The sequence below is a fragment of the Gorilla gorilla genome, chromosome 5 (genome assembly GCF_029281585.2).
Source record: "Gorilla gorilla gorilla isolate KB3781 chromosome 5, NHGRI_mGorGor1-v2.1_pri, whole genome shotgun sequence".
Classification (NCBI taxonomy): domain Eukaryota; kingdom Metazoa; phylum Chordata; class Mammalia; order Primates; family Hominidae; genus Gorilla; species Gorilla gorilla.
Genome location: NC_073229.2, coordinates 196,155,391 through 196,443,748, shown reverse-complemented (window position 1 = coordinate 196,443,748; position 288,358 = coordinate 196,155,391).

Here is a 288,358-nt window from a genome sequence, read left to right as displayed (position 1 = left end):
TACACCGCTATCTGTATAAACATGGAAACATCTACACCGCCATCTGTATAAACATGGAAATACCTACACTGCCATCTCTATAAACATGGATATATCTACACTGCCATCTGTATGAACATGGAAATATCTACACTGCCATCACTAAAAACATGGAAATAACTACACCATCATCTGTATGAACATGGAAATATCTACACCGCCATCTGTATAAACATGGAAATATCTACACTGCCATCTGCATAAACATGCCACTATCTACACCGCCATCTGTATAAAGATTTAAATATCTACACAGCTATCTGTATAAACATGGAAATATCTATATCGCTATCTCTATAGACATGGAAATATCTACACCGCTATGCCTATTAACATGGAAATAACTACACCACTATCTCTATAAACATGGAAATATCTACACCGCCATCTGCATGAACATGGAAATATCTACACCGTCATCTCCATAAACATGTAAATATCTACACTGCCACCTGTATGAACATGGAAATATTTACACCGCCATCTGTATAAAGATGGAAATATCTACACCGCCATCTGTATAAACATGGAAATATCTACACCGCTATCTGTATCAGGATGGAAATATCTACACCACCATCTGTATTAACATGGAAATATCTACACCGCTATCTGTATAAACGTGGAAATGTCAACACTGCTTTCTCTATAAACATGGAAATATCTACACCGCTATCTGTATAAGCAAGGAAATATCTACACCTCTATCTCTATAAACATGGAAATATCTACACCGTTATGCGGATTAACATGGAAATAACTACACAGCTATCTCTATAAAGGTGGAAATATCTACACCGCCATCTGTATAAACATGGAAATATCTACACCGCCCTCTGTATAAACATGGAAACATTTACACCGCCGTCTGTATACAGATGGGAATATCTACACAACCATCTGTATAAACATGGAAATATCTACACCGCTATCTGTATAAACGTGGAAATGTCAACACTGCTTTATCTATAAACATGGAAATATCTACACCGCTATCTGTATAAGCAAGGAAATATCTACACCTCTATCTCTATAAACATGGAAATATCTACACCGTTATGCGGATTAACATGGAAATAACTACACAGCTATCTCTATAAAGGTGGAAATATCTACACCGCCATCTGTATAAACATGGAAATATCTACACCGCCCTCTGTATAAACATGGAAACATTTACACCGCCGTCTGTATACAGATGGGAATATCTACACAACCATCTGTATAAACATGGAAATATCTACACCGCCATCTGTATGAACATGGAAATATCTACACTGCCATCTGTATAAAAATGGAAACGTCTTCACTGCCGTCTGTATAAACATGGAAATATCTACACCGCTATCTGTATAAGGATGGAAATATCTACATCACCATCTGTATGAACCTTTAAATATCTACACCGCTATCGGTATAAATTTGGAAATATCTACACCGCTTTCTCTATAAACATGGAAATATCTGCACCGCTATCTGTATAAACAAGGAAACATCTACACCTCTGTCTCTATAAACATGGAAATATCTACACTGCTATGCCTATTAACATCGAAATAACTACACAGTTATCTCTATAAACATGGAAATATCTACACCACCGTCTGTATAAACATGGAAATATCTTCACCACTATCTGTATAAGGATGGAAATATCTACACCGCCATCTGTATGAACATGGATATATCTACACAGCTTACTGTATAAAGGTGGAAATGTCTACACCGCTGTCTCTATAAACGTGGAAATATCTACACCGCTATCTGTTTAAACTAGGAAATACCTACACCTCTATCTCTATAAACATGGAAATATCTACTCCGCTATACCTATTTACATGGAAATCACTACACCGCTATCTCTATAAACATGGAAATATCTACACCGCCATCTCTATAAACATGGAAATATCTACACCACTATGCCTATTAACATGGAAATAACTACACCGCTATCTCTATAAAGATGGAAATATCTACACCGCCATCTCTATAAACATGGAAATACCTACACCGCCATCAGTATAAACATGGAAATATCTACACAGCCATCTGTATAAACATGGAAATATCTACACCGCCATCTCTATAAACATGGATACATCTACACTGCCATCTTTATAAAGATGGACATATCTACTCAAATATCTGTATAAACATGAAAATATCTACACCTCCATCTCTATAAACATGGAAAGACCTACACTGCCATCTGTATAAAGATGGAAATATCTACACCGCCATCTGTATAAAGATGGAAATATCTACACCGCCATCTGTATAAAGATGGAAATATCTACACCGCCACCTGTATAAACATGGAAATATCTACACCGCCATCTCTATAAACATGGAAATATCTACACCGCAATCAGTATGAACATGGAAATATCTACATCACCATCTGTATAAAGATGGAAATAACTACACCGCCATTTGTATAAAGATGGAGGTATCTACACCGCTATCTGTATAAGGTTAGAAGTATCTACACCACCATCTGTATGAACCTTTAAATATCTACACCACTATCTTTATAAATGTGGAAATGTCTACACCGCTATCTCTATAAATATGGAAACATCTACACCGCTATCTGTATAAACATGGAAATATCTACAACGCTATCTGTGTAAACATGGAAATATCTACACCACTATCAGTGTAAACATGGAAATATCTACCCGCCATCTGTCTAAAGATGGAAATGTCTACACCGCTATCGGTATAAAGATGGAAATATCTACACAGCTATCTGTATAAACATGGAAATTTCTACACCACCATCTCTATAAACATGAAAATATCTACACCGCTATCTGTATAAACGTGGCAATGTCTACACCGCTATCTCTATAAGCAAGGAAATATCTACACCTCTATCTCTATAAACATGGAAATATCTACACCGCTATGCCTATTAACATGGAAATAACTACAACGCGATCTCCATAAACATGGAAATATTTACTCCGCCATCTCTATAAGCATGAAAATACCTACACTGCCATCTGTATAAACATGGAAATATCTACACCGTCATCTGTATAAACATGGATATAGCTACACCGCCATCTGTATAAAGATGGAAATATCTACACCTCCTTCTGTATAAACATGGAAATATCTACACCGCCATTTGTATAAAGATGATAATACCTACACCGCTATCTGTATAAACATGGAAATATCTACACCGCCATCTCTATAAACATGGAAATATCTACACCGCCATTTGTATAAACATGAAAATATATACACCGCCATCTCTATAAACATGGAAATATCTACACCGCCATCTTTATGAACATGGAAATATCTACACCGCCATCTGTAAAACGATGGAAATATCTACACAGCTAACTGTATAAACATGGAAATATCTACACCGCTATCCATATAAACATGGAAATATCTACACCGCCATCTGTAAGAACCTTTAAATATCTACACCGCTATCTGTATAAATGTGGAAATGTCTTTACCGCTATCTCTATAAACATGGAAATATCTACACCGCTCTCTCTATAAACATGGAAATATCTACACCGCTATCTGTGTAAACATGGAAATATCTATACCGCTATCTGTGTAAACTTGGAAATATCTACACCGCCATCTGTCTAAAGTTGGAAATGTCTACACCACCATCTGTATAAACATGGAAATATCTACACCGCTATCTGTATAAGGATGGAAATATCTACACCACCGTCTATATGAACCTTTAAATATCTACACCGCTATCTGTACAAATTTGGAAAAGTCTACACCGCTATCTCTATAAACATGGAAATATCTACACCGCTATCTGTATAAACAAGGAAACGTCTACACCTCTGTCTCTATAAACATGGAAATATCTACACCGCTATGCCAATTAAGATTGAAATAACTACCCCGTTATCTCTATAAACATGGAAATATCTACACCGCCATCTCCATATACATGGAAATATCTACACCGCCGTCTGTATAAACATGGAAATATCTACACCGCTATCTGTATAAGGATAGAAATATCTACACCGCCATCTGTATGAACATGGATATATCTACACCGCTTACTGTATAAACGTGGAAATGTCTACACCGCTATCTCTCTAAACATGGAAATATCTACACCGCTATCTGTTTAAACTTGGAAATATCTACACCTCTATCTCTATAAACATGGAAATATCTACACCGCAACCCTATTTACATGGAAATCACTACACCGCTGTCTCTATAAACATGGAAATATCTACACCGCCATCTCAATAAACTTGGAAATATCTACACTGCCATCTGTATAAACATGGAAATATCTACACCGCCATCTGTAAAAACATTGATATGTCTACACCGCCATCTGTATAAAGATGGAAATATCTACACCTACTTCTGTATAAACATGGAAATATCTACACCGCCATTTGTATAAAGATGGAAATATCTACACAGCTATCTGTATAAACATGGAAATATCTACACCGCTATCTGTATAAACATGGAAATATCTACACCGCCATCTCCATAAACATGGAAATATCTACACAGCCATCTGTATAAACATGGAAATATCCACACCGATATCTGTATAAGGATGGAAATATCTACACCACCATCTGTAAGAACATTGATATATCAACACCGCTTACTGTATAAACGTGGAAATGTCTACACCACTCTATCTACAAACATGGAAATATCTACACCGCTATCTGTTTCAACTAGGAAATATCTACAACTCTATCACTATAAATCTGGAAATATCTACACCGCTATGCCTATTTACATAGAAATAACTACACCGCTATCTCTATAAACATGGAAATATCTACACTGTCATCTCTTTAAACACGGAAATATCTACACGGCCATCTCTATAAACATGGAAATATCTACACCGCCATCTGTATAAACATGGAAATATCTACACCGCCATCTGTATAAAGATGGAAATATCTACACAGATATCTGTATAAACATGGAAATATCTACACCGCTACCTGTATAAGGATGGAAATATCTACACCAGCATCTGTATGAACCTTTCAATATCTACACCACTATCTGAATAAATGTGGAAATGTCTACACCGCTATCTCTATAAACATGTAAATATCTACAACGATATCTGTATAAACAAGGAAATATCTACACCTCTGTCTCTGTAAACATGGAAATATCTACACCGCTATGCCTATTAACATGGAAATAACTACACCGTTATTTCTATAAACATGGAAATATCTACACCGCCATCTCTATAAACACTGAAATATCTACACCGCCATCTGTATACACATGGAAATATCTACACCGCTGTCTGTATAAGGATGGAAATATCTACACCACCATCTGTATAAAGATGGAAATATCTACACAGCCATCTGTATAAACATGGAAATATCTACTCCGCCATCTCTATAAACATGGAAATAACTACACCGATATCTGTATAAACGAGGAAATGTCTACACGGCTATCTCTATAAACATGGAAATATCTGCACCGCTATCTGTATACACATGGAAATATCTACACCGCTATCTGTGTACACATGGAAATATCTACACCACCGTCTGTATAAAGATGGAAATATCTACACAGCCATCTGTATAAAGATGGAAATATCTACACCGCCATCTCTATAAAGATGGAAATATCTACACCGCTATCTGTAAAAACGTGGCAATGTCTACACCGCTATCTCTATAAACGTGGAAATATCTATGCCGCTATCTGTATAAACGTGGCAATGTCTACACCGCCATCTCTATAAACATGGAAATATCTACACCGCTATGCCTATTTACATGGAAATAACTACACCGCTATCTCTATAAACATGGAAATATCTACACTATCATCTATTTAAACATGGAAATATCTACACGGCCATGTCTATAAAGATGGAAATATCTACACCGCCATCTGTATAAACATGGAAATATCTACACCGCCATCTGTATAAAGATGGAAATATCTACACAGCTATCTGTATAAACATGCAAATATCTACACTGCTATCTGTATAAACATGGAAATATCTACACTGCCATCTCTATGAACATGGAAATATATACACCGCCATCTCTATAAAGATGGAAATATCCACACCGCCATCTGTACAAACATGGAAATATCTACAACGCTATCTGTAGAAGGATGGAAATATCTACACCAGCATCTGTATGAAGCTTTAAATATCTACCCCACTATCTGTATAAATTTCGAAATGTCTACACCGCTTTCTCTATAAACATGGAAATATCTACAACGCTATCTGTATAAACAAGGAAACATCTACACCTCTGTCTCTATAAACATGGAAATATCTACACCGCTATGCCTATTAACATGGAAATAACTACACCGTTATCTCTATAAACATGGGAATATCTACACCGTCATCTCCATAAACATGGACATATCTAAACCGCCATCTGTATAAACATGGAAATATCTACACCGCTATCTGTGTAAACATGGAAATATCTACACCACCATCTGTATAAAGATGGAAATATCTACACAGCCATCTGTATAAACATGGAAATATCTACATCGCCATCTCTATAAACATGGAAATATCTACACCGCTATCTGTATAAACGTGGCAATGTATACACCGCTATCTCTATAAACATGGAAATATCTACACCGCTATCTGTAAACACAAGGAAATATCTACACCTCTATCTCTATAAACATGGAAATACCTACACCGCCATCTCTATAAACATGGAAATATCTACACCGCTATGCCTATTAACATGGAAATAACTACACCGCTATCTCTATAAACATGGAAATATCTACATCGCCATCTCTATAAACATGGAAATACCTACACCGCCATCTGTATAAAGCTGGAAATATCTACACCGCCATCTATTTAAACATGGAAATATCTACACCGCCATTTGTATAAAGATGTAAATATCTACACAGCCATCTGTATAAACACGGAAATATCTACACCGCTATCTGTATAAACATGGAAATATCTATACCGCCATCTCTATAAACATGGAAATATCTACACCGCCTTCTGTATAAACATGGAAATATCTGCACCGTCATCTGTGTAAACATGGAAATATCTACACCGCCATCTGTATGAACATGGAAATATCTTCACCGCCATCTGTATAACAATGGAAATATCTACACCGCTAACTGTATAAACATGGAAATATCTACACCGCTATCTGTATAAACATGGAAATATCTACACCGCCATGTCTAAAAACATGGAAATATCTACACCGCCATCTGTATGAACTTGGAAATATGTACACCACCGTCTGTAGAGATATGGAAAAATCTACACCGCCATCTGTATAAACATGGAAATATCTACAACGGTATCTCTATAAACATGGAAATATCTACACCTCTATCTCTGTAAACATGGAAATATCTACACCACCATCTCTATGAACATGGAAATATCTACACCACCATCTGTATAAAGATGGAAATACCTACAACGCCGTCTGTATAAAGATGGAAATATCTACACCGCTATCTGTATAAGGATGGAAATATCTACACCACCATCTGTATAAACCTTTAAATATCTACACCGCTATCTGTATAAATTTGGAAATTGCTACACCGCTATCTCTATAAACATGGAAATATCTACACCGCTATCTGTATAAACAAGGAAAAATCTACACCGCCATCTCTATAAATATGGAAATATCTACACTGCCATCTCCATAATCATGGAAATATCTACACAGCCATTTGTATACACATGGAAATATCTACACCGCTATCTGTATAAGGATGGAAATATCTACACCACCATCTGTATGAACCTTTAAATATCTACACCGCCATCTGTATAAATTTGGAAATGTCTACACCGCTATCTCAATACACATGGAAATAACTACACCGCTATCTGTATAAACAAGGAAACATCCACACCTCTGTCTCTATAAACATGGAAATATCGACACTGCTATGCCTATTTACATGGAAATAACTACACCGCTATCTCTATAAATATGGAAATATCTACACCCCCATCTCTATAGACATGGAAATACCTACACTGCCATCTGTATAAACATGGAAATATCTACACCGTCATCTGTATAAACATGGAAATACCTGCACCGCCAACTGTATGAACCTGGAAATATCTACACCTCCATCTGAATATCGATGGAAATATCTACACAGCTAACTGTATAAACATGGAAATATCTACACCACTATCTGTATAAACATGGAAATATCTACACCGCCATGTCTAAAAACATGGAAATATCTACACCGCCATCTGTATGAACATGGAAATATGTACACCGCCATCTGTATAGAGAAGGAAATATCTACACCGCCATCTGTATAAACCTGTAAATATCTACACCGCCATCTCTATAAACATGGAAATATCTACACCGCTATCTATATAAACGTGGCAATGTCTACACCGCTATCTCTATAAACATGGAAATATCTACACCGCTATCTGTATAAACAAGGAAATATCTACAACGCTATCTCTATAAACTTGGAAATATCTACACTGCTATGCCTATTAACATGGAAATAACTACACCGCTATCTCTATAAACATGGAAATATCTACAACGCCATCTCTATAAACATGGAAATAACTACACCGCCATCTGTATAAAGATGGAAATATCTACACCGCCATCTATATAAACATGGAAATATCTACACCGCCATCTCCATAAACATGGAAATATCTACACCGCCATTTGTATAAAGATGGAAATATCTACACCGCCATCTGTATAAACATGGAAATATCTACACCGCTATGTGTATAAGGATGGAAATATCTACACCACTGTCTGTATAAACAAGGAAACATCTACACCTCTGTTTCTATAAACATGGAAATATCTACACCACCATCTCCATAAACTTGGAAATATCTACACAGCAATCTGTATAAACATTGAAATATCTACACCGCTATCTGTTTAACCTAGGAAATATCTAAACCTCTATCTCTATAAACTTGGAAATATCTACACTGCTATGCCTATTAACATGGAAATAACTACACCGCTATCTCTATAAACATGGAAATATCTACACCGCTATCTCTATAAACAAGGAAATATCTACAACGCTATCTCTATAAACTTGGAAATATCTACACTGCTATGCCTATTAACATGGAAATAACTACACCGCTATCTCTATAAACATGGAAATATCTACAACGCCATCTCTATAAACATGGAAATAACTACACCGCCATCTGTATAAAGATGGAAATATCTACACCGCCATCTATATAAACATGGAAATATCTACACCGCCATCTCCATAAACATGGAAATATCTACACCGCCATTTGTATAAAGATGGAAATATCTACACCGCCATCTGTATAAACATGGAAATATCTACACCGCTATGTGTATAAGGATGGAAATATCTACACCACTGTCTGTATAAACAAGGAAACATCTACACCTCTGTTTCTATAAACATGGAAATATCTACACCACCATCTCCATAAACTTGGAAATATCTACACAGCAATCTGTATAAACATTGAAATATCTACACCGCTATCTGTTTAACCTAGGAAATATCTAAACCTCTATCTCTATAAACTTGGAAATATCTACACTGCTATGCCTATTAACATGGAAATAACTACACCGCTATCTCTATAAACATGGAAATATCTACACCGCTATCTCTATAAACAAGGAAATATCTACACCTCTATCTCTGTAAACATGGAAATATCTACACCGCCATCTCTATGAACATGGAAATATCTACACCGCCATCTGTATAAAGATGGAATTATCTACACCGCCATCTGTATAAACATGGAAATATCTACACCGCTATCTGTATAAGGATGGAAATATCTACACCACCATCTGTATGAACCTTTAAATATCTACACGGCCATCTGTATAAATTTGGAAATGGCTACACCGCTATCTCTATAAACATTGAAATATCTACACCGCTGTCTGTATAAACAAGGAAACATCTACACCTCTGTTTCTATTAACATGGAAATATCTACACCACCATCTCCATAAACATGGAAATATCTACACAGCAATCTGTATAAACATTGAAATATCTACACCGCTATCTGTTTAACCTAGGAAATATCTTCACCTCTATCTCTATAAACATGGAAATATCTACACCTCTATGCCTATTTACATGGAAATAACTACACCGCTATCTCTATAAACATGGAAATATCTACACTATCATCTATCTAAACATGGAAATATCTACACGGCCATGTCTATAAAGATGGAAATATCTACACCGCCATCTATATAAACATGGAAATATCTACACCGCTATCTGTATAAACATGGAAATATCTACACTGCCATCTCTATAAACATGGAAATATCTACACCGCCTTCTGTATAAACATGGAAATGTCTACACCGTCATCTGCATAAACTTGGAAATATCTACACAGCCATATGTATGAACCTGGAAATATCTACACCGCCATCTGTATAATGATGGAAATATCTACACAGCTAACTGTATAAACATGGAAATATCTACACCGCCATCTGTATGAACATGGAAATATGTACACCGCCATCTGTATACAGATGGAAATATCTACACCGCCATCTGTATAAACATGTAAACATCTACACCGCTATCTCTATAAACAAGGAAATATCTACACCTCTATCTCTGTAAACATGGAAATATCTACACCGCCATCTCTATGAACATGGAAATATCTGCACCGCCATCTGTATAAAGATGGAAATACCAACACCGACATCTGTATAAAGAAGGAAATATCTACACAGCCATCTGAATAAACATGGAAATATCTACACCGCTATCTCTATAAACATGGAAATATCTACACCGCTATCTGTTTAAACTAGGAAATATCTACACCTCTATCTCTATAAACAAGGAAATATCTACACCACTATGCATATTTACATGGAAATAACTACACCACTATCTCTATAAATATGGAAATATCTACACTGTCATCTCTTTAAAAATGGAAATATCTACACGGCCATCTCTATAAACATGGAAATATCTACACTGCCATCTGTATAAACATGGAAATATCTACACCGCCATCTATATGAACTTGGAAATATCTTCACCGCCATCTGTATAACGATGGAAATATCTACACAGCTAACCGTATAAACATGGAAATATCTACACGGCTATCAGTATAAACATGAAAATAACTACACCTTCATGTCTAAAAACATGGAAATATCTACACCGCTATCTGTATGAACATGAAAATATGTACACCGCCATCTGTGTAGATATGGAAATATCTACACCGTCATCTGTCCATCTGTATAAACATGGAAATATCTACACATGTATCTCTATAAACAAGGAAATATCTACACCTCTATCTCGGTAAACATTGAAATATCTACACCGCCATCTCTATGAACATGGAAATAACTACACCGCCATCTGTGTAAAGATGGAGATATCTACACCGCCATCTGTATAAGCATGGAAATATCTACACCGCTATCTGTATAAGAATGGAAATATCCACACCACCATCTGTATGAACCTTTAAATATCTACACCGCTATCTGTATAAACTTTTAAATGGCTACACCGCTATTTCTATAAACATGGAAATATCTACACCGCTATCTGTATAAACAAGGAAACATCTACACCTCTGTCTCTATAAACATGGAAATATCTTCACCGCCATCTCCATAAACATGGAAATATCTACACAGCCGTCAGTAGAAACATGGAAATATCTACACCGCTATCTGTATAAGGATGGAAATATCTACACCGCCATCTGTATGAACATGGATATATCTACACCGCTTACTGTATAAACGTGGAAAAGTCTACACCGCGATCTCTATAAACATGAAAATATCTACACCGCTATCTGTTTAAACTAGGAAATATCTGCACCTCTATCTCTATAAAGAAGGAAATATCTACACGACTATGGCTATTTACATGGAAATAACTACACCGCTATCTCCATAAACATGGAAATATCTACACTGTCATCTCTTTAAACATGGAAATATCTACACCGCCAACTATATAAACATGGAAATATCTAAACCGCCATCTGTATGAACATGGAAATATCTTTACTGCCATCTGTATAACGATGGAAATGTCTACACAGCTAACTGTATAAGCATGGAAATACATACACCGCTATCTATATAAACATGGAAATATCTACACCGCCATGTCTAAAAACATGGAAATATCTACACCGCCATCTGTATGAACGTGGAAATATGTACACTGCCATCTGTATAGATATGGAAATATCTACAACGCCATCTGTATAAGCATGGAAGTATCTACACCGCTATCTCTATAAACAAGGAAATATCTACACCTCTATCTCTGTAAACATGGAAATATCTACACCGCCATCTCTTCGAACATGGAAATATCTACACCGCTATCAGTATAAACAAGGAAACATCTACACCTCTGTCTCTATAAACATGGAATTATCTACACCGCCATCTCCATAAACATGGAAATATCTATACAGCCATCTGTAGAGACATGGAAATATCTACACCGCTATCTGTATAAGGATGGAAATATCTACACTGCGATCTGTATGAACATGGATATATCTACACCGCTTACTGTATAAACGTGGAAATGTCTACACCGCGATCTCTATAAACATGGAAATATCAACACCGCTATCTGTTTAAACTAGGAAATATCTACACCTCTATCTCAATAAACAAGGAAATATCTACACCGCTATGCCTATTTACATGGAAATAACTACACCGCTATCTCTATAAACATGGAAATATCTACACTGTCATCTCTTTAAACAAGGAAATATCTACACGGCCATCTCTATAAACATGGAAATATCTACACCGCCATCTGTATAAACATGGAAATATCTGCACTGCCATCTGTATGAACATGGAAATATCTTCACCACCATCTGTATAACGATGGAAATGTCTACACAGCTAACTGTATAAACATGGAAATATCTACACCGCTATGTGTAAAAACATGGAAATATCTACACCGCCATGTCTAAAAACATGGAAATATCTACACCGCCATCTGTATGAACTTGGAAACATGTACACCGCCATCTGTGTAGATATGGAAATATCTACACCGCCATCTGTATGAACATGGAAATTTCTACACAGCTATCTGTATAAGGATGGAAATATCTGCACCGCCATCTATAAGAATATGGAAATATATACACCGCTATCTGTATAAACGTGGAAATGTCTACACCGCTATCTCTATAAACTTGGAAATATCTACACCGCTATCTGTATAAACTAGGAAATATCTACACCTCTATCTCTATAAACATGGAAATATCTACACCGCTATGCCTATTTACATGGAAATAACTACTCCGCTATCTCTATAAACATGGAAATATCTACACCGCCATCTCTATAAACATGGAAATATCTACACTGCCATCTGTGTAAACATGGAAATATCTACACCACCCACCGAAGGAAGATGGAAATATGTACAACGGTATCTCTATAAACACGGAAATACCAACACCGCCATCTGTATAAAGATGGAAATATCTACACTGACATCTATATAAACATGGAAAAATCTACACCGCCATTTGTATAAGGATGTAAATCTCTACACATCTATCTGTATAAACATGGAAATATCTACACCGCTATCTGCATAAACATGGAAATATCTACACTGCCATCTCTATAAACATGGAAATATCTACCCCGCCTTCTGTATAAACATGGAAATATCTACACCGTCATCTGTATAAACATGGAAATATCTACACCGCCATCTGTATGAACATGGAAATATCTACACCGCCATATGTATAACGATGGAAATATCTACACAGCTAACTGTATAAACATGGAAATATCTACACCGCTATCTGTATAAACATGGAAATAACTTCACCGCCATGTCTAAAAACATGGAAATATCTACACCGCCATCCGTATGAACATGGAAATATGTACACCGCCATCTGTATAGAGATGGAAATAACTACACCGCCATCTGTATAAACATGGAAATATCTACCCCGCTATCTCTACAAACAAGGAAATGTCTACACCTCTATCTCTGTAAACATGGAAATATCTACACCACCATCTCTATGAACATGGAAATATCTACACCGCAATCTGTATAAAGATGGAAATATCTACACCGCCATCTGTATAAACATGGAAATATCTTCATCGCTATCTGTATAAGGATCAAAATATCTACACCACCATCTGTATGAACCTTTAAATATCTACACGGCTATCTGTATAAATTTGGAAATGGCTACACCGCTATCTCTATAAACATGGAAATATCTACACCGCTATCTGTATAAACAAGGAAACATCTACACGTCTGTCTCTATAAACATGGAAATATCTACACCGCAATCTCTATAAACATAGAAATATCTACACCGCTAACTGCATAAACGTGGCAATGTCTACACCGATATCTCTATAAACATGGAAATATCTACACCGCTATCTGTATAAACATGGAAATATCTAATACGCTATCTGTGTAAACATGGAAATATCTACACCGCTATCTGTTTAAACATGGAAATATCTACACCGCTATCTGTATAAACATGGAAATATCTACACCGCTATCTCTATAAACATGGAAATATCTACACAGCCATCTATATATACGTGGAAATATCTACACTGCAATCTGTAGAAACCTGGAAATATCTACACCGATATCTCTATAACTGTGGAAATATCTACACCGCTATCTGTATAAAAATGTAAATATCTACAATGCTATCTGTGTAAACATTGAAATATCTACACCGCTATCTGTGTAAACACGGAAATACCTACACCGCTATCTCTATAAACATGGAAATATCTACAACGCCATCTGTATGAGTATGGAAATATGTACACCGTCACCAGTATAAACATGGAAATATCTACACCGTTATGTGTATGAAGATGGAAATATCTACACCGCCATCTGTACGAAGATGGAAATGTCTAAACCGCCAACTCTATAAACATGGAAATATCTACAGCGCCATTTGTAGGAACATGGAAATATCTACACCGCTTTCTGTATAAACATGGAAATATCGACACCGCTAACTCCATAAAAGTGGAAATATCTCCACTGCTATCTGCATAAACTTGGAAATATCTACACCACTATCTGTGTAAGCATGGAAACATCTACACCACCAGCTGTAGGAACATGGAAATATCTACGCTATCTGTGTAAACATGGAAATATCTACACCACTATCTGTATAAACTTGTAAATATCTACACAGCCATCTGCAGGAACATGGAAATATCTACACCGCTATCTTTATAAACATGGAAATATCTTCACCGCTATCTGCATAAAAGTGGAAATATCTACTCCTCTATCTGCATAAACTTGGAAATATCTACACCGCTATCTGTATAAGGACGGAAATATCCAAACCACCATCTGTATGAACCTTTAAATACCTACACCGCTATCTGTATAAATTTGGAAATGTCTACACCGCTATCTCTATAAACATGGAAATATCTACACCTATATCTGTATAAACAAGGAAACATCTACACCTCTGTCTCTATAAACATGGAAATATCTACACCGCTATCTGTGTTAACATGGAAATACCTACACCGCTATCTCTATAAACATGGAAATATCTCCAAGCCGTCTGTATGAGTATGGAAATATATACACCGTCACCTGTATAAACATGGAAATATCTACACCGTTATGTGTATGAAGATGGAAATATCTACACCGCCATCTGTATGAAGATGGAAATGTCTAAACCGCCAACTCTATAAACATGGAAATATCTACAGCGCCATTTGTAGGAACATGGAAATATCTACACCGCTTTGTGTATAAACATGGAAATATCTACACCGCTAACTCCATAAAAGTGGAAATATCTCCACCGCTATCTGCATAAACTTGGAAATATCTACACCACTATATGTGTAAGCATGGAAACATCTACACCACCAGCTGTAGGAACATGGAAATATCTACGCTATCTGTGTAAACATGCAAATATCTACACCACTATCTGTATAAACTTGTAAATATCTACACAGCCATCTGCAGGAACATGGAAATATCTACACCACTATCTGTATATACATGGAAATATCTTCACCGCTATCTGCATAAAAGTGGAAATATCTACTCCTCTATCTGCATAAACTTGGAAATACCTACACCGCTATCTGTATAAGGATGGAAATCTCCACACCACCATCTGTATGAACCTTTAAATACCTACACCGCTATCTGTATAAATTTGGAAATGTCTACACCGCTATCTCTATAAACATGGAAATATCTACACCAATATCTGTATAAACAAGGAAACATCTACACCTCTGTCTCTATAAAGATGGAAATATCTACACCGCTATGCCTATTAACTTTGAAATAACTACACCGTTACCTCTATAAACATGGAAATATCTACACCGCCATCTCAATAAACATGGAAATATCTACACCACCATCTGTATAAACATGGAAATTTCTACATGGCTATCTGTATAAGGATGGAAATATCTGCACCGCCATCTATAAGAATATGGAAATATCTACACCGCTATCTGTATAAACGTGGAAATGTCTACACCGCTATCTCTATAAACATGGAAATATCTACACCGCTATCTGTATAAACTAGGAAATATCTATACCTCTATCTCTATAAACAAGGAAATATCTACACCGCTATGCCTATTTACATGGAAATAACTACACCGCTATCTCTATAAACATGGAAATATCTACACCGCCACCTCTATAAACATGGAAATATCTACACTGCCATCTGTATAAACATGGAAATATCTACACCGCCATCTCTATAAACATGGAAAGGCCTACACTGCCATCTGTATAAACAAGGAAATATCTACACCACCATCTGTATATGGAAATATCTACACCGCCATCTGTATAAACATGGAAATATCGACACCGCCATCTGTATAAACATGGAAATATCTACACCACCATCTCTATAAGCATGGAAATGTCTACACCGCCATCTGTATGAATATGGAAAAATCTACTCCGCCATGTGTATAAAGATGGAAATACCTACACCGCCATCTGTATAAACATGGAAATATCTACACCACCATCTGTATACACATGGAAATATCTACACGGCTATCTGTATAAGGATGGAAATATCTAAACCGCTATCTGTATAAACATGGAATTATCTACACTGCCATATCTAAAAACATGGAAATATCTACACCTCTATCTATATAAACATGGAAATATCTACACCGCTATGCCTATTTACATGGAAATAACTACACGGCTATCTCTAAAAACACGGAAATATCTACACTGCTATCTGTATAAACATGGAAATATCTACACAGCCATCTGTAGGAACATGTAAATATCTTCACTGTTATATGTGTAAACATGGAAATATCTACACCGCCATCTCTATAAACATGGAAATATCCACACCGCTATGCCTATTAACATGGAAATAACTACACCACTATCTGTATAAACATGGAAATATCTACACCGCCACCTCTATAAACATGGAAATACCTACACCGCCATCTGTATAAAGATGCAAATATCTACACCGCCATCTCTATGAACATGGAAATATCTACACCGCCATCTGTATAAAGATGGAAATATCTTCACCGCCATCTGTATAAACATGGAAATATCTACACCGCCATCTATATAAACATGGAAATATCTACACCGCCATTTGTATAAGGATGTAAATATCTACACAGCTATCTGTATAAACATGGAAATATCTACACCGCTATCTGTGTAAACATGGAAATATCTACGCTGCCATCTCTATAAACATGGAAATATCTACACCGCCTTTTGTATAAACTTGGAAATATCTACACCGTCATCTGTATAAACATGGAAATATCTACACCTCCATCTGTATGAACACGGAAATATCTACACCGCCATCTGTATAACGATGGAAATATCTACACAGCTAACTGTATAAACATGGAAATATCTACACAGCTATCTGTATAAACCTGGAAATATCTACACCGCCATGTCTAAAAACATGGAAATATCTACACCGCCATCTGTATGAACATGGAAATATGTACACCGCCGTCTGTATAGAGATGGAAATATCTACACCGCCATCTGTATTAACATGGAAATATCTACACCGCTATCTGTATAAGGATGGAAATATCTACACCACCACCTGTATGAACCTTTAAGTATCTACACCGCTATCTGTATAAATTTGGAAATGGCTACACCACTATCTTTATAAACATGGAAATATCTACACCGCTATCTGTATAAACAAGGAAACATCTACACCTCTGTCTCTAAAAGCATGGAAATATCTACACCGCCATCTCCATAAACATGGAAATATCTACACAGCCATCTGTATAGACATGGAAATATCCACAACGCTATCTGTATAAGGATGGAAATATCTACACCACCATCTGTATGAACATGGATATATCTACACCGCTTACTGTATAAACGTGGAAATGTCTACACCGTTATCTCTATAAACATGGAAATATCTACACCGCCATCTCTATAAACATGGAAATATCTACACAGCCATCTGTATAAACATGGAAATATCTACACCGTTATCTGTGTAAACATGGAAATATCTACAACACCATCTGTATAAAGGTGGAAATATCTACAGAGCCATCTGTATAAACATGGAAATGTCTACACCGCTATCTCTATAAACATGGAAATATTTTCACCTCTATCTGTATACACAAGGAAATATCTACACCTCTATCTCTATAAACATGGAAATATCTACACCACCATCTCTATAAACATGGAAATATCTACAATGCTATGCCTATTAACATGGAAATAACTACACCGCTATCCCTATAAATATGGAAATATCCACACCGCCATCTCTATAAACATGGAAATAGCTACACCGCCATCTGTATAAAGATGGAAATATCTACACCGCCATCTATAAAAACATGGAAATATCTACACCGCCATTTGTATAAAGATGTAAATATCTACACAGCTATCTGTATTAACATGGAAATATCTACAACGCTATCTGTATAAACATGGAATTATCTACACTGCCATATCTAAAAACATGGAAATATCTACACCGCCATCTGTATGAACAAGGAAATATGTACACCGCCATCTGTATAGAGATGGAAATATCTACACCGCCATCTGTATAAACATGGAAATATCTACACCGCTCTCTCTATAAACAAGGAAATATCTACACCTCTATCTCTGTAAACATGGAAATATCTACACCGCCATCTCTATGAACATGGAAATAACTACACCGCTATCTGTATAAAGATGGAAATATCTACACCGCCATCTGTATAAACATGGAAATATCTACACCGCTATCTGTATAAGGATGGAAATATCTACACCACCATCTGTATGAAAATTTAAATATCTACACCGCTATCTGTATAAATTTGGAAATGGCTACACCGCTATCTCTATTAACATGGAAATATCTACACCGCTATCTGTATAAACAAGGAAACATCTACACCTCTGTCTCTATAAACATGGAAATATCTACACCGCCATCTCCATAAACATGGAAATATCTTCACAGCCGTCAGTATAAACAAGGAAATATCTACACCGCTATGCCTATTTACATGGAAATAAATACACCGTATCTCTATAAAAATGGAAATATCTACACTGTCATCTCTTTAAACATGGAAATATCTACACTACCATATCTATTAACATGGAAATATCTACACCGCCCTCTGTATAAACATGGAAATATCTACACCGCCATCTGTATAAAGATGGAAATATCTAAACAGCTCTCTGTATAAACATGGAAATATCTACACAGCTATCTGTATAAACATGGAAATATCTACACCTCTGTCTCAATAAACATGGAAATATCTACACCGCTATCTGTTTAAACTAGGAAATATCTACACCTCTATCTCTATAAAGAATGAAATATCTACACCGCTATGCCTATTTACATGGAAATAAATACACCGCTATCTCTATAAAAATGGAAATATCTACACTGTCATCTCTTTAAACATGGAAATATCTACACGGCCATATCTATTAACATGGAAATATCTAAACCGCCATCTGTATAAACATGGAAATATCTACACCACCCTCTGTATAAAGATGGAAATATCTACACAGCTATCTGTATAAACATGGAAATATCTACAACGCTCTCTGTATAAACATGGAAATATCTACAACTCTGTCTCAATAAACATGGAAATATCTACACCGCCATCTCCATAAACATGGATATTTCTACACCGCCATCTGTACAAACACGGAAATATCTACACCGCTATCTGTATAAGGATGGAAATATCTACACCAGCATCTGTATGAAGCTTTAAGTATCTACACCACTATCTGTATAAACGTGGAAATGTCTACACCGCTATCTCTATAAACATGGAAATATCTTCACCGCTGTCTGTTTAAACTAGGAAATATCTACACCTCTGTCTCCATAAACATGGAAAAATCTACGCTGCTATGCCTATTAACATGGAAATAATTACACCGTTATCTCTATAAACATGGAAATATCTACACCGCCATCTCTATAAACATGGATATATCTACACCGCCATATGCATAAACATGGTAGTATCTACAAAGCTATCTGTATAAGGACGGAAATAACTACATCACCAAATGTATAAAGATGGAAATATCTACACAGCCATATGTATAAACATTTAAATATCTACCCCTCCATCTCTATAAACATGTAAATATCTACACCGCTATCTGCATAAACGTGGCAATGTCTACACCGATATCTCTATAAACATGGAAATATCTACACCGCTATCTGTATAAACATGGAAATATCTAATACGCTATCTGTGTAAACATGGAAATATCTAATACGCTATCTGTGTAAACATGGAAATATCTACACCGCTATCTGTATAAACATGGAAATATCTACAGCGCTATCTCTATAAACATGGAAATATCTACACAGCCATCTATATAAACGTGGAAATATCTACACTGCAATCTGTAGAAACCTGGAAATATCTACACCGATATCTCTATAACCATGGAAATAACTACACCGCTATCTGTATAAAAATGTAAATATCTACAATGCTATCTGTGTAAACATTGAAATATCTACACCGCTATCTGTGTAAACATGGAAATACCTACACCGCTATCTCTGTAAACATGGAAATATCTACAACGCCATCTGTATGAGTATGGAAATATATACACCCTCACCTGTATAAACATGGAAATATCTACACCGTTATGTGTATGAAGATGGAAATATCTACACCGCCATCTGTACGAAGATGGAAATGTCTAAACCGCCAACTCTATAAACATGGAAATATCTACACCGCTAACTCCATAAAAGTGGAAATATCTCCACCGCGATCTGCATAAACTTGGAAATATCTACACCACTATCTGTGTAAGCATGTAAACATCTACACCACCAGCTGTAGGAACATGGAAATATCTACGCTATCTGTGTAAACATGGAAATATCTACACCACTATCTGTATAAACTTGTAAATATCTACACAGCCATCTGCAGGAACATGGAAATATCTACACTGCTATCTGTATAAACATGGAAATATCTTCACCGCTATCTGCAAAAAAGTGGAAATATCTACTCCTCTATCTGCATAAACTTGGAAATATCTACACCGCTATCTGTATAAGGATGGAAATATCTACACCACCATCTGTATGAACCTTTAAATACCTACACCGCTATCTGTATAAATTTGGAAATGTCTACACCGCTATCTCTATAAACATGGAAATATCTACACCTATATCTGTATAAACAAGGAAACATCTACACCTCTGTCTCTATAAACATGGAAATATCAACACCGCTATCTGTGTAAACATGGAAATACCTACACCGCTATCTCTATAAACATGGAAATATCTACAACGCCATCTGTATGAGTATGGAAATATATACACCGTCACCTGTATAAACATGGAAATATCTACACCGTTATGTGTAGGAAGATGGAAATATCTACACCGCCATCTGTACGATGATGGAAATGTCTAAACCGCCAACTCTATAAACATGGAAATATCTACAGCGCCATTTGTAGGAACATGGAAATATCTACACCGCTTTCTGTATAAACATGGAAATACCTACACCGCTAACTCCATAAAAGTGGAAATATCTCCACCGCTATCTGCATAAACTTGGAAATATCTGCACCACTTCCTGTGTAGGCATGGAATCATCTACACCACCAGCTGTAGGAACATGGATATATCTACGCTATCTGTGTAAACATGGAAATATCTACACCACTATCTGTATAAACCTGTAAATATCTACACAGCCATCTGCAGGAACATGGAAATATCTACACCGCTATCTGTATAAACATGGAAATATCTTCACCGCTATCTGCATAAAAGTGGAAATATCTACTCCTCTATCTGCACAAACTTGGAAATATCTACACCGCTATCTGTATAATCGTGGAAATGTCTACACCGCTATCTCTATAAACATGGAAATATCTACACCAATATCTGTATAAACAAGGAAACACCTACACCTCTGTCTGTATAAACATGGAAATATATACACCTCTATGCCTATTAACTTTGAAATAACTACACCGTTATCTCTATAAACATGGAAATATCTACACCGCCATCTCCATAAACATGGAAATATCTACACCGCCATCTGTATAAACATGGAAATTTCTACACGGCTATCTGTATAAGGATGGAAATATCTGCACCGCCATCTGTAAGGATATGGAAATATCTACACTGCTATCTGTATAAACGTGGAAATGTCTACACCGCTATCTCTATAAACATGGAAATATCTACACCGCTATCTGTATAAACTAGGAAATATCTACACCTCTATCTCTATAAACATGGAAATATTAAACCGCTATGCCTATTTACATGGAAATAACTACACCGCTATCTCTATAAACATGGAAACATCTACACCGCCATCTCTAAAAACATGGAAATATCTACACTGCCATCTGTATAAACATGGAAATATCTACACCGCCATATCAATAAACATGGAAATGACTACACTGTCATCTGTATAAACATGGAAATATCTACACAGCCATCTGTATAAAGATGGAAATATCTACACCGCCTTGTGTATGAACATGGAAATATCTACACCGCCATCTGTATGAACATGGAAATATCTACACCGCTATCTGAATAAGGATGGAAATATCTACACCGCCATCTGTATGAACATGGAAATATCTACACTGCCATCTCAATAAACATGGAAATATCTACACTGCCATCTGTATGAAGATGGAAATATCTCCACCGCCATGTGTAAGAACATGGAAATATCTACACCGCCGTCTGTATAAATATGGAAATATCTACACCGCCATCTGTATAAACATGGAAATATCGACACCGCCATCTGTATAAACATGGAAATATCGACACCGCCATCTGTATAAACATGGAAATATCTACACCACCATCTCTATAAACATGGAAATATCTACACTGCCATCTGTATGAACATGGAAAAATCTACTCCGCCATGTGTATAAAGATGGAAATATCTACACCGCCATCTGTAAGAACATGGAAATATCTACACCGCTATCTGTATAAAAGTGGAAATGTCTGCACCGCTATCTCTATAAACATGGAAATATCTACACCGCTGTCAGCATGAACTAGGAAATATCTACACCTCTATCTATATAAACATGGAAATATCTACACCGCTATGCCTATTTACATGGAAATAACTACACGGCTACCTCTAAAAACACGGAAATATCTACACTGCTATCTGTATAAAAATGGAAATGTCTACACAGCCATCTGTAGGAACATGTAAATATCTTCACTGTTATCTATGTAAACATGGAAATATCTACACCGCCATCTCTATAAACATGGAAATATCTACACCGCTATGCCTATTAGCATAGAAATAACTACACCACTATCTGTATAAACATGGAAATATCTACACCGCCATCTCTATAAACATGGAAATACCTACACCGCCATCTGTATAAAGATGGAAATATCTACACCGCCATCTATATAAACATTGAAATATCAACACCGCCATTTGTATAAAGATGTAAATACCTACACAGCTATCTGTATAAACATGGAAATACCTATACCGCTATCTGTGTAAACATGGAAATATCTACACTGCCATCTACATAAACATGGAAATATCTACACCGCTATCTGTATAAACATGGAAATATCTACACCGCCATGTCTAAAAACATGGAAATATCTACACCGCCATCTGTATGAACATGGAAATATGTACACCGCCATCTGTATAGAAATGGAAATATCTACACCGCCATCTGTATAAACATGGAAATCTCTACACCGCTATCTCTATAAACAAATTAATATCTACACCTCTATCTCTGTAAACATGGAAATATCTACACCGCCTTCTCTATGTACATGGAAATTACTACACCGCTATCTGTATAAAGGTGGAAATATCTACACCGCCATCTGTATAAACATGGAAATATCTACACCACTATCTGTATAAGGATGGAAATATCTACACCACCATCTGTATGAACCTAGAAATATCTACACCGCTATCTGTATAAATTTGGAAATGGCTACACCGCTATCTCTATAAACATGGAAATATCTACACCGCTATCTGTATAAACAAGGAAACATCTACACCTCTGTCTCAATAAACATGGAAATATCTACAACGCCATCTCCATAAACATGGAAACATCTACACAGCCATCTGTATAAACAAGGAAATACCTACACCGTTACGTGTATAAAGATGGAAATATCTACACTGCTATCTGTATAAACACATAAATATCTACACTGCCATCTGCATGAATATGGAAATGTCTAAACCGCCAACTCTATAAACATGGAAATATCTACAGCGCAATCTGTAGGAACAGGGAATTATCTACACCGATTTCTGTATAAACATGGAAATATCTACACTGCTATCTGCATAAAAGTGGAAATATCTCCACCGCTATCTGCATAAACTTGGAAATATCTACACCGCTATCTGTGTAAACATGGAAATATCTACACCACCCACCGAAGGAAGATGGAAATATGTACAACGGTATCTCTATAAACACGGAAATATCTACACCACTATCAGTATAAACTTGGAAATATCTACACAGCCATCTGTAGGAACATGTAACTATCTACACCGCTTTCTGTATCCACATGGAAATATCTACATCGCTATCTGTATAAACATGAAAATACTCCGCTATCTGTGTAAACATGGAAATATCTACACCGCTATCTGTGTATACATGGAAATATCTACTCCGCTATGTCTTAAAACTTGGAAATATCTACACCGTTATGTGTATAAACATGGAAATATCTTCACCGCCATCTGTAAGAACATGGAAATATCTTCACTGCCAAGTATATAAAGATGGAAATATCTATGCCATCTGTATGAACATGGAAATATCTACACCCCTATCTGTATAAACATGGAAATATCTGCACCGCGATCTGTGTAAACATAGAAATATCTACACCGCTATCTGTGTAAACATGGAAATATATACACCGTTATCTGTATAAACATGGAAATATCTTCACCGCCTTCTGTATGAACATGGAAATATCTACACCGCCATGTGTATTAGCATGGAAATATCTACACTGCTATCTGTATAAACATGGAAATATCTACACCGATATCTCTATAAACATGGAAATATCTACACCGCTTTCCGTATAAATATGGAAATATCTACACCGCTATCTGTGTAAACATGGAAATATCTACACCGCTATCTCTATAAACATGGAAATATCTACACCGCTATCTCTGTAAACATGGAAATATCTACAGAGTCATCTGTATAAACATGGAAATATCTACACCGCTATCTGTGTAAACATGGAAATAACTGCACCGCTATCTCTAAACACATGGAAAGATCTACACCATTATGTGTATAAAGATGGAAATATCCACACCGCTATCTGTATAAACATGGAAATATCTACACCGCCATCCCTATGAACATGGAAATATCTACACCTCCAACTCTATAAATATGGAAATATCTACACCGCTATCTGTATAAACATGGAAATATCTACACCGCTATCTGTATAAGGATGGAAATACCTACACCGCCATCTGTATGAACCTTTAAATATCTACACGGCTATCTGTATAAATTTGGAAATGGCTACACCGCTATCTCTATAAACATGGAAATATCTACACCGCTATCTGTATAAACAAGGAAACATCTACACCTCTGTCTCTATAAACATGGAAATATCTACACCGCTATCTCTATAAGGATGGAAATATCTACACCGCCATCTGTATGAACATGGATATATCTACACCGCTTACTGTATAAACGTGGAAATGTCTACACCGCTATCTCTATAAACATGGAAATATCTACACCGCTATCTGTTTAAACTAGGAAATATCTACAACTCTATGTCTATAAACAATTAAATATCTACACCGCTATGCCTATTTAAAGGGAAATAACTACACCGCTATCTCTTTAAAAATGGAAATATCTATACTGTCATCTCTTTAAACATGGAAATATCTACACGGCCATATCTATAAACATGGAAATATCTACACCGCCATCTGTATAAACATGGAAATATCTACACCGCCATCTGTATAAAGATGGAAATATCTACACAGCTATATGTATAAACATGGAAATATCTACACCGCTATCTGTATAAACATGGAAATATCTACACCGCCATCTCTATGAACATGGAAATATCTACACCGCCATCTGTATAAAGATGGAAATATCTACACCGCCATCTGTACAAACACGGAAATATCTACACCAACATCTGTATAAGGATGGAAATATCTTCACCAGCATCTGTATGAAGCTTTAAATATCTACACCACTATCTGTATAAATGTGGAAATGTCTACACCGCTATCTCTATAAACATGGAAATATCCACAACGCTATCTGTATAAACAAGGAAATATCTACACCTCTGTCTCTATAAACATGGAAATATCTACACCGCTATGCCTATTAACATGGAAATAACTAAACCGTTATCTATATGAACATGGAAATATCTACAACGCCATCTCTCTTAACATGGAAATATCTACACCGCCATCTGTATAAACATGGAAATATCTACACCGCTATCTGTGTAAACATGGAAATAACTGCACCGCTATCTCTAAAAACATGGAAAGATCTACACCATTATTTGTATAAAGATGGAAATATCCACACCGCTATCTGTATAAACATGGAAATATCTACACCACCATCTCTATGAACGTGGAAATGTCTAAACCGCCAACTCTACAAACATGTAAATATGTACACCACCCTCTGTAGGAACATGGAAATATCTACAACGCTATGTGTGTCAACATGGAAATATCTACACCAGTATCTGTATAAACTTGGAAATATCTACACAGCCATCTGCAGGAACATGGAAATATCTACACCACTTTCTGCATAAACATGGAAATATCTTCACCGCTATCGGCATAAAAGTGGAAATATCTACTCCGCTATCTGCTTAAACTTGGAAATATCTACACCGCTATCTGTGTAAACATGGAAATATCTACAACACCAACTGTAGAAACATGGAAATATCTACACCGCTATCTCTATAAACATGGAAATATCTACTCCGCAATCTGTATAAACATATAAATATCTACACAGCCATCTGTAGGAATATGTAAATATCCACACCGTTATCTGCATACACATGGAAATATCTACACCGCTATCTGTGTAAACATGGAAATATCTACACCGCTATCTGTGTAAACATGGAAATATCTACACCGCTATCTGTGTAAACACGAAAATATCTACACCGCTATCTCTTAAAACTTGGAAATATCTACACCATCATGTGTATAAACATAGAAATATCTTCACCGCCATCTGTATGAACATGGAAATATCTACACTGCCAACTATATAAACATGGAAATATCTACACCGCCATCTGTATGAACATGGAAATATCTACACCGCCAACTCTATAAATATGGAAATATCTTCACCGATATATGTAAAAACATGGAAATATCTACACCGCTTTCTGTGAAAACATGGAAATATCTAAACCGCTATCTCTATAAACTTGGAAATATCTTCACCGCTTTCTTTGTAAACATGGAAATGTCTACACCGCTATCAGGGTAAACATGGAAATATCTACAACACCAACTGTAGAAACATGGAAATATCTACACTGCTATCTCTATAAACATGGAAATACCTACTCCACAATCTGTATAAACATATAAATATCTACACAGCCATCTGTAGGAATATGTAAATATCTACACCGTTATCTGTATACACTTGGAAATATCTACACCGCTATCAGCATAAACATGGAAATATCTACACCGCTATATGTGTAAACATGGAAATATCTACACTGCTATCTGTGTAAAAACGGAAATATCTACACCGCTATCTCTTAAAACTGGGAAATATATACACCATCATGTGTATAAACATAGAAATATCTTCACCGCCATCTGTATGTACATGGAAATATCTACACTGCCAAGTATATAAACATGGAAATATCTACACCGCCATCCCTATGAACATGGAAATATCTACACCTCCAACTCTATAAATATGGAAATATCTACACCGCTATCTGTATAAACATGGAAATATCTACACCGCTATCTGTATAAGGATGGAAATACCTACACCGCCATCTGTATGAACCTTTAAATATCTACACGGCTATCTGTATAAATTTGGAAATGGCTACACCGCTATCTCTATAAACATGGAAATATCTACACTGCTATCTTTATAAACAAGGAAACATCTACACCTCTGTCTCTATAAACATGGAAATATCTACACCGCCATCTCCATAAACATGGAAATAGCTACACAGCCATCTGTATAAACATGGAAATATCTACACCGCTATCTCTATAAGGATGGAAATATCTACACCGCCATCTGTATGAACATGGATATATCTACACCGCTTACTGTATAAACGTGGAAATGTCTACACCGCTATCTCTATAAACATGGAAATATCTACACCGCTATCTGTTTAAACTAGGAAATATCTACAACTCTATGTCTATAAACAATTAAATATCTACACTGCTATGCCTATTTAAAGGGAAATAACTACAGCGCTGTCTCTATAAAAATGGAAATATCTACACTGTCATCTCTTTAAACATGGAAATATCTACACGGCCATATCTATAAACATGGAAATATCTACACCGCCATCTGTATAAACATGGAAATATCTACACCGCCATCTGTATAAAGATGGAAATATCTACACAGCTATCTGTATAAACATGGAAATATCTACACTGCTATCTGTATAAACATGGAAATATCTACACCGCCATCTCTATGAACATGGAAATATCTACACCGCCATCTGTATAAAGATGGAAATATCTACACCGCCATCTGTACAAACACGGAAATATCTACACCCCCATCTGTATAAGGATGGAAATATCTTCACCAGCATCTGTTTGAAGGTTTAAATATCTACACCACTATCTGTATAAATGTGGAAATATCTACACCGCTATCTCTATAAACATGGAAATATCCACAACGTTATCTGTATAAACAAGGAAATAACTACACCTCTGTCTCTATAAACATGGAAATATCTACACCGCTATGCCAATTAAGAATGAAATAACTACACCGTTATCTCTATAAACATGGAAATATCTACACTGCCATCTCCATATACATGGAAATATCTACACCGCCCTCTGTATAAACATGGAAATATCTACACCGCCATCTGTAAAACGATGGAAATATCAACACAGCTAACTGTATAAACATGGAAATATCTACACCACTATCTGTATAAACATGGAAATATCTACACCGCCATGTCTATAAACATTGAAATATCTACACTGCCATCTGTATGAACATGGAAATATCTACACAGCCATCTGTATAAACATGGATACATCTACACTGCCATCTGTATAAAGATGGAAATATCTACACTGCTATCTGTATGAACATGGAAATATCTACACCACCATCTGTATGAACGTGGAAATGTCTAAACCGCCAACTCTACAAACATGTAAATATGTACACCGTCCTCTGTAGGAACATGGAAATATCTACAACGCTATGTGTGTAAACATGGAAATATCTACACCACTATCTGTGTAAACATGGAAATATCTACACAGCCATCTGCAGGAACATGGAAATATCTACACCGCTTTCTGTATAAACATGGAAATATCTTCACCGCTATCTGCATAAAAGTGGAAATATCTACTCCGCTATCTGCATAAACTTGGAAATATCTACACCGCTATCTGTGTAAACATGGAAATATCTACAACACCAACTGTAGAAACATGGGAATATCTACACAGCTATCTCTATAAACATGGAAATATCTACTCCGCAATCTGTATAAACATATAAACATATACACAACCATCCGTATGAATATGTAAATATCTACACCGTTATCTGTATAAACATGGAAATATCTACACCGCTATCAGTATAAACATGGAAATATCTACACCGCTATCTGTCTAAACATGGAAATATCTTCACCGCCATCTGTGTAAACACGGAAATATCTACACCGCTACCTCTTAAAACTTGGAAATATCTACACCGTCATGTGTATAAACATGGAAATAACTTCACCGCCATCTGTATGAACATGGAAATATCTACACTGCCAACTATATAAACATGGAAATATCTACACCGCCATCTGTATGAACATGGAAATATCTACACCGCCAACTACATAAATATGGAAATATCTACACCGCTATCTGTATAAACATGGAAATATCTACACCGCTATCTGTGTAAACATGGAAATATCTACACCGCTATCTCTCTAAACATGGAAATATCTTCAACGCCATCTGTATGAACATGGAGATATCTACACCTCCAACTCTATAAATATGGAAATATCTAAACCGCTCTCTGTATAAACATGGAAATAACTACACCGCTATCTGTATCAACATGGAAATATCTACACCGCTATCTGTGTATACATGGAAATATCTACTCCGCTATGTCTTAAAACTTGGAAATATCTACACCGTTATGTGTATAAACATGCAAATATCTTCACCGCCATCTGTATGAACATGGAAATATCTACACTGCCAAGTATATAAAGATGGAAATATCTACGCCATCTGTATGAACATGGAAATATCTACACCCCTATCTGTATAAACATGGAAATATCTGCACCGCGATCTGTGTAAACATAGAAATATCTACAGCGCTATCTGTGTAAACATGGAAATATATACACCGTTATATGTATAAACATGGAAATACCTTCACCACCATCTGTATGAACATGGAAATATCTACACCGCCATGTGTATTAGCATGGAAATATCTACACTGCTATCTGTATAAACATGGAAATATCTACACCGATATCTCTATAAGCATGGAAATATCTACACCGCTTTCCGTATAATTATGGAAATATCTACACCGCTATCTGTGTAAACATGGAAATATCTACACCGCTATCTCTATAAACATGGAAATATCTACACCGCTATCTCTGTAAACATGGAAATAACTGCACCGTTATCTCTAAAAACATGGAAAGATCTACACCATTCTGTGTATAAAGATGGAAATATCCACACCGCTATCTGTATAAACATGGAAATATCTACACCACCATCTGTATGAACGTGGAAATGTCTAAACCGCCAACCCTACAAACATGTAAATATGTACACCGCCCTCTGTAGGAACATGGGAATATCTACAACGCTATGTGTGTCAACATGGAAATATCTACACCAGTATCTGTATAAACTTGGAAATATCTACAAAGCCATCTGCAGGAACATGGAAATATCTACACCGCTTTCTGCATAAACATGGAAATATCTTCACCGCTATCTGCATAAAAGTAGAAATATCTACTCCGCTATCTGCTTAAACTTGGAAATATCTACACCGCTATCTGTGTAAACATGGAAATATCTACAACACCAACTGGAGAAACATGGAAATATCTACACCGCTATCTCTATAAACATGGAAATATCTACTCCGCAATCTTTATAAACATATAAATATCTACACAGCCATCTGTAGAAACATGGAAATATCTACACCGCCATCTCTATAAACATGGAAATATCTACACCGCTATCTGTATAAACGTGGCAATGTCTACACCGCTATCTTTATAAACATGGAAATATTTTCACCTCTATCTGTATACACAAGGAAATATCTACACCTCTATCTCTATAAACATGGAAATATCTACACCGCCATCGCTATAAACATGGAAATATCTACACCACCACCTCTATAAACATGGAAATACCTACACCGCCATCTGTATAAAGATGGAAATATGTACACCGCCATCTATATAAACATGGAAATATCTACACCGCCATTTGTATAAAGATGTAAATATCTACACAGCTATCTGTATAAACATGGAAATATCTATACTGCTATCTGTATAAACATGGAAATATCTACACTGCCATCTTTATAAACATGGAAATATCTACACCGCCTTCCCTATAAACATGGAAGTATCTACACTGCTATCTGTATAAACATGGAAATATCTACAACGCCATGTGTATGAACATGGAAATATCTACACCGCCATCTGTATAACGATGGAAATATCTACACAGCTAACTGTATAAACATGGAAATATCTACACCGCTATCTGTATAAACATGGAAATATCTACACCGCCATGTCTAAAAACATGGAAATATCTACACCGCCATCTGTATGAACATGGAAATATGTACACCGCCATCTGTATAGAGATGGAAATATGTACACCGCCATCTGTATAAACATGGAAATATCTACACCGCTATCTCTATAAACAAGGAAATATTTACACCTCTATCTCTGTAAACATGGAAATACCTACACCGCCATCTCTATGAACATGGAAATAACTACACCGCTATCTGTATAAAAGTGGAAATATCTACACCGCCATCTGTATAAACATGGAAATATCTACACCGCTATCTGTATAAGGATGGAAATATCTACACCACCATCTGTATGAACCTTTAAATATCTACACCGCTATCTGTATAAATTTGGAAATGGCTACACCGCTATCTCTATAAACATGGAAATATCTACTCCGCAATCTGTATAAACATATAAATATCTACACAGCCATCTGTAGAAATATGTAAATATCTACACCGTTATCTGCATATACATGGAAATATCTACACCGCTATCAGTATAAACATGGAAATATCTACACCGCCATCTGTATGAACATGGAAAAATCTACTCCGCCATGTGTATAAAGATGGAAATATCTTCACCGCCATCTGTATAAAGATGGAAATATCTACACCGCCATCTGTACAAACACGGAAATATCTACACCCCCATCTGTATAAGGATGGAAATATCTTCACCAGCATCTGTTTGAAGGTTTAAATATCTACACCACTATCTGTATAAATGTGGAAATGTCTACACCGCTATCTCTATAAACATGGAAATATCCACAACGTTATCTGTATAAACAAGGAAATAACTACACCTCTGTCTCTATAAACATGGAAATATCTACACCGCTATGCCAATTAAGAATGAAATAACTACACCGTTATCTCTATAAACATGGAAATATCTACACTGCCATCTCCATATACATGGAAATATCTACACCGCCCTCTGTATAAACATGGAAATATCTACACCGCCATCTGTAAAACGATGGAAATATCAACACAGCTAACTGTATAAACATGGAAATATCTACACCACTATCTGTATAAACATGGAAATATCTACACCGCCATGTCTATAAACATTGAAATATCTACACTGCCATCTGTATGAACATGGAAATATCTACACAGCCATCTGTATAAACATGGATACATCTACACTGCCATCTGTATAAAGATGGAAATATCTACACTGCTATCTGTATGAACATGGAAATATCTACACCACCATCTGTATGAACGTGGAAATGTCTAAACCGCCAACTCTACAAACATGTAAATATGTACACCGTCCTCTGTAGGAACATGGAAATATCTACAACGCTATGTGTGTAAACATGGAAATATCTACACCACTATCTGTGTAAACATGGAAATATCTACACAGCCATCTGCAGGAACATGGAAATATCTACACCGCTTTCTGTATAAACATGGAAATATCTTCACCGCTATCTGCATAAAAGTGGAAATATCTACTCCGCTATCTGCATAAACTTGGAAATATCTACACCGCTATCTGTGTAAACATGGAAATATCTACAACACCAACTGTAGAAACATGGGAATATCTACACAGCTATCTCTATAAACATGGAAATATCTACTCCGCAATCTGTATAAACATATAAACATATACACAACCATCCGTATGAATATGTAAATATCTACACCGTTATCTGTATAAACATGGAAATATCTACACCGCTATCAGTATAAACATGGAAATATCTACACCGCTATCTGTCTAAACATGGAAATATCTTCACCGCCATCTGTGTAAACACGGAAATATCTACACCGCTACCTCTTAAAACTTGGAAATATCTACACCGTCATGTGTATAAACATGGAAATAACTTCACCGCCATCTGTATGAACATGGAAATATCTACACTGCCAACTATATAAACATGGAAATATCTACACCGCCATCTGTATGAACATGGAAATATCTACACCGCCAACTACATAAATATGGAAATATCTACACCGCTATCTGTATAAACATGGAAATATCTACACCGCTATCTGTGTAAACATGGAAATATCTACACCGCTATCTCTCTAAACATGGAAATATCTTCAACGCCATCTGTATGAACATGGAGATATCTACACCTCCAACTCTATAAATATGGAAATATCTAAACCGCTCTCTGTATAAACATGGAAATAACTACACCGCTATCTGTATCAACATGGAAATATCTACACCGCTATCTGTGTATACATGGAAATATCTACTCCGCTATGTCTTAAAACTTGGAAATATCTACACCGTTATGTGTATAAACATGCAAATATCTTCACCGCCATCTGTATGAACATGGAAATATCTACACTGCCAAGTATATAAAGATGGAAATATCTACGCCATCTGTATGAACATGGAAATATCTACACCCCTATCTGTATAAACATGGAAATATCTGCACCGCGATCTGTGTAAACATAGAAATATCTACAGCGCTATCTGTGTAAACATGGAAATATATACACCGTTATATGTATAAACATGGAAATACCTTCACCACCATCTGTATGAACATGGAAATATCTACACCGCCATGTGTATTAGCATGGAAATATCTACACTGCTATCTGTATAAACATGGAAATATCTACACCGATATCTCTATAAGCATGGAAATATCTACACCGCTTTCCGTATAATTATGGAAATATCTACACCGCTATCTGTGTAAACATGGAAATATCTACACCGCTATCTCTATAAACATGGAAATATCTACACCGCTATCTCTGTAAACATGGAAATAACTGCACCGTTATCTCTAAAAACATGGAAAGATCTACACCATTCTGTGTATAAAGATGGAAATATCCACACCGCTATCTGTATAAACATGGAAATATCTACACCACCATCTGTATGAACGTGGAAATGTCTAAACCGCCAACCCTACAAACATGTAAATATGTACACCGCCCTCTGTAGGAACATGGGAATATCTACAACGCTATGTGTGTCAACATGGAAATATCTACACCAGTATCTGTATAAACTTGGAAATATCTACAAAGCCATCTGCAGGAACATGGAAATATCTACACCGCTTTCTGCATAAACATGGAAATATCTTCACCGCTATCTGCATAAAAGTAGAAATATCTACTCCGCTATCTGCTTAAACTTGGAAATATCTACACCGCTATCTGTGTAAACATGGAAATATCTACAACACCAACTGGAGAAACATGGAAATATCTACACCGCTATCTCTATAAACATGGAAATATCTACTCCGCAATCTTTATAAACATATAAATATCTACACAGCCATCTGTAGAAACATGGAAATATCTACACCGCCATCTCTATAAACATGGAAATATCTACACCGCTATCTGTATAAACGTGGCAATGTCTACACCGCTATCTTTATAAACATGGAAATATTTTCACCTCTATCTGTATACACAAGGAAATATCTACACCTCTATCTCTATAAACATGGAAATATCTACACCGCCATCGCTATAAACATGGAAATATCTACACCACCACCTCTATAAACATGGAAATACCTACACCGCCATCTGTATAAAGATGGAAATATGTACACCGCCATCTATATAAACATGGAAATATCTACACCGCCATTTGTATAAAGATGTAAATATCTACACAGCTATCTGTATAAACATGGAAATATCTATACTGCTATCTGTATAAACATGGAAATATCTACACTGCCATCTTTATAAACATGGAAATATCTACACCGCCTTCCCTATAAACATGGAAGTATCTACACTGCTATCTGTATAAACATGGAAATATCTACAACGCCATGTGTATGAACATGGAAATATCTACACCGCCATCTGTATAACGATGGAAATATCTACACAGCTAACTGTATAAACATGGAAATATCTACACCGCTATCTGTATAAACATGGAAATATCTACACCGCCATGTCTAAAAACATGGAAATATCTACACCGCCATCTGTATGAACATGGAAATATGTACACCGCCATCTGTATAGAGATGGAAATATGTACACCGCCATCTGTATAAACATGGAAATATCTACACCGCTATCTCTATAAACAAGGAAATATTTACACCTCTATCTCTGTAAACATGGAAATACCTACACCGCCATCTCTATGAACATGGAAATAACTACACCGCTATCTGTATAAAAGTGGAAATATCTACACCGCCATCTGTATAAACATGGAAATATCTACACCGCTATCTGTATAAGGATGGAAATATCTACACCACCATCTGTATGAACCTTTAAATATCTACACCGCTATCTGTATAAATTTGGAAATGGCTACACCGCTATCTCTATAAACATGGAAATATCTACTCCGCAATCTGTATAAACATATAAATATCTACACAGCCATCTGTAGAAATATGTAAATATCTACACCGTTATCTGCATATACATGGAAATATCTACACCGCTATCAGTATAAACATGGAAATATCTACACCGCCATCTGTATGAACATGGAAAAATCTACTCCGCCATGTGTATAAAGATGGAAATATCTTCACCGCCATCTGTATAAAGATGGAAATATCTACACCGCCATCTGTACAAACACGGAAATATCTACACCCCCATCTGTATAAGGATGGAAATATCTTCACCAGCATCTGTTTGAAGGTTTAAATATCTACACCACTATCTGTATAAATGTGGAAATGTCTACACCGCTATCTCTATAAACATGGAAATATCCACAACGTTATCTGTATAAACAAGGAAATAACTACACCTCTGTCTCTATAAACATGGAAATATCTACACCGCTATGCCAATTAAGAATGAAATAACTACACCGTTATCTCTATAAACATGGAAATATCTACACTGCCATCTCCATATACATGGAAATATCTACACCGCCCTCTGTATAAACATGGAAATATCTACACCGCCATCTGTAAAACGATGGAAATATCAACACAGCTAACTGTATAAACATGGAAATATCTACACCACTATCTGTATAAACATGGAAATATCTACACCGCCATGTCTATAAACATTGAAATATCTACACTGCCATCTGTATGAACATGGAAATATCTACACAGCCATCTGTATAAACATGGATACATCTACACTGCCATCTGTATAAAGATGGAAATATCTACACTGCTATCTGTATGAACATGGAAATATCTACACCACCATCTGTATGAACGTGGAAATGTCTAAACCGCCAACTCTACAAACATGTAAATATGTACACCGTCCTCTGTAGGAACATGGAAATATCTACAACGCTATGTGTGTAAACATGGAAATATCTACACCACTATCTGTGTAAACATGGAAATATCTACACAGCCATCTGCAGGAACATGGAAATATCTACACCGCTTTCTGTATAAACATGGAAATATCTTCACCGCTATCTGCATAAAAGTGGAAATATCTACTCCGCTATCTGCATAAACTTGGAAATATCTACACCGCTATCTGTGTAAACATGGAAATATCTACAACACCAACTGTAGAAACATGGGAATATCTACACAGCTATCTCTATAAACATGGAAATATCTACTCCGCAATCTGTATAAACATATAGACATATACACAACCATCCGTATGAATATGTAAATATCTACACCGTTATCTGTATAAACATGGAAATATCTACACCGCTATCAGTATAAACATGGAAATATCTACACCGCTATCTGTCTAAACATGGAAATATCTTCACCGCCATCTGTGTAAACACGGAAATATCTACACCGCTACCTCTTAAAACTTGGAAATATCTACACCGTCATGTGTATAAACATGGAAATAACTTCACCGCCATCTGTATGAACATGGAAATATCTACACTGCCAACTATATAAACATGGAAATATCTACACCGCCATCTGTATGAACATGGAAATATCTACACCGCCAACTACATAAATATGGAAATATCTACACCGCTATCTGTATAAACATGGAAATATCTACACCGCTATCTGTGTAAACATGGAAATATCTACACCGCTATCTCTCTAAACATGGAAATATCTTCAACGCCATCTGTATGAACATGGAGATATCTACACCTCCAACTCTATAAATATGGAAATATCTAAACCGCTCTCTGTATAAACATGCAAATAACTACACCGCTATCTGTATCAACATGGAAATATCTACACCGCTATCTGTGTATACATGGAAATATCTACTCCGCTATGTCTTAAAACTTGGAAATATCTACACCGTTATGTGTATAAACATGCAAATATCTTCACCGCCATCTGTATGAACATGGAAATATCTACACTGCCAAGTATATAAAGATGGAAATATCTACGCCATCTGTATGAACATGGAAATATCTACACCCCTATCTGTATAAACATGGAAATATCTGCACCGCGATCTGTGTAAACATAGAAATATCTACAGCGCTATCTGTGTAAACATGGAAATATATACACCGTTATATGTATAAACATGGAAATACCTTCACCACCATCTGTATGAACATGGAAATATCTACACCGCCATGTGTATTAGCATGGAAATATCTACACTGCTATCTGTATAAACATGGAAATATCTACACCGATATCTCTATAAGCATGGAAATATCTACACCGCTTTCCATATAAATATGGAAATATCTACACCGCTATCTGTGTAAACATGGAAATATCTACACCGCTATCTCTATAAACATGGAAATATCTACACCGCTATCTCTGTAAACATGGAAATAACTGCACCGTTATCTCTAAAAACATGGAAAGATCTACACCATTCTGTGTATAAAGATGGAAATATCCACACCGCTATCTGTATAAACATGGAAATATCTACACCACCATCTGTATGAACGTGGAAATGTCTAAACCGCCAACTCTACAAACATGTAAATATGTACACCGCCCTCTGTAGGAACATGGGAATATCTACAACGCTATGTGTGTCAACATGGAAATATCTACACCAGTATCTGTATAAACTTGGAAATATCTACAAAGCCATCTGCAGGAACATGGAAATATCTACACCGCTTTCTGCATAAACATGGAAATATCTTCACCGCTATCTGCATAAAAGTAGAAATATCTACTCCGCTATCTGCTTAAACTTGGAAATATCTACACCGCTATCTGTGTAAACATGGAAATATCTACAACACCAACTGGAGAAACATGGAAATATCTACACCGCTATCTCTATAAACATGGAAATATCTACTCCGCAATCTTTATAAACATATAAATATCTACACAGCCATCTGTAGAAACATGGAAATATCTACACCGCCATCTCTATAAACATGGAAATATCTACACCGCTATCTGTATAAACGTGGCAATGTCTACACCGCTATCTTTATAAACATGGAAATATTTTCACCTCTATCTGTATACACAAGGAAATATCTACACCTCTATCTCTATAAACATGGAAATATCTACACCGCCATCGCTATAAACATGGAAATATCTACACCACCACCTCTATAAACATGGAAATACCTACACCGCCATCTGTATAAAGATGGAAATATGTACACCGCCATCTATATAAACATGGAAATATCTACACCGCCATTTGTATAAAGATGTAAATATCTACACAGCTATCTGTATAAACATGGAAATATCTATACTGCTATCTGTATAAACATGGAAATATCTACACTGCCATCTTTATAAACATGGAAATATCTACACCGCCTTCCCTATAAACATGGAAGTATCTACACTGCTATCTGTATAAACATGGAAATATCTACAACGCCATGTGTATGAACATGGAAATATCTACACCGCCATCTGTATAACGATGGAAATATCTACACAGCTAACTGTATAAACATGGAAATATCTACACCGCTATCTGTATAAACATGGAAATATCTACACCGCCATGTCTAAAAACATGGAAATATCTACACCGCCATCTGTATGAACATGGAAATATGTACACCGCCATCTGTATAGAGATGGAAATATGTACACCGCCATCTGTATAAACATGGAAATATCTACACCGCTATCTCTATAAACAAGGAAATATTTACACCTCTATCTCTGTAAACATGGAAATACCTACACCGCCATCTCTATGAACATGGAAATAACTACACCGCTATCTGTATAAAAGTGGAAATATCTACACCGCCATCTGTATAAACATGGAAATATCTACACCGCTATCTGTATAAGGATGGAAATATCTACACCACCATCTGTATGAACCTTTAAATATCTACACCTCTATCTGTATAAATTTGGAAATGGCTACACCGCTATCTCTATAAACATGGAAATATCTACTCCGCAATCTGTATAAACATATAAATATCTACACAGCCATCTGTAGAAATATGTAAATATCTACACCGTTATCTGCATATACATGGAAATATCTACACCGCTATCAGTATAAACATGGAAATATCTACACCTCTGTCTGTGTAAACATGGAAATATCTACACCGCTATCTGTGTAAACACGAAAATATCTACACCGCTATCTCTTAAAACTTGGAAATATCTACACCATCCTGTGTATAAACATAGAAATATCTTCACCGCCATCTGTATGAACATGGAAATATCTACACTGCCAACTATATAAACATGGAAATATCTACACCGCCATCTGTATGAACATGGAAATATCTACACCGCCAACTCTATAAATATGGAAATATCTACACCGCTATCGGTAAAAACATGGAAAAATTTACACCGCTATCTGTGTAAACATGGAAATATCTACACCGCTATCTGTATAAACATGGAAATATCTACTCCGCCATCTGTATGAACATGAAAATGCCTTAACCGCCAACTCTATAAACATGGAAATATCTACAGCGCCATCTGTAGGAACATGGAAATATCTACACCGCTCTCTGTATAAACATCCAAATATCTATACCTCTATCTGCATAAAAGTGGAAATATCTACAACGCTATTTGCATAAACTTGGAAATATCTACACCGCTATATGTGTAAACATGGAAATATCTACACCGCTATCTGTGTGAACATGGAAATATCTACTCCGATATCTCTATAAACATGGAAATATCTACACCGCTTTCTGAATAAACTTGGAAATATCTACACCGCTATCTGTGTAAACATGGAAATATCTACACCGCTATCTATGTAAACACGGAAATATCTACGCCGCTATCTCTATAAACATGGAAATAGCTACACAGCCATCTTTATAAACATGGAAATATCTACACCGCTATCTGTATAAACATGGAAATATCTACACCGATTTCTTTGTAAACATGGAAATGTCTACACCACTATCAGGGTAAACATGGAAATATCTACAACACCAACTGTAGAAACATGGAAATATCTACACCGCTATCTCTATGAACATGGAAATATCTACCCCACAATCTGTATAAACATATAAATATCTACACAGCCATCTGTAGGAATATGTAAATATCTACACCGCTATCTGTATACACATGGAAATATCTACACAGCTATCAGTATAAACATGGAAATATCTACACCGCTATCTGTGTAAACATGGAAATATCTACACTGCTATCTGTGTAAACACGGAAATATCTACACCGCTATCTCTTAAAACTGGGAAATATGTACACCATCATGTGTATAAACATAGAAATATCTTCACCGCCATCTGTATGAACATGGAAATATCTACACTGCCAAGTATATAAACTTGGAAATATCTACAACGCCATCTCTATGAACATGGAAATATCTACACCTCCAACTCTATAAATATGGAAATATCTACAACGCTATCGGTATAAACATGGAAATATCTACACCGCTATCTGTATAAACATGGAATTATCTACACCGCTACCTGTATCAACATGGAAATATCAGCACCGCTATCTGTATGAACATGGAAATATCTACACCGTTATCTGTATGAACATGGAAATATCTACACCGCTATCTGTATGAACATGGAAATATGTTCTCCGCCATCTGTAAGAACATAGATATATCTACACCACTATCTGTATGAACATGGAAATATCTACACCGCTGTCTGTATGAACATGGAAATATCAACAACCGCTATCTGTATGAACAAGGATATATCTACACCGCTATCTGTATGAACATGGATATAACTACACAGCCATCAGGATGAACATGGAAATATCTACACCGCCATCTCTATAAACATGGAAATATCTACACCGCTATCTGTATAAACGTGGCAATGTCTACACCGCTATCTCTATAAACATGGAAATATTTTCACCGCTATCTGTATACACAAGGAAATATCTACACCTCTATCTCTATAAACATGGAAATATCTACACCGCCATCTGTATGAACATGGAAAAATCTACTCCGCCATGTGTATAAAGATGGAAATATCTACACCGCCATCTGTATAAACATGGAAATATCTACACCGCTATGCCTATTTACATCTAAATAACTACACGGCTATCTCTAAAAACACGGAAATATCTACACTGCTATCTGTATAAACATGGAAATATCTACAAAGCCATCTGTAGGAACATGTAAATATCTTCACCGTTATCTGTGTAAACATGGAAATATCTACACCGCTATCTGTATAAACATGGAAATATATACTCCGCTATTTAGGTAAACGTGGAAATATCTACACCGCTATCTGTGTAAACATGGAAATATCTAAACCGCTATCTGTATAAACATGGAAATATCTACACCGCTATCTCTATAAACATGGAATTATCTACACAGCCATCTATATAAACGTGGAAATATCTACACTGCAATCTGTAGAAACCTGGAGATATCTACACCGATATCTCTATAAACATGGAAATATCTACACCGCTATCTGTATAAAAATGGAAATATCTACAATGCTATCTGTGTAAACATGGAAATATCTACACCACTATCTGTATAAACTTGGAAATATCTACACAGCCATCTGCAGGAACATGGAAATATCTACACCGCTTTCTGAATAAACATGGAAATATCTTCACCGTTATCTGCATAAAAGTGGAAATATCTTCTCCGCTATCTGCATAAACTTGGAAATATCTACACTGCTCTCTGTGTAAACATGGAAATATCTACAACACCATGTGTAGGAACATGGAAATATCTACACAGCTATCTCTATAAACATGGAAATATCTACTCCGCAATCTGTATAAACATATAAATATATACACAACCATCTGTATGAATATGTAAATATCTACAAAGTTTTCTGTATAAACATGGAAATATCTACACCGCTATGAGTATAAACATGGAAATATCTACACCGCTATCTCTCTAAACATGGAAATATCTTCACCGCCATCTGTGTAAACACGGAAATATCTACACCACTACCTCTTAAAACTTGGAAATATCTACAACGTCACGTGTATAAACATGGAAATATCTTCACCGCCATCTGTATGAACATGGAAATATCTACACTACCAACTATATAAACATGGAAATATCTACACCGCCATCAGTGTGAACATGGAAATGTCTACACCGCCAACTCTATAAATATGGAAATATCTACACCGCTATCTGTATAAACATGGAAATATCTACACCGCTATCTGTGTAAACATGGAAATATCTACACCGCTATCTCTCTAAACATGGAAATATCTTCAACGCCATCTGTATGAACATGGAGATATCTACACCGCCAACTCTATAAATATGGAAATATCTACACCGCTCTCTGTATAAACATGGAAATAACTACACCGCTATCTGTATAAACATGGAAATATCTACACCGCTATCTGTGTAAACATAAAAATATCTACACCGCTATCTGTGTAAACACGGAAATAACTACACCGCTATCTCTATACACATGGAAATATCTACACCGCCATCTGTATGAGTATGGAAATATCTACAACGCCATCTGTATAAACATGGAAATATCTACACCGTTACGTGTATAAAGATGGAAATATCTACACTGCTATCTGTATAAACTCGGAAATATCTACACTGCCATCTGCATGAATATGGAAATGTCTAAACCGCCAACTCTATAAACATGGAAATATCTACAGCGCAATCTGTAGGAACATGGAATTATCTACACCGCTTTCTGTATAAACATGGAAATATCTACACTGCTATCTGCATAAAAGTGGAAATATCTCCACCTCTATCAGCATAAACTTGGAAATATCTAGACCGCTATCTGCGTAAACATGGAAATATCTACACCGCTATCTCTATAAACATGGAAATATCTACACCGCTATCTCTGTAAACATGGAAATATCTACAGAGTCATCTGTATAAACATGGAAATATCTACACCGCTATCTGTGTAAACATAGAAATAACTACACCGCTATCTGTGTAAACACGAAAATATCTACACCGCTATCTCTTAAAACTTGGAAATGTCTACACCATCATGTGTATAAACATGGAAATATCTTCACCGCCATCTGTATGAACATGGAAATATCTACACTGCCAACTATATAAACATGGAAATATCTACACCACCATCTGTATGAACATGGAAATATCTACACCACCAACTCTATAAATATGGAAATATCTACACCGCTATCTGTAAAAACATGGAAATATCTACACCGCTATCTGTGTAAACATGGAAATATCTACACCGCTATCTCTATAAATATGGAAATATCTACACCGCCATCTGTATAAAGATGGAACTATCTACACCGCCATCTGTATGAACGTGGAAATATCTACACCGCAATCAGTATAACGATGGAAATATCTACACAGCTAACTGTATAAACATGGAAATATCTACACCGGTATGCCTATTTACATTGAAATAACTACACCGCTATCTCTTTAAACATGGAAATATCTACACCCCCATCTCTATAAACATGGAAATATCTACACCGCTATGCCTATTAACACGGAAATAACTACAGCGCTATCTCCATAAACATGGAAATATCTACACCACCGCCATCTCTATAAACATGGAAATATCTAAACCGCTATCTGTATAAGGATAGAAATATCTACACCACCATCTGTATGAACCTTTAAATAACTACAACGCTATCTGTATGAATTTGGAAATGGCTACACTGCTATCTCTATAAACATGGAAATATCTACACCACTATCTGTATAAACAAGGAAACATCTACACGTCTGTCTCTATCAACATGGAAATATCTGCACCGCCATCTCTATAAACATGGAAATACCTACACCGCCATCTGTATAAAGATGGAAATACCTTCACCGCCATCTGTATAAAGATGGAAATATCTACACAGCCATCTATATAGACATGGAAATATCTACACCGCCATCTGTATAAACGTGGAAATATCTACACCGCTATCTGTATAAGGATGGAAATATCTACACCACCACCTGTATGAACCTTTAAATATCTACACCGCTATCTGTATAAATTTGGAAATGTCTACACCGCTATCTCTATACACATGGAAATATCTACACCGCAATCTGTATAAACAAGGAAATATCTACACCTCTGTCTCTATAAACATGGAAATATCTACACCGGTATGCCTATTTACATTGAAATAACTACACCGCTATCTCTATAAACATGGAAATATCTACACAGCCATCTCTATAAACATGGAAATATCTACACCGCTATGCCTATTAACACGGAAATAACTTCAGCGCTATCTCCATATACATGGAAATATCTACACCGCCATCTTTATAAACATGGAAATACCTACACCGCCCTCTGTATAAAGATGGAAATATCTACACCGCCATCTGTATAAACATCGAAATATCTACAGCACCATTTCTATAAAGATGTAAATATCTACACAGCTATCTGTATAAACATGGAAATATCTACACTGCTATCTGTATAAACATGGAAATATCTACACCGCAATCTCTATAAACATGGAAATATCTACACCGCCTTCTGTATAAACAAGGAAATATCTACACCGTCATCTGTATAAAGATGGAAATATCTACACCGCCATCTGTATGAACGTGGAAATATCTACACCGCAATTAGTATAACGATCGAAATATCTACACAGCTAACTGTATAAACATGGAAATATCTACACCGCTATCTGTATAAACATGGAAATATCTACACCGCCACGTCTAAAAACATGGAAATAACTACACCGCCATCTGTATGAACATGGATATATGTACACCGCCATCTGTATAGAGATGGAAATATCTACACCGCCATCCCTATAAACATGGAAATATCTACTCCGCCATCTGTACAAACATAGAAATATCTACACCGCTATCTGTATAAGGATGGAAATATCTACACCACCATCTGTATGAAGCTTTAAATATCTACACCACTATCTGTATAAATGTGGAAATATCTACACCACTATCTCTATAAACAAGGAAATATCTACACCTCTGTCTCCATAAACATGGAAATATCTACACTGCTATCTGTATAAACTTGGCAATGTCTACACCACTATCTCTATAAACATGGAAATATCTACACCGCTATCTATATAAACAAGGAAATATCTACAACTCTATCTCTACAAGCATGGAAATATTTACACCGCTATGACTATTAACATGTAAATAACTACACTGCTATCTCTATAAACATAGAAATATCCACACCGCCATCTCTATAAACATGGAAATACCAACACCGCCATCTGTATAAAGATGGAAATATCTACACTGCCATCTATATAAACATGGAAAAGTCTACACCGCCATTTGTATAGGGATGTAAATGTCTACACAGCTATCTGTGTAAAGATGGAAATATGAACACTGCTATCTGTATAAACTAGGAAATATCTACACCTCTGTCTCTATAAACATGGAAATATCTACACCGGTATGCCTATTTACATTGCAATAACTGCACCGCTATCTCCATAAACGTGGAAATATCTACACCGCCATCTCTATAAACATGGAAATATCTACACCGCCTTCTCTATAAACATGGAAATACCTACACCGCTATCTGTATAAATATGGAAATATCTACACCGCCATGTCTAAAAACATGGAAATACCTACAACGCCATCTGTATGAACATGGATATATGTTCACGGCCATCTGTATAGAGATGGAAATATCTACACCGCCGTCTGTATAAACATGGAAATATCTACACCGTTATCTCTATAAACAAGGAAATATCTACACCTCTATCTCTGTAAACATGGAAATATGTACACCGCCTTCTCTATGAACATGGAAATATCTGCACCGCCATCTGTACAAAGAAGGAAATATCTACTTCGCCATCTGTACAAACATGGAAATATCTACACCGCTATCTGTATAAGGATGGAAATATCTACACCACCATCTGTATGAATCTTTAAATATCTACACCACTATCTTTATAAATGTGGAAATGTCTACACCGCTTTCCCTATAAACATGGAAATATCTACACCGCTATCTCTATAAAAAAGGAAATATCTACACCTCTGTCTCTATAAACATGGAAATATCTACACCGCTATGCCTATTAATATGGAAATAACTAAACCGTTATCTCTATAAACGTGGAAATATCTACACCGCCATCTCTATAAACATGGAAATATCTACACCGTCATCTGTATAAACTTGGAAATATCTACACCGCTATCTGTATAAGGATGGAAATATCTACACCACCATCTGTATAAAAATGGAAATATATACAGAGCTATCTGTATAAACATAGAAATATCTACACCTCCATCTCTATAAACATGGAAATATCTGCAGCGCTATCTGTATAAACGTGGCAATGTCTACACCGCTATCTCTATAAACATGGAAATATCTACACCGCTATCTGTATAAACAAGGAAATATCTACACCTCTATCTCTATAAACATGGAAATATCTACACCGCTATGCCTATTAACATGTAAACAACTACACTGCTATCTCTATAAACATCGAAATATCTACACCGCCATCTCTATAAACCTGGAAATACCAACACCGCCATCTGTATAAAGATGGAAATATCTACACTGACATCTATATAAACATGGAAAAATCTACACCGCCATTTGTATAAGGATGTAAATCTCTACACAGCTATCTGTATAAAAATGGAAATATCTACACCGCTATCTGCATAAACATGGAAAATCTACACTGCCATCTCTATAAACATGGAAATATCTACCCCGCCTTCTGTATAAACATGGAAATATCTACACCGTCATCTGTATAAACATGGAAATATCTACACCGCGATCTGTATGAACATGGAAATATCTACACCGCCATCTGTATAACGATGGAAATATCTACACAGCTAACTGTATAAACATGGAAATATCTACACCGCTATCTGTATAAACATGGAAATAACTTCACCGCCATGTCTAAAAACATGGAAATATCTACACCGCCATCCGTATGAACATGGAAATATGTACACCGCCATCTGTATAGAGATGGAAATAACTACACCGCCATCTGTATAAACATGGAAATATCTACCCCGCTATCTCTACAAACAAGGAAATGTCTACACCTCTATCTCTGTAAACATGGAAATATCTACACCGCAATCTCTATGAACATGGAAATATCTACACCGCAATCTGTATAAAGATGGAAATATCTACACTGCCATCTGTATAAACATGGAAATATCTACATCGCTATCTGTATAAGGATGGAAATATCTACACCACCATCTGTATGAACCTTTAAATATCTACACGGCTATCTGTATAAATTTGGAAATGTCTACACCGCTATCTCTATAAACATGGAAATATCTACACCGCCATCCGTATGAACATGGAAATAGCTACACCGCCATCTGTATAAAGATGGAAATATATACACCACCAACTATAAAAACATGGAAATATCTACACCGCCATTTGTATAAAGATGTAAATATCTACACAGCTATCTGTATAAACATGGAAATATCTACACCGCTATATGTATAAACATGGAAATATCCGCACTGCCATCTATATAAACATGGAAATATATACACCGCCTTCTGTATAAACATGGAAATATCTACACCGTCATCTGTATAAACTTGGAAATATCTACACCGCCGTCTGTATGAACATGGAAATATCTACACCGCCTTCTGCATAACGATGGAATTATCTACACAGCTAACTGTATAAACATGGAAATATCTACAACGCTATCTGTATAAACATGGAATTATCTACACCGCCATATCTAAAAACATGGAAATATCTACACCGCCATCTGTATGAACAAGGAAATATGTACACCGCCATCTGTATAGAGATGGAAATATCTACACCGCCATCTGTATAAACATGGAAAAATCTACACCGCTATCTCTATAAACAAGGAAATATCTACACCTCTATCTCTGTAAACATGTAAATATCTACACCACCATCTCTATGAACATGGAAATAACTACACCGCTATCTGTATAAAGATGGAAATATCTACACCGCTATCTGTATAAGGATGGAAATATCTACACCAGCATCTGTATGAAGCTTTAAATACCTACACCACTATCTGTATAAACGTGGAAATGTCTACACCGCTATCTCTATAAACATGGAAATATCTACACCGCTGTCTGTTTAAACTAGGAAATATCTACACCTCTGTCTCCATAAACATGGAAATATCTACGCCGCTATGCCTATTAACATGGAAATAATTACACCGTTATCTCTATAAACATGGAAATATCTACACCGCCATCTCTATAAACATGGATATATCTACACCGCCATCTGTATAAACATGGTAATATCTACACCGCTATCTGTATAAGGACGGAAATAACTACATCACCAAATGTATAAAGATGGAAATATCTACACAGCCATATGTATAAACATTTAAATATCTACCCCGCCATCTCTATAAACATGGAAATATCTACACCGCTATCTGCATAAACGTGGCAATGTCTACACCGATATCTCTATAAACATGGAAATATCTACACCGCTATCTGTATAAACATGGAAATATCTAATACGCTATCTGTGTAAACATGGAAATATCTAATACGCTATCTGTGTAAACATGGAAATATCTACACCGCTATCTGTATAAACATGGAAATATCTACAGCGCTATCTCTATAAACATGGAAATATCTACACAGCCATCTATATAAACGTGGAAATATCTACACTGCAATCTGTAGAAACCTGGAAGTATCTACACCGATATCTCTATAACCATGGAAATAACTACACCGCTATCTGTATAAAAATGTAAATATCTACAATGCTATCTGTGTAAACATTGAAATATCTACACCGCTATCTGTGTACACATGGAAATACCTACACCGCTATCTCTGTAAACATGGAAATATCTACATCGCCATCTGTATGAGTATGGAAATATATACACCCTCACCTGTATAAACATGGAAATATCTACACCGTTATGTGTATGAAGATGGAAATATCTACACCGCCATCTGTACGAAGATGGAAATGTCTAAACCGCCAACTCTATAAACATGGAAATATCTACACCGCTAACTCCATAAAAGTGGAAATATCTCCACCGCGATCTGCATAAACTTGGAAATATCTACACCACTATCTGTGTAAGCATGTAAACATCTACACCACCAGCTGTAGGAACATGGAAATATCTACGCTATCTGTGTAAACATGGAAATATCTACACCACTATCTGTATAAACTTGTAAATATCTACACAGCCATCTGCAGGAACATGGAAATATCTACACTGCTATCTGTATAAACATGGAAATATCTTCACCGCTATCTGCAAAAAAGTGGAAATATCTACTCCTCTATCTGCATAAACTTGGAAATATCTACACCGCTATCTGTATAAGGATGGAAATATCCACACCACCTTCTGTATGAACCTTTAAATACCTACACCGCAATCTGTATAAATTTGGAAATGTCTACACCGCTATCTCTATAAACATGGAAATATCTACACCTATATCTGTATAAACAAGGAAACATCTACACCTCTGTCTCTATAAACATGGAAATATCAACACCGCTATCTGTGTAAACATGGAAATACCTACACCGCTATCTCTATAAACATGGAAATATCTACAACGCCATCTGTATGAGTATGGAAATATATACACTGTCACCTGTATAAACATGGAAATATCTACACCGTTATGTGTAGGAAGATGGAAATATCTACACCGCCATCTGTACGAAGATGGAAATGTCTAAACCGCCAACTCTATAAACATGGAAATATCTACAGCGCCATTTGTAGGAACATGGAAATATCTACACCGCTTTCTGTATAAACATGGAAATACCTACACCGCTAACTCCATAAAAGTGGAAATATCTCCACCGCTATCTGCATAAACTTGGAAATATCTGCACCACTACCTGTGTAGGCATGGAAACATCTACACCACCAGCTGTAGGAACATGGAAATATCTACGCTATCTGTGTAAACATGGAAATATCTACACCACTATCTGTATAAACCTGTAAATATCTACACAGCCATCTGCAGGAACATGGAAATATCTACACCGCTATCTGTATAAACATGGAAATATCTTCACCGCTATCTGCATAAAAGTGGAAATATCTACTCCTCTATCTGCATAAACTTGGAAATATCAACATCGCTATCTGTATAAATTTGGAAATGTCTACACCGCTATCTCTATAAACATGGAAATATCTACACCAATATCTGTATAAACAAGGAAACACCTACACCTCTGTCTCTATAAACATGGAAATATCTACACCTCTATGCCTATTAACTTTGAAATAACTACACCGTTATCTCTATAAACATGGAAATATCTACACCGCCATCCCCATAAACATGGAAATATCTACATAGACATCTGTATAAACATGGAAATTTCTACATGGCTATCTGTATAAGGATGGAAATATCTGCACCGCCATCTGTAAGAATATGGAAATATCTACACTGCTATCTGTATAAACGTGGAAATGTCTACACCGCTATCTCTATAAACATGGAAATATCTACACCGCTATCTGTATAAACTAGGAAATATCTACACCTCTATCTCTATAAACATGGAAATATCTACACCGCTATGCCTATTTACATGGAAATAACTACACCGCTATCTCTATAAACATGGAAACATCTACACCGCCATCTCTAAAAACATGGAAATATCTACACTGCCATCTATATAAACATGGAAATATCTACACAGCTATCTGTATAAACATGGAAATATCTACACCGCCATCTCTATAAACATGGAAATGCCTACACTGTCATCTGTATAAACATGGAAATATCTACACCGCCTTGTGTATGAACATGGAAATATCTACACCGCCATCTGTATGAACATGGAAATATCTACACCGCCATCTGTATAAAGATGGAAATATCTACACCGTCATCTGTATAAACATGGAAATATCTACACCGCTATCTGTATAAGGATGGAAATATCTACACCGCCATCTGTATGAACATGGAAATATCTACACTGCCATCTCAATAAACATGGAAATATCTACACTGCCATCTGTATAAAGATGGAAATATCTCCACCGCCATGTGTAAGAACATGGAAATATCTACACCGCCGTCTGTATAAATATGGAAATATCTACACCGCCATCTGTATAAACATGGAAATATCGACACCGCCATCTGTATAAACATGGAAATATCGACACCGCCATCTGTATAAACATGGAAATATCTACACCACCATCTCTATAAACATGGAAATATCTACACCGCCATCTGTATGAACATGGAAAAATGTACTCCGCCATGTGTATAAAGATGGAAATATCTACACCGCCATCTGTAAGAACATGGAAATATCTACACCGCTATCTGTATAAACGTGGAAATGTCTGCACCGCTATCTCTATAAACATGGAAATATCTACACCGCTGTCTGCATGAACTAGGAAATATCTACACCTCTATCTATATAAACATGGAAATATCTACACCGCTATGCCTATTTACATGGAAATAACTACACGGCTATCTCTAAAAACACGGAAATACCTACACTGCTATCTGTATAAAAATGGAAATATCTACACAGCCATCTGTAGGAACATGTAAATATCTTCACTGTTATCTATGTAAACATGGAAATATCTACACCGCCATCTCTATAAACATGGAAATATCTACACCGCTATGCCTATTAACATAGAAATAACTACACCACTATCTGTATGAACATGGAAATATCTACACCGCCATCTCTATAAACATGGAAATACCTACACCGCCATCTGTATAAAGATGGAAATATCTACACCACCATCTATATAAACATTGAAATATCAACACTGCTATTTGTATAAAGATGTAAATACCTACACAGCTATCTGTATAAACATGGAAATACCTATACCGCTATCTGTATAAACATGGAAATATCTACACAGCCATCTATATAAACGTGGAAATATCTACACTGCAATCTGTAGAAACCTGGAAATATCTACACCGATATCTCTATAACCATGGAAATAACTACACCGCTATCTGTATAAAAATGTAAATATCTACAATGCTATCTGTGTAAACATTGAAATATCTACACCGCTATCTGTGTACACATGGAAATACCTACACCGCTATCTCTGTAAACATGGAAATATCTACAACGCCATCTGTATGAGTATGGAAATATATACACCCTCACCTGTATAAACATGGAAATATCTACACCGTTATGTGTGTGAAGATGGAAATATCTACACCGCCATCTGTACGAAGATGGAAATGTCTAAACCGCCAACTCTATAAACATGGAAATATCTACACCGCTAACTCCATAAAAGTGGAAATATCTCCACCGCTATCTGCATAAACTTGGAAATATCTACACCACTATCTGTGTAAGCATGTAAACATCTACACCACCAGCTGTAGGAACATGGAAATATCTACGCTATCTGTGTAAACATGGAAATATCTACACCACTATCTGTATAAACTTGTAAATATCTACACAGCCATCTGCAGGAACATGGAAATATCTACACTGCTATCTGTATAAACATGGAAATATCTTCACCGCTATCTGCAAAAAAGTGGAAATATCTACTCCTCTATCTGCATAAACTTGGAAATATCTACACCGCTATCTGTATAAGGATGGAAATATCCACACCACCATCTGTATGAACCTTTAAATACCTACACCGCAATCTGTATAAATTTGGAAATGTCTACACCGCTATCTCTATAAACATGGAAATATCTACACCTATATCTGTATAAACAAGGAAACATCTACACCTCTGTCTCTATAAACATGGAAATATCAACACCGCTATCTGTGTAAACATGGAAATACCTACACCGCTATCTCTATAAACATGGAAATATCTACAACGCCATCTGTATGAGTATGGAAATATATACACCGTCACCTGTATAAACATGGAAATATCTACACCGTTATGTGTAGGAAGATGGAAATATCTACACCGCCATCTCTACGAAGATGGAAATGTCTAAACCGCCAACTCTATAAACATGGAAATATCTACAGCGCCATTTGTAGGAACATGGAAATATCTACACCGCTTTCTGTATAAACATGGAAATACCTACACCGCTAACTCCATAAAAGTGGAAATATCTCCACCGCTATCTGCATAAACTTGGAAATATCTGCACCACTACCTGTGTAGGCATGGAAACATCTACACCACCAGCTGTAGGAACATGGAAATATCTACGCTATCTGTGTAAACATGGAAATATCTACACCACTATCTGTATAAACCTGTAAATATCTACACAGCCATCTGCAGGAACATGGAAATATCTACACCGCTATCTGTATAAACATGAAAATATCTTCACCGCTATCTGCATAAAAGTGGAAATATCTACTCCTCTATCTGCATAAACTTGGAAATATCTACACCGCTATCTGTATAAATTTGGAAATGTCTACACCGCTATCTCTATAAACATGGAAATATCTACACCAATATCTGTATAAACAAGGAAACACCTACACCTCTGTCTCTATAAACATGGAAATATCTACACCTCTATGCCTATTAACTTTGAAATAACTACACCGTTATCTCTATAAACATGGAAATATCTACACCGCCATCCCCATAAACATGGAAATATCTACACCGCCATCTGCATAAACATGGAAATTTCTACACGGCTATCTGTATAAGGATGGAAATATCTGCACCGCCATCTGTAAGAATATGGAAATATCTACACTGCTATCTGTATAAACGTGGAAATGTCTACACCGCTATCTCTATAAACATGGAAATATCTACACCGCTATCTGTATAAACTAGGAAATATCTACACCTCTATCTCTATAAACATGGAAATATCTACACCGCTATGCCTATTTACATGGAAATAACTACACCGCTATCTCTATAAACATGGAAACATCTACACCGCCATCTCTAAAAACATGGAAATATCTACACTGCCATCTATATAAACATGGAAATATCTACACAGCTATCTGTATAAACATGGAAATATCTACACCGCCATCTCTATAAACATGGAAATGCCTACACTGTCATCTGTATAAACATGGAAATACCTACACAGCCATCTGTATAAAGATGGAAATATCTACACCGCCTTGTGTATGAACATGGAAATATCTACACCGCCATCTGTATGAACATGGAAATATCTACACCGCCATCTGTATAAAGATGGAAATATCTACACCGTCATCTGTATAAACATGGAAATATCTAAACCGCTATCTGTATAAGGATGGAAATATCTACACCGCCATCTGTATGAACATGGAAATATCTACACTGCCATCTCAATAAACATGGAAATATCTACACTGCCATCTGTATAAAGATGGAAATATCTCCACCGCCATGTGTAAGAACATGGAAATATCTACACCGCCGTCTGTATAAATATGGAAATATCTACACCGCCATCTGTATAAACATGGAAATATCGACACCACCATCTGTATAAACATGGAAATATCGACACCGCCATCTGTATAAACATGGAAATATCTACACCACCATCTCTATAAACATGGAAATATCTACACCGCCATCTGTATGAACATGGAAAAATGTACTCCGCCATGTGTATAAAGATGGAAATATCTACACCGCCATCTGTAAGAACATGGAAATATCTACACCGCTATCTGTATAAACGTGGAAATGTCTGCACCGCTATCTCCATAAACATGGAAATATCTACACCGCTGTCTGCATGAACTAGGAAATATCTACACCTCTATCTATATAAACATGGAAATATCTACACCGCTATGCCTATTTACATGGAAATAACTACACGGCTATCTCTAAAAACACGGAAATACCTACACTGCTATCTGTATAAAAATGGAAATATCTACACAGCCATCTGTAGGAACATGTAAATATCTTCACTGTTATCTATGTAAACATGGAAATATCTACACCGCCATCTCTATAAACATGGAAATATCTACACCGCTATGCATATTAACATAGAAATAACTACACCACTATCTGTATAAACATGGAAATATCTACACCGCCATCTCTATAAACATGGAAATACCTACACCGCCATCTGTATAAAGATGGAAATATCTACACCGCCATCTATATAAACATTGAAATAACAACACCACTATTTGTATAAAGATGTAAATACCTACACAGCTATCTGTATAAACATGGAAATACCTATACCGCTATCTGTATAAACATGGAAATATCTACACTGCCATCTACATAAACATGGAAATATCTACACCGCTATCTGTATAAACATGGAAATATCTACACCGCCATGTCTAAAAACATGGAAATATCTACACCGCCATCTGTATGAACATGGAAATATGTACACCGCCATCTGTATAGAAATGGAAATATCTACACCGCCATCTGTATAAACATGGAAATATCTACACCGCTATCTCTATAAACAAATAAATATATACACCTCTATCTCTGTAAACATGGAAAAATCTACACCGCCATCTCTATGAACATGGAAATTACTACACCGCTATCTGTATAAAGGTGGAAATATCTACACCGCCATCTGTATAAACATGGAAATATCTACACCACTATCTGTATAAGGATGGAAATATCTACACCACCATCTGTATGAACCTTTAAATATCTACACCGCTATCTGTATAAATTTGGAAATGGCTACACCGCTATCTCTATAAACATGGAAATAGCTACACCGCTATCTGTATAAACAAGGAAACATCTACACCTCTGTCTCAATAAACATGGAAATATCTACAACGCCATCTCCATAAACATGGAAACATCTACACAGCCATCTGTATAAACACGGAAATATCTACACTGCTATCTGTATAAACATGGAAATATCTACACAGCCATCTGTAGGAACATGTAAATATCTTCACTGTTATCTGTGCAAACATGGAAATATCTACACCGCTATCTCTATAAACATGGAAATATCTACACCGCTATGCCTATTAACATGGAAATAACTACACCACTATCTTTATAAACATGGAAATATCTACACCGCCACCTCTATAAACATGGAAATACCTACACCGCCATCTGTATAAAGATGGAAATATCTACACCGCCATCTATATAAACATTGAAATATCAACACCGCCATTTGTATAAAGATGTAAATACCTACACAGCTATCTGTATAAACATGGAAATATCTATTCCGCTATCTGTATAAACATGGAAATATCTACACTGCCATCTATATAAACATGGAAATATCTACACCGCTATCTGTATAAACATGGAAATGTCTACACCGCCATGACTAAAAACATGGAAATATCTACACCGCCATCTGTATGAACATGGAAATATGTACACCACCATCTGTATAGAAATGGAAATATCTACACCTCTATCTCTGTAAACATGGAAATATCTACACCGCTATCTCTATAAACAAATAAATATCTACACCTCTATCTCTGTAAACATGGAAATATCTACACCGCCATCTCCATGAACATGGAAATTACTACACCGCTATCTGTATAAAGGTGGAAATATCTACACCGCCATCTGTAAAAACATGGAAATATCTACACCACTATCTGTTTAAGGATGGAAATATCTACACCACCATCTGTATGAACCTTTAAATATCTACACCGCTATCTGTATAAATTTGGAAATGGTTACACCGCTATCTCTATAAACATGGAAATATCTACACCGCTATCTGTATAAACAAGGAAACATCTACACCTCTGTCTCAATAAACATGGAAATATCTACACCGCCATCTCCATAAACATGTAAACATCTACACAGCCATCTGTATAAACAAGGAAATATCTACACCGCTATCTGTATAAGGATGGAAATATCTACACCGTGATCTGTATGAACATGTATATATCTACACCGCTTACTGTATAAACGTGGAAATGTCTATACCGCTATCTCTATAAACATGGAAATATCTACACCGCTATCTGTTTAAACTAGGAAATATCTACACCTCTGTCTCTATAAACATGGAAATATCTACACCGCTATGCCTATTAACATGGAAATAACTATACCGTTATCTCTATAAACATGGAAATATCTACACTGCCATCTCTATAAACATGGATATATCTACACCGCCATCTGTATAAACATGGAAATATCTACACAGCTATCTGTATAAGGATGGAAATATCTACATCACCAAATGTATAAAGATGGAAATATATACACAGCCATCTGTATAAACATTTAAATATCTACACCGCCATCTCTATAAACATGGAAATATCTACACCGCTATCTGTATAAACGTGGCAATGTCTACACCGCTATCTCTATAAACATGGAAATATCTACACCGCTATCTGTATAAACATGGAAATATCTAATACGCTATCTGTGTAAACATGGAAATATCTACACGGCTATCTGTGTAAACATGGAAATATCTACACCGCCATCTGTATAAACATGGAAATATCTACACCACCATCTCTATAAACATGGAAATATCTACACGGCTATCTGTATAAGGATGGAAATATCTACACCGCCATCTGTAAGAACATGGAAATATCTACACCGCTATCTGTATAAACGTGGAAATGTCTACACCGCTATCTATATATACATGGAAATATCTACACCGCTATGCCTATTTACATGGAAATAACTACACGGCTATGTCTAAAAACACGGAAATATCTACACTGCTATCTGTATAAACATGGAAATATCTACACAGCCATCTGTAGGAACATGTAAATATCTTCACCGTTATCTGTGTAAACATGGAAATATCTACACCGCTATCTGTATAAACATGGAAATATCTACTCCGTTATCTGGGTAAACATGGAAATATCTACACCGCTATCTGTGTAAACATGGAAATATCTACACCGCTATCTGTATAAACATGGAAATATCTACACCGCTATCTCTATAAACATGGAAATATCTACACAGCCATCTATATAAACGTGGAAATATCTACACTGCAATCTATAGAAACCTGGAAATATCTTCACCGATATCTCTATAAGCATGGAAATATCTACACCGCTATCTGTTTAAAAATGGAAACATCTACAATGCTATCTGTGTAAACATGGAAATATCTACACCACTATCTGTATAAACTTGGAAATATCTACACAGCCATCTGCAGGAACATGGAAATATCTAAACCGGTTTCTGTATAAACATGGAAATATCTTCACCGCTATCTGCATAAAAGTGGAAATATCTACTCCGCTATCTGCATAAACTTGGAAATATCTACACCGCTATCTGTGTAAACATGGAAATATCTACAACACCAACTGTAGAAACATGGGAATATCTACACAGCTATCTCTATAAACATGGAAATATCTACTCCGCAATCTGTATAAACATATAAACGTATACACAACCATCTGTATGAATATGTAAATATCTACACCGTTATCTGTATAAACATGGAAATATCTACACCGCTATCAGTATAAACATGGAAATATCTACACCGCTATCTGTCTAAACATGGAAATATCTTCACCGCCATCTGTGTAAACATGGAAATATCTACACCGCTACCTCTTAAAACTTGGAAATATCTACACCATCATGTGTATAAACATGGAAATAACTTCACCGCCATCTGTATGAACATGGAAATATCTACACTGCCAACTATATAAACATGGAAATATCTACACCGCCATCTGTATGTACATGGAAATATCTACACCGCCAACTACATAAATATGGAAATATCTACACCGCTATCTGTATAAACATTGAAATATCTACACCGCTATCTGTGTAAACATGGAAATATCCACACCGCTATCTCTCTAAACATGGAAATATCTTCAACGCCATCTGTATGAACATGGAGATATCTACACCTCCAACTCTATAAATATGGAAATATCTACACCGATCTCTGTATAAACATGGAAATAACTACACCGCTATCTGTATAAACATGGAAATATCTACACCGCTATCTGTGTAAACATAAAAATATCTACACCGCTATCTGTGTAAACATGGAAATACCTACACCGCTATCTCTATACACATGGAAATTTCTACACCGCCATCTGTATGAGTATGGATATATCTACTCCGCCATCTGTATAAACAAGGAAATATCTACACCGTTACGTGTATAAAGATGGAAATAACTACACTGCTATCTGTATAAACACATAAATATCTACACTGCCATCTGCATGAATATGGAAATGTCTAAACCGCCAACTCTATAAACATGGAAATATCTACAGCGCAATCTGTAGGAACATGGAATTATCTACACCGCTTTCTGTATAAACATGGAAATATCTACACTGCTATCTGCATAAAAGTGGAAATATCTCCACCGCTATCTGCATAAACTTGGAAATATCTACACCGCTATCTGTGTAAACATGGAAATATCTACACCACCCACCGAAGGAAGATGGAAATATGTACAACGGTATCTCTATAAACACAGAAATATCTACACCACTATCAGTATAAACTTGGAAATATCTACACAGCTATCTGTAGGAACATGTAACTATCTACACCGCTTTCTGTATACACATGGAAATATCTACATCGCTATCTGTATAAACATGAAAATACTCCGCTATCTGTGTAAACATGGAAATATCTACACCGCTATCTGTGTATACATGGAAATATCTACTCTGCTATGTCTTAAAACTTGGAAATATCTACACCGTTATCTGTATAAACATGGAAATATCTTCACCGCCATCTGTATGAACATGGAAATATCTACACTGCCAACTATATAAAGATGGAAATATCTACGCCATCTGTATGAACATGGAAATATCTACACCCCTATCTGTATAAACATGGAAATATCTGCACCGCGATCTGTGTAAACATAGAAATATCTACACCGCTATCTGTGTAAACATGGAAATATATACACCGTTATCTGTATAAACATGGAAATATCTTCACCACCATGTGTATGAACATGGAAATATCTACACCGCCATGTGTATTAGCATGGAAATATCTACACTGCTATCTGTATAAACATGGAAATATCTACACCGATATCTCTATAAACATGGAAATATCTACACCGCTTTCCGTATAAATATGGAAATATCTACACCGCTATCTGTTTAAACATGGAAATATCTACACCGCTATCTCTATAAACATGGAAATATCTACACCGCTATCTCTGTAAACATGGAAATATCTACAGAGTCATCTGTATAAACATGGAAATATCTACACCGCTATCTGTGGAAACATGGAAATAACTGCACCGCTATCTCTAAAAACATGGAAAGATCTACACCATTATGTGTATAAAGATGGAAATATCCACACCGCTATCTGTATAAACATGGAAATATCTACACCACCATCTGTATGAACGTGGAAATGTCTAAACCGCCAACTCTACAAACATGTAAATATGTACACCACCCTCTGTAGGAACATGGAAATATCTACAACGCTATGTGTGTCAACATGGAAATATCTACACCAGTATCTGTATAAACTTGGAAATATCTACACAGCCATCTGCAGGAACATGGAAATATCTACACCACTTTCTGCATAAACATGGAAATATCTTCCCCGCTATCGGCATAAAAGTGGAAATATCTACTCCGCTATCTGTTTAAACTTGGAAATATCTACACCGCTATCTGTGTAAACATGGAAATATCTACAACACCAACTGTAGAAACATGGAAATATCTACACCGCTATCTCTATAAACATGGAAATATCTACTCCGCAATCTGTATAAACATATAAATATCTACACAGCCATCTGTAGGAATATCTAAATATCTACACCGTTATCTGCATACACATGGAAATATCTACACCGCTATCTGTGTAAACATGGAAATATCTACACCGCTATCTGTGTAAACATGGAAATATCTACACCGCTATCTGTGTAAACACGAAAATATCTACACCGCAATATCTTAAAACTTGGAAATATCTACACCATCATGTGTATAAACATAGAAATATCTTCACCGCCATCTGTATGAACATGGAAATATCTACACTGCCAACTATATAAACATGGAAATATCTACACCGCCATCTGTATGAACATGGAAATATCTACACTGCCAACTATATAAACATGGAAATATCTACACTGCCATCTGTATGTACATGGAAATATCTACACCGCCAACTCCATAAATATGGAAATATCTACACCGCTATCTGTATAAACATTGAAATATCTACACCGCTATCTGTGTAAACATGGAAATATCTACACCGCTATCTCTCTAAACATGGAAATATCTTCAACGCCATCTGTATGAACATGGAGATATCTACACCTCCAACTCTATAAATATGGAAATATCTACACCGCTCTCTGTATAAACTTGGAAATAACTACACCGCTATCTGTATAAACATGGAAATATCTACACCGCTATCTGTGTAAACATAAAAATATCTACACCGCTATCTGTGTAAACATGGAAATACCTACACCGCTATCTCTATACACATGGAAATATCTACACCGCCATCTGTATGAGTATGGAAATATCTACACCGCCATCTGTATAAACAAGGAAATATCTACACCGTTACGTGTATAAAGATGGAAATATTTACACTGCTCTCTGTATAAACACATAAATATCTACACTGCCATCTGCATGAATATGGAAATGTCTAAACCGCCAACTCTATAAACATGGAAATATCTACAGCGCAATCTGTAGGAACATGGAATTATCTACACCGCTTTCTGTATAAACATGGAAATATCTACACTGCTATCTGCATAAAAGTGGAAATATCTCCACCGCTATCTGCATAAACTTGGAAATATCTACACCGCTATCTGTGTAAACATGGAAATATCTACACCACCCACCGAAGGAAGATGGAAATATGTACAACGGTATCTCTATAAACACGGAAATATCTACACCACTATCAGTAGAAACTTGGAAATATCTACACAGCCATCTGTAGGAACATGTAACTATCTACACCGCTTTCTGTATACACATGGAAATATCTACATCGCTATCTGTATAAACATGAAAATACTCCGCTATCTGTGTAAACATGGAAATATCTACAACGCTATCTGTGTATACATGGAAATATCTACTCCGCTATGTCTTAAAACTTGGAAATATCTACACCGTTATGTGTATAAACATGGAAATATCTTCAACGCCATCTGTATGAACATGGAAATATCTGCACTGCCAACTATATAAAGATGGAAATATCTACGCCATCTGTATGAACATGGAAATATCTACACCCCTATCTGTATAAACATGGAAATATCTGCACCGTGATCTGTGTAAACATAGAAACATCTACACCGCTATCTGTGTAAACATGGAAATATATACACCGTTATCTGTATAAACATGGAAATATCTACACCGCTATCTCTGTAAACATGGAAATATCTATAGAGTCATCTGTATAAACACGGAAATATCTACACCGCTATCTGTGGAAACATGGAAATAACTGCACCGCTATCTCTAAAAACATGGAAAGATCTACACCATTATGTGTATAAAGATGGAAATATCCACACCGCTATCTGTATAAACATGGAAATATCTACACCACCATCTCTATGAACGTGGAAATGTCTAAACCGCCAACTCTACAAACATGTAAATATGTACACCACCCTCTGTAGGAACATGGAAATATCTACAACGCTATGTGTGTCAACATGGAAATATCTACACCAGTATCTGTATAAACTTGGAAATATCTACACAGCCATCTGCAGGAACATGGAAATATCTACAACACTTTCTGTATAAACATGGAAATATCTTCACCGCTATCGGCATAAAAGTGGAAATATCTACTCCGCTATCTGCTTAAACTTGGAAATATCTACACCGCTATCTGTGTAAACATGGAAATATCTACAACACCAACTGTAGAAACATGGAAATATCTACACCGCTATCTCTATAAACATGGAAATATCTACTCCGCAATCTGTATAAACATATAAATATCTACACAGCCATCTGTAGGAATATCTAAATATCTACACCATTATCTGCATACACATGGAAATATCTACACCGCTATCTGTGTAAACATGGAAATATCTACACCGCTATCTGTGTAAACATGGAAATATCTATACCGCTATCTCTATAAACTTCGAAATATCTTCACCGCTTTCTTTGTAAACATGGAAATGTCTACACCGCTATCAGGGTAAACATGGAAATATCTACAACACCAACGGTAGAAACATGGAAATATCTACACCGCTATCTCTATAAACATGGAAATATCTACTCCACAATCTGTATAAACATATAAATATCTACACAGCCATCTGTAGGAATATGTAAATATCTACACCGTTATCTGTATACACTTGGAAATATCTACACCGCTATCAGCATAAACATGGAAATATCTACACCGCTATCTGTGTAAACATGGAAACATCTACACTGCTATCTGTGTAAAAACGGAAATATCTACACCGCTATCTCTTAAAACTGGGAAATATGTACACCATCATGTGTATAAACATAGAAATATCTTCACCGCCGTCTGTATGTACATGGAAATATCTACACTGCCAAGTATATAAACATGGAAATATCTACACCGCCATCTCTATGAACATGGAAATATCAACACCTCCAACTCTATAAATATGAAAATATCTACACCGCTATCTGTATAAACATGGAAATATCTACACCGCTATCTGTATAAGGATGGAAATACCTACACCGCCATCTGTATGAACCTTTAAATATCTACACGGCTATCTGTATAAATTTGGAAATGGCTACACCGCTATCTCTATAAACATGGAAATATCTACACCGCTATCTGTATAAACAAGGAAACATCTACACCTCTGTCTCTATAAACATGGAAATATCTACACCGCCATCTCCATAAACATGGAAATAGCTACACAGCCATCTGTATAAACATGGAAATATCTACACCGCTATCTCTATAAGGATGGAAAAATCTACACCGCCATCTGTATGAACATGGATATATCTACACCGCTTACTGTATAAACGTGGAAATGTCTACACCGCTATCTCTATAAACATGGAAATATCTACACCGCTATCTGTTTAAACTAGGAAATATCTACAACTCTATGTCTATAAACAATTAAATATCTCCACCGCTATGCCTATTTAAAGGGAAATAACTACACTGCTATCTCTATAAAAATGGAAATATCTACACTGTCATCTCTTTAAACATGGAAATATCTACACGGCCATATCTATAAACATGGAAATATCTACACCGCCATCTGTATAAACATGGAAATATCTACACCGCCATCTGTATAAAGATGGAAATATCTACACAGCTCTCTGTATAAACATGGAAATATCTACACCGCTATCTGTATAAACATGGAAATATCTACACCGCCATCTCTATGAACATGGAAATATCTACACCGCCATCTGTATAAAGATGGAAATATCTACACCGCCATCTGTACGAACACGGAAATATCTACACCCCCATCTGTATAAGGATGGAAATATCTTCACCAGCATCTGTATGAAGCTTTAAATATCTACACCACTATCTGTATAAATGTGGAAATGTCTACACCTCTATCTCTATAAACATGGAAATATCCACAACGCTATCTGTATAAACAAGGAAATATCTACACCTCTGTCTCTATAAACATGGAAATATCTACACCGCTATGCCTATTAACAGGGAAATAACTACACCGTTATCTATATGAACATGGAAATATCTACACCGCCATCTCTATTAACATGGAAATATCTACACCGCCATCTGTGTAAACATGGAAATATCTACACCGCTATCTGTATAAACACGGAAATATCTACACCACCATCTGTATAAAGGTGGAAATATCTACACCGCCATCTGTAAGAACATGGAAATATCTACACCGCTATCTGTATAAACGTGGAAATGTCTACACCGCTATCTCAATAAACATGGAAATATCTACACCGCTGTCTGTATAAACTAGGAAATATCTACACCTCTATCTATATAAACATGGAAATATCTACACCGCTATGCCTATTTACATGGAAATAACTACACGGCTATCTCTAAAAACACGGAAATATCTACACTGCTATCTTTATAAACATGGAAATATCTACACAGCCATCTGTAGGAATATGTAAATATCTTCACCGTTATCTGTGTAAACATGGAAATATCTACACCGCCATCTCTATAAACATGGAAATATCTACACCGCTATGCCTATTAACATGGAAATAACTACACCACTATCTGTATAAACATGGAAATATCTACACCGCCACCTCTATAAACATGGAAATACCTACACCGCCATCTGTATAAAGATGGAAATATCTACACCGCCATCTATATAAACATTGAAATATCAACACCGCCATTTGTATAAAGATGTAAATACCTACACAGCTATCTGTATAAACATGGAAATATCTATACCGCTATCTGTATAAACATCGAAATATCTACACTGCCATCTATATAAACATGGAAATATCTACACCGCTATCTGTATAAACATGGAAATATCTACACCGCCATGTCTAAAAACATGGAAATATCTACACCGCCATCTGTATGAACATGGAAATATGTACACCGCCATTTGTATAGAAATGGAAATATCTACACCTCTATCTCTGTAAACATGGAAATATCTACACCGCTATCTCTATAAACAAATAAATATCTACACCTCTATCTCTGTAAACATGGAAATATCTACACCGCCATCTCTATGAACATGGAAATTACTACACCGCTATCTGTATAAAGGTGGAAATATCTACACCGCCATCTGTATAAACATGGAAATATCTACACCACTATCTGTTTAAGGATGGAAATATCTACACCACCATCTGTATGAACCTTTAAATATCTACACCGCTCTCTGTATAAATTTGGAAATGGCTACACCGCTATCTCTATAAACATGTAAATACCTACACCGCTATCTGTATAAACAAGGAAACATCTACACCTCTGTCTCAATAAACATGGAAATATCTACACCGCCATCACCATAAACATGGAAACATCTACACAGCCATCTGTATAAACATGGAAATATCTACACCGCTATCTCTATAAGGATGGAAATATCTACACCGTGATCTGTATGAACATGTATATATCTACACCGCTTACTGTATAAACGTGGAAATGTCTACACCGCTATCTCTATAAACATGGAAATATCTACACCGCTATCTGTATAAACAAGGAAATATCTACACCTCTATCTCTATAAACATGGAAATATCTACACCGCCATCTGTATAGAGATGGAAATATCTACACAGCTATCTGTATAAACATGGAAGTATCTACACCGCCATCTCTATAAACATGGAAATATCTACACTGCCATCTGTATAAACATGGAAATATCTACACCGCCATCTCTATAAACATGGAAATGCCAACACTACCATCTGTATAAACATGGAAATATCTACACAGCCATCTGTATAAAGATGGAAATATCTACACCATCATCTGTATAAACATGGAAATATCTACAACACCATGTGTAGGAACATGGAAATATCTACACAGCTATCTCTATAAACATGGAAATATCTACTCCGCAATCTGTATAAACATATAAATATATACACAACCATCTGTATGAATATGTAAATATCTACAAAGTTTTCTGTATAAACATGGAAATATCTACACCGCTATCAGTATAAACATGGAAATATCTACACCGCTATCTCTCTAAACATGGAAATATCTTCACCGCCATCTGTGTAAACACGGAAATATCTACAGCACTACCTCTTAAAACTTGGAAATATCTACAACGTCATGTGTATAAACATGGAAATAACTTCACCGCCATCTGTATGAACATGGAAATATCTACACTACCAACTATATAAACATGGAAATATCTACACCGCCATCAGTGTGAACATGGAAATATCTACACCGCCAACTCTATAAATATGGAAATATCTACACCGCTATCTGTATAAACATGGAAATATCTACACCGCTATCGGTGTAAACATGGAAATTTCTACACCGCTATCTCTCTAAACATGGAAATATCTTCAACGCCATCTGTATGAACATGGAGATATCTACACCTCCAACTCTATAAATATGGAAATATCTACACCGCTCTCTGTATAAACATGGAAATATGTACACCGCTATCTGTGTAAACATAAAAATATCTACACCGCTATCTGTGTAAACACGGAAATAACTACACCGCTATCTCTATACACATGGAAATATCTACACCGCCATCTGTATGAGTATGGAAATATCTACAACGCCATCTGTATAAACATGGAAATATCTACACCGTTACGTGTATAAAGATGGAAATATCTACACTGCTATCTGCATGAATATGGAAATGTCTAAACCGCCAACTCTATAAACATGGAAATATCTACAGCGCAATCTGTAGGAACATGGAATTATCTACACCGCTTTCTGTATAAACATGGAAATACCTACACTGCTATCTGCATAAAAGTGGAAATATCTCCACCGCTATCTGCATAAACTTGGAAATATCTACACCGCTATCTGCGTAAACATGGAAATATCTACACCGCTATCTCTATAAACATGGAAATATCTACACCGCTATCTCTGTAAACATGGAAATATCTACAGAGTCATCTGTATAAACATGGAAATATCTACACCGCTATCTGTGTAAACATAGAAATAACTACACCGCTATCTGTGTAAACACGAAAATATCTACACCGCTATCTCTTAAAACTTGGAAATATATACACCATCATGTGTATAAACATAGAAATATCTTCACCGCCATCTGTATGAACATGGAAATATCTACACTGCCAACTATATAAACATGGAAATATCTACACTGCCATCTGTATGAACATGGAAATATCTACACCACCAACTCTATAAATATGGAAATATCTACACTGCTATCAGTAAAAACATGGAAATATCTGCACCGCTATCTGTGTAAACATGGAAATATCTACACCGCTATCTCTATAAATATGGAAATATCTACTCCGCCATCTGTATAAAGATGGAACTATCTAAACCGCCATCTGTATGAACGTGGAAATATCTACACCGCAATCAGTATAACGATGGAAATATCTACACAGCTAACTGTATAAACATGGAAATATCTACACCGGTATGCCTATTTACATTGAAATAACTACACCGCTATCTCTTTAAACATGGAAATATCTACACCGCCATCTCTATAAACATGGAAATATCTACACCGCTATGCCTATTAACACGGAAATAACTACAGCGCTATCTCCATAAACATGGAAATATCTACACCGCCATCTCTATAAACATGGAAATATCTAAACCGCTATCTGTATAAGGATAGAAATATCTACACCACCATCTGTATGAACCTTTAAATAACTACAACGCTATCTGTATGAATTTGGAAATGGCTACACCGCTATCTCTATAAACATGGAAATATCTACACCTCTATCTGTATAAACAAGGAAACATCTACACGTCTGTCTCTATCAACATGGAAATATCTGCACCGCCATCTCTATAAACATGGAAATACCTACACCGCCATCTGTATAAAGATGGAAATATCTTCACCGCCATCTATATAAAGATGGAAATATCTACACCGCCATCTATATAGACATGGAAATATCTACACCGCCATCTGTAGAAACGTGGAAATATCTACACCGCTATCTGTATAAGGATGGAAATATCTACACCACCACCTGTATGAACCTTTAAATATCTACACCGCTATCTGTATAAATTTGGAAATGTCTACACCGCTATCTCTATACACATGGAAATATCTACAACGCAATCTGTATAAACTAGGAAATATCTACACCTCTGTCTCTATAAACATGGAAATATCTACACCGGTATGCCTATTTACATTGAAATAACTACACCGCTATCTCTATAAACATGGAAATATCTACACAGCCATCTTTATAAACATGGAAATACCTACACCACCATCTGTATAAAGATGGAAATATCTACACCGCCATCTGTATAAACATCGAAATATCTACAGCACCATTTCTATAAAGATGTAAATATCTACACAGCTATCTGTATAAACATGGAAATATCTACACTGCTATCTGTATAAACACGGAAATATCTACACCGCAATCTCTATAAACATGGAAATATCTACACCGCCTTCTGTATAAACAAGGAAATATCTACACCGTCATCTGTATAAAGATGGAAATATCTACACCGCCATCTGTATGAACGTGGAAATATCTACACCGCAATTAGTATAACGATCGAAATATCTACACAGCTAACTGTATAAACATGGAAATATCTACACCGCTATCTGTATAAACATGGAAATATCTACACCGCCATGTCTAAAAACATGGAAATACCTAAACCGCCATCTGTATGAACATGGATATATGTACACCGCCATCTGTATAGAGATGGAAATATCTACACCGCCATCCGTATAAACATGGAAATATCTACACCGCTATCTCTATATAGAAGGAAATATCTACACCTCTATCTCTGTAAACATGGAAATATCTACACCACCTTCTCTATAAACATGGAAATATCTGCACCGCCATCTGTACAAAGAAGGAAATATCTACTCCGCCATCTGTACAAACATGGAAATATCTACACCGCTATCTGTATAAGGATGGAAATATCTACACCACCATCTGTATGAAGCTTTAAATATCTACACCACTATCTGTATAAATGTGGAAATATCTACACCGCTATCTCTATAAACAAGGAAATATCTACACCTCTGTCTCCATAAACATGGAAATATCTACACCGCTATGCCTATTAATATGGAAATAACTACACCGTTATCTCTATAAACGTGGAAATATCTACACCACCATCTCTATAAACATGGAAATATCTACACCGCCATCTGTATAAACATGGAAATATCTACACCGCTCTCTGTATAAGGATGGAAGTATCTACACATCCATTTGTATAAAGATAGAAATATCTACAGAGCTATCTGTAAACATGGAAATATCTACACCACCTTCTCTATAAACATGGAAATACCTACACCGCTATCTGTATAAACTTGGCAATGTCTACACCACTATCTCTATAAACATGGAAATATCTACACCGCTATCTCTATAAACAAGGAAATGTCTACAACTCTATCTCTATAAACATGGAAATATTTACACCGCTATGACTATTAACATGTAAATAACTACACCGCTATCTCTATAAACATAGAAATATCTACACCGCCATCTCTATAAACATGGAAATACCAACACCGCAATCTGTATAAAGATGGAAATATCTACACTGCCATCTATATAAACATGGATAATCTACACCGCCATTTGTATAGGGATGTAAATATCTACACAGCTATCTGTGTAAACATGGAAATATGAACACTGCTATCTGTATAAACTAGGAAATATCTACACCTCTGTCTCTATAAACATGGAAATATCTACACCGGTATGCCTATTTACATTGAAATAACTGCACCGCTATCTCCATAAACGTGGAAATATCTACACCGCCATCTCTATAAACATGGAAATATCTACACCGCCTTCTCTATAAACATGGAAATACCTACACCGCTATCTGTATAAACATGGAAATATCTACACCGCCATGTCTAAAAACATGGAAATACCTACAACGCCATCTGTATGAACATGGATATATGTTCACGGCCATCTGTATAGAGATGGAAATATCTACACCGCCATCTGTATAAACATGGAAATATCTACACCGCTATATCTATAAACAAGGAAATATCTACACCTCTATCTCTGTAAACATGGAAATATGTACACCGCCTTCTCTATGAACATGGAAATATCTGCACCGCCATCTGTACAAAGAAGGAAATATCTACTTCGCCATCTGTACAAAAATGGAAATATCTACACCGCTATCTGTATAAGGATGGAAATATCTACACCACCATCTGTATAAATCTTTAAATATCTACACCACTATCTTTATAAATGTGGAAATGTCTACACCGCTTTCCCTATAAACATGGAAATATCTACACCGCTATCTCTATAAAAAAGGAAATATCTACACCTCTGTCTCTATAAACACGGAAATATCTACACCGCTATGCCTATTAATATGGAAATAACTACACCGTTATCTCTATAAACGTGGAAATATCTACACCGCCATCTCTATAAACATGGAAATATCTACACCGCCATCTGTATAAACATGGAAATATCTACACCGCTATCTGTATAAGGATGGAAATATCTACACCACCATCTGTATAAAGATGGAAATATATACAGAGCTATCTGTATGAACATAGAAATATCTACACCGCCATCTCTATAAACATGGAAATATCTACATCGCTATCTGTATAAACATGGCAATGTCTACACCGCTATCTCTATAAACATGGAAATATCTACACCGCTATCTGTATAAACAAGGAAATATCTACACCTCCATCTCTATAAACATGGAAATATCTACACCGCTATGCCTATTAACATGTAAACAACTACACTGCTATCTCTATAAACATCGAAATATCTACACCGCCATCTCTATAAACATGGAAATACCAACACCGCCATCTGTATAAAGATGGAAATATCTACACTGACATCTATATAAACATGGAAAAATCTACACCGCCATTTGTATAAGGATGTAAATCTCTACACATCTATCTGTATAAACATGGAAATATCTACACCGCTATCTGCATAAACATGGAAAATCTACACTGCCATCTCTATAAACATGGAAATATCTACCCCACCTTCTGTATAAACATGGAAATATCTACACCGTCATCTGTATAAACATGGAAATATCTACACCGCCATCTGTATGAACATGGAAATATCTACACCGCCATCTGTATAACGATGGAAATATCTACACAGCTAACTGTATAAACATGGAAATATCTACACCGCCATCTGTATAAACATGGAAATATCTACCCCGCTTTCTCTACAAACAAGGAAATGTCTACACCTCTATCTCTGCAAACATGGAAATATCTACACCGCCATCTCTATGAACATGGAAATATCTACACCGCAATCTGTATAAAGATGGAAATATCTACACTGCCATCTGTATAAACATGGAAATATCTACATCGCTATCTGTATAAGGATGGAAATATCTACACCACCATCTGTATGAACCTTTAAATATCTACACGGCTATCTCTATAAATTTGGAAATGGCTACACCGCTATCTCTATAAACATGGAAATATCTACACCGCTATCTGTATAAACAAGGAAACATCTACACGTCAGTCTCTATAAACATGGAAATATCTACACCGCCATCTCTATAAACATGGAAATATCTACACCGCTATCTGCATAAACGTGGCAATGTCTAAACCGCTATCTCTATAAACATGGAAATATCTACACCGCTATCTGTATAAACATGGAAATATCTAATACGCTATCTGTGTCAACCTGGAAATATCTACACCGCTATCTGTGTAAACATGGAAATATCTACACCGCTATCTGTATAAACATGGAAATATCTACACCGCTATCTCTATAAACATGGAAATATCTACACAGCCATCTATATAAACGTGGAAATATCTACACTGCAATCTGTAGAAACCTGGAAATATCTACACCGATATCTCTATAACTGTGGAAATATCTACACCGCTATCTGTATAAAAATGTAAATATCTACAATGCTATCTGTGTAAACATGGAAATATCTACACCACTATCTGTATAAACTTGTAAATATCTACACAGCCATCTGCAGGAACATGGAAATATCTACACCGCTATCTGTATAAACATGGAAATATCTTCACCGCTATCTGCATAAAAGTGGAAATATCTACTCCTCTATCTGCATAAACTTGGAAATATCTACACCGCTATCTGTATAAGGATGGAAATATCCACACCACCATCTGTATGAACCTTTAAATACCTACACCGCTATCTGTATAAATTTGGAAATGTCTACACCGCTATCTCTATAAACATGGAAATATCTACACCTATATCTGTATAAACAAGGAAACATCTACACCTCTGTCTCTATAAACATGGAAATATCTACACCGCTATCTGTGTTAACATGGAAATACCTACACCGCTATCTCTATAAACATGGAAATATCTCCAAGCCATCTGTATGAGTATGGAAATATGTACACCGTCACCTGTATAAACATGGAAATATCTACACCGTTATGTGTATGAAGATGGAAATATCTACACCGCCATCTGTACGAAGATGGAAATGTCTAAACCGCCAACTCTATAAACATGGAAATATCTACAGCGCCATTTGTAGGAACATGGAAATATCTACACCGCTTTGTGTATAAACATGGAAATATCTACACCGCTAACTCCATAAAAGTGGAAATATCTCCACCGCTATCTGCATAAACTTGGAAATATCTACACCACTATCTGTGTAAGCATGGAAACATCTACACCACCAGCTGTAGGAACATGGAAATATCTACGCTATCTGTGTAAACATGCAAATATCTACACCACTATCTGTATAAACTTGTAAATATCTACACAGCCATCTGCAGGAACATGGAAATATCTACACCACTATCTGTATATACATGGAAATATCTTCACCGCTATCTGCATAAAAGTGGAAATATCTACTCCTCTATCTGCATAAACTTGGAAATACCTACACCGCTATCTGTATAAGGATGGAAATATCCACACCACCATCTGTATGAACCTTTAAATACCTACACCGCTATCTGTATAAATTTGGAAATGTCTACACCGCTATCTCTATAAACATGGAAATATCTACACCTATATCTGTATAAACAAGGAAACATCTACACCTCTGTCTCTATAAAGATGGAAATATCTACACCGCTATGCCTATTAACTTTGAAATAACTACACCGTTATCTCTATAAACATGGAAATATCTACACCGCCATCGCAATAAACATGGAAATATCTACACCGCCATCTGTATAAACATGGAAATTTCTACACGGCTATCTGTATAAGGATGGAAATATCTGCACCGCCATCTATAAGAATATGGAAATATCTACACCGCTATCTGTATAAACGTGGAAATGTCTACACCGCTATCTCTATAAACATGGAAATATCTACACCGCTATCTGTATAAACTAGGAAATATCTATACCTCTATCTCTATAAACAAGGAAATATCTACACCGCTATGCCTATTTACATGGAAATAACTACACCGCTATCTCTATAAACATGGAAATATCTACACCGCCATCTCTATAAACATGGAAATATCTACACTGCCATCTGTATAAACATGGAAATATCTACACCGCCATTTGTATAAACATGGATATATCTGCACTGCCATCTGTATAAAGATGGAAATATCTACACAGCTATCTGTATAAACATGGAAATATCTACGCCGCCATCTCTATAAACATGGAAAGGCCTACACTGCCATCTGTATAAACAAGGAAATATCTACACCACCATCTGTATAAATATGGAAATATCTACACCGCCATCTGTATAAACATGGAAATATCGACACCGCCATCTGTATAAACATGGAAATATCTACACCACCATCTCTATAAACATGGAAATGTCTACACCGCCATCTGTATGAATATGGAAAAATCTACTCCGCCATGTGTATAAAGATGGAAATACCTACACCGCCATCTGTATAAACATGGAAATATCTACACCACCATCTGTATACACATGGAAATATCTACACCGTTATCTGTGTAAACATGGAAATATCTACACCGCTATCTGTGTAAACATGGAAATATCTACACCGCTATCTGTGTAAACACGAAAATATCTACACCGCTATATCTTAAAACTTGGAAATATCTACACCATCATGTGTATAAACATAGAAATATATCTTCACCGCCATCTGTATGAACATGGAAATATCTACACTGCCAACTATATAAACATGGAAATATCTACACCGCCATCTGTATGAACATGGAAATATCTACACCGCCAACTCTGTAAATATGGAAATATCTTCACCGCTATCTGTAAAAACATGAAAATATCTACACCGCTTTCTGTGTAAACATGGAAATATCTATACGGCTACCTCTATAAACTTCGAAATATCTTCACCGCTTTCTTTGTAAACATGGAAATGTCTACACCGCTATCAGGGTAAACATGGAAATATCTACAACACCAACTGTAGAAACATGGAAATATCTACACCGCTATCTCTATAAACACGGAAATATCTACTCCACAATCTGTATAAACATATAAATATCTACACAGCCATCTGTAGGAATATGTAAATATCTACACCGTTATCTGCATACACTTGGAAATATCTACACCGCTATCAGCATAAACATGGAAATATCTACACCGCTATCTGTGTAAACATGGAAATATCTACACTGCTATCTGTGTAAAAACGGAAATATCTACACCGCTATCTCTTAAAACTGGGAAATATGTACACCATCATGTGTATAAACATAGAAATATCTTCACCGCCGTCTGTATGTACATGGAAATATCTACACTGCCAAGTATATAAACATGGAAATATCTACACCGCCATCTCTATGAACATGGAAATATCTACACCTCCAACTCTATAAATATGAAAATATCTACACCGCTATCTGTATAAGGATGGAAATACCTACACCGCCATCTGTATGAACCTTTAAATATCTACACGGCTATCTGTATAAATTTGGAAATGGCTACACCGCAATCTCTATAAACATGGAAATATCTACACCGCTATCTGTATAAACAAGGAAACATCTACACCTCTGTCTCTATAAACATGGAAATATCTACACCGCCATCTCCATAAACATGGAAATAGCTACACAGCCATCTGTATAAACATGGAAATATCTACACCGCTATCTCTATAAGGATGGAAAAATCTACACCGCCATCTGTATGAACATGGATATATCTACACCACTTACTTTATAAACGTGGAAATGTCTACACCGCTATCTCTATAAACATGGAAACATCTACACCATTATCTGTTTAAACTAGGAAATATCTACAACTCTATGTCTATAAACAATTAAATATCTACACCGCTATGCCTATTTAAAGGGAAATAACTACACCGCTATCTCTATAAAAATGGAAATATCTACACTGTCATCTCTTTAAACATGGAAATATCTACACGGCCATATCTATAAACATGGAAATATCTACACCGCCATCTGTATAAACATGGAAATATCTACACCGCCATCTGTATAAAGATGGAAATATCTACACAGCTATCTGTATAAACATGGAAATATCTACACCGCTATCTGTATAAACATGGAAATATCTACACCGCCATCTCTATGAACATGGAAATATCTACACCGCCATCTGTATAAAGATGGAAATATCTACACCGCCATCTGTACAAACACGGAAATATCTACACCCCCATCTGTATAAGGATGGAAATATCTTCACCAGCATCTGTATGAAGCTTTAAATATCTACACCACTATCTGTATAAATGTGGAAATGTCTACACTGCTATCTCTATAAACATGGAAATATCCACAATGCTATCTGTATAAACAAGGAAATATCTACACCTCTGTCTCTATAAACATGGAAATATCTACACCGCTATGCCTATTAACATGGAAATAACTACACCGTTATCTATATGAACATGGAAATATCTACACCGCCATCTCTATTAACATGGAAATATCTACACCGCCATCTGTATAAACATGGAAATATCTACACCGCTATCTGTATAAACATGGAAATATCTACACCACCATCTGTATAAAGGTGGAAATATCTACACCGCCATCTGTAAGAACATGGAAATATCTACAACGCTATCTGTATAAACGTGGAAATGTCTACACCGCTATCTCAATAAACATGGAAATATCTGCACCACTGTCTGTATAAACTAGGAAATATCTACACCTCTATCTATATAAACATGGAAATATCTACACCGCTATGCCTATTTACATGGAAATAACTACACGGCTATCTCTAAAAACACGGAAATATCTACACTGCTATCTGTATAAACATGGAAATATCTACACAGCCATCTGTAGGAACATGTAAATATCTTCACTGTTATCTGTGTAAACATGGAAATATCTACACCGCCATCTCTATAAACATGGAAATATCTACACCGCTATGCCTATTAACATGGAAATAACTACACCACTATCTGTATAAACATGGAAACATCTACACCGCCACCTCTATAAACATGGAAATACCTACACCGCCATCTGTATAAAGATGGAAATATCTACACCGCCATCTATATAAACATTGAAATATCGACACCGCCATTTGTATAAAGATGTAAATACCTACACAGCTATCTGTATAAACATGGAAATATCTACACTGCCATCTATATAAACATGGAAATATCTACACCGCTATCTGTATAAACATGGAAATATCTACACCGCCATGTCTAAAAACATGGAAATATCTACACCGCCATCTGTATGAACATGGAAATATGTACACCGCCATCTGTATAGAAATGGAAATATCTACACCTCTATCTCTGTAAACATGGAAATATCTACACCGCTATCTCTATAAACAAATAAATATCTAGACCTCTATCTCTGTAAACATGGAAATATCTACACCGCCATCTCTATGAACATGGAAATTACTACACCGCTATCTGTATAAAGGTGGAAATATCTACACCGCCATGTGTATAAACATGGAAATATCTACACCACTATCTGTTTAAGGATGGAAATATCTACACCACCATCTGTATGAACCTTTAAATATCTACACCGCTATCTGTATAAATTTGGAAATGGCTTCACCGCTATCTCTATAAACATGTAAATATCTACACCGCTATCTGTATAAACAAGGAAACATCTACACCTCTGTCTCAATAAACATGGAAATATCTACACTGCCATCTCCATAAACATGGAAACATCTACACAGTCATCTGTATAAACATGGAAATATCTACACCGCTATCTGTATAAGGATGGAAATATCTACACCGTGATCTGTATGAACATGTATATATCTACACCGCTTACTGTATAAACGTGGAAATGTCTACACCGCTATCTCTATAAACATGGAAATATCTACACCGCTATCTGTTTAAACTAGGAATTATCTACACTTCAGTCTCTATAAACATGGAAATATCTACACCGATATGCCTATTAACATGGAAATAACTACACCGTTATCTCTATAAACATGGAAATCTCTACACTGCCATCTCTATAAACATGGATATATCTACACTGCCATCTGTATAAACATGGAAATATCTACACCGCTATCTGTATAAGGATGGAAATATCTACATAACCAAATGTATAAAGATGGAAATATATACACAGCCATCTGTATTAACATTTTAATATCTACACCGCCATCTCTATAAACATGGAAATATCTACACCTCTATCTGTATAAACGTGGCAATGTCTACACCGCTATCTCTATAAACATGGAAATATCTACACCGCTATCTGTATAAACATGGAAATATCTAATACGCTATCTGTGTAAACATGGAAATATCTACACGGCTATCTGTGTAAACATGGAAATATCTACACCGCCATCTGTATAAACATGGAAATATCTACACCACCATCTCTATAAACATGGAAATATCTACACGGCTATCTGTATAAGGATGGAAATATCTACACCGCCATCTGTAAGAACATGGAAATATCTACACCGCTGTCTGTATAAACGTGGAAATGTCTACACCGCTATCTCTATAAACATGGAAATATCTACACCGCTGTCTGTATATACTAGGAAATATCTACACCTCTACCTATATAAACATGGAAATATCTACACCGCTAGGCCTATTTACATGGAAATAACTACACGGCTATCTCTAAAAACACGGAAATATCTACACTGCTATCTGTATAAACATGGAAATATCTACACAGCCATCTGTAGGAACATGTAAATATCTTCACCGTTATCTGTATAAACATGGAAATATCTACACCGCTATCTGTATAAACATGGAAATATCTACTCCGCTATCTGGGTAAACATGGAAATATCTACACCGCTATCTGTGTAAACATGGAAATATCTACACCGCTATCTGTATAAACATGGAAATATCTACACCGCTATCTCTATAAACATGGAAATATCTACACAGCCATCTATATAAACGTGGAAATATCTACACTGCAATCTATAGAAACCTGGATATATCTACACCGATATCTCTATAAGCATGGAAATATCTACACCGCTATCTGTTTAAAAATGGAAACATCTACAATGATATCTGTGTAAACATGGAAATATCTACACCACTATCTGTATAAACTTGGAAATATCTACACAGCCATCTGCAGGAACATGGAAATATCTACACCGCTTTCTGTATAAGCATGGAAATATCTTCACCGCTATCTGCATAAAAGTGGAAATATCTACTCCGCTATCTGCATAAACTTGGAAATATCTACACCGCTATCTGTGTAAACATGGAAATATCTACAACACCAACTGTAGAAACATGGGAATATCTACACAGCTATCTCTATAAACATGGAAATATCTACTCCGCAATCTGTATAAACATATAAACATATACACAACCATCTGTATGAATATGTAAATATCTACACCGTTATCAGTATAAACATGGAAATATCTACACCGCTATCTGTCTAAACATGGAAATATCTTCACCGCCATTTGTGTAAAGATGGAAATATCTACACCGCTACCTCTTAAAACTTGGAAATATCTACACCGTCATGTGTATAAACATGGAAATAACTTCACCGCCATCTGTATGAACATGGAAATATCTACACTGCCAACTATATAAACATGGAAATATCTACACCGCCATCTGTATGAACATGGAAATATCTACACCGCCAACTCCATAAATATGGAAATATCTACACCGCTATCTGTATAAACATGGAAATATCTACACCGCTATCTGTGTAAACATGGAAATATCTACACCGCTATCTCTCTAAACATGGAAATATCTTCAACGCCATCTGTATGAACATGGAGATATCTACACCTCCAACTCTATAAATATGGAAATAACTACACCGCTCTCTGTATAAACTTGGAAATAACTACACCGCTATCTGTATAAACATGGAAATATCTACACCGCTATCTGTGTAAACATAAAAATATCTACACCGCTATCTGTGTAAACATGGATATACCTACACCGCTATCTCTATACACTTGGAAATATCTACACCGCCATCTGTATGAGTATGGAAATATCTACACCGCCATCTGTATAAACATGGAAATATCTACACCGTTACGTGTATAAAGATGGAAATATCTACACTGCTATCTGTATAAACACATAAATATCTACACTGCCATCTGCATGAATATGGAAATGTCTAAACCGCCAACTCTATAAACATGGAAATATCTACAGCGCAATCTGTAGGAACATGGAATTATCTACACCGCTTTCTGTATAAACATGGAAATATCTACACTGCTATCTGAATAAAAGTGGAAATATCTCCACCACTATCTGCATAAACTTGGAAATATCTACACCGCTATCTGTGTAAACATGGAAATATCTACACCACCCACCGAAGGAAGATGGAAATATGTACAACGGTATCTCTATAAACACGGAAATATCTACACCACTATCAGTATAAACTTGGAAATATCTACACAGCCATCTGTAGGAACATGTAACTATCTACACCGCTTTCTGTATCCACATGGAAATATCTACATCGCTATCTGTATAAACATGAAAATACTCCGCTATCTGTGTAAACATGGAAATATCTGTACCGCTCTCTGTGTATACATGGAAATATCTACTCCGCTATGTCTTAAAACTTGGAAATATCTACACCGTTATGTGTATAAACATGGAAATATCTTCACCGCCATCTGTATGAACATGGAAATATCTACACTGCCAACTATATAAAGATGGAAATATCTACACCATCTGTATGAACATGGAAATATCTACACCCCTATCTGTATAAACATGGAAATAGCTGCACCGCGATCTGTGTAAACATAGAAATATCTACACCGCTATCTGTGTAAACATGGAAATATATACACCGTTATCTGTATAAACATGGAAATAACTTCACCACCATCTGTATGAACATGGAAATATCTACACCGCCATGTGTATTAGCATGGAAATATCTACACTGCTATCTGTATAAACATGGAAATATCTACACCGATATCTCTATAAACATGGAAATATCTACACCGCTTTCCGTATAAATATGGAAATATCTACACCGCTATCTGTGTAAACATGGAAATATCTACACCGCTATCTCTATAAACATGGAAATATCTACACCGCTATCGCTGTAAACATGGAAATATCTACAGAGTCATCTGTATAAACATGGAAATATCTACACCGCTATCTGTGTAAACATGGAAATAACTGCACCGCTATCTCTAAAAACATGGAAAGATCTACACCATTATGTGTATAAAGATGGAAATATCCACACCGCTATCTGTATAAACATGGAAATATCTACACCATAATCTGTATGAACGTGGAAATGTCTAAACCGCCAACTCTACAAACATGTAAATATGTACACCGCCCTCTGTAGGAACATGGAAATATCTACAACGCTATGTGTGTCAACATGGAAATATCTACACCAGTATCTGTATAAACTTGGAAATATCTACACAGCCATCTGCAGGAACATGGAAATATCTACACTGCTTTCTGCATAAACATGGAAATATCTTCACCGCTATCTGCATAAAAGTAGAAATATCTACTCCGCTATCTGCTTAAATTTGGAAATATCTACACTGCTATCTGTGTAAACGTGGAAAAATCTACAACACCAACTGTAGAAACATGGAAATAACTACACCGCTATCTCTATAAACATGGAAATAACTACTCCGCAATCTGTATAAACATATAAATGTCTACACAGCCATCTGTAGAAACATGGAAATATCTACACCGCCATCTCTTTAAACATGGAAATATCTACAACGCTATCTGTATAAACGTGGCAATGTCTACACCGCTATCTTTATAAACATGGAAATATTTTCACCTCTATCTGTATACACAAGGAAATATCTACACCTCTATCTCTATAAACATGGAAATATCTACACCGCTATCGCTGTAAACATGGAAATATCTACAGAGTCATCTGTATAAACATGGAAATATCTACACCGCTATCTGTGTAAACATGGAAATAACTGCACCGCTATCTCTAAAAACATGGAAAGATCTACACCATTATGTGTATAAAGATGGAAATATCCACACCGCTATCTGTATAAACATGGAAATATCTACACCACCATCTGTATGAACGTGGAAATGTCTAAACCGCCAACTCTACAAACATGTAAATATGTACACCGCCCTCTGTAGGAACATGGAAATATCTACAACGCTATGTGTGTCAACATGGAAATATCTACACCAGTATCTGTATAAACTTGGAAATATCTACACAGCCATCTGCAGGAACATGGAAATATCTACACCGCTTTCTGCATAAACATGGAAATATCTTCACCGCTATCTGCATAAAAGTAGAAATATCTACTCCGCTATCTGCTTAAACTTGGAAATATCTACACCGCTATCTGTGTAAACATGGAAATATCTACAACACCAACTGTAGAAACATGGAAATATCTACACCGCTATCTCTATAAACATGGAAATATCTACTCCGCAATCTGTATAAACATATAAATATCTACACAGCCATCTGTAGAAACATGGAAATATCTACACCGCCATCTCTATAAACATGGAAATATCTACACCGCTATCTGTATAAACGTGGCAATGTCTACACCGCTATCTTTATAAACATGGAAATATTTTCAACTCTATCTGTATACACAAGGAAATATCTACACCTCTATCTCTATAAACATGGAAATATCTACACCGCCATCTCTATAAACATGGAAATATCTACACCGCTATGCCTATTAACATGGAAATAACTACACCGCTATCTCTATAAACATGGAAATATCTACACCGCCACCTCTATAAACATGGAAATACCTACACCGCCATCTGTATAAAGATGGAAATATGTACACCGCCATCTATATAAACATGGAAATATCTACACCGCCATTTGTATAAAGATGTAAATATCTACACAGCTATCTGTATAAACATGGAAATATCTATAACGCTATCTCTATAAACATGGAAATATCTACACTGCCATCTCTATAAACATGGAAATATCTACAACGCCTTCCCTATAAACATGGAAGTATCTACACTGCTATCTGTATAAACATGGAAATATCTACACCGCCATCTGTATGAACATGGAAATATCTACACCGCCATCTGTATAACGATGGAAATATCTACACAGCTAACTGTATAAACATGGAAATATCTACACCGCTATCTGTATAAACATGGAAATATCTACACCGCCATGTCTAAAAACATGGAAATATCTACACCGCCATCTGTATGAACATGGAAATATGTACACTGCCATCTGTATAGAGATGGAAATATGTACACCGCCATCTGTATAAACATGGAAATATCTACACCGCTATCTCTATAAACAAGGAAATATTTACACCTCTATCTCTGTAAACATGGAAATATCTACACCGCCATCTCTATGAACATGGAAATAACTACACCGCTATCTGTATAAAAGTGGAAATATCTACACCGCCATCTGTATAAACATGGAAATATCTACACCGCTATCTGTATAAGGATGGAAATATCTACACCACCATCTGTATGAACCTTTAAATATCTACACCGCTATCTGTATAAATTTGGAAATGGCTACACCGCTATCTCTATAAACATGGAAATATCTACTCCGCAATCTGTATAAACATATAAATATCTACACAGCCATCTGTAGGAATATGTAAATATCTACACCGTTATCTGCATATACATGGAAATATCTACACCGCTATCAGTATAAACATGGAAATATCTACACCGATATCTGTGTAAACATGGAAATATCTACACCGCTATCTGTGTAAACACGGAAATATCTACACCGCTATCTCTTAAAACTTGGAAATATCTACACCATCATGTGTATAAACATAGAAATATCTTCACCGCCATCTGTATGAACATGGAAATATCTACACTGCCAACTATATAAACATGGAAATATCTAAACCGCCATCTGTATGAACATGGAAATATCTAAACCGCCAACTCTATAAATATGGAAATATCTACACCGCTATCTGTAAAACCATGGAAATATCTACACCGCTAACTGTGTAAACATGGAAATATCTACACCGCTATCTGTATAAACATGGAAATATCTACTTCGCCATCTGTATGAACATGAAAATGCCTTAACCGCCAACTCTATAAAAATGGAAATATCTACAGCGCCATCTGTAGGAACATGGAAATATCTACACCGCTCTCTGTATAAACATCGAAATATCTCTACCTCAATCTGCAAAAAAGTGGAAATATCTACAACGCTATTTGCTTAAACTTGGAAATATCTACACCACTATATGTGTAAACATGGAAATATCTACACCGCTATCTGTGTGAACATGGAAATATCTACTCCGATATCTCTACAAACATGGAAATATCTACACCGCTTTCTGTATAAACTTGGAAATATCTACACCGCTATCTGTGTAAACATGGAAACATCTACACCGCTATCTTTGTAAACATGGAAATATCTACGCCGCTATCTCTATAAACATGGAAATAGCTACACAGCCATCTTTATAAACATGGAAATATCTACACCACTATCTGTATAAACATGGAAATATCTACACCGATTTCTTTGTAAACATGGAAATGTCTACACCACTATCAGGGTAAACATGGAAATATCTACAACACCAACTGTAGAAACATGGAAATATCTACACCGCTATCTGTATAAAGATGGAAATATCTACACCGCCATCTCTATGAACATCGAAATATCTACACCACCATCTGTATAAAGTTGGAAATATCTACACCGCCATCTGTACAAACACGGAAATATCTACACCGCTATCTGTATAAGGATGGAAATATCTACACCAGCATCTGTATGAAGCTTTAAATATCTACACCACTATCTGTATAAATGTGGAAATGTCTACACCGATATCTCTATAAACATGGAAATATCTACACCGCTATCTGTATAAACAAGGAAATATCTACACCTCTGTCTCTATAAACATGGAAATATCTACACCGCTATGCCTATTAACATGGAAATAACTACACCGTTATCTCTATAAACATGGAAATATCTACACCGCCATCTCTATAAACATGGAAATATCTACACCGCCATCTGTATAAACATGGAAATATCTACACCGCTATCTGTGTAAACGTGAATATCTACACCACCATCTGTATAAAGGTGGAAATATCTACACAGCCATCTGTAGAAACATGGAAATATCTACACCGCCATCTCTATAAACATGGAAATATGTACACCGCTATCTGTATAAATGTGGCAATGTCAACACCGCTATCTCTATAAACATGGAAATATTTTCACCGCTATCTGTATACACAAGGAAATATCTACACCTCTATCTCTATAAACATGGAAATATTTTCACCGCTATCTGTATACACAAGGAAATATGTACACCTCTATCTCTATAAACATGGAAATATCTACACCACCATCTCTATAAAGATGGAAATATCTACACCGCTATGCCTATTAACATGGAAATAACTACACCACTATCTCTATAAACATGGAAATATCTACACCGCCACCTCTATAAACATGGAAATACCTACACCGCCATCTGTATAAAGATGGAAATATCTACACCACCATCTATATATATGCAAATATCTACACCGCCATTTGTATAAAGATGTAAATATCTACACAGCTATCTGTATAAACATGGAAATATCTATACCGCTGTCTGTATAAACATGGAAATATCTACACTGCCATCTCTATAAACATGGAAATATCTACACCGCCTTCTCCATAAACATGGAAATATCTACACCGCTATCTGTATAAACATGGAAATATCTACACCGCCATCTGTATGAACATGGAAATATCTACACCGCCATCTGTATGAACATGGAAATATCTACACATCTAACTGTATAAACATGGAAATATCTACACCGCCATCTGTATAAACATGGAAATATCTACACTGCTATCTCTATAAACGAAATATCTACACCTCTATCTCTGTAAACATGGAAATACCTACACCGCCATCTCTATGAACATGGAAATAACTACACCGCCATCTGTATAAAGGTGTAAATATCTACACCGCCATCTGTATAAACATGGAAATATGTACACCGCTATCTGTATAAGGATGGAAATATCTACACCACCATCTGTATGAACCTTTAAATATCTACACCGCTATCTGTAGAAATTTGGAAATGGCTACACCGCTATCTCTATAAACATGGAAATATCTACACCGCTATCTGTATAAACGACGGAACATCTACACCTCTGTCTCAATAAACATGGTAATATCCACACCGCCATCTCCATAAACATGGAAACATCTACAAAGCCGTATGTATAAACATGGAAATATCTACACCGCTATCTGTATAAGGATGGAAATATCTACACCCCCATCTGTATGAACATGTATATATCTACACCGCTTACTGTATAAACGTGGAAATGTCTACACCGCTATCTCTATAAACATGGAAATATCTACACCGCTATCTGTTTAGGAAATATCTACACCTCTGTCTCTATAAACATGGAAATATCTACACCGCTGTGCCTATTAACATGGAAATAACTACACCGTTATCTCTATAAACATGGAAATATCTACTCTGCCATCTGTATAAACATGGATATATCTACACCGCCATCTGTATAAACATGGAAATATCTACACCGCTAAATGTATAACGATGGAAATATCTACATCACCAAATGTATAAAGATGGAAATATCTACAGAGCCATATGTATAAACATTTGAATATCTACACCGCCATCTCTATAAACATGGAAATATCTACACCGCTATCTGTATAAACGTGGCAATGTCTACACCGCTATCTCTATAAACATGGAAATATCTACACCGCTATCTGTATAAACATGGAAATATCTAATCCGCTATCTGTGTAAACATGGAAATATCTACAACGCTATCTGTGTAAACATGGAAATATCTACACCGCAATCTGTATAAACGTGGAAATATCTACACCGCTATCTCTATAAACATGGAAATATCTACACAGCCATCTATATAAACGTGGAAATATCTACACTGCAATCTGTAGAAACCTGGAAATATCTACACCGATATCTCTATAAGCATGGAAATATCTACACCGCTATCTGTATAAAAATGTAAATATCTACAATGCTATCTGTGTAAACATTGAAATATCTACACTGCTATCTGTGTAAACATGGAAATACCTACACCGCTATCTCTATAAACATGCAAATATCTACAATGCCAACTGTATGAGTATGGAAATATATTCACCGTCACCTGTATAAACATGGAAATATCTACACCGCCAACTCTATAAACGTGGAAATATCTACAACACCACCTGTAGGAACATGGAAATATCTACACCACTATCTCTATAAACATGGAAATATCTACGCCGCCATCTGTATAACCATAGAAATAAGTACACCGCTATCTGGATAAACATGGAAATATCTACACAGCTATATCTATAAACATGGAAAAATCCACACCGCCATCTGTATGAACATGGAAATATCTACACCGCCATCTGTAGGAACATGGAAATATCTACACCGGTATGTACACCACCTTCTGAATGAACATGGAAATACCTACACGGCCATCTGTAGAAACATGGAAATATCTACACCGTTATCTGTATAAACAAGGAAATATCTACACCGCTATCTGCATAAAAGTGGAAATATCTACACCGCTATCTGCAAAAACTTGGAAATATCTACACCGATATGTGTGTATACATGGAAATATCTACACCACCAACTGTAGGAACATGTAAATATCTACACCGCAATCACTGTAAACAAGGAAATATCTACACCGTTATCTGTATAAACATGGAAATATCTACACAGCCATCTGTAGGAACATGTAAATATCTACACCGTCAACTTTATAAACATAGAAATATCTACACAGCCAACTGTAGGAACATGGAAATACCTTCACCGCTATCTCTATTAACATGGAAATATCTACACCGCTATCTCTATTAATATGGAAATATCTCCACCGCCATCTGTATGAACATGGAAATATCTACACTGCCAACTGTAGGAATAGGGAAATATCTACAACGATATCTGTAAAAACATTCAAATCTCTACAACGCTATTTTTATAAACATGGAAATATCTACACCGCATTCTGTGTAATCATGGAAATATCTACACTGCTATCTGCGTAAACTTGGAAATATCAACACCGCTGTTTGTAGAAACACGGAAATATCTACACCGCTATCTGTAAAAACATGTGAATATCTACACCGCCATCTGTATGAACATGGAAATATCTGCACCGCCTACTCTATAAAAATGGAAATATCTACACCGCTATCTGTAAAAACATGGAAATATCTACACCGCTATCTGTGTAAACATGGAAATATCTACACCGCCATCTGTATAAAGATGGAAATATCCGCACCGCCATCTGTACAAACACGGAAATATCTACACCGCTATCTGTATAAACATGGAAATAACTACACCAGCATCTGTATGAAGCTTTAAATATCTACACCGCTATCTGTATAAATGTGGAAATGTCTACACCGCTATCTCTATAATCATGGAAATATCTACAACGCTATCTGTATAAACAAGGAAATATCCACACCGCAATCTCTATAAACATGGAAATATCTACACCGCCTTATGTATAAACATGGAAATATCTACACCGTCATCTGTATAAAGAGGGAAATATCTACACCACCATCTGTATGAACATGGAAATATCTACACCGCCATCTGTATAACGATGGAAATATCTACACAGCTAACTGTATAAACATGGAAATATCGACACCGCTATCTGTATAAACATGGAAATATCTTCACCGCCATGTCTAAAAACATGGAAATATCTACAACGCCATCCGTATGAACATGGAAATATGTACACCGCCATGTGTATAGAGATGGAAATAACTACACCGCCATCTGTATAAACATGGAAATATATAACCCGCTATCTCTACAAACAAGGAAATGTCTACACCTCTATCTCTGTAAACATGGAAATATCTACACCGCCATCTCTATGAACATGAAAATATCTCCACTGCCATCTGTATAAAGATGGAAATATCTACACCGCTTTCTGTATAAACATGGAAATATCTACACCGCTATCTCCATAAAAGTGGAAATATCTCCACCGCTATCTGCATAAACTTGGAAATATCTACACCACTATCTGTGTAAGCATGGAAACATCTACACCACAAGCTGTAGGAACATGGAAATATCTACGCTGTCTGTGTAAACATGGAAATATCTACACCGCTATCTGTATAAACATGGAAATATCTTCACCGCTATCTGCTTAAAAGTGGAAATATCTACTATATCTGCATAAACTTGGATATATCTACACCGCTATCTGTATAAGGATGGAAATATCCACACCACCATCTGTATGAACCTTTAAATACCTACACCGCTATCTGTATAAATTTGGAAATCTCTACACCGCTATCTCTATAAACTTGGAAATATCTACACCTTTATCTGTATAAACAAGGAAACATATACACCTCTGTCTCTATAAACATGGAAATATCTACACCGCTATACCTATTAACTTTGAAATAACTACACCGTTATCTCTATAAACAAGGAAATATCTACACCGCCATCTCCATAAACATGGAAATATCTACACCGCCATCTGTATAAACATGGAAATTTCTACACGGCTATCTGTATAAGGATGGAAATATCTGCACCGCCATCTGTAAGAATATGGAAATATCTACACCGGCATCTGTATAAACATGGAAATATCTACACCGCTATCTCTATAAACAAGTAAATATCTACACCTCTATCTCTGTAAACATGGAAATATCTACACCGCCATCTCTATGAACATGAAAATAACTACACCGCTATCTGTATAAAGGTGGAAATATCTACACCGCCATCTGTATAAACATGGAAATATCTACACCGCTATCTGTATAAGGATGGAAATATCTACACCACCATCTGTATGAACCTTTAAATATCTACACCGCTATCTGTATAAATTTGGAAATGTCTACACCGCTATCTCTATAAACATGGAAATATCTACACCTATATCTGTATAAACAAGTAAACATCGACACCTCTGTCTCTATAAACATGGAAATATCTACACCGCTATGCCTATTAACTTTGAAATAACTACACTGTTATCTCTACCAACATGGAAATATCTACACCGCCATCTCCATAAACATGGAAATATCTACACCGCCATATGAATAAACATGGAAATTTCTACACGGCTATCTGTATAAGGATGGAAATATCAGCACTGCCATCTGTAAGAATATGGAAATATCTACACCGCTATCTGTATAAACGTGGAAATGTCTACACCGCTATCTCTATTAACATGGAAATATCTACACCGCTATCTGTATAAACTAGGAAATATCTACACCTCTATCTCTATAAACATGGAAATATCTACACCGCTATGCCTATTTACATGGAAATAACTACACCGCTATCTCTATAAACATGGAAATATCTACACTGTCATCTCTTTAAACATGGAAATATCTACACTGCCATCTGTATAAACATGGAAATATCTACACCGCCATTTGTATAAACATGGATATATCTACACTGCCATCTGTATAAAGATGGAAATATCTACACAGCTATCTGTATAAACATGGAAATATCTACACCGCCATCTCTATAAACATGGAAATGCCTACACTGCCATCTGTATAAACATGGAAATACCTACACAGCCATCTGTATAAAGGTGGAAATATCTACACCGCCTTGTGTATGAACATGGAAATATCTACACCGCCATCTGTATAAAGATGGAAATATCTACACCGCCATCTGTATAAAGATGGAAATATCTACACCGCCACCTGTATAAACATGGAAATATCTATACCGCCATCTCTATAAACATGGAAATATCTACACCACCTTCTGTATGAACATGGAAATATCTACACCGCCATCTGTATAAAGATGGAAATATCTACACCGTCATCTGTATAAACATGGAAATATCTACACCGCTATCTGTATAAGGATGGAAATATCTACCCCACCATCTGTATGAACATGGAAATATCTACACTGCCATCTCTATAAACATGGAAATATCTACACTGCCATCTGTATAAAGATGGAAATATCTCCACCGCCATGTGTAAGAAAATGGAAATATCTACACCGCCATCTGTATAAATATGGAAATATCTACACCGCCATCTGTATAAACACGGAAATATCGACACCGCCATCTGTATAAAGATGGAAATATCTACACCACCATCTCTATGAACATGGAAATATCTACACTGCCATCTGTATGAACATGGAAAAATCTACTCCGCCATGTGTATAAAGATGGAAATATCTACATCGCCATCTGTATAAACATGGAAATATCTACACCACCATCTCTATAAACATGGAAATATCTACACGGCTATCTGTAAAAGGATGGAAATATCTACACCGCCATCTGTAAGAGCATGGAAATATCTACACCGCTATCTGTATAAACGTGGAAATGTCTACACCGCTATCTCTATAAACATGGAAATATCTACACCGCTGTCTGTATAAACTAGGAAATATCTACACCTCTATCTATATAAACATGGAAATATCTACACCGCTAAGCCTATATACATGGAAATAACTACACGTCTATCTCTAAAAACACGGAAATATCTACACTGCTATCTGTATAAACATGGAAATATCTACACAGCCATCTGTAGGAACATGTAAATATCTTCACCATTATCTGTGTAAACATGGAAATATCTACACCGCTATCTGTATAAACATGGAAATATCTAATACGCTATCTGGGTAAACATGCAAATATCTACACCGCTATCTGTGTAAACATGGAAATATCTACACCGCTATCTGTATAAACATGGAAATATCTACACCGCTATCTGTATATACATGGAAATATCTATACAGCCATCTATATAAACGTGAAAATATCTACACTGCAATCTGTAGAAACCTGGAAATATCTACACCGATATCTCTATAAGCATGGAAATATCTACACCGCTATCTGTATAAAAATGGAAATATCTACAATGCTATCTGTGTAAACATGGAAATATCTACACCACTATCTGTATAAACTTGGAAATATCTACACAGCCATCTGCAGGAACATGGAAATATCTACACCGCCTTCTGTATAAACATGGAAATATCTTCACCGCTATCTGCATAAAAGTGGAAATATCTACTCCGCTATCTGCATAAACTTGGAAATATCTACACCGATATCTGTGTAAACATGGAAATATCTACAACACCAACTGTAGAAACATGGAAATCTCTACACCGCTATATCTATAAACATGGAAATATCTACTCCGCAATCTGTATAAACATATAAATATATACACAACCATCTGTATGAATATGTAAGTATCTACACCGTTATCTGTATAAAGATGGAAATATCTACACCGCTATCAGTATAAACATGGAAATATCTACACCGCTATCTCTCTAAACATGGAAATATCTTCACCGCCATCTGTGTAAACACGGAAATATCTACACCACTACCTCTTAAAACTTGCAAATATCTACACCGTCATGTGTATAAACATGGAAATAACTTCACCGCCATCTGTATGAACTTGGAAATATCTACACTGCCAACTATATAAACATGGAAATATCTACACTGCCATCTGTATGAACATGGAAATATCTACACCACCATCTGTATGAACATGGAAATATCTACACCGCCAACTCTATAAATATGGAAATATCTACACAGCTATCTGTATAAACATGGAAATATCTACACTGCTATCTGTGTAAACATGGAAATATCTACACCGCTATCTCTCTAAACATGGAAATATCTTCAATGCCATCTGTATGAACATGGAGATATCTAAACCTCCAACTCTATAAATATGGAAATATCTACACCGCTCTATGTATAAACTTGGAAATAACTACATTGCTATCTGTATAAACATGGAAATATCTACACCGCTATCTGTGTAAACATAAAAATATCTACACCGCTATCTGTGTAAACATGGAAATACCTACACCGCTATCTCTATACACATGGAAATATCTACACCGCCATCTGTATGAGTATGGAAATATCTACACCGTCATCTGTATAAACATGGAAATATCTACACCGTTACGCGTATGAAGATGGAAATATCTACACTGCTATCTGTATAAACACGGAAATATCTACACTGCCATCTGCATGAATATGGAAATGTCTAAACCGCCAACTTTATAAACATGGAAATATCTACACCTCTATCTCTGTAAACATGGAAATATCTACACCACCATCTCTACGAACATGGAAATAACTACACCGCTATCTGTATAAAAGTGGAAATATCTACACCGCCATCTGTGTAAACATGGAAATATCTACACCGCTAATTGTATAAGGATGGAAATATCTACACCAACATCTGTATGAACCTTTAAATATCTACACCGCTATCTGTATAAATTTGGAAATGGCTACACCGCTATCTCTATAAACATGGAAATATCTACACCGCTATCTGTATAAATTTGGAAATGGCTACACCGCTATCTCTATAAACATGGAAATATCTACACCGCTATCTGTATAAACAAGGAAACATCTACACCTCTGTCTCTATAAACATGGAAATATCAACACCGCTATGCCTATTAACATGGAAATAACTACACCGTTATCTCTATAAACATGGAAATATCTACACTGCCATCTCTATAAACATGGATATATCTACACCGCCATCTGTATAAACATGGACATATCTACACCGCTATCTGTATAAGGATGGAAATATCTAAATCACAAAATGTATAAAGATGGAAATATCTACACAGCCATCTGTATAAACATTTAAATATCTACACCGCCATCTCTATAAACATGGAAATATCTACACCGCTATCTGTATAAATATGGCAATGTCTACACCGCTATCTCTATAAACATGGAAATATCTACACCGTTATCTGTATAAACATGGAAATATCTAATACGCTATCTGTGTAAACATGGAAATATCTACACCGCTATCTGTGTAAACATGGAAATATCTACACCGCTATCTGTATAAACATGGAAATATCTACAGCGCTATCTCTATAAACATGGAAATATCTACACAGCCATCTATATAAACGTGGAAATTTCTACACTGCAATCTGTAGAAACCTGGAAATATCTACACCGATATCTCTATAAGCATGGAAATATCTACACCGCTATCTGTATAAAAATGTAAATATCTACAATTCTATCTGTGTAAACATTGAAATATCTACACCGCTATCTGTGTAAACATGGAAATACCTACACCGCTATCTCTATAAACATGGGAATATCTGCAATGCCATCTGTATGAGTATGGAAATATATACACCGTCACCTGTATAAACATGGGAATATCTACACCGTTATGTGTATGAAGATGGAAATATCTACACCGCCATCTGTACGAAAATGGAAATGTCCAAACCGCCAACTCTATAAACATGGAAATATCTACAGCGCCATTTGTAGGAACATGGAAATATCTACACTGCTTTCTGTATAAACATGGAAATATCTACACCGCTATCTCCATAAAAGTGGAAATATCTCCACCGCTATCTGCATAAACTTGGAAATATCTACACCACTATCTGTGTAAACATGGAAACATCTACACCACCAGCTGTAGTAACAGGGAAATATCTACACCGCTATCTGTGTAAACATGGAAATATCTACACCACTATCTGTATAAACTTGGAAATATCTACACAACCATCTGCAGGAACATGGAAATATCTACACGGCTATCTGTATAAACATGGAAGTATCTTCACTGATATCTGCATAAAAGTGGTACTCCGCTATCTGCATAAACTTGGAAATATCTACAACGCTATCTGTATAAGGCGGGAAATATCCACACCACCATCTGTATGAACCTTTAAATACCTACACCGCTATCTGTATAAATTTGGAAATGTCTACACCGCTATCTCTATAAACATGGAAATATCTACACCTATATCTGTATGAACAAGGAAACATCTACACCTCTGTCTCTATAAACATGGAAATATCTACACCGCTATCTGTGTAAACATGGAAATACCTACACCGCTATCTCTATAAACATGGAAATATCTACAACGCCATCTGTATGAGTATGGAAATATATACACCGTCACCTGTATAAACATGGAAATATCTACACCGTTATGTGTATGAAGATGGAAATATCTACACCGCCATCTGTATGAAGATGGAAATGTCTAAACCGCCAACTCTATAAACATGGAAATAACCACAGCGCCATTTGTAGGAACATGGAAATATCTACACCGCTTTCAGTATAAACATGGAAATACCTACACCGCTATCTCCATAAAAGTGGAAATATCTCCACCGCTATCTGCATAAACTTGGAAATATCTACACCACTATCTGTGTAAGCATGGAAACATCTACACCACCAGCTGTAGGAATATGGAAATATCTACGCTATCTGTGTAAACATGGAATTATCTACACCACTATCTGTATAAACCTGTAAATATCTACGCAGCCATCTGCAGGAACATGGAAATATCTACACCGCTATCTGTATAAACATGGAAATATCTTCACCGCTATCTGCATAAAAGTGGAAATATCTACTCCTCTATCTGCATAAACTTGGAAATATCTACACCGCTATCTGTATAAGGATGGAAATATCCACACCACCATCTGTATGAACCTTTAAATACCTACACCGCTATCTGCATAAATTTGGAAATGTCTACACCGCTATCTCTATAAACATGGAAATATCTATACCTATATCTGTATAAACAAGGAAGCATCTACACCTCTGTCTCTATAAACATGGAAATATCTACACCGCTATGCCTATTAAGTTTGAAATAACTACACCGTTATCTCCATAAACATGGAAATATCTACACCGCCATCTCCATAAACATGGAAATATCTACACTGCCATCTGTATAAACATGGAAATATCTACACCGCTATGCCTATTTACATGGAAATAACTACACCGCTATCTCTATAAACATGGAAATATCTACACCGCCATCTCTATAAACATGGAAATATCTACACTGCCATCTGTATAAACATGGAAATATCTACACCGCCATTTGTCTAAACATGGATATATCTACACTGCCATCTGTATAAAGATGGAAATATCTACACAGCTATCTGTATAAACATGGAAATATCTTCACCGCCATCTCTATAAACATGGAAATGCCTACACTGCCATCTGTATAAACATGGAAATATCTACACAGCCATCTGTATTAAGATGGAAATATCTACACCGCCACATGTATAAACATGGAAATATCTATACCACCATCTCTATAAACATGGAAATATCTACACCGCCATGTGTATAAAGATGGAAATATCTACACCGTCATCTGTATAAACATGGAAATATCTACACCGCTATCTGTAAAAGGATGGAAATATCTACACCGCCATCTCTATAAACATGGAAATATCTACACCGCTATCTCACTAAACATAGAAATATCTTCAACGCCATCTGTATGAACATGGAGATATCTACACCTCCATCTCTATAAATATGGAAATATCTACACCGCTCTCTGTATAAACATGGAAATAACTACACCGCTACCTGTGTAAACATGGAAATAACTACACCGCTACCTGTATAAACATGGAAATATCTACACCGCTATCTGTGTAAACATAAAAATATCTACACCGCTATCTGTGTAAACATAAAAATATCTACACTGCTATCTCTATAAACATGGAAATATCTACACTGCTATCTGTATAAACATGGAAATATCCACACCGCTATCTGTATAGACATGGAAATATCTACTCCGCTAGCTGTATAAACATGAAAATATCTACACCCCTATCGGTATAAACATCCGTATTTGCTCTTAATTTGTACCCAAGGCTGGGATGTTTCATATGATAAAAAGACCAAATACAAAATTAGTCTATATTTGGTCTGGCAATTGATCTCTGCAATAATCAAACCTCAAAGGTAATCAAACCTGAAATCTAAGCTACATATTAAATAGCTTGATTTTTAGGTTGCACGTTGCTCTGTATGCTGGCTTCATAGAAAATGCAAGTAGCAATGGCCATTTTTTAATAGTCATTAGCCTTGAAGCTCTCCTAGTTTTGAATCACATAGAAATAGAAATCAAATCTCACTAGATTTTTTTTTTGAAACAGGGTCTGGCTTGGTTGCCCAGGCTGAAGAGCAGGGCATGATCTTGGCTCACACCTCTGCCTCTCGGACTCAAGCCATCCTCCCACCTCAGCCTTGGAGTAGCTGGGACCACAGGTATGTGCCACCATATCCAGCTAATATTTTTATTTTTGTACAAATGGGGTTTGTCATCTCTCCCAGGCAGGCCTCAAACTCCAAGACTCAGGCAATCCTCCTGCCTTGAATTCCCAAAGTACTGGGTTTACAGGTGACAGCCACTACGCCCAGCAACTAAACTTCTAAAAATCAATTTTACATAAAATTATCTAAGCGTGCAAGGAAAGATAAGAAGCCTAAGGAACCAGTGAGTTGAAGAATAAATACAGTTTAAATCATACATGTAAACAACATGATGTGATGTGGTAGGAATCATCTAACATGCTTTAAAGCATGAGTAAAAGGTCTTTACTTAGAAAACTGGATCTTAGTTTAGGATATCTTTAGATAAGAGTATGAAAAGTCATATCATATTGATAAGTAAAGTGCTTCCTTTGGCTAATTTTAAGGATAGGACATTTACTTTCATATAATTCATAGGAATCTTAGACTTAAAAATAAAATTTCCCTTCTCAAATCCTTACTTTCATATATTTTCTGCATTTCTTTCACTTTTGTGTTAATGGCCTATGTCTCAACATATTCTATTAAGCCTTCTGGAAACACATACTTTGTTTCCAGCCTCTTCAGAGAACCATCACTCCAATTCCTAGGCTTCTGAAGAAGCAGACCCAAGCTTATAGTTATTACATATTTCCAAATCTAGGTGACCAACAAAAATTGATACTTTTCCCATCATACCTTTAAGTTAATAATCAGGTGTATGCTGAGAGGTAAGGACCCAAGAGTGTTGGTTGTCTAATTCTGCAGCTGTATAAACAAATCTTAATGCTTGAAAATATTCAAAGGTTATTCTCACGTTGATTGTTGGTAACTATGTGTAACAACATGAAAAGAAAAAAAATCAAAGAATTACGTCTGAGGATAATACACAATCTCTAAGGGTAAGAAGAGCAACAAAAATTCTGCTTCAATTACCACTGAAATAATATATTTATCCTGTAAAATCTATGGTGGCTGGTTGTAAAAATTAGGCATTAGCAAACTGATAAAGACTTTTTAATGAAACCATTATGAAACATAGTTTTTAAAAAGTTAAATACACCCACACCAGTTTTTCACATTCTTTGGGCTGCTTTAATGCTGCCATTAAATAATTGATTTAGTTGTGACATAGATCCTATGTTCCATGGAGTCTACCATTCATAAAGATGCAATGTAAGGTAACAAAAATATAAATTGTGTGTGTGGGGGGGAGAAGTCAAGAGTATTTTTATGTGACAGAAGTTAAGTTGTTATCGGTGTAAAATAGTCTGTTACAAATACAGGACTCTGTATGTTAGTTTCACTAACCAGAAAGAAAGAAATTACAGCAGATACACACACACACACCAAAAAAGGGAAAAGAAACAAAGCTTAGCACCACAGAAAACCACCAAACTAGAGGGATAAACAATAAGAAAGGAAGAAGTGAACAAGTAATCTAGAAAACAACTAATGAAATGGTAGAAGGAAGTCCTAATTTATCAATAATAAACTTGAATAGAAGTGGATTAAACTCTACTTAAAAGATATAAAGTGGATGAATGGATTCAGATAGCAAAACCCACCTATATGCTGCCTACATGATACTTACCTCACTATTAAAGACAAATAGACTGAAAGTGAAGAGATGGAAAAATATATTTTATGCAAACAAATGAAAAGCATGCAGGAGTAGCCACAGTCATGTCGTGTTTTAAAAGGCTTTAAATAAAAAAACTATATAAAAAAAGAATGTCACTGTATAATGAAATGATAAAAGGCCCAATTCAATAAGAGGACATAACATATATATTACTTAGGTGTAACTATATATGTACCCAACACCAGAACAACCAGATATATAAAGCAAATATTAGATTTAAAGGTAGAGATAGACTGCAATACAATATTAGTAGGAAATTTCAACACTCCACTTTAAAAATGGACAGATTCTATGAAGAGAAAATCAACCAAAAAATGACAGACTCAAACTATCCCATAGACCAAATGGACCTAGCAGGTAAAGAAGATCTCACCTGATATGGTTTGGCTGTATATCCCCACCGAAATCTCATCTTGATTATAGCTCCCATAATTCATACATGTTGTGGGAGGGAACCAGTGGGAGATAATTGAATCATGGGGGCGGTTCCCCCATACTGTTCTTGTGGTAGTGAATACGTCTAACAAGATCTGATGGTTTTATAAGGGGGAACCCTTTCACTTGGTTCTCAATTCTATTTTGTTTGCTACCATGTAAGATGTGTCTTTCGCCTTCCATCATGATTGGGAGACCTCCCCAGCCACGTGGAACTATGAGTCCACTAAACCTCTTTTTCTCTGTAAATTACCCAGTCTCGGGTATGTCTTTATCAGCAGTATGAAAACAGACTAATACATCATCCAACAGCTGCAGAATACAAATTATTCTCAACTGTACACCAAACATTTTCTAGGACCAATCATACATTATGACACATAATAAGTCTTAACAAACTTAAGAAGACAGATATCATATGAAGTATCTTTTCTGATTACAGGGATATAAAGCCAGAAATCAACAACAGGAAAGCCCTTGGAAATTTTATAAAAACATGGAAATTAAATAGCATGCACCCAAGAAATCAATAGGTCTCATTAAGACATTAATAGGAAAATTTCAAAAGTCACTGAGACAAGTAAGAATGAAAATCCAACATACCCAAACCTATGGAACGTAGCAAAAGCAGTTCTAAGAGGGAAATTTATAGCAATAAAAGCCTACACCAAAAAAGAAGAAAGATTTTCAAATCACAAAGCAAAATTATACACTTCAAGTAACTAGAACATCAAAAACAAACTAAACCCAAAATTGGTAGAAGGAAGGAAATAATAAAGCTCACAGCAGATATAAAGGAAACAGACACTAAAAAAATTTCAAAAGATAAATAAGACAAAGTGTAAAGGTAAAACTGACAAACCTTTAGCTAAACTCAGACAAAAGGAGAGAAAATTCAAATAAATAAAAGATGAAAAAGGAGACATTACAACTGATACACCACAGAAATAGAAGGGATTGTAAGACATTACTCATAACTATATGCCAACAAATTTGATAATGTAGAATAAAATGAATAAATTTCTGCACACATACAACTACCCAGATTAAATTGTGAGGAAATATAACATCTGAACACAGCAATAATGAGTTTGGAAATTGAATCAATAATAAAACATCTTCCATCAAAACAACAACAACAACAACCAACACCCAGGACCTGATGTCTTCACTGCTGAATTCTACCAAACAGTTAAAGAATAACTACCAATTCTCCACAAACTTTTCCACAAAAGTAATGAGGAAGGAATACTTCCATACTCATCTTATGAGGCTCGCAATATCCTGATTCTAAAACCAGACAAAGACACGCACAAAATGAAAACAACAGGCCAATATTCCTGAAGAACATAGATACAAAAATTCTCAACAAGATACAAGTGAACTGACTTCGACAGCACACTAAAAAGAGTATTCACTATAATCAAGTGGGGTTCATCCCAGGGATGAAAGGATGGCTTAACATGCACAAATCAGTAAATATGATACACCACCACAATAGAAAGAAGAACAAAAACCATGTGATCATTTCAACAGATGCAAAAAGAACACTTGACAAAAGTCAACATTCCTTTATGATAAAAACTGTCAAGAAAGTAGGTATAGGAGTGTACCTCAATGCAGTAAAGGCCATATGTGACAAACCCACAGCTAACATCTTATTTATGGTGAATAGTTAAATGCTTTTCCTCTATGATATGGAGGAAGACAAGGATGTCAACTTCTACCACTTCTATTTAGCATAGTACTGGAGGTCAGAGCCAGAGCAATTAGACAAAAGAAATAAATAAGAGGGATCCAAACTGGAAAGAAGGAAGTCAGATTGTTTCTGTTTGTAGAAAATGTGATCTCACATACATATGTATACATCTGTATATATGATCATATAGATATATATGATCTCTCTCTCTTTAGGGTTCTTTCTATATATACTTATATAGAGTGAGAACCCTAAAGACTTGACCAAAAACTACTAGAAATAATAAATAAATTCAGTAAAGTTGTAGTATACAAAATCAACACAGAAAATTCAGTGGTGTTTCTATACACTAATAGTGAACTATCTGAAAAAGTCATCAAGAAAGGAATTCCATTTACAATAGCTACCAAGAAATCTGCAGATAAATTTAATCAAGGTCGTGAAAGATCTCTACAATGAAAACTATAACACATTGATGGGAAAATTTACGATCCACAAAAAATGGACACTATATACTCATGGAATGGAAGAATTGATACTATTGAAATGACCATACTAACAAAATGTCCTACAGATTCAATGCAATCCCTATCAAAATACCAATGAAATTCTTCACAGAAATAGAAAAAAGTACCCTAAAATTTGTATGAAACCAGAAAAGACCCCAAATAACCAAAGCAATCCTGTGCAAAAATAACAAAGCTGGAGGCACCACACTACCTGACTTCAAAATATACTACAAAGCCATAGTAAGCAAAACAGCATGGCACTGCCATAAAGCAAACACATAGACCAATGGAAGAGAATATACAGCTCAGAAATAAATTCTCATACCTAAAGTCAACTGATTTTCAAAAAAGGAGTCAAGAGCACACACAGGGGTAAAGACAGTCTCTTCATTAAATGGTACTGAGAAGATTGGATATCTACATGTGGGATAATGAAATTAGACCCCTATCTTTTACCTTATACAAAAATCAACTCAAATGCGATTAAAGACCTAAAGGTAAGATTGAAAACTATGAAAAACTACTAGAAGATAACATGTGGGAAATTCTCTATAACTTTGGGTTGTACAAGGATTTTTTAAATGAGACGTCAAAAGCACAGGCAACAAAAGCAAAAATAGATGAATGGGGTTTCATCAAACTAAAATGCTTTTGCACAGCAAAGGAAACTTAACAGAGTGAAAAAACAACTTACAGAATGGGATACAATATTTGCAAACTATACATCTGCTAAGGAGTTAATGCCCAGATTATATAACAAACTTAAACAACTCAACAGCAAAAACATAAATAACTTATTTAAAAATGGGCAAAACTGGGAGGCTGAGGCAGGCGGATTGCCTGAGGTCAGGAGTTTGAGACCAGCCTGACCAATATGGTGAAATCATTTCTCTACTAAAAATACAAAAATTTAGCCAAACATGATGGCGTGTGCCTGTAACCCCAGCTACTCAGCAGGCTGAGGCAGGGGAATTGCTTGAACCAGGGAGATGGAGGTTGCCGTGAGCCCCGATTGCACCACTGCACTCCAGCTTGGGCAACAGAGCAAGACTCCTTCGCAAAAAAAAAAAAAAAAAGGACAAAATAAACTAAAAGAAATGCCACAAGAGAAAATATAGAAATTGTCAAGACGAATATATAATAAAATCATGTTCAACATCACTAACCATCAGGGAAATGCAAATCAAAACCGCAATGAGATACCAGTTCACCCATTAGAATGGCTATTACCAAAAAGGTAAAAGATAACAAGAGTTGGCAAGGAAGTGGAGAAAAGGGAACACTTACACACTGTTGATGGGGTTGTAAACTAGTACAACCATTAAGCAAAACTTTATGGAAGTTCGCTAAAAAATAAAAAAAAAAAAAAAAAAAAACAATCATTCGATCACATAACCCAGCAATCCCACTACTGGGTATATATCCATAGGAAATGAAATCATTGTGTTTGATAAATATCTGCACTCTTATGTTTACTCTAGCACTATTTATAATAATCAGATATGGAATCAACCTATGTGTCTAAAAACAAACAAGTGAATTATATATATATAATATATATAATGTATATTATACATAATATATATTATGTATATTATATATAATATATATTATGTATATTATATATAATACATATAATGTATAATATATATAATATACGTTATATATATTATATATAATATACATAATGTATATTATGTATATTATATATATTACATATAATATATTATTATATATATAATTATATATAATTATAATTATATATAATTTTATGTGTAATTATACATAAAATTATTTATAATTACATATAATTTTATGTGTAATTATAATTATACATAAAATTATATATATATATATATATATATATATATATATGGACACACACACAATGAAATACTATTCAGCCATAAAAATGAATGAAATTCTGCCAGTTGCAACAACATGGATGACCCTGTAGGATACAATGTTAAGTGAAATAAGCCAGACACAGAAAGCAAATAACGCATGATCTCTCTCATAGGTGGAATCTTAAAAAAAAAAAAATATTAATAGAGAAGTAGAGTAGAATAGTGGTTACCAAACAGTGAGGAAGAAGTGGGGAGGGTAAAATGGAGGTAGATTGGTTAACAGTTATGAAATCACAATTATATAGGAAGAATAAGTTGTAGTGTTCTTTGCAAACCAGGGTGACTATAGTTAAAAGTAAAGTATTGTATATTACAAAGTATCTAGAAGAAAGGATTTTGAAATTTCTTATTAAAAAGAAATGATAAATGCATGAGGTAATTAATACACTAACTATCCTTATTGGATCATTAGACAACATACATATTCATTGAAACATCAAATTGTATCCTATAAATCTATATAATTACAATGTGAAAATTTTTTAAAAATAAATTAATGAATTAAATAACAATTTTAAAATGTTCTCAATCACCAGTGCAAAGTTTAGGAGCTTTGTTCTTGACTCAGCCTTAAGACTGAAAACTAATGTGTTAGAAATATTTGTAGATCCTCTCAATTTTGAAAGAATCCCAGCTAAACTACTGAAATATAAAATATATTTTATGTAATATGCTCTTCGGTATATTCTTAGGTGAACTCTGCTTTTAGATGAAGCTTATAAAAATGAAAAACGTATCTGAAATAAAATTTTAAAGTATTTGGAAAATTACAGCTTAATCTATTAAAGACAAATTTTCTATACAGTAACCTTTTTATGTGCTTTTGAAATGGGATATACAATTATTTTCCCTGATGTGAAACAAAATTTAGAAAGTTGGCATTTTATCTAAGAAGTTAACTTAGGAAGAAAGAGTGAGAGGCAGAGGAATGAGGGAAGAAAGGAAGGCTGATGATGGGATACCTTATCAAGTTGCCTAATGCTGTATTGGAACCTAATAGGCCTTCTAAGGAGTTTTATTACATAATGCAAGACTCCTCAATCTGGGAGGAGGAAAGGGCTTTATTTTTGAGTGGTCACAGGTTGCCCCATGGGCATAAACTCTACCAAGCTTCTAGGTTACACCTACATGAGCATCCCACCTGCTTAAGTGAGAGCAGCCACAAACTGTGGGCCATTCCAGGTAAGTGTCATATCACACCTGCACCAACTAGTCAAAGCCTGGGTCAAAGCCTGTGCAGAACTGATTGCTACAGCAGAGGCTAAAACAAGAAATGGGGCTAAGAGAGTGAAAAGCAGTGCCCATATGTATCCAAAAACAGGTTGAAGATATCTTTAGGAAGGAACAGATAATTTTTTTTATTCATACAATAACAGATGCATATGAACTCCTCGACTAGTCACCCATTCCTGTCAGCCCTTGGGCTTCATAACTAAATCATTCTTCCTTTGTAATCCAGTCCCACATTTTCAGCTATCTCTATATGTTTATTATCTTAAATATTTCTTTGCTCTATACTCTTCCCCTAGTCTTCAACCAATTTCTTTCTTTATTGTCCCAACCCACAGACTGTTATTTCCACTTCGATGTCCCATAGAAGCTTCAAGGGTTTGAAATACCTAAAAAACAACTCATCTTTCTCCCTAAAACTCCCTCTCCTTCTCCCACTTCAAAATTTCAACTAATGGCTCAACCTGTTATTCCCACCAGAATCCTGAATGATCCCTGTTTCTCCTCATTCACTCCATACATGTAAATCTCATTAACGTTACTTTCTAGATATTTCATGAATCCTTTCCATTCATTCTGTACTAGAAAGTGTTCCCAGTTTAGACCCTGGTGGTTGGTGGCCTCTTACCTAGGCGCTCTCTCTCTCTGTGGGTGTGGGTGTGGGTGTGGGTGTGTGTGTCCTGAGAATTTATTTACTTCTGGTTTTTGTTTGTTTTTTAGTATCCAGAATCTACAGGGAACTTAAATTAATTAGAAAAAAAATAACCCAATTAAAAAATGGGCAAAGGACATGAACAAACACTTCTCAAAAGAACACATACAAATGGCCAACAAATACACGAAAAAAAAAAATGCTTAGAATCACTAATCATCAGAAAAATGCAAATCAAAACACAATGAGATACCATTTCATACCGGTTGGAATGGCTATTATTAAAAAGTCAAAATACAACAGATGCCAGCAGGGCTGTAGACAAGAGGAAGTGTCTGTATATTTTTAGCTATAGCCCTACTTCAAACGTGTCCCCCTTACAGCCAAAAGAGCGGCCTATCTAAAGGACTGTTCTGATCAGCTCACTTACCTGACTGAAACCTTCAGTGACTCCCATGGCCTGCAGGTCAATGCACTAATTCATGACGATAACATCTGAGATATCCTTGATCTGGCTACTGGTCTAGCCCTCTCTGACTCACGCTTTATAAACCATGCATTCTGGAACTTTTTAGTTGTTTCCCACATCAGCATGCTACTTCCCATCCATGTAGATTTGCAGAGACCTCCTCATCTTTTTAATTCCCAGTTCCCACTCTCAACATGGGCCATCTCCTACCCACACTTCAAAACCTAAGCAAAACAACACCTTCCGTGACATCTCCATGCTGAGTCAGATGCCATCCCCTTTGTATTGTAGTTCTTTGCTTGTGTGCCTTTGTCTCACTTTGTTCTCTTTAAAATAAACTCCATGAGGACAATGATCACCTGCTATTTGTGTTAATATCTGCACCTAGTGGCATAGTGTCTGGAGTATAGTAGGATCTATTTTCAAGGAACAAAAGATGATATCTATACCAATAGACATGAATTAGCGCTTTTTTTTTAAAGATAAGCTCCCTTTGAACTAAGTCAATGTTTACAAGAAGAGTTATACTAAAAAGTTCACTTTTGCTGCTTACGTTTCATTTATTTCAGGCAATTAATTCATTGTTATTGGTAAATCGATACTTTTTATTGATACTGAAAAGAGAGAAATAAACTAATGACTATCTCTGTTAGAGTAGATTTGTTCATATCTATCAGTAAAATGTTAATTATCTGAAATTCAATAATAAAACATAAACTGTGATCTTAAATGTTTTTAGGGGCTCAAAAATAATTAGAATCCATGTCAGCATATAAAAAAAGATCAGAGTCTTTTTAAGATATGATAAAATTTTATTTTAGTTTCTTAATAGGGATTTTTGTGACCTTATAGAGTTCAACTAATTATAATTTTAAAAATAGGATTTATAGAGTTTTAGAATTAGAAACAATTTATAGATTATTTTATTTTTCTTTTGAGAAATCAGGTCATCAGAAGATCAAGGAACACCTATAATGTACCTAGATCCTAATTTAATTTAAATTTTAGAATCCAGGTATTGTAACCCCTGTCTTGATACTATTTCTACTTTATTATGTTGCTTCCCAGGGATTTAAAAAATAAAAGCTGGGAAATTACATTTGCTTTGCATATACAGCACCAATTATCAAATTCAGCATAAAAGCATAACATGTATACATCAAAAAGAAAACATAAAAACTTCAAATTAAAAGCATCTCAAAACAATTGAATATAATAGGGAAACCTTATACAAATGCAACACTCCCCCATTAATAAAAAGAAACCAATTGGAGAAAAAAGAAATTCAATATAAACATGTTGGAATATAACCTAATTCATTTTAATCCAATGCTTCAAATTGAAAAAAATTAGCACTAGTGTTATTTTCCTTTATCATTACAATCTTGCTTTTCATTACATTATGCTATGTTTTGTATTAAACATAAAATCAATTTTTCACCTTAACACATGTTAGAAATACAGAGTCACCATGTTGGAAATCAGTAGAAAGTGTCTTTGTTTCTACTTTTTTTTCTTTGAAAAAGCTTTGGGAAAAAAAATCATTTACAATGTTTAATTTTAATAACTTAAAGAATGTAATTGATTTTTGTTTGTTTTTGACATGGAGTTTCACTCTTGTCACTCAGGCTGGAGTACAATGGCATGATCTCGGCTCACTGTAACCTCCACCTCCCAGGTTCAAATGATTCTCCTGTCTCAGCCTCCCGAGTAGCTGGGATGACAGGCACTCGCCACCACACCCGGCTAATTTTTGTATTTTTAGTAGAGATGGGGTTTCATCATGTTGGCCAGGCTGGTCTCAAACTCCTGACCTCAGGCGATCCGCCAACCTCGGCCTCCCAAAGAGCTGGGACTACAGGCGTGAGCCACCGCGCCCAGCCAATTGAATAGTTTTTAACTCAGAGGATAAATGCTTGAGGGGATGGAAAGCCCATTCCTCATGACGTGATTATTTCACACTGCATGCCTGTATCAAAACATCTCATGTACCCCACAAATATATAAACCTCCTATGTACCCACAAAAATTTTATAAAATAATGAAAATATTTTAAAACTAAAAAAATTGTTTTTTAATTAAGCAACTTTATTTAAATAAAATCATTCTTCCTCATCCTCAGTCCTGGGATCTACCAGAAAGAATTAGCAACATCTTAAAGATGACAAAGTGTTAAAGATAAGCTGCTATTAAGTAAAAGTGTGAAGTGTGGAGGGGACAAGCTGGATGCCTGAACCATTTTGTTCTATCTTTAGGACAGTGAAAGAGCAAGAAGCAGGGTTGAGGTGGGGGACACATATTCTGTTGAGCATTGTCACCACTATATTCACTGAAATTCATCTGCATGCTTGTATGTATACTTTTGATTCGCCTGATACACTGAAAATTATATGAAATTGTTCTCTATTCTTTAGATAATTATAATCTAAGTGCTAATATCAAGCTTAGAATTTATATGAAATATTTATGCCCACAACAAGACATTTCAGCTATTTCCTAGATAATAATCTCACTTCACCCTGCACAAAACAGGCACATGATCATGTCACTCTAACCTGGTTTGAGTCCAAGGAGGCTTTTGTTTTTAAAATAATTTAGGTTAGTAGTTAAAATATAAACTTTGGGCCAGGAGTGGTGGCTCATGCCTATAATCCCAGCACTTCGGGAGGCTGAGGCGGGTGGATGACTTGAAGTCAGGAGTAGGAGACTGGCCTGGCCAACATGCTGAAACCCCATCTCTACTAAAAAAAAAAAAAAATAGAAAACTTAGCTGGGTGTGGTGGCGGGCACCTATAATCCCAGCTACTTGGGAGACTGAGGCAGGAGAATTGCTTGAGCCTGGGAAGTGGAGGTTGCAGTGAGCAGAGATCTTACCACTACACTCCAAAACAAACAACAAACAAAAAAATTCTAGCGTCACACTGAAAATCTTAACAACCTGCTTCTACTACCCATTTTTTTAATTTTTATTTTGACCTGATTTTAGATTGATAGCAAAATGCACAAATAACACAAAGTGCCCCCTATGTCCCTCACCCTACTTCCCCTAATGCTAACATTTTCAGAGCCATCCTTATTTTCTCTATAAAAGAGCAGAATTCTCCTTTTAGAGATTTGGAAAGATTATTAAAAGATAAGTTACAAAATACAGTACCTGACACGTACAAAATATTAAATAAATATTAGCCATGCTTAATTATTTTGTTTTAAGTCTATATGAGTCAAGTTTTAGAAGAAATATGGGCTAGGAAAAAAAAAACAGAAAGCGGGACTCTGTGATCCGACTTGGGCTTATAGAACAGACTGCACTAGTTTGTTCTCATGCTGCTAATAAAGTCATACCCAAGACCCGGTAATTTAGAAAGGAAAGAGGTTTAAGGAACTCACAATTCCACATGGCTGGGGAGGCCTCACAGTCACGGCAGAAGGCAAAAAAGAAGCAAAGGCACATCTTAAATGGTAGCAGAGAAGAAAGCTTGTGTAGGGAAGCTCCCATTTTAAAAGCATCAGATCTGGTGAGTCTTATTCGCTACCAGGAGAACAGTAGGGGGAACCCGCCCCTATGATTCAATTATCTCCACCTGACTCCGTCCTTGACATGCGGGGATAATTACAATCAAGGTGAGATTCGGATGGAGACACAGCCGAATCATATCAATGACTAATGAGAGTTATGTCCAGAACCTAATGAAAACCTGTCTGAGGCCACATTCCCTGTAAAGCAGATTTGAGATAGAGATTTGTGTAGAGAACATTTAACTGGGTAAAATCCTAGGAACCAACAACTGTGGCGAAAAAGCTGAATTGTATAAAGGGAGTTGAGATGTGAGGCAGTCACAACAAATACCTCAGCTAATCTCAAGGGGGAGATGAGAAGCTGGGGTGACCCTTCAGAGTTGCCCTAAATTGAGGCAGGAGTATGGAGTTTTAATACCTTTCACTGGCCATTCTTCAGATACGAGTTGTCCCCAAGGATGGACATCAGCTTGACAAGTTATTAATTAGATCTCCTGAGAATAAATTCTAGAGAGAATCAGCTGAGAGGAATGATTTGCCAACACTCCCAATAGCTGGGCAAACTTCAGTTTTGAGGGAGGGTTTGGGTCACACACAAAAGTCTCCACAACCAATTATTCATGGGAAATTCTATGTAGGCAGAGCTATTTCATGGCCAGTTAATCAAAACTACATAATCTATTTGGTTAAGCAAAAGAAATTAAAAAGATAAAATAAAATCTATATATTAACACTCAAAAGTTTTTAATGCATTTGCCTTGCATTTCGTATGTTTTGCCTTGCATTTTATATGTTTTGCCTTACATTTGTTTATTTGCTTTTAAGAACCTTTAGAGAACAATAATTACTAATATAATATGGAGTAGCACAGCATAGACGAGGGAAGCTAACTCTCTCCCTTTTCCCAGAACCTGGAACAGCTAAAGATCCTAAGCATTGTCAGCTTTGGTATCTGACATAGTTTGGATGTTTGTCCCCTTCAAATCTCACGTTAAAATGTGATCCCCAATGTTGGAGATAGATGCCTCCTGAATGGCTTGGTGCTGCCCTCTTGGTAATGAATGAGTTCTTACCCTGTGAGTTCATGCGATATCTGGTTGTTTAAAAGAGACTGACACCTCCTTCATGTCTCTCTTGCTTCCGCTCTCACCATGTGATATGCTGGTTTCCCTTCACCTTCCACCATGATTGGAAGGTTCCTGAGGCCCTCCCTGGAAGCAGGTGCCAGTACTATGCTTCATGTACAGCCTTCACAACAAGGAGCCAAATAAATCGCATTTCTTTATAAATTACCCAGCCTCAGGTATTTCTTTATAACAATGCAAATGGGCTAACAGAGTATCATTCATGGACAGTGAGTGTATTAGTCAATTTTCATGCTGCTGATAAAGACATACCCAAGACTGAGTAATTTATAAAGAAAAAGAGGTTTAATGAATTCACAGTTCCCCATGGCTGAGGAGGCCTCACAGTTATGGCAGAAGGCGAAAGGCGCGTCTTACATGGCAGCAGGCAAACAGCAAATGAGAACCAAGTGAAAGGCGAAAGGGGTTTCCCCTTATAAAACCATCAGATCTCACGAGACTTATTCACTACCACCAGAACAGTGTGGGGAAAACTGCCCCCATGATCCACTTACCTCTCACTGGGTCCCTCCCACAACATGTGAATTATGGGAGCTACAGTGCAAGATGAGATTTCAGTGGGGACACAGCCAAACCATATCAGACAGTAATAACTTTCAATTAAATATATCTAGACTTTCTGTCAGTGGGTCACAGCAGTCTAGAGAATACATTGAAAAACTCTGGGAACAGCAGATATAGAGGTCAGATCTAGAGATTTTGAACAAAGTTTAGTGCTACAATGCATTGGTGACCACAGACAAAAGGTGTCTGTTGTTGTTATAGTTTGTTTTCTATCTTGTTTTTCATCATGGGAGGACAAAAAGAAAAAATGGGGGCAATGGTGAAGGAGAAATGAAAAAGACCTGCTTTTCTATGGGTGGAAGCGACTAAACGAGAGAATAAATTTGGATCACACAACAAATGCAAATCAAGTTAGAAGCATGAAAGGCATGATTAAGGCCATGGTTCTAATAGAGATCAGCCAGTGGAACCAGGATCATGCCACACCGAGAGAGGCTGCAGAGCCATTGCCTTCTCTCCTGTCAAAGCTAAATTAGTGAAATGGAACTCACAGAAGCACTATGTAATCAAATATTGGTGGGACACAAGCAAATTCTGAAAAAGTTTCATTGGTCAGTGATAATATCTTTTGGTGTAAATATCTCCTCAAAACATTTCAGGAAAAAAAAATAAAGCTATAATTTTCCTTTAGAAATATTTAACTTTGTTATACTAGTTTACTTATTTTTTACCTAATACATTCTGATATATTGTTATGCAGGTTAAAGATGCTCGATTCATGCCACTGTGGAAACCACACATAATTTAGGCAATAATGCAAATTCTTTTCAAATTCTTTTATCAGTGTATTCACTTTATTTTTATTTCAAACACAATACAAAATTACAGGATGCTATCAAAGTGATGCTACAAAACCCCACTAAAATTTTTTCAATTCTTCAAATCACACACTTACACACACACACACACACACACACACACACACACACACACACCACATGCATTCCCCGTACAGACCTTTTTTGGGGGGGCCTGAGTAAATAATTGCATTTTATTTTCAATTTTTCATTTTGAAATAATTAAAGACTTACCAAAAATGTTGCAAAACTACGTGCCTTTTTGAAGTAAAGTCTTGAAAAAGTTGTTTGGTATATCCTTTATAGTAAAAAAAGAAAACACGTGTATATTCTGTTGATTAAAGGCATGCTGAGATCGTTAGACATGTGATTTCATCAGAGACTCCAATATAGAGCGCAGCTGTAACGACATCCTAAGAGTGTTCTAACTGAAATGTGTTGGAAGAAGGTTCTAATTGTTTTCAACCCTTCTCAAGTTGGCACTCAGCAGATTTCCACTCTATAAAAATAACTCCTGCTCTGCAACTAATGTTCACAGATAAGCTCCAAACATATTTACAGCTCCATTTAAGTATAATGTACACACAGTAAAATTCACCCTTTTCAATGTGCAATTTAATGGGTTATGGCAGATGAATATCATCATTTGACCACAATCATGATCAAGATACAGAAAATCTGCATCATCACAAAATGTTTTCTTTTGCTGTTTTGCATTTGATCTTTTCTCCATTCCTGAACACAGGCAACCACTAATCTGCTTCTGTTTCTACAGTTTGCATTTTCTAGAGTATCCTATTAGTGGAATGATACATTGGTGTCTTTCATGTCTAGCTTCTTTCACTGAGCATAATGCTTTTGATATTCATTTATATTGCTGTTGTATCAGTTTGCTCCTTTTTATTGTTGAGTGGTACTCCATCTACAACTGGTTTATCCATTTACAAGTTGATGGACACGTCTGCTATGAACTTCAAGGATGAGGCTTGGTACGGATATGTTTTTATTTATTTTGAGTCGCAGTGGAATTATTTGGCTATATGATCAGTACTAAGTTTAACATTAAAAGAAACTGCCAAACTGCTTTCCAAAATGTCTGTACCATTTTGAAGTCCCACTAGCCAGGTGTGAATAGCAATTCTTCACATCATGTGGTATGGTCAGTTCTGCTCGTGTCAGCCACTCCAGTGGGTGTACAGTGGTACCTCAATGTGGTTTTAACTTGCATTTCCCTGATGACGGGTAATGTTAAGTATCTTTTCCTTTGTGTATTGGACATCATCTCTTTTTAAATTAAAATATCTGTACAAATATTTGGCCCATTTAGGTCAAAATATTATGTTAAATGAGTTATTTGTGTTTTGTTATTTAGTTTTTTAGTTATGTGTACATTCTAGATGAAAGTTCTTTATCAGACATATTTAAAATTATTCTGTCCCAATCTGTGGTTTGCCTTTTCATTTTTTGATGCTATGTTTTAAATTGCAAAAGTCTTAATTTCATGAAGTCCAACTTACTATTTTTTTCCATTTTCATCCATCCTTTTCTTATCTAAAAAATTTTTAGCTATAGTAAGATTATTAACAATTTTTCCTATTCAGTAAGCTTTATACATTTTATATTTACATTATGTATAAAATACATGTTGAGTTAATTTGAGGATATGGTGTGAGGTAATTCTGAAGTTCATATTCTCCATTTAATATCCAATTTTAATAGTACCATCTTTATAAAGACATTGATTTCCTTATTGAATGATTTTGGCAACTTTGGCCATGTAAGGCAGGATATATTTCTAAATTATTTATTCTGTTTCACTGATATATATGTCTTCTTCATGCCAGTAAGTTTAATGTACTGGTTAGTATAGCTTTACAATATGTCTTGAAATTTGGAAAGTTTTCCAACTTTATTCTTCTTTCTAAAACATGCTCTGGCTATTCTAGGACTTCCGCATTTAAAAAAAAATTAGAATCAGCTTTGTAATTTCTCCAAAAAGGCCTATAGGTTTGATTGGGATTGTGCCAAATCTGGAGATCAGTTTCAGAAGAATTATCATCTAATAAGTATGACATGTATATTTACCAATGAACTTGATACATATTTCTACCTATTCAATCTCTCCTATTAGTGATTTAGAAATTTTGGATCAGCATACCTTTTATTAAATTTATTCTGAATTATTTTATTATTTTTGAGGCTATTATAAGTTAAATTGCTTACATAATTTTATTTTCTAATTGGTGTTGATTGTGTATAGAAACACAATTGATTTTATTTATTGATCTTTCATCCTACAACTTTGTTAAATTCACTTCATACCTCTAGCACACTTCTGCAGATGCCTAAGGATTTTCTATGTATATGTTTACATCACGTGAGAATAGTATTTTTCTTTCTTCCCAACTTGGGTGTCACTTATTTCTTATTTTCTTTTCTTTTCTCTTTATTTCTTTCTTCTTTCTGTCCATTCCTCCTTCCTTCCCTTCTTTCTTTCTCCCTGTTTTAGAATCAGTTTTGTACTTTATCCAAAAGGACCTATAAGGTTTCATGGGAATTCCACTGAATCTAGAGATCAATTCCAGGAGAATTATCATCTCATAATTATTAAATATTTATCAATGAACTTGGTATATATTTCCACTTATTTAATATTGAATGCAATACTTTAAAGAACTAGGGAGAGAGGACATCATTGCATTTTTCATAATCTTATGTAGAAAGTATTAAGGCTTTCACCATTTTAAGTAAGATGTTTGCTATAGATTTTTTGTAAACACATAATCAGTTTGAAAATGTACCTTTCTATCCTCAGTTTGCTGGGAGTTTTTAATTTAAAAAATGTGTTACATTTTGTAAATTCCTTTTTTGCATCTATTGAGAGTGTCATGTGATTTTTCTTTTTTCTGTCAGCATGGTAGATTTTCAGTTGTTGAAACCAACTTGAGATAAACCCCACTTGGTTAAAACACATTATCATTTTTAAATATTCCTAGACTCAATTTGCTAATATTGTATTAAGAATGTTGCATCTAAGTTCATAATGGTTATCAGTCTGTCATTTTTGAGTTGTGATATCTGTATTTGTTTCTGATATCGAGAGAATCCACGTAAAACATCTACTTCTGTCATCAGTAATAATCTGACCAGGGATAACACCAACAGTTAGAGAGGAACCTGTCATTACCTGTGGCAGCAGAGATATCAGAGATTCCAAAAAGAAAAGCAAGGTTAAAATTTCAAATATAATCACATGAAATATCAGAAAGCCAGGGGATAGAAATATAGGAGAGCAAAATCTTAGAGGTCAAAACAAGTAGTTAAGTACTGCACATGATAATAAAAAGTAAAATCTTTTCCTAAGGCAGAGCCTGGCTGCTGCCTAGCTTCTTTGACAATTCTTGGTAGGCTTTCATGGCTTTATAAGGGCTTATACTTTAGGTAAAGTTATAGTCAGGGAAACGGTGGGTGTAGGTTGGCTCTGTAGAAATGAAGCATTACAGGAGCACTGCAGTTAGAAAGAAACTGATACTGATGATACTTCGGTCACACTAATAATACATGCTAATGATAATCATAGCAATCATGGTAATGACAGACAATATATATATAATATTAGCATGCTTCTATTTGCACATATACATATGTGAATAGAAACATTGATTTAAAGACATGAAAGTATAGAAATAGCCTACACCTGATAAAGATATGCTCATACACAATAACAAACCTCAGCATAAACAGAGATTTTGATGTATCACAGAATTCTCCAATAGATCACAATTTTGACACTATGGGAAGTGTCATTTTCAGAACTTTTCTTTATCTCCATTATCTCTATTCTCTATTTCCAACATTCCTGGAGACTGAACTCAAGGATCAGTAAATATTCTCAACCTTAACCATAGCAGACTTCATTCATCCCATATATGCTCGTTATTTTTCCCCATTGACAGAAGGCATTGTACCATGAAATATACAACATATCTCTGACACACCTGACGAAAACAAACAATGGGGAAAGATTGACTATTTAATAAATGGTGATGGGAAAACTGGCTAGCCATATGAAGAAAGCTGAAAGTGGACCCCTTCCTTACACCTTATAAAATAATTAACTCAAGATGGATTAAAGACTTAAACATAAGATCTAAAACCATAAAAACTCTAGAAGACAACCTAGCCAATACCATTCAGAACATAGGCATAGGCAAAGACTTCACGACTAAAACACCAAAAGCAGTGGCAACAAAAGCCAAAATTGAGAAATGGGATCTAATTAAACTAAAGATAGCTTCTGCACAGCAAAAGACACTATCATCGGAGTGAACACACAACCTACAGAGTGGGAGAAAATTTTTGCAATCTATCCATCCAACAAAGGGCAAATATCCAGAATCTACAAGGAACTTAAACAAATTTAGAAGAAAAAAACAACCCCATCAAAAAGTGGGAAAAGGATATGAACAGACACTTCTCAAAAGAAGACATTTATGCGGCCAATAAACACATGAAAAAAAGCTCATCATAGGCTGGGCGTGGTGGCTCACGCCTGTAATCCCATCACTTTGGGAGGCCAAGGCGAGTGGATCACAAGGTCAGGAGTTTGAGACTTGCCTGGCCACTATGGTGAAACTCTGTGTCTACCAAAAACACACAAAAAAACTTTAGCCAGGCGTGGTGGTATATATCTGTAATCCCAGCTACTCAAGAGGCTAAGGCAGGAGAATTGCTTGAACCCATTAGGTGGAGGTTGCAGTGAGCCGAAATTGTGCCACTGCACTCCACCCTGGGTGACAGAGTGAGGCTGTCTCGAAGAAAAAAAAAAAAAAAGCTCATCACCCCTGGTCCAATGAGATACCATCTCGTGCCTGTTAGAATGGCAATCATTAAAAAGTCAGGAAACAACAGGTGCTAGAGAGGATGTGGAGAAATAGGAATGCTTTTACACTGTTGGTGGGAGTGTAAATTAGTTCAACCATTGTGGAAGACAGTGTAGCCATTCCTCAAGGATGCAGAACTAGAAATATCATTTGACCTAACAGTCTCATTACTAGGTACACATCCAAAGGATTGTAAATCATTCTACTATAAAGACACATTCACACATATGTTTATTGCAGCACTATTCACAAGAGCAAAGACTAGGAACCAACCCAAATGCCCATCAACGATAGACTGGATAAAGAATATGTGGCACATATACACCATGGAATACCATGCAGCTATAAAAAAGGATGGATTAATGTCTTTTGCAGAGACATGGATGAAGCTGGAAACCATCATTCTCAGCAAACTATCACAAGAACAGGAAACCAAACACCACATGTTCTCACTCATAAGTGGGAGTTGAACAATGAGAACACATAGACACAGGGAGGGGAACATCACACACTGGGGCCTGTCAGTGGGTAGGAAGGAAAGAGGAGGGATAGCATTAGGAGAAATACTTAATGTAGATGACGGGTTGATGGGTGCAGCAAACCACGACAGCACATGTATACCTGTTTCACAAAACTGCAAGTTCTGCATATGTATCCCAGAACTTAAAGTGTATGTATGTGTGTATATATATACACACAAATGTAAATGTAAATGTAAATAAATTGAAAATGGTAAAAATAGAAATATGTTTCTTACACAAATAGCGACATAATAAAGCAAGATAGAATGTATGTTTGAGTTAAAAAAATTGCTTAGAAGACAACTTGAATTCCATTCCAAGGAACTAGTTTTCAAAAGTTTACAACCAGATTTCAGTTTGGCAAAAGGCAACAATGCTGTTTTGAAAATAATTTCTGAAAAGAGCTTCCCCAGCAGTTCCAAATGGCAGTCCTGATACAAGGAATTAGGGGCAATTTTGTTACCACCAGGAACACTGAATTTATTTTCAGACCTTGAAATTCTGGGAGGCCCTCGAAGAATAATCAACTACAATATTTTACTTTACATAGAAATATTGTTTTAATGTTAATATAAAAGCTTGTATATGAACTAAAACTGTCAATCTTCCACTTTTAAGAAAGAAGAATCCATTATGCCCCTAATCTATAGTGAGTTGATATGTTCCATAAGCAGTTCTGGAAGGAGGCTACACTTAGAGCATAAATTGGTATAGATCGCTTTGCTCTCACAGATAGCGACACAATATTTTCTGCTGAATGGGAAAAAGTTTGAAGGCATAAATCAAGATAAAGCAATCATCTGACAAAGAATTACAAAGAGGCCCCATACCTTTTTCTTAGTGAACTCCATGTGACACATTGATTTTCCACTGAAGATAAAAGCCAAAATCATGTGTCATCAATAGAAAGCAAGCAAAACTATTTGGTTCAATATGTTATGGTACTTAACAAAAAAAAACTTGCAGAGAAAAGACAAATCTAAAATGTTGCACATGATTCAAACAAGTCTGGATCAGAAGAGACATTTCAGAGGTCACTGCTAGAGAGTCAAGGATACATTAGAGAGAAATAAACTCCTGCTTTTTTGTTTATCTCCTTACATACACAGATACTGTCCGATGAAGATGATTGATATCAGGTATGGTATTTGATGGTATAGTCATTTACAAAATAATTCATCCCTTATGATCTAATGCAATTTTCTTCATATTACACGTGTATATTTAAATACTTCCTTGTGAAGTGGAGGCTAGCCAGGCTGCTGTTAGCATATCCAGTACATTTCTGCAAATTCCAAAATGGCAAATCCCACAGTTGAAATTTCAACCTCTCTAGCGTCCCTCGGCTGGAGTGCATAATCACGGCAGAAGTCTGCAACATCAGAGGTGGCCGCCACAGACACAAAGTCTATGTTTCTCATTCCATTCTACCAAATCTATTCAGCAGTCTGGGTGAGGGGGCTTGGCAGTATCTATGAGCAGAAAGCATTCAAATGGCTGGTATATGTGCTTCCGGGGAAACTAAGGGAAAAAAAGAGAGAGGGAGGGAGGGAGGGAACAAGAAAGAAGAAGGAAACTCAAGGAGAGAGGAAGGGAAGGAGGCTGGCAAGAAGGGATGGAGGGAGCAAGGGAGGGAGGAATAAAGGAAGGAAGTTACACCAAGTTTCAAAACTGGCCACGGACTGAGAAGGATTAAGAGACAAACGGAATTGAAAGCATTTATGTTCATACTCGGTATTTTTCTTACCCATTCTTGCAAATTAGTAATTTAAAAATTTTCATTTCCACAAATCCACGTGTTTTCTTGTTCCTCTCTCTCCGCTCTTTTTCCTTCTTTCCTTCCTGCCTTTCTTCTTTCTTTTCAACATAGGTTATATAAATGTGTGAGAGCTATCACTAGTCTACATTAATCATCAGGATTTTCCTGTATATTTCCAATTAAGATGACCCATAATAATATTCTACTGTAATTTTGGAGGGTCCAAAATACTAGATGGCATTTAGTGTTTTGGAAATCATGACAAGTCTAACAGGACTTTAAAAAACCTATCAAGACATCTGATGTGTTTTCTTGCCCATACATTCTTTAGTGAGGTCTGCTTGACCCTTTCTTCTTCCCTTCTCTAGTCACGGGTTCTTCACACTGAAAACTAAGCTTTGCATCAGTGTTTGACGAACAGGTGACATAATAAACTGCAGTTACATTTTAAATTCAGCTCAAGATGGTAGATGAGAAATCCAAGATTGTGAAGTGAGATTTAGCATGCTGTTCAGTATGCAACAAATCTGAGTGTTGCTCACACAGGATTCATACCAACAGGCTCCTTCCAAAACCTTTCAATGCAAATTCTAGCAAATGCACACTTGGAAGAAAAATGTTCCATGAAGTTGTATATGTAAATTTATACTTTCAGCATTTATGTATATAATTTCAGGGGAAGTGGGATCAACTTAACATTATTAAACATAGTCCAATGATATTTACAACATAACTTCAGAAACATTTTATTACTAGAAGTATTTTAAAAAGGATGTACCATTTAGGATTTAAGACACACCCCACAAATGAAAAAACAAATGAGATTATAAACAACATTTTTTAAAAAAATTATGCCATCTCTTTCACTACAAAATCCTCCTGGGAGAAAAATATCTTTTCCTTCATTATTAAAGGATGTTATCAGAGCACAGTGGAATTCTTTCAGATTTAGTCAGAAGGTTCTCTGGAGTTGAGAGATCTATTGGAGAATATTTTCTTTGAAAGTCCATGTCCTTTCCCCAGGCCTACATCATATATAAATAAACATTTCAGAAAAGGGGCCATGTTAGGAAAAAGCGGGTTGAAGATTGTAAGACCTGGTTCCTGGGTGCCAAATAATTCACAAGTTGGAATAAGCTGGGTTTTTGTAACACTTCTCTATGACTGCCATTGATACTGAACTATGCCAAGGAACTAAGTCCTACCAAGGAAAAGCAGGAGGAAAACAGGTGTAAGAAAACATTTCTTGTCAGTGTGTCCGGAGATAGCATGAGTCAACAGCGGCTCCTCATGAAGCCATCGATTCGTAACACTGGAGTATCTAGAATGCATCTGGGTCGAATTATTAAAAAGAAAGTTCTTCTCAAGCTAGTTGTAATGGTAGCTACTTTAAAAAATTAATGTTCTGCGATTCTGATAAAAACCTATGTGGTGAACCAACAATAAAGGCGGCTGGAGATATTGGTATGAAACAGTTATTTTTCCTTATATACCTGGACGTTCATGTAAGAAATTATACTTTTGGAAGGTCTGTCATATTCTCAGTGTAGAAGAGTTGAATCATTTTTAGAAGTTATTGTCAGAATTTTGCTTTAATAGTGCAATAAAGTGTGCATTCTCTCTCTCTCATTTTCATTCAACAGCCTCTACAAATTGAGCCTGGCTCAAAGGTCTTTCCCTCTTGGAATATGACTCCTCCCCTGTCCCTCTACATAGGCTATTCTATAACAAATTATTTTGCTGTCTTGATTTTTCAGAGACCTCATGCTAGTAGTAGAGAGCCAGGAGAAAGTGAGATGTCCTATATAAAAGGCCTGCTAGAAAAAGAAATCAGCACTGAGTTCTAAGGATACTGAACAACTTTTTAAAAAACAAGCAAGCCATATTAAACACATTAGTTACAACCAAATTAGATAAAACCATGAAATGAAAATTAGACTTGAGAAATTAGACTTGAGAAATTAGACTTGAGAAACTAGACTTGAGAAATTAGACTTGAGAAATTAGACTTGAGAAACCTCAAGTCTATTCTTTTTTCTTAAATACCTGTAAGACTTTAAAGAAGACAGAGTTTCTGGACTCTAATTTCTCTATCTGTAGAATAAATGGGTTAGACCAAATAACTCCTTTCTGCTTATAAATTTTCTAATTATATGACTGAGCTTACACCTGGAAAACAGTCTATCTCCTGTATAAATTAATGATAGAAATGAAAACCACCACGTTTCATGAAATTAACCACATAAATATCAACATCAACTGCTCAGAAGGACTTAAGTGCAAGTATCACAGGAATTCTGAAGCACAGAGAACTAAATATAAGAAATGTAACACTCTTCGTATTTTCAAAGAAGATTTTAATAATATATGTAAACACAGTAGCCTGTTCATAAGAAAAAAGAAAAGGGACGTCTTAGCATATTCAGGGTTCAACCAAAACTACTACTGGAATGTAAATCAAAGTAATATTCACCTAACTGTCATAATTGGCATGAATAATTTTAAGTAAAACACTTTTATTTGATATTAAATGTGAACAATAAGCCAAAACAGAGAAAATTAATAAATTGATCATTTATTGAAACTGAAATAAAAATATATAATTATTGAAGCCTCTTATATACATAAACCAATCATTGCTTAAATGAGCTGACATACTAGCTCCATAGTTTTATGTCACTAAGGAACTCTTTTGAACACAATAAAGAAACCAGAATTGAGCACAAAGAATGATGAACTGGGAAGTTCATGGCTTTCTATCTGCTAATTAGGAGTACAATCATTCAGTCAAACAGCCACTCAACAAACATTTAGCATACAGCTTCTGGATACCAGGTACTGGTGTAGGTGCTAGAGCAACAAGGAAATAGTCCCTGCATTCAGTGAGCTCACAGGCAAGTAAACAAGTAAGTATAAAGACTGCATGACTGATTGGGAGCGGTGGTTCATGCCTGTAATCCCAGCACTTTGGGAGGCCAACGTGGGCAGATCACGAGGTCAAGAGATTGAGACCATCCTGGCCAACATAGTGAAACCCCGTCTCTGCTAAAAATACAAAAATTAGCTGGGCACGGTGGTGCACGCCTGTAGTTACTTGGGAGGCTGAGGCAAGAGAATCAGTTGAACCTGGAAGGTAAAGGTTGCAGTGAGCTGAGATCACACCACTGCACTCCAGCCTGGTGACAGAGTGAGACTCTGTCTCAAAAAAAAAAAAAAGACTCCATGATAAATGTGTATCTACAAAAGGCACAAAGGAATGAGTAGCTAATCCCCAAAGCCATATGGAGCAGTCAGTATAAGCTTCAGGAAAAGAAACTGAAGTAAAAAACTAACCTGAATCTGAAAAAAATGAGTAGGTATTTTCCAAGCACGTTTCAGGGGAAAAGTTGCAGGATGCAGAAGTCCTCCCAAGTACAAAAAGAGAATGAACTCTGGACAACTGGCAATTTATGGCACACAGGAATCAGTAAATGTAGGGATGAGAGGCACACAGAAACATGGGCAAAAACAGGAATTTTGACTTTATTCCATAAATCATGGAAAGCCACCAATGGGTTTTAAGTAATAAAATACTAAGACCAGGTTTGCATTTTAGAAAGATCAATTTGATTTCAGTGAGGAGGTCCAAAAATGAGAGCAGCAAGGCCAGATAGAAGGTCCTACTGCAACTAGCTATGGTTAGAGATGCAGACCAAAACTAAGGTGAAATCATTTAGAAGAAATAACGTGGATATAAGAGCCATTGGTTTGGCCTCTCCACATCATTTTTTTAATTTTATTTTCATTTATTTATTTATTTATTTATTTTTTTGAGACAGAGTCTCGCTCTGTCACCCAGGCTGGAGTGCAGTGGTGTGATCTTGGCTCACTGCAAGTTCTGCCTCCCGGGTTCACACTATTCTCCTGCCTCAGCCTCCCGAGTAGCTGGGACTACAGGCACGCGCCACCACGCCCAGCTAATTTTTTCTATTTTTTAGTAGAGATGGGGTTTCACCGTGTTAGCCAGGATGGTCTCGATCTCCTGACCTCGTGATCCACCCACCTCGGCCTCCCAATGTGCTGGGATTACAGGCTTGAGCCACCATGCCCAGTTGGCCTCTCCACATCTTTACTGTTATACTGATAACATGGGGATGAAAATAAATATTATTTGTATTTAAACTATTATTGTTATGTGAAAATTAAACAAATAACATACTATGATAACATCTGAGGTTCAAGAAATATTAAGTCTTGAAAACAGGAGAGATGAAAGGAAGGAAACAGGGAGTGGGGAGGAAAGTAGGAGAAAGGAGAGAATATAGGAATGAGAGAGGAGGAAAATAATAAGAAAGAAGTAGAACGCTAGGTACGGTGGCTCATGACTGTAATCCCAGTGCTTTGGGAGGCCGAGTCAGGCAGATCACAAGGTCAGGAGTTCAAGACCAGCCTGGCCAATATGGTGAAACCTTGTCTCCAGTAAAAATACAAAAATTAGCTGGGTGTGGTGGCAGGCACCTACAGTCCCAGCTACTCGGGAGGCTGAGGCAGGAGAATCACTTGACCCTGGGAGGCAGGGGTTGCAGTGAGCTGAGATCACACCACTGCACTCCAGCCTGGGTGACAGAGAAAGATGCTGTCTCAAAAAAAAAAAAAAAAAAAAAGAAAGAAAGAAGTAGAAAAAGATATAGTATTTCTTAATCAGCAGAAGCTACTCTTATTTTTCAATACTCTACCTTTCTAATGTATCACTGACAAGGAAAAGTCTTGAATAATTGAATGAAGTCAGAATAGGTAAGGCACTCTACCTGTGGATACATGAGAGGCCTTGAAAAGTTCATGGAAAATGCATATTATGAAAAAAACTATGCAAAGGTTTCAATTTTGGCAGCAAAATAAACTCATACTAATTTATTATAGCATGTTTGAACAGGATCTAGTTTGAGACAGTAAGAAGGAGTAGACATTAGTTTGAAAAGAGCCCCTAGCAGAGCAATGTAAATTCTGCTAAAATTGAAGCAAGAACAAACATTAGATTATGATGAAGCTTGAGTGAAAGAATGGTGAAATCACTGATGCTTTACAAGAAGCTTGAGGGGACAATGCACCAAAGAAATCAGTAGTTCACAAGCGGACAGCTTTTTTAAAGAAGAAACGAGATGATGTGGAAGATGAAGTCCACAGGGACAGATCATCCATATCAATTTGCAAGGAAAAAAATTAATCTTGTTTGTGCCCTAATTGAAGAGGACTGATAATCAACAGCACAAACAATAGCCAACATCGTAGACATCTTAATTGGTTCAGCTTACACAGTTCTGACTAAAAAATTAAAGTTGAACCAACTTTCCACTGCATGGGTGCCAAAAGTGTTGTGCTCAGATCAGCTGCAGACAAGAGGAGAGCTCTCAATGGAAATTTTAAAGAACTAGGGTCAAGATCCTGAAGGATTTCTTTGGAGAATTGTAACAGAAGATAAAACATGGCTTTCCCAGTATGATCCTGAGGGCAAAACACAATCAAAGCAATGGCTACCAAAGGTGGAAGTGGTCCAGTCAAAGCAAAAGGGGATCACTCAAGAGCAAAGGTCACGGCAACAGTTTTTTGGGGACATTCCAGGCATTTTGCTTGTTGACTTTGTGGAAGGTCAAAGAACAATAATATCTGCATATCATGAGAGTGTTTTGAATAAGTTAGCCAAAGTTTTAGGGCAAAATACCTGGGAAAGCTTTAGCAGACAGTCCTCTAACACCACAATGTTTCTGCTCATTCCTGTCATCGAGCAAAGGCAATTTTGTGAGAGTCTCAATGGGAAATTGTCAGGCATCCACCTTACAGCTCTGATTTGGCTCCTTCTGACTTCTTTTTGTTTCCCAATCTCAACAAATGTGGAAAGGGCACCCATTTTTCTTAAGTTAATAATGTATAAGAGACTGCATTGACATTGTTAAGTTCCCAGGACCATCAGTTCTTTAGGGATGAAAACCGAAGATCACATTTTCAATGTTTATCTTTTAACTTCATTTTTCCACAAACTTTTTGAAGTTTCTCCATACAAATGTCTCCATAGAAATGAGCACTTGCAAAATAAGCAGAGAGTCTCATTCAATGGACAGAAAGTTGTGTGCCATCTAAAAATTATCTTAAGCAAGTTCAATGTGTAGCAACAGACTGTATTGAGAAATATCAGTTAGGTTGACTTCTGCAATGACCATGATGGAGTAACAAGAACTAGACTTTCTCTCCCTCCTGAAACAACCAAAAAAATGGCCAAAATGTATGCCACAAAAGTTTGCAAGACCCTGTAAAGTCAGTCTCAAACAAGGTGAGCCTATCAACTGCCCTAATTTATGCCTGGAGAAAGTTTTCCAGCCCACTACTCCAGGAGAAAAGCCCAAGAGGAGCCCATTGTTCTCCCTGAGCTGAGGGGACAGAGCTGAGAGTCCACAGAAACCATGTTGACATGAGCTCTCAGGACAAGGTTTCCGAGAAGAAGGGGCTGCACAGAAAGAGAACTCCAGAGCTCTGCAAAGGGTCCCCCTAAAGTACACAGCTAAGTAATTGTTAGGACAGGCCTAGAGAAAAGTACCTACGGTTGGGGAAACAACACCCAGATAAGATGAAAAGTAACAGTACACATGCTCACCAAGGTCCAGTAATAGTGCTTATTTTATCAGCCAAACCAGAAACACCTCAAGATTCCCAGGGATACCCAGAAGGATCTTGCCTCACTAGCTGGGAGTGATTAGCTCTAAAATGAGAACTGGTCTGATCCCACATAATGAATTTTTAAAGCAAGACCAAAAAGAGTCAAACTCTTTCCAACTAAACTTAAATACATACCAATACAAAGATCAAGAATATTTATATATACTTCCAGCACTCAATAAGATAAAAGTCACCATATCTGACATCCAGACACAGTTTAGCAGAGACACAACAGTAACAACAAAACACAGAAGAACGTGGCTCATAATAAGGAGAAAAATCACTGAGTCAGAACTGATCCAGAGTAAATCAAGGTGCCAGAGTTATCAGTTAAGAACATTAAAATGCTTATTGAAACAGTATTCTATATGTTCTAAAATAGAGACATGCAAGATACACTAAAGGAGGCTGGGCGCAGTGGCTCACGCCTGTAATCTCAGCATTTTGTGAGGCCGAGGCAGGTGGATCACGAAGTCAGGAGTTCAGGACCAGCCTGACCAATATGGTGAAATCCCATCTCTACTAAAAATACAAAAATTAGCGGGGCATAGTAGCATGCGGCTGTAGTCCCAGCTACATGGTAGGCTGATAGCACATTAGTCATTACAGAAGAAAAGATAGACACCTCTCAAAATAAAATATAGAGAGAAAATAAATTTTTAAAAAACATGAACAGAGCAATAGTAGACAGTAAATTTCAAGTAACTGAATTTACGTGTAATCTCAGTTCCCAAAGGAGAGGAGAGGGAAGATGTGAAAACATTTGGGACTTTGAGTCAGGCAAAGCTTTCTTTGATATGACCCCACAGCATGATTTATATAATAATATACTGATAAGAAGAACTCATCCAATTTAAAAAAAAAGAATCTGCTCTTCAAAAGAATCTATTAAGAGACTGAAAAGACAAGCTGCAGGCTGGGAGAAAATATTTGCAATTCATATATCTGATGAAAGGCTTGCATCAAAAATATATTTTAAAAGCTCAAAATTTAATAATGAAAAACAAACAACCCCATTTAAAACTTGGGTGAAAGACTGGAACAGACATTTCAAAGTAGACATTTGTTTGGTAAATAAGCACATATGCTCAACATAATTAATGCTTAGGGCAATGCAAATTAAAACCAAAATGAGACGCCACTATCTATTTTTAAATAGCTAAGATTAGCATGACTGATAATAGCCAAGCACTGGCTTGGATGTGGAGAAGCTGAAACTCTCATACACTGCTGATGGGAATACAAAAAAGTGTAACCTTTGAAAAACAGTTTAAGAGTCCCTTAAAAAGTTAAACATACTTCTGCCGTAAGACTCAGCCATTGCACTCCTGGGTATTTACCCAAGAGAGATAAAAGTAGGTGTTCATATAATGATATCAACACAAATGTTCATAGCACATGTATTCATAATAGCCCAAACTAGAAACAGTCTAAATATCAATCAATACATTAATGAATTAACTTGCTTTATCCGAATTAATTATGGATACATACTATAACATGAATGAATCTCAAAATAACTATACTAAGTGAAACAAGGCAGACTCTAGAGGTAAAACATGCAGAGAAAAAAACATAAAATGTCAGACAAAAAAGTGCATAGTGTAAAATTTTATTTATATATATTTTTTGACTGTATAAATTACTGTCCAGTGACAGAAAGCAGTTTGGTGGTTTTTAAGGGCCAGGAATGAGGGGCCAGAGAAATGTATTATAAAGAGGCATCAGGAAACTGGAGGTGAAGTATATTTCCATCACCTCGATTGTGTGCTGATGGTTTCTAAACTTTCAATATTTTTAGTTTATTATATGTTATACAAAATAAAGCCTGTAATAAAAATCAAAAGATTGAGCCATCCTTATTTTCTCTATAAAAGAGCAGAATTCTCCTTTTAGAGATTTGGAAAGATTATTAAAAGATAAGTTACAAAATACAGTACCTGACACGTATAAAATATTAAATAAATACTAGCCATGCTTAACTATTTTGTTTTAAGTCTATATGAGTCAAGTTTTAGTAGAAATATGGGCTAGAAAAAAAAAACAGAAAGCGGGACTCTGTGATCCGACTTGGGCTTATAGAACAGACTGCACTAGTTTGTTCTCATGCTGCTAATAAAGTCATACCCAAGACCGGGTAATTTATAAAGGAAAGAGGTTTAATGAACTCACAATTCCACATGGCTGGGGAGGCCTCACAGTCACGGCAGAAGGCAAAAAAGAAGCAAAGGCACATCTTAAATGGTAGCAGAGAAGAAAGCTTGTGTAGGGAAACTCCCATTTTGAAAGCATCAGATCTCGTGAGACTTATTCGCTACCAGGAGAACAGTAGGGGGAACCCGCCCCTATGATTCAATTATCTCCACCTGACTCCATCCTTGACATGCGGGGATAATTACAATCAAGGTGAGATTCGGGTGGAGACACAGCTGAATCATATCAATGACTAATGAGAGTTATGTCCACAAACTAATGAAAACCTGTCTGAGGCCACATTCCCTGTAAAGCAGATTTGAGATAGAGATTTGTGTAGAGAACATTTAACTGGGTAAAATCCTAGGAGCCAACAACTGTGGCGAAAAAGCTGAATTGGACAAAGGGAGTTGAGATGTGAGGCAGTCACAACAAATACCTCAGCTAATCTCAAGGGGGAGCTGAGAAGCTGGGGTGACCCTTCAGAGTTGCCCTAAATTGAGGCAGGAGTATGGAGTTTTAATACCTTTCACTGGCCATTCTTCAGATACGAGTTGTCCCCAAGGATGGACATCAGCTTGACAAGTTATTAATTAGATCTCCTGAGAATAAATTCTAGAGAGAATCAGCTGAGAGGCATGATTTGCCAACACTCCCAGTAGCCGGGCAAACTTCAGTTCTGAGGGAGGATTTGGGTCACACACAAAAGTCTCCACAACCAATTGTTCACGGGAAATTCTATGTAGGCAGAGCTATTTCATGGCCAGTTAATCAAAACTACATAATCTATTTGGTTAAGCAAAAGAAATTAAAAAGATAAAATAAAACCTATATATTAACACTCAAAAGTTTTTAATGCATTTGCCTTGCATTTCGTATGTTTTGCCTTGCATTTCGTATGTTTTGCCTTGCATTTGTTTATTTGCTTTCAAGAACTTTTAGAGAACAGTAATTACTAATATAATATGGAGTAGCACAGCATAGACGAGGGAAGCTAACTCTCTCCCTTTTCCCAGAACCTGGAACAGCTAAAGATCCTAAGCATTGTCAGCTTTGGTACCTGACATAGTTTGGATGTTTGTCCCCTTCAAATCTCACGTTAAAATGTGATCCCCAATGTTGGAGATAGATGCCTCCTGAATGGCTTGGTGCTGTCCTCTTGGTAATGAATGAGTTCTTACCCTGTGAGTTCATGCGATATCTGGTTGTTTAAAAGAGACTGACACCTCCTCCCTGTCTCTCTTGCTTCCGCTCTCACCATGTGATATGCTGGTTTCCCTTCACCTTCCACCATGATTGGAAGGTTCCTGATGCCCTCCCTGGAAGCAGGTGCCAGGACTATGCTTCAGGTACAGCCTTCAGAACAAGGAGCCAAATAAACCTCATTTCTTTATAAATTACCCAACCTCAGGTATTTCTTTATAACAATGCAAATGGGCTAACAGAGTATCATTCTTGGACAGTGAGTGTATTAGTCAATTTTCATGCTACTGATAAAGACATACCCAAGACTGGGTAATTAGTAAAGAAAAAGAGGTTTAATGAATTCACATATCTGTACCGCTACCTGTATAAATATGGAAATATCTTCACCGCTACCTGTACAAACATGGAAATATCTACACCGCCATCTCTATAAACATGGAAATATCTACACCGCTATCTGTATGAACATGAAAATATCTACAGCGCCATCTGCATAAACATGGAAGTATCTAAACCGCCATCTCTATAAACATGAAAATATCCACACCGCCATCTCTATAAACATGGAAATATCTACACTGACATCTCTATAAACATGGAAGTATCTAAACCGCCATCTGTATGAACTTGGCAATATCTACACTGCTATCTCTATAAGGGTGGAAATATCTACACCGCCATCTGTATAAACATGGAAATATCTACAAAGCTACCTGTATTTAGATGGAAATATCTAAACCGCCATCTCTATAAACATGGAAATATCTACACCACCATTTGTATGAACATGGAAATATTTGCACTGCCATATGTATGAACATGGAAATATCTACACCGCCAGCTCTATGAACATGGAAATATCTACACCGCCATCTGCATGAACATGGAAATATCTACACCGCCATCTGTATGAACATGGAAATATCTTCACCGCCATCTGTATGAACATGGAAATATCTACACCGCCATCTGTATGAACATGGAAATATGTTCACCGCTATCTCTATAAACATGGAAATATCTACACCGCTATCTCCATAAACATGTAAGTGTATACAACGCTATCTGTGCAAACATGGAAATGTCTACACCGCTATCTGTGTAAACATGGAAATATCTGAACCGCTATCTGCATAAACTTGGAAATATCTACACCGCTATCTGTGTAAACATGGAAATATCTACACCACCAACTGTAGGAACATGGAAATATCTACAGCGCTATCTCTATAAACATGGAAATACCTACACCGCTATCTGGGTAAACATGGAAATATCTACACCGCTATCTGTGTAAACATGAAAATATCTACACTGCCATCTCTGTTAACATGGAAATATCTACACCGCTATCTCTGTTAACATGGAAATATCTACACAGTCATCTGTATAAACATGGAAATATCCACACTGCTATCACTATAAACATGGAAATATCTACACCGCTATCAGTGCAAACATGGAAATATCTACACCACTATCTCTAAAAAAATGGAAAGATCTACACCATTATGTGTATAAAGATGGAAATATCTAGACCGCTATCTGTATAAACATGGAAATATCTACACTGCCATCTGTATGAAAATGGAAATGTCTAAACCACGAACTCTATAAACATGTAAATATCTACACCGCCCTCTGTAGGAACATGGAAACATCTACACTGCTATCTGTTTAAACATGGAAATACCTACACCGCTATCTGCCTAAAAGTGGAAATATCTACACCGCTATCTGCATAAACTTGGAAATATCTACACAGCTATCTGTGTAAACATGGAAATATCTACACCACCAACTGTAGGAACATGGAAATATCTACACAGCTATCTGTGTAAACATGGAAATATCTACACCACCAACTGTAGGAACATGGAATTATCTACACCGCTATCTCTATAAACATGGAAATATCTACACCGCTATGTGTATAAACATGGAAATATCTACACAGCCATCTGTAAGAACATGTAAATATCTACACCACTATCTCTATAAACATGGAAATATCTACACCGCTATCTGAATAAACATGGAAATATCTACACCACTATCTATGTAAACATGGAAATATCTACACCGCTCTCTGTGTAAAGATGGAAATATCTACACCGCTATCTCTTAAAACTTGGAAATATCTACACCGTTATGTGTATAAACATGGAAATATCTTTACCGTCATCTGTATGAAGTTGGAAATATCTACACTGCCAACTATATAAACATGGAAATATCTACACCGCCAACTCTATAAACGTGGGAATATCTACACCGCTATCTGTATATACATGGAAATATCTGCACGGCTATCTGTGTAAACATGGAAATATCTGCAACGCGATCTGCGTAAACATGGAAATATCTACACCGCTATCTCTATAAACATGGAAATATCGACACCCCCATCTGTATGGACATGGAAATATCTACACCGCTATCTGTACGGACATGGAAATATCTATACCGCTATCTGTATGAACATGGAAATAGCTATACGGCTATCTGTATAAAAATGGAAATGTCTACATCAGTATCTCTATCAACATGGAAATATCTACACCGCTATCTGTATAAACATGGAAATATCTACACCGCTATCTGTGTAAACATGGAAATATCTACACCGCTATTTCTTAAGACATGGAAATATCTACACCGTTATGTGTATAACGTTGGAAATATCTACACTGCTATCTGTATATACCTGGAAATATCTACACCGCTGTGTGTATAAACATGCAAATATCTACACCGCTATCTCTATAAAGAAAGAAATATCTACACCGTTATGTGTATAAATATGGAAATATCTACACCGCTATCTGTATAAACATGGAAATATCTACACCGCTACCTGCATAAACATGGAAATATCTACACTTCTATCTGTCTAAACCTGGAAATATCTACGCCGCTATCTGTGTAAACATGGAAATATCTACACCACTATCTCTAAAAAGAAAGAAATATCTACACCGTTATGTGTATAAAGATGGAAATATCTACACCGCTATCTGTATAAGCATGGAAATATCTACACTGCTACCTGTATAAACTTGGAAATATGTACACCGCTATCTCTATAAACATGAAAATATCTACACAGCGATCTGTAAGAACATGTAAATATCTACACCGCTATCTCTTCAAACATGGAAATATCTACACCGCTATCTGTATAAACATGGAAATAACTACATCGCTATCTCTATAAACATGGAAATATCTACACCGCTGTCTGTATAAACATGGAAATATCTACACCGCTATCTGTGTCAACATGGAAATATCTACACTACTATTTCTTAAAACATGGCAATATCTGCACCGTCACGTGTATAAAGGTGGAAATATCTACACTGGAATCTGTATAAACATGTTAATATCTACACCACCATCGGTATGGATACGGAAACATCTACACCGGCAACTCTATAAACATGGAAATATCTACACCACCATCGGTATGGATATGGAAATATCTACACCGCGAATTCTATAAACATGGAAATATCTACACCGCCATCTGTATGAACATGGAAACATCTACACCGCCATCTCTAGGAACATGGAAATATCTACACCGGTATCTACACCACCTTCTGTATTAACATGGAAATATCTACGCCGCCATCTATAGGAACATGGAAATATCTACACCGCTATCTCTATAAACATGGAAATGTCTACACCGCTATCTGTATAAACATGCAAATATTTACACCGCTATCTGTATTAAGATGGAAATATCTACACAGCCATCTGAAGGATCATGTAAGTATCTACACCGCTATCTCTATAAACATGGAAATATCTACACCGCTATCTGTGTAAACATGGAAATATCTACACCGCCATCTGTGTAAACACGGAAATATCTACACCGCTATCTTTTAAAACTTGGAAATATTTACAAAGTTATGTGTATAAATATGGAAATATCTTCACTGGCGTCTGTATGAACATGGAAATATCTACACTGTCAACTATATAAACATGGAAATACCTACACCGCCATCTGTATAAACATGGAAATATCTACAACGCCACCTGTATGAACATGGAAATATCTACAAGGCCAACTCTATAAACATGGAAATATCTACACCGCTATCTGTGTAAACATCTAAATATCTACACCGCTATCTGGGTAAACATGGGAATATCTACACCGCCAAGTGTATGAACATAGAAATATCTACACCGCCATCTGTATGAACATCGAAATATCTACACCGCCATCTGTAGGAACATGGAAATATCTCCACCGCCATCTGTATGAACATGGAAATATCTGCACCGCCAACTCTATAAACATGGAAATATCTACACCACTATCTGTTTAAACATGTAAATAGCTAAACCACCATCTGTGTAAACATGGAAATATCTACACCGCTATCTGTGTAAACATGGAAATATCTACACTGCGAACTGTAGGAACATGGAAATATCTACACCGCTATCTGTATGAACATGGAAATATCCACACCGCTATCTGCATAAACGTGGAAATATCTACACCGCTAACTGCATAAACATGGAAATATGTACACCGCTATCTGCGTAAACATGGGAATATCTACACAGCCAAGTGTAGAAACATGGAAATATCTACACCGCTATCTGTAGAAACACGGAAATATCCACAACGCTATCTGTATAAATATGGAAATATCTACAAAGTCATCTGTATTAACATGTAAATATCTATACCGCATTCTCTATAAACGTGGAAATATCTACACCGCTCTCTGTATAAACATGGAAATATCTACATCGATATCTGTTTAAACATGGAAACATCTACTGCGCTATCTGTGTAAACATGGAAATATCTACATCGCTCTCTGTAAAAACGTGGAAATATCTACATCGTTATCTGTGTAAACATGGAAATATCTACACCGTTATGTGTATAAACATGGAAATATCCACACGGCTATCTGTATAAATATGGAAATATCTAAACCGCCATCTGTATGAACATGGAAATACCTACACCGCTATTTCTTAAAACATGGAAATATCTACATTGCTATATGTATAACTATGGAAATATCTACAGTGCTATTTGTATAAATATGGAAACATCTAAACCGACATGTGTATGAACATGGAAATATCTACACCGCCAACTCAATAAACATGGAAATATCTAGACAGCCATCTGTAGGAACATGGAAATATCTACCCCGCTATCTCTATAAACATGGAAATATCTAACCTGCCATCAGTATAAACAGGGAAATGTATACACAGCTATCTCTACAAACATGGAAATATCTACACCGCTATATCTATAAACATGGAAATATCTACACCGCCATCTGTATGAACATGGAAATACCTAACCCGCCATCTGTATGAACATGGAAATGCCTACACCGCCATCTGTATGAACATTGAAATATCTACACTGCCATCTGTAGGAACATGGAAATATCTACCCCTCTATCTACACCGCAATCTGTATGAACATGGAAAAATCTACACTGCCATCTGAAGGAACACGGAAATATCTACACCGCGATCTGTATAAACATGGAAATATCTACACCATGATCTGTAGAAACATGGAAATATCTACACCGCCATCTGTATCAGCATGGAAATATCTACACTGCTATCTGTATAAACTTGGCAATATCTATTCCGCTATCTCTATAAACATGGAAATATGTACACCGCTCTCTATAAATATGGAAATATCTACAACGCTATCTGTGTAATCATGGAAATATCTACACCGCTATCTCTTAAAACATGGAAATATCTACACCATTATGTGTATAAAGATGGAAATATCTACACTTCTATCTGTATAATCATGGAAATACCTACACCGCCATCTGTATAAACTTCGAAATATCTAAACCGCCAACTCCATAAACATGGAAATAACCACACCGACATCAGCAGGAACATGGAAATTACTACAATGCTATCTCTATAAACATGGAAATATCTACACCGCCATCTGTATAAACATGGAAATATCTACAACGCTCTCTCTATAAACATGGAAATATCTACACTGCTATCTGTATAAACATGGAAATATCTACACCTGTATCTGTGTAAACATGGAAATAACTACACCGCTATCTGTGTAAACATGGAAATATCTAGACCGCTATTTCTTAAAACATGTAAATATCCACACCGTTTTCTGTATAACATGGAAATGTCTACACCGCTATCTGTATAAACATGGAAATATCTACACGGCCATCTGTATAAACATGGAAATATCTACACGGCCATCTGTATGAATATGGAAATTTCTACACCGCTAACTCTATAAACATGGAAATATCTACACCGCCATAAGTAGGAACATGGAAATATCTACACCGCCATCTTTGTAAACACGGAAATATGTACACCGCTATCAGGATATACATGGAAATATCTACACCGCTATATCTATAAACATGGATATATATACACCGCCATCTGTAGGAACATGGAAATATCTACACCGCTATCTGTGTAAACATGGAAATATCTGCAACCCCATCTGTATGAACATGGAAATGTCTAAACCGCCAACTCTATAAACATGGAAATATCTACAGCAGCACGTGTATGAATATGGAAATATCTAGTCCGCTATCTCTGTAAACATGGAAATATCTACACCACTATCTGTGTGAACATGGAAATATCTACACCGCTATCTCTATAAACATGGAAATAACTTCACCACCATCTGTATGAACATGGAAATATCTACACCGCCATCTGTGTGAACATGGAAATATCTACACCTCTATCTGTATAAACATGGAAATATCTTCACCGCCATCTGTATGAACATGGAAGTATCTACACCGCCATCTGTATGAATGTGGAAATGTCTACACCGCTATCTGTAGAAACTTGGAAATATGTACTCCCATATCTCTATAAACATGAAAATATCTACACCGCTTTCTGTATAAACTTGGAAACATCTACACCGCTATATGTGTAAACATGGAAATATCTACACCGCTATCTGTGTAAACATGGAAATATCTACACAGTCATCTGTATAAACATGGAAATATCTAACCAGCTATCTGTATAAACATTAATATATCAACACCGATATCTCTATAAACATGGAAATATCTACACTGCTATCTGTATAAACATGGTAATATCTACCCCGCTATCTGTGTAAACATGGAAATATCTACACCGCTATCTCTATGAACATGGAAATGTCTACACCGCCATCTGTATGAGCATGGTAATATCTTCACCGCCATCTGTATAAACATGGAAATATCTACACCGTTATGTGTATAAAGATGGAAATATCAACACCGCTATCTGTATAAACATGTAAATAGCTACACCGCCCTCTGTAAGAACATGGAAATACCCACACCGCTTTTTTAATAAACGTGGAAATATCTAAACCGCTATCTGCATAAAAGTGGAAATATCAAAACTGCTCTCTGCATAAACTTGGAAACATCTACACCGCTATCTGTGTAAACATGGAAATATCTACACCGCCAACAGTAGGAACATGGAAATATCTACACCACCAACTGTAGGAACATGGAAATATCTACACCGCTATCTCTATAAACATGGAAATATATACACAGCTGTCTGTATAAACATGGAAATATCTTCACAGTCAACTGTATTAATATGTAAATATCTACACCGTTATCTGTATACACATGGAATTATCTACACCGCTATCTGTATCAACATGGAAATTTCTACACCGCTATCTGTGTAAACATGGAAATAACTATACCGCTATCTGTGTAAACATGGAAATAACTACACCGCTATCTGTTAAAACTTTTAAATATCTGCACCGTTATGTTTATAAACATGGAAATATCTTCACCGCTGTCTGTGTAAACATGGAAATATCTACACCGCTATTTGCATAAACATGGAAATATCTACACCGCTATCTGTGTAAACATGGAAATATCTACACCGCTATCTGTGTAAACATGGAAATATCTACACAGTCATCTGTATAAACATGGAAATATCTACACCGCTGTCTGTATAAACGTGGAAATATCTACACCGCTATCTGTGTAAACATGGGAATATCTACACCGCTATCTCTAAAAACATGGAAAGATCTACACCATTATGTGAATAAAGAGGGAAATATCTACACCGCTATCTGTATAAACATGGAAATAACTACTCCGCCATCTGTATGAACATGGAAATGTCTAAACCGCCAACTCTTTAAACATGTAAATATCTACACCGACCTCTGTAGGAACATGGAAATACCTACACCGCTATCTGTTTAAACGTGGAAATATCTACTCCACTATCTGCCTAAAAGTGGAAATATCTGCAACGCTATCTGCATAAACTTGGAAAAATCTACAAGGCTCTCTGTGCAAACATGGAAATATCTACACCACCAACTGTAGGATCATGAAAATATCTACACCGCTATCTCTATATACATGGAAATATCTACAACGCTATCTGTATAAACATCTAAATATCTTCACAGTCATCTGTATTAATATGTAAATATCTACAGCGTTATCTGTATACACATGGAATTATCTACACCGCTATCTGTATAAACATTTAAATATCTACACCGCTATCTGCATAAAGATGGAAATACATACACCGCTATCAATATAAACATGGAAATATCTACACAGCTACCTGTGTAAACGTGGGAATATCTACACCGCTATCTGTGTAAACATGGAAATATCTACATTGCTATCTCTTAAAACTTGGAAATAAGTACACCGTTATGTGTATAAACATGGAAATATCTTCACCGTCATCTGTATAAAGTTGGAAATATCTACACTGCCAACTGTATAAACATGGAAATATCTACACCGACATCTGTATGAACATGGAAATATCTACACCGCCAACTCTATAAACATGGGAATATCTACACCGCTATCGCAATAAACATGGAAATATCTACACCGTCATCTGTAGGAACATGGAAATATCTCCACCGCCATCTGTATGAACATGGAAATATCTACACCGCCAACTGTAGGAATATGGAAATATCTACACCGCTATCTGTAAAAACATTCAAATATCTACACCGCTATCTGTGTAAACATGGAAATATCAACACCGCTATCTCTATAAACATGGAAATATCTTCACCGCCCTCTGTATGAACATGGAAATATCTACGTTGCCATCTGTATAAACATGGAAATATCTACACCGCTATCTGTACAAACACGGAAATATCTACAGCGCTATCTCTATAAACATGGAAATATCTACACTGTTATGTGTATAAACATGGAAATATCTACACCGCCATCTGTATAAACACAGAAATATCAATACCGCCATCTCAATACACATGGAAATATCTGCACCGCTACCTCTATAAACATGGAAATATCTACACCGCTATCTGTATAAACATGGAAATATCTACACTGCTATCTGTATAAAGACAGAAATATCTACACCGCCATCTGTATAAACATGGAAATATCTACAACGCTATCTGTGTAAACATGGAAATATCTACGCCGCTATCTGTGTAAAGACGGAAATATCTACACTGCTATCTCTAAAAACATGGAAATATCTACACCTTCATGTGTATAAAGATGGAAATATCTACACCGCTATCTGTATAAACATGGAAATATCTACACCGCCATCTGTATGAACATGGAAATGTCTAAACCGCCAACTCTATAAACATAGAAATATCTACACCGCCATCCGTAGGAACATGGAAATATCTACACCGCTATCTGTATAAACATGGAAATATCTACACCGCTATCTGCATAAAAGTGGAAATATCTACACCGCTATCTGCAAAAACTTGGAAATATCTACCCCGCTATGTGTGTAAACTTGGAAATATCTACACCACCAACTGTAGGAACATGGAAATATCTACATCGCAATCTCTGTAAACATGGAAATATCTACACCGCTATCTGTATAAACATGGAAATATCTACACAGCCATCTGTAGGAACATGTAAATATCTACACCGTTATCTCTATAAACATGGAAATATCTACACCGCTATCTGTATAAACATGTAAATATCTACACCGCCATCTATATAAACATGGAAATATCTACACCGCCATTTGTATAAAGATGTAAATATCTACACAGCTATCTGTATAAACATGGAAATATCTACACCGCTATCTGTATAAACATGGAAATATCTACACTGCCATCTCAATAAACATGGAAATATCTACACTGCCAACTATATAAACATGGAAATATCTACACCACCATCTGTATGAACATGGAAATATCTACACCGACAACTCTATAAACATGGAAATAACTACACCACTATCTGCATAAACATGGAAATATCCACACCACTATCTGTGTAAACATGGAAATATCTACACCGCTATCTGTGTAAACATTGATATATCTACACCGCTATCTCCATAAACATGGAAATATCTTCACCGCTATCTTTACAAACATGGAAATGTCTACACCGCTATCTGTATAAACATGGAAATATCTACACCGTCATCTGTATGAACATGGAAATGTCTACACCGCTATCTGTATAAACATGGAAATATCTACACCGTCATGTGTATAAACATGGAAATATCTACAACGCTTTCTGTGTAATCATGGAAATATCTACACCGATATCTCTATAAACATGGAAATATCCACACCGCTATCTGTATAAACATGGAAATATCTATGCCGCTATCTGTGTAAACATGGAAATATCCACACCGCTATGTCTATAAACATGGAAATATCTACACAGCCATCTGTATAAACATGGATATAACTACTCCGCTATATGTATAAACTTGGAAATATCTACACTGATATCTCTATAAACATGGAAATATCCACACCGCTATCTGTATAAACATGGAAATATCTACAACGCTAGCTGTGTAAACATGGAAATATCTACACCGCTATCTCTATAAACATGGAAATATCTACATCACTATCTCTATAAACATGGAAATATCTACACACCTATCTGTATAAACATGGAAATATCTACACCTTTATGTGTATAAAGATGGAAATATCTACACCGCTATCTGTGTAAACATGGAAATATCTAAACCGCTATCTGTGTAAACAGGGAAATATCTACACCACTATCTCTATAAACATGGAAATATCTACACAGCCATTTATATAAACATGGAAATATCTACACTGCGATCTGTATAAACCTGGAAATGTCTACACCGATATCTCTATTACCATGGAAATATTTACACCGCTATCTGTATAAACATGGAAATATCTACACCGCTATCTCTGTAAACATGGAATTACCTACACCGCTATATCTATACACATGGAAATATCTACACCACCATCTGAATGAGTATGGAAATATCTACACCACTATCTGTGTATACATGTTAATATCTACACCGCTATCTGTGTAAATATGGAAATATCTACACTGCCAACTGTAGGAACATGGAAATATCTACACCGTAAACTCTATAAACATAGAAATATCCACACAGCCAACTGTAGGAACATGGAAATATCTACACCGCTATCTCTATTAACATGGAAATATCTACACGGCTATCTCTATAAACATGGAAATGTCTCCACCGCCATCTGTATGAACATGGAAATATCTGAACTGCCAACTGTAGGAATAGGGAAATATCTACAACGCTATCTGTAAAAACGTTCAAATATCTACACCGCTATTTGTATAAACAAGGAAATATCTACACCGCATTCTGTGTAATCATGGAAATATCTACACTGCTGTCTGCGTAAACATGGAAATATCAACACAGCTATTTGTATAAACACGGAAATATCTACACCGCTATATGTAAAAACATGTAAATATCTACACCGCCATCTGTATGAACATGGAAATATCTGCACCGCCAACTCTATAAACATGGAAATATCTACACCGCTATCTGTATAAACATGGAAATATCTACACCGCTATCTGTGTAAACATGGAAATATCTACACCGCTATCTGTGTAAACATGGAAATATCTACACCGCTATCTCTATAAACATGGAAATATCTACATCGCCATCTGTATGAACATGGAAATGTCTAAACCGCCAACTCTATAAACATGGAAATATCTACAGCGCCATCTGTAGGAACATAGAAATATCTAAACCGCTTTCAGTAAAAACATGGAAATGTCTACACCGCTATCTGCGTAAACGTGGAAATATCTTCACCGCTATCTGCGTAAACATGGAAATATCTACACCACCAACTGTAGAAACATGGAAATATCTACGTCGCTATCTCTATAAACATGGAAATATCTACACCGCTATTTGTATACACATGGAAATATCTACACAGCTATGTGTAGGAACATGTAAATATCCACACCGTTATCTGTATACACATGGAAATACCTACACGGCTATCTGTATAAACATGGAAATATCTACTCTGCTATCTGTGTAAACATGGAAATATCCACAACGCTATCTCTTAAAACTTGGAAATATCTACACCTTTATGTGTATAAACATGGAAATATCTTCACAGCCATCTGTATGAACATGGAAATATCTACACCGCTATCTGTATAAATATGGAAATATCTACACCGCCGTCTGTATGAACATGGAAATGTCTTAACCGCCATCTCTATAAACATGTAAATATCTACACCGATCTCTGTAGGAACACGGAAATATCTACACCGCTATCTGTTTAAACATGGAAATATCTGCACCGCTATCTACCTAAAAGTGGAAATATCTACACCGCTATCTGCATAAACTTGGAAATATCTACACCGCTATCTGTGTAAACATGGAAATATCTACACCACCAACTGTAGGAACATGGAAATATCTACAGCGCTATCTCTATAAACATGGAAATATCTACACCGCTATCTGTATAAACATGGAAATATCTATACCACTATCTGTGTAAACATGGAAATATCTACACCGCTATCTGTGTATACATGGAAATATCTACAATGCTATCTCTTAAAACATGGAATTATCTACACTGTTATGTGTTTAAACATGGAAATATCTTCACCGTCATCTGTATGAAGTTGGAAATATCTACACTGCCAACCATATAAACATGGAAATATCTACACCGCCAACTCTATAAACATGGGAATATCTACACCACTATCTGTATATACATTGAAATATCTACACCGCTATCTGTGTAAACATGGGAATATCTACACCGCTATGTCTATAAACATGGAAATATCGACACCACCATCTGTATGGACATGGAAATATCTACACCGCTATCAGTATGAATATGGAAATATCTATAGCGCTATCTGTATGAACATGGAAATTTCTATACCGCTATCTGTATAAAAATGGAAGTGTCTACATCAGTATCTCAATCAACATGGAAATTTCTACACCGCTATCTGTATAAACATGGAAAAATCTATACCGCTATCTGTGTAAACATGGAAATATCTACACCGCTATTTCTTAAAACATGGAAATATCTACACCGTTATGTGTATAAAGTTGGAAATATCTACACTGCTATCTGTATATACATGAAAAAATCTACACCGCCATCTGTATGAATATGGAAATATCTACACCGCCAACTCTATAAACATGGAAATATCCTCACCGCTATTTCTTAAAACATGGAAATATCTACACCGTTATGTATATAAAGTTGGAAATGTCTACACTGCTATCTGTATATACGTGAAAAAAACTACTCCGCCATCTGTATGAATATGGAAATATCTACACCGCCAACTCTATAAACGTGGAAATATCTACAACACCACCTGTAGGAACATGGAAATATCTACACCACTATCTCTATAAACATGGAAATATCTACGCCGCCATCTGTATAACCATAGAAATAAGTACACCGCTATCTGGATAAACATGGAAATATCTACACCGCTATATCTATAAACATGGAAAAATCCACACCGCCATCTGTATGAACATGGAAATATCTACACCGCCATCTGTAGGAACATGGAAATATATACACCGGTATCTACACCACCTTCTGAATGAACATGGAAATACCTACACGGCCATCTGTAGAAACATGGAAATGTCTACAACGCTATCTGTATAAACATTTAAATATCTACACCGCTATCTGCATAAAGATGGAAATACATACACAGCTATCAATATAAACATGGAAATATCTACACCGCTACCTGTGTAAACGTGGGAATATCTACACCACTATCTGTATAAACATGGAAATATGTACACTGCTATCTCTATAAACATGGAAACATCTACACCGCTATCTGAATAAGCATGGAAATATCTACACCGCTATCTGTGTAAACATGGAAATATCTACACCGCTATCTGTGTAAACATGGAAATATCTACACAGCTATCTCTTAAAACTTGGAAATAACTACACCGTTATGTGTATAAACATGGAAATATCTTCACCGTCATCTGAATAAAGTTGGAAATATCTACACTGCCAACTATATAAACATGGAAATATCTACACCGCCATCAGTATGAACATGGAAATATCTACACCGCCAACTCTATAAACATGGGAATACCTACACCGCTATCTGCATAAACATGGAAATATCTACACCGTCATCTGTAGGAACATGGAAATATCTCCACCGCCATCTGTATGAACATGGAAATATCTACACCGCCAACTGTAGGAATAAGGAAATATCTACACCGCTATCTGTAAAAACATTCAAATATCTACACCGCTATTTGTATAAACATGGAAATATCTACACCGCTTTCTGTGTTATCATGGAAATATCTACACTACTATCTGTGTAAACGTGGAAATATCAACACCGCTATCTCTATAAACATGGAAATATCTTCACCACCGTCTGTATGAACATGGAAATATCTATGTTGCCATCTGTATAAACATGGAAATATCTACACCGCTATCTGTACAAACACGGAAATATCTACACCGTTATGTGTACAGAGATGGAAATATCTACACAGGTAACGGCATAAACATGGAAATATCTACACCGCCATCTGTATGAACATGGGAATGTCTAAACCGCCAACTCTATAAACATGGAAATATCTGCAGCGCCATCTGTGGGAACATTTAATTATCTGCTACGGTTTCTGTATAAACACGGAAATATCTACACCGCTATCTGCATAAAAGTGGAAATAACTACACCGCTATGTGCATAAACATGGAAATATCTACACCTTCATCTGTAGGAATATGTAATTATCTACACTGTTATCTGTATACACATGGAAATATCTACACCGCTATCTGTATAAACATGGAAATATCTACACCGCTATCTGTGTAAACATGGAAATATCTACACCGCTATCTCTTAAATCTTGGGAATATATACACCGTTATGGGTATAAACATGGAAATATCTTCACCGCCATCTGTATCAACGAGGAAATATCTAAACTGCCAAATATACAAACATTGAAATATCTACACCGCCATCCGTAAGAACATGAAAATATCTACACCGCCAACTCTAAAAACATTGAAATATCTACACCGCTATCTGTGTAAACATGGAAATATCTACACCGCTATCTCTATAAACATGGAAATACCTTCAACGCCATCTGTATGAACATGGAAATATCTACACCGCCATCTGTATGAACATGGAAATATCTACACCACTATCTGTATAAACATGGAAATATCTACAACGATATCTCTATAAACATGGAAATATCTACACCGCTTTCTGTATAAACATGGAAATATCTACACCCCTATCTGTGCAAAAGTGGAAAAATCTACACCGCTATCTGATCAAACCTGGAAATATCTACACCGCTATCTCTATAAACATGGAAATATCTACACAGACATCTGTATAAACGTGGAAATATCTACACCGCTATCTGTATAAAGATGGAATTATCTACAACGATATCTCTATAAACATGGATATATCTACACTGCTATCTGTGTAAACATGGAAATATCTATACCTCTATCTGTGTAAACATGGAAATATCTACACCGCTATCTCTTAAAACTTGGAAATATCTACACCGTTATGTGTATAAACATGGAAATATCTTTGCTGCCATCTGTATGAACATGGAAATATCAACACTGCAAACTATATAAACATGGAAATATCTACACCGTCATCTGTTTGAAAATGGAAATACCTACACCGCCAACTGTATAAACATGGAAATATCTACACCACTATCTGTGTAAACATGGAAATATCTACACCGCTATCTGTGTGAGCATGGATATATCTACACCGCCATCTATATGAACATGGAAATATCTACACCGCTATCTGTATAAACATGGAAATATCTACAGCGATACCTCTATAAACATGGAAATATCTCCACCGCTTTCTGTATAAACATGGAAATATCTACTCCGCTATCTGTGTAAACATGGAAATATCTACACCGCTTTCTGTGTAAACATGGAAATATCTACACCGCTATCTGTGTAAACATGGAAATATCTACACCGCTATCTCTATAAACATGGAAATATCTACACGGCCATCTGTATGAGCATGGAAAGATCTTCACCGATATCTGTATAAACATGGAAATATCTACACCGTTATGTGTATAAAGATGGAAATATCTACACCGCTATCTGTATAAACATGAAACTATCTACATCGCCATCTGTATGAACATGGAAATGTCTAAACCGACAACTCTATAAACATGGAAATATCTACTGAGCCATCTGTAGGAACATGGATATATCTACACCGCTTTCTGTATAAACATGGAAATATCTTCACCGCTATCTGCATAAAAGTGGAAATATCTACACCGCTATCTGCATAAACTTGGAAATATCTACACTGCTGTCTGTGTAAATATGGAAATATCTGCACCACCAACTGTGTAAACATGGAAATATGTACACCGCTTTCTGTATAAACATGGAAATATCCACAACGCTATCTGTGTAAACATGGAAATACCTACAATGCTATCTGTGTAAACATGGAAATATTTACAACGCTATATCTATAAACATTTAAATATCTACACAGCCATCTGTATAAACATGGAAATATCTACAGCGCTATCTGTATAAACATGGAAATATCTACACCAATATCTCTACAAACATGGAAATATCTACTCCGCTATCTGTATAAACATGGAAATATCTACACAGCTTTCAGTGTAAACATGGAAATATCTACACCGCAATCTGTGTAAACATGGAAATATCTACACCGCTATCTCTATAAACATGGAAATATCTACACAGCCATCTGTATAAACATGGAAATATCTACACCGCTATCTCTATAAATATGGAAATATTTACACCGCCATCTGTACGAGCATGTAAATGTCTACACTGCCATCTGTATAAACATGGAAATATCTACTCCGTTATGTGTATAAAGATGGAAATATCTACACCGCTATCTGTTTCAACATGGAAATATCTACATCGCCATCTGTATGAACATGCAAATGTCTAAACCTCCAACTCTATAAACTTGGAAATATCTTCACCGCCATCTGTAAAAACATGGTAATATCTACACCGCCATCTGTATAAACATGGAAATATCTACATCGCCATCTGTATGAACATGGAAATGTCAAACCGCCAACTCTATAAACATGGAAATATCTGCACCGCTTTCTGTATAAACATGGAAATATCTACACCGCTATCTGCATAAAAGAGGAAAATATATAAACCGCTATCTGCATAAACTTGGAAATATCTACTCTGCTATCTGTGTAAACATGGAAATATCTACACCGCTATCTGTGTAAACATGGAAATATCTACACTGCTATCTGTATGAACATGGAAATATCTACACCGCCATCTGTATGAACTTGGAAATGTCTAAACTGCAAACTCTATAAACATGGAAATATCTACAGCGCCATCTGTAGGAACTTGGAAATATCTACATTGCTTTCTGTATAAACATGGAAATATCTACACCGCTATCTCCATAAAAGTGGAAATATCTACACCGCTATCTGCATAAACTTGGAAATATCTACACAGCTATCTGTGTAAACATGGAAATATCTACACCACCAACTGCAGAAACATGGAAATATCTACACCGCTGTCTCTATAAATACGGAAATATCTACACCGCTATCTGTATAAACATGGAAATATCTACACCGCAATCAGTGCAAACATGGAAATATCTACACTGCTATCTGTGTAAACATGGAAACACCTACACCGCTATCTGTGTAAACATGGAAATATCTACACCGCTATCTCTATAAACCTGGAAATATCTTCACAGCCATCTGTATAAACATGGAAATATCTACACCGGTATCTCTATAAAAATGGAAATATCTACACTGACATCCCATTAAACATGGAAATATCTACACCGCTACGTGTATAAAGATGGAAATACCTACACCGCTATCTGTATGAACATAGAAATATCTACACAGATATCTCTATAAACATGGAAATATCTTCACCGCCATCTGAATCAACATGGAAATATCTACACCGCCATCTGTATGAACATGGAAATATCTACACCGATATCTCTATAAACATGGAAATATCTACACCGCTATCTCTATAAACATGGAAATATCTACACAGCCATCTGTATAAACTTGGAAATATCTACACCGCTATCTGTATAAACATGGAAATATCTACACTGATATCTCTATAAACATGGAAATATTTACACGGTTTTCTATATAAACAGGGAAATATCTACACCGCTATCTGTGTAAACATGGAAATATCTTCACCGCTATCTGTATAAACATGGAAATATCTACACCTATATCTCTATAAACGTGGAAATATCTACACCGCTTTCTGTATAAACATGGAAATACCTACACTGCTATCTGTGTAAACATGGAAATATCTACACCGCTATCTGTGTAAACATGGAAATATCTACACCGCCATCTCTATAAACATGGAAGTATCTACACAGCCATCTGTATAAACATGGAAATATCTACACTGCGATCTGTATAAACATGGAAATATCTACATCGATATCGCTATAAACATGGAAATATCTACACCGCTTTCTGTATAAACATGGAAACATCTACACCGCTATGTGTGTAAAAATGGAAAAATCTACACCGCTATCTCTATAAACATGGAAATATCTTCACCACCATCTGTATGAACATGGAAATATCTACACCGCCATCTGTGTGAAGATGGAAATACCTACACCTCTATCTCTAAAAACATGGAAATATCTACTCTGATATCTCTATAAACATGGAAATATCTACACCGCTGTCTGTGTAAACATGGAAATATCTATACCGCTATCTCTGTAAACATGGAAATATCTTCCCCGCTATCTGTGTAAACATGGAAATATCTAAACCGCTATCTCTATAAACATGGAAATATCTACTTCGCTATCTCTATAAACATGGAAATATCTACACGGCTATCTGTATAAACATGGCAATATCTACACCTTTTTGTGTGTAAAGATGGAAATATCTACACCGCTATCTGTGTAAACATGGAAATATCTAAACCGCTATCTGTGTAAACACGGAAATATCTACACCACTATCTCTATAAACATGGAAATATCTACACAGCCGTTTATATAAACATGGAAATATCTACACTGCGATCTGTATAAACTTGGAAATGTCTACACCGATATCTCTATAACCATGGAAATATTTACACCGCTATCTGTATAAACATGGAAATATCTACACCGCTATCTGTGTAAACATGGAAATACCTACACCGCTATATCTACAAACATGGAAATATCTACACCACCTTCTGAATGAGTATGGAAATATCTACAACGCTATCTGTGTAAACATGGAAATATCTACACGGCTATCTGTGTAAACATGGAAATATAAACACCGCTATCTCTGTAAACATGAAAATATCTACACAGTCATCTGTATAAACATGGAAATATCTACACCGCCATCTCTGTAAACATGGAAATATCTACACTGCCATCTGTATATAGTTGGAAATATCTACCCCGCCATCAGTATAAACATGGAAATATCTACACTGCCATCTGTATAAAGATGGAAATATCTACACCGCCATCTCCATAAACATGGAAACATCTACACAGCCATCTGTATAAACATGGAAATATCTACACCGCTATCTCCATAAACACCGAAATATCTACACCGCTATATGTATAAACATGGAAATATCTACACCGCTATCTGTGTAAACATGGAAATATCTACACCGCTCTCTCTAAAAACATGGAAAGATCTACACCATTATGTGTATAAAGATGGAAATACCTACACCTGCTATCTGTATAAATATGGAAATATCTACACCGCCATCTGTATGAACATGGAAATGTCTTAACCGCCAACCCTATAAACATGTAAATATCTACACCGACCTCTGTAGGAACATGGAAATATCTACACCGCTATCTGTTTAAACATGGAAATATCTGCACCGCTATCTGCCTAAAAGTGGAAATATCTACACCGCTATCTGCATAAACTTGGAAATATCTACACCGCTATCTGTGTAAACATGGAAATATCTACACCACCAACTGTAGGAACATGGAAATATCTACAGCGCTATCTCCATAAACATGGAAATATCTACACCGCTATCTGTATAAACATGGAAATATCTACAAAGTCATCTGTAGGAACATGTAAATATCTACACCACTATCTCTATAAACATGGAAATATCTACACCGCTATCTGTATAAACATGGAAATATGTACACCACTATCTGTGTAAACATGGAAATATCTACACCGCTATCTGTGTATACATGGAAATATCTACAACGCTGTCTCTTAAAACATGGAATTATATACACCGTTATGTGTTTAAACATGGAAATATCTACACCGTCATCTGTATGAAGTTGGAAATATCTACACTGCCAACCATATAAACATGGAAATATCTACACCGCCAACTCTACAAACATGGGAATATCTACACCGCTATCTGTACATACATTTAAATATCTACACCGCTATCTGTGTAAACATGGAAATATGTACATCGCCATCTCTATAAACATGGAAATATCTACACCACCATCTGTATGAATATGGAAATATCTACACCGCCAACTCTATAAACGTGGAAATATCTACAACACCACCTGTAGGAACATGGAAATATCTACACCACTATCTCTATAAACATGGAAATGTCTACGCCGCCATCTGTATAACCATAGAAATAAGTACACCGCTATCTGGATAAACATGGAAATATCTACAAAGCTATATCTGTAAACATGGAAAAATCCACACCGCCATCTGTATGAACATGGAAATATCTACACCGCCATCTGTAGGAACATGGAAATATCTACACCGGTATCTACACCACCTTCTGAATGAACATGGAAATACCTACACGGCCATCTGTAGAAACATGGAAATATCTACACCGCTATCTGTATAAACATTTAAATATCTACACCGCTATCTGCATAAAGATGGAAATACATAAACCGCTATCAACATAAACATGGAAATATCTACACCGCTACCTGTGTAAACGTGGGAATATCTACACCGCTATCTGTGCCAACATGGAAATATCTACACTGCTATCTCTTAAAACTTGGAAATAACTACACCGTTATGTGTATAAACATGGAAATATCTTCACCGTCATCTGTATAAAGTTGGAAATATCTACACTGCCAACTATATAAACATGGAAATATCTACACCGCCATCTGTAAGAACATGGAAATATCTACACCGCCAACTCTATAAACATGGGAATATTTACACCGCTATCTGCATAAACATGGAAATATCTACACCGTCATCTGTAGGAACATGGAAATATCTCCACCGGCATCTGTATGAACATGGAAATATCTACACCGCCAACTGTAGGAATAAGGAAATATCTACACCGCTATCTTTAAAAACATTCAAATATCTACACCGCTATTTGTATAAACATGGAAATATCTACACCGCTTTCTGTGTTATCATGGAAATATCTACACTACTATCTGTGTAAACATGGAAATATCTTCACCGCCCTCTGTATGAACATGGAAATATCTATGTTGCCATCTTTATAAACATGGAAATACCTACACCGCTATCTGTACAAACATGGAAATATCTACACCGCTATCTCTATAAACATGGAAATATCTACACTGCTATGTGAATAAACATGGAAATATCTACACCGCCATCTGTATAAACACAGAAATATCTATACCGCCATCTCTATACACGTGGAAATACCTGCAACGCTACCTCTATAAACATGGAAATATCTACACCGCTATGTGTATAAATATGGAAATATCTACACTGCTATCTGTATAAAGATAGAAATACCTACACCGCCATCTGTATAAACATGGAAATATCTACACCGCTCTCTGAATAAACATGGAAATATCTACACCGCCATCTGTATAAACATGGAAATATCTACACCACTATCTGTATAAACATGGAAAAATACACACCGCTAGCTGTATAAACATGCAAATATCTGCACGGCTATCTCTATAAACATGGAAATATCTACAACGCTATCTGTGTAAACATGGAAATATCTACGCCGCTATCTGTGTAAAGACGGAAATATCTACACCGCTATCTCTAAAAACATGGAAATATCTACACCGTTATGTGTATAAAGATGGAAATATCTACACCGCTATCTGTATAAACATGGAAATATCTACACCGCCATCTGTATGAACATGGAAATGTCTAAACTGCCAACTCTATAAACATAGAAATATCTACACCACCATCCGTACGAACATGGAAATATCTACACCGCTATCTGTATAAACAAGGAAATATCTACACAGCTATCTGCATAAAAGTGGAAATATCTACACCGCTATCTGCAAAAACTTGGAAATATCTAAACTGCTATGTGTGTATACATGGAAATATCTACACCACCAACTGTAGGAACATGAAAATATCTACACCGCAATCTCTGTAAACATAGAAATATCTACACCGCTATCTGTATAAACATGGAAATATCTACACAGCCATCTGTAGGAACATGTAAATATCTACACCGTTATCTCTATAAACATGGAAATATCTACACCGCTATCTGTATAAACATGGAAATATCTACACTGCTATCTGTGTAAACATGGAAATATCTACACCGCCGTCTGTGCAAACATGGAAATATCTACACCGCTATCTGTGTAAACATGGAAATATGTACATCGCCATCTCTATAAACATGGAAATATCTACACCGTCATCTGTATGAAGTTGGAAATATCTACACTGCCAACCATATAAACATGGAAATATCTACACCGCCAACTCTACAAACATGGGAATATCTACACCGCTATCTGTACATACATTTAAATATCTACACCGCTATCTGTGTAAACATGGAAATATGTACATCGCCATCTCTATAAACATGGAAATATCTACACCACCATCTGTATGAATATGGAAATATCTACACCGCCAACTCTATAAACGTGGAAATATCTACAACACCACCTGTAGGAACATGGAAATATCTACACCACTATCTCTATAAACATGGAAATGTCAACGCCGCCATCTGTATAACCATAGAAATAAGTACACCGCTATCTGGATAAACATGGAAATATCTACACCGCTATATCTGTAAACATGGAAAAATCCACACCGCCATCTGTATGAACATGGAAATATCTACACCGCCATCTGTAGGAACATGGAAATATCTACACCGGTATCTACACCACCTTCTGAATGAACATGGAAATACCTACACGGCCATCTGTAGAAACATGGAAATATCTACACCGCTATCTGTATAAACATTTAAATATCTACACCGCTATCTGCATAAAGATGGAAATACATAAACCGCTATCAACATAAACATGGAAATATCTACACCGCTACCTGTGTAAACGTGGGAATATCTACACCGCTATCTGTCCCAACATGGAAATATCTACACTGCTATCTCTTAAAACTTGGAAATAACTACACCGTTATGTGTATAAACATGGAAATATCTTCACCGTCATCTGTATAAAGTTGGAAATATCTACACTGCCAACTATATAAACATGAAAATATCTACACCGCCATCTGTAAGAACATGGAAATATCTACACCGCCAACTCTATAAACATGGGAATATTTACACCGCTATCTGCATAAACATGGAAATATCTACACCGTCATCTGTAGGAACATGGAAATATCTCCACCGGCATCTGTATGAACATGGAAATATCTACACCGCCAACTGTAGGAATAAGGAAATATCTACACCGCTATCTTTAAAAACATTCAAATATCTACACCGCTGTTTGTATAAACATGGAAATATCTACACCGCTTTCTGTGTTATCATGGAAATATCTACACTACTATCTGTGTAAACATGGAAATATCTTCACCGCCCTCTGTATGAACATGGAAATATCTATGTTGCCATCTTTATAAACATGGAAATACCTACACCGCTATCTGTACAAACATGGAAATATCTACACCGCTATCTCTATAAACATGGAAATAACTACACTGCTATGTGAATAAACATGGAAATATCTACACCGCCATCTGTATAAACACAGAAATATCTATACCGCCATCTCTATACACGTGGAAATACCTGCAACGCTACCTCTATAAACATGGAAATATCTACACCGCTATGTGTATAAATATGGAAATATCTACACTGCTATCTGTATAAAGATAGAAATACCTACACCGCCATCTGTATAAACATGGAAATATCTACACCGCTCTCTGAATAAACATGGAAATATCTACACCACTATCTGTATAAACATGGAAAAATACACACCGCTAGCTGTATAAACATGCAAATATCTGCACGGCTATCTCTATAAACATGGAAATATCTACAACGCTATCTGTGTAAACATGGAAATATCTACGCCGCTATCTGTGTAAAGATGGAAATATCTACACCGCTATCTCTAAAACATGGAAATATCTACACCGTTATGTGTATAAAGATGGAAATATCTACACCGCTATCTGTATAAACATGGAAATATCTACACCGCCATCTGTATGAACATGGAAATGTCTAAACTGCCAACTCTATAAACATAGAAATATCTACACCACCATCCGTACGAACATGGAAATATCTACACCGCTATCTGTATAAACAAGGAAATATCTACACAGCTATCTGCATAAAAGTGGAAATATCTACACCGCTATCTGCAAAAACTTGGAAATATCTAAACTGCTATGTGTGTATACATGGAAATATCTACACCACCAACTGTAGGAACATGAAAATATCTACACCACAATCTCTGTGAACATGGAAATATCTACACCGCTATCTGTATAAACATGGAAATATCTACACAGCCATCTGTAGGAACATGTAAATATCTACACCGTTATCTCTATAAACATGGAAATATCTACACCGCTATCTGTATAAACATGGAAATATCTACACCGCTATCTGTGTAAACATGGAAATATCTACACCGCCGTCTGTGCAAACATGGAAATATCTACACCGCTATCTCTTAAAACTTGGAAATATTTACACCGTTATGTGTATAAACATGGAAATATGTTCACCGCCGTCTATATGAACATGAAAATATCTACACTGCCAACTATATAAACATGGAAATATTTTCTCCGCCATCTGTATGAATATGGAAATATCTACACCGACAACTCTATAAACATGGAAATAACTACACCACTATCTGTATAAACATGGAGATATCTACACCACTATCTGTGTAAACATGGAAATATCTACACCGCTATCTGTGTAAACATGGAAATAACTACACCGCGAACTGAAGGAACATGGAAATATCTACACCGCTATCTTTACAAACATGGAAATGTCTACACCGCTATCTGTATAAACATGGAAATTTGTACACCGTGATCTGTATGAACATGGAAATGTCTTCACCGCTATCTGTATAAACATGGAAATATCTACACCGTCATGTGTATAAACAAGGAAATATCTACACCGCTTTCTTGTGTAATCATGGAAATATCTACACCGCTATCTGAGTAAACATGGAAATATCAACACCGCTATCTGTATAAACATGGAAATATGTACACCGATATTTCTATAAACATGGAAATATCTACACCGCTATCTGTATAAACATGGAAATATCTACACCACGGTCTGTGTAAACATGGAAATATCTACACCGCTATCTCTTAAAACTTGGAAATATTTACACCGTTATATGTATAAACATGGAAATATCTTCACCGCCATCTGTATGTACATGGAAATATCTACACTGCCAACTATATAAACATGGAAATATCTACAACGCCATGTGTATGAACATGGAAATAACTACACCGTCATCTGTATGAACATGGAAATATCCACACCGCCAACTTTATAAACATGGAATTATCTACAACACTATCTGTATAAACATGGAAATATCTACACCACTATCTGTGTATACATGGGAATATTTACACCGCTATCTGTGTAAATGTGGAAATATCTACATTGCCAACTGTAGGAACATGGAAATATCTACACCGTCAACTCCATAAACATAGAAATATCTACACAGCCAACTGTAGGAACATGGAAATATCTACACCGCTATCTCTATTAACATGGAAATATCTACAACGCTATCTCTATAAACATGGAAATATTTCCACCGCCATCTGTATGAACATGGAAATATCTACACTGCCAACTGTAGGAATAGGGAAATATCTACAACGCTATCTGTAAAAACATTCAAATATCTACAACGCTATCTGTGTAAACATGGAAATATCAACACCGCTATGCGTATTAACATGAAAATAACTACACCGCTATCTCTATAAACAAGGAAATATGTACACCTCTATCTCTGTAAACATGGAAATATCTACACCGCCATCAGTATGAACATGGAAATATCTACACCGCCAACTCTATAAACATGGGAATACCTACACCGCTATCTGCATAAACATGGAAATATCTACACCGTCATCTGTAGGAACATGGAAATATCTCCACCGCCATCTGTATGAACATGGAAATATCTACACCGCCAACTGTAGGAATAAGGAAATATCTACACCGCTATCTGTAAAAACATTCAAATATCTACACCTCTATTTGCATAAACATGGAAATATCTACACCGCTTTCTGTGTTATCATGGAAATATCTACACTACTATCTGTGTAAACATGGAAATATCAACACCGCTATCTCTATAAACATGGAAATATCTTCACCACCGTCTGTATGAACATGGAAATATCTACGTTGCCATCTGTATAAACATGGAAATATCTACACCGCTATCTGTACAAACACGGAAATATCTACACCGTTATTTGTATAGAGATGGAAATATCTACACAGGTAACTGCATAAACTTGGAAATATCTACACCGCCATCAGTATGAACATGGAAATGTCTAAACCGCCAACTCTACAAACATGGAAATATCTGCAGCGCCATCTGTGGGAACATGGAATTATCTGCTATGATTTCTGTATAAACATGGAAATATCTACACCGCTATCTGCATAAAAGTGGAAATAACTACACCGCTATGTGCATAAACATGGAAATATCCACACATTCATCTGTAGGAATATGTAATTATCTACAATGTTATCTGTATACACATGGAAATATCTACACCGCTATCTGTATAAACATGGAAAAATCTACACCGCAATCTGTGTAAACATGGAAATATCTACACCGCTATCTCTTAAATCTTGGAAATATATACACCGTTATGGGTATAAACATGGAAATATCTTCACCGCCATCTGTATCAACGAGGAAATATCTACACTGCCAACTATATAAACATTGAAATGTCTACACCGCCATCCGTATGAACATGAAAATATCTACACCGCCAACTCTAAAAACATTGAAATATCTACACCGCTATCTGTGTAAACATGGAAATATCTACACCGCTATCTCTATAAACATGGAAATACCTTCAACGCCATCTGTATGAACATGGAAATATCTACACCGCCATCTGTATGAACATGGAAATATCTACACCGCTATCTGTATAAACATGGAAATATCTACACCGATATCTCTATAAACATGGAAATATCTACACCGCTTTCTGTATAAACATGGAAATATCTACACCGCTATCTGTGCAAAAGTGGAAAAAACTACACCGCTATCTGATCAAACCTGGAAATATCTACACCGCTATCTCTATAAACATGGAAATATCTACACAGCCATCTGTATAAACGGGGAAATATCTACACCGCTATCTGTATAAAGATGGAATTATCTACAACGATGTCTCTATAAACACGGATATATCTACACTGCTATCTGTGTAAACATGGAAATAACTACACTGCTATCTGTGTAAACATGGAAATATCTACACCGCTATGTCTTAAAACTTGGAAATATCTACACCGTTACGTGTATAAACATGGAAATATCTTCACCGCCATGTGTATGAACATGGAAATATCAACACTGCAAACTATATAAACATGGAAATATCTACACCGTCATCTGTTTGAAAATGGAAATACCTACACCGCCAACTGTATAAACATGGAAATATCTACACCACTATCTGTGTAAACATGGAAATATGTACACCGCTATCTGTGTGAGCATGGATATATCTACACCGCCATCTATATGAACATGGAAATACCTACACCGCTATCGGTATAAACATGGAAATATCTACAGCGATACCTCTATAAACATGGAAATATCTCCATCGATTTCTGTATAAACACGGAAATATCTACTCCGCTATCTGTGTAAACATGGAAATATCTACACCACTTTCTGTGTAAACATGGAAATATCTACACCGATATCTGTATGAACATGGAAATATCTACACCACCATCTGTATGAATATGGAAATATCTACACCGCTATATGAATAAACATGGAAATATCTACACCGCCATCCGTATAAACATGGAAATATGTACACTGCTATCTGGATAAACATGGAAATATCTACACCGCTATATCTATAAACATGGAAATATCTCCACTCTCATCTGTAGGTACATGGAAATATCTACACCGGTATCTACACCAACTTCTGTATGAACATGGAAATATCTACACCGCCATCTGTAGGAACATGGAAATATCTACACCGCCATCTGTCTGAACATGGAAAAATCTACATCAGCATCTGTATGAACATGGAAAAATCTACTCCGCTATCTGTATCAACATGGAAATATCTACACCAATATTTCTATAAACATGGAAATACCTACAGCGCTATCTGTATAAACATGGAAATATCTACACCGCTATCTGAATAAACATGGAAATATCTACACCGCCATCCGTATAAACATGGAAATACGTACACTGCTATCTGGATAAACATGGAAATTTCTACACCGCTATATCTATAAACATGGAAATATCTCCACTCCCATCTGTAGGTACATGGAAATATCTACACCGGTATCTACACCAACTTCTGTATGAACATGGAAATATCTACACCGCCATCTGTAGGAACATGGAAATATCTACACCGCCATCTGTCTGAACATGGAAAAATCTTCATCAGCATCTGTATGAACATGGAAAAATCTACACCGCTATCTGTATAAACATGGAAATATCTACACCACTATCTGTGTAAACATGGAAATATCTACACCGCTATCTGTGTAAACATGGAAATATCTACAACGCTATCTCTTAAAACTTGGAAATATCTACACCGTTATATGTATAAGCATGGAAGTATCATCAGCCTCATCTATATGAACGTGGAAATATCTACACTGTCAACCATATAAACTTGGAAATACCTACACCAATATCTGTGTAAACATGGAAATATCTACACCGCTATCTGTATAGACATGGAAATATCTACACAGCCATCTGTATAAACATGGAAATATCTACACTGCCATTTGCAAGGACATGGAAATATCTACACCGCCTTCTGTATGAACATGGAAATATCTTCACCACCATCTGTATGAACGTGGAAATATCTACACTGCCAACTCTATAAACATGGAAATATTTACACCGCTATCTGTATCAACATGGAAATATCTACATCGCCATCTGTATGAACATGGAAATATCTACACCGCCAACTCTATAAACATGGAAATATCTTCACCGCCATCTGTATAAACATGGAACTATCTACACCGCCATCTGTATAAACATGGAAATATCTACATCGCCATCTGTATGAACATGGAAATGTCTAAACCGCCAACTCTATAAACATGGAAATATCTACAGCGCCATCTGTAGGAACTTGGAAATATCTACACCGCTTTCTGTATAAACATGGAAATATCTACACCGCTATCTGCATAAAAGTGGAAATATCTACACCGCTATCTGCATAAACTTGGAAATATCTACACCGATATCTGTGTAAACATGGAAATATCTACACCACAAACTGTAGAAACATGGAAATATCTGCACCGCTGTCTCTATAAATACGGAAATATCTACACCGCTATCTGTATAAAAATGGAAATATCTACACCGCCATCTGTGTAAACATGGAAATATCTATACCACTATCAGTGCAAACATGGAAATATCTACACCGCTATCTGTGTAAACATGGAAACACCTACACCACGATCTGTGTAAACATGGAAATATCTACACTGCTATCTCTATAAACCTGGAAATATCTACACAGCCATCTGTATGAACACGGAAATATCTACACCGCCATCTGTATGAACATGGAAATAGCTAAACCGCCATCTGTATGAACATGGAAATATCTACACCGCCATCTGTATGAACATGCATATAGCTTCACCGCCATCTGTATGAACTTGGAAATATCTACAAAGCCATCTGTATGAACATGGAAATATCTACACCTCCATCTGGGTAAACATGGAAATATCTACACCGCTATCTCTATAAACATGGAAATATCTACACTGCTATCTGTGTAAACATGCAAATATCTACACCGCTATCTCTATAAACATGGAAATATCCACCCCACCATCTGTATGAGCATTGAAATATCTACACCGCCATCTGTGTAAACATGGAAATATCTACACCGTTATGTGTATAAAGATGGAAATATCTATACCGCTATCTTTATAAACATCTAAATATCTACATCCCCATCTGTGTGAACATGGAAATGTGTAAGACGCCAACTCTATAAACATGGAAATACATACAGCGCCATCTGTAGGAACAAGGAAATATCTACACCGCTTTCTGTATAAACTTGGAAATATCTACACCGCTATCTGTGCAAACATGGAAATATCTACACCGCTATCTCTTTAAACATGGAAATCTCTTCACCGACATCTGTATGAACATGGAAATATCTACACTGCCAACTATATAAACATGGAAATATCTACACCGCCATCTGTATGAAAATGGAAATATTTACACTGCCAACTCTATAAACATGGAAATATCTGCACCGCTATCTGTATGAACATGGAAATATCTACACCGCTATCTGTGTAAACATGGAAATACCTACACCACTATCTGTGTAAACATGGAAATATCTACACCGCCATATCTATAAACATGGAAACATCTTCACCGCCATCTGAATCAACATGGAAATATCTTCACTGCTGTCTGTATAAACATGGAAATATCTACACCGATATCTCTATAAACTTGGAAATATCTTCACGGTTTTCTGTAGAAACATGGAAATATCTACACTGCTATCTGTGTAAACATGGAAATACCTACAGAACTATCTGTGTAAACATGGAAATATCTACACCGCCATATCTATAAACATGGAAATATCTTCACCGACATCTGAATCAACATGGAAATATCTACACCGCCATCTGTATGAACATGGAAATATCTACACCGCTATCTGTATAAACATGGAAATATCTACACCGATATCTCTATAAACATGGAAATATCTACACGGTTTTCGGTATAAACATGGAAATATCTACACCGCTGTCTCTATAAATACGGAAATATCTACACCGCTATCTGTATAAACATGGAAATATCTATACTGATATCAGTGCAAACATGGAAATATCTACACCGCTATCTGTGTAAACATGGAAACACCTACACCGCTATCTGTGTAAACCTGGAAATTTCTACACTGCTATCTCTATAAACCTGGAAATATCTACACAGCCATCTGTATTAACATGGAAATATCTACACCGGTATCTCTATAAAAATGGAAATATCTACACTGATATCCCTATAAACATGGAAATATCTACACCGCTATGTGTATAAAGATGGAAATACCTACACCAATATCTGTGTAAACAAGGAAATGTCTACACCGCTATCTGTGTAAATATGGAAATTTCTGCACCGCTATCTCTATAAACATGGAAATATCTACACGGCCATCTGTATAAACATGGAAATATCTACACCGCTATCTGTATAAACATGGAAATATCTACAATGATATCTCTATAAACATGGAAATACCTACACAGATATCTGTATAAACATGGAAATATCTTCACCGCCATCTGTATGAACATGGAAATATCTACACCGCCATCTGTATGAACATGGATATATCTACACTGCTATCTGTATAAACATGGAAATATCTACACAGTTATCTCTATAAACATGGAAATATCTTCACCGCCATCTGAATCCTCATGGAAATATCTACACCGCCATCTGTATGAACATGCAAATATCTACACCGCTATCTGTATAAACATGGAAATATCTACACCGATATCCCTATAAACATGGAAATATCTACACTGTTATCTGTATAAACATGGAAATATCTACACCGCTAACTGTGTAAACATGGAAATATCTACATTGCTATCTGTGTAAACATGGAAATATCTACACCGCTATCTCTATAAACATGGAAATTTCTACACAGCCATCTGTATAAACATGGAAATATCTATACCGCTATCTCTATAAACATGGAAATATCTACACAGATATCTGTAGAAACATGGAAATATCTACACTGCTATCTGTATAAACGTGGAAATATCTACACCGCTATCGTGTAAACATGGAAATATCTATACCGCTATCTGCGTAAACATTGAAATATCTACACCGCTATCTCTATAAACATGGAAATATATACACCACCATCTGTATGAGTATGGAAATATCTTCACCAATATCTGTATAAACATGGAAATATCTACACCGTTATGTGTATAAAGATGGAAATATCTACACCGCTATCTGTATAAACATGAAAATATCTATATCGCCATCTGTATGAACATGGAAATGTCTAAAACGACAACTCTATAAACATGGAAATATCTACAGCGCCATCTGTAGGAACATGGATATATCTACACCACTTTTTCTATTAACATGGAAATTACTTCACCGATATCTGCATAAAAGTGGAAATATCTACACCGCTATCTGCATAAACTTGGAAATATCTACACTGCTATCTGTGTAAATATGGAAATATCTGCACCACCTACTGTGTAAACATGGAAATATGTACACCGCTTTCGGTATAAACATGGAAATATCCACAACGCTATCTGTGTAAACATGGAAATACCTACAACGCTATCTGTGTAAACATGGAAATATCTACACCGCTATCTCTATAAACATTTAAATATCTACACAGCCATCTGTACAAACATGGAAATATCTACAGCGCTATCTGTATAAACATGGAAATATCTACCCCAATATCTCAAGAAACATGGAAATATCTACTCCGCTATCTGTATAAACATGGAAAAATCTACACAGCTATCTGTGTAAACATGGAAATATCTACACCGCTATCTGTGTAAACATGGAAATATCTACAGCGCTATCTCTATAAACATGGAAATATCTACACTGCCATCTGTATAAACATGGAAATATCTACACCGCTATCTCTATAAACATGGAAATATTTACACCGCCATCTGTATGAGCATGTAAATATCTACACTGCCATCTGAATAAACATGGAAATATCTACACCGTTATGTGTATAAAGATGGAAACATCTACACCGCTATCTGTATCAACATGGAAATATCTATATCGCCATTTATATGAACATGCAAATGTCTAAACCTCCAACTCTATAAACATGGAAATATCTTCACCGCCATCTGTAAAAACATGGTAATATCTACACCGCCATCTGTATAAACATGGAAATATCTACATCGCCATCTGTATGAACATGGAAATGTCTAAACCGCCAACTCTATAAACATGGAAATATCTACACAGCCATCTGTAGGAACTGGGAAATATCTACACCGCTATCTCTATAAACATGGAAATATCTACACAGATATCTGAAGAAAGATGGAAATATCTACACCGCTATCTGTATAAACGTGGAAATATCTACACCGCTATCGTGTAAACATGGAAATATCTATACCGCTATCTGCGTAAACATTGAAATATCTACACCGCTATCTCTATAAACATGGAAATATCTACACCACCATCTGTATGAGTATGGAAATATCTTCACCAATATCTGTATAAACATGGAAATATCTACACCGTTATGTGTATAAAGATGGAAATATCTACACCGCTATCTGTATAAACATGAAAATATCTATATCGCCATCTGTATGAACATGGAAATGTCTAAAGCGACAACTCTATAAACATGGAAATATCTACAGCGCCATCTGTAGGAACATGGATATATCTACACCACTTTTTGTATTAACATGGAAATAACTTCACCGATATCTGCATAAAAGTGGAAATATCTACACCGCTATCTGCATAAACTTGGAAATATCTACACTGCTATCTGTGTAAATATGGAAATATCTGCACCACCTACTGTGTAAACATGGAAATATGTACACCGCTTTCGGTATAAACATGGAAATATCCACAACGCTACATGTGTAAACATGGAAATACCTACAACGCTATCTGTGTAAACATGGAAATATCTACACCGCTATCTCTATAAACATTTAAATATCTACACAGCCATCTGTATAAACATGGAAATATCTACAGCGCTATCTGTATAAACATGGAAATATCTACACCAATATCTGAAGAAACATGGAAATATCTACTCCGCTATCTGTATAAACATGGAAAAATCTACACAGCTATCTGTGTAAACATGGAAATATCTACACCGCTATCTGTGTAAACATGGAAATATCTACAGCGCTATCTCTATAAACATGGAAATATTTACACCGCCATCTGTATGAGCATGTAAATATCTACACTGCCATCTGAATAAACATGGAAATATCTACACCGTTATGTGTATAAAGATGGAAACATCTACACCGCTATCTGTATCAACATGGAAATATCTATACCGCCATTTATATGAACATGCAAATGTCTAAACCTCCAACTCTATAAACATGGAAATATCTTCACCGCCATCTGTAAAAACATGGTAATATCTACACCGCCATCTGTATAAACATGGAAATATCTATATCGCCATCTGTATGAACATGGAAATGTCTAAACCGCCAACTCTATAAACATGGAAATATCTACAGCGCCATCTGTAGGAACTTGGAAATATCTACACCGCTTTCTGTATAAACATGGAAATATCTACACCGCTATCTGCATAACAGTGGAAAAACCTACACCGCTATCTGCATAAACTTGGAAATATCTACACCGTTATCTGTGTAAACATGGAAATATCTACACCACCAACTATAGAAACATGGAAATATCTACACCGCTGTCTCTATAAATACGGAAATATCTACACCGCTATCTCTATAAACATGGAAATATCTACACTGATATCTCTATAAACATGGAAATATCCACAACGCTATCTGTGTAAACATGGAAATACCTACAACGCTATCTGTGTAAACATGGAAATATCTACACAGCTATCTCTATAAACATTTAAATATCTACACAGCCATCTGTATAAACATGGAAATATCTACAGCGCTATCTGTATAAACATGGAAATATCTACACCAATATCTCTACAAACATGGAAATATCTACTCCGCTATCTGTATAAACATGGAAATATCTACACAGCTATCTGTGTAAACATGGAAATATCTACACCGCTATCTGTGTAAACATGGAGATATCTACAGCGCTCTCTCTATAAACATGGAAATATCTACACAGCCATCTGTATAAACATGGAAATATCTACACCGCTATCTCTATAAACATGGAAATATTTACACCGCCATCTGTATGAGCATGTAAATATCTACACTGCCATCTGAATAAACATGGAAATATATACACCGGTATGTGTATGAAGATGGAAACATCTACACCGCTATCTGTATCAACATGGAAATATCTACATCGCCATTTGTAAGAACATGCAAATGTCTAAACCTCCAACTCTATAAACATGGAAATATCTACACCGCTATGTGTATAAAGATGGAAATACGTACACCACTATCTGTGTAAACATGGAAATATCTACACCGCTATCTGTGTAAATATGGAAATTTCTACACCTCTATTTCTATAAACATGGAAATATCTACAAAGCCATCTGTATAAACATGGAAATTTCTACACCGCTATCTGTATAAACATGGAAATATCTACACTGATATCTCTATAAACATGGAAATATCTACACCGCTATCTGTATAAACATGGAAATACCTTCACCGCCATGTGTATGAACATGGAAATATCTACACCGCCATCTGTATGAACATGGATATATCTACACTGCTATCTGTATAAACATGGAAATATCTACTCAGTTATCTCTATAAACATGGAAATATCTTCACCGCCATCTGAATCAACATGGAAATATCTACACCGCCATCTGTATGAACATGGAAATATCTACACCGCTATCTGCATAAACATGGAAATATCTACACCGATATCTCTATAAACATGGAAATATCTACACTGTTATCTGTATAAACATGGAAATATCTACACCGCTATCTGTGTAAACATGGAAATATCTACATTGGTATCTGTGTAAACATGGAAATATCTACACCGCTATCTCTATAAACATGGAAATATCTACACAGCCATCTGTATAAACATGGAAATATCTACACCGCTATCTCTATAAACATGGAAATATCTACACAGATATCTGTAGAAACATGGAAATATCTACACCGCTATCTGTATAAACATGGAAATATCTACACCGCTATCGTGTAAACATGGAAATATCTATACCGCTATCTGTGTAAACATTGAAATGTCTACAACGCTATCTCTATAAACATGGAAATATCTACACCGCCATCTGTATGAGTATGGAAATATCTTCACCGATATCTGTATAAACATGGAAACATCTACACTGTTATGTGTATAAAGATGGAAATATCTACACCGCTATCTGTATAAACATGAAAATATCTATATCGCCATCTGAATGAACATGGAAATGTCTAAAACGACAACACTATAAACATGGAAATATCTACAGCGCCATCTGTAGGTACATGGATATATCTACACCACTTTCTGTAAAAACATGGAAATATCTACACCGCTATCTGTGTAAACATGGAAATATCTACACCGCTATCTATCTAAACACGGAAATATCTACGCCGCTATCTGTATAAACATGGACATACCTACACAGCCATCTGAATAAACATGGAAATATCTACACTGCTATCTGTATAAAGATGGAAATATCCACACCGCTATCTCTTACAACTTGGAAATATATACACCATAACGTGTATAAACATGGAAATATCTACACTTCTATCTGTGTAAACATGGAAATATCTACACCGCTATCTGTGTAAAAATGGAAATAACTTCACTGCTATCTCTATAAACATGGAAATATCTACACAGCCATCTGTGTAAACATTTAAATATCTACACCGCTATCTGTGTAAACATGGAAATATCTACACTGCTATCTCTATAAACATGGAAATATCTTCACCGCCTTCTGTATGAACATGGAAATATCTACACCGCCATGTGTATGAACATGGAAATATCTACACCGCTATCTGTTTAAACATGGAAATATCTACCCCGATATCTCTATAAACATGGAAATATCTACACCGCTTTCTGTATAAACATGGAAATATCTACACCGGTTTCTGTGTAAACATGGAAATATCTACACCGCTATCTGTATAAACGTGGAAATATCTAAACCAATATCTCTATAAACATGGAAATATCTACACCGCCATCTGTATAAACATGGAAATATCTACCCCACTATCAGTGTAAACATGGAAATATCTACACCGCTATCTGTATAAGCATGGAAATATCCACACCGTTATGTGTATAAAGATGGAAATATCTAAACCGCTATCTGTATGAACATGGAAATATCTACACCGCCATCTGTAAGAACATGGAAATTTCTAAACTGCCAACTCTATAAACATGGAAGTATCTTCAGCGCCATCTGTAGGAACATAGAAATATCTACACCGCTTTCTGTATAAACATGGAAATATCTACACTGCTATCTGTGTAAACATGGAAATATCTACACCGCTATCTATGTAAACATGGAAATATCTACGCTGCTATCCCTATAAACATGGAAATAGCTACACAGCCATCTGAATATACATGGAAATATCTACACCGCTATCTCTTAAAACTTGGAAATATATACACCGTTATGTGTATAAACTTGGAAATATCTTCACCTCCATCTGTATGAACATAGAAATATCTAAACTGCCAGCTGTATAAACATGGAAATATCTACCCCGCCATCTGTATTAACATGGAAATATCTACACCGCCAACTCTATAAACATGTAAATATCCACACCGCTTTCTGTATACACATGGAAATATCTAAACCGCTATCTGTGTAAATATGGAAATATCTACACCGCTATCTGTGTAAAAATGGAAATAACTACACTGCTATCTCTATAAACATGGAAATATCTACACAGCCATCTGTGTAAACATTTAAATATCTACACCGCTATCTGTGTAAACATGGAAATATCTACACTGCTATCTCTATAAACATGGAAATATCTTCACCGCCTTCTGTATGAACATGGAAATATCTACACCGCCATGTGTATGAACATGGAAATATCTACTCCGCTATCTGTTTAAACATGGAAATATCTACCCCGATATCTCTATAAACATGGAAATATCTACACCGCTTTCTGTATAAACATGGAAATATCTACACCGGTTTCTGTGTAAACATGGAAATATCTACACCGCTATCTGTATAAATGTGGAAATATCTAAACCAATATCTCTATAAACATGGAAATATCTACACCGCCATCTGTATAAACATGGAAATATCTACCCCGCTATCAGTGTAAACATTGAAATATCTACACCGCTATCTGTATAAGCATGGAAATATCCACACCGTTATGTGTATAAAGATGGAAATATCTAAACCGCTATCTGTATGAACATGGAAATATCTACACCGCCATCTGTAAGAACATGGAAATGTCTAAACTGCCAACTCTACAAACATGGAAGTATCTTCAGCGCCATCTGTAGGAACATAGAAATATCTACACCGCTTTCTGTATAAACATGGAAATATCTACACTGCTATCTGTGTAAACATGGAAATATCTACACCGCTATCTATGTAAACATGGAAATATCTACGCTGCTATCCCTATAAACATGGAAATAGCTACACAGCCATCTGAATATACATGGAAATATCTACACCGCTATCTCTTAAAACTTGGAAATATATACACCGTTATGTGTATAAACTTGGAAATATCTTCACCTCCATCTGTATGAACATAGAAATATCTAAACTGCCAGCTGTATAAACATGGAAATATCTACCCCGCCATCTGTATTAACATGGAAATATCTACACCGCCAACTCTATAAACATGTAAATATCCACACCGCTTTCTGTATACACATGGAAATATCTAAACCGCTATCTGTGTAAATATGGAAATATCTACACCGCTATCTGTGTAAACATGGAAATATCTACACCGCTATCTCTTAAAACTTGGAAATATATACACCGTTATGTGTATAAACATGGAAATATCCTCACCGCCGTCTGTATGGACCTGGAAATATCTACACTGCCAACTATATAAACATGGAAATATCTACACCGCCATCTGCATGAACACGGAAATGTCTACACCGCCAACTCTATAAACATGGAAATATCTACACAGCTATCTGTATAAACGGAAATATCTACAACACTATCTGTGTAAACATGGAAATATCTACACCGCTATCTGTGTAAACATGGAAATATCTACAACGCTATCTCTATAAACATGGAAATAACTTCTCTGCCATCTGTATGAACATGGAAATACCTATACCTCCATGTGTATTAACATGGAAATATTTACACCGCTTTCTGCATAAACTTAGAAATGTCTACACCACTATCTTGTAAACATGGAAATATCTACACCGGCAACTCTATAAACATGGAAATATCTACACCGCTATCTGTATAAAGATGGAAATATCCACACCGCTATCTCTTAAAACTTGGAAATATATACACCATAATGTGTATAAACTTGGAAATATCTTCACCGCCATCTGTATGAACATGGAAATATCTACACTGCCAACTATATAAACATAGAAATATCTACGCCACCATCTGTAGGTACATGGAAACATCTACACCGCCAAGTCTATAAACATGGAAATATCTACACCGCTATCTGTATAAACATGGAAATATCTACACTGCTATGTGTGTAAACATGGAAATATCTACACCGCTATCTGTGTAAACATGGAAATATCTACACCGCTATCTCTTAAAACTTGGAAATATCTACACCAGTATGTGTATAACATGGAAATATCTTCACCACCATCTGTATGAATATTTAAATATCTACACTGCCAACTATACAAACATGGAAATATCTACCCTGTCATCTGTATGAGCATGGAAATATCTACACCACTATCTGTATAAACATGGAAATTCCTACAGTGCTGTTTGTGTAAACATGGAAATATCTACACCGCTATCTGTGTAAACATGGAAATATCCACACCGCTATCTTTTAAAACTTGGAAATATATACATCGTTATGGTTTAAACATGGAAATATCTTCACCGCCATCTGTATGAACATGGAAATATCTACACTGCCAACTATATAAACATGGAAATATCTATGCCGCCATCTGTGAACATGGAAATAACTACACCGCCAACTCTATAAACATGGAAATATCCACACCGCTATCTGTATATACATGGAAATATCTAAACCGATATCTGTGTAAATATGGAAATATCTACACCGCTATCTGTGTAAACATGGAAATATCTGCACCGCTATCTCTTAAAACATGGAAATATATACACCGTTATGTGTATAAACATGGAAATATCCTCACCGCCGTCTGTATGGACTTGGAAATATCTACACTGCCAACTATATAAACATGGAAATATCTACACCGCCATCTGCATGAACACGGAAATATCTACACCGCCAACTCTATAAACATGGAAATATCTACACAGCTATCTGTATAAACGGAAATATCTACAACGCTATCTGTGTAAACATGGAAATATCTACACCGCTATCTGTGTAAACATGAAAATACCTACAAAGCTATCTCTATAAACATGGAAATAACTTCTCTGCCATCTGTATGAACATGGAAATACCTATAGCTCCATGTGTATTAACATGGAAATATTTACACCGCTTTCTGCATAAACTTGGAAATATCTACACCACTATCTTGTAAACATGGAAATATCTACACCGGCAACTCTATAAACATGGAAACATCTACACCGATATCTGTATAAAGATGGAAATATCCACACCGCTATCTCTTAAAACTTGGAAATATATACACCATAATGTTCATAAACTTGGAAATATCTTCACCGCCATCTGTATGAACATGGAAATATCTACACTGCCAACTATATAAACATGGAAATATCTACGCCGCCATCTGTAGGTATATGGATATATCTACACCGCCAACTCTATAAACATGGTAATATCTACACCGCTATCTGTATAAACATGGAAATATCTACACTGCTATGTGTGTAAACATGGAAATATCTACAACGCTATCTGTGTAAACATGGAAATATCTACACCGCTATCTCTTAAAACTTGGAAATATCTACACCATTATGTGTATAACATGGAAATATCTTCACCACCATCTGTATGAATATTTAAATATCTACACAGCCAACAATACAAACATGGAAATATCTACACTGTCATCTGTATGAGCATGGAAATAGCTACACCGCTATCTCTATAAACATGGAAATTCCTACAGTGCTATATGTGTAAACATGGAAATATCTACACTGCTATCTGTGTAAACATGGAAATATCTACACCGCTATCTCCTAAAACTTGGAAACATATACACCGTTATGTGTATAAACATGGAAATATCTTCACGTCCATCTGTATGAATATGGAAACATCTACACCGCCATCTGTATTAACATGGAAATGTCTACACTGCTATCTCTATAAACATGGAAATATCTACTCCGATATCTCTATAAACATGGAAATATCTTCACCGCTTTCTGTATAAATATGGAAATATCTACACCGCTATCTGTGTAAACATGGAAATATCTTCACTGCTATCTGTGTAAACAGGGTAATGTCTACACCGCTACCTGAGTAAACATGGAAATAGCTACACCCCCAACAGTAGGAACATGGAAATATCTACACCGCTATCTGTGTAAACATGGAAATATGTACACCGCTATCTCTATAAACATGGAAATATCTACACCGCCATCTGTATGAGCATGGAAATACCTACACCGCCATCTGTATAAACATGGAAATATCTACACCGTCATGTGTAAAAGATGGAAATATCAACCCCGCTATCTCTATAAACATGGAAATATCTACACCGGCATCTGTACGAACATGGAAATGTCTAAACTGCCAAAACTATAAACATGGAAATATCTACACCGCTATCTCTATAAACATGGAAATATCTTCACCGCCGTCTGTATGAACATGGAAATATCTACACCGCCATGTGTATGAACATGGAAATATCTACTCCGCTCTCTTCATAAACTTGGTAATATCTGCACCACTATCTTGTAAACATGGAAATATCTACACCGCCAACTCTATAAACATGGAAATATCTACACCGCTATCTGTATAAACATGGAAATACCTACACTGCTACCTGTATGAACATGGAAATATCTACACCGCCATCTGCATGAACATGGAAATGTCTAAACTGCAAACTCTATAAACATGGAAATATCTACAGGGCCATCTGAAGGAACATGGAAATATCTACACCGCTTTCTGTATAAACTTGGAAATATCTACACCGCTATCTGTGTAAACGTGGAAATATCTACACTGCTATCTATGTAAACATGGAAATATCTACGCCGCTATCTCTATAAACATGGACATATCTACACAGCCATCTGAATAAACATGGAAATATCTACACCGCTATCTGTATAAACTTGGAAATATCTACACCGCTATCTGCATAAACATGCAAATATCTACACAGCCATCTGTAGGAACATGTAAATATCTACACCGTTGTCTGTATCCACAAGGAAATATCTACACCGCTATCTGTATAAACAAGGAAATATCTACAACTCTATGTCTATAAACATGGAAATATCTACACGGCCATCTCTATAAACATGGAAATATCTACACCGCCAACTCTATAAACATGGAAATATCTACAACGCTATCTGTATAAACGGACATATCTAAAATGCTATCTGTGTAAACATGGAAATACCTACACCGCTCTCCGTGTAAACATGGAAATATCTACAACGCTATCTCTATAAACGTGGAAATATCTTCACCGCCATCTGTATGAACATGGAAGTATCTACACCGCCAAGTGTATGAACATGGAAATATTTACACCGCTATCTGCATAAAATTGGAAATATCTACACCACTATCTTGTAAACACGGAAATATCTACACCGGCAACTCTATAATCATGGAAATATCTACACCGCTATGTGTGTGAACATGGAAATATCTACACCGCTATATCTATAAACATGGAAATATCTTCACCGCCATCTGTATGAACATGGAAATATTATCTCCACCGTTCTGTAAGAACATGGAAATGTCTACAGCTCTATCTATAAAAACATGGAAATATCTACTCCGATATCTCTATAAACATGGAAATATCTACACTGCTTTCTGTATGAACATGATAATATCTACAGCGATATCTCTATAAACATGGAAATATCTACACCGCTATCTGAATAAACACGGAAATATCTACACGGCTATCTGTGTAAACATGGAAATGTCTATACAGCTATCTGTGTAAACATGGAAATATCTACACAGCTATATCTATAAACATGGAAATATCGACACCGCTATCTGTATGAGCATGGAAATATCTACACCGCCATCTGTATAAACATGGAAATATCTACACCTTTATCTGTATAAAAATGGAAATACCTACACCGCTATCTGTATAAACATGGAAATATCTACACTCCCAACAGTAGGAACATGGAAATATCTACACCACTATCTGTGTAAACATGGAAATATGTACACCGCTATCTCTATAAACATGGAAATATCTACACCGCCATGTGTATGAGCATGGAAATATCTACACCGCCATGTGTATGAGCATGGAAATATCTACACCGCCATCTGTATAAACATGGAAATATCTACACCGTTATGTGTATGAAGATGGAAATATCTACACGGCTATCTGTATAAACATGGAAATATCTACATCGCCATCTGTAAGAACATGGAAAAGTCTAAACCGCCAACTCTATAAACATGGAAATACCTACAGCGCCATCTGTAGGAACATGGAAATATCTACACCGCTTTCTGTATAAACATAGAAATATCTACACCGCTACTGCATAAAAGTGGAAATAACTACACCGCTATCTGCATAAACCTGGAAATAACTAAACAGCTATCTGTGTAAACATATAAATATCTACACCACCAACTGTGGCTTCATTGAAATATCTACACCGCTATCTCTATAAACAGGGAAATATCCACACCACTATCTGTATAAACATGGAAATAACTACCCCGCAATCTGTGTAAACATGGAAATATCTACACCGCTGTCTCTATAAAGATGGAAATATCTACACCGCCATCTGTATAAACATGGAAATATCTACTGCGTTATGTGTATAAAGATGGAAATATCTACACAGATATCTGTATGAACATGGAAATATCTACACCGCCATCTGTATGAACATGGAAATGTCTAAACCGCCAACTCTATAAACATGGAAATACCTACAGCGCCATCTGTAGGAACATGGAAATATCTACACCGCTTTCTGTATGAACATGGAAATATCTACACCGCTATCTGCGTAAACTTGGAAATATCTACACCGCTATCTATGTAAACATGGAAATATCTACGCCGCTGTCTCTATAAACATGGAAATATCTACTCAGCCATCTGAATAAACATGGAAATATCTATACCGGTATCTGTATAAACATGGAAATATCTACACCGCTATCTCTATAAACATGGAAATATCTACTCCGCTATCTGTGTAAACATGGAAATATCTACACCGCTATCTCTTAAAACTTGGAAATATCTACACCGTTATGTGTATAAACATGGAAATATCTTCACCGCCATCTCTATGAACATGGAAATATCTACACTGCCAACTATATAAACATGAAAATATCTACACCGCCATCTGTATGAAGATGTAAATATCTACACTGCTATCTGTGTATACATGGAAATATCTACACCGTTGTCTTTGTAAACATGGAAATATCTACACTGCTATCTCTATAAACATGGAAATATCTTCACTGCCATCTGTATGAACATGAAAAGATCTACTCCGCCATGTGTATGAACATGGAAATATCTACACCACTATCTTCTTAAAAGTGGAAATAGCTACACCGCTGTCTGTTTAAACATGGAAATATCTACACGACCAACAGTAGGAACGTGAAAATACCTACACCGCTATCTGTGTAAGCATGGAAATATCTACACCGTTTTCTCTATAACCATGGAAATATCTTCACCTCCCTCTGTATGAACATGGAAATATCTACTCTGCCATGTGTATGAACATGGAAATATCTACACTGCTATCTACATAAACTGGGAAATATCTGCACCACTATCTTGTTATCATGGAAATATCTACATCGCCAACTCTATAAACATGGAAATATCTACACCGCTATCTGTATAAACATTTAAATATCTACACCGCTATCTGTGTAAACATGAAAATATCTACACCGCTATCTGTGTGAACACGGAAATATCTACATTCCTATCTGTGTAAACATGGAAATATCTACACCTCTATCTTCGTAAACATGGAAATATCTTCACCGCCATCTGTATGAACATGGAAATATCTACACCGTTATGTGTATAATATGGAAATATCTACACTGCTATCTGAATCAACATGGAAATATCTACACCGCCATCTGTATGAACATCGAAATGTCTAAACCGCCAACTCTATAAACATGGAAATATCTACAGCGCCATCTGTAGGAACATGGAAATATCTACACCAATTTCTGTATAGAGTTGAAATATCTCCACTGCTATATGCATAAACTTGGAAATATCTTCACCACTATCTGTGTAAACATGGAAATATCTACACCACCAAATGTAGGAACATGGAAATATCTACACCGCTATCTCTATAAACATGGAAATATCTAAACTGCTATCTGCATAAAAGTGGAAATATCTCCACCGCTATATGCATAAACTTGGAAATATCTACACCACTATCTGTGTAAACATGGAAATATCTACACGACCAACTGTAGGAACATGGAAATATCTACACCGCTATCTCTATAAGCATAGAAAAATCTACACCGCTATCTGTATACACTTGAAAATATCTACACAGCCCTCTGTAGGAACATGTAAATATCTACACCGTTATCTGTGTGCACATGGAAATATCTACACCGCTATCTGTATAAACATGGAAATATCTACATCGCCATCTGTATGAACATGGAAATGTCTAAACCGCCAACTCTATAAACATGGAAATATCTACAGCTACATCTGTAGGAACATGGAAATATCTACACCGCTATCTGGGTAAACATGGAAATATCTACACCACTATCTGTGTAAACATGGAAATATCTACACCGCTATCTGTGTAAACATGGAAATATCTACACCGCTATCTCTTAAAACCTGGAAATATCTACAACGTTATGTGTATAAACATGGAAATAACTTCACCGCCATCTCTATGAACATGGAAATATCTACACTGTCAACTATATAAATATGGAAATATCTACACCGCCATCTGTATGAACGTGGAAATATCTACACCGCCAACTCTATAAACATGGAAATATCTACAACGCTCTCTGTATAAACATGGAAATATCTACGCCGCTATCTGTGTAAACATGGAAATATCTACACCGCTACCTGTATAAGCATTTAAATATCTACACAGCCATCTGTTGGAATATGCAAATATCTACACCGTTATCTGTATACACATGGAATTATCTACACCGCTATCTGTATGAACATGGAAGTATCTACACCGCTATCTGTGTAAACATGGAAACATCTACGCCGCTATCTGTGTAAACATGGAAATATCTACACCGCTATCTGTATAAACATGGAAATATCTACATCGCCATCTGTATCAATATGGAAATATCTACACCGCTATCGGTATAGACATGGAAATATCTACACCGATATCTCTATAAATATGGAAATATCTACACAGTTATCTCTATAAACATGGAAATACCTACACGGCTATCCGTGTAAACATTGAAATATCTTCACCGATATCTGTGTAAACATGGTAGTATCTACACTGCTATCTCTATAAACATGGAAATATGTACACAGACATCTGTATAAACATGGAAATATCTACACAGGTATCTCTATAAACATGGAAATATCTACACCGATATCTCTATAAACATGGAAATATCTACAACACTATGTGTATTAAGTTGGAAATATTTACACCGCTATCTGTGTAAACATGGAACTATCTTCACCGCTATCTTTATAAACTTGGAAATATCTTCACCGCCATCTGTATGAACATGGAAATATCTACAACGCCATATGTATGAACATGGAAATATCTACACCGCTATCTGAATAAACATGGAAATATCTACACCGATATCTCTATAAACATGGAAATATCTACACCACTTTCTGTATAAACATAGAAATATCTACACCGCTATCTGTGTAAATATGGAAATATCTAAACAACTATCTGTGTAAACATGGAAATATCTACACCGCTATCTCTATAAACATGGAAATATCTACACAGCCATCTGTATAAACATGGAAATATCTACACCGATATCTGTATAAACATGGAAATATCTACACCGATATCTCTATAAACATGGAAATATCTACACCGCTTTCTGTATAAACATGGAAATAACTACAACGATATCTGTGTAAACATGGAAATATCTACACCGCTGAGTAAACATGGAAATATCTACACCACTATCTCTATAAACATGGAAATATCTACACAACCATCTGTATAAACATGGAAATATCTGCACCGCTATCTGTATAAACATGGAAGTATCTACACCGTTATGTGTATAAAGATGGAAATATCTACACCACTATCTGTATAAACATGGAAATATCTACATCGCCATCTGTATGAACATGGAAAAGTCTAAACCGCCAACTCTATAAACATGGAAATATCTACAGCGCCATCTGCGGGAACATGGATATATCTACACCGCTTTCTGTATAAACATGGAAATATCTTCTCCGCTATCTGCATAAAAGTGGAAATATCTACACCGCTATCTGCATAAACTTGGAAATACCTACACCGCAATCTGTGTAAACATGGAAATATCTACACCGCTATCTGTGTATACATGGAAATATCTACAACGCTATCTCTTAATACTTGGAAATATCTACAACGTTACGTGTATAAACATGGAAATAACTTCACCGCCATCTCTATGAACATGGAAATATCTACACTGTCAAGTATATAAACATGGAAATATCAACACCGCAATCTGTATGAACATGGAAATATCTACACCGCCAACTCTATAAACATTGAAATATCTACACCGCTATCTCTATAAACATGGAAATATCTACGCCACAATCTGTGTAAACATGGAAATATTTACACCGCTATCTGTGTAAACATGGAAATATCTACACCAAAATCTCTATAAACATGGAAATATCTACACCGCTTTCCGTATAAACATGGAAATAACTACACCGCTATCTGTGTAAACCTGGAAATATCTACACCGCTATCTCTATAAACATGGAAATATCTACACAGACATCTGCATAAACATGAAAATATCTACACCGCTATCTGTATAAACATGGAAATATCTAGACCGATATCTCTATAAACATGGAAATAATTACACCGCTGTCTGTATAAACATGGAAATAGCTACTCTGCTATCTGTGTAAACATGGAAATATGTACACCGCTATCTCTTAAAACTTGGAAATATCTACACCGTTATGTGTTTAAATATGGAAATATCTTCACCGACATCTGTATGAACTTGGAAATAGCTACACCGCCAACTCTTTAAACATGGAAATATCTACACCACTATCTGTGTAAACATGGAAATATCTACACCGCTATCTGTGTAAACATGGAAATATCTACACAGCCATCTGTAGGAATATGTAAATATCTACGCCATTATCTGTATACACATGGAAATATCTACACCGCTACCTGTGCAAACATGGAAATATCTACACCGCTACCTGCATAAAAGTGGAAATATCTCCAATGCTATATGCATAAACTTGGAAATATCTACACCGCTATCTGTGTAAACATGGAAATACCTACACCACTGTCTGTGTAAACATGGAAATATCTACACTGCTATCTGTGTAAACATGGAAATATCTACACCGCTATCTCTTAAAACCTGGAAATATCTACAACGTTATGTGTATAAACATGGAAATATCTTCACCGCCATCTCTATGAACATGGAAATATGTACACTGTCAACTATATAAACATGGAAATATCTACAAAGCCATCTGTATGAACGTGGAAATATCTACACCGCCAACTCTATAAACATGGAAATATCTACAACGCTAGCTGTATAAACATGGAAATATCTACACCGCTATCTGTGTAAACATGGAAATATCTACACCGCTATCTGTGTAAACATGGAAATATGTACACCGCTACCTGTATAAGCATGGAAATATCTACACAGCCATCTGTTGGAATATGTAAATATCTACACCGTTGTCTGTATACACATGGAATTATCTACACCGCTATCTGTATGAACATGGAAGTATCTACACCGCTATCTGTGTAAACATGGAAACATCTACACCGCTATCTTTGTAAACATGGAAATATCTACACCGCTATTTGTATAAACATGGAAATATCTACGCCACTATCTGTGTAAACATGGAAATATCTACACCGCTATATGTATAAACATGGAAATATCTACATCGCCATCTGTATGAACATGGAAATTTCTACACCGCTATCTCTATAAATATGGAAATATCTACACAGTTATCTCTATAAACAGGGAAATACCTGCACGGCTATCTGTGTAAACATCAAAGTATCTACAGCGATATCTGTGTAGACATGGTAATATCTACACCGCTATCTCTATAAACATGGAAATATCTACACAGACATCTGTATAAACATGGAAATATCTACACCGGTATCTCTATAAACATGGAAATATCTACACCGATATCTCTATAAACATGGAAATATCTACAAAGCTATGTGTATTTAGATGGAAATATCTACACCACTATCTGTGTAAACATGGAAATATCTACACCGCTATCTCTATAAACTTGGAAATATCTTCACCGCCATCTGTATGAACATGGAAATATCTACACCGCCATCTGTATGAACATGGAAATATCTACACCGCTATCTGTTTAAACATGGAAATATCCACACCGAAATCTCTATAAACATGGAAATATCTACACCGCTTTCCGTATAAACATGGAAATAACTACACCGCTGTCTGTGTAAACCTGGAAATATCTACACCGCTATCTCTATAAACATGGAAATAACTACACCGCGATCTCTTAAAACCTGGAAATATCTACAACGTTATGTGTATAAACATGCAAATAACTTCACCGCCATCTCTATGAACATGGAAATATCTACACTGTCAACTATATAAACATGGAAATATCTACACCGCCATCTGTATGAACGTGGAAATATCTACACCGCCAACTCTATAAACATGGAAATATCTACAACGCTAGCTGTATAAACATGGAAATATCTACGCCGCTATCTGTGTAAACATGGAAATATCTACACCGCTATCTGTGTAAACATGTAAATATCTACACCGCTACCTGTATAAGCATGGAAATATCTACACAGCCATCTGTTGGAATATGTAAATATCTACACTGTTATCTTTATACACATGGAATTATCTACACCGCTATCTGTATGAACATGGAAGTATCTACACCGCTATCTGTGTAAACATGGAAACATCTACACCGCTATCTTTGTAAACATGGAAATATCTACACCGCCATTTGTATAAACATGGAAATATCTATGCCGCTATCTGTGTAAACATGGAAATATCTACACCGCTATCTCTATAAACATGGAGATATCTATATCGCCATCTGTATGAACATGGAAATATCTACACCGCTATCTGTATAAACATGGAAATATCTACGCCGCAATCTGTGTAAACGTGGAAATATTTACACCGCTATCTGTGTAAACATGGAAATATCTACACCGAAATCTCTATAAACATGGAAATGTCTACACCGCTTTCCGTATAAACATGGAAATAACTACACCGCTATCTGTGTAAACCTGGAAATATCTACACCGCTATCTCTATAAACGTGGAAATATCTACACAGTCATCTGTATAAACATGGAAATATCTACACCGCTATCTGTATAAACATGGAAATATCTAGACCGATATCTCTATAAACATGGAAATAACTACACCGCTGTCTGTATAAACATGGAAATGGCTACTCTGCTATCTGTGTAAACATGGAAATATCTACACCGCTACCTCTTAAAACTTGGAAATATCTACACCGTTATGTGTTTAAATATGGAAATATCTTCACCGCAATCTGTATGAACATGGAAATATCTACACCGCCAACTCTATAAACATTGAAATATCTACACCGCTATCTGTATAAACATGGAAATATCTACGCCGCAATCTGTGTAAACATGGAAATATCTACACAGCCATCTGTAGGAACATGGAAATATCTACACCGCTATCTCTTTAAACATGGAAATATCTTCACCGCCATCTGTATGAACATGGAAATATATAAACCGCCATCTGTATGAACATGGAAATATCTACACCGCTATCTGTTTAAACATGGAAATATCTACACCGCTATTTGTATAAACATGGAAATAACTACACCGCTTTCCGTATAAACATGGAAATAACTACACCGCTATCTGTATAAACATGGAAATATCTACATCACCATCTGTATGAACATGGAAATATCTACACCGCTATCTGTATAAACATGGAAATATCTATGCCGCAATCTGTGTAAACATGGAAATATTTACACCGCTATCTGTGTAAGCATGGAAATATCTACACCGAAATCTATATAAACATGGAAATATCTACACCGCTTTCCGTATAAACATGGAAATAACTACACCGCTATCTGTGTAAATCTGGAAATATCTACACCGCTATCTCAATAAACATGGAAATATCTACACAGCCATCTGTATAAACATGGAAATATCTACACCGCTATCTGTATAAACATGGAAATATCTAGACCGATATCTCTATAAACATGGAAATAACTACACGGCTGTCTGTATAAACATGGAAATAGCTACTCTGCTATTGGTGTAAACATGGAAATATCTACACCGCTACCTCTTAAAACTTGGAAATATCTACACCGTTATGTGTTTAAATATGGAAATATCTTCACCGCAATCTGCATGAACATGGAAATATCTACACCGCCGACTGTATAAACATTGAAATATCTACACCGCTATCTGTATAAACATGGAAATATCTACGCCGCAATCTGTGTAAACATGGAAATATCTACACAGCCATCTGTAGGAACATGGAAATATCTACACCGCTATCTCTTTAAACACGGAAATATCTTCACCGCCATCAGTATGAACATGGAAATATCTACACTGCCATCTGTATGAACATGGAAATATCTACACCGCTCTCTGTTTAAACATGGAAATATCTACACCTAAATCTCTATAAACATGGAAATATCTACACCGCTTTCCGTATAAACATGGAAATAACAACATCGCTATCTGTGTAAACCTGGAAATATCTACACCACTATTTGTATAAACATGGAAATATCTACGCCGCTATCTGTGTAAACATGGAAATATCTACACCGCTATCTGTATAAACATGGAAATATCTACATCGCCATCTGTATGAACATGGAAATATCTACACCGCTATCTGTATAGACATGGAAATATCTACACCGATATCTCCATAAATATGGAAATATCTACACAGTTATCTCGATAAACATGGAAATACCTACACCGCTATCTGTGTAAACATCGAAATATCTACACCGATATCAGAGTAAACATGGTAGTATCTACACTGCTATCTCTATAAACATGGAAATATCTACAAAGACATGTGTATAAACATGGAAATATCTACACCGGTATATCTATAAACATGGAAATATCTACACCGATATCTCTATAAACATGGAAATATCTACAACGCTATGTGTATTAAGATGGAAATATTTACACCGCTATCTGTGTAAACATGGAACTATCTACAATGCTATCTCTATAAACTTGGAAATATCTTCACCGCCATCTGTATGAACATTGGAATATCTACAACGCCATCTATATGAACATGGAAATATCTACACCGCTATCTGAATAAACATGGAAATATCTACAGCGATATCTCTATAAACATGGAAATATCTAGACCACTTTCTGTATAAACATGGAAATATCTACACCGATATCTGTGTAAATATGGAAATATCTACACCGCTATCTGTGTAAACATTGAAATATCTACACCGCCATCTCTATAAACATGGAAATATCTACACAGCCATCTGTATAAACATCGAAATATCTACACCGCTATCTGTATAAACATGGAAATATCTACACCGATATCTCTATAAACATGGAAATATCTACACCGCTATCTGTATAAACATGGAAATATCTACTACGATATCTCTGTAAACATGGAAATATCTACACCGCTATCTGAGTAAACATGGAAATATCTACACCACCATCTCTATAAACATGGAAGTATCTACACCGCCATCTCTATAAACATGGAAATATCTACACCTCTATCTCTATAAACATGGAAATATCTACACCGCCATCTGTATAAACATGGAAATATCTACACCGCTATCTGTTTAAACATGGAAATATCTACACCGAAATCTCTCTAAACATGGAAATAACAACACCGTTTTCCATATAAACATGGAAATAACTACACCGCTATCTGTGTAAACCTGGAAATATCTACACTGCAATCTCTATAAACATGGAAATATCTACACAGCCATCTGTATAAACATGGAAATATCTACACCACAATCTGTTTATACATGGAAATATCTAGACCGATATCTCTATAAACATGGAAATAACTACACCGCTATCTGTATAAACATGGAAATAGCTACTCTGCTATGTGTGTGAACATGGAAATATCTACACCGCTATCTCTTAAAACGTGGAAATATCTACACCGTTATGTGTTTAAATATGTAAATATCTTCACCGACATCTGTATGAACTTGGAAATATCTACACCGCCAACTCTATAAACATGGAAATATCTACACTGCTATCTGTATAAACATGGAAATATCTAAACCGATATCTCCATAAACATGGAAATATCTGCACGGCTTTCAGTATAAACATTGAAATATCTACACTGCTATCTGTATAAACATGGAAATATCTGCACCGCTATCTGTATAAACATGGAAATATCTACATTGCTATCTGTAAAACAGGGAAATACCTACACAGCTATCTCTATAAACATCTAAATATCTACAGTGCTCTCTGTATAAACATGGAAATATCTACACTGCTATGTGCAAAAACATGGAAATATCTATGCCGCTATCTGTATAAACATGGAAATACGTACACCGCTGTATCTAGAAACATAGAATTATCTACACTGCCATCTGTATCAACATGGAAATATCTACACCGCTATCTCTATAAACATGGAAATATCTACACTGCTATCTGTATAAACATGGAAATACCCTAACCGCTATCTGTATAAACACGGAAATATGTTCACCGCCATCTCTTTAAACATGGAAATATCTGCACCGCCATCTGTATGAACACGGAAATATCTACACCACTATCTGTATAAACATGGATATGTCTACAACACTAACTCTATACACATGGAAATATCTGCACCGCCATCTGTATGACCATGGAAATACCTTCAACGCCATCTGTATGAACATGGAAATATCTACACTGCCATCTGTAAGAACATGGAAATATCTACACCGACATCAGTATGAACATGGAAATATCTACACCGCTATCTGTATGAACATGAAATATCTACACTGCTATCTTTATGAACATGGAAATATCTACACCACTCTCTGTATAAAGATGGAAATATCTACACTTGTCTGTGAAACAGGGAAATATCTACACCGCTACCTCAATAAATGTGGAAATATCTACACCACTATCTCTATAATCATGGAAATATCTACACCGCCACCTCTATAAAGATAGAAATACATACACCGCCATCTGTATGAACTTGGAAAGATCTACACCGCCATGTGTATAAATATGGAAATATCTACACAACCATCTGTATAAAGATGGAAATATCTACAAAGCTATCTGTATAAACATGGAAATATCTACACCGCCATCTGTATAAACATTGAAATAACTACACCGCCATCTGTATAAACATGGAAATATCTACACCGCCATCAGTAAGAACATGGAAATATCTACACCACCATCTGTATGAACATGGAAATATCTACACAGCCATCTGTAAGAACATGGAAATATCTACAGCGTCATCTGTATGAACATGGATATATCTACACAGCCACCTGTATGAACATTGAAATATCTTCACACCATCTGTATGAACACGGAAATATCAACACCACTCTCTGTATAAACATGGAAATATCTACACTTATCTGTGAAACAGGGAAATATCTACACCTCTATCTCTAAAAAGATGGAAATAACTACACCACTATCTCTATAATCATGTAAATATCTACACCGCCATCTCTATAAAGATTGAAATACATAGACTGCCATCTTACGAACTTGGAAATATCTAAACCGCCAAGTGTATAAAGATGGAAATATCTACACCGCTATTTGTATGAAGCTGGAAATATCTACACCGCCATCTGTATGAACACAGAAATATCTATACCGCCATCTCTATGCACATGGAAATATCAACACCGCTATCTGTATAAACATGGAAATATATACACCGCAATCTGTATAAACATGGAAATATATACACCGCTATCTGTTTAAAGATGGAAATATCTGCACCACTATCTGAATAAACATGGAAATATCTGCATCGCCATCTTAATAAACATGGAAATATCTACACCGCCATCTCTATAAAGATGGAAATATCTACACCGCCATCTGAAGGAACATGGAAATATCTACAAGGCCATCTCTATAAAGATGGAAATATCTACACCGCCGTCTGTATAAACATGGAAATATCTGCACTGCCATCTCTATAAAGATGGAAACATCTACACCGCCATCTGTATAAACATGGAAATATCTACCCCGCTATCTGTATAAACATGGAAATATCTACACCGCTATCTCTATAAACATGGAAATATCCACACCGCTATCTGTATAAAGGTGGAAATATCTAGGCCGCCATCTCTATAAACATGGAAATGTCTACAGCACCCTCTGTATAAGCATGGAAATATCTACACCGCCATCTGTATAAAGATGGAAATATCTACAGCGCTATCTGTATAAACATGGAAATATCTGCACCGCTATCTGTATAAACATGGAAATATCTACAGTGATATCTGTATAAACATGGAAATAGCTACACCGCTATCTGTATAAACATGGAAATATCTACACCGCTATCTCAATAAACATGGAAATATCTTCACCGCTATCTGTATAAACTTGGAAATATCTACACCGCTATCTGCATAAAGATGGAAATATCTACAGAGCTATCTGTATAAACATGGAAACATCTACACCGCAATCTGTATGAACATGGTAATATCTACATCGCTATCTGTAGAAACATGGAAATATCTACAACGCTACCTCTATGACTTGGAAATATCTACACTGCTTTCTGTATAAACAAGGAAATATCTACGTCGCCATCTCTATAGACATGGAAATATCTACACCGCCATCTGCATAAAGATGGAAATATCTACACCGCTATCAGTATGAACATGGTAATATATACATCGCTATCTGTATAAACATGGAAATATCTACATCGCTATCTCTATAACATGGAAATGTCTACACCGCTATCTGTATAAAGAAGGAAATATCTACACCGCCATCTGTATAAACATGGAAATATCTACACTGCTATGTGTATGAACATGAAAATATCTACAGTGCCATCAGTATAAAATTGAAAGTATCTAAACTGCTATCTCTATAAACATGGAAATATCTACACCGTCATCTCTATAAACATGGAAATACCTACAATGCCATCGGTATGAACACGAAAATATCTACACCGCCATTTCTATGAACATGAAAATATCTACACCGCCACCTCTACGAACACGGAAATATCTACAACGCCATCTCTATAAACATGGAAATATCTAAACCGCCATCTATATGAACATGGAAATATCTACACCGCTATCTCTATAAAGATGGAAATATCTACACCGCCATCTGTATAAACATGGAAATGTTTACACCGCCATCTGTATCAACTTGGAAATATCTACACCTCCAGCTGTCTGATGATGGAAATATCTACACCGCTATCTGTATAAACACAGAAATATCTACACTGCTATCTGTATAAACATGGAAACATCTACACCGTTATCTGTATAAACATGGAAATAACTACACTGCTATCTGTATAAACATGGAAATATCTGCACCTCTATCTGTATAAACATGGAAATATCTACATTGCTATCTGTAAAACAGGGAAATACCTACACAGCTATCTCTATAAACATCTAAATATCTACAGTGCTCTCTGTATAAACATGGAAATATCTACACTGCTATCTGCAAAAACATGGAAATATCTACGCCGTTATCTGTATAAACATGGAAATACGTACACCGCTATATCTAGAAACTTAGAATTATCTACACTGCCATCTGTATCAACATGGAAATATCTACACCGCTATCTCTATAAACATGGAAATATCTACACTGCTATCTGTATAAACATGGAAATACCCTCACCGCTATCTGTATAAACACGGAAATATGTTCACCGCCATCTCTTTAAACATGGAAATATCTGCACCGCCATCTGTATGAACACGGAAATATCTACACCACTATCTGTATAAACATGGAAATGTCTACAACACTAACTCTATACACATGGAAATATCTGCACCGCCATCTGTATGACCATGGAAATACCTTAAACGCCATCTGTATGAACATGGAAATATCTACACTGCCATCTGTAAGAACATGGAAATATCTACACCGACATCAGTATGAACATGGAAATATCTACACCGCTATCTGTATGAACATGAAATATCTACACTGCTATCTTTATGAACATGGAAATATCTACACCACTCTCTGTATAAAGATGGAAATATCTACACTTGTCTGTGAAACAGGGAAATATCTACACCGCTACCTCAATAAATGTGGAAATATCTACACCACTATCTCTATAATCATGGAAATATCTACACCGCCACCTCTATAAAGATACAAATACATACACCGCCATCTGTATGAACTTGGAAAGATCTACACCGCCATGTGTATAAATATGGAAATATCTACACAACCATCTGTATAAAGATGGAAATATCTACAAAGCTATCTGTATAAACATGGAAATATCTACACCGCCATGTCTAAAAACATGGAAATATCTACACCACCATCTGTATGAACTTGGATATATGTACACCACTATCTGTATAGATATGGAAATATCTACACCGCCATCTGTATAAGCATGGAAATATCTACACCGCTATCTCTATAAACAAGGAAACATCTACACCACCATCTGTATAAAGATGGAAATATCTACAAAGCTATCTGTATAAACATGGACATATCTACACCGCCATCTGTATAAACATGGAAATAACTACACCGCCATCTGTATAAACATGGAAATATCTACATCGCCATCAGTATGAACATGGAAATATCTACACCACCATCTGTATGAACATGGAAATATCTACACAGCCATCTGTAAGAACATGGAAATATCTACAGCGTCATCTGTATGAACATGGATATATCTACACAGCCACCTGTATGAACATTGAAATATCTTCACACCATCTGTATGAACACGGAAATACCTACACCACTGTCTGTATAAACATGGAAATATCTACACTTATCTGTGAAACAGGGAAATATCTACACCGCTATCTCTAAAAAGATGGAAATAACTACACCACTATCTCTATAATCATGTAAATATCTACACCGCCATCTCTATACAGATTGAAATACATAGACTGCCATCTTACGAACTTGGAAATATCTAAACCGCCAAGTGTATAAAGATGGAAATATCTACACCGCTATTTGTATGAAGCTGGAAATATCTACACCGCCATCTGTATAAACACAGAAATATCTATACCGCCATCTCTATGAACATGGAAATATCAACACCGCTATCTGTATAAACATGGAAATATCTACACAGCTATCTGTATAAGCATGGAAATATATACACCGCTATCTGTTTAAAGATGGAATTATCTGCACCAATATCTGAATAAACATGGAAATATCTGCACTGCCATCTTTATAAACATGGAAATATCTACACCGCCATCTCTATAAAGATGGAAATATCTACACCGCCATCTGAAGGAACATGGAAATATCTACAAGGCCATCTCTATAAAGATGGAAATATCTACACCGCCGTCTGTATAAACATGGAAATATCTACAACGCCATCTCTATAAAGATGGAAACATCTACACCGCCTTCTGTATAAACATGGAAATATCTACCCCGCTATCTGTATAAACATGGAAATATCTACACTGCTATCTGTATAAAGGTGGAAATATCTAGGCCGCCATCTCTATAAACATGGAAATGTCTACAGCACCCACTGTATAAGCATGGAAATATCTACACCGCCATCTGTATAAAGATGGAAATATCTACAGCGCTATCTGTATAAACATGGAAATATCTGCACCGCTATCTGTATATACATGCAAATACCTACAGTGATATCTGTATAAACATGGAAATAGCTACACCGCTATCTGTATAAACATGGAAATATCTACACCGCTATCTCAATAAACATGGAAATATCTTCACCGCTATATGTATAAACTTGGAAATATCTACACCGCTATCTGCATAAAGATGGAAATATCTACAGTGCTATCTGTATAAACATGGAAACATCTACACCGCTATCTGTATGAACATGGTAATATCTACATCGCTATCTGTAGAAACATGGAAATATCTACAACGCTACCTCTATGACTTGGAAATATCTACACTGCTTACTGTATAAACAAGGAAATATCTACGTCGCCATCTCTATAGACATGGAAATATCTACACTGCCATCTGCATAAAGATGGAAATATCTACACCGCTATCTGTATGAACATGGTAATATGTACATCGCTATCTGTATAAACATGGAAATATCTACATCGCTATCTCTATAACATGGAAATGTCTACACCGCTATCTGTATAAAGAAGGAAATATCTACACCGCCATCTGTATAAACATGGAAATATCTACACTGCTATGTGTATGAACATGAAAATATCTACAGCGCCATCAGTATAAAATTGAAAGTATCTAAACTGCTATCTCTATAAACATGGAAATATCTACACCGTCATCTCTATAAACATGGAAATACCTACAATGCCATCTGTATGAACACGAAAATATCTACCCCGCCATTTCTATGAACATGAAAATATCTACACCGCCACCTCTACGAACACGGAAATATCTACACCGCCATCTCTATAAACATGGAAATATCTAAACCGCCATCTGTATGAACATGGAAATATCTACACCGCTATCTCTACAAAGATGGAAATATCTACACCGCCATCTGTATGAACATGGAAATATGTACACCACTATCTCAATAAACATGGAAATATCTACACTGCTATCTGCATAAACAAGCAAATATCTACAACGCCATCTCTATAAACATGAAAATAACTACACCGACACCTCTATAAACATGGAAATATCTACACCGCCACCTCTATAAACAGGGAAATATCTAAACCATCATCTTTATGAGCATGGAAATATCTACACCGCTATCCATAAAACATGGAAATTACTTCATCGCTATCTCTATCAACATCGAAATATCTACACCGCTATCTCCATAAACATGGAAATATCTACACTGCTATCTGTTAAACAGGAAAATATCTACACCGCTATCTCTATAAACATGGAAATATCTACACCGCTATCAGAATAAACATGGAAATATCTACACCGCTATCTGTATAAACATGGAAATATCTACACCACTATCTGTATAAACATGGAAATATCTATAACGCTATCTCTATAAACATGGAAATATCTACACCGCTATATCTATAAACATGGAAATATCTACACCGCCATGTGTATGATCATGGAAATATCTACACCGCCATCTGCATAAGGATGGAAATATCTACACCGCGATCTGTATGAACATGGTAATATGTACATCGCTATCTGTATAAACATGGAAATATCTACATCGCTATCTCTATAACATGGAAATGTCTACACCGCTATCTGTATAAATAAGGAGATATCTACACCGCCATCTGTATAAGCATGGAAATATCTACACTGCTATGTGTATGAACATGGAAGTATCTACACCGCTATCCGTATAAACAGGGAAATATCTACACCTCTATCTCTGTAAACATGGAAATATGTACACCGCTTTGCCTATTAACATGGAAATAACTACAACGCTATCTCTACAAACATGGAAATATCTACACCGCCATCTCTATAAACATGGGAATATCTACACCGCCATCTGTATAAACATGGAAATATCTACACCGCCATCTGTATAAACATGGAAATATCTACACCATGTGTATAAAGATGAAAATATCTTCAACGCCATTTGTATAAAGATGGAAATATCTACACCGCCATCTGTATAAACATGGAAATATATAAACCGCCATCTCTATAAACATCGAGTTTTCTACACCACCATCTGTATGAACATGGAAATATCTACAGCGCCATCTGTACAAAGATGGAAATATCTACACCGGCATCTGTATAAACATGGAAATATCTACACCACCCTCTGTATGAACCTGGAAATACCTACACCGCAATCTGTATAAATGCGGAAATATCTACACCGCTATCTCTATAAACATGGAAATATCTACACCGCTATCTGAATAAACAAGGAAATATCTACACCTCTGTCTCTAAAGACATGGAAATATCTGCACCGCTATGCATATTAACATGGAAATAACTACACCACTATCTCTATAAACATGGAAATAGCTACACCGCCATCTGTATAAAGATGGAAATATCTACACGGCCTTCTGTATAAACATTTAAATACATACACCGCCATCTGCATAAATATGGAAATATCTACAACGCCATCTCTTTAAACATGGTAATATCTACACCGCCTTCTGTGTGAACATGTAAATATCAACACCGCCATCTGTATAAAGACGGAAATACCTACACCGTCATCTGTATAAACATGGAAATATCTACACCGCTGTCTCTATAAACAAGGAAATATCTACACTGCCATCTGTATAAAGTTGGAAACGTCTTCAACGCCGTCTGTGTAAACATGGAAATATCTACACTGCTATCTGTATAAGGATGGAAATATCTACACCACCATCTGTATGAACATGTAAATATCTTCACCGCTGTCTGTATAAACGTGGAAATGTCTACACCTTTATCTCTGTAAACATGGATATATCTACACCACTCTCTGTATAAACAAGGAAATATCTACACCTCTGTCTCTATAAACATGGCAATATCTACACCGCTATGCCTATTAACATGGAAATACCTACACCGGTATCTCTATAAACATGGAAATATCTACACCGCCATCTCTATAAACATGGAAATATCTACACCGCCATCTGTATAAACATGGAAATATCTACACCGCAATCTGTATAAGGATGGAAATATCTACCCCACCATCTGTATGAACATGGAAACGTCTACACCGCTATTTGTATAAACGTGGCAATGTCTACACCGCTATCTCTATAAACATGGAAATATCAACAACGCTTTCTGTATAAACTAGGAAATATCTACACCTCTATCTCTATAAACATGGAAATATCTACACCGCTATGCCTATTTACATGGAAATAACTACACCGTTACCTCTATAAACATGGAAATATCTACACCGCCATCTCTATAAACATTGAAATATCTACACTGCCATCTGTATAAACATGGAAATATCTACACCGCCATCTGTATAAACATGGATATATCTACACCGCCATCTGTATAAAGATGGAAATATCTACACAGCTAACTGTATAAACATGGAAATATCTACACCGCCATCTACATAAACATGGAAATACCTACAGTGCCATCTGTATAAACATGGAAATAGATACACCGCCATCTGTAAAAAGATGGAAATATCTACACCGCCATGTGTATGAACATGGAATTATCTACAACGCCATCTGTATAAAGATGGAAATATCTACCCCGCCACCTGTATAAACATGGAAATATCTACACCGGCATCTCTATTAACATGGAAATATCTACACCGCCATCTGTATCAACATGGAAATATCTACACCGCCATCTGTATAAAGACGGAAATATCTACACCGCCATCTGTATAAACATGGAAATATCTACACCGCTACCTGTGTAAGGATGGACACATCTACACCACCATCTTTATGAACCTTTAAATATCTACACCGCTATCTGTATAAATGTGGAAATGTCTATACCGCTATCTCTACAGACATGGAAATATCTACACCACTATCTCCATAAACAAGGAAATATCTACACTTCTGTCTCTATAAACATGGAAACATCTACACCGCTATGCCTATTAACATGGAAATAACTATACCGTTATCTCTATAAACATGGAAATATCTACACCGCCATCTCTATAAACATGGAAATATCTACACCGCCATCTCTATAAACATGGAAGTATCTACACCGCCATCTGTATCAACATGGAAATATCTACACCGCCATCTGTACAAACATGGAAATATCTACAATGCCATCTGTATAAAGATGGAAATATCTACACAGCTATCTGTATAAACATGGAAATATACACACCGGTATCTGTATAAACAAGTAAATATCTACACCGCCATCTGTATGAAGATGGAAATATCTACACAGCTATGTGTATAAACATGGATATATGTACACTGCCATCTGTACAAACAAGGAAATATCTACACGGCCATCTATATAAACATGGAAATATCTTCACCACCATAAGCATAAACATGGAAATATCTACACCGCCTTCTCTATAAACATGGAAATATCTACACCACCATCTGTATGAACATGGAAATATCTACACGGCTATCTGTATAATCGTGGAAATGTCTACACTGCTATCTCTATAAACATGGAAATATCTACACTGCTATCTGTATAAACAAGGAAATATCTACACCTCTAACTCTATAAACATGGAAATATCTACACCACTAACCCTATTAACATGGAAATAACTACACCACTACCTCTGTAAACATGGAAATATCTACACCGCCATTTGTATAAAGATGGAAATATCTACACTGCCATCTGTATAAACATGGAAATATCTACACCGCCATCTGTATAAACGTGGATATATCTACACCGCCATCTGTATAAAGATGGAAATATCTACACCGCCATCTGTATGAACATGGAAATATCTACACCGCCATCTGTATAAAGATGGAAATATCTACACCGCAATCTGTGTAAACATGGAAATATCTACACCGCTATCTGTATTAGGATGGAAATATCTACACCACAATCTGTATGAGCATGGAAATATCTTCACCGCTATCTGTATAAATGTGAAAATGTCTATCCCGCTATCTCTATAAATATGGAAATATCTACACCGCTATCTGTATAAGTATGGAAATATCTACTCCACCATCTGTATGAACACGTAAATATCTATACCGCCATCTGGATAAACATGGAAATATCACACCGCCATTTCTATAAACATGGAAATATCTACACCGCCATCTGTATGAACATGGAAATATCTACACTGCCACCTATATAAAGATGGAAACGTATTCACCACCGTCTGTATAAACATGGATATATCTACACTGACATCTCTATAAACATGGAAATATCTACACCGCCATCTGTATAAACATGGAAATATCTACACCGCCATCTGTATAAAGATGGAAATATCTACACTGCCATCTGTATAAAGATGGAAATATCTACAGAGCTATCTGTATAAACATGGATATATCTACACTGCCATCTGTATAAACAAGGAAATATCTACACCGCCATCTATATAAACATGGAAATATCTACACCACCATCTGCATAAACTTGGAAATATCTACACCGCCATCTTTATAAACGTGGAAATATCTACACCGCCATCTCTATAAAGATGGAAATAACTACAGAGCCATCTGGATAAACATGGAAATATCTACACCGCCATCTCTATAAACATGGAAATATATACACCGCTATCTGTATAAAGATGGAAATATCTACACCGTCATCTGTATAAACATGGGAATATCTAAACCGCCATCTCTATAAACATGGAAATATCTACACCGCTATCTGTATAAGGTTGGAAATACCTACACCGCCATCTATACGAACATGGAAGTATCTACACCTGTATCTGTAAAAACGTGGAAATGTCAACACCGCTATCTCTATAAACATGGAAATATCTACACCGCTATCTGTGTAAACAAGGAAATATCTTCACCTCTGTCTCTATAAACATGGAAATATCTACACCGCTATGCCTATTAATATGGAAATAACTACACCACTATTTCTATGAACATGGAAATATCTACACCACCATTTCTATAAACATGGAAATATCTACACCGCCATCTGTATAAACATGGAAATGTCTACACCACCATCTGTACAAACATGGAAATATCTACACCGCCATCTCTATGAACATGGAAATATCTACACTGCCTTCTGTATAAATATGGAAATATCGACACAGCTATCTGTATAAACATGGAAATATGTACACCGCTATCAGTATAAACATAGAAATATCTACACCGCCATCTCTATAAATATGGAAATATCTACACCGTCATCTGTATAAACATGGAAATACCTACACCACCATCTGTCTCAACATGGAAATATCTACACCGCTATCTATTTAAACGTGGAAATGTCTACACCGCTAACTCTATAAACATGGAAATATCTACACCGCTATCTGTGTAAACAAGGAAATATCAACACCTCTATCTCCATAAACATGGAAATATCTACACCGCTTTATGTATAAACATGGAAACATCTACACTGCCGTCTGTATAAAGATGGAAATATCTACACAACCATCTGTATAAACATGGAAATATCTACACCGCCATCTGTATGAACATGGAAATATCTACACTGCCATCTGTATAAAGATGGAAACGTCTTCACCGCCGTCTGTATAAACATTGAAATATCTACATCACTATCTGTATAAGGATGGAAATATCTACATCACCATGTGTATGAACATGTAAATATCTACACCGCTGTCTGTATAAACGTGGAAATGTCTACACCGCTATCTCTGTAAACATGGAAATATCTACACCACTATCTCTATAAACATGGAAATATCTACCATGCTATCTGTATAAACATGGAAATATCTACACCGCCGTCTCTAAAAACATGGAAATATCTACACCACCATCTGTATAAACATGGAAATATCTACACCGCCATCTCTATAAACATGGAAATATCTACACCGCCTTCTGTATGAACATGGAAATCTCTAAACCGCCATCTCTATAAACATGGAAATATCTACACAGCTATCCGTATAAACATGGAAATATCTACACCGCTATCTGTATTAACATCGAAATATCTACACCGCCATGTCTATGAACATGGAAATACCTACACAACCGTCTGTATGAACATGGAAATATCTAAACTGCAATCTGTATAAAGATAGAAATATCTACACCGCCATCTGTGTAAACATGGAAATATCTTCAACGGCATCTTTATAAACATGGAAATATCTCCACCGCCTTCTGTATAAGCATGGAAATATCTACACCGCCATGTGTATAAACATGGAAATATCTACACCGCTATCTGAATAAACATGGAAATATCTACTCCGCCATCTCTATAAACCTGGAATTATCTACACCGCCATGTATATGAACATGGAAATATTTACACCGACATTTGTATAAAGATAGAAATATCTACACCGCCATCTGTATAAACATGGAAATATCTTCACCGCTATCTGTATCAGGATGGAAATATCTACACCACCATCTGTTTTAAAATGGAAACATCTACACCACCATCTGTTTTAACATGGAAACATCTACACCACTATCTGTATAAACTTGGAAATGTCTACACCGCTATCTCTATAAACATGGAAATATCTACACCGATATCGGTATAAACAAGGAAATATCTACACCTCTATCTCTATAAACAAGGAAATATCTACAACGTTATGCATATTAACATTTAAAAACCTACACAACTATCTCAATAAAGGAGGAAATATCTCCACCGCCATCTCTATAAACATGGAAATATCTACACCGCCATCTGTATAAACTTGGAAATATCTACACCGCCATCTGTATAAAGATGGAAATATCTACACAGCTATCTGTATAAACATGGATATATCTACACTGCCATCTGTATAAACAAGGAAATATCTACACCGCCATCTATATAAACATGGAAATATCTACATCACCATCTGCATAAACATGGAAATATCTACACCACCATCTCTATAAACATGGAAATATCTACCCCGCCATCTGTATAAAAATGGAAAGATCTACACCGCCGTATCTACAAACATGTAAATATCTAAACCACCATCTGTATAAACATGGAAATACCTACACCGCCGTCTCTATAAACACGGAAATATCTACACCGCCATCTGTATGAACATGGAAATCACTACACCGCCATCTCTATAAACATGGAAATATCTACACAGCTATCTGTATAAACATGGAAATATCTACACCGGAATCTATATTAACATCAAAATATCTACACCGCCATGTCTATGAACATGGAAATGTCTGCACCGCCATCTGTATGAACATGGACATATCTACACTGCCATCTGTATAAAGATGGAAATACCTACAACGCCATCTGTGTAAACATGGAAATATCTACACCGCCATCTCTATAAACATGGAAATATCTACGCCGCCTTCTGTATAAGCATGGAAATATCTACACCGACATCTGTATAAACATGGAACTATCTACACCGCCATCTGTATAAAGTTGGAAATATCTACACAGCTATCTGTATAAACATGGAAATATCTACACCGCTATCTCTATAAACATGGAAATATCTGCACTGCCATCTGTATAAACATGGAAATACCTACACCACCATCTGTCTGAACATGGAAATATCTACACCGCTATCTATTTAAACGTGGAAATATTTACACCGCCATCTCTATAAACATGGAAATATCTACACCGCCATCTGTATAAACATGGAAATATCTACACTGCCGTCTGTATAAACATGGAAATATCTACACCGCCATCTCTATGAAGATGGAAATATCAACACAATCATCTGTATAAACATGGAAATACCTACACCGCCATCTGTATGAACATGGAAATATCTACACTGACATCTGTATGAACATGGAAATATGCACAACGCCATCTGTATAGACATGGAAATATCTACACCGCCATCTGTATAAACATGGAAATATCTACACCGCTATGTCCATAAACAAGGAAATATCTACAACTCTATCTCTGTAAACATAGAAATATCTACACCACCATCTCTATGAACATGGAAATATCTACACCGCCATCTGTATAAACATGGAAATATCTACTCCGCTATCTGTACAAACATGGAAATATATACACCGCTATCTGTATAAAGATGGAAATATCTACACAGCTATCTCTATAAACATGGAAATATCTACACCGCCATCTCTATAAACATGGAAATATCTACACCGCTATCTGTATAAACGTGGCAATGTCTACACCGCTATCTCTATAAACATGGAAATATCTACACCGATATCTGAATAAACAAGGAAATATCTACACCTCTGTCTCTACAAACTTGGAAATATCTACACCGCTATGTCTATTAATATGGAAATAACTACACCGTTATTTCTATAAACATGGAAATATCTACACCGCCATCTCTATAAACATGGAAATATCTACACCGCCATCTGTATAAAGTTGGAAATATCTACACAGCTATCTGTATAAAGATGGAAATATCTACACCGCCATCTCTATAAACGTGGAAATATCTACACCGCCATCTGTAGAAACATGGAAATATCTACAACGCTATCTGTATAAGGATGGAAATATCTACACCGCCATCTGTATAAAGATGGAAACATCTACACAGCTATCTGTACAAACATGGAAATATCTACACCGCCATCTCTATAAACATGGAAATAACTACACCGCTATCTGTGTTAATATCGAAATATCTACACCGCCATGTCTATGAACATGGAAATATCTACACCGCCATCTGTATGAACATGGAAATATCTACACTGCCATCTGTATAAAGATGGAAATATCTGCACCGCAATCTGTGCAAACATGGAAATATCTACACCGACATCTGTATAAAGATGGAAATATCTACACCGCCTTGTGTATGAACATGGAAATATCTACACCGCCATCTGTATAAAGATGGAAATATCTACACTGCCATCTGTATAAATATGGAAATATCTACACCGCCTTGTCTATGAACATGGAATTATCTACAACGCCATCTGTATAAAGATGGAAATATCTACACCGCCATCTGTATAAAGATGGAAATATCTACATCGCCACCTGTATAAACATGGAAGTATCTACACCGCCATCTCTATAAAGATGGAAATATCTACACCGCTATCTGTATAAACGTGGCAATGTCTACACCACTATCTCTATAAACATGGAAATATCTACACCACTATCTGTATAAACGAAGAAATATCTACACCTATATCTCTATAAACATGGAAATATCTACACCGCTATGCGTATTAACATGGAAATAACTACACCGGTATCTCAATAAACATGGAAATATCTACACCGCCGTCTGTATGAACATGGAAATATCTCCACCGCCATCTGTATAAACATGAAAATATATACACAGCCATCTGTATAAACGTGGAAGTATCTACACCACTATCTGTATAAACATGGAAATATCTACACCGCCATGTCTAAAAACATGGAAATATCTACACAGCTATCTGTATAAACTTGGAAATATCTACACCGCTATCTGTATTAATATCGAAATATCTACACCACCATGTCTATGAACATGGAAATATCTACACCGCCATCTGTATGAACATGGAAATATCTACACTGCCATCTGTACAAAGATGGAAATATCTGCACCGCAATCTGTGCAAACATGGAAATATCTACACCGCGATCTCTATAAACATGGAAATATCTACACCGCCTTCAGTTTAAGCATGGAAATATCTACACCGCCATGTGTATAAACATGGAAATATCTACACCGCTATCTGAATAAACATGGAAATATCTACACCGCCATCTCTATAAACATGGAATTATCTACACCGCCATCTGTATGAACATGGAAATATTTACACCGCCATCTGTATAAAGATGGAAATATCTACACCGTCATCTGTATAAACATGGTAATATCTACACCGCTATCTCTATCAGGAAGTAAATATCTACACCACCATCTGTATTAACATGGAAATCTCTACACCGCTATCTGTATAAACGTGGAAAAGTCTACACCGCTATCTCTATAAGCATGGAAATATCTACACCGACATCTGTATAAACAAGGAAATATCTACAACTCTAGCTCTATAAACATGGAAATATCTACACCGTTACGCGTATTAACATGGAAAAATCTACACAGCTATCTCTATAAAGGTGGAAATATCTACACCGCCATCTCTATAAACATGGAAATATCTATGCCACCATCTGCATAAACATGGAAATATCTACACCGCCATCTCTATAAACATGCAAATACCTATCTCGCTATCTGTATAAACATGGAAATATCTACACCGCCGTCTCTACAAACATGGAAATATCTACACCGCCATCTGTATAAACATGGAAATATCTACACCGCCATCTCTATAAACACGGAAATATCTGCACCACCATCTCTATAAACATGGAAATATCTACGCCGCCTTCTGTATAAGCATGGAAACATCTACACCGACATCTGTATAAACATGGAACTATCTAAACCGCCATCTGTATAAAGATGAAAATATCTTCACAGCTATCTGTATAAACATGGAAATATCTACACCGCTATCTTTATAAACATGGAAATATCTACACCGCTATCTCTATAAACATGGAAATATCTACACTGCCATCTGCATAAACATGGAAATATCTACACCACCATCTGTCTGAACATGGAAATATCTACACCGCTATCTATTTAAACGTGGAAATGTCTACCTCACTAACTCTATAAACATGGAAATATCTACACCGCTATCTGTATAAACAAGGACATATCTACACCTCTATCTCCATAAACATGGATATATCTACACCGCTATGCCTATTAACATGCAAATAACTACAGAGCTATCTCTATAAACATGGAAATATTTACACCGCCATCTCTATAAACATGGAAATATCTACACCGCCATCTGTATAAACATGGAAATATCTTCACCGCCCTCTGTATAAACATGGAAACATCTACACCGCCGTATATATAAAGATGGAAATATCTACAAAACCATCTGTATAAACATGGAAATATCTACACCGCCATCTGTATGAACATGGAAATATCTACACTGCAATCTCTATAAAGATGGAAACGTCTTCACCGCCGTCTGTATAAACATGGAAATATCTATACCGCTATCTGTATAAGGATGGAAATATCTACATCACCATGTGTATGAAGATGTAAAAATCTACACCGCTGTCTGTATAAACGTGGAAATGTCTACACCGCTATCTCTGTAAACATGGAAATATCTACACCACTATCTGTATAAACAAGGAAATATCTACACCTCTGTATCTATATACATGGAAATATCTACATCGCTATGCCTATTAACATGGAAATAACTACACCGGTATCTCCATAAACATGGAAATATCAACACCGCCATCTGTATGAACATGGAAATATCTACACCGCCATCTGTTTAAACATGGATATATCTACACAGCCATCTGTATAAGCATGGAAGTATCTACACTACTATCTGTATAAACATGGAAATATCTACACTGCCGTCTCTATAAACATGGAAATACCTACACCACCAGCTGTATAAACACGGAAATATCTACACTGCCATCTTTATAAAGATGGAAATAACTACACCGCCATCTGTATGAACATGGAAATATCTACACCGCCATCTGTATAAGGATGGAAATATCTTCACTGCCATCTGTATGAACATGGAAATACCAACACCGCCATCTGTATAAAGATGGAAATATCTACACAGCTATCTGTATGAACATGGAAATACCTACAGCGCTATCTGTATAAACATGGAAATATCTACACCGCCATCTGTATAAACATGGAAATAACTACACCGCCATCTCTTTAAACATGGAACTATCTACACCGCCATCTGTATGAACATGGAAATATCTACACTGCAATCTGTATAAAGATGGAAACGTCTTCACAGCCGTCTGTATGAACATGGAAATATCTACAACGCTATATGTATAAGCATGGAAATATCTACACCACCATCTGTATGAACATGTAAATATCTACACCGCTGTCTGTTTAAATGTGGAAATGTCTACACAGCTATCTCTGTGAACATGGAAATATCTACACCACTATCTATATAAACAAGGAAATATCTACAACTCTGTCTCTATAAACATGGAAATATCTACACGGCCATCTGTATAAAGATGGAAATCTCTACACAGCTGTCTGTATAAACATGGATATATCTACACTGCCATCTGTATAAACTAGGAAATATCTACACCGCCATCTATATAAACATGGAAATATTTACACTGCCATCTCTATAAAAATTGAAATATCTACACCACCATCTGTATTAACATGGAAATATCTACACCGCCCTCTGTAGAAACATGGAAACATCTACACCGCCGTCAGTATAAAGATGGAAATATCTACACAACCATCTGTGTAAACATGGAAATATCTACAATGTCATCTGTATAAAAATGGAAACGTCTTCACCGCCGTCTGTATAAACATGGAAATATCTTCACCGCTATCTGTATAAGGATGGAAGTATCTACATCACCATGTGTATGAACATGTAAATATCTACACCGCTGTCTGTATAAAAGTGGAAATGTGTACACCGCTATCTCCGTAAACATGGAAATGTCTACAACAATATCTGTATAAACAAGGAAATATCGACACCTCTGTCTCTATATACATGGAAATATCTACACCGCTATGCCTATTAACATGGAAATAACTACACCGGTATCTCCATAAACATGGAAATATCAACACCGCCATCTGTATGAACATGGAAATATCTACACCGCCATCTGTATAAACATGGAAATATCTACACAGCCATCTGTATAAACATGGAAGTATCTACAACACTATCTGTATAAACATGGAAATATCTACACCGCCATCTCTATAAACATGGAAATACCTACACCACCAGCTGTATAAACACGGAAATATCTACACCGCCATCAATATAAACATGGAAATAACTACACCGGCATCTGTATGAACATGGAAATATCTACACCGCCATCTGTATAAGGATGGAAATATCTACAACGCCATCTGTATGGACATGGAAATACCTACACCGCCATCTGTATAAAGATGGAAATATCTACACAGCTATCTGTATGAACATGGAAATACCTACACCGCTATCTGTATAAACATGGAAATATCTACACCGCCATCTGTATAAACATGGAAATAACTACACCGCCATCTCTATAAACATGGAAATATCTACACCGCCATCTGTATGAAGATGGAAATATCTACAATGCCATCTGTATAAAGATGGAAAAGTCTTCACAGCCTTCTGTATAAACATGGAAATATCTACACCGCTATCTGTATAAAGATGGAAATATCTACACTACAATCTATCTCTATAAACATGGAAATATCTACACAGCCATCTGTATAAACATGGAAATATCTACACCGCCCTCTGTATAAACATGGAAACATCTAAACCGCCGTCTGTATAAAGATGGAAATATCTACACAACCATCTGTATAAACATGGAAATATCTACACCGCCATCTGTATGAACATGGAAATATCTACACTGCCATCTGTATAAAATGGAAACGTCTTCACTGCCGTCTGTATAAACATGGAAATATCTACACCGCTATCTGTATAAGGATGGAAATATCTACATCACCATGTGTATGAACATGTAAATATCTACACCGCTGTCTGTTTAAATGTGGAAATGTCTACACCGCTATCTCTGTAAACATGGAAATATCTACACCACTATCTGTTTAAACAAGGAAATATCTACACGTCTGTCTCTATATACATGGAAATATCTACACCGCTATGCCTATTAACATGGAAATAACTACACCGGTATCTCCATAAACATGGAAATATCAACACCGCCATCTGTATAAACATGGAAATATCTACACCGCCATCTGTATAAACATGGAAATATCTACACAGCCATCTGTATAAACATGGAAGTATCTACACCTCTATCTGTATGAACCTGGAAATATCAACACCGCCATCTCTATAAACATGGAAATACCTACACCACCAGCTGTATAAACACGGAAATATCTACACCGCCATCTCTTTAAAGATGGAAATAACTACACCGCCATCTGTATGAACATGGAAATATCTACACCGCCATCTGTATAAGGATGGAAATATCTACACCACCATCTGTATGAACATGGAAATACATACACCGCCATCTGTATAAAGATGGAAATATCTACACAGCTATCTTTATGAACATGGAAATACCTACACCACTATCTGTATAAACATGGAAATATCTACACCGCCATCTGTATAAACATGGAAATACCTACACCGCCATCTCTATAAACATGGATATATCTACACTGCCATCTGTATGAACATGGAAATATCTACACCGACATCTGTATAAACATGGAAATATCTACACTGCCATCTGCATAAACATGCCTCTATCTACACCGCCATCTATATAAAGATTTAAATATCTACACAGCTATCTGTATAAACATGGAAATATCTACACCGCTATCTGTATAAACATGGAAATACCTATATTGCTATCTCTATAGAAATGGAAATATCTACACCGCTATGCCTATTAACATGGAAATAACTACACCGCTATCTCTATAAACATGGAAATATCTACACCGCCATCTGCATGATCATGGAAATATCTACACCGCCATCTCCATAAACATGTAAATATCTACACTGCCACCTGTATGAACATGGAAATATTTACACCGCCATCTGTATAAAGATGGAAATATCTACACCGCCAACTGTATAAACATGGAAATATCTACACCGCTATCTGTATCAGGATGGAAATATATACACTACCATCTGTATTAACATGGAAATATCTACACCGCTATCTGTATAAACGTGGAAATGTCAACACTGCTTTCTCTATAAACATGGAAATATCTACACCGATATATGTATAAGCAAGGAAATACCTACACCTCTATCTCTATAAACATGGAAATATCTACACCGTTATGCGTATTAACATGGAAATAACTACACAGCTATCTCTATAAAGGTGGAAATATCTACACCGCCATCTCTATAAGCATGGAAATATCTACACCGCCATCTGTATAAACATGGAAATATCTACACCACCATCTGTATAAACATGGAAGTACCTACACCGCCATCTGTATAAAGATGGAAATATCTACACAGCTATCTGTATGAACATGGAAATACCTACACCGCTATCTGTATAAACATGGAAATATCTACACCGCCATCTGTATAAACATGGAAATACCTACACCGCCATCTCTATAAACATGCATATATCTACACTGCCATCTGTATGAACTTTGAAATATCTACACTGCCATCTCTAAAAACATGGAAATAACTACACCACCATCTGTATGAACATGGAAATATCTACACCACCATCTGTATAAACATGGAAATATCTACACTGCCATCTGTATAAACATGCCACTATCTACACCGCCATCTGTATAAAGATTTAAATATCTACACAGCTATCTGTATAAACATGGAAATATCTACACCGCTATCTGTATAAACATGGAAATATCTATATCGTTATCTCTACAGAAATGGAAATATCTACACCGCTATGCCTATTAACATGGAAATAACTAGACCGCTATCTCTATAAACATGGAAATATCTACACCGCCATCTGTATGAACATGGAAATATCTACACCGCCATCTGTATAAACATGGAAATATCTACACCACCTTCTGTATTAACATGGAAATATCTACACCGCTATCTGTATAAACGTGGAAATGTCAACACTGCTTTCTCTATAACCATGGAAATATCTACACCGATATCTGTATAAGCAAGGAAATATCTACACCTCTATCTCTATAAACATGGATAAATCTACACCGTTATGCGTATTAACATGGAAATAACTACACAGCTATCTCTATAAAGGTGGAAATATCTACACCGCCATCTCTATAAACATGGAAATATCTACACCGCCATCTGTATAAACATGGAAATATCTACACCGCTATCTATATAAACATGGAAATACCTACACCGCCATCTGTATAAAGATGGAAATATCTACAAAGCTATCTGTATAAATATGGATATATCTACACTACAATCTGTATAAACAAGGAAATATCTACACCACCATCTACATAAACATGGAAATATCTACACCACCATCTGCATAAACATGGAAATACCTTCACCGCCATCTCTATAAACATGGAAATATCTACCCCGCTATCTGTATAAACATGGAAAAGTCTACACCGTCGTCTCTAAAAACATGGAAAATCTACACCACCATCTGTATAAACATGGAAATATCTACACCGCCATCTCTATAAACATGGAAATATCTACACCGCCATCTGTATGAACATGGAAATCTCTACACCGACACCAATGTAAACATGGAAATCTCTACACAGCTATCTGTATAAACATGGAAATATCTACACCGCTATCTGTATTAACATCGAAATATCTACACCGCCATGTCTATGAACATGGAAATATCTACACTGCCATCTGTAGAAAGATGGAAATATCTACACCGCCATCTGTATAATGATGGAAATATCTACACCGCCATCTGTGTAAACATGGAAATATCTACACCGCCATCTCTATAAACATTGAAATATCTACATTGCCTTCTGTATATGCACGGAAATAACTACACCGCCATGTGTATAAACATGGAAATATCTACACCGCTATCTGAATAAACATGGAAATACGTACACCGCCATCTCTATAAACATGGAATTATCTACACCGACATCTGTATGAACATGGAAATATCTACACCGCCATCTGTATAATGATGGAAATATCTACACCGCCATCTGTATAAACATGGAAATATCTACACCGCAGTCTCTAAAAACATGGAAATATCTACACCACCATCTGTATAAACATGGAAGTATCTCCACCGCCATCTCTATAAACATGGAAATATCTACAGCGCCATCTATAAGAACATGGAAATCTCTACACCGCCGTCTGTATAAATATGGAAATATCTACACAACCATCTGTATAAACATGGAAATACCTACACCGCCATCTGTTTGAACATGGAAATATCTACACTGCCATCTGTATAAAAATGGAAACGTCTTCACTGCCGTCTGTATAAACATGGAAATATCTACACCGCTATCTGTATAAGGATGGAAATATCTACATCACAATGTGTATGAACATGTAAATATCTACACCGCTGTCTGTATAAACGTGGAAATGTCTACACCGCTATCTCTGTAAACATGGAAATATCTACACCACTCTCTGTATAAACAAGGAAATATCTACACCTCTGTCTCTATATACATGAAAATATCTACACCGCTATGCCTATTAACATGGAAATAACTACAACGGTATCTCCATAAACATGGAAATATCAACACCGCCATCTGTATGAACATGGAAATATCTACACCGCCATCTGTATAAAGATGGAAATATCTACACAGCCATCTGTATAAACATGGAAGTATCTACACCACTATCTGTATAAACCTGGAAATATCTACACCGCCATCTCTATAAACATGGAAATACCTACACCACCAGCTGTATAAACACGGAAATATCTACACCGCCATCTCTATAAAGATGGAAATAACTACACCGCCATCTGTATGAACATGGAAATATCTACACCGCCATCTGTATAAGGATGGAAATATCTACACCGCCATCTGTATGAACATGGAAATACCTACACCGCCATCTGTATAAAGATGGAAATATCTACACAGCTATCTCTATAAACATGGAAATACCTACACCGCTATCTGTATAAACATGGAAATATCTACACCGCCATCTGTATAAACATGGAAATACCTACACCGCCATCTCTATAAACATGCATATATCTACACTGCCATCTGTATGAAATTGGAAATATCTACACTGCCATCTCTAAAAACATGGAAATAACTACACCACAATCTGTATGAAAATGGAAATATCTACACCGCCATCTGTATAAACATGGAAATATCTACACTGCCATCTGTATAAACATGCCACTATCTACACCGCCATCTGTATAAAGATTTAAATATCTACACAGCTATCTGTATAACATGGAAATATCTACACCGCTATCTGCATAAACATGGAAATATCTATATCGCTATCTCTACAGACATGGAAATATCTACACTGCTATGAATATTAACATGGAAATAACTAGACCGCTATCTCTATAAACATGGAAATATCTACACCGCTATCTGTATGAACATGGAAATATCTACAACGCCATCTGTATAAACATGGAAATATCTACACAGCCATGTGTATAAACATGGAAATATCTACACTGCTATCTGTATAAACATGGAAATATCTACACCTCCATCTCCATAAACATGGAAATATCTACACTGCCATCTGTATGAACATGGAAATATTTACACCGCCATCCGTATAAAGATGGAAATATCTACACCGCCATCTGTATAAACATGGAAATATCTACACCGCTATCTGTATCAGGATGGAAATATCTACACCACCATCTGTATTAACATGGAAATATCTACACCGCTATCTGTATAAACGTGGAAATGTCAACACTGCTTTCTCTATAACCATGGAAATATCTACACCGATATCTGTATAAGCAAGGAAATATCTACACCTCTATCTCTATAAACATGGAAATATCTACACCGTTATGCGTATTAACATGGAAATAACTAAACAGCTATCTCTATAAAGGTGGAAATATCTACACCGCCATCTCTATAAACATGGAAATATCTACACCGCCATCTGTATAAACATGGAAATATCTACACAGCTATCTATATAAACATGGAAATACCTACACCGCCATCTGTACAAAGATGGAAATATCTACAAAGCTATCTGTTTAAATATGGATATATCTACACCACCATCTGTATAAACAAGGAAATATCTACACCGCCATCTACATAAACATGGAAATATCTACACCACCATCTGCATAAACATGGACATACCTTCACTGCCATCTCTATAAACATGGATATATCTACCCCGCTATCTGTATAAACATGGAAAAGTCTACACCGCCGTCTCTAAAAACATGGAAATATCTACAACACCATCTGTATAAACATGGAAATATCTACACCGCCATCTCTATAAACATGGAAATATCTACACCGCCATCTGTATGAACATGGAAATCTCTACACCGACATCAATGTAAACATGGAAATATCTACACAGCTATCTGTATAAACATGGAAATACCTACACCGCTATCTGTATTAACATCAAAATATCTACACCGCCATGTCTATGAACATGGAAATATCTACACCGCCATCTGCATGAACATGGAAATATCTACACTGCCATTTGTAGAAAGATGGAAATATCTACACGGCCATCTGTGTAAACATGGAAATATCTACACCGCCATCTCTATAAACATGGAAATATCTACACCGCCTTCTGTATTAGCATGGAAATATCTACACCACCATGTGTATAAACATGGAAATATCTACACAGCTATGTGAATAAACATGGAAATATCTACACCGCCATCTCTATAAACATGGAATTATGTACACCGCCATCTGTATGAACATGGAAATACTTACACCGCCATCTGTATAATGATGGAAATATCTACACCGCCATCTGTGTAAACATGGAAATATCTACACCGCCATCTCTATAAACATGGAATTATGTACACCGCCATCTGTATAAACATGGAAATATCTACACCGCTATCTCTATAAACTAGGAAATATCTACACCTCTATCTCTGTAAACATGGAAATATCTACACCGCTATGCCTATTTACGTGGAAATAACTACTCCACTATCTCTATAAACATGGAAATATCTACACTGTCATCTCTTTAAACATGGAAATATCTACACGGCCATCTCTATAAACATGGAAATATCTACACCGCCATCTGTATAAACATGGAAATATCTACACCGCCATCTGTATAAAGATGGAAATATCTACACAGCTATCTGTATAAACATGGAAATATCTACACCGATATCTGTATAAACATGGAAATATCTACACCGCCATCTCGATGAACATGGAAATATCTACACCGCCATCTGTATAAAGATGGAAAAGTCTTCACAGCTGTCTGTATAAACATGGAAATATCTACACAGCCATCTGCATAAACATGGAAGTGTCTACAACACTATCTGTATAAACATGGAAATATCTACACCGCCATCTCTATAAACATGGAAATATCTACACCACCATCTGTATAAACAAGGAAATATCTACACCGCCATCTCTATAAACATGGAAATATCTACACCACCATCTGTATAAACACGGAAATATCTACACCGCCATCTCTATAAAGATGGAAATAACTACACCGGCATCTGTATGAACTTGGAAATATCTACACCGCCATCTGTATAAGGATGGAAATATCTACACCGCCATCTGTGTGCACATGGAAATAACTACACCGCCATCTGTTTAAAGATGGAAATATATACACAGATATCTGTATGAACATGGAAATACCTACACCGCTATCTGTATAAACATGGAAATATCTACACCGCCATCTGTATAAACATGGAAATAACTACACCGCCATCTCTATAAACATGGAAATATCTACACTGCCACTTTATGAACATGGAAATATCTACACTGCCATCTGTATAAAGATGGAAAAGACTTCACAGCCGTCTGTATAAACATGGAAATATCTACACCGCTATCTGTATAAACATGGAAATATCTACACCACAATCTCTATAAACATGGAAATATCTACACCGCCATCTGTATAAACATGGAAATATCTACAACGCACTCTGTATAAACATGGAAACATCTACACCGCCGTCTGTATAAATATGGAAATATCTACACAACCATCTGTATAAACATGGAAATACCTACACCGCCATCTGTTTGAACATGGAAATATCTACACTGCCATCTGTATAAAAATGGAAACGTCTTCACTGCCGTCTGTATAAACATGGAAATATCTACACCGCTATCTGTATAAGGATGGAAATATCTACATCACAATGTGTATGAACATGTAAATATCTACACCGCTGTCTGTATAAACGTGGAAATGTCTACACCGCTATCTCTGTAAACATGGAAATATCTACACCACTCTCTGTATAAACAAGGAAATATCTACACCTCTGTCTCTATATACATGAAAATATCTACACCGCTATGCCTATTAACATGGAAATAACTACAACGGTATCTCCATAAACATGGAAATATCAACACCGCCATCTGTATGAACATGGAAATATCTACACCGCCATCTGTATAAAGATGGAAATATCTACACAGCCATCTGTATAAACATGGAAGTATCTACACCACTATCTGTATAAACCTGGAAATATCTACACCGCCATCTCTATAAACATGGAAATACCTACACCACCAGCTGTATAAACACGGAAATATCTACACCGCCATCTCTATAAAGATGGAAATAACTACACCGCCATCTGTATGAACATGGAAATATCTACACCGCCATCTGTATAAGGATGGAAATATCTACACCGCCATCTGTATGAACATGGAAATACCTACACCGCCATCTGTATAAAGATGGAAATATCTACACAGCTATCTCTATAAACATGGAAATACCTACACCGCTATCTGTATAAACATGGAAATATCTACACCGCCATCTGTATAAACATGGAAATACCTACACCGCCATCTCTATAAACATGCATATATCTACACTGCCATCTGTATGAAATTGGAAATATCTACACTGCCATCTCTAAAAACATGGAAATAACTACACCACAATCTGTATGAAAATGGAAATATCTACACCGCCATCTGTATAAACATGGAAATATCTACACTGCCATCTGTATAAACATGCCACTATCTACACCGCCATCTGTATAAAGATTTAAATATCTACACAGCTATCTGTATAACATGGAAATATCTACACCGCTATCTGCATAAACATGGAAATATCTATATCGCTATCTCTACAGACATGGAAATATCTACACTGCTATGAATATTAACATGGAAATAACTAGACCGCTATCTCTATAAACATGGAAATATCTACACCGCTATCTGTATGAACATGGAAATATCTACAACGCCATCTGTATAAACATGGAAATATCTACACAGCCATGTGTATAAACATGGAAATATCTACACTGCTATCTGTATAAACATGGAAATATCTACACCTCCATCTCCAAAAACATGGAAATATCTACACTGCCATCTGTATGAACATGGAAATATTTACACCGCCATCCGTATAAAGATGGAAATATCTACACCGCCATCTGTATAAACATGGAAATATCTACACCGCTATCTGTATCAGGATGGAAATATCTACACCACCATCTGTATTAACATGGAAATATCTACACCGCTATCTGTATAAACGTGGAAATGTCAACACTGCTTTCTCTATAACCATGGAAATATCTACACCGATATCTGTATAAGCAAGGAAATATCTACACCTCTATCTCTATAAACATGGAAATATCTACACCGTTATGCGTATTAACATGGAAATAACTAAACAGCTATCTCTATAAAGGTGGAAATATCTACACCGCCATCTCTATAAACATGGAAATATCTACACCGCCATCTGTATAAACATGGAAATATCTACACAGCTATCTATATAAACATGGAAATACCTACACCGCCATCTGTACAAAGATGGAAATATCTACAAAGCTATCTGTTTAAATATGGATATATCTACACCACCATCTGTATAAACAAGGAAATATCTACACCGCCATCTACATAAACATGGAAATATCTACACCACCATCTGCATAAACATGGACATACCTTCACTGCCATCTCTATAAACATGGATATATCTACCCCGCTATCTGTATAAACATGGAAAAGTCTACACCGCCGTCTCTAAAAACATGGAAATATCTACAACACCATCTGTATAAACATGGAAATATCTACACCGCCATCTCTATAAACATGGAAATATCTACACCGCCATCTGTATGAACATGGAAATCTCTACACCGACATCAATGTAAACATGGAAATATCTACACAGCTATCTGTATAAACATGGAAATACCTACACCGCTATCTGTATTAACATCAAAATATCTACACCGCCATGTCTATGAACATGGAAATATCTACACCGCCATCTGCATGAACATGGAAATATCTACACTGCCATTTGTAGAAAGATGGAAATATCTACACGGCCATCTGTGTAAACATGGAAATATCTACACCGCCATCTCTATAAACATGGAAATATCTACACCGCCTTCTGTATTAGCATGGAAATATCTACACCACCATGTGTATAAACATGGAAATATCTACACAGCTATGTGAATAAACATGGAAATATCTACACCGCCATCTCTATAAACATGGAATTATGTACACCGCCATCTGTATGAACATGGAAATATTTACACCGCCATCTGTATAATGATGGAAATATCTACACCGCCATCTGTGTAAACATGGAAATATCTACACCGCCATCTCTGTAAACATTGAAATATCTACACTGCCTTCTGTATATGCACGGAAATAACTACACCGCCATGTGTATAAACATGGAAATATCTACACCGTTATCTGAATAAACATGGAAATATGTACACCGCCATCTCTATAAACATGGAATTATCTACACCGACATCTGTATGAACATGGAAATATCTCCACCGCCGTCTGTATAATGATGGAAATATCTACACCGCCATCTGAATAAACATGGAAATATCTGCACCGCTCTCTGTATCAGGATGGAAATAACTACACCACCTTCTGTATTAACATGGAAATATCTACACCGATATCTGTATAAACGTGGAAATGTCTACACCGCTATCTCTATTAACATGGAAATATCTACACCGACATCTGTATAAACAAGGAAATATCTACAACTCTATCTTTATAAACATGGAAATATCTACACTGTTACGCATATTAACATGGAAAAAACTACACAGATATCTCTATAAAAGTGGAAATATCTACACCGCCATCTCTATAAACATGGAAATATCTACACCACCATCTGTATAAACATGGAAATATCTACACCACCATCTGTATAAACATGGAAATATCTATACCGCCATCTGTATAAGGATGGAAATATCTACACAGCTATGTGTATAAACATGGATATATCTACACTGCCATCTGTGTAAACCAGGAAATATCTACACCACCATCTATATAAACATGGAAATAACTATGCCACCATCTGCATAAACATGGAAATATCTACACCGCCATCTCTATAAACATGGAAATATCAACCCCGCAATCTGTATAAACATGGAAATATCTACACCGCCATCTCTATGAACATGGAAATATCTACACCGCCATCTGTATAAAGATGGAAATATCTACACCGCCATCTGTACAAACATGGAAATACTACACCGCTATCTGTATAAGGATGGAAATATCTACACCAGCATCTGTATGAAGCTTTAAATATCTACACCACTATCTGTATAAATGTGGACATGTCTACACCGCTATCTCTATAAACATGGAAATATCTACAACGCTATCTGTATAAACAATGAAATATCTACAACTCTGTCTCTATAAACATGGAAATATCTACACCGCTATGCCTATTAACAAGGAAATAACTACACCGTTATCCCTATAAATATGGAAATATCTACACCGCCATCTCTATAAATATGGAAATATCTGCAACGCTATCTGTATAAACATGGAAATATCTACACCGCTATCTGTGTAAACATGGAAATATCTACACCACCATCTGTATAAAGATGGAAATATCTACACAGCCATCGGTATAAACATGGAAATATCTGCTCCACCATCTCTATAAACATGGAAATATCTACACCGCGATCTGTATAAACGTGGCATTGTCTACACCGCTATCTCTATAAAAATGGAAATATCTACACCGCTATCTGTATAAACGAGGAAATATCTACAACTCTATCTCTATAAACATGGAAATATCTACACCGCCATCTCTATAAACATGGAAATATCTACACCGCTATGCCTATTAACATGGAAATAACTACACCGCTATCTCTATAAACATGGAAATATCTACACCAACATCTCTATAAACATGGAAATATGTACACAGCCATCTGTATAGAGATGGAAATATCTACACCGCCCTCTGTATAAACATGGAAATATCTACACCGCTATCTCTATAAACAAGGAAATATCTACACCTCTATCTCTGTAAACATGGAAATATCTACAACGCCATCTCTATGAACATGGAAATATCTACACCGCCATCTGTATAAAGATGGAAATATCTACACCGCTATCAGTATAAACATGGAAATACCTACACTGCCATCTCTATAAACACCGAAATATCTAAAACGCCTTCTGTATAAACATGGAACTATCTACACCATCATCTGTATAAACATGGAAATATCTACACCGCCATCTGTATGAACATGGAAATATCTACACCGCCATCTGTATAACGATGGAAATATCTACACATCTTATTGTATAAACATGGAAATATCTACACCGCTATCTGTATAAACATGGAAATATCTACACCGCCATCTGTATGAACATGGAAATATCTACACCGCCATCTGAATAACGATGGAAATATCTACACATCTAACTGTATAAACATGCAAATATCTACACTGCTATCTGTATAAACTTGGAAATATCTACACCGCCATGTCTAAAAACATGGAAATATCTACACCGCCATCTGTATGAACATGGAAATATGTATACCGCCATGTGTATAGAGATGGAAGTATCTACACCACAATCTGCATAAACATGGAAATATCTACACCGCTATCTCTATAAACATGGAAATATCTACCCTGCTTTCTGTGTAAACATGGAAATATCTACACCGCAGTCTCTAAAAACATGGAAATATCTACACCACCATCTGTATAAACATGGAAATATCTACACCGCCATCTCTATAAACATGGAAATATCTACAGCGCCATCTATACGAACATGGAAATCTCTACACCGCTATCTCTATAAACATGGAAATATCTACACAGCTATCTGTATAAACATGGAAATATCTGCACCGCTATCTGTATTAACATCGAAATATCTACACCACCATGTCTATGAACATGGAAATATCTACACCGCCATCTGTATAAAAATGGAAATATCTACCCTGCTATCTGTATAAAGATGGAAATATCTACTCCGCCATCTGTGTAAACATGGAAATATCTACACCTCTATCTCTGTAAACATGGAAATATCTGCACCACCATCTGTATGAACATGGAAATATCTACACCACCATCTATATAAAGATGGAAATATCTACACGGCCATCTGTATAAACATGGAAATATCTACACCGCTATCTGTATAAGGATGGAAATATCTACACGCCATCTGTATGAACCTTTAAATATCTACACCGCCATCTGTATAAATTTGGAAATAGCTACACCGCTATCTCTATTAACGTGGAAATATCTACACCGCTATCTGTATAAACAAGGAAATATCTACACCTCTGTCCCTATAAACATGGAAATATCTACGCCGCTATGCCTATTAATATGGAAATAACTACACCGTTATCTCTATAAACGTGGAAATAGCTACACCGCCATCTCTATAAACATGGAAATATCTACACCGCCATCTGTATACACATGGAAATATCTACAGCGCTATCTGTATAAGGATGGAAATATCTACACCACCATCTGTATAAAGATGGAAATATCTACAGAGCTATCTGTATAAACATGGAAATATCTACACCGCCATCTCTACAAACATGGAAATATCTACAGCGCTATCTGTATAAACGTGGCAATGTCTACACCGCTATCTCCATAAACACGGAAATATCTACACCGCTATCTGTATAAACAAGGAAATATTTACTCCTCTATCTCTATAAACATGGAAATATCTAAACCGCTATGCCTATTAACATGTAAATAACTAAACCGCTATCTCTATAAACATGGAAATACCTACACCGCCATCTCTATCAACATGGAAATACCTACACCGCCATCTGTATAAAGATGGAAATATCTACACTGCCATCTATATAAACATGGAAAAACCTACACCGCCATTTAAATAAAGATGTAAATATCTACACAGATATCTGTATAAACATGGAAATATCTACACTGCTATCTGTATAAACATGTAAATATCTACACTGCAATCTCTATAAACATGGAAATAACAACACCGCCTTCTGTATAAACATGGAAATATCAACACCACCATCTTGATGAACTTTTAAATATCTACACCGCCATCTGTATAAATTTGGAAATGGCTACACCGCTATGTCTATAAACATGGAAATATCTACACCGCTATCTGTATAAACTAGGAAATATCTACACCGCCATCTCTATAAACATGGAAATATCTACACCGCCATCTGTATACACTTGGAAATATCTTCACCTCTGTCTCTATAAACATGGAAATATCTACACCGCCATCTCCATAAACATGGAAATATCTACACAGCCATCTGTATGAACTTGGAAATATCTACACCGCTATCTGTATAAGGATGGAAATATCTACACCGCCATCTGTATGAACATGGATATATCTACACCGCTTACTGTATAAACGTGGAAGTGTCTACACCGCTATCTCTATAAACATGGAAATATCTACACCGCTAACTGTTTAAACTAGGAAATATCTACACATCTATCTCTATAAACATGGAAATATCTACACCGCTATGCCTATTTATATGGAAATAACTACACCGCTATCTCTATAAACATGGAAATATCTACACTGTCATCTCTTTAAACATGGAAATATCTACACGGCCATATCTATAAACATGGAAATATCTACACCGCCATCTGTATAAACATGGAAATATCTACACCGCCATCTGTATAAAGATGGAAATATCTACACAGCTATCTGTATAAACATGGAAATATCTACACCGCTATCTGTATAAACATGGAAATATCTACACCGCCATCTCTATGAACATGGAATTATCTACACCGCCATCTGTATAAAGATGGAAATATCTATACCGCCATCGGAACAAACATGGAATTACCCACACTGCTCTCTGTATAAGGATGGAAATATCTACGCCAGCATCTGTATGAAGCTTTAAATATCTTCACCACTATCTGTATAAATGTGGAAATGTCTACACCGCTATCTCTATAAACATGGAAATATCTACAACGCTATCTGTATAAACAAGGAAATATCTACACCTCTGTCTCTATAAACATGGAAATATCTACACCGCTATGCCTATTAACATGGAAATAACTACACCTTTATCTCTATAAACATGGAAATATCTACACCGCCATCTGTATACACATGGAAATATCTACACCGCTATCTGTATAAGGATGGAAATATCTACACCACCATCTGTATAAAGATGGAAATATCTACACAGCCATCTGTATAAACATGGAAATATCTACACCGCCACCTCTATAAACATGGAAATGTCTTCACCGCTGTCTGTATTATCGTGGTAATGCCTACACCGCTATCTCTATAAACATGTAAATATCTACACCGTTATCTGTATAAACAAGGAAATATCTACACCTCTATCTCTATAAACATGGAAATATCTACACCGCCATCTCTATAAACATGGAAATATCTACACCGCTATGCCTATTAACACGGAAATATCTACAGCGCCATCTCTATAAACATGGAAATACCTACACCGACATCTGTATAAAGATGGAAATATCTACACCGCTATCAGTATAAACATGGAAATACCTACACTGCCATCTCTATAAACACCGAAATATCTAAAACGCCTTCTGTATAAACATGGAACTATCTACACCATCATCTGTATAAACATGGAAATATCTACACCGCCATCTGTATGAACATGGAAATATCTACACCGCCATCTGTATAACGATGGAAATATCTACACATCTTATTGTATAAACATGGAAATATCTACACCGCTATCTGTATAAACATGGAAATATCTACACCGCCATCTGTATGAACATGGAAATATCTACACCGCCATCTGAATAACGATGGAAATATCTACACATCTAACTGTATAAACATGCAAATATCTACACTGCTATCTGTATAAACTTGGAAATATCTACACCGCCATGTCTAAAAACATGGAAATATCTACACCGCCATCTGTATGACATGGAAATATGTATACCGCCATGTGTATAGAGATGGAAGTATCTACACCACAATCTGCATAAACATGGAAATATCTACACCGCTATCTCTATAAACATGGAAATATCTACCCTGCTATCTGTGTAAACATGGAAATATCTACACCGCAGTCTCTAAAAACATGGAAATATCTACACCACCATCTGTATAAACATGGAAATATCTACACCGCCATCTCTATAAACATGGAAATATCTACAGCGCCATCTATACGAACATGGAAATCTCTACACCGCTATCTCTATAAACATGGAAATATCTACACAGCTATCTGTATAAACATGGAAATATCTGCACCGCTATCTGTATTAACATCGAAATATCTACACCACCATGTCTATGAACATGGAAATATCTACACCGCCATCTGTATAAAAATGGAAATATCTACCCTGCTATCTGTATAAAGATGGAAATATCTACTCCGCCATCTGTGTAAACATGGAAATATCTACACCTCTATCTCTGTAAACATGGAAATATCTGCACCACCATCTGTATGAACATGGAAATATCTACACCACCATCTATATAAAGATGGAAATATCTACACGGCCATCTGTATAAACATGGAAATATCTACACCGCTATCTGTATAAGGATGGAAATATCTACACGCCATCTGTATGAACCTTTAAATATCTACACCGCCATCTGTATAAATTTGGAAATAGCTACACCGCTATCTCTATTAACGTGGAAATATCTACACCGCTATCTGTATAAACAAGGAAATATCTACACCTCTGTCCCTATAAACATGGAAATATCTACGCCGCTATGCCTATTAATATGGAAATAACTACACCGTTATCTCTATAAACGTGGAAATAGCTACACCGCCATCTCTATAAACATGGAAATATCTATACCGCCATCTGTATAAGGATGGAAATATCTACACAGCTATGTGTATAAACATGGATATATCTACACTGCCATCTGTGTAAACCAGGAAATATCTACACCACCATCTATATAAACATGGAAATAACTATGCCACCATCTGCATAAACATGGAAATATCTACACCGCCATCTCTATAAACATGGAAATATCAACCCCGCAATCTGTATAAACATGGAAATATCTACACCGCCATCTCTATGAACATGGAAATATCTACACCGCCATCTGTATAAAGATGGAAATATCTACACCGCCATCTGTACAAACATGGAAATACTACACCGCTATCTGTATAAGGATGGAAATATCTACACCAGCATCTGTATGAAGCTTTAAATATCTACACCACTATCTGTATAAATGTGGACATGTCTACACCGCTATCTCTATAAACATGGAAATATCTACAACGCTATCTGTATAAACAATGAAATATCTACAACTCTGTCTCTATAAACATGGAAATATCTACACCGCTATGCCTATTAACAAGGAAATAACTACACCGTTATCCCTATAAATATGGAAATATCTACACCGCCATCTCTATAAATATGGAAATATCTGCAACGCTATCTGTATAAACATGGAAATATCTACACCGCTATCTGTGTAAACATGGAAATATCTACACCACCATCTGTATAAAGATGGAAATATCTACACAGCCATCGGTATAAACATGGAAATATCTGCTCCACCATCTCTATAAACATGGAAATATCTACACCGCGATCTGTATAAACGTGGCATTGTCTACACCGCTATCTCTATAAAAATGGAAATATCTACACCGCTATCTGTATAAACGAGGAAATATCTACAACTCTATCTCTATAAACATGGAAATATCTACACCGCCATCTCTATAAACATGGAAATATCTACACCGCTATGCCTATTAACATGGAAATAACTACACCGCTATCTCTATAAACATGGAAATATCTACACCAACATCTCTATAAACATGGAAATATGTACACAGCCATCTGTATAGAGATGGAAATATCTACACCGCCCTCTGTATAAACATGGAAATATCTACACCGCTATCTCTATAAACAAGGAAATATCTACACCTCTATCTCTGTAAACATGGAAATATCTACAACGCCATCTCTATGAACATGGAAATATCTACACCGCCATCTGTATAAAGATGGAAATATCTACACCGCTATCAGTATAAACATGGAAATACCTACACTGCCATCTCTATAAACACCGAAATATCTAAAACGCCTTCTGTATAAACATGGAACTATCTACACCATCATCTGTATAAACATGGAAATATCTACACCGCCATCTGTATGAACATGGAAATATCTACACCGCCATCTGTATAACGATGGAAATATCTACACATCTTATTGTATAAACATGGAAATATCTACACCGCTATCTGTATAAACATGGAAATATCTACACCGCCATCTGTATGAACATGGAAATATCTACACCGCCATCTGAATAACGATGGAAATATCTACACATCTAACTGTATAAACATGCAAATATCTACACTGCTATCTGTATAAACTTGGAAATATCTACACCGCCATGTCTAAAAACATGGAAATATCTACACCGCCATCTGTATGAACATGGAAATATGTATACCGCCATGTGTATAGAGATGGAAGTATCTACACCACAATCTGCATAAACATGGAAATATCTACACCGCTATCTCTATAAACATGGAAATATCTACCCTGCTTTCTGTGTAAACATGGAAATATCTACACCGCAGTCTCTAAAAACATGGAAATATCTACACCACCATCTGTATAAACATGGAAATATCTACACCGCCATCTCTATAAACATGGAAATATCTACAGCGCCATCTATACGAACATGGAAATCTCTACACCGCTATCTCTATAAACATGGAAATATCTACACAGCTATCTGTATAAACATGGAAATATCTGCACCGCTATCTGTATTAACATCGAAATATCTACACCACCATGTCTATGAACATGGAAATATCTACACCGCCATCTGTATAAAAATGGAAATATCTACCCTGCTATCTGTATAAAGATGGAAATATCTACTCCGCCATCTGTGTAAACATGGAAATATCTACACCTCTATCTCTGTAAACATGGAAATATCTGCACCACCATCTGTATGAACATGGAAATATCTACACCACCATCTATATAAAGATGGAAATATCTACACGGCCATCTGTATAAACATGGAAATATCTACACCGCTATCTGTATAAGGATGGAAATATCTACACGCCATCTGTATGAACCTTTAAATATCTACACCGCCATCTGTATAAATTTGGAAATAGCTACACCGCTATCTCTATTAACGTGGAAATATCTACACCGCTATCTGTATAAACAAGGAAATATCTACACCTCTGTCCCTATAAACATGGAAATATCTACGCCGCTATGCCTATTAATATGGAAATAACTACACCGTTATCTCTATAAACGTGGAAATAGCTACACCGCCATCTCTATAAACATGGAAATATCTACACCGCCATCTGTATACACATGGAAATATCTACAGCGCTATCTGTATAAGGATGGAAATATCTACACCACCATCTGTATAAAGATGGAAATATCTACAGAGCTATCTGTATAAACATGGAAATATCTACACCGCCATCTCTACAAACATGGAAATATCTACAGCGCTATCTGTATAAACGTGGCAATGTCTACACCGCTATCTCCATAAACACGGAAATATCTACACCGCTATCTGTATAAACAAGGAAATATTTACTCCTCTATCTCTATAAACATGGAAATATCTAAACCGCTATGCCTATTAACATGTAAATAACTAAACCGCTATCTCTATAAACATGGAAATACCTACACCGCCATCTCTATCAACATGGAAATACCTACACCGCCATCTGTATAAAGATGGAAATATCTACACTGCCATCTATATAAACATGGAAAAACCTACACCGCCATTTAAATAAAGATGTAAATATCTACACAGATATCTGTATAAACATGGAAATATCTACACTGCTATCTGTATAAACATGTAAATATCTACACTGCAATCTCTATAAACATGGAAATAACAACACCGCCTTCTGTATAAACATGGAAATATCAACACCACCATCTTGATGAACTTTTAAATATCTACACCGCCATCTGTATAAATTTGGAAATGGCTACACCGCTATGTCTATAAACATGGAAATATCTACACCGCTATCTGTATAAACTAGGAAATATCTACACCGCCATCTCTATAAACATGGAAATATCTACACCGCCATCTGTATACACTTGGAAATATCTTCACCTCTGTCTCTATAAACATGGAAATATCTACACCGCCATCTCCATAAACATGGAAATATCTACACAGCCATCTGTATGAACTTGGAAATATCTACACCGCTATCTGTATAAGGATGGAAATATCTACACCGCCATCTGTATGAACATGGATATATCTACACCGCTTACTGTATAAACGTGGAAGTGTCTACACCGCTATCTCTATAAACATGGAAATATCTACACCGCTAACTGTTTAAACTAGGAAATATCTACACATCTATCTCTATAAACATGGAAATATCTACACCGCTATGCCTATTTATATGGAAATAACTACACCGCTATCTCTATAAACATGGAAATATCTACACTGTCATCTCTTTAAACATGGAAATATCTACACGGCCATATCTATAAACATGGAAATATCTACACCGCCATCTGTATAAACATGGAAATATCTACACCGCCATCTGTATAAAGATGGAAATATCTACACAGCTATCTGTATAAACATGGAAATATCTACACCGCTATCTGTATAAACATGGAAATATCTACACCGCCATCTCTATGAACATGGAATTATCTACACCGCCATCTGTATAAAGATGGAAATATCTATACCGCCATCGGAACAAACATGGAATTACCCACACTGCTCTCTGTATAAGGATGGAAATATCTACGCCAGCATCTGTATGAAGCTTTAAATATCTTCACCACTATCTGTATAAATGTGGAAATGTCTACACCGCTATCTCTATAAACATGGAAATATCTACAACGCTATCTGTATAAACAAGGAAATATCTACACCTCTGTCTCTATAAACATGGAAATATCTACACCGCTATGCCTATTAACATGGAAATAACTACACCTTTATCTCTATAAACATGGAAATATCTACACCGCCATCTGTATACACATGGAAATATCTACACCGCTATCTGTATAAGGATGGAAATATCTACACCACCATCTGTATAAAGATGGAAATATCTACACAGCCATCTGTATAAACATGGAAATATCTACACCGCCACCTCTATAAACATGGAAATGTCTTCACCGCTGTCTGTATTATCGTGGTAATGCCTACACCGCTATCTCTATAAACATGTAAATATCTACACCGTTATCTGTATAAACAAGGAAATATCTACACCTCTATCTCTATAAACATGGAAATATCTACACCGCCATCTCTATAAACATGGAAATATCTACACCGCTATGCCTATTAACACGGAAATATCTACAGCGCCATCTCTATAAACATGGAAATACCTACACCGACATCTGTATAAAGATGGAAATATCTACACCGCTATCAGTATAAACATGGAAATACCTACACTGCCATCTCTATAAACACCGAAATATCTAAAACGCCTTCTGTATAAACATGGAACTATCTACACCATCATCTGTATAAACATGGAAATATCTACACCGCCATCTGTATGAACATGGAAATATCTACACCGCCATCTGTATAACGATGGAAATATCTACACATCTTATTGTATAAACATGGAAATATCTACACCGCTATCTGTATAAACATGGAAATATCTACACCGCCATCTGTATGAACATGGAAATATCTACACCGCCATCTGAATAACGATGGAAATATCTACACATCTAACTGTATAAACATGCAAATATCTACACTGCTATCTGTATAAACTTGGAAATATCTACACCGCCATGTCTAAAAACATGGAAATATCTACACCGCCATCTGTATGAACATGGAAATATGTATACCGCCATGTGTATAGAGATGGAAGTATCTACACCACAATCTGCATAAACATGGAAATATCTACACCGCTATCTCTATAAACATGGAAATATCTACCCTGCTATCTGTGTAAACATGGAAATATCTACACCGCAGTCTCTAAAAACATGGAAATATCTACACCACCATCTGTATAAACATGGAAATATCTACACCGCCATCTCTATAAACATGGAAATATCTACAGCGCCATCTATACGAACATGGAAATCTCTACACCGCTATCTCTATAAACATGGAAATATCTACACAGCTATCTGTATAAACATGGAAATATCTGCACCGCTATCTGTATTAACATCGAAATATCTACACCACCATGTCTATGAACATGGAAATATCTACACCGCCATCTGTATAAAAATGGAAATATCTACCCTGCTATCTGTATAAAGATGGAAATATCTACTCCGCCATCTGTGTAAACATGGAAATATCTACACCTCTATCTCTGTAAACATGGAAATATCTGCACCACCATCTGTATGAACATGGAAATATCTACACCACCATCTATATAAAGATGGAAATATCTACACGGCCATCTGTATAAACATGGAAATATCTACACCGCTATCTGTATAAGGATGGAAATATCTACACGCCATCTGTATGAACCTTTAAATATCTACACCGCCATCTGTATAAATTTGGAAATAGCTACACCGCTATCTCTATTAACGTGGAAATATCTACACCGCTATCTGTATAAACAAGGAAATATCTACACCTCTGTCCCTATAAACATGGAAATATCTACGCCGCTATGCCTATTAATATGGAAATAACTACACCGTTATCTCTATAAACGTGGAAATAGCTACACCGCCATCTCTATAAACATGGAAATATCTACACCGCCATCTGTATACACATGGAAATATCTACAGCGCTATCTGTATAAGGATGGAAATATCTACACCACCATCTGTATAAAGATGGAAATATCTACAGAGCTATCTGTATAAACATGGAAATATCTACACCGCCATCTCTACAAACATGGAAATATCTACAGCGCTATCTGTATAAACGTGGCAATGTCTACACCGCTATCTCCATAAACACGGAAATATCTACACCGCTATCTGTATAAACAAGGAAATATTTACACCTCTATCTCTATAAACATGGAAATATCTAAACCGCTATGCCTATTAACATGTAAATAACTACACCGCTATCTCTATAAACATGGAAATACCTACACCGCCATCTCTATCAACATGGAAATACCTACACCGCCATCTGTATAAAGATGGAAATATCTACACTGCCATCTATATAAACATGGAAAAACCTACACCGCCATTTAAATAAAGATGTAAATATCTACACAGATATCTGTATAAACATGGAAATATCTACACTGCTATCTGTATAAACATGTAAATATCTACACTGCAATCTCTATAAACATGGAAATAACAACACCGCCTTCTGTATAAACATGGAAATATCAACACCACCATCTTGATGAACTTTTAAATATCTACACCGCCATCTGTATAAATTTGGAAATGGCTACACCGCTATGTCTATAAACATGGAAATATCTACACCGCTATCTGTATAAACTAGGAAATATCTACACCGCCATCTCTATAAACATGGAAATATCTACACCGCCATCTGTATACACTTGGAAATATCTTCACCTCTGTCTCTATAAACATGGAAATATCTACACCGCCATCTCCATAAACATGGAAATATCTACACAGCCATCTGTATGAACTTGGAAATATCTACACCGCTATCTGTATAAGGATGGAAATATCTACACCGCCATCTGTATGAACATGGATATATCTACACCGCTTACTGTATAAACGTGGAAGTGTCTACACCGCTATCTCTATAAACATGGAAATATCTACACCGCTAACTGTTTAAACTAGGAAATATCTACACATCTATCTCTATAAACATGGAAATATCTACACCGCTATGCCTATTTATATGGAAATAACTACACCGCTATCTCTATAAACATGGAAATATCTACACTGTCATCTCTTTAAACATGGAAATATCTACACGGCCATATCTATAAACATGGAAATATCTACACCGCCATCTGTATAAACATGGAAATATCTACACCGCCATCTGTATAAAGATGGAAATATCTACACAGCTATCTGTATAAACATGGAAATATCTACACCGCTATCTGTATAAACATGGAAATATCTACACCGCCATCTCTATGAACATGGAATTATCTACACCGCCATCTGTATAAAGATGGAAATATCTATACCGCCATCGGAACAAACATGGAATTACCCACACTGCTCTCTGTATAAGGATGGAAATATCTACGCCAGCATCTGTATGAAGCTTTAAATATCTTCACCACTATCTGTATAAATGTGGAAATGTCTACACCGCTATCTCTATAAACATGGAAATATCTACAACGCTATCTGTATAAACAAGGAAATATCTACACCTCTGTCTCTATAAACATGGAAATATCTACACCGCTATGCCTATTAACATGGAAATAACTACACCTTTATCTCTATAAACATGGAAATATCTACACCGCCATCTGTATACACATGGAAATATCTACACCGCTATCTGTATAAGGATGGAAATATCTACACCACCATCTGTATAAAGATGGAAATATCTACACAGCCATCTGTATAAACATGGAAATATCTACACCGCCACCTCTATAAACATGGAAATGTCTTCACCGCTGTCTGTATTATCGTGGTAATGCCTACACCGCTATCTCTATAAACATGTAAATATCTACACCGTTATCTGTATAAACAAGGAAATATCTACACCTCTATCTCTATAAACATGGAAATATCTACACCGCCATCTCTATAAACATGGAAATATCTACACCGCTATGCCTATTAACACGGAAATATCTACAGCGCCATCTCTATAAACATGGAAATACCTACACCGACATCTGTATAAAGATGGAAATATCTATCCGCCATCTATATAAACATGGAAATATCTACACCGCCATTTTTATAAAGATGTAACTATCTACACAGCCATCTGTATAAACATGGAAATAACTACACCGCTATCTGTATAAACATGGAAATATCTACACTGCCATCTCTATAAACATCGAAATATCTACACCACCTTCTGTGTAAACATGGAAATATCTACACCATCATCTGTATAAACATGGAAATATCTACACCGCCATCTGTATGAACATGGAAATATCTACACCGCCATCTGTATAACGATGGAAATATCTTCACAGCTAACTGTATAAACATGGAAATATCTACACCGCTATCTGTATAAACATGGAAATATCTACACCGCCATGTCTAAAAACATGGAAATATCTACACCGCCATCTGTATGATCATGGAAATATGTACACCGCCATCTGTATAAACATGGAAATATCTACACGGCTATCTCTATAAACAAGGAAATATCTACACCTCTATCTCTGTAAACATGGAAATATATACACCGAAATTTCTATGAAGATGGAAATATCTACACTGCCATCTGTATAAAGATGGAAATATCTACACCGCTATCTGTATAAGGATGGAAATATCTACACCACCATCTGTATGAACCTTTAAATATCTACACCGCTGTCTGTATAAATTTGGAAATGGCTACACCGCTATCTCTATAAACATGGAAATATCTACACCGCTATCTGTATAAACAAGGAAACATCTACACCTCTGTCTCTATAAACATGGAAATATCTACACCGCCATCTCCATAAACATGGAAATATCTACACAGCCATCTGTATAAACATGGAAATATCTACACCGATATCTGTATAAGGATGGAAATATCTCCACCAGAATCTGTATGAACATGGATATATCTACACCGCTTACTGTATAAACGTGAAAAGGTCTACACCGCTATCTCTATATACATGGAAATATCTACACCGCTATCTGTTTAAACTAGGAAATATCTACACCTCTGTCTCTATAAACATGGAAAAATCTACACCGCTATGCCTATGAACATGGAAAGAACTACACCGTTATCCCTATAAACATGGAAATATCTACACCGCCATCTCTATAAACATGGAAGTATCTGCACGGCTATCTCTATAAACATGGAAATATCTACAACGCTATCTGTATAAACAAGGAAATATCTACACCTCTATCTCTATAAACATGGAAATATCTACAAGGCCATCTCTATAAACATGGAAATATCTACACCGCTATACCTATTAATATTGGAATAACTACACCGCTATCTCTATAAACATGGAAAAATCTACACCGCCATCCCTATAAACATGGAAATACCTACACCGCCATCTGTATAAAGATGGAAATATCTGCACCGCCATCTATATAAACATGAATATCTACACCGCCATTTGTATAAAGATGTAAATATCTACACAGCTATCTGTATAAACATGGAAATATTTACACCGCTATGTGTATAAACATGGAAATATCTACACCGCCATCTCTATGAACATGGAATTATCTACACCGCTATCTGTAAAAACATGGAAATATCTACACCGCTATCTGTGTAAACATGGAAATATCTACACCGCTATCTCTATAAATATGGAAATATCTACACTGCCAGCTGTATAAACATGGAAGTATCTGCACCGCCATCTGTACAAACATGGAAATATCTACACCGCTGTCTGTATAAGGATGGAAATATCTACACCACCATCTGTATAAAGATGGAAACATCTACACAGCCATCTGTATAAACATGGAAATATCTACACCGCCATCTCTATAAACATGGAAATATCTACACCGCTGTCTGTATAAACGTGGCAATGTCTACACCGCTATCTCTATAAACGTGTAAATGTCTACACCGCTATCTGTATAAACAATTAAATATCTACACCTCTATCTCTATAAACATGGAAATATCTACACCGCCATCTCTATAAACATGGAAATATCTACACCGCCATCTGTATGAACATGGAAATATGTATACCGCCATGTGTATAGAGATGGAAGTATCTACACCACAATCTGCATAAACATGGAAATATCTACACCGCTATCTCTATAAACATGGAAATATCTACCCTGCTATCTGTGTAAACATGGAAATATCTACACCGCAGTCTCTAAAAACATGGAAATAACTACACCACAATCTGTATGAAAATGGAAATATCTACACCACCATCTGTATAAAGATGGAAATATCTACAGAGCTATCTGTATAAACATGGAAATATCTACACCGCCATCTCTACAAACATGGAAATATCTACAGCGCTATCTGTATAAACGTGGCAATGTCTACACCGCTATCTCCATAAACACGGAAATATCTACACCGCTATCTGTATAAACAAGGAAATATTTACACCTCTATCTCTATAAACATGGAAATATCTAAACCGCTATGCCTATTAACATGTAAATAACTACACCGCTATCTCTATAAACATGGAAATACCTACACCGCCATCTCTATCAACATGGAAATACCTACACCGCCATCTGTATAAAGATGGAAATATCTACACTGCCATCTATATAAACATGGAAAAACCTACACCGCCATTTAAATAAAGATGTAAATATCTACACAGATATCTGTATAAACATGGAAATATCTACACTGCTATCTGTATAAACATGTAAATATCTACACTGCAATCTCTATAAACATGGAAATAACAACACCGCCTTCTGTATAAACATGGAAATATCAACACCACCATCTTGATGAACTTTTAAATATCTACACCGCCATCTGTATAAATTTGGAAATGGCTACACCGCTATGTCTATAAACATGGAAATATCTACACCGCTATCTGTATAAACTAGGAAATATCTACACCGCCATCTCTATAAACATGGAAATATCTACACCGCCATCTGTATACACTTGGAAATATCTTCACCTCTGTCTCTATAAACATGGAAATATCTACACCGCCATCTCCATAAACATGGAAATATCTACACAGCCATCTGTATGAACTTGGAAATATCTACACCGCTATCTGTATAAGGATGGAAATATCTACACCGCCATCTGTATGAACATGGATATATCTACACCGCTTACTGTATAAACGTGGAAGTGTCTACACCGCTATCTCTATAAACATGGAAATATCTACACCGCTAACTGTTTAAACTAGGAAATATCTACACATCTATCTCTATAAACATGGAAATATCTACACCGCTATGCCTATTTATATGGAAATAACTACACCGCTATCTCTATAAACATGGAAATATCTACACTGTCATCTCTTTAAACATGGAAATATCTACACGGCCATATCTATAAACATGGAAATATCTACACCGCCATCTGTATAAACATGGAAATATCTACACCGCCATCTGTATAAAGATGGAAATATCTACACAGCTATCTGTATAAACATGGAAATATCTACACCGCTATCTGTATAAACATGGAAATATCTACACCGCCATCTCTATGAACATGGAATTATCTACACCGCCATCTGTATAAAGATGGAAATATCTATACCGCCATCGGAACAAACATGGAATTACCCACACTGCTCTCTGTATAAGGATGGAAATATCTACGCCAGCATCTGTATGAAGCTTTAAATATCTTCACCACTATCTGTATAAATGTGGAAATGTCTACACCGCTATCTCTATAAACATGGAAATATCTACAACGCTATCTGTATAAACAAGGAAATATCTACACCTCTGTCTCTATAAACATGGAAATATCTACACCGCTATGCCTATTAACATGGAAATAACTACACCTTTATCTCTATAAACATGGAAATATCTACACCGCCATCTGTATACACATGGAAATATCTACACCGCTATCTGTATAAGGATGGAAATATCTACACCACCATCTGTATAAAGATGGAAATATCTACACAGCCATCTGTATAAACATGGAAATATCTACACCGCCACCTCTATAAACATGGAAATGTCTTCACCGCTGTCTGTATTATCGTGGTAATGCCTACACCGCTATCTCTATAAACATGTAAATATCTACACCGTTATCTGTATAAACAAGGAAATATCTACACCTCTATCTCTATAAACATGGAAATATCTACACCGCCATCTCTATAAACATGGAAATATCTACACCGCTATGCCTATTAACACGGAAATATCTACAGCGCCATCTCTATAAACATGGAAATACCTACACCGACATCTGTATAAAGATGGAAATATCTACACCGCTATCAGTATAAACATGGAAATACCTACACTGCCATCTCTATAAACACCGAAATATCTAAAACGCCTTCTGTATAAACATGGAACTATCTACACCATCATCTGTATAAACATGGAAATATCTACACCGCCATCTGTATGAACATGGAAATATCTACACCGCCATCTGTATAACGATGGAAATATCTACACATCTTATTGTATAAACATGGAAATATCTACACCGCTATCTGTATAAACATGGAAATATCTACACCGCCATCTGTATGAACATGGAAATATCTACACCGCCATCTGAATAACGATGGAAATATCTACACATCTAACTGTATAAACATGCAAATATCTACACTGCTATCTGTATAAACTTGGAAATATCTACACCGCCATGTCTAAAAACATGGAAATATCTACACCGCCATCTGTATGAACATGGAAATATGTATACCGCCATGTGTATAGAGATGGAAGTATCTACACCACAATCTGCATAAACATGGAAATATCTACACCGCTATCTCTATAAACATGGAAATATCTACCCTGCTATCTGTGTAAACATGGAAATATCTACACCGCAGTCTCTAAAAACATGGAAATATCTACACCACCATCTGTATAAACATGGAAATATCTACACCGCCATCTCTATAAACATGGAAATATCTACAGCGCCATCTATACGAACATGGAAATCTCTACACCGCTATCTCTATAAACATGGAAATATCTACACAGCTATCTGTATAAACATGGAAATATCTGCACCGCTATCTGTATTAACATCGAAATATCTACACCACCATGTCTATGAACATGGAAATATCTACACCGCCATCTGTATAAAAATGGAAATATCTACCCTGCTATCTGTATAAAGATGGAAATATCTACTCCGCCATCTGTGTAAACATGGAAATATCTACACCTCTATCTCTGTAAACATGGAAATATCTGCACCACCATCTGTATGAACATGGAAATATCTACACCACCATCTATATAAAGATGGAAATATCTACACGGCCATCTGTATAAACATGGAAATATCTACACCGCTATCTGTATAAGGATGGAAATATCTACACGCCATCTGTATGAACCTTTAAATATCTACACCGCCATCTGTATAAATTTGGAAATAGCTACACCGCTATCTCTATTAACGTGGAAATATCTACACCGCTATCTGTATAAACAAGGAAATATCTACACCTCTGTCCCTATAAACATGGAAATATCTACGCCGCTATGCCTATTAATATGGAAATAACTACACCGTTATCTCTATAAACGTGGAAATAGCTACACCGCCATCTCTATAAACATGGAAATATCTACACCGCCATCTGTATACACATGGAAATATCTACAGCGCTATCTGTATAAGGATGGAAATATCTACACCACCATCTGTATAAAGATGGAAATATCTACAGAGCTATCTGTATAAACATGGAAATATCTACACCGCCATCTCTACAAACATGGAAATATCTACAGCGCTATCTGTATAAACGTGGCAATGTCTACACCGCTATCTCCATAAACACGGAAATATCTACACCGCTATCTGTATAAACAAGGAAATATTTACACCTCTATCTCTATAAACATGGAAATATCTAAACCGCTATGCCTATTAACATGTAAATAACTACACCGCTATCTCTATAAACATGGAAATACCTACACCGCCATCTCTATCAACATGGAAATACCTACACCGCCATCTGTATAAAGATGGAAATATCTACACTGCCATCTATATAAACATGGAAAAACCTACACCGCCATTTAAATAAAGATGTAAATATCTACACAGATATCTGTATAAACATGGAAATATCTACACTGCTATCTGTATAAACATGTAAATATCTACACTGCAATCTCTATAAACATGGAAATAACAACACCGCCTTCTGTATAAACATGGAAATATCAACACCACCATCTTGATGAACTTTTAAATATCTACACCGCCATCTGTATAAATTTGGAAATGGCTACACCGCTATGTCTATAAACATGGAAATATCTACACCGCTATCTGTATAAACTAGGAAATATCTACACCGCCATCTCTATAAACATGGAAATATCTACACCGCCATCTGTATACACTTGGAAATATCTTCACCTCTGTCTCTATAAACATGGAAATATCTACACCGCCATCTCCATAAACATGGAAATATCTACACAGCCATCTGTATGAACTTGGAAATATCTACACCGCTATCTGTATAAGGATGGAAATATCTACACCGCCATCTGTATGAACATGGATATATCTACACCGCTTACTGTATAAACGTGGAAGTGTCTACACCGCTATCTCTATAAACATGGAAATATCTACACCGCTAACTGTTTAAACTAGGAAATATCTACACATCTATCTCTATAAACATGGAAATATCTACACCGCTATGCCTATTTATATGGAAATAACTACACCGCTATCTCTATAAACATGGAAATATCTACACTGTCATCTCTTTAAACATGGAAATATCTACACGGCCATATCTATAAACATGGAAATATCTACACCGCCATCTGTATAAACATGGAAATATCTACACTGCCATCTGTATAAAGATGGAAATATCTACACAGCTATCTGTATAAACATGGAAATATCTACACCGCTATCTGTATAAACATGGAAATATCTACACCGCCATCTCTATGAACATGGAATTATCTACACCGCCATCTGTATAAAGATGGAAATATCTATACCGCCATCGGAACAAACATGGAATTACCCACACTGCTCTCTGTATAAGGATGGAAATATCTACGCCAGCATCTGTATGAAGCTTTAAATATCTTCACCACTATCTGTATAAATGTGGAAATGTCTACACCGCTATCTCTATAAACATGGAAATATCTACAACGCTATCTGTATAAACAAGGAAATATCTACACCTCTGTCTCTATAAACATGGAAATATCTACACCGCTATGCCTATTAACATGGAAATAACTACACCTTTATCTCTATAAACATGGAAATATCTACACCGCCATCTGTATACACATGGAAATATCTACACCGCTATCTGTATAAGGATGGAAATATCTACACCACCATCTGTATAAAGATGGAAATATCTACACAGCCATCTGTATAAACATGGAAATATCTACACCGCCACCTCTATAAACATGGAAATGTCTTCACCGCTGTCTGTATTATCGTGGTAATGCCTACACCGCTATCTCTATAAACATGTAAATATCTACACCGTTATCTGTATAAACAAGGAAATATCTACACCTCTATCTCTATAAACATGGAAATATCTACACCGCCATCTCTATAAACATGGAAATATCTACACCGCTATGCCTATTAACACGGAAATATCTACAGCGCCATCTCTATAAACATGGAAATACCTACACCGACATCTGTATAAAGATGGAAATATCTATCCGCCATCTATATAAACATGGAAATATCTACACCGCCATTTTTATAAAGATGTAACTATCTACACAGCCATCTGTATAAACATGGAAATAACTACACCGCTATCTGTATAAACATGGAAATATCTACACTGCCATCTCTATAAACATCGAAATATCTACACCACCTTCTGTGTAAACATGGAAATATCTACACCATCATCTGTATAAACATGGAAATATCTACACCGCCATCTGTATGAACATGGAAATATCTACACCGCCATCTGTATAACGATGGAAATATCTTCACAGCTAACTGTATAAACATGGAAATATCTACACCGCTATCTGTATAAACATGGAAATATCTACACCGCCATGTCTAAAAACATGGAAATATCTACACCGCCATCTGTATGATCATGGAAATATGTACACCGCCATCTGTATAAACATGGAAATATCTACACCGCTATCTCTATAAACAAGGAAATATCTACACCTCTATCTCTGTAAACATGGAAATATATACACCGAAATTTCTATGAAGATGGAAATATCTACACTGCCATCTGTATAAAGATGGAAATATCTACACCGCTATCTGTATAAGGATGGAAATATCTACACCACCATCTGTATGAACCTTTAAATATCTACACCGCTGTCTGTATAAATTTGGAAATGGCTACACCGCTATCTCTATAAACATGGAAATATCTACACCGCTATCTGTATAAACAAGGAAACATCTACACCTCTGTCTCTATAAACATGGAAATATCTACACCGCCATCTCCATAAACATGGAAATATCTACACAGCCATCTGTATAAACATGGAAATATCAACACCGATATCTGTATAAGGATGGAAATATCTCCACCAGAATCTGTATGAACATGGATATATCTACACCGCTTACTGTATAAACGTGAAAAGGTCTACACCGCTATCTCTATAAACATGGAAATATCTACACCGCTATCTGTTTAAACTAGGAAATATCTACACCTCTGTCTCTATAAACATGGAAAAATCTACACCGCTATGCCTATGAACATGGAAAGAACTACACCGTTATCCCTATAAACATGGAAATATCTACACCGCCATCTCTATAAACATGGAAGTATCTGCACGGCTATCTCTATAAACATGGAAATATCTACAACGCTATCTGTATAAACAAGGAAATATCTACACCTCTATCTCTATAAACATGGAAATATCTACAAGGCCATCTCTATAAACATGGAAATATCTACACCGCTATGCCTATTAATATTGGAATAACTACACCGCTATCTCTATAAACATGGAAAAATCTACACCGCCATCCCTATAAACATGGAAATACCTACACCGCCATCTGTATAAAGATGGAAATATCTGCACCGCCATCTATATAAACATGAATATCTACACCGCCATTTGTATAAAGATGTAAATATCTACACAGCTATCTGTATAAACATGGAAATATTTACACCGCTATGTGTATAAACATGGAAATATCTACACCGCCATCTCTATGAACATGGAATTATCTACACCGCTATCTGTAAAAACATGGAAATATCTACACCGCTATCTGTGTAAACATGGAAATATCTACACCGCTATCTCTATAAATATGGAAATATCTACACTGCCAGCTGTATAAACATGGAAGTATCTGCACCGCCATCTGTACAAACATGGAAATATCTACACCGCTGTCTGTATAAGGATGGAAATATCTACACCACCATCTGTATAAAGATGGAAACATCTACACAGCCATCTGTATAAACATGGAAATATCTACACCGCCATCTCTATAAACATGGAAATATCTACACCGCTGTCTGTATAAACGTGGCAATGTCTACACCGCTATCTCTATAAACGTGTAAATGTCTACACCGCTATCTGTATAAACAATTAAATATCTACACCTCTATCTCTATAAACATGGAAATATCTACACCGCCATCTCTATAAACATGGAAATATCTACACCGCTATGCCTACTAACATGGAAATAACTACACCGCTATCTCTATAAACATGGAAATATCTACACCGCAATCTCTATAAACATGGAAATACCTACACCGACATCTGTATAAAGATGGAAATATCAACACCGCCATCTATATAAACATGGAAATATCTACACCGCCATTTGTATAAAGATGTAAATATCTACACAGCTATCTGTATAAACATGGAAATATCTACATCGCTCTCTGTATAAACATGGAAATATCTACACTGCCATCTCTATAAACATCGAAATATCTACACTGCCTTCAGTATAAACATGGAAATATCTACACCGTCATCTGTATAAACATGGAAATATCTACACCGCCATCTATATAAACATGGAAATATCTACTCCGCTATGCCTATTAACTTGGAAATAACTACACCTTTATCTCTATAAACATGGAAATATCTTCACCGCCGTCTGTATACACATGGAAATATCTACACAGCTGTCTGTATAAGGATGGAAATATCTACACCACCATCTGTATAAAGATGGAAACATCTACAGCCATCTGTATAAACATGGAAATATCTACACCGCCATCTCTATAAACATGGAAATATCTACACCGCAGTCAGTATAAACGTGGCAATGTCTAAACCGCTATCTCTATAAACGTGTAAATATCTACACCGCTATCTGTATAAACAAGTAAATATCTACACTGCCATCTCTATAAACATCGAAATATCTACACCGCCTTCAGTATAAACATGGAAATATCTACACCGCCATCTGTATAAACATGGAAATATCTACACCGCCATCTCTATGAACATGGAAATATCTACACCACCATCTGTATAACGATGGAAATATCTACACAGCTAACTGTATAAACATGGAAATATCTACACCGCTATCTGTATAAGGATGGAAATATCTACACCACCATCTGTATGAACACGTAAATATCTGCACCGCCATCTGGAAAAACATGGAAATATCACAACGCCATTTCTATAAACATGGAAATATCTAAACCGCCATCTGTATGAACATGGAAATATCTACACTGCCATCTATATAAAGATGGAAACGTATTCACCGCAGTCGGTATAAACATGGAAGTATCTACACCGCTATCTGTATAAGGATGGAAATATCTACACCACCATCTGTATGAACATGGAAATATCTACAGCGCTATCTGTATAAACGTGAAAATGTCTACACTGCTATCTCTATAAACATGGAAATATCTACACCGCTATCTCTATAAACAAGGAAATATCTACACCTCTATCTCTATAAACACGTAAATATCTACACCGCTATGCCCATTAACATGGAAAAAACTACACCGCTATCTCTATAATCATGGAAATATCTACACCGCCATCTCTATAAACATGGAAATATCTACACTGCCAGCTGTATAAACATGGAAGTATCTGCACCGCCATCTGTATAAACATGGATATATCTACACCGCCATCTGCATAAAGATGGAAATATCGACACCGCTATCTGTATAAACAAGGAAATATCTACACCTCTATCTCTAGAAACATGGAAATATCTACACCGCGATGCCTATTAAGATGGAAATAACCACACCGCTATCTCTATAAACATGGAATTAACTACACCGCCAGCTCTATACACATGGAAATATCTCCAATGAGATCTGTATAAACATGGAAATATCTACACCGTCATCTGTATAAACATGGATATATCTACACCGCCATCTTTAAAAAGATGGAAATATCTACACAGCTATCTGTATAAACATGGAAATATCTACACCGCCATCTCTATAAACATGGAAATATCTACACTGCCATCTGTATAATCATGGTATTATCTACACTGCCATCTGTATAAAGATGGAAATATCTACACCGCCATGTGTATGAACATGGAAATATCTACACCGCCATCTGTATAAAGATGGAAATATCTACACTGCCATCTGTATAAACAGTTAAATATCTACACCGCCATCTCTATAAACATGCAAATTCCTACACCGCTATCTGTATCAACATGGAAATATCTACAACGCCATCTGTATAAACATGGAAATATCTACAATGCCATCTGTATAAACATGGAAATATCTACACCGCCTTCTGTTTAAAGATGGAAATATCTACCCCGCAATGTGTAGTAACATGGAAATATCTGCACCGCCATCTGTATAAAGATGGAAATATCTACACCGCCATCTGTATAAACATGGAAATATCCACACCGCCATCTGTATAAACATGGAAATATCTACACCGGTATCTGTATAAGGATGGAAATATCTACACCACCGTCTGTATTAACCTGGAAATATCTACTCCACTATCTGTATAGACATGGAAATGTCTACACCGCTATCTCTGTTAGGCTGGAAATATCTACACCGATATATGTTTAAACAAGGAAATATCTACACCTCTATCTCTATGAACATGGAAATATCGACACCGTTACGCCTATTAACATGGAAATAACTTAACAGCTATCTCTATAAACGTGGAAATATCTACACCGACATCTGTATAAACATGGAAATATCTACACCGCCATCTGTTTAAGCATGGAAATATCTACACCGCCATCTGTTTAAACGTGGAAATATCTACACCGCCATCTCTATAAACATGGAAATATCTACACCGCTATCTGTATAAACGTGGCAATGTCTACACCGCTATCTCTATAAACATGGAAATATCTACACTGCTATCGCTATAAACAAGGAAATATCTACACCTATATCTCTATAAACATGGAAATATCTACACCTCTATGTCTATTAACATGTAAATAACTGCACCACTATCTGTATAAACATGGAAATGTCTACTCCACCATCTCTATAAACATGGAAATACCTACACCGCCATCTGTATAAAGATGGAAATATCTACTCCGCCATCTATATAAACATGGAAATATCTACACCGCCATTTGTATAAAGATGTAAATATGTATCAGGTATCCGTATAAAGATGGAAATATCTACACCACTATCTGTATAAACATGGAAATATCTACACCGCCATCTCTATAAACATGGAAATATCTACACTGCCATCTGTATAATCATGGTATTATCTACACTGCCATCTGTATAAAGATGGAAATATCTACACCGCCATGTGTATGAACATGGAAATATCTACACTGCCATCTGTATAAAGATGGAAATATCTACACTGCCATCTGTATAAACAGTTAAATATCTACACCGCCATCTCTATAAACATGCAAATTTCTACACCGCTATCTGTATCAACATGGAAATATCTACAACGCCATCTGTATAAACATGGAAATATCTACAATGCCATCTGTATAAACATGGAAATATCTACACCGCCTTCTGTTTAAAGATGGAAATATCTACCCCGCAATGTGTAGTAACATGGAAATATCTGCACCGCCATCTGTATAAAGATGGAAATATCTACACCGCCATCTGTATAAACATGGAAATATCCACACCGCCATCTGTATAAACATGGAAATATCTACACCGGTATCTGTATAAGGATGGAAATATCTACACCACCGTCTGTATTAACCTGGAAATATCTACTCCACTATCTGTATAGACATGGAAATGTCTACACCGCTATCTCTATTAGGCTGGAAATATCTACACCGATATATGTTTAAACAAGGAAATATCTACACCTCTATCTTTATGAACATGGAAATATCGACACCGTTACGCCTATTAACATGGAAATAACTTAACAGCTATCTCTATAAACGTGGAAATATCTACACCGACATCTGTATAAACATGGAAATATCTACACCGCCATCTGTTTAAGCATGGAAATATCTACACCGCCATCTGTTTAAACGTGGAAATATCTACACCGCCATCTCTATAAACATGGAAATATCTACACCGCTATCTGTATAAACGTGGCAATGTCTACACCGCTATCTCTATAAACATGGAAATATCTACACTGCTATCGCTATAAACAAGGAAATATCTACACCTATATCTCTATAAACATGGAAATATCTACACCTCTATGTCTATTAACATGTAAATAACTGCACCACTATCTGTATAAACATGGAAATGTCTACTCCACCATCTCTATAAACATGGAAATACCTACACCGCCATCTGTATAAAGATGGAAATATCTACTCCGCCATCTATATAAACATGGAAATATCTACACCGCCATTTGTATAAAGATGTAAATATGTATCAGGTATCCGTATAAAGATGGAAATATCTACACCACTATCTGTATAAACATGGAAATATCTACACCGCCATCTCTATAAACATGGAAATATCTACACTGCCATCTGTATAATCATGGTATTATCTACACTGCCATCTGTATAAAGATGGAAATATCTACACCGCCATGTGTATGAACATGGAAATATCTACACCGCCATCTGTATAAAGATGGAAATATCTACACTGCCATCTGTATAAACAGTTAAATATCTACACCGCCATCTCTATAAACATGCAAATTTCTACACCGCTATCTGTATCAACATGGAAATATCTACAACGCCATCTGTATAAACATGGAAATATCTACAATGCCATCTGTATAAACATGGAAATATCTACACCGCCTTCTGTTTAAAGATGGAAATATCTACCCCGCAATGTGTAGTAACATGGAAATATCTGCACCGCCATCTGTATAAAGATGGAAATATCTACACCGCCATCTGTATAAACATGGAAATATCCACACCGCCATCTGTATAAACATGGAAATATCTACACCGGTATCTGTATAAGGATGGAAATATCTACACCACCGTCTGTATTAACCTGGAAATATCTACTCAACTATCTGTATAGACATGGAAATGTCTACACCGCTATCTGTATTAGGCTGGAAATATCTACACCGATATATGTTTAAACAAGGAAATATCTACACCTCTATCTCTATGAACATGGAAATATCGACACCGTTACGCCTATTAACATGGAAATAACTTAACAGCTATCTCTATAAACGTGGAAATATCTACACCGACATCTGTATAAACATGGAAATATCTACACCGCCATCTGTTTAAGCATGGAAATATCTACACCGCCATCTGTTTAAACATGGAAATATCTACACCGCCATCTCTATAAACATGGAAATATCTACACCGCTATCTGTATAAACGTGGCAATGTCTACACCGCTATCTCTATAAACATGGAAATATCTACACTGCTATCGCTATAAACAAGGAAATATCTACACCTATATCTCTATAAACATGGAAATATCTACACCTCTATGTCTATTAACATGTAAATAACTGCACCACTATCTGTATAAACATGGAAATGTCTACTCCACCATCTCTATAAACATGGAAATACCTACACCGCCATCTGTATAAAGATGGAAATATCTACTCCGCCATCTATATAAACATGGAAATATCTACACCGCCATTTGTATAAAGATGTAAATATGTATCAGGTATCCGTATAAAGATGGAAATATCTACACCACTATCTGTATAAACATGGAAATATCTACACCGCCATCTCTATATACATGGAAATATCTACACCGCCTTCTGTATAAACATGGAAATATCTACACCGTCATCTGTATAAACATGGAAATATCTACACAGCCATCTGTATAAACCTTTAAATATCCACACCGCTATCTGTATAAGTTTGGAAATGTCTACACCGCTATCTCTATAAACATGGAAATATCTACACCGCTATCTGTACAAACAAGGAATCATCTACACCTCTGTCTCTATAAACATGGAAATATCTACACCGCTATGCCTATTAACATTGAAAAAACTACACCGTTATCTCTATAAACATGGAAATATCTACACCACCATCTGTATGAACATGGAAATATCTACACTGCCATCTGTATAAAGATGGAAACGTCTTCACCGCCATCTGTATAAACATGGAAATATCTACAAAGGTATCTGTATAAGGATGGAAATATCTACACCACCATCTGTATGAACACGTAAATATCTAAACGGCTGTCTGTATAAATGTGGAAATGTCTACACCGCTATCTCTATAAACACGGAAATAACTACACCACTATCTGTATAAAAAACGAAATATCTACAACTCTATCTCTATAAACATGGAAATATCTACACCACTATGCCTATTAACATGGAAATAACTACACCGCTATCTCTATAAACATGGAAATATCTACACCGCCATCTGTATGAGCATGGAAATATCTACACCGCCATCTGTGTAAACATGGAAACATCTACACAGCCATGTCTATAAACATGGGAATATCTACACCGCCATCTGTATAAACATGGAAATATCTACACAGCCATGTGTATAAACATGGAAATATCTACACCGCTATCTGTATAAACATGGAAATCTCTACACCGCCATCTCTATAAACATGGAAATATGTACACAGCTATCTCTATAAACATGGAAATATCTACAACTCTATCTGTATTAACATCGAAATATCTACACCACCATGTCTATGAACATGGAAATACCTACACCGCCATCTATATGAACATGGAAATATCTACACTGCCATCTGTATAAAGATGGAAATATCTACACCGCCATCTGTGTAAACATGGAAATATCTACACTGCTATCTCTATAAACATGGAAATATCTACACTGCCTTCTGTATAAGCATGGAAATATCTACACCGCCATGTGTATAAACATGGAAAAATCTACACCACTATCTGTATAAACATGGAAATATCTACACCGCCATCTCTATAAACATGGAAATATCTACACTGCCATCTGTATGAACATGGAAATATTTACACCGCTATCTGTATAAAGATGGAAATATCTACACGGCCATCTGTATAAACATGGAAATATCTACACCGCTATCTGTATCAGGATGGAAATATCTACACCACCGTCGGTATTAACATGGGAATATCTACACCGCTATCTTGTTAAACGTGGAAATGTCTGCACCGCTATCTCTATAAACATGGAAATATCAACACCGCCATCTGTATGAACATGGAAATATCTACACTGACATCTGTACGAACATGGAAATATGCACAACGCCATCTGTATAGAGATGGACATATCTACACCGCCATCTGTATAAACATGGAAATATCTACACCGCTATGTCTATAAACAAGGAAATATCTACACCTCTAACTCTGTAAACATGGAAATATCTACACCCCCATCTCTATGAACATGGAAATATCTACACCGCCATCTGTATAAACATGGAAATATCTACTCCGCCATCTGTACAAACATGGAAATATATACACCGCTATCTGTATAAAGATGGAAATATATACACAGCTATCTCTATAAACATGGAAATATCTACACCGCCATCTCTATAAACATGGAAATATCTACACCGCTATCTGTATAAACGTGGCAATGTCTACACCACTATCTCTATAAACATGGAAACATCTACACCGATATCTGAATAAACAAGGAAATATCTACACCTCTGTCTCTACAAACATGGAAATAACTACACCACTATGTCTATTAATATGGAAATAACTACACCGTTATTTCTATAAACATGGAAATATCTACACCGCCATCTCTATAAACATGGAAATATCTACACCGCCATCTGTATAAAGTTGGAAATATCTACACAGCTATCTGTATAAAGATGGAAATATCTACACCGCTATCTTTATAAACATGGAAATATATACACCGCTATCTGTATAAAGATGGAAATATCTACACAGCTATCTCTATAAACATGGAAATATCTACACCGCCATCTCTATAAACATGGAAATATCTACACCGCTATCTGTATAAACGTGGCAATGTCTACACCGCTATCTCTATAAACATGGAAATATCTACACCGATATCTGTATAAACAAGGAAATATCTACACCTCTGTCTCTATAAACATGGAAATATCTACACCGCTATGTCTATTAATATTGAAATAACTACACCGTTATTTCTATGAACATGGAAATATCTACACCGCCATCTCTATAAACATGGAAATATCTACACCGCCATCTGTAGAAACATGGAAATATCTACAACGCTATCTGTATAAGGATGGAAATATCTACACCGCCATCTGTATAAAGATGGAAATATCTACACAGCCATCTGTACAAACATGGAAATATCTACACCGCCATCTCTATAAACATGGAAATATCTACACCGCTATCTGTATAAACGTGGCAATGTCTACACCGCTATCTCTATAAACATGGAAATATCTACACCGCTATCTGTATAAACGAGGAAATGTCTACACCTATATCTCTATAAACATGGAAATATCTACACCGCTATGCCTATTAACATGTAAATAACTACACTGCTATCTCTATAAACATGGAAATGTCTACACCGCCATCTCTATAAACATGGAAATACCTACACCGCCATCTGTATAAAGACGGAAATATCTACACCGCCATCTATATAAACATGGAAATATCTACACCGCCATTTGTATGAAGATGTAAATATCTATCAGGTATCTGTATAAACAGGGAAATATCTAAAACGCTATCTGTATAGACATGGAAATATCTACACCGTCATCTGTATAAACATGGAAATATCTACACCGCCATCTGTATAAACCTTTAAATATCTACAACGCTATCTGTATAAGTTTGGAAATGTCTACACCGCTATCTCTATAAACATGGAAATATCTACACCGCAATCTGTATAAACAAGGAAACATCTACACCTCTGTCTCTATAAACATGGAAATATCTACACCTCTATGTCTATTAATATTGAAATAACTACACCGTTATCTCTATAAACATGGAAATATCTACACCGCCATCTCCATAAACATGAAAATATCTACCCCGCTATCTGTATAAACATGGAATTATCTACACCGCCATCTGTATAAACATGGATATATATACACAACCATCTGTATAAACGTAGAAGTATCTACACCACTATCTGTATAAACATGGAAATATCTACACCGCCATGTCTAAAAACATGGAAATATCTACACAGCTATCTGTATAAACTTGGAAATACCTACACCGCTATCTGTATTAATATAGAAATATCTACACCACCATGTCTATGAACATGGAAATATCTACACCGCCATCTCTATAAACATGGAAATATCTACACCGCTATCTGAATAAACATGGAAATATCTACACCACCATCTCTATAAACATGGAATTATCTACACCGCCATCTGTATGAACATGGAAATATTTACACCACCATCTGTATAAAGATGGAAATATCTACACCGTCATCTGTATAAACATGGTAATATCTACACCGCTATCTGTATCAGGAAGGAAATATCTACACCACCTTCTGTATTAACATGGAAATCTCTACACCGCTATCTGTATAAACGTGGAAATGTCTACACCGCTATCTCTATAAACATGGAAATATCTACACCGACATCTGTATAAACAAGGAAATATCTACAACTCTAGCTCTATAAACATGGAAATATCTACACCGTTACGCGTATTAACATGGAAAAAACTACACAGCTATCTCTATAAAGGTGGAAATATCTACACCGCCATCTCTATAAACATGGAAATATCTACGCCACCATCTGCATAAACATGGAAATATCTACACCGCCATCTCTATAAACATGGAAATACCTACTCCGCTATCTGTATAAACATGGAAATATCTACACCGCCGTCTCTACAAACATGGAAATATCTACACCGCCATCTGTATAAACATGGAAATATCTACACCGCCATCTCTATAAACACGGAAATATCTACACCACCATCTCTATAAACATGGAAATATCTACACCGCCTTCTGTATAAGCATGGAAACATCTACACCGACATCTGTATAAAAATGGAACTGTCTAAACCGCCATCTGTATAAAGATGGAAATATCTATACAGCTATCTGTATAAACATGGAAATATCTACACCGCTATCTTTATAAACATGGAAATATCTACACCGCTATCTCTATAAACATGGAAATATCTGCACTGCCATCTGTATAAACATGGAAACATCTACACCGCCCTCTGTATGAACATGGAAATATCTACACCGCCGTATGTATAAAGATGGAAATATCTACAAAACCATCTGTATGAACATGGAAATATATACACCGCCATCTGTATGAACATGGAAATATCTACACTGCAATCTGTATAAAAATGGAAACGTCTTCACCGCCGTCTGTATAAACATGGAAATATCTATACCGCTATCTGTATAAGGATGGAAATATCTACATCACCATGTGTATGAACATGTAAAAATCTACACCGCTGTCTGTATAAACGTGGAAATGTCTACACCGCTATCTCTGTAAACATGGAAATATCTACACCACTATCTGTATAAACAAGGAAATATCTACACCTCTGTCTCTATATACATGGAAATATCTACATCGCTATGCCTATTAACATGGAAATAACTACACCGGTATCTCCATAAACATGGAAATATCAACACCGCCATCTGTATGAACATGGAAATATCTACACCACCATCTGTATAAACATGGAATTATCTACACAGCCATCTGTATAAGCATGGAAGTATCTACACTACTATCTGTATAAACATGGAAATATCTACACTGCCATCTCTATAAACATGGAAATACCTACACCACCAGCTGTATAAACACGGAAATATCTACACTGCCATCTTTATAAAGATGGAAATAACTACACCGCCATCTGTATGAACATGGAAATATCTACACCGCCATCTGTATAAGGATGGAAATATCTTCACCGCCATCTGTATGAACATGGAAATACCTACACCGCCATCTGTATAAAGATGGAAATATCTACACAGCTATCTGTATGAACATGGAAATACCTACAGAGCTATCTGTATAAACATGGAAATATCTACACCGCCATCTGTATAAACATGGAAATAACTACACCGCCATCTCTTTAAACATGGAACTATTTACACCGCCATCTGTATGAACATGGAAATATGTACACTGCCATCTTTATAAAGATGGAAACGTCTTCACAGCCGTCTGTATGAACATGGAAATATCTACAACGCTATATGTAAAAGGATGGAAATATCTACACCACCATCTGTATGAACATGTAAATATCTACACCGCTGTCTGTTTAACGTGGAAATGTCTACACAGCTATCTCTGTGAACATGGAAATATCTACACCACTATCTATATAAACAAGGAAATATCTACAACTCTGTCTCTATAAACATGGAAATATCTACACCGCCATCTGTATAAAGATGGAAATATCGACACAGCTGTCTGTATAAACATGGATATAGCTACACTGCCATCTGTATAAACTAGGAAATATCTACAACGCCATCTATATAAACATGGAAATATCTACTCCACCATCTGCATAATCATGGAAATATATACACCGCCATCTCTATAAACATGGAAATATCTACCCCGCTATCTGTATAAACATGAAAATATCTACACAGCCGTCTCTACAAACATGGAAATATCTACACCGCAATCTGTATAAACATGGAAATATCTACACCGCCATCTCTATAAACACGGAAATATCTACACCACCATCTTTTTAAACATGGAAATATCTACACCGACATCTGTATAAACATGGAACTATCTAAACCGCCATCTGTATAAAGATGGAAATATCTACACAGCTATCTGTATAAACATGGAAATATCTACACCGCTATCTTTATAAACATGGAAATATCTACACCGCTATCTCTATAAACATGGAAATATCTGCACTGCCATCTGTATAAACATGGAAATATCTACACCACCATCTGTCTGAACATGGAAATATCTACACCGCTATCTATTTAAACGTGGAAATGCCTACCCCGCTAACTCTATAAACATGGAAATATCTACACCGCTAAATGTATAAACAAGGAAATATCTACACCTCTATCTCCATAAACATGGAAATATCTACACCGCTATGCCTATTAACATGTAAATAACTACACCCCTATCTCTATAAACATGGAAATATTTACACCGCCATCTCTATAAACATGGATATATCTACACTGCCATCTGTATGAACATGGAAATAACTACACTGCCATCACTAAAAACATGGAAATAACTACACCACCATCTGTATGAACATGGAAATATCTACACCGCCATCTGTATAAACATGGAATTATCTACACTGCCATCTGCATAAACATGCCACTATCTACACCGCCATCTGTATAAAGATTTAAATATCTACACAGCTATCTGTATAAACATGGAAATATCTACACCGCTATCTGTATAAACATGGAAATATCTATATCGCTATCTCTATAGACATGGAAATATCTAGACCGCTTTGCCTATTAACATGGAAATAACTACACCGCTATCTCTATAAACATGGAAATATCTACACCGCCATCTGCATGAACATGGAAATATCTACACCGCCATCTCCATAATCATGTAAATATCTACACTGCCACCTGTATGAACATGGAAATATTTACACCGCCATCTGTATAAAGATGGAAATATCTACACCGCCATCTGTATAAACATGGAAATATGTACACAGCCATGTGTATAAACATGGAAATATCTACACCGCTATCTGTATAAACATGGAAATATCTACACCTCCATCTCCATAAACATGGAAATATCTACACTGCCATCTGCATGAACATGGAAATATTTACACCGCCATCTGTATAATGATGGAGATATCTACACCGCCATCTGTATAAACATGGAAATATCTACACCGCTATCTGTATCAGGATGGAAATATCTACACCACCATCTGTATTAACATGGAAATTTCTACACCGCTATCTGTATAAACGTGGAAATGTCAACACTGCTTTCTCTATAAACAACGAAATATCTACACCGATATCTGCATAAGCTAGGAAATATCTGCACCTCTATCTCTATAAACATGGAAATATCTACACCGTTATGCGTATTAACATGGAAATAACTACACAGCTATCTCTATAAAGGTGGAAATATCTACACCGCCATCTCTGTAAACATGGAAATATCTACACTGCCATCTGTATAAACATGGAAATAACTACACCGCTATCTGTATAAACACGGAAATACCTACACCGCCATCTGTATAAAGATGATAATATCTACACAGCTATCCGTATAAATATGGATATATCTACACCACCATCTGTATAAACAAGGAAATATCTACACCTCCATCTACATAAACATGGAAATATCTACACCACCATCTGCATAAACATGGAAATATCTTCACCGCCATCTCTATAAACATGGAAATATCTACCCCGCTATCTGTATAAACATGGAAAAGTCTACACCGCCGTCTCTAAAAACATGGAAATATCTACACCACCATCTGTATAAACATGGAAATCTCTACACCGCCATCTCTATAAACATGGAAATATCTACACCGCCATCTGTATGAACATGGAAATCTCTACACCGACATCAATATAAACATGGAAATCTCTACACAGCTATCTGTATAAACATGGAAATACCTACACCGCTATCTGTATTAACATCGAAATATCTGCACCGCAATGTCTATGAACATGGAAATTTCTACACCGCCATCAGCATGAACATGGAAATATCTACACTGCCATCTGTAGAAAGATGGAAATATCTACACCGCCTTCTGTGTAAACATGGAAATATCTACACCGCCATCTCTATAAACATGGAAATATCTACACCGCCTTCTGTATAAGCATGGAAATACCTACACCACCATGTGTATAAACATGGAAATATCTACACAGCTATGTGAATAAACATGGAAATATCTACACCGCCATCTCTATAAACATGGAATTATCTACACCGCCATCTGTATGAACATGGAAATATTTACACCGCCATCTGTATAATGATGGAAATATCTACACCGCCATCTGTGTAAACATGGAAATATCTACACCGCCATCTCTATAAACATTGAAATATCTACACCGCCTTCTGTATAAGCATGGAAATATCTACACCGCCATGTGTATAAACATGGAAATATCTACACCGCTATCTGAATAAACATGGAAATATGTACACCGCCATCTCTATAAACATGGAATTATCTACACCGACATCTGTATGAACATGGAAATATCTACACCGCCATCTGTATAATGATGGAAATATCTACACCGCCATCTGTATAAACATGGAAATATCTGCACCGCTATCTGTATCAGGATGGAAATACCTACACCACCTTCTGTATTAACATGGAAATATCTACACCGCTATCTGTATAAACGTGGAAATGTCTACACCGCTATCTCTATTAACATGGAAATATCTACACCGACATCTGTATAAACAAGGAAATATCTACAACTCTATCTCTATAAACATGGAAATATCTATACCGCCATCTGTATAAGGATGGAAATATCTACACAGCTATCTGTATAAGGATGGAAATATCTACACAGCTATCTGTACAAACATGGATATATCTACACCGCCATCTCTATAAACATGGAAATATCTACACCACCATCTGTATAAACATGGAAATATCTACACCACCATCTGTATAAACATGGAAATATCTATACCGCCATCTGTATAAGGATGGAAATATCTACACAGCTATCTGTACAAACATGGATATATCTGCACTGCCATCTGTATAAACCAGGAAATATCTACACCGCCATCTATATAAACATGGAAATAACTACGCCACCATCTGCATAAACATGGAAATATCTACACCGCCATCTGTATAAACATGGAAATATCTACACCGCCATCTCGATAAACACGGAAATATCTAAACCGCCATCTCTATAAACATGGAAATATCTACACCACCATCTGTATAAGGATGGAAATATCTACACCGCCATCTCTATGAACATGGAAATATCTACACCGCCATCTGTATAAACATGGAATTATCTACACCGCCATCTGTATAAACATGGAAATAGATACACCTCCATCTGTATAAAGATGGAAATATCTACACAGCTATCTGTATAAACATGGTTATGTCTACACTGACATCTGTATAAACATGGAAATATCTACACCACTATCTGTATAAACAAGAAAATATCTACACCCCTTTCTCTATATACATGGAAATATCTACACCGCTATGCCTATTAACACGGAAATAACTAAACATCAATCTCCATAAACATGGAAATATCAACACCGCCATCTGTATGAACATGGAAATATCTACACCGCCATCTGTATAAACATGGAAATATCTACACAGCCATCTGTATAAACATGGAAGTATCTACACCTCTATCTGTATGAACCTGGAAATATCTACACCGCCATCTCTATAAACATGGAAATACCTACACCACCAGCTGTATAAACACGGGAATATCTACACCGCCATCTCGATAAACACGGAAATATCTACACCGCCATCTCTATAAACATGGAAATATCTACACCACCATCTGTATAAGGATGGAAATATCTACACCGCCATCTCTATGAACATGGAAATATCTACACCGCCATCTGTATAAACATGGAAATATCTACACCGCCATCTGTATAATGATGGAAATATCTACACTGCCATCTGTATAAACATGGAAATATCTACACCGCTATCTGTATCAGGATGGAAATATCTACACCACCATCTGTATTAACATGGAAATATCTACACCGCTATCTGTATAAACGTGGAAATATCTACACCTCCATCTCCATAAACCTGGAAATATCTTCACTGCCATCTGTATGAACATGGAAATATTTACACCGCAATCTGTATAATGATGGAAATATCTACACTGCCATCTGTATAAACATGGAAATATCTACACCGCTATCTGTATCAGGATGGAAATATCTACACCACCATCTGTATTAACATGGAAATATCTACACCGCTATCTGTATAAACGTGGAAATGTCAACACTGCTTTCTCTGTAAACAAGGAAATATCTACACCGATATCTGCATAAGCTAGGAAATATCTACAACTCTATCTCTATAAACATGGAAATATCTACACCGTTATGAGTATTAACATGGAAATAACTACACAGCTGTCTCTATCAAGGTGGAAATATCTACACCGCCATCTCTATAAACATGGAAATATCTACACCGCCATCTGTATAAACATGGAAATAACTACACCGCTATCTGTATAAACATGGAAATACCTACACCGCCATCTGTATAAAGATGGAAATATCTACACAGCTATCCGTATAAATATGGATATATCTACACCACCATCTGTATAAACAAGGAAATATCTACACCGCCATCTACATAAACATGGAAATATCTACACCACCATCTGCATAAACATGGAAATATCTTCACCGCCATCTCTATAAACATGGAAATATCTACCCCGCTATCTGTATAAACATGGAAAAGTCTACACCGCCGTCTCTAAAAACATGGAAATATCTACACCACCATCTGTATAAACATGGAAATCTCTACACCGCCATCTCTATAAACATGGAAATATCTACACCGCCATCTGTATGAACATGGAAATCTCTACACCGCCATCAATATAAACATGGATATCTCTACACAGCTATCTGTATAAACATGGAAATATCTACACCGCTATCTGTATTAACATCGAAATATCTACACCGCAATGTCTATGAACATGGAAATATCTACACCGCCACCTGCATGAACATGGAAATATCTACACTGCCATCTGTAGAAAGATGGAAATATCTACACCGCCATCTGTGGAAACATGGAAATATCTACACCGCCATCTCTATAAACATGGAAATATCTACACCGCCTTCTGTATAAGCATGGAAATATCTACACCACCATGTGTATAAATATGGAAATATCTACACAGCTATGTGAATAAACATGGAAATATCTACACCGCCATCTCTATAAACATGGAATTATCTACACCGCCATCTGTATGAACATGGAAATATTTCACCGCCATCTGTATAATGATGGAAATATCTACCCCGCCATCTGTGTAAACATGGAAATATCTACACCGCCATCTCTATAAACATTGAAATATCTACACCGCCTTCTGTATAAGCATGGAAATATCTACACCGCCATGTGTATAAACATGGAAATATCTACACCGCTATCTGAATAACCATGGAAATATGTACACCGCCATCTCTATAAACATGGAATTATCTACACCGACATCTGTATGAACATGGAAATATCTACACCGCCATCTGTATAATGATGGAAATATCTACACCGCCATCTGTATAAACATGGAAATATCTGCACCGCTATCTGTATCAGGATGGAAATACCTACACCACCTTCTGTATTAACATGGATATATCTACACCGCTATCTGTATAAACGTGGAAATGTCTACACCGCTATCTGTATAAACATGGAAATATCTACACCACAATTTCTATAAATATGGAAATATCTACACTGCCATCTGTATAAACATGGAAATATCTACACCGCCATCTCTAAAAACAAGGAAATAACTACACCGCCATCTGTATGAACATGGAAATATCTACAACGCCTTCTGTATAAACATGGAAATATCTATACCGCCATCTGTACAAGGATGGAAATATCTACACATCTATCTGTATAAACATGGATATATCTACACTGCCATCTGTATAAACCAGGAAATATCGACACCGCCATCTATATAAACATGGAAATAACTACGCAACCATCTGCATAAACATGGAAATATCTACACCGCCATCTGTATAAACATGGAAATATCAACCCCGCTATCTGTATAAACATAGAAATATCTACACCGCCGTCTCTACACACGTGGAAATATCTACACCGCCATCTGTATAAACATGGAAATATCTACACCGCCATCTCGATAAACACGGAAATATCTACACCGCCATCTCTATAAACATGGAAATATCTACACCACCATCTGTATAAGGATGGAAATATCTACACCGCCATCTCTATGAACATGGAAATATCTACACCGCCATCTGTATAAACATGGAAATATCTACACCGCCATCTGTATAAACATGGAAATATCTACACCTCCATCTGTATAAAGATGGAAATATCTACACAGCTATCTGTATAAACATGGTTATGTCTACACTGACATCTGTATAAACAAGGAAATATCTACACCACCCTCTATATAAACATGGAAATATCTACACCACAATCTGCAAAAACATGGAAATATCTACACCGCCATCTCTATAAACATGGAAATATCTACCCTGCTATCAGTATAAACATGGAAATATCTACACCGCAGTCTCTGAAAACATGGAAATATCTACACCACCATCTGTATAAACATGGAAATATCTACACCGCCATCTCTATAAACATGGAAATATCTACAGCGCCATCTATACGAACATGGAAATCTCTACACCGCCATCTCTATAAACATGGAAATATCTACACAGCTATCTGTATAAACATGGAAATATCTACACCGCTATCTGTATTAACGTCGAAATATCTACACCACCATGTCTAGAACATGGAAATATCTACAACACCATCTGTATGAACATGGAAATATCTACACTGCTATCTGTATAAAGAAGGAAATATCTACTCCGCCATCTGTGTAAACATGGAAATATCTACACCGCCATCTCTATAAACGTGGAAATATCTACACCGCCTTCTGTATAAGCATGGAAATATCTACACCGCCATCTGTATAAACATGGAACTAGCTACACCGCCATCTCTATAAACATGGAAATATCTACACCGCCATCTGTATGAGCATGGAAATATCTACACCGCCATCTGTATAAAGATGGAAATATCTACACAGCTATCTATATAAACATGGAAATATCTACACCGCTATCTGTATAAACATGGAGATATCTACACCACAATCTCTATAAATATGGAAATATCTACACTGCCATCTGTATAAACATGGAAATATCTACACCGCCATCTCTAAAAACAAGGAAATAACTACACCGCCATCTGTATGAACATGGAAATATCTACACCGCCTTCTGTATAAACATGGAAAAATCTACACTGCCATCTGTATAAACATGGCACTATCTACACCGCCATCTGTATAAAGATTTAAATATCTACACAGCTATCTGTATAAACATGGAAATATCTACACTGCTATCTGTATAACCATGGAAATATCTATATCGCTATATCTATAGACATGGAAATATCTACACCGCTATGCCTATTAACATGGAAATAACTACACCGCTATCTCTATAAACATGGAAATATCTACACCGGCACCTGTATGAACATGGAAATATCTACACCGCCATCTGTATAAACATGGAATTATCTACACAGCCATGTGTATAAACATGGAAATAACTACACCGCTATCTGTATAAATATGGAAATATCTACACCTCCATCTCTATAAACATGGAAATATCTACACTGCCATCTGTATGAACATGGAAATATCTACACCGCCATCTGCATAAAGATGGAAATATATAAACCGCCATCTGTATAAAAATGGAAATATATACACCGCTATCTGTATAAACGTGGCAATGTCTACACCGCTTACTCTGTGAACATGGAAATATCTAAACCAATATCTGTATAAGCAAGGAAATATCTACACCTCTATCTCTATAAACATGGAAATATCTACACCGTTATGCGTATTAACATGGAAATAACTACACAGCTATCTCTATAAAGGTGGAAATATCTCCACCGCCATCTCTATAAACATGGAAATATCTACACCGCCATCTGTATAAACATGGAAATATCTACACCGCCATCTGTATAAACATGGAAATACTTTCACCGCCATCTGTATAAAGAAGGAATTATCTACACAGATATGTGAATAAATATGAAAATATCTACACCGCCATCTGTATAAACAAGGAAATATCTACACCGCCATCTACATAAACATGGAAATATCTACATCACCATCTGCATAAACATGGAAATATATACACCGCCATCTCTATAAACATGGAAATATCCACCCTGCTATCTGTATAAACATGGAAATATCTACACCGCCTTCTCTAAAAACATGGAAATATCTACACCACCATCTGTATAAATATGGAAATATCTACACCGCCATCTCTATAAACATGGAAATATCTACACCGCCATCTGTATGAACATGGAAATCTCTACACCGCCATCTCTATAAACATGGAAATATCTACACCGCCATCAGTATGAACATGGAAATATCTACAAAGCCACCTATATAAAGATGGAAATATCTACACCGCCATCTCTATAAACATGGAAATATCTACACCGCCATCTGAATAAACATGGAAATATCTACACCGCCATCTGTATAAACATGGAAATATCTACACGGCCATCTGTATAAAGATGGAAATATCTACACAGCTATCTGTATAAACATGGATATATCTACACTGCCATCTGTATAAACAAGGAAATATCTACACCGCTATCTATATAAACATGGAAATATCTACACCACCATCTGCATATACATGGAAATATCTACACCGCCATCTCTATCAACATGGAAATATCTACCCTGCTATCTTTATAAACATGGCAATATCTACACTGCCGTCTCTTCAAACATGGAAATATCTACACCGCCATCTGCATAAACATGGAAATATCTACACCGCTATCTGTATAAACAAGGAAACATCTTCACCTCTGTCTCTATAAACATGGAAATATCTACACCGCTATGCCAATTAAGATTGAAATAACTACACCGTTATCTCTATAAACATGGAAATATCTACACTGACATCTCCATATACATGAAAATATCTACACCGTCGTCTGTATAAACATGGAAATATCTACACCGCCATCTGTAAAACGATGGGAATATCAACACAGCTAACTGTATAAACATGGAAATATCTACACCACTATCTGTATAAACATGGAAATATCTACACCGCCATGTCTATAGACATTGAAATATCTACACTGCCATCAGTATGAACATAGAAATATGTACACCGACATCTGCATAAAGATGGACATATCTACACCGCCATCTGTATGAACATGGAAATATCTACACCGCCATCTGTATAACGATGGAAATATCTACACAGCTAACTGTATAAACATGGAAATATCTATACCGCTATCTGTATAAACATGGAAATGTCTACACCGCCATGTCCAAAAACATGGAAATATCTACACCGCCATCTGTATGAACATGGAAATATGTACACCGCCATCTGTATAGAGATGAAATATGTACACCGCCAACTGTATATACAAGGAAATATCTACACCGCTATCTCTATAAACAAGGAAATATCAACACCTCTTTCTCTGTACACATGGAAATATCTACACCGCCATCTCTATGAACATGGAAATATCTACACCGCCATCTGTATAAAGATGGAAATATCTACACCGCCATCTGTATGAACATGGAAATATCTACACCGCCATCTGTATAACGATGGAAATATGTACGCAGCTAACTGTATAAACATGGAAATATCTATACCGCTATCTGTATAAACATGGAAATATCTACACCACCATCTGTATGAACCTTTAAATACCTACACCCCTATCGGTATAAATTTGGAAATGTCTACACCGCTTTCTCTATAAACATGGAAATATCTGCACCGCTATCTGTATAAACAAGGAAACATCTACACCTCTGTCTCTATAAACATGGAAATATCTACACTGCTATGCCTATTAACATTGAAATAACTACACCGTTATCTCTATAAACATGGAAATATCTACACCACCGTCTGTATAAACATGGAAATATCTTCACCACTATCTGTATAAGGATGGAAATACCTACACCGCCATCTGTATGAACATGGATATATCTACACAGCTTACTGTATAAAGGTGGAAATGTCTACACCGCTGTCTCTATAAACATGGAAATATCTACACCGCTATCTGTTTAAACTAGGAAATACCTACACCTCTATCTCTATAAACATGGAAATATCTACTCCACTATGCCTATTTACATGGAAATCACTACACCGCTATCTCTATAAACATGGAAATATCTACACTGCCATCTCTATAAACATGGAAATATCTACACCACTATGCCTATTAACATGGAAATAACTACACCGCTATCTCTATAAACATGGAAATATCTACACCGCCATCTCTATAAACATGGAAATACCTAAACCGCCATAAGTATAAACATGGAAATATCTACACCGCCATCTGTATAAACATGGAAATATCTACACAGCCATCTCTATAAACATGGATACATTCACACTGCCATCTTTATAAAGATGGACATATCTACTCAAATATCTGTATAAACATGAAAATATCTACACGTCCATCTCTATTAACATGGAAAGACCTACACTGACATCTGTATAAACATGGAAATATCTACACCGCCATCTGTATAAAGATGGAAATATCTACACCGCCATCTGTATAAAGATGGAAATATCTACACCGCCACCTGTATAAACATGGAAATATCTACACCGCCATCTCTATAAACATGGAAATATCTACACCGACATCAGTATTAACATGGAAATATCTACATCGCCATCTGTATAAAGATGGAAATATCTACACCGCCATTTGTATAAAGATGGAAGTATCTACACCGCTATCTGTATAAGGATAGAAATATCTACACAACCATCTGTATGAACCTTTAAATATCTACACCACTATCTGTATAAATGTGGAAATGTCTACACCGCTATCTCTATAAACATGGAAATATCTACACCGCTATCTGCATAAACATGGAAATATCCACAACGCTATCTGTGTAAACATGGAAATATCTACACCGCTATCAGTGTAAACATGGAAATATCTACCCGCCATCTGTCTAAAGATATAAATGTCTACACCGCCATCGGTATAAAGATGGAAATATCTACACAGCTATCTGTATAAACATGGAAATTTCTACACCACCATCTCTATAAACATGAAAATATCTACACCGCTATCTGTATAAACGTGGCAATGTCTACACCGCTATCTCTATAAGCAAGGAAATATCTACACCTCTATCTCTATAAACATGGAAATATCTACACCGCTATGCCTATTAACATGGAAATAAATACAACGCGATCTCCATAAACATGGAAATATTTACTCCGCCATCTCTATAAGCATGAAAATATCTACAATGCCATCTGTATATACATGGAAATATCTACACCGTCATCTGTGTAAACCTGGAAATATCTACACCGCTATCTTTATAAACATGGAAATATCTACACCGCCATCTCTATAAACATGGAAATATCTACACCGCCATTCGTATAAACATGAAAATATATACACCGCCATCTCTATAAACATGGAAATATCTACAACGCCATCTGTATGAACATGGAAATATCTACACCGCCATCTGTAAAACGATGGAAATACCTACACAGCTAACTGTATAAACATGGAAATATCTACACCGCTATCCCTATAAACATGGAAATATCTACACCGCCATCTGTATGAACCTTTAAATATCTACATCGCTATCTGTATAAATGTGGAAATGTCTTCACCGCTATCTCTATAAACATGGAAATATCTACACCGCTCTCTCTATAAACATGGAAATATCTACACCGCCATCTCTATAAATATGGAAATATCTACACTGCCGTCTGTATAAACATCGAAATATCTACACCGCCATCTGTATAAACATGGATACATCTACACTGCCCTCTGTATAAAGATGGAAATATCTACACAGCTATCTGTATAAACATGAAAATATCTACACCGCCATCTCTATAAACATTTAAATACCTACACTGCCATCTGTATAAACATGGAAATATCTACACCGCCATCTGTACAAAAATGTAAATATCTACACCGCCTTGTGAATGAACATGGAAATATCTACACCACCATCTGTATAAAGATGGAAATATGTATACCGCTATCTGTATAAGGCTGGAAATATCTACACCACCATCCGTAAGAATCTTTAAATATATACACCAATATCTGTATAAATGTGGAAATGTCTACACCGCTCTCTCTATAAACATAGAAATATCTACACCGCTATCTGTATAAACAAGGAAATATCTACACCTCTATCTCTATAAACATGGAAATATCTACACCACTATGCCTATTAATATGGAAATATCTACACCATTATCTCTATAAACATGGAAATATATTCACCGCCATCTCTATAAACAAGGAATTATCTACACCTCCATCTGTATGAACATGGAAATATCTACGCCGCCATCTGTATAAAGATGGAAATATCTACACCGCCTTCTGTATAAACATGGAAATATCTACACCACCATCTGTATGAACATGGAAATATGTACACCGCCATCTGTATAGAGATGGAAATAGCTACACCGCCATCTGTATAAACATGGAAATATCTACACCGCTATCTCTATAAACAAGGAAATATCTACACATCTGTCTCTGTAAACATGGAAATATCTACACCGACATCTCTTTGAACATGGAAATATCTACACCGAAATCTGTATAAACATGGAAATATCTACACCGCTATCTCAATAAGGATGGAAATATCTACACCGCCATCTGTATGAACAAGGATATATCTACACCGCTATCTGTAAAACGTGGAAATGTCTACACCGCTATCTCTATAAACATGGAAATGTCTACACCGCTATCTGTATAAACTACGAAATGTCTACACCTCTATCTCTATAAACATGGAAATATCTACACCGCTATGCCTATTTACATGGAAATAAATACACCGCTATCTCTATAAACATGGAAATATCTACACTGCCATCTCTATAAATATGGAAATATCTACACTGCCGTCTGTATAAACATCGAAATATCTACACCGCCATCTGTATAAACATGGATACATCTACACTGCCATCTGTATAAAGATGGAAATATCTACACAGCTATCTGTATAAACATGAAAATATCTACACCGCCATCTCTATAAACATTTAAATACCTACACTGCCATCTGTATAAACAGGGAAATATCTACACCGCCATCTGTACAAAAATCTAAATATCTACACCGCCTTGTGAATGAACATGGAAATATCTACACCACCATCTGTATAAAGATGGAAATATGTACACCGCTATCTGTATAAGGCTGGAAATATCTACACCACCATCCGTACGAATCTTTAAATATCTACACCAATATCTGTATAAATGTGGAAATGTCTACACCGCTCTCTCTATAAACATAGAAATATCTACACCGCTATCTGTATAAACAAGGAAATGTCTACACCTCTATCTCTATAAACATGGAAATATCTACACCACTATGCCTATTAATATGGAAATATCTACACCGTTATCTCTATAAACATGGAAATATCTACACCGCCATCTCTATAAACATGGAAATATCTACACCGCCATCTGTATAAACATGGAAATATCTACACCGCTATCTGTATAAGGATGGAAATATCTACACCACAATCTGTATAAAGACGGAAATATCTACACAGCTATCTGTATAAACATGGAAATATCTACACCGCCATCTCTATAAACATGGAAATATCTATACCGCTATCTGTATAAACGTGGCAATGTCTACACCGCTTTCTCTATAAACATGGAAACATCTACACCGCTATCTTTATAAACAAGGAAATATCTACACCTCTATCTCTACAATCATGGAAATATCTACACCGCTATGCCTATTAACATGTAAATATCTACACCACTATCTCTATAAACATGGAAATATCTACACCGCCATCTGTATAAACATGGAAATATCTACACCGCCATCTCTATAAACATGGAAATATCTACACCGCCATCTGTATGAACATGGAAATATCTACACCACCATCTGTAAAACGATGGAAATATCAACACATCTAACTGTTTAAACATGGAAATATCTACACCGCTATCTGTATAAACATGGAAATATCCACACCGCCATATCAATAAAGATGGAAATATCTACGCTGCCATCTGTATGAACATGGAAATATCTACACCGCCATCTGTATAAACATGGAAATATCTACACCACTATCCCTATAAACATGGAAATATCTACAGCGCCATCTGTATGAACATGGAAATATGTACACCGCCATCTGTATAGAGATGGAAATAGCTACACCGCCATCTGTATAAAGATGGAAATATCTACACTGCTATCTCTATAAACAAGGAAATATCTACACATCTGTCTCTGAAAACATGGAAATATCTACACCGCCATCTCTTTGAACATGGAAATATCTACACCGCCATCTGTATAAAGATGGAAATATCTACACCGCCATCTGAACAAACATGGAAATATATACACCACCATCTGTATGAACCTGGAAATATCTACACCACTATCTGTATAAATGTGGAAATATCTACACCGCTATCTCTATAAACATGGAAATATCTGCACCGCTATCTGTATAAACAAGGAAATATGTACACCTCTGTGTCTATAAACATGGAAATATCTACACCGCTATGCATATTAACATTTAAATAAACACACCGCTATCTCTATAAACATGGAAATATCTACACCGCCATCTGTATGAACATGGAAATATCTACACCGCCATCTGTATAACGATGGAAATATCTACACAGCTAACTGTATAAACATGGAAATATCTATACCGCTATCTGTATAAAAATGGAAATGTCTACACCGCCGTGTCTAAAAACATGGAAATATCTACACCGCCATCTGTATAAACAGGGAAACATCTACACCGCTATCTGTAGAAGCATGGAAATATCTACACCGCTATCTGTATGAACACGAAGATATCTACATCGCTATCTGTATAAACCTGGAAATGTCTACCCCGCTTTCTCTATAAACATGGAAATATCTACACCACTATCTGAATAAACATGGAAATATTTACACCTCTATCTCTATAAACATGGAAATATCTACACCGCAATGCCTATTAACATGGAAATAAATACACCGCTATCTCTATGAACATGGAAATATCTACACCGCCATCTCTATAAACACGGAAATATCTACACTGCCGTCTGTATAAACATGGAAATATCTACACCGACACCTGTATAAACATGGAAATACCTACACCGCCATATGTATAAAGATGGAAATATCTACACAGCTATCTGTATAAACATGGAAATATCTACACCGCCATCTGTGTAAACATGGAAATATCTACACCTATATCTCTATAAACATGGAAATATCTACACCGCTATGCCTATTAACATGTAAATAACTACACTGCTATCTCTATAAACATGGAAATGTCTACACCGCCATCTCTATAAACATGGAAATACCTACACCGCTATCTGTATAAAGATGGAAATACATACACTGCCATCTATATAAACATGGAAATATCTACACCGCCATTTGTATGAAGATGTAAATATCTATCAGGTATCTGTATAAACATGGAAATATCTACACCACTATCTGTATAAACATGGAAATATCTACACCGTCATCTGTATAAACATGGAAATATCTACACCGCCATCTGTATAAACCTTTAAATATCTACAACGCTATCTGTATAAGTTTCGAAATGTCTACACCGCTATCTTTATAAACATGGAAATATCTACACCGCAATCTGTATAAACAAGGAAACATCTACACCTCTGTCTCTATAAACATGGAAATATCTACACCAATATGTCTATTAATATAGAAATAACTACACCATTATCTCTATAAACATGGAAATATCTACACCGCCATCTCCATAAACATGGAAATATCTACACTGCTATCTGTATAAACATGGAAATATCTTCACCGATATCTCTATAAACATGGAAATATCTACACCGCTATCTGTTTAAACTAGGAAATATCTACACCTCTATCTCTATAAACATGGAAATATCTACACCGCTATGCCTATTTACATGGAAATAACTACACCGCTATCTTTATAAACATGGAAATATCTACACCGCCATCTCTATAAAGATGGAAATATCTACAATGCCATCTGTATAAACATGGAAATATCTACACCGCCATCTGTATAAACATGGATACATCTACACTGCCATCTGTATAAAGATGGAAATATCTACACAGCTATCTGTATAAACATGAAAATATCTACACCGCCATCTCTATAAACATGGAAAAACCTACACTGCCATCTGTATAAACATGGAAATATCTACACCGCCATCTGTATAAAGATGGAAATATCTACACCGCCTTGTGTATGAACATGGAAATATCTACACCGCCATCTGTATAAAGATGGAAATATCTACACCGCCATCTGTATAAAGATGGAAATATCTACACCGCCACCTGTATAAACATGGAAATATCTACACCGCCATCTCTATAAAGATGGAAATATCTACACCGCTATCTGTAAAAACGTGGCAATGTCTACACCGCTATCTCTATAAACATGGAAATATCTACACCACTATCTGTATAAACGAGGAAATATCTACACCAATATCTCTATAAACATGGAAATATCTACACCGCTATGCGTATTAACATGGAAATAACTACACCTTTATCTCTATAAACATGGAAATATCTACACCGCCGTCTGTATGAACATGGAAATATCTGCACCGCCATCTGTATAAACATGGATATATATACACAGCCTTCTGTATAAACGTGGAAGTATCTACACCACTATCTGTATAAACATGTAAATATCTACACTGCCATGTCTAAAAACATGGAAATATCAACACAGCTATCTGTATAAACTTGGAAATACCTACACCGCTGTCTGTATTAATATGGAAATATCTACACCACCATTTCTATGAACATGGAAATATCTACACCGCCATCTGTATGAACATGGAAATATCTACACTGCCATCTGCATAAAGATGGAAATATCTACACCGCAATCTGTGCAAACATGGAAATATCTACACCGCCATCTCTATAAACATGGAAATATCTACACCGCCTTCTGTTTAAGCATGGAAATATCTACACCGCCATGTGTATAAACATGGAAATATCTACACCGCTATCTGAATAAACATGGAAATATCTACACCACCATCTCTATAAACATGGAATTATCTACACCGCCATCTGTATGAACATGGAAATATTTACACCGCCATCTGTATAAAGATGGAAATATCTACACTGTCATCTGTATAAACATGGTAATATCTACACCGCTATCTGTATCAGGAAGGAAATATCTACACCACCATCTGTATTAACATGGAAATCTCTACACCGCTATCTGTATAAACGTGGAAATGTCTACACCGCTATCTCTATAAACATGGAAATATCTACACCGACATCTGTATAAACAAGGAAATATCTACAACTCTAGCTCTATAAACATGGAAATATCTACACCGTTACGAGTATTAACATGGAAAAAACTACACAGCTATCTCTATAAAGGTGGAAATATCTACACCGCCATCTCTATAAACATGGAAATATCTACGCCACCATCTGCAGAAACATGGAAATATCTACACGGCCATCTCTATAAGCATGGAAATACCTACTCCGCTATCTGTATAAACATGGAAATATCTGCACCGCCGTCTCTACAAACATGGAAATATCTACACCGCCATCTGTATAAACATGGAAATATCTACACCGCCATCTCTATAAACACGGAAATATCTACACCACCATCTCTATAAACATGGAAATATCTACACCGCCTTCTGTATAAGCAAGGAAACATCTACACTGACATCTGTATAAAAATGGAACTATCTAAACCGCCATCTGTATAAAGATGGAAATATCTACACAGCTATCTGTGTAAACATGGAAATATCTACACCGCTATCTTTATAAACATGTAAATATCTACACCGCTATCTCTATAAACATGGAAATATCTGCACTGCCATCTGTATAAACATGGAAATATCTACACCGCCATCTGTATGAACATGGAAATATCTACACCGTCATCTGTGTAAACATGGAAACATCTACACAGCCATGTCTATAAACATGGGAATATCTACACCGCCATCTGTATAAACATGGAAATATCTACACAGCCATGTGTATAAACATGGAAATATCTACACGGCTATCTGTATAAACATGGAAATCTCTACACCGCCATCTCTATAAACATGGAAATATCTACACAGCTATCTCTATAAACATGGAAATATCTACACCGCTATCTGTATTAACATCGAAATATCTACACCACCATGTCTATGAACATGGAAATATCTACACCACCATCTATATGAACATGGAAATATCGACACTGCCATCTGTATAAAGATGGAAAGATCTACACCGCCATCTGTGTAAACATGGAAATATCTACACAGCCATGTCTATAAACATGGGAATATCTACACCGCCATCTGTATAAACATGGAAATATCTACACAGCCATGTGTATAAACATGGAAATATCTACACCGCTATCTGTATAAACATGGAAATCTCTACACCGCCATCTCCATAAACATGGAAATATCTACACAGCTATCTCTATAAACATGGAAATATCTACACCGATATCTGTATTAACATCGAAATATCTACACCACCATGTCTATGAACATGGAAATATCTACACCACCATCTATATGAACATGGAAATATCTACACTGCCATCTGTATAAAGATGGAAATATCTACACCGCCATCTGTGTAAACATGGAAATATCTACACTGCTATCTCTATAAACCTGAAAATATCTACACCGCCTTCTGTATATGCATGGAAATATCTACACCGCCATGTGTATAAACATGGAAAAATCTACACCACTATCTGCATAAACATGGAAATATCTACACCGCCATCTCTATAAACATGGAAATATCTACACCGCCATCTGTATGAACATGGAAATATTTACACCGCTATCTGTATAAAGATGGAAATATCTATACAGCCATCTGTATAAACATGGAAATATCTACACCGCTATCTGTATCAAGATGGAAATATCTACACCACCGTCGGTATTAACATGGAAATATCTACACCGCTATCTAGTTAAACGTGGAAATCTCTGCACCGCTATCTCTATAAACATGGAAATATCTACACCGCCATCTGTATGAACATGGAAATATCTACACTGACTTCTGTACGAACATGGAAATATGCACAACGCCATCTGTATTGAGATGGAAATATCTACACCGCCATCTGTATAAACGTGGAAATATCTACACCGCTATGTCTATAAACAAGGAAATATCTACACCTCTATCTCTGTAAACATGGAAATATCTACACCGCCATCTCTATGAACATGGAAATATCTACACCGCCATCTGTAGAAACATGGAAATATCTACTCCGCCATCTGTACAATCATGGAAATATATACACCGCTATCTGTATAAAGATGGAAATATCTACACAGCTATCTCTATAAACATGGAAATATCTTCACCGCCATCTCTATAAACATGAAAATATCTACACCGCTATCTGTATAAACGTGGCAATGTCTACACCGCTATCTCTATAAACATGGAAATATCTACACCGATATCTGAATAAACAAGGAAATATCTACACCTCTGTCTCTACAAACATGGAAATATCTACACCTCTATGTCTATTAATATGGAAATAACTACACCGTTATTTCTATAAACATGGAAATATCTACACCGCCATCTCTATAAACATGGAAATATCTACACCGCCATCTGTATAAAGTTGGAAATATCTTCACGGATATCTGTATAAAGATGGAAATATCTACACCGCTATCTTTATAAACATGGAAATATATACACCGCTATCTGTATAAAGATGGATATATCCACACAGCTATCTCTATAAACATGGAAATATCTACACCGCCATCTCTATAAACATGGAAATATCTACACTGCTATCTGTATAAACGTTGCAATGTCTACACCGCTATCTCTATAAACATGGAAATATCTACACCGATATCTGTATAAACAAGGAAATATCTACACCTATATCTCTATAAACATGGAAATATCTACACCGCTATCTCTATAAACATGGAAATATCTGCACTGCCATTTGTATAAACATGGAAATATCTACACCGCCATCTGTATGAACATGGAAATATCTACACCGCCCTCTGTGTAAACATGGAAACATCTACACCGCCGTATGTATAAAGATGGAAATATCTACAAAACCATCTGTATGAACATGGAAATATATACACCGCCATCTGTATGAACATGGAAATATCTACACTGCAATCTGTATAAAAACGGAAACGTCTTCACCGCCGTCTGTATAAACATGGAAATATCTATACCGCTATCTGTATAAGGATGGAAATATCTACATCACCATGAGAATGAACATGTAAAAATCTACACCGCTGTCTGTATAAACGTGGAAATGTCTACACCGCTATCTCTGTAAACATGGAAATATCTACACCACTATCTGTATAAACAAGGAAATATCTACACCTCTGTCTCTATATACATGGAAATATCTACATCGCTATGCCTATTAACATGGAAATAACTACACCGGTATCTCAATAAACATGGAAATATCAACACCGCCATCTGTATGAACATGGAAATATCTACACAGCCATCTGTATAAGCATGGAAGTATCTACACTACTATCTGTATAAACATGGAAATATCTACACTGCCATCTCTATAAACATGGAAATACCTACACCACCAGCTGTATAAACACGGAAATATCTACACTGCCATCTTTATAAAGATGGAAATAACAACACCACCATCTGTATGAACATGGAAATATCTACACCGCCATCTGTATAAGGATGGAAATATCTTCACCGCCATCTATATGAACATGGAAATACCTACACCGCCATCTGTATAAAGATGCAAATATCTACACAGCTATCTGTATGAACATGGAAATACCTACAGAGCTATCTGTATAAACATGGAAATATCTACACTGCCATCTGTATAAAAATGGAAACGTCTTCACCGCCGTCTGTATAAACATGGAAATATCTTCACCGCTATCTGTATAAGGATGGAAATAGCTACATCACCATGTGTATGAACATGTAAATATGTACACCGCTGTCTGTATAAACGTGGAAATATGTACACCGCTATCTCTGTAAACATGGAAATGTCTACAACACTATCTGTATAAACAAGGAAATATCTACACCTCTGTCTCTATATACATGGAAATATCTACACCGCTATTCCTATTAACATGGAAATAACTACACCGCTATCTGTATAAACATGGAAATATCTACACTGCCATCTGTATAAAAATGGAAACGTCTTCACCGCCATCTGTATAAACATGGAAATATCTACACCGCTATCTTTATAAACATGTAAATATCTACACCGCTATCTCTATAAACATGGAAATATCTGCACTGCCATCTGTATAAACTTGGAAATATCTACACCGCCATCTGTATGAACATGGAAATAACTACACCGTCATCTGTGTAAACATGGAAACATCTACACAGCCATGTCTATAAACATGGGAATATCTACACCGCCGTCTGTATAAACATGGAAATATCTACACAGCCATGTGTATAAACATGGAAATATCTACACGGCTATCTGAATAAACATGGAAATCTCTACACCGCCATCTCTATAAACATGGAAATATCTACACAGCTATCTCTATAAACATGGAAATATCTACACCGCTATCTGTATTAACATCGAAATATCTACACCACCATGTCTATGAACATGGAAATATCTACACCACCATCTATATGAACATGGAAATATCGACACTGCCATCTGTATAAAGATGGAAATATCTACACCGTCATCTGTGTAAACATGGAAATATCTACACAGCCATGTCTATAAACATGGGAATATCTACACCGCCATCTGTATAAACATGGAAATATCTACACAGCCATGTGTATAAACATGGAAATATCTACACCGCTATCTGTATAAACATGGAAATCTCTACACCGCCATCTCCATAAACATGAAATATCTACACAGCTATCTCTATAAACATGGAAATATCTACACCGATATCTGTATTGACATCGAAATATCTACACCACCATGTCTATGAACATGGAAATATCTACACCACCATCTATATGAACATGGAAATATCTACACTGCCATCTGTATATAGATGGAAATATCTACACCGCCATCTGTGTAAACATGGAAATATCTACACTGCTATCTCTATAAACCTGAAAATATCTACACTGCCTTCTGTATATGCATGGAAATATCTACACCGCCATGTGTATAAACATGGAAAAATCTACACCACTATCTGCATAAACATGGAAATATCTACACCGCCATCTCTATAAACATGGAAATATCTACACCGCCATCTGTATGAACATGGAAATATTTACACCGCTATCTGTATAAAGATGGAAATATCTATACCGCCATCTGTATAAACATGGAAATATCTACACCGCTATCTGTATCAAGATGGAAATATCTACACCACCGTCGGTATTAACATGGAAATATCTACACCGCTATCTTGTTAAACGTGGAAATCTCTGCACCGCTATCTCTATAAACATGGAAATATCTACACCGCCATCTGTATGAACATGGAAATATCTACACTGACTTCTGTACGAACATGGAAATATGCACAACGCCATCTGTATTGAGATGGAAATATCTACACCGCCATCTGTATAAACGTGGAAATATCTACACCGCTATGTCTATAAACAAGGAAATATCTACACCTCTATCTCTGTAAACATGGAAATATCTACACCGCCATCTCTATGAACATGGAAATATCTACACCGCCATCTGTATAAACATGGAAATATCTACTCCGCCATCTGTACAATCATGGAAATATATACACCGCTATCTGTATAAAGATGGAAATATCTACACAGCTATCTCTATAAACATGGAAATATCTTCACCGCCATCTCTATAAACATGAAAATATCTACACCGCTATCTGTATAAACGTGGCAATGTCTACACCGCTATCTCTATAAACATGGAAATATCTACACCGATATCTGAATAAACAAGGAAATATCTACACCTCTGTCTCTACAAACATGGAAATATCTACACCTCTATGTCTATTAATATGGAAATAACTACACCGTTATTTCTATAAACATGGAAATATCTACACCGCCATCTCTATAAACATGGAAATATCTACACCGCCATCTGTATAAAGTTGGAAATATCTTCACGGATATCTGTATAATGATGGAAATATCTACACCGCTATCTTTATAAACATGGAAATATATACACCGCTATCTGTATAAAGATGGATATATCTACACAGCTATCTCTATAAACATGGAAATATCTACACCGCCATCTCTATAAACATGGAAATATCTACACCGCTATCTGTATAAACGTGGCAATGTCTACACCGCTATCTCTATAAACATGGAAATATCTACACCGATATCTGTATAAACAAGGAAATATCTACACCTATATCTCTATAAACATGGAAATATCTACACCGCTATCTCTATAAACATGGAAATATCTGCACTGCCATTTGTAAAAACATGGAAATATCTACACCGCCATCTGTATGAACATGGAAATATCTACACCGCCCTCTGTGTAAACATGGAAACATCTACACCGCCGTATGTATAAAGATGGAAATATCTACAAAACCATCTGTATGAACATGGAAATATATACACCGCCATCTGTATGAACATGGAAATATCTACACTGCAATCTGTATAAAAACGGAAACGTCTTCACCGCCGTCTGTATAAACATGGAAATATATATACCGCTATCTGTATAAGGATGGAAATATCTACATCACCATGTGTATGAACATGTAAAAATCTACACCGCTGTCTGTATAAACGTGGAAATGTCTACACCGCTATCTCTGTAAACATGGAAATATCTACACCACTATCTGTATAAACAAGGAAATATCTACACCTCTGTCTCTATATACATGGAAATATCTACATCGCTATGCCTATTAACATGGAAATAACTACACCGGTATCTCAATAAACATGGAAATATCAACACCGCCATCTGTATGAACATGGAAATATCTACACAGCCATCTGTATAAGCATGGAAGTATCTACACTACTATCTGTATAAACATGGAAATATCTACACTGCCATCTCTATAAACATGGAAATACCTACACCACCAGCTGTATAAACACGGAAATATCTACACTGCCATCTTTATAAAGATGGAAATAACAACACCGCCATCTGTATGAACATAGAAATATCTACACCGCCATCTGTATAAGGATGGAAATATCTTCACCGCCATCTATATGAACATGGAAATACCTACACCGCCATCTGTAAAAAGATGGAAATATCTACACAGCTATCTGTATGAACATGGAAATACCTACAGAGCTATCTGTATAAACATGGAAATATCTACACTGCCATCTGTATAAAACTGGAAACGTCTTCACCGCCGTCTGTATAAACATGGAAATATCTTCACCGCTATCTGTATAAGGATGGAAATAGCTACATCACCATGTGTATGAACATGTAAATATCTACACCGCTGTCTGTATAAACGTGGAAATGTGTACACCGCTATCTCTGTAAACATGGAAATGTCTACAACACTATCTGTATAAACAAGGAAATATCTACACCTCTGTCTCTATATACATGGAAATATCTACACCGCTATGCCTATTAACATGGAAATAACTACACCGGTATCTCCATAAACATGGAAATATCAACACCGCCATCTGTATGAACATGGAAATATCTACACCGCCATCTGTATGAACATGGAAATATCTACACCGCCATCTGTATAAGGATGGAAATATCTACACCGCCATCTTTATGGACATGGAAAAACCTACACCGCCATCTGTATAAAGATGGAAATATCTACACAGCTATCTGTATGAACATGGAAGTATCTACAACACTATCTGTATAAACATGGAAATATCTACACAGCCATCTCTATAAACATGGAAATACCTACACCACCAGCTGTATAAACACGGAAATATCTACACCGCCATCTCTATAAACATGGAAATAACTACACCGGCATCTGTATGAACATGGAAATATCTACACCGCCATCTGTATAAGGATGGAAATATCTACACCGCCATCTTTATGGACATGGAAAAACCTACACCGCCATCTGTATAAAGATGGAAATATCTACACAGCTATCTGTATGAACATGGAAATACCTACACCGCCATCTGTATAAACATGGAAATACCTACACCGCCATCTGTATAAAGATGGAAATATCTACACCGCAATCTTTATAAACATGGAAATATCTACACCGCTATCTCTATAAACATGGAAATATCTGCACTTCCATCTGTATAAACATGGAAATATCTACACCACCATCTGTCTGAACATGGAAATATCTACACCGCTATCTATTTAAACGTGGAAATGTCTACCCCGCTAACTCTATAAACATGGAAATATCTACACCGCTAAATGTATAAACAAGGAAATATCTACACCTCTATCTCCATAAACATGGAAATATCTACACCGCTATGCCTATTAACATGTAAATAACTACACCGCTATCTCTATAAACATGGAAATATTTACACCGCCATCTCTATAAACATGGAAATATCTACACCACCATCTGTATAAACATGGAAATATCTACACCGCCCTCTGTAGAAACATGGAAACATCTACACCGCCGTCTGTATAAAGATGGAAATATCTACACAACCATCTGTATAAACATGGAAATATCTACACTGCCATCTGTATAAAAATGGAAACGTCTTCACCGCCGTCTGTATAAACATGGAAATATCTTCACCGCTATCTGTATAAGGATGGAAATATCTACATCACCATGTGTATGAACATGTAAATATCTACACTGCTGTCTGTATAAACGTGGAAATGTGTACACCGCTATCTCAGTAAACATGGAAATGTCTACAACACTATCTGTATAAACAAGGAAATATCTACACCTCGGTCTCTATATACATGTAAATATCTACACCGCTATGCCTATTAACATGGAAATAACTACACCGGTATCTCCATAAACATGGAAATATCAACACCGCCATCTGTATGAACATGGAAATATCTACACCGCCATCTGTATGAACATGGAAATATCTACACAGCCATCTGTATAAACATGGAAGTATCTACAACACTATCTGTATAAACATGGAAATATCTACACAGCCATCTCTATAAACATGGAAATACCTACACCACCAGCTGTATAAACACGGAAATATCTACACCGCCATCTCTATAAACATGGAAATAACTACACCGGCATCTGTATGAACATGGAAATATCTACACCGCCATCTGTATAAGGATGGAAATATCTACACCGCCATCTTTATGGACATGGAAAAACCTACACCGCCATCTGTATAAAGATGGAAATATCTACACAGCTATCTGTATGAACATGGAAATACCTACACCGCCATCTGTATAAACATGGAAATACCTACACCGCCATCTGTATAAACATGGAAATACCTACACCGCCATCTGTATAAAGATGGAAATATCTACACCGCAATCTCTATAAACATGGAAATATCTACACCGCTATCTCTATAAACATGGAAATATCTGCACTGCCATCTGTATAAACATGGAAATATCTACACCACCATCTGTCTGAACATGGAAATATCTACACCGCTATCTATTTAAACGTGGAAATGTCTACCCCGCTAACTCTATAAACATGGAAATATCTACACCGCTAAATGTATAAACAAGGAAATATCTACACCTCTATCTCCATAAACATGGAAATATCTACACCGCTATGCCTATTAACATGTAAATAACTACACCGCTATCTCTATAAACATGGAAATATTTACACCGCCATCTCTATAAACATGGAAATATCTACACCACCATCTGTATAAACATGGAAATATCTACACCGCCCTCTGTAGAAACATGGAAACATCTACACCGCCGTCTGTATAAAGATGGAAATATCTACACAACCATCTGTATAAACATGGAAATATCTACACTGCCATCTGTATAAAAATGGAAACGTCTTCACCGCCGTCTGTATAAACATGGAAATATCTTCACCGCTATCTGTATAAGGATGGAAATATCTACATCACCATGTGTATGAACATGTAAATATCTACACTGCTGTCTGTATAAACGTGGAAATGGGTACACCGCTATCTCAGTAAACATGGAAATGTCTACAACACTATCTGTATAAACAAGGAAATATCTACACCTCGGTCTCTATATACATGTAAATATCTACACCGCTATGCCTATTAACATGGAAATAACTACACCGGTATCTCCATAAACATGGAAATATCAACACCGCCATCTGTATGAACATGGAAATATCTACACCGCCATCTGTATGAACATGGAAATATCTACACAGCCATCTGTATAAACATGGAAGTATCTACAACACTATCTGTATAAACATGGAAATATCTACACAGCCATCTCTATAAACATGGAAATACCTACACCACCAGCTGTATAAACACGGAAATATCTACACCGCCATCTCTATAAACATGGAAATAACTACACCGGCATCTGTATGAACATGGAAATATCTACACCGCCATCTGTATAAGGATGGAAATATCTACACCGCCATCTTTATGGACATGGAAAAACCTACACCGCCATCTTTATAAAGATGGAAATATCTACACAGCTATCTGTATGAACATGGAAATACCTACACCGCCATCTGTATAAACATGGAAATACCTACACCGCCATCTGTATAAAGATGGAAATATCTACACCGCAATCTTTATAAACATGGAAATATCTACACCGCTATCTCTATAAACATGGAAATATCTGCACTGCCATCTGTATAAACATGGAAATATCTACACCACCATCTGTCTGAACATGGAAATATCTACACCGCTATCTATTTAAACGTGGAAATGTCTACCCCGCTAACTCTATAAACATGGAAATATCTACACCGCTAAATGTATAAACAAGGAAATATCTACACCTCTATCTCCATAAACATGGAAATATCTACACCGCTGTGCCTATTAACATGTAAATAACTACACCGCTATCTCTATAAAGATGGAAATATTTACACCGCCATCTCTATAAACATGGAAATATCTACACCACCATCTGTATAAACATGGAAATATCTACACCGCCCTCTGTAGAAACGTGGAAACATCTACACCGCCGTCTGTATAAAGATGGAAATATCTACACAACCATCTGTATAAACATGGAAATATCTACACTGCCATCTGTATAAAAATGGAAACGTCTTCACCGCCGTCTGTATAAACATGGAAATATCTTCACCGCTATCTGTATAAGGATGGAAATATCTACATCACCATGTGTATGAACATGTAAATATCTACACTGCTGTCTGTATAAACGTGGAAATGTGTACACCGCTATCTCAGTAAACATGGAAATGTCTACAACACTATCTGTATAAACAAGGAAATATCTACACCTCGGTCTCTATATACATGTAAATATCTACACCGCTATGCCTATTAACATGGAAATAACTACACCGGTATCTCCATAAACATGGAAATATCAACACCGCCATCTGTATGAACATGGAAATATCTACACCGCCATCTGTAAAAACATGGAAATATCTACACAGCCAACTGTATAAACATGGAAGTATCTACAACACTATCTGTATAAACATGGAAATATCTACACAGCCATCTCTATAAACATGGAAATACCTTCACCACCAGCTGTATAAACACGGAAATATCTACACCGCCATCTCTATAAACATGGAAATAACTACACCGGCATCTGTATGAACATGGAAATATCTACACAGCCATCTGTATAAACATGGAAGTATCTACAACACTATCTGTATAAACATGGAAATATCTACACAGCCATCTCTATAAACATGGAAATACCTACACCACCAGCTGTATAAACACGGAAATATCTACACCGCCATCTCTATAAACATGGAAATAACTACACCGGCATCTGTATGAACATGGAAATATCTACACCGCCATCTGTATAAGGATGGAAATATCTACACCGCCATCTTTATGGACATGGAAAAACCTACACCGCCATCTGTATAAAGATGGAAATATCTACACAGCTATCTGTATGAACATGGAAATACCTACACCGCCATCTGTATAAACATGGAAATACCTACACCGCCATCTGTATAAAGATGGAAATATCTACAGCGCAATCTTTATAAACATGGAAATATCTACACCGCTATCTCTATAAACATGGAAATATCTGCACTGACATCTGTATAAACATGGAAATATCTACACCACCATCTGTCTGAACATGGAAATATCTACACCGCTATCTATTTAAACGTGGAAATGTCTACCCCGCTAACTCTATAAACATGGAAATATCTACACCGCTAAATGTATAAACAAGGAAATATCTACACCTCTATCTCCATAAACATGGAAATATCTACACCGCTATGCCTATTAACATGTAAATAACTACACCGCTATCTCTATAAAGATGGAAATATTTACACCGCCATCTCTATAAACATGGAAATATCTACACCGCCATCTGTATGAACATGGAAATATCTACACTGCCATCTGTATAAAAATGGAAACGTCTTCACTGCCGTCTGTATAAACATGGAAATATCTACACCGCCATCTGTATAAACATGGAAATACCTACACTGCCATCTCTATAAACATGGATATATCTACACTGCCATCTGTATGAAGATGGAAATATCTACACTGCCATCACTAAAAACATGGAAATAACTACACCACCATCTGTATGAACATGGAAATATCTACACCGCCATCTGTATAAACATGGAAATACCTACACCGCCATCTGTATAAACATGGAAATACCTACACCGCCATCTGTATAAAGATGGAAATATCTACACCGCAATCTCTATAAACATGGAAATATCTACACCGCTATCTCTATAAACATGGAAATATCTGCACTGCCATCTGTATAAACATGGAAATATCTACACCACCATCTGTCTGAACATGGAAATATCTACACCGCTATCTATTTAAACGTGGAAATGTCTACCCCGCTAACTCTATAAACATGGAAATATCTACACCGCTAAATGTATAAACAAGGAAATATCTACACCTCTATCTCCATAAACATGGAAATATCTACACCGCTATGCCTATTAACATGTAAATAACTACACCGCTATCTCTATAAACATGGAAATATTTACACCGCCATCTCTATAAACATGGAAATATCTACACCACCATCTGTATAAACATGGAAATATCTACACCGCCCTCTGTAGAAACATGGAAACATCTACACCGCCGTCTGTATAAAGATGGAAATATCTACACAACCATCTGTATAAACATGGAAATATCTACACTGCCATCTGTATAAAAATGGAAACGTCTTCACCGCCGTCTGTATAAACATGGAAATATCTTCACCGCTATCTGTATAAGGATGGAAATATCTACATCACCATGTGTATGAACATGTAAATATCTACACTGCTGTCTGTATAAACGTGGAAATGTGTACACCGCTATCTCAGTAAACATGGAAATGTCTACAACACTATCTGTATAAACAAGGAAATATCTACACCTCGGTCTCTATATACATGTAAATATCTACACCGCTATGCCTATTAACATGGAAATAACTACACCGGTATCTCCATAAACATGGAAATATCAACACCGCCATCTGTATGAACATGGAAATATCTACACCGCCATCTGTATGAACATGGAAATATCTACACAGCCATCTGTATAAACATGGAAGTATCTACAACACTATCTGTATAAACATGGAAATATCTACACAGCCATCTCTATAAACATGGAAATACCTACACCACCAGCTGTATAAACACGGAAATATCTACACCGCCATCTCTATAAACATGGAAATAACTACACCGGCATCTGTATGAACATGGAAATATCTACACCGCCATCTGTATAAGGATGGAAATATCTACACCGCCATCTTTATGGACATGGAAAAACCTACACCGCCATCTGTATAAAGATGGAAATATCTACACAGCTATCTGTATGAACATGGAAATACCTACACCGCCATCTGTATAAACATGGAAATACCTACACCGCCATCTGTATAAAGATGGAAATATCTACACCGCAATCTTTATAAACATGGAAATATCTACACCGCTATCTCTATAAACATGGAAATATCTGCACTGCCATCTGTATAAACATGGAAATATCTACACCACCATCTGTCTGAACATGGAAATATCTACACCGCTATCTATTTAAACGTGGAAATGTCTACCCCGCTAACTCTATAAACATGGAAATATCTACACCGCTAAATGTATAAACAAGGAAATATCTACACCTCTATCTCCATAAACATGGAAATATCTACACCGCTATGCCTATTAACATGTAAATAACTACACCGCTATCTCTATAAAGATGGAAATATTTACACCGCCATCTCTATAAACATGGAAATATCTACACCACCATCTGTATAAACATGGAAATATCTACACTGCCATCTGTATAAAAATGGAAACGTCTTCACCGCCGTCTGTATAAACATGGAAATATCTTCACCGCTATCTGTATAAGGATGGAAATATCTACATCACCATGTGTATGAACATGTAAATATCTACACTGCTGTCTGTATAAACGTGGAAATGTGTACACCGCTATCTCAGTAAACATGGAAATGTCTACAACACTATCTGTATAAACAAGGAAATATCTACACCTCGGTCTCTATATACATGTAAATATCTACACCGCTATGCCTATTAACATGGAAATAACTACACCGGTATCTCCATAAACATGGAAATATCAACACCGCCATCTGTATGAACATGGAAATATCTACACCGCCATCTGTAAAAACATGGAAATATCTACACAGCCAACTGTATAAACATGGAAGTATCTACAACACTATCTGTATAAACATGGAAATATCTACACAGCCATCTCTATAAACATGGAAATACCTTCACCACCAGCTGTATAAACACGGAAATATCTACACCGCCATCTCTATAAACATGGAAATAACTACACCGGCATCTGTATGAACATGGAAATATCTACACAGCCATCTGTATAAACATGGAAGTATCTACAACACTATCTGTATAAACATGGAAATATCTACACAGCCATCTCTATAAACATGGAAATACCTACACCACCAGCTGTATAAACACGGAAATATCTACACCGCCATCTCTATAAACATGGAAATAACTACACCGGCATCTGTATGAACATGGAAATATCTACACCGCCATCTGTATAAGGATGGAAATATCTACACCGCCATCTTTATGGACATGGAAAAACCTACACCGCCATCTGTATAAAGATGGAAATATCTACACAGCTATCTGTATGAACATGGAAATACCTACACCGCCATCTGTATAAACATGGAAATACCTACACCGCCATCTGTATAAAGATGGAAATATCTACAGCGCAATCTTTATAAACATGGAAATATCTACACCGCTATCTCTATAAATATGGAAATATCTGCACTGACATCTGTATAAACATGGAAATATCTACACCACCATCTGTCTGAACATGGAAATATCTACACCGCTATCTATTTAAACGTGGAAATGTCTACCCCGCTAACTCTATAAACATGGAAATATCTACACCGCTAAATGTATAAACAAGGAAATATCTACACCTCTATCTCCATAAACATGGAAATATCTACACCGCTATGCCTATTAACATGTAAATAACTACACCGCTATCTCTATAAAGATGGAAATATTTACACCGCCATCTCTATAAACATGGAAATATCTACACCGCCATCTGTATGAACATGGAAATATCTACACTGCCATCTGTATAAAAATGGAAACGTCTTCACTGCCGTCTGTATAAACATGGAAATATCTACACCGCCATCTGTATAAACATGGAAATACCTACACTGCCATCTCTATAAACATGGATATATCTACACTGCCATCTGTATGAAGATGGAAATATCTACACTGCCATCACTAAAAACATGGAAATAACTACACCACCATCTGTATGAACATGGAAATATCTACACCGCCATCTGTATAAACATGGAAATATCTACACTGCCATCTGCATAAACATGCCACTATCTACACAGCCGTCTGTATAAAGATTTAAATATCTACACAGCTATCTTTATAAACATGGAAATATCTACACCGCAATCTGTATAAACATGGAAATATCTATATCGCTATCTCTATAGACATGGAAATATCTACACCGCTATGCCTATTAACATGGAAATAACTACACCGCTGTCTCTATAAACATGGAAATATCTACACCGCCATCTGCATGAACATGGAAATATCTACACCGCCATCTCCATAAACATGTAAATATCTACACTGCCACCTGTATGAACATGGAAATATTTACACCGCCATCTGTATAAAGATGGAAATATCTACACCGCCATCTGTATAAACATGGAAATATCTACAAAGCTATCTGTATCAGGATGGAAATATCTACACCACCATCTGTATTAACATGGAAATATCTACACCGCTATCTGTATAAACGTGGAAATGTCAACACTGCTTTCTCTATAAACATGGAAATATCTACACCGATATCTGTATAAGCAAGGAAATATCTACACCTCTATCTCTATAAACATGGAAATATCTACACCGTTATGCGTATTAACATGGAAATAACTACACAGCTATCTCTATAAAGGTGGAAATATCTACACCGCCATCTCTATAAACATGGAAATATCTACACCGCCATCTGTATAAACTTGGAAATTTCTACACCGCCATCTGTATAAACATGGAAATACCTACACCGCCAACTGTATAAAGATGGAAATATCTACACAGCTATCTGTATAAATATGGATATATCTACACCACCATCTGTCTAAACAAGGAAATATCTACACCGCCATCTACATAAACATGGAAATATCTACACCACCATCTGCATAAACATGGAAATATATACACCGCCATCTCTATAAACATGGAAATATCTACCCCGCTATCTGTATAAACATGGAAATGTCTACACCGCCGTCTCTAAAAACATGGAAATATCTACACCACCGTCTGTATAAACATGGAAATATCTACACCGCCATCTGTATAAAGATGGAAAAGTCTTCACAGCTGTCTGTATAAACATGGAAATATCTACACAGCCATCTGTATAAACAAGGAAGTGTCTACAACACTATCTGTATAAACATGGAAATATCTACAAAGCCATCTCTATAAACATGGAAATACCTACACCACCATCTGTATAAACACAGAAATATCTACACCGCCATCTCTATGAAGATTGAAATAACTACACCGGCATCTGTATGGACATGGAAATATCTACACCGCCATCTGTATAAGGATGGAAATATCTACACCGCCATCTGTATGGACATGGAAATACCTACACCGCCATCTGTATAAAGATGGAAAT